Source organism: Hemibagrus wyckioides, linkage group LG08 (assembly GCF_019097595.1).
Source record: "Hemibagrus wyckioides isolate EC202008001 linkage group LG08, SWU_Hwy_1.0, whole genome shotgun sequence".
Lineage (NCBI taxonomy): Eukaryota > Metazoa > Chordata > Actinopteri > Siluriformes > Bagridae > Hemibagrus > Hemibagrus wyckioides.
The window spans coordinates 6,442,062-6,728,488 of record NC_080717.1 but is presented as its reverse complement, the minus strand read 5'-3'; the positions used below and the strand labels follow the sequence as shown (position 1 = coordinate 6,728,488).

Genomic DNA, 286,427 nt, shown 5'->3' with positions numbered 1-286,427 from the left:
ATTTTAGAATTAATTTTATAAAAATCAATTAGATTTTTTTTAAACTTTTTCTCCAACAATTTTAAAGTCAGAGCTTTAAACTACAGTGACAAATCCATTAATTTAATTTTTTTTAAATAAAATATTGACTTTAAATCAAACTTTAAAGTTATTTCAACTCAAAACATGTTTTGGGGTTTTCTTTATTATTTATTTTATTTTATTTGGAACGCATTTTGTCTTTGCTGAGTCACGAAGGGTGCCAATAATTTTGAACCTGACTGTAGTGTTTGTTTCTTTTTCCCCTCAGAGTTCTTTCAGGAGTTGGACTCAGTGATGGAGCCTCTGACGCAGCACAGCAGCATGACTGACCTGGTGCGCTACATCCGCCAAGGACTGCACTGGCTCCGCATCGAGGCCCATTTGTTATAGTGCTGGAGCTTTTCACTGTGCTCTCTTACTCTCTCTCTCTCTCTCTCTCTCACCCACTCTCCTGCTCTCCTTCTCTCTTTCTCTCACTCCTGCCACTCCTTCCATCACTTCCTCCTTCCACCAGCACTGCCGTCTCAGAGTTGCTCCTACGCAAAACGGAGCTGAGGAACGAGTGGAACCCGAGGTGCTGTATGATTTTCTGGAGATCTTGAGCACATGGTGAAAGAACTGTGAAAACTGTCATTGTGTACAGAACAAGGAAAAGAGAGAGAGAATACGCTTTTCTGCGTATAGCAGCTGGTACAGAGGACACAGGAGGTCATGTGACTCGACCGGGCAGATCGTTGAGACGGGACAGTATCTTTTTGAATCTGCTCTCTCGTTTTGTACAGTGTACATTATTTCCTATAAAGTGAAAGAAAAGGGCCAATCAGGTGCCCCGTGTGCAATCCTTCTCTATGTCAGTATTGTTTCTTTGTATTACATGTCGACGGCTTTATAAAATGATTGTGAAGGGGGTCAAAGGAGTAGGAAAAAAAAAATAATCAAAAGAGATCCATCGTTTTGAGGAAAACTCCACCCTGAATGACTTGAATATTCATATTTACAATATATTTATAATTAACCCATGATCCTTAGTGGTCTATGATGATGTCACATATTTATTCCGTATTATATTTTCTGGACATTTAAAGGAGACTCCCTGCAGTAAGGATTCATCTCCATCGACAGAGCGTGATGCGGCGGCGCTTTAGTCTTGTAGTCTGTCCAGCTCTTTTACCTCTCCATCTGTGCACTCTGCTCTAACAGGTCAGCTTCCAGTGTTCCAATCTCATAGAAATCGCCATAAATTAGCATGACCGTGTCATATAACGTTCCTTTTCTGCACTCCTTCTACATCGGATTTCTGTTTAAACATGAAAAATAACAAGAAGCTCTTTTGTATTTCTGAGATTGCTGCACTCTTTTTTTTTATTCCCTACAATTAAACCCCACTTTAGCACTGTCCTCACGTGACACGCTGGCTAAATCCTCGCCGCATCGACTCCCAATAGAATCGCTCTCGAAAACAATCACAAAAACATTTCTAAATGTGCTTCAGGGTGGATTTTTCCCTTTAAATTCCCCCTTTTGTTAAATTTCTACAGTGCCATAATAATTAACATAGAAACGCTCACACTGGCTTTATTGCGGATCTGGTTATTCTAAGGGCGCCACACGTCTAAAAATTGTCCGAGGGTGTCGAACGGGCGTTGCAGTTGACTTCTCCAGCACACACACACACACACACACACACAGGACAGCGTCGTCTCCTTGACTCAGCAGCTCTTTTATCTTTCCGATATGTACCATACTGACTGTGTTCTATATGCCGACTCTTTTACTCTTCGATGTTTGCATGTTCACAGAGGGTGTTATTAGATAGTTCTAAGAGAGTCCAAGCATCATTAACAATTCTTAAGAATCCTGTGCTGTATTTTTATTTTTATTTATTTTTAATTTTTTTTTTTTTTTGTGTGTGTGTGTCTCGTCTTGTCGATTTTCCTGGGCAGGCAGCTTGTTTTTTTTTTTTTGTTTGTTTGTTTTTTTCTTGTTTTTTATTTTTAATTTTTTAAAATTGATTTTAAATTTTTTTTCCCAAAATCAGTTTCGTGCCTAAATTTCTTCCTTCCCCTTCCTAAAAAAAAGCCCTCCTTCCTAAATAATTTGAAATTATTAGTAGCTAACCTGTAGCTCACGAACGTAAACGTCCTTTTCTTTTGTGTTTTTATTTCTTTTCTAGCAGTGGACTCTTTATCGCCGGTATTTTACTGTTTATTATCAGTAGTACGCTGTTGACATGCTGTCAGTGAGTGAGACGTTTCTCCATGCCATTCTGTTCCGAATTTTCCGCATAGGCGTGCATGAGCGTGTGAGTGAAGTGCGTTAACGCATGACCGGGGGTCAGATTCTCAGTGGTGGCGTCAGCTCCATTAAGCTTATAGGTTTCACTGAGGGTCTTGACATGTGTTTGTGTGTGTGAGAGCGAGAGAGAGAGAGAGAGAGAGAAAGAGAGAGAGAGAGAGAGAGTGTGTGTGGGCGTGAAAAGTGAATTTCACCAAGAATATACAAAAGTGCCTGCGTATGCAATGAGAATTTATTAGAGTCTATATTTAAGAACGAGAATGAATTGAAAAATCTTTCCATACCATATTGGTATATTCAGCTCTTTTTCTTTCTCCTTTTTCTTTTTCATACAACCACAATTATTTATTGGTGTGCTTTCTACTAGTGATGGTGATTGTTTTTTGTTTTGCGTTAACAAATTTCAAAATGTAATGACATCTCAACATTTCCGACCGCATCGATGCTCTGATGACGCTTGAAAATGTCTCTCTCTTGATTTTTCCTTCTGATGCAACACGAGTGTAAAAAGTTTCCATCAGACAAAAAAAAAAAAACAACAACACTAAAACAGGAAAAAAAAAAATAAAAAATCAAAGCTACGGTCGCAGCACTGCTTAAAGTCTGACTCTCCTTAAGTTGTTATTTTTTTTTTCCCCCCTCTAATCCGCCTCTGCAGGAAAATTACGAGTGTTAAATCAACAGCCGGAGTGTGTATGTGAGATCAGTGTAAATATCCAGCGTATTCTGGAGGCAGTTTAAGAGCGGAGGTGTTCGTTTATCCGTGGTGATTTTACCGTTTGTGTATCTTTCTACGGAGCTGTGGGTTTTATCACACAGCAATCCGCAAATCCCCGTATAGTGCAATATAAACAATCTTAAAAATAGCTACCTGTAAGCACTAGTTTTATTACAAGAGCACTACAAAACTCGCATGCTTCCTGCTCTTGTCCAATCTACAGAAATTTGCATTTACAATTATTTCTTTTCTTTTTTTTTTAATGAACAACACATTATACAGTACTTTTATCTACTTATCATGACGTTTTCATTTTTTTACTTGAATATTGTGGATCACTTGTTGGAACAGCCCTCTTATTTCTCCTCACCAGCCTCTGTTATTTTCTTATTTCTTACTTTTTATTTTAGTTTTAGTTTTTTTAAAGAAAACACGGTAGAAAAATGTATAGGAAAACTCTAGCCCTAATTCATAAATTCTTTTTTTTTTATTTTTTCTTGAAGTTTTTTCCCCTCTTATGCCACAGCAATTAGCCCGGTTTTATTATTATTATTATTATTATTATTATTATTATTATTATTATTATTATTATTATTATTATTATTTTTATTATTATTTTTATTACTATTATTGTCATTATTATAAAAAATATATATTTTTTTTATTTTTATTATTATAAAATATATTTTTATTATTATTATTATTAATATTATTATTAATAATAATAATAATAATATTTTTTTTATAATTTACTTTCTATTATCACTTTATAAAAACTTCATAGTTTAAAGTCTTTCTTAAATTTTTTATTTGTTATTATTATTTTTTTTAATCCTAGCGTTGACCGTCGCAATGGCAGGGTCTGCTGTTTGTAGCAGATCATTCGATCTGCATGATTTGGCACAGGTTTTTCAGGCCGGATGCCCTTCCTATCACAACCCTCCCATTTTTATCCGGGCTTGGGCTGAGAGTTAACTCTTAAGTGGCTGGGTTAGCTCCCTGCCTGGGAATCGAACCCGCGGCAATGAGAGCATGGGATCCTGCCACTGGACCACCAGGCCATCTCTCTTAAGGTTAATAAGTCTATGTAGCTTGTCATGTTACTGAGAAACTTGAGTTTGAATGTGAGAGACAGAATTCTCTCTCTGGTTGGGAGAGGAAGAACATCACCATGACTACTCCTGAGCTTGTTTATGAGGAAGAGGGAAGAGTGCACTTTTGTCTGAGTGAATTAGAGCCTACGAATAAGGTGAGCTGGCTGGTGGGCAAGAACTGTCGAATCCCAAATTGGGAAAACAATTGAAATGTGAAATTTCATGCAAATCTATTTATAATATTGCAATGAAGCGGGAAAAAAATGTGAAGTCTAACATTTGAATATACAGAATTCATAAACTTTTTCCAAACTCCATAGATAAAGTCTTAATGAATTATTAAAGCTTAATGAATTTTGATTTAAATCAAAATTTACGTTATAAATAGAAAGCAGTGCTGGTTGCATCAATAAACTGTATATTGATTGAAGTACAGATTAACATACAGTAATTTAGAGGCAATTTTCTAACCTCATCAGAAGCATTTTTGGACATTTTGATGTCAATCATGCTGCCTCGAGACTAAAGGAAGCAAGGAAAAACATGGAGCAGTTTATTCCCGGTCTTGTTCAGTCTTGTTTTTTTGTCTCCTTATGTATAGTACAGAGTGGTGCTCCATCATTTGTGTGTTTTTGGTGTTAAACATCGTGTCAGATTGAGGTGTTTGCGTTTGACCTTACTCAATCTGTTGCCTTGAAGCGTTTCGCAGATTTCCATAACCTCTTATCCGCTGCGGATTATTATTCAGAAGCCCTCCTGCTACTTCATTACGTTTCAATTCAGTTTATTTCAAGCACCATTTGGAGTGTGGGTTTGTTTTGTTTTTTTCCAATTTCTGTAAAGCCGTGTGTACAGCTTATCAACGCTAAAGGGATTTCGGAGAAAAGAAACACATTTGCTTTACTCTACTTCCTGTTTTAAAGGGATTGCTGGATGATTTTTCCCACAATATCGACATCTTTGTGCGTGTCTGAGCTTACAGTAGCATATTTGACCGGAAGCCTAGACGAGCTCATGATACAACAACAACAAAAAAAATTCCGATAACTTGTGTTCATTTGTTTATTGATAATTTTTCTAAAAAATGTATCAATAAAAATTCCATCATTTCTCTTGTAGTATCTCTATTATGTATTTCCTACATTTCCTACATGTGATTAGCAGGATAAAAAAAAAAAAAATGTTTAGTTCAATTGTAAATGTTTCTACAACTGTATAAAAAATAAACTTATAAATGTTTTTGTTTTTTTTTTTCCTGTGTGTAATCATTATATATGGATTCAGCTCAGCCTCACGTGTATACGAGTCTGCACTTTTTTCATTATGTTAATCGTTATTAACACTGCAGGGGGGGGGGGTAAAACACACACACACAAAACGAGTGCTTATGAAAACGTCAGTAGAAATTTGAACAGAAAATGTTGAACCATCCCTTTAATGTGAATTATTAACACCCATGGAATGAACCAAACGTTTAAGAAATTCTAATGTATTGAAACCCCTGAGTTTGTCATAGCTTTTGGGAAAATCAGAAACTGGAGCAGTTTTCCAAAGAGACGTGGTTTTTAATTTGGCCACAAAGATAGTACAGGATAATATTGGTTATCTTTTGGCTTTAGAGCTCCATTATTCAGGCAAAGTTTAAAGGTTATGTTATATATATATATATTTATATTATATATATATATATATATATATATATATATATATATATATATATATATATATATATATATATATATATATATATATATATATACATATATATATAAAACACTATGTGTGTAGGTTTTCTACTTATAACCATATCACATGTACCATAGCGAAAATCTTTCAGACGTTGAAATTTTAGGTATTAAACCTACACCTAATAAAAAAATAAATCCATGAAGTGCTTCACTGCTCCTATTTTGCCTGAAGGATATGATTTAATATAATGAAAGAGCAGGGTTTCTACTCCCGACTAAATAGCTTTTTGTCCTCATTGGGGTCTTGACTATTTAAGCTGTACAATTAAACTGTACACATAAAACTCCAATGACTGAAGATATCAATGTTCTGGCATGCTGTAGACTTTTAGTCTTTCCTCTTTTTTTTTCTTCTTCTTGATTTCTTTTCTTTTACTTTGTAAATAGCAGGGAAACCTGGACATTTCTACATGTATAGTTGTAAGAATTCATTTTCCAATGCGTTATGTATCAAAGAATCTTCCTGCCTGGTTAGCTTTGTATTTTTAAATGTGTTGCACAAGTTTTTTTTTTTTTCTTTTTCTTTCTTTTTCTTTCTTTTTTCTTTTTTTAATTCTTATTCCTTTTTTTGCCTATTGTATGTTTATTTTATAATAAAATTGACAAATGTAATAAACAAACAAAAAAATGAGATGTAGTTATGCTGTTTTTAAATGTTTAATGTCTGTATAAAACAAAAAGCTGAATAAAAAATGGTATAAGCCAAAAAACGGGAGCTCTTTAAAGGATCTTTGCTTCAGTTGTAAATGCTAAAGCAGGGAGATGCGACACCATATAAGATTTACAACATGAATGAAGAACATGAAAGAAACTCACAATCTGCTCTCTCTTTTAGAGTGATTTTTTTAAATGATATTACGAATATTGATTGAAAAAAATTTGTGAGCTGCTTGCTTGAAATGCTGCTGGACTGTGATAGCTTAATGGTTAAGGTGTTGAACTACTAAAGTACTAAATTTAGTGTCTACTAAATGAAATGTATTTTTTCCCCCTCTCATGCCTGCATGACAATCCCCCAAGCAAGAATTCGTATTGTGTAACCATGCCTGGGTGCCAAAACTTTTGCACGCCCCATAGAAATCATTCTCTTAATATCTAACTCAGCACAATGAATAAATAACATTGAATTTTAAATGAAAGAAATGAAAGTAAATAAAGAAATAACTCAGAAAGAATTATAAATATAAATACATTTATTTATTTATTATAAATGAATAAATAAATAAATAAATAAATAAATAAATAAATAAATAAATAAATAAATAAATAAATATAATACAAAAAAATTAATTTCAATTAAAGAAATGAAAGTAAATAAAGAAATAACTCAGAAAGAATTGTAAATATATATACATTTATTTATTATAAATAAATAAATAAATATAATACAAAAATCTTTAATTTAAATTAAAGAAATGAAAGTAAATAAAGAAATAACTCAGAAAGAATTATAAATATATATACATTTATTTATTATAAATAAATAAATAAATAAATAAATAAATAAATAAATAAATAAATAAATAAATAAATATCCATGATAAAGTTTGTCTGTTGCCAAAGTTAAAGCATTTGTTCAACTAGAAAATCAAATGAGCAAAATAATCGTTTCAGCTTGGGGTGGCAAAACTTTTGCATACAAGAAAAAAAAATGTTCTGTTTACGGTAATTGTGCTGATGTTAGCACAAAATCACAAGGGATTTATTATCTGCATCCCTATATACGTTCACACAGTACGTGTTTTCATATAAATTAGCATGTGAATGCATTCTTTAGGAAACTAATGACTCCTTATTTATTCATCACCCAGAAAATTTGCGTGCTCAAGCATACCTGATTAATTTATTATGTGCTTCTTCTTCTTCGTCACGTTACTCAAAGCTTCTCCGATTTTTCCCTTTCGGCCAGTTAAGGACTCTACGTACTAAATAACGTCCCAATTTATGCGTCCAAGGCCTTTTATTTACTGAATCCCAGCTTTTCATTTCTCCTGGCTGACAGGTTAGATTTATTGATTTAATTGCCTAAGGTAACCATGCAATAAAATCATTGCGAAGATAAATTTCCGTGGCACTGTGCAGCATGGAGGTAATTTTTCAGCCTCCGTTGCTACATGTCTGCGGGTCACAGGTGTAAATGTATAAGTCAAAGTCTCTCATTAACACGATGCCTTGAAATCATTTGAGTGCTGAAATATGTAATGGTTTTATGAGGACGATGTGAGTGATAGGGCCCCTGAGCTGGAGCTTTGCTAATTGACAGGTCCAGGAATAACTCTTCCTCTCTGACAGTCAAGGGAATCTAAGGAAAAAAAAGAAATTTAAAGATCTCAGGTCTTGGCCGGATACTGTAATCGTGACATATGCAGATTACTAATGGAAATGTCGCCATTCATAGTCTGAAGTCTGCAAGTAAGCAAAAAGTTTTCAATTTTATCCCAAAATCTAGGTTCTAATTTAAATCTTCTTGGCTTATCTGTGGGATAAGGTCAAGGTTTTCTTGAAACGCTTCATTTCATAGCCTAATTAGTGCCGTTACTAAAACAAAAATGCTGTCTATTTCTCTAATAGTGAACTTTGAAGATATAGTTATCGAATCTTTAGACTTGGATCTCAGACCTCAGTACCAGGTATAGTATTGACGTGCATGAGAATGTATAAATAAATACATTTTGGATCGTTTTGTTTACACTATATTTGATTTAATCCTGGCTATGATTACAAAGATTGTGAACTAAATAAAACAAGCGTTACATTTTGTTATGTTTTGTAACGTGTTAGAAGCTTGCAAGTACTCAGGGATCCCGGTGCTTGTAGTGTCATGAGTTTTGACCAAAAACATCCACAAAAATGGTAATTATAATAGTTCTAGACCAACACTGTTCAACCCCAAACTGATTCAATGTGGAGCTAAAATTATTGGCTCTCGTGAAGGAATAAAGGCAAAAGAACAGAGGAAGACATGAACATATAATTAAACAGCACAAAGATTACATGTTTGTATGTGTTTAATATTAACTTGATTGTATCTATGGTTGTTAGGGGACCAAAATTCTGACTGTACACCAATTTCATGTGTCCATGTTATTGTTATTTTTCTGTAGCTCTTATCCTACACAGGAACTTGGAGTCTATCCCAGGGGATTTAGGGCACAAGGCTGGGGACGATCCATCACAGGGAACAATCGCACAATTTACAGAGATGCCAGTTGGATTAAAATATATTTGTACAGACTTTCAGATGGAGAAAGAAACCTGAGTACCTAGAGGAAACCCCTGAAGCACAGGGAGAACTCACAGGAGGTAAGAATCGAACCACTAGCCCCAGTGGTGTGAGGCAGACTTGCTAACCCCTAATCCACTGTGCTCCCTGAATACCATGCGTCTCAAAAATAGTTTCAGATTGTTATAACCTCATTATAATCTCTCTTTTTGTTCCCAAAACAAATTGATCTGTTTTTTAACGCTTTAGTTTATCATATTTCTTTAGAATGGCTATATACAGTGCTGTTTCAGGTTTATAGTCTATTATACTGCACTATTATACAGTTAATTCAATTCAATTCATTGTCTCAAAGGAGCTTTACAGAACATAAGAACTATAGTACAAAAAGTTCAAGATTAATATTAGACTTATATGTAAATCTATTTGTAGATTTGTGGCAACTGTGGTGAGGAAAAAACTTCCTTAGATGGTAAGAGGAAGAAACCCTGAGAGGAACCAGACTCTAAAGGGAATCTCATCCTCATTTGGGTGACACCAGAGAGTGTGAATTACCATAAACACCAGAGAGTGTTATTATAAATAGCATCATTTCTACAGTCATATAAGGTCAGTTGGAGTTGTGTAACCAGGAGCTCCTAAGAAACTCAAAATTAGCTTAACATCTGAGTTGATTACCGAATCAACACCAACTCCTCCATGCTGAAGCCTTTAGATGCTCAGTGATGGAGATAGAGCATATGTAGAATGCAGTGGTGGGCCGTCAGGGCCAGCAAGACCTTCTCTGCTGGCCTAAACAGCAGTGATTTGAATCACTGACTTGCATTTTAATATATTTAATATATTGAAAGTGTATTAAATTATTCCCAATAGTCTATTCTCTACATTCCATAGCTTTTCTCTTGGTTGTGCTACTTCCAGTAGTGTATGTTTATGTTAAGAGTATTTATCCAATCATATTTCAGACAGTGGCTGACATCATGTGTTGCCAGGGTGAAAATCTGCCTCAAGGCCTTCAGAATCTATAGTGCAGCTTAAAATAAGTGGCAATGAAATTGTTACCTTAACCAATCAGATTTCGAGTTGGCATCACTGGGGCCATCTAGCAGGCATACGATTACATCAGCAATTTCCCGTCCTCTGATTGGATAATTGGAATAAATCAGAGGCCACTGGTAGAAAGTTATTTTGTGTATTGATTAGGAGGTTGTTGTCCTCAAAGTCCATCTTGTCTTCGAATGTTTAAAATCTTCATGAAGCAGAATAAAACTGTAGACACGTCTCTAGATGCCCCGGGATGCTCACAGGGACAGCTTCTTCTAAACTTGCTAAAATGGGGATAAACTAATCATTAAAGAAAAGAAAAGAAAAGAAAAGAAAAGAAAAGAAAAGAAAAGAAAAGAAAAGAAAAGAAAAGAAAAGAAAAGAAAAGAAAAGAAAAGAAAAGAAAAGAATTTACAAACCTGACAATAAAGAGGTATAGAAATCCTAATGTAATGGGGGAAAAGAAAAGAAAAGAAAAGAAAAGAAAAGAAAAGAAAAGAAAAGAAAAGAAAAGAAAAGAAAAGAAAAGAAAAACCTGACAAAATTAATAGGTTTATAAATCCTATCATTATGGGGGAAAAGAAAAGAAAAGGTGTGAAATCTTCATGAAGCGGAACACAAATGTTATATATGTTATATTTTTATGTTTATTCTCAGAGTTATTTTTTTACCCTTGTTTTACACTACTATGCACCAACACACCAAGGCAAATTCCTTGTACGTGTAAAGCCCACAGTGCTCAGCAATAAAGCTATTTCTAAAAAATTATTGTGATGGATATTGCAAAAAAAAATACAATTCAGTGCCTCAAACAAAAGAAGAGCAGCTGATATGCATAAATTAAACTCTCACTAAAAACTTTTTCCATCTCATTTGCTGAAGTGAAGTTTCTTGATGCTTGTTAGATGGATTTTTCCCAGCATATATTTAACTACCTTGGATAAATCAAGAGAAAACAGAGTAGAGCCAAAAACAGAGTAGAGACAAAATATACTTTTCACGTCTGATTCAGAGACATGAAGTAAGGAGCCATAGGCATGAACAGGAAGTTAAAACAGGCAAGGTTTGTTACCAGGAAAATCACTGGAGATACATCAATCCGCCATAACATTATGAGCACTGAAAGGTGACGTGAATAACACTGATCTCCTCATCATGGCACCTGTTAGTGGGTGGGATATATTAGACAGCAAGTGAACATTTTGTCCTCAAAGTTGACGTGTTAGAAGCAGGAAAAATGGGCAAGTGTAAGGATTTGAGCGAGTTTGATGAAGGGCCAAATTGTGATGGCTAGACCACTGGATCAGAGCATCTCCAAAACTGCAGCTCTTGTGGGGTGTTCCCGGTCTGAGGTGGTCAAAAAAGTGGTCCAAAAAAAGGAATAGTGGTGAACTGCAACAGGATCATTTGCAGCCAAGGCTCATTAATACATATGGAGAGCGAAGGCTGACCCGTGTGATCCGATCCAACAGACGAGCTACTGTTGCTCAGATTGCTGCTCATAGTGTAAAAATTTTGGTTCTGATAGAAAGGTGTCAGAAAACACAGTGCAGGACGGGTCAGGGCTGTTTTTGCAGCAAAAGGAGGACCAACACAATATTAGGCAGGTGGTCATAATGTTATGTCTAATCGGTGTATGTAAGAAAATCCAGACTCAGAGGCAAAACAAATATCAGAACAGCAAGACAAAAGGCAAGGCGAGGCAGGACGAGGTCAACAAAGAATGCATCCACTAGAATATGGCACTGATTTAACACAATTGGCTTGAAAACTATATCGCTTTACACGGAAAGGTAACGAAAAAAGTTCAAATGCATTTGATAGCAATTGAAAATGAAAGAGGAAACACAGCCAAAGAAATGAGAGGTGAATATTCAGCTCTGGATGTCCTCTGGCGGTCTGGAGGAGAAAGGTCCAGGCAACGTGGCACGGTTTTCATATCAAGTCATCATTACCTTCTGGACCAGCTGCTCATACATTGTTTCTGGAGAAACTGGTCTTGTGAGAAATTATAATTAAGTCAACATGTTCATGAGCTTCTCCAAACCCTGGAGAAAATCTGATTCTAAGCATCTTATTAAAACTGCCATGAAAAATTTATAACATAAGTGTTGAACTTTTCGAAAAGTCTATTCTACTTTACATTAAATTAGAAATAGAGGGAGCATTATCTGATCCATCATGAAATTCTTAATGAATTTACATTTCTTCATTAGGTAGCCATTTAAATTAGAGCCAAAGAGCTGAGCAGATGAGGGTTAAAGCTGTGTCCAGGGGTTTAACGCTCCTTGACTCAGTCCTGGGATTTGACCTCACAACATCCGGGTCACTAAATGCAGAACATTATTCACTTCCCTTATTTCTGTATTTCTATAGTTCAATAAGCTTTATACACTCCAGACCAGACACAGCTCAGATAAATTACATCTTTAGCCCATCTGCTGGAAAAAATGAGGAGCTGTGATTTCTCGTCCCTCCGCCGGTCGTGCAGACGCAGCACCGCTGACTTCACTGTGTTAAGCACTTAATTAAATGACTCTTGATTAAAGCCAGGGCCTGGTGAGAAAGCGCACATCACATTTCACCGCTTCATAATTGACTCCTTGTTAGATTTCCTCAGACTGTAATGTGCAGAAAGCACAATTTATTAGATTTTCGTTTCACACACATTTCTTCCTCAAGCAATTAAGCTGCCTCTTTAAAGTCCTGCCTCATGGCGCTCGGGGCAAAAAGAAGCAGCAGGAGAAAATAAAAGGGGGAAAAAAAAGACAGATAGGAGTTTGTAAACTTGACAAAATGGGGATAAACTGATCATTAAAGAAAAGAAAAGAAAAGAAAAGAAAAGAAAAAAAAAGAAAAGAAAAGAAAAGAAAAGAAAAGGAAAAAGAATTTACAAACCTGACATAATAAAGAGGTATAGAAATCCTGATGTAATGGGGGAAAAGAAAAGAAAAGAAAAGAAAAGAAAAGAAAAGAAAAGAAAAGAAAAGAAAAGAAAAGAAAAGAAAAGAAAAGAAAAGAAAAGAAAAGAAAAGTAAGCCTGACAAAATTAATAGGTTTATAAATCCTATCATTATGGGGGAAAAGAAAAGAAAATAAGAGAAAAGAAGAGAAAAGAAAAGAAAAGAAAATAAGAGAAAAGAAGAGAAAAGAAAAGAAAAGAAGAGAAGAGAAGAGAAGAGAAGAGAAGAGAAGAGAAGAGAAGAGAAGAGAAGAGAAGAGAAGAGAAGAGAAAAGAAAAGAAAAGAAAAGAAAAGAAAAGAAAAGAAAAGAAAAGAAAAGAAAAGAAAAAATGTATGTACCTGAAAAAACAACAGAAATGGGATTTGTAAGACTGACAAAGTAATAAAAATGGAGATAAAATATTTTTTTTTAAATTAAATAAAAAGAAAATAACAAAGAATTTTGTAACAATATCTAAATTTTAAAGAAAAAAACACGAAAAGAAAAGAATTTTAAAAATATCAATATACTAATATCACATGACTTTTGTCATTCTACTTCTTTTTAATCTCTCTTGACATTTTTTCTAACAGTCCAGTTCATGTCTGTATCACATTATAAACCGGAACAGACATCACTGTTCCCACGCGAGCGCTGGTCAAGGTCAGAACTGCAAACAGAGCAGCAGACACACAGCTTTAATGATAAATTGGTGTTGTTTATAAGGTGAACTCTGATAAGCTATAATTATAATTAAACTTCCACTTTAATCACTGCTTTGGCTTTGGGATAAATCTAGTGATCTTCTCTACAAATGAATAATGATGCAGGAGAAACAAATAATATAGAGGTTTGTTGTGTGGAGCAGTCAAAAAAAAATAACAAGTTTATTAAAAAAGAAAAATACATTTATGGCATTTGGCAGAAGCCTTTATCCAGAGTGACTTACATTTTATCTCATTTTATACAAGTGAGGGTTAAGGGCCTTGCTCAGGGGCCCAACAGGGGCAACTTGGTGGATGTGGAATTTGAATTAACAGCCCTCTGATCAATAGTCTAGCACTTTAACCACTAAAAGCTAACACAACTGAATTTTTGGTAGTGCTTTGTTTTTCAGTACAGTAAGAAACTAGTCATTAGTAGGTAAGTATGTGAATGTAGCTAGTAATAATAAGAACCAGGTATGTGGTAAATATCTAATAGATGTGGTATTAAATTAGCTTGGATTTAATATAGAATTGTATTAGCAGTGTCCACACCAAAAAGCTAGCAAAATTGTACTGAAGAAGATAATAACAGCTACCTAGCCTGAGCTACAAATAAACAAATTATCAAAGTGAAACAAACAAATAATTTAACAGGATTTTGTAATAAGAATATTTAAGAATTATAGAGATAAAAGAACAAGCTATATCGTGTACAACTGTAAAACCGCTACTCAGCTGATTGCTATTTTAACTCTGAGAACTCTGCAAGTCTGACTAGCGCTGAAATCTCTTTCTGAGGTCTCCCAATTTACATTTGCATTTCTAGCATTTGGCAGACGCCCTTATCCAGAGCGACTTACATTCATCTCTTTTTTTTTTTATACATCTGAGCAATTGAGGGTTAAGGGGCTTGCTCAGGGGCCCAACAGTGGCAGCTTGGTGGACCTGGGACTTGAATTCACAACCTTATGATCAGTAGTTCAACACCTTAAAAACTAAGCTACCACAACACCAATCATCCAAGGAGAAGCCATTCATCCCAGGCAGGACAAAAAAGCATTTATGTAGCGCGTACTGTCCAATAAACCTTAAGATACACTACATTTGTAGACACTATCAATATCTAACCATCACTCAAAAGTGGTTCTTCTTCAAACTGCCACATTTTCGTATGCATTCTCCTCTTCTTTTCTCTTCAGGGGTGGCCACAGCGAATCATCTCTCTATCCCTATCTTCTGCATCCTCAACACTTGCACCCACTAGCTTCATATCCTCATTTATTACATCCATATACCTCCTCTTTGGCCTTCCTCTTTGCCTCTTGCCTGGCAGCTCCATGTCCAACATTCTCCTACCAATATACTCACTCTCCCTCCTCTGAACATGTCCAAACCATCTTAATCTGGCCTCCCTAACTTTGTCTCGCAAATGTCCAACATGAGCCGTCCCTCTGATGTACTCGTTCCTAATCCTGTCCAACCGTGTCACTCCCAAAGAGAACCTCAACATCTTCAGCTCTGCTACCTCCAGCTCTGTCTCCTGTCTCTTTGTATGTGTTAGCATTATAATTTCATCATTGGAACTACACTGCTCCAGCACGACAATGCTCTGGTGCTCAAAGCAGAGCTCCATGAGGTCGTGGTTGCTCAAGGTTGGAGTGTGTCCTGCACAGAGCCCTGACTCTGATTCAACTCAGACCTCACTTAATTTCAGTACCTGATCTGACTAATGCTCTTATGGCTGAATTCCCATAGATACTCTCATACTGAAACCCTTGCTATAAGAGTAAAGCTTATTATACCAGCAAAGGGGGCTTCAATCTGGAAAGGGATGTTCAAAGAGCACAAGCAAAATCTTTTAGCCATATAGTGCATGTTCGTCATACTGGAAAAAAAACCCTACACTTGTTGACACCCAGTATAGCCGTATGTCCAAGTGGGACCCATAATGATGTAGAAAAATCTTGTCCTCTTGTGAATGTTAAACTTTTCTTACATTAAAAATGAACTGTAGCTGAATATATCATAGGATCTTAGTGATGCTGTGCATCAATGAAAATCAATTAGGGATGAAGCTACAAGCGCTTCCCATGTAGTTAAAGCAATACACTACATAGTAAAGTATACACTAACTATCAGGTATCTGTGTCTATAATAGTACTTGCTGCTTTACGGCAATAATTCCCCAGAAAAGACAAGAGTCTGTTAAACAGTTACTGTTTAATTTCCATGTACAAATTAGACTTTATTTCACAATTCATTTCAACTGCATTACAAAGGAGCGACTAGCAATTGTACCTGTTCGTAGTGTCTCATTTGTTCTTCAAATGACAAAGACGAAAAATGAGTCAGTTTTTAATTATGTTATGTTTCATTTTACTCTCCTATTCCCACTGGAATTACTTCTATATGAACCTTTTAACGTTGTTTATGTCTAACTATGGTCTGAATACTATACAGAGAGTAATAGTAAAATATTTAAGTAGGAAAGAATGGGGTGTGCTGTCACATTTTTCACTTTTCTGCTGTACATTTCTTGGGCATGACACATCATAATGGAATAAATGTCATATCATATGAAAGACTGAAGTCTCAGGTGAATATATTTTTATATTTATCACATCTGTCTTATTTCAGTTGAGTTAGAGGTATGTGTGAGTCAGTAAGCTGGATATATTGTATACCATCCATAGCATTAAAACTGCCTGTCTAATAGTATTTAGGTTTCAACAAGGTGTGCTATGGTATCTGGCACAAAGACATTAGCAACACATCCTTTAAATCCCGTAAGTTGTGAGGTGGATCCTCCATGGATCGGATTTGATGCTTTATCGGTTTGGAATTTGGAGGCCAAGTCATCTCATTGTAATGTTTAAACCATTGCTGAACAATTTCTGCAGTGGGTCAAGCAAGGTCCTGAAAGAGGACACTGCCATTAGGGAATACTTTTGCCATGAATCGTGTGTTTTGGCCTGCAACAATGTTAAGGTGGGTGTTACATGTCAAAATAACATCTTCATGAATGCCAGAACCCAAGGTTTCCCAGGAGAACATTACCCAGAATATCACACTGCCTTCACTGGCTTGCCTTCTTCCCATAGTGCATCCATGTCTTCTTGGTAAGTGATGCACCAGCACCAGATCATCTACATGATGAATAAGAGAACAGATGATTCAACAGACTTTTCCATTGCCCATTGTTGGAGCTATTACCAAGTATTGCTTTAGAATGTGCTTCAATAGGTAGTTTTCCAACAAGTCCAAGTATCTAATAAAGGGCTATTTGGTACGTACTTATGTAACTGAGCTTAATTAGAGCTTAATATAAAACTACCTCTCCCATCCTGACATAATGCAGAAAGGGAAGAGGAGGAGCTAAGACAGGAAAGTAACACAGAGATTATGTTACCCTATACTGCTATTACATATCAATTGTATATGTTTACAAAGAGCATTTACGGTCCTCTTATTTTTGCACAATGTACTGTATAATATACAGAATGTACACTGGTTGGTGCTATTTTGTGTATCTGTCCTGTAGTGTCTTGTGTTGTCTGTTTGCACTGGCTAGGACAACTTACTTTAAATCCTGAGCTCTGTGTTGTCTTATGTAGCATCATGGTCCTGGAGGAACATTATTTCATTTCACTGTGTACTGCGTCACCTGTATATGGTTAAAATGACAATAAAAGCTTCTTACTTGACAACTTGGCTTTTACTGTGGATTTCCCTATTAAATCCCAGGTTATTACCTATTAATTACTGGTTGTTTATTGTACTTTAAAATAAAGTGCAACCAATTTTGCAATATACCATAAAATCAAATGGGTTGACTTTCATCATAAAAATATTGGTTGCTCTGTTTAGGGGAAATCATGGGCTTCGGTATGAGAATATACACTGATCAGATATCAAGGGTTTTCTTTGTTCATTTCTCTGCACCTTCTCACTCTGCAACCTGTGCTGTGTTTCCTCAAGGTTAGAATAAGAATTTATTTTCACTCCTGCTCAGCTGGCAGACTAAGGGAAGCGAATGATGTATGAGCCATCGCATGTTATTTATTTGCCAAACTCTTCCAGATGTGGAGCCATCATTTATCTACTGACAAATCAAACCTTGTGACCAGCTTGTGCTGTGACCCTGACCAGGGCGAAGCAAGGCTGCCGGTGGGAATATACTCACAGGCACAGACATGCACACCACACACACACACACACACACACACACAGACTGCTTTCTCCCTGACCTGGCTGAACAGCGAAGCCAAGTGAAGATAAGCATACCTGGATTTTGACCTCAGTGAGGGGGTATTTCTGGCTATAGTTAGAAACACACACACACACACACACAATGCAACACAATGCAATGAAAGGTTAATAAATGGTTATGCAAAAAAAATGTTTTTATGTTTAGAACATGTTCCTGAATTTGTTAGTTATGACCTGGCACAGAAACCAAAAACGACTTTTTTATGATGTTACTCCAGACATATGAATGCCCTGCCTTTACAAATTTTTGCCTTAAGAATTTAAATTTTGCAAGAAATTTGCATCGGCATACAAAGCACTTTTGGCATATGAAGAAACCGAACCAAACTGAACACAACCCAAAGTTACGCGTGTGTCCGGGAGCCTTTCAGAACTTGTTTGCATCAGTGGAGAGCCAAACAAAGCTAACCGAACCCAGTTTACAGATTATTTTTCAGTCAGCAAAAACGAGTTTCGAAAGAGTCAACCCACGATACCAAAATTGCCTTCAGCATATGTTCAAAAGCTATGTGATTGGTGGAGTGGGTTGTCTATTCTATTTTCAGCCCAAGCTTGGTGGCATGACTTCCTGTGGGGAGCCTTGACATGAAATGCGTGGCTTGGGTCAGTTCTTTGTAAGCAGCCATACAGTTGTCCATTAAGCTGTCTAAAAAGGTGCTCATTGAGAAATAGTATATCAATAATTATTTAGAAACAGTTACTCGTATCAGGTGGCAGACATTCAGATTAAACTTATAGGTGCCTTATTGTTCAGATCATTAACATTTATATGTGCACAGTCCTCACCTACTGAGTAATTGCAAAGCTTCTGAGCCAGAGACTTACATTTAAGCCTTAAAAAAAATTCACTTGCAAAGAAGTGTAGAAAAAATAAAGAGAATTTCAATCTAATAGTAGTCTAATATACGTTCTGTTATAATCACATCATTAGTTTGCACTTTTGCCTGGGTTTAATGGAGAAACTGAAAGTTGTCATCTGCTACATGTACAGCTTAGTGTACAGTCTTCACACTGTAAAACATTTGCTGTAAAATCTACAGTAATTTATTATCAGCAGCCTTAAACCTACAGAAAATAGCAAAAACAAAAGACATTTACAACTGAGACATTAAACAGTTTTGCTCAGCCTGAACACTGAGTTCTGTAACTCAAAGTCTTAATCTCTGAGCCACCACAATTAGCTCAACAAGCTTGTATTGATTCAACCACCTCCTTCACCACCTCTTCCACCACCATCACCTCCTCCTCCATCACCACCACCACCTCCTCCACCATTACCTCCTCCTCCTCCTCCTCCTCCATCACCACCACCACCACCTCCTCCACCACCACTTCCTCGTCCACCTCCTCCACCACTACCACCTCTTCCACCTCCACTACCACCACCACCTCCTCCACCACTACCACCTCTTCCACCTTCTCCATGACCATCACCACCTCCTCCACCACTACCACCTTCTCCATGACCACCTCCACCTCCTCCACCACTACCACCTTCTCTCTGAGAACCACCTCCTCTACCACCTCCACCTCCAGCATCATTGAATTTCCGTGCTTAATAAACCAGTTTTATAAAGTTTTTACTAGAATATAAATTTAATCTCAAGCTATGAGTTCAAATAATCACTAAGACGAAAAAGAATCACTAATTAGCTGAAGTTGAAACCAGTTTTTGTAACCATTCTCACCCCTGGTAAAAACATTAGATATTCCACTCTGCATACACTGCTTTAATTGCATAATTGTTGAAAGTATAATCCAGTAAAAAACAATATATTTTCTGGCAAAAAAAAACAACAACTTTTTATAACACAACGTCTGAACCAAACATTAAAATGTAGCTACTATTGGTCGATTCACACAATAAATTAATTCATAATATCATGTCTATATATATATATATATATATATATATATATATATATATATATATATATATATATATATATATATATATATATATATATATCATATTGTCCCCAAAAGGCATTCCATCATAATTATTGTATTTACAATTCCCAAAATATTTCAATTCAATTTTAATACAGTGATGCTGGAATTAATTCTGCTCCTTACTCAAGGTAAAGAAAAAAGAGTCAGAGTCATAAAGAACAAAGTACCTGGGAAATGTTTTGACTGATTTCGTTTAAGACGTTTTTTATCTGTAGTTACATCTGAGGTTCCAATATGGGCAATTTCAGCAACTAAAAAAAAATTTGATTTTCCATTGCACAGTCATTTGTTTTACAAGCGTTTATTATTTATTGCCCTAACAACTGCCCCTGGGCTTTCATTATTATTTAATAAAACTGTTCTTTTTTCAGTACATGGAAATTTTGTACATGGTAATTAGATGCAGTGCATAGAGAGGGGGGTTGAAAAAAATGCTGGAGTATATTATATGAATATTATACTAGGGTTTACTTAAGCTTTTGTCTTTGCATAGGGCTAGGAAGGAAACACAGCACTATCAGCATTGGTAAAGTGTATATTCATCTTTTTGCTACTTCCTTTCTACTTTAAACTAGTCAGCACATCACCGCCGCTCATTAAGGTCCTCAGTGATGCACTCCCTTCCTAGTGGAAGAAACACTAGGAGTAACCCTGAGGACCAGAGATGTACGGTAATCTACTCTCAGTGACATGAGACAGAATGGAATATTGTCCGGAAACAGACTCTTTTCCCAGATTGGATTGAATGGAGACTTACATTAACATTTACATTTACAGCATTTGGCAGACGCTCTTATCCAGATCGACGTACAAAAGTGCTTAGAAGGCCTTACCAATGTATACATTAACACTGGTTCAATAGGTCACAGACTTAGGATACCATCAGCCTAAAAACTTTCAGCTTAAAGAATATTTTTTTTATAGCATACGACATACAAAATACATAAAACAAACAGGGAAAATAAGAGCTTTTCAGAAAGAAGGTAGGTCTTCACCCGTCGTTTGAAGACGGCCAGTGAATCGGCTGTTCGGACATCTAGGGGAATATCATTCCACCAATTTGGTGCCAGAACAGAGAAGAGTCTAAATGTATCTTACCCTGAGAGATGGTGGGACCAGTCGGGCAGTGCTAGAAGCTTAGAGGGAGCGTGGTTCATTGTGAGGAGTAATAATAATAGGAGACTATTGGTACACAGCACCAATCTTCAATTGGATTAGCCTGAGCCAGGTTCATGTTTATATTCTCAGTTCGGAATTACTCCGTTGAAGCTTGGACAAGGTTTTTGTCCATTTGGTTTTCTTCTAGAATTATCCTGAAAATGGTTCCATCCATCTCGTCCTCAGCCCTGATCAAGCCCTGCTGATGAAAAGATGCTACCACAACCATGCTTCACTGTAGAAGTGATGGGTTTTTAGCCACACACAAGGTTTTTTTGGGGGGCATCAAGGCCAAAAAGCTAAATTCTGCTCTTATCAGATTAGAGAGCCAGTGGATGCAATCACACTTTTTATGATTTTGATATGCAAATAATTGATTTGTAAATATTGTTAAGGAAACCCAGGTGGTGTCGAATCCATAAGCAGAGTTTTATGACGATACACAGATCCAAACAAACAATCCAAATCAGCAAGCAAAAACGTGGTCAAGAAAACAGGCAACAAAGAGGCAATCAACGTAGCGACAAATCCAAAATAGTAACATATAAGGCAAAATACAGGTGAAACACAGTAAGAGCAAATAATGAGTGGCTCGGTACGTAGTAAGCACTAGCAATTCTTCATATTGAGTCTAAACATGAGCATGGCTTAAGAAGTAACAAACCCAGAAGTGTCCTTCGACCTCGAGGCTGAGTCAGTATTCGAATGACGGTTCCCTCTGGAGCTTGGGAGGGGTATAACCGGGGAGGTTGTGACAACATTATAATCATTTTTCGATATGACAAACTCTGTGAAAATGAGTAGTAAACATCTCAGCTCAGAAATCTGAAAAGTGCGATGATCAGTAAGAAACAATGTGTTAGGATCCTACATGTTAGTGTTTAAATGAAATATAACAAAGCAAATGGTGTTGAAAGAAGATTGCCTTCTTTTCTTTGGTTGAATAAAAATCCTTCCATAGAATTTCTACTTCCTTCAGTCTACACAATAGTTACATTACAGCTAATGGGAGGTGAGTCACTCTGGATAAAAGTGTGTTTCAAACCAATGTATGGAATGGTTAGTTTTGAAATACTGAATTATATCTCAGGTACAATGCACTTTTATTTTTGAAAATAATTGACCTGCTTTTTCACATGAATTTAGAATTCAATTTTTGATGCAACTTGGACTTTAACCATTCAATTAAAATGATCTGGTTACCTAGAGGTATGAATTAGGACTGGGAATCTATGCAACCAAAGAACAACAGTTACACAAGAGTAAGATTTTTGTTTCTATTTGAACACAAGAACATAAGCAGAATGAAGAAATATCACATTCATTCATCATTAGTAGCTGCCAGATCAGCGAGGCAGGGGTTTAATGTAGGCTAGTAGTTTGATTTCATTTTGGGAAAGAGAAGCAACTAAATTTGTTAGAAAAGAGTAATAAGGGGGGGGGGTCATTTCTACATCTCTGGTTATGAACTCTGAGGTTGAGGAGGTTGAGGTTGAGAGCCAGAATTTACAGACTTGTTAACACTGATGGTATTGTTTATTAATAATAATTGCAAATAGAAATGACATTCTAATGATAATTTATTTGTTTAGGCCACACCCACTTCCAAATTCAAATTAAATCCTAATTCAGATCCTGAGCTTCACGTCTAATACAAATAATATAAAATTGGACGTGTGTATGTTTAACATGAACCCAATGTCACACAAAATCCATAGTGTTTTTAGAATCTAAAAATATTCTGAAGAAAATATTCTGTAATAATCATGAGAAGGTAATAATAGTAAAGCTTTAGTAAAATATATTCAGATTATTCTCCTCTCTCTCGGTAGCAGTAAGGCATTGTTAATGGTCACTATATAGTGTCACTAGCATTACCCTAACCTTTGTGTGGGGTTCAGGTCAAATGTTTGTTTGCATTTATTGTAAATCTTCTGCATTTGCATATACATTTTCAGTGCTGTATTTCATAGCCAGTGACTTTATTGGATAAATTAGTTCAAAATAAAAACTTTAATTGAAACACTGGTCCATTTCAGATTTTTTGTTTTTGTTTTTAGATTTATGCCACCAATGTTTTTATTATAATGTATTTTGTTACAAAAAATAATAACTTACTTATCAATTAAAACAAACTAATTAACCACAAACGTTACTGTTAAATAATGATAATTTATTGTTGACCTCCACAGTTGTGTTGTTACATATACATTCCTGTTAGAGATACTTCTTATAGCATACACCGTTCAGGCATAACATTATGAGCACTGACAGATGAAGTGAATAAGACTGATGATCTCCTCATCATGGCACCTGTTAGTGGGTGGGATATATTAGGCAGCAAGTGAACATTTAGTCCTCAAAGTTGATGTTAGAAGCAGGAAGTGTAGGGCCAAATTGTGATGGCTAGACGACTGGATCAGAGCATCTCCAAAACTGCAGCTCTTGCGGGGTGTTCCTGGTCTGCAGTGGTCAGTATCTATCAAAAGTGGTCCAAGGAAGGAACAGTGGTGACCGGCGACAGGGTCATGGACGGCCAAGGCTCATTGGTGCACATGGAGAGCGAAGGCTGGCCCGTGTGATCCGATCCAACAGACGAGTTACTGTTGCTCAAATTGCTGATGTCCTAATGCTAGTTCTCATAGAAAGGTGTCAGAATACACAGTGCATGACGGGTCAGGCAGCAAAATGGGGACCAACACAACATTAGGCAGGTGGTCATAATGTTATGCCTGATCGATGTGTATTAGGAGTGTAACACAATGCAACTATCTGTATCTGTATCCATTTTAGCGCTCCAGTTATCCGTATCTCCATCTGTATTCAGATTTAAACTCAAAGACTTTAATCTAGGAATTCAGGCTCTGACAATTCCTCAACCTCAGCTACATCACTCAAGTACAGAATTATTCTTAACTAAAAATGTGCCCAGGACAGTTTTTTTTTCTTTTCAATCCCCAGTCAATTTAATATCAGTGCAAGAGCTTGAGCTTAACTGATCTTTTGATCCAAAACAGGAGCAAGAGTTGTTCTTAAAGACAGAACGGTGTTTGAAAGGGAAAGAAAAGGAAATGTTGACAGCAGTAGTGCTGTGTGTGTTGTCTTGGAGTGTTTGAACAGTTTTGGGTGAATGATCAGTGGAGTTGTACCACTGCCCCCATCTGGTCTATCTGTAGCCTTGCACGTCTCCTGGGGCAAAACATCCTCACTGGAGAGCTTAGTATGTGGGCTCAATTTTCTATTACTTACGAATGCAGTGGATCAGTTCAATGCAACGTTGCTTTGGTTGTGTAATCCAGCAGAATGCCATCTGCCTTTTTCAAACAAAGTCTATTATTAAACTATTTCACTGAGCGTAAATAACAGTTAGTTGTTTCATAGCTGCGGTGCCATTAAATCATTAGTTCCAGCATTAGAGAGCTAATGAAAGGTCAAGAGTTGATTCGTGTGCATCTGGAGGGTGTCACTGTTGCTAAATCGCCGAGTAGCAAACACACGCTGGCAACAATAAACGACCTGGCCATCGCCAGCCATGAAGAAAAACATGGAATAAATTAAGATGCCTATCCAGGATGAGGAGGAGATTTTAAAGTAACCTGAAGAATACTTGTAACTTTCCATAAGCTCTCAGTCTCTTTTCGAGCCTTTCTACATTCACCTGAAACCTGAGGGACAGAAGGGTTGGAGTACCAAAGAAGTGCTTGTAATCCATAATGTACCACCTCATGCGTAAAACATGGCAGTATGGATGTGTGAAGTGGATCTTCTTCCTTGTGACTTCAGAAATTACTGCAGAAATCCTGCAAGGAATTCATAAGCAAGCTGCAGCGCTGTCATGTCCATATTTCACAGAATACGGGTCATAAACCGGTGATAATGTTAAACTAGTAGGATCTATCTTCTGATGCAAAACTATCTTTAAAGACGATAGACTGGAGAAACATCAGTACCACGTCTTTATATCCATTAACTAATTACTATAGAATTATCATTAGTTAGTTATTAATCATTAATAATCTCCTCTGAAAGCTGTGAATTTGATGTCATTTTACTTAACACCCCTTGCTTACAAAATACTTTCCTAGGGACCAAAATGTAGAAGACTCTTGACAGGACAAGCTGATTACTTACTCTGAATGCCACCATTTTAAAAGTAGGAATCTTGCTAGCAAATCAGACTACCGAGAATTATACACTGATCAGGCATAGCCTGACTAATATTGTGTTGGTCTCCCTTTTGCTGCAAAAACAGCCCTGACCCATCATGGACTGTGTATTCGGATACCTTTCTATCAGAACCAGCATTAACTTCTTCAGCAGTTTCAGCAACAGTAGCTCGTCTGTTGGATCGGATCATACGGCCTTCAGTCTCCACATGCATCAGTGAGCCCTGGGCGTCCATGACCCTGTCTCCGGTTCACTACTGTTCCTTTCTTGGTCCACTTTTGATAGATACTGACCACCTCAGACTGGGAACACCCCACAAGAGCTGTAGTTTTGGAGATGCTCTGATCCAGTCGTCTAGCCATCACAATTTGGCCCTTCATCAAACTCGCTCAAATTCTTATGCTTGCCCATTTTTCCTGCTTCTAACACATCAACTTTGAGGACAAAATGTTCACTTGCTGCCTAATATATCCCACCCACTAACAGGTGCCATGATGAGGTGTTATTCACTTCACCTCTCAGTGCTCATAATGTTATGCCTGATCTGTGTATGGTGCCTAAATGCATGATTTCACTGCACAGTGTTTGTGTAAACAGATAATTTGTCTAACTACTTGTTCAGTACATTATTACTACTGTGAGGCATACATATATACAATGGATTGTGATTTCTAAAGTTTTTCCCCCAATATAGCTGACAGTCTGAACTTTCACTTTGTTATTTCAACACAAATCGCAAATGTTGCTATTCCCAGTTGTTAAATTTATCTCCATGTTGGAGCCGGCAATTAAGCACTTCTACCCACCAGATTGCAACATATGGACTCATTAACCTTTCTTTATGAATAGACCCCTTTATTTTTATCCGATCTCAGCAAAGCACTGATTAAATTTGATTTTTCAAACCCTGTTTACTGTAGTGTAGGTTTGAATAAAACTGGATGAATATACATAAAATACGATGCAAAAACATCCCAATAAAGCTTTTTTTCATGTTACGTAAACATCATGCTTCATGTTATTTAACATCTTTTACATCTATACAGAGCAAATACACACAATAAAAGATTTTATCTAAATATTTATAGAATTAAATGTACTGTATTGTGGTCTGTATGAATGCAGCAACATAAGAGGATTACAGTGTGCTTATACTAAACACCCTACCAAAATACTTATAATTAAAATATTAAATTTAATTACAATAAAACATTCATTTGAATCACATTATCCTAAAAGAAAAAGGATAAAAATTCTATTGTTAAAAGTGTTAAACAAATGAAAGTGAATTAAATTGGAGACATAATATTACTACAATGGACCTGTTACAAAACTGAAAGAAAAATAAAGTTTTTAAAAAAAAAATCCTTTGCAATGTATTTTTTACCACCCCAACATTTATATAAAATGTTTTCTCGGGTCGCAGGAGGTTAATATATAATATTAATATAACATATATAATATAATATGATATTATATGATATTATATGATATTATATGATATTATATTATATTATATTATATTATATTATATTATATTATATTATATTATATTATATTATATTATATTATATAAAAACTATTTTCTCAAAGGTTTCTCAGTTTGTCTCTATTAAAATTTGACCAATACAAAGAATGGTTAAGAAATCTAGACCCTTAATTTTACCTTTCAGAGAGGCTTTTTTTTTCCGTGGCTACATGTAAAATGATGTTTTCAGCGATGAGAATAAAATTTACAGTGAGGTCATTTTGAGGGAATTCCGTCTACCACTTATTGGTTTACCACAGTGTTTTTAGGGGAATTGGGGCGATACGATTTGGAATGCTATTTCCAGACTAAAATGCTAAATTACTGTCGGCCTCTTACACTTTAATCACCGTGAGCTTTTAGAAAGGCTAAAAAATAATATTAATGCTAAAAACTTCCCGTTGACCAAAATTTTCAAGAACAGTACATTTCCATTCAAGTCAAAAAATTACTTCAAGACTTGCCCTTCTGCTCTGATCTACGCAGGGTATAAAACACACATAAACAGGTTCTGACACCCACGAGCCGAGTCCAGAACACAATAAAAACACAAATAAAGTAGCCACAGCTCTTGCAGCCAAACTCTGTGTTTGTCTTAAAGGGCCAAGATCAAATGAGACCCTGGAATGGCTGTGGCTCCCATCAGAAGAATAGAAGCATTTTCTCTTAATTTGCTGAACGAGCCAAGAGCTCAAGGTCTTGTTTTTGCCAGAGAGAAAATACAAATTGGAGGCCGCTGACTGAGAAACTCATTCCAAGTGAAAAGCTCCGTCTTTGATTCGGATTCTTATTTATTTATTTGAATTCATGAAGCCAAGAGAATTTGAAATGAGGTACTACCCCTCTACCCCCCTCCACCCCACCCATACCCCGGAGTCCTGCGGTTTTACAACATAAATCAATTACTAGCGAACATTCATGCCTGTGTTGTTACCTGCCAAGTTCAACGCCACAGGAGACTCGGAACTTTCTCACATGAAGAGATGTACTAACACAAACACGGCGAGTTTTTCCCCTAACCTGACGGCTTTCCAAAGATGAACTTTGCTTTTCCTGGATAAAAAGGTGTTCCACTGGAGATCAACAGGCACAGCTGCCAGAGATAACAGAGGACGAGGAACAGCCGCACCTCGACGGAGGTGGATTCACAGATGTGGGAAAGGTGAGGAGAAGATTCTTCCACATGAATGCAGTCTAAACTGGATTTAACCGACGATTTAAGCCAACGTTTATACGGATTCATTCATATTCAGCCGTAAACACTGAATACTTTTTCATGTAAGATCAACAAAATAGTCAACAAGGACGAAATAAAGAAACAAGCACGAAAAATCAAATTTATGAACTGAGTTATGTTTATTAATTGTATTAAGGGGCAGTGGTGGTGGCTCAAGTAGCTAAGGGTCTGGGTTTTTGATTGGGGTTCGACCCTGTTCAAGCTTCCATTGTTGGGCCCCTGAGCATGGCCCTTAACCTTCCCTGTTCTAGGGACACTGTATCATAGCTGGCCCTTCGCTATGACCCCAACTTGCTTAGGTGGGATATGCAAAGAAAAGAATTCCACTGTGCTGTAATGTATGTGTGGTGATATTAAAGGCTTCTTCTTCTTATTATTATTATTTATAAAGACATATAAAAGTGGGCAATGATGTAATCTATTTGTGGAAAGTCTTTCGGCAATTTTGGTAATCATAAACGGAAAGTTTTTAAGCGATTAAATATTGAAATACAATATGCTATCTGCTAACCGTGCCTAGCTGCCAGTAGTCCTTTGCATTGTCCTCTTTAGAAGTTTGCACACTGAAGATCTGTGTAGATCGGACAGACAGCAGTAAATCAGCATCAGCGTTTGTCAGCGGGCGATAAACGTCTTCACGGGGACCTGATTTGTCAGTAAGCGTCCCACCGTGAATAACTGCATCCCGCCTCGACCGCGTGTGTCTCCACTCCAAACGCTCGTGCGATGACAACAGCATTGTTGGGAGTATTAAGCTGTCACTCAGCCAGTCCCTCATGGAGACACATGAAAGCGAGACTGACGGAATTACAAGCCCTTCAGCTCCCACCGAGGCTGGCACAGACAAAATCGTCAGGTAGTTGGCAATGAGTACGCCCAAGAGTTATGATTAATTCATCGCCAACCTACATGTGTGTCATACAACACGACAGTCTAATAGGATGTTTCAATACACTGTCGAATAGAGAGCAATTCTACATCGTGCTGTGGATACTCTGGCGTTTGATTCTTAGAGAAGAATGGCATCTGTCTTTCTATTCATTTAGCAGAAGGAACTCCGGGCTTGGCGAGTTTGTAGAGAAAAATCGGTTATTCCCATTCGCTTTTATTTCCAAGTCAGACTTGTCAACAGGCCTGTGTGTTTTGCTAACAGTTCCTCAGCAGTGGTTTGGACTCTGATCCAGCTGCGCCTGCTGAGATCCATCAGCTGAACCCAGAGCGGCGAGAGCTAGACTTCAGCACCGCCTGTAGAAAATCATATCAACAGATTCCACAGACGGCTCTGTGCCTCGTCCTCGGATCAAATCTGAGCTTTTAACTGTTATTGCAGTGGATATTTCACAGCAGATTATGACTTAATCAAGGGGACCTTGCTTTTAAATGTATAATAAAGTGGTTGGATGTGACTGTGGAACAAGAGCCCTTCATCATTGTTATTATGAGTGTGTGAAGCCAAAGATTGCTGTTAATTGTGCTCTGAGTGACTCCTGCACGGACATCTGCCTATGAAAAAGTCATCATTTCTGGCCTATGTGGAAAATTGTTGAGCAAGTAACAATGTTAAAGATGAGTTTTGGGAAAGATCTACTGTTCAGTTGAGAGAGAGAGTGAGAGAGAGAGAGAGAGAGAGAGAGAGATGAGAAATGGTGTGGGGGGGCAATAACAGAGGAGGAGGAGGAGGAGAGAGAGAGAGAGAGAGAGAGAGAGAGAGAGAGAAGAGATGGTGGGAGGTTGTCGGGGGTGAATGGTGGGGGTGCAAAAACAACGGGGGAGAGAGACTTTGATCTTTTCCCAAAATCAAAAGCAGCTTATAACATTTGACTGTTATTTGTCTATTTTATTAAATAGATAGATAGATAGATAGATAGATAGATAGATAGATAGATAGATAGATAGATAGATAGATAGATAGATAGATAGATAGATAGCATCTACCAGAAGAGCAAATAGTACAAATTGTAGGAATTTAGAATTGTAAAAATGCAACATAAATATGTAAATATATGTACAACTAATGAATAAGGCTATGACAGGCAGTATGTGCATACAAGATATGTGCAGGTTGTATATACAGCACAATATGTGTAAAGAAAAATATAATTATATATCTGCACAATATACGCGCATAATGTACATTATGTACCTAACCTGAAAAAAGCTGGACATTAACTGTATTTCTGCATCTCAAAACATTTTGACCGCTGATGGAGATGTACACTTTAATCTGTGTGACAGTTTGATATCAATACTAGTCATAATATATGTTACAGTAAATGAACTTAAATTCTACACAGTGTTAATTTTATACTAGTGGCAAATGGTGTGCTTTTTATACTCTGTGTGTGTGAATTTATTACATTTGACAGACATGCTTATCCAGAGAGACTTACAATTGTACATATGAACAGTTGAGGGTTAAGGGCCTTGCTCAGGGGCCCAACAGTGGTAGACCTGGGACTCAAACTCACAACCATCTGAGCGGCAGCCCAACACCTTAACCACTGAGCTACTACTTCCCCCGGGACCTGAAACTGAATCCCAGGACCACCGAGCTGCAACTGTCGGGCCCTTGAGCAAGGCCCTTAACTCTCAATTGTTCAGTTGATAAAAATGTAAGTCACTCAGGATAAGGGCGTCTGCTAAATGCCATAAATGTAAATGTGTACAATTATTAAATAATCGGGAGCCCGGCTGCTGTAAAGCACAGTTTTATGACACCTTGCATACGGCATAATCAGTACTGATCGGAAATAATCTCAACGCTTGTTTATTTTCCTCCTGTCTTTATGCTCTGTTACCATTCTGATCATGCATGATAATCCACTCTCAGCTCATTCTTCCACACTGCTCAGCTATTTCACACGGTTAAGGGGAAAAAAGAAAAGAAAAAAGAAAAAAAGCAGGATTAATCGGCACAGTCTGGCCAGGTTTCTTCCCCAGAGAGACGACATCTGGCTACTGTTGTTTGGGGAGTTCTGATGACGAGGTGGCATAATGGAAACAAATGAAGGCCTACGAGGACGCCGACAAATCCATATTTTGCTCTGCCCGGCTCCCTGTGGAACACCGGCTCCCTTGATGTGTCTAATCAATCTTGGGCAAGCTGCAGGCATCATCAGTGCCAATTCGGCCGGTGACAAAATTGCCATGCCACTCTTGATTAGCTGCATGCAAACTGTGCTGACAACATAGGACATCCTGTGGACCTCTCTCTCTCTCTCTCTCTCTCTCTCTCACTCTCTTTCTATTTCTGCACTACATTATTATTCATTGTTATTTTACTTGAAGATATCATCAAATAATTCTTTCATGCGAATTGTTCAATCATTGTAAAATTCGATCAGGGTTCACATTATGAAACTATTAACACGTCGTCTTATTCTAGACATAAAGCCGTTAGACATAAACACAGGAAGACACTCGATGAAAGACAGATAGGGAGAATCATTTCTAATCACTCTCGTGTCTCTCTTTTTCGTGAACTCCCTTCTCTGCATGCGGTGCCGATTTCCTGCCATGTGCTTTTGTTTGTTTCACCATTTGAATTGTTGTTTCGGTCCAACTCCTATCTCCGCCCTTGTCCTGGCAGTGATTTGTTGCCCTATTGTGTTCCTCTGTTCTGTGTTAATTTCTTGATCCGTTGGTCTTTTTGTACCCTGCTGTGTCTGAGTATCATGATGGAGTCTTGTTGATTGCATTATGCGGTTCAAAGATTTATTGTCTGGTCCATGTTTATCATTTTTTCGTATTAGCGCATTTTATAATACGACTGTATTTCACATACGTCTTTTCAATCATAAATAAAATAATGCCAGAAAACAGAGCGAGGTCGTAGCTTTCTTGTTGGCCCTGAAAATGATAGACTCTTCAATAATAATAATAATAATGGGCTTTTTGTTATAGATAGATTGATTGTTAGATGAGATTTTTAAAAAGCCTTTCTGGATTTGCAAATCTCATTGAAGAAAATATTAGCTTGATAAATGGAAGCAAGCATCGCTACCACTTCAGGCACTGTGTCTGACTAAAATGCTACACAGCTGTATAAAGAGTGTCTGTTTGCGTGCTTTGAAAAGTCGCTTCAAATCCGTAGACTGAAGTTCGAAAGGAAAACACCTCAGGCTCAAGGTTAATTAGGACAATAAGCTAATCAGGTCATTTTCTCGGGTCACTGTATCTTTCAGTTTGTGGCTCATATGACCTTAAACAATGCAAAACAGAGCGATGCTCAAATGGCTTTGGGGGGGAAAGAACAGGAAAGCGTTCGGATGTGTTGCCATGACAACAGAGTGCACCTTCTGTCTCTGGTTTAGTGGAAGAGAAGCTGATGTAGATATTCAAAGTCTAGGAGAAAAAAGCTGACACCCCCACCTCTCTCTTTCTCTCTCTCTTTCTCTCTCTCTCTCTCTCTCTCTCTCTCTGCTTCTCAGGAACTAATATATCAATTGATCAGCTTCATATCCAGTGTACAATCCATTATCATTTGTTGAATATCATTTTACTAAATTCTCGATTCTGATTGGTCAGAATTCTCTTGTAGGGTGCATGAGACACATTAAATAAACAACGCGTAATTATAAATGTGATGTTTTGACGTTTTTTATTATGCATTTTTGGAAGGAGTCTCCAGTGTCAGCATTTTGTAACAGTCAAAGGAAAGAAGTGTTTGCTTGTCGGTTTGTTTCATTTTATTTCATTTCATTATTTTATGTAGCAAACATTAATACGAAAGTATGAAAAGTATGTTCATTGGATCAGTCTTATTTTTAAATGCGTTTTTTAAAGGGCTTTGCTAAAACCGCTACATGACCCTTTTTCTTTTTTTTTTAGCTAACACGTTAGCTATTAATCCATAACTAGCATTTTCATGAGCAAACTAACCCACTAAATGAACCAAACACTTCGAAAAGCTATTAGTGATGAAGGTTTTTTGTGGGACGTGGTTTAGTGGTTGCACTATTGCTCAGAAGGTTGTGAGTTCGAACCCCAGGACCATCAAACCACCACTGCTTACCAAAGCCCTTAACTCTCAATTGCTCAGTTTTCCAAAAAAATAGATTAATTGATAGTCGTTCTGGACAAATACCAAAAATCATGTAGATTAGAATAATAAAATGAGCTAATGTTGTGAGGTTTCCATAGGGAAAAGTGAATGAAGGAGGAGCATAGCAAGGGGGCGTGGTGGCATAGGATTGATGAAGATGTACAGGACATTTTCAGCTGCCGTTACAATCAGCACTCATGGTTTAAATCATTCTAAACATGTATATGATAATGATCAATGAATACATGAGACTAGGAATATTTTCAGACATATTTATTGTAATCTATGCCAGACAATGATTTATCAGAAACATTTTACAGGGGCGTCCTACCCATGCTTGGTAAGTTTCCTCTGTGTGCTCCGGTTTCCTCCCACAGTCCAAAGACATGCTTCTAGGCGATTTAGAGATTGGAGTCTCTAAAATGCCCGTAGTGTGTGATTGTGTGAGTGAATGAGTGTGTGTGTGTGTGTGCCCTGCGATGGGTTGGCACTCCGTCCAGGGTGTATCCTGCCTTGATGCCCGATGACGCCTGAGATAGGCACAGGCTCCCCGTGACCGGAGAATAGATCGGATAAGCGGTACAGACAATGAAATGAAAAAAAATTTACAGGGGCATAGCAAAGTAAATCTTTTAGCCATGCCCCTTTACTAAGGCTCCCTGACTGTAGTACTTTTTAAAATAACAACTCCAGGGTTGAAAATGTCTTTAGGATGCTATTAAAGTTGTCATGGTTATTATTTAATAATCGTCCTTGTAAGCTTAACGCCACTTTATTTCATTTGCTACTCTACTGTGCACAGTGTTTTCCACTTGATTCCCATTCACTGCATGGCATTCTGTTTATGATTTTGTGTATGTGAAGAATAAAATTAGAACTTCAAGGTCGTTTGAAGTTAAAGGGGGTTAATGTAAATACTCGATATCTGATTTAAAAACAATTCACTGTGATCTTTATTACAAATAGGCGACGCTCAAGTAAATACACAGTGTTTTGGAATTTCATCAAAACAGGTGGAAAGTTCAGGAATTGAAAAGCTCGAATAAATGAATATCATCTCACATTGGAACTATATTATTCTTCAGATTTACTCTGATCTTTGGACATTATGCTAGTCTAAAGAAGCATTCTGTTAATGGAAAACAATCAACTTTGTTCCAAGCTGCTTAACACTACCGCATCCATGATCAGCATGGCCAGAAGAGTTTTATTTCACGATGTTTGGTTTGAATAAAGGAGAAATGGTGGGTCAGTGTTCTGAATGATCTTAAGGTTCTGAATGATCTAAAAATATTTACAGACGGCTATCAAACTGTGTAAATCTTCAAACACTATATCGCTTCTTTGTAATTCCTGATCTTAGTTCTTGTATACTTTTGCTAATAATATAATTTCAGCGTACAAAATTACAGGCAACTATATGAAAAACTTAGTCTATGCCTCTTTTATTCTCTTATTTCTCATTCCTCATGCTTTTAATCCATACATGTGGTAGCTTAATGGTTTACATTTACATTTCTGGCATTTGGCAGACACTCTTATCCTAAGCGACGTACAAGAGTACTTTAAGGTCTCTATCAGTGAATTCATTAACACTGGTTCAATAGGTCACAGACTTAGGATACCATCAGTTTTTTTTAATCATCGTACAACAATACATAAAACAAACAGGGAAAATAAGCGCTAGTTTAAGTCCTTCAGGAAGCACTTCATCCGTCGTTTGAAGACGGTCAGTGACTCAGCTGTACGGACATCAGCTGTAAGGGAAGTTCATTACTTCACCTCGGTGCCAGAACAGAGAAGTGTCTTGATGTATATCTACCTCTTACCCTGGGAGATAGTGAGAGCTGTCGAGCAGTGCTAGCAGATCGGAGGGAGTGTGGTGCAGTGCGAGGAGTAATAAGAGCTTTGAGGTCAGAGGGAGCTGGTCCATTCTTGGCTTTGAAGGCAAGTGTCAGTGTTTTGAATTGGATGCAGCTACCAGAAGCCAGTGGATGGAACGCAGCAGTGGGGCGGTGTGTTAGGCGGGTTGAAAACAAGTCACTCAGCTCCATTTGGAATCATTTGCAGAGGATGAATTGCATTCAGAGGTAGACCTGCCAGTGGAGAGTTGCAGTAGTCCAGTCTCAAAATAACAAGAGACTGAACAAGCACCTGAGCAGCCGGTGTGGATAAAAACTGCCAAATCCTTCTGATGTTGTACAGAAGAAACCGACATGACCGTGTCACATTAGTAAAATGAGAGGAAAAGGACAGTTGATTGTCCATGGTTTCCCCAAGATTGTGCGTAGTGGTTAAGGTGTTGGACTACTGATTGGAAGATTGTGAGTTTGAGCCCCAGGACCACCAAGCTGCCACTGTTAGACCCTTTAGCAGGCCTTCAGTGTTTTGTATAAAATAAGAAATTGTATTGCATAAAATTGTAAGTCGTTCTTTATAAGGGTGTCTGCCAAATGCCAGAAATGTAAATGTAAATCAATACAGTGGAGAACGCTGAACTTTAAACACATCAGCAAAGGCAGTAACATTTGCAATGTTGCCACAGCATCATTATGTGTAAGGAGAACACTTGAGCCAAACCCCACTGAACTATATACTGCTTTTCTCACTCCCTTCCATCCTCCCTACCTCATCTTCTTCTCCTTCTTTTTTTATTTTATGCCTCCTGCTCTTTGGAGAGTAAGCCAAAAGTTGTTCTCCATGCACGCTAAATGTTTAATGTGCAGTCTGGCTGCATCAGTGTCTCATTAAAGGAGGGAAGATCAGATACAGCTCTGACTGGATTTTAATTACATATGGAGGATGGAGGAAGAGATGCAGCACTCAGGACCACTGACTGATTAGACCCCTGGGCAGACGGGCCCCAGGGCCTGTCATTAGAACGCTCATTTCCGCTTCCCTTACCAAGAACAAGATGTAGCTCCAGTGTGTGTCTGTGTGTCTGTGTGTGTGTGTGTGTGTGTGTGTGTGTGTGTCAGACACACTGCAATTGACCTGTTATGAAAAGTTTCAGCATTTTAACTACCAACAGAAATGACGCACTCCAGAGGAGCTGATTTTTTTTTCTCCTATAAAATTGGCACAGTCTCTTTATAACCTGTTCTTCATTAGCTACGTTTATGACGATGGTTGATTTAACATGCATAAATGATTTTAACATACACGGGGCTCTTGTAAAACATGTTTAAATGAGGTTTAATAATATGTGACATATTGTAGGGATAATACGGCATTCGATATACCCATATAAGCAAAAAAAAAAAAAAAATGAAGGACGGGGGTAAAATGAGGTCAAGGCCAATTACATTATGTCTATGCAAAGACAAAGAGGCATGTAGTAGAAATAAGACCATAAAGTGGAGGAAATGGGGTTAGGAAGCCACAACATACAGGACACACAGGCATTATTCATAAGAACTGATGAAACCATTGGGAGGAATAAATAATACACCAATGAAAGTTGAGAAGTGAGAGGAAATTCTGTAAACTGTCTCTTTTCTCTCTTTTTTTTTACTGTAAATAGAAGTGAGAGCAAATGAATCCCAGCTGATCCCAGTCCTGTTATTGTTTAGAGTTCAGTAGTGCTAAGTAGCTTTCCTCTCAGCTTCAGCTGGAAATAGTCCAAAGCTATTATCTATGACCAAACTTAGCTAAACACAGCATGTTAAAATAGAGTCTGATTAAATAAAATGTAAGATCAAGTCTATTCATATTCATGTAATGTGATACTGTACAGAAATCCTGCTACATTATAAATGACACAACCAAAAACATTAATACTTTAATGTGCAGATTTCGACTCATTTCATACACGATATCTTAATGAAACGTTATTTTGTTTCAAAGCATTTCTCTAGATTGTTTCCGTATGTTAGCACACAGTTTATTTTGTTTGTTATGACATGATTTTCTCCCGTTTCACACTTTCAAACAAAGCTCAGGTTTTGTTGGTTAAATTTCTTCTCTATTTTAACGGCTCTGACGGATTTATCGCATTGACTTTTACCACAGCACGACTTTCACTATATGACAAGAGCAAACTTAGCTAACAAGATTTTAAGACATCTTTGGGTAGACTGTTTATTTTACCTCGGCGTTTGATAAACAGGCTCCTCATACAATCTGACACAGTTTTACACACACACACACTTTGCAGGCAGGCAGCTAAGGCAAGGTTGGAAATGAGCCTAATTAAGAAGTATGTTTGGTAAAAAACAAATTATATATTTACGGTTTCTTAAATTAGAAAAGCAAAGTCAGAACAAAACAAAAAAATTTTTCTCAAAGCACACTTTCAAGAATCAGCCCCGGCAACATCCGAGCTATTTTTTTTTACACACATATTGCTAAAGAAAATAAAAAACTTGCTTCAAATATATCATTTATAATGCATTATTTCTTAAACCCAGACTCGAAAGTATTTGTACATCAAATCTGGTTTAGTGATCAGGGTTGTACTGTCCACCATAGAGCAAAAAGATACTTCACTGACACATTCTTCATGCAGAAGGCTCATTTGCTGGAATACGTTATGCCGTAATATTAAATGACAGCGATTGCCCATAGATCAACAAAGGCTTTTGGTGTTTGCAATAGCTAAGGTTCACACTAGCGAATTTCCTCCATTTTAAACCGCAGGGATCCAGTCTGATCGCTCGAGGAAACAGATTTTTCCAGTGAAGCCATCCAGCAATCACAAAACGGTCGATTCCAGCACAGAGAAGGTAGAAGCTGGGCCAAAATCCTGGTAACCCACAACCTCAAAATGTCAGAGCAATTACAGCTTTATAATCATATGGAAATTGAAAGGGTTGCAGCAAGGTTAGCTTATATATCACCGTAATGGATTACCACAAACATCCACACAATGTTCTTTTTCACTTATTCAATATATCCTATTTCCACTTCAATTTTCCACGTTCTCATGCTTCGAACCTCAGCAGAGACCTGCTCACCCACTGACAACGCAGCCACTGCGAAATATCTCAGGATAAATTTTCAGCTAATGCCAAACTCCTGCTCCAAATCCTCCACCATGAATCAAGATTATAATTACCGTGACTTGCTTTGATGTTCCCAAGAAGGTCAAACACGAAATGCCAAATGGCATGACATATTCCGAATCAGTAATATCAAAAAATAAAAAAAATCAGAAAACATGGCGTTCCGTTTCGCTCACGATGCCAGTTCATCATTACACATGGTGAATAAGATCAGAAACAGACCACAGGGTGAAATGACATTTCAATATTGACTTTGAAGGAACGGGATAGAAACGCAGCAACCATTACTTATGTTATTTTCATAGCCTTTAAATCAGGACCGCAAGAAACCAGCCAGATGAACACGTCCCAAGATGTTTTTTAATATTACAAATTACATACTCCTTATTAGCTCCCTTAATCATGCACCATAATTTTTACTTACAAAGTTTTGCTCCTTTGGAAAAGCCAAGGCTATGATTTATTCTGTGTTTTTAGATTTACACTGTCAACATACGTGCTTTTACACGAAACCTCGACACCTCGGTTATCAAGATCACACATGGTGCACTGAAAGAAACCCTAAGATCCGCAGAAAATTATTAGATGTAGTCTGTGTATAGGAGTCTTTACTCTAGTAATCCTAGTGGTCCTGGAATTGAGTGAAGTATTTAGCCACTCTTCGTGATCACATGACTTATTTTATTAAGAGACACTGACCAAGAGGACTACACATTTAGTTTCATTCAGTTATCATTCATTTTTCTAATGGTGATTAATATAAAAGTTAAATATAAGTGTAGCCAATATTTCTAATTAGGTTTAGTGATCTTTTTAGACTTTTTAAAGTAGTAATTAGTTTATGTTCTCAATGACCAATCACTGATCACCATGGTTACCACTGACCAATCCCTGATCACCACTGTTTCCATTGACCAATCACTGATCACCACTGTTTCCTTTGACCAGTCACTGATCATCACTGTTTTCAGTGACTTATCACAGATCACCATTGTTCCCAATGACCAATCACTGATCACCACTGTTTCCACTGAACAATCACTGATCACCACTGTTTTCAGTGACCAATCCTGGATCACCATTGTTCCCAACAACCAATCGCTGATCAAACCTATTCCCAACAACCAGTCAGTAATCACCATTATTTCCAATGACTAATAACTGAAAGCCATTGTTTCCAAAAAACCAACCACTGATCATCTCTATTCTTAATGAACAATCACTGATTAAAACTGTTCCCAGTGACCAACGAAAACTAATCACCATTGTTCCCCACCACCAAATATTAATCAGCATGGTTCCTAATGGCCAATCATTGATCACAATGGTTCCCAGTGACCAGTCAGCATTCACCAGTATTCTCAATGACTAACAACTGATCACTGTTGTTCTTAATGATTTCTCACTAATCCACATTCTTCCCCACAACCACATACCCATCCGTATGGTTCCTATTAACCAATCACTGATCACCACTGTTCCTAATGACCAACCACTAATTACCAGTGTTCCCAAAAACCACTCATTATAATCACCATTCTTCCCCACAACCAAATACTACTCAGCATTGTTCCCAATGACCATTTAGTGATCACGATTGTTCCCAATGACCATTCAGTGATCACGACTGCTCCCAATGACCATTCAGTGATCATGACTGCTCCCAATAATCACGACTATTCCCAATGACCATTCAGTGATCACCACTCTTCCCAATAACCATTCAGTGATCACGACTCTTCCCAATGACCATTTACTGATATCAATTGTTCTCAATGACCATTCAGTGATCATAATTGTTCCCAACAACCAACCATTAAGCATCACTGGTTTTAATGTTCAAGCTCTGATTAACATTGTTCTCAGGGACCAATCACAAATCACTATTGTTTGTCCCTTCTGCACATTCCTTTGTAACAATGTCCAAAAAACATTGCTATTTGCTTTAAACTTAATTTTTGGCAATATTTACAGTAATAAAAGGAAATGATTCTATCTGTAACTGTTTCCATCTAACAAATCACTTATCACCACGATTTGCACCCTGCTTTGCAAACTGGCAACACTGCTATTAACAGTAAAAGTATTATCAGTATGTCTAATGGAACTTTCAGCAACACCACTTAAAGAAATATTCCTATCCAACCATTTATATCAGATGCCTTTTTTCCAAAGCTAACAAGGAAAGCATTAAAGTGACAAAGTGATACAGTCACTAGTGAAGAATTTGAACCTCTGAGCTATCATCCGCCCAATAAAGGAAATGCACCACTGATATTTAAACTCAGGATGTCCTGTTTATTTGACAGGCACTACAACCGCTAAGCCAGAAACACATTCTTTTTAGCAAATGAGTGATGGCCCAATGCCGGCCCTCACTTACTGCTTTCATCTGGTCCACATACTGCTGTGGAACAACAGTGATTAAATCATCTGAATCTGGCTGCTTGAACACAACCACAACTCAACCCTGATGAGGCCGTATCTCAGGCATGACATGAATCAGAACTTTCAACTCCAAACAGAAATGCAACACAAACATTAAATACGGTTGGTTAAATTGAAGCCAGATTCCAAATGCAGGGCAAAGTGGGTAAAGCAATACATAAGTATTCACCCTCCTGTTGCTGCAAATCCTCTACATTTATTCTAGTGCAACCAGCTGCCATGAGAAGTCACAAAAATAGTTGAATGGAGACAGCAATTACAGTGATCTACATTATTATATAATATAAATGTTTTGGAAAAGCTTGGCAGAGAACATATCTAAACAAACAGCAACAAGTCCAAATGACTAATCCTGACAAAGTTCCCAGACTTTGAACATCCTACAGAACACCATTATTAAAAATAAAGAAAATGGTACAATCACAACGCCTGGAGGACGCCGTCCAGCAAACAGTCAGCGACCAGTAAAGGAGCAAACTGGTCAGAGAAATAACCAAAAGGCCAAGGGTATCTGAAGGACCTGAGAGATCCATGGCTCAGATGGGAAAAGCTGTTCACAAGACAACCGTAGCCAAAACATTAAAGAAAGCAAGAATGTTGAGCCAAATTCCACTTGGCATGTTGGAGACTGTGGGAAAATGGTCTCTGGTCTCCGTTTGATGAGACTAAACGTAAACCTTTGGGCCTTGATACAATGCATCATGACCCTGAGAACACCTTCCACACACGGTGGTGGTGCATCATGTGGACAGTTACCCTTGTCATCTTTCACTGTTATAACATATACTTTCACAGGGACGGTCAAAGTTAGGGATTTCTTTAAAGCTAAATATTTATGCAAATCACTTAAAGGTGCTTATAGTTTCTTTATACTGTTTATGCCCAAAATTGACCCCCACTTGCTACTGCCATAAATGACCCTCTGTACCATATTTGGTTACCTACTTATTCCTACATATTTGGCTGCTATCTGAGATGCTAATTCCATAAAATATGGTACATACTGCAAAGCAGATCTGTGTACACTGATATGAAGGAAATCCCTAATGCAAATGCATGTACAAACCTAGCTTCACTACTAAACATCACTCTTTTTATTCCCTTAAATCTAAGTTGTCATTTCTAAGAGGTAAAGATGGTCACTCCTCATAATGAGACATTGTTAGCACATTTCTGAGAGGAAAAAAGACACGCTAATACATGTGAGAAGCGGATACAGTCCCATCTCACCAGCAGCAATTACCAGTGCCAGCAAAATCACTGCGGATCAAACAGCACCCACAGAGAGGACGAGCTAATTAAGCAACAATTAAAGACCCTTAAATATTTAAGCCCCTTAACGAGACCTTGTCACCTCATGTCTCCATCCTCATTCTTCCACATGGGTCAATAAGGCAACTAGTGTTCTGTTAAAGGAATGTAGGTAGTCTGCCTGGTGCCTATTATGAATCTTTTGCATAACAAAAATGATAAATAAATAAATAAATAAATAATCTTAACTTACTTAAATAAATATAATATATTTAAATATAAATAACTTAAATTCTTCATTGGTAGTGTGATTAGATTATTGCACCCCACACTCTTAAAAATAAAGATTTGCATGGAACAGAACCTGAAGTCTATCACAGGAGACCTGGGGAAGGCAGGGACATCCAGGACAGAGTACCAACCCATTACAGGGCACAATAAAACACATTACAGACAATTAAGAGCTGCCACTCAGCCTAGAACACATGTCTTTGGACTGGGGGAGAAAATTGGAGTACCTGAAGGAAATCTCTACACATGCCAGGTAGAAGTGGGAATTGAACCTACAATCCTGGAGGTATGAGGCAAGCAAGCTGACCACTAGGCCAACATATATCGAAAGCTAGTGTTAATGTCGTCTGAGTTTATTTGTTTATTCAGTAAAGTTAGTGAGGACCATCCAATTGTTATTTATGTTCTATTAAATAAAAACAGTGTTGAAGGAAGGTCAGGGTTAGGGGTTAGGGTTTATGGTTGCTTTCTTTTTTCCCCCATGTGTGGATGTACTATTATTAGTACATTTCCCAAATCTTTTATTAAGATCTTATGTAGAAGACTTAAAAGCCTGTATGCATGGATGTGTATCCTAGATGTGGTTAATACTTAAATGTCATCCTAAACCAGTACTTCTGATATTTATTCCACACCACAAATTAGGCTTTTTCAACCATTTTTGTCATTCACAGCTGCAAAGCTGTGAAACAATTTTTTTTCCGTCTTCATTTAGACATTCGGTCAGTGCCGTATGACGGGATACACCACTGTTTTATCCCCAGTTAACACGCCTGAGTGCTTTGATGAATCTAACAACCCTCCAGGGAAAGACTCTCTCTAATTCCACAGGCTCTTTATTATGATTGTTATCACCAACACTGCTACATTCTCTCTCCACACTCCTGCCTTTTTTTTTTTCAATAAATGTTAGAAGATAGCGAGTGAGTGGTCTTTGTGGCAAACCCCAGCTCCCAGCGGTCATTATCATCCCTGTTTTACCATCTCTCCATCACCCAAGGATGTGGCCTGCCTCGATGGAGACCAAACAGATGGTCGTGCAGTATCTGAGATGACAGCTCGTCAGAGCAGATGGCCACCTAAAGGGCACCAACCCCACGATCAGCTCTGCAAAGAGAGGGAGAGATGAAGAGAGAAGACACTGCTGTCTACAGACAAAGTATGCAGCGTGATTAGGTAGAGTAAATCTAGAATCAAATCACTACAGGGGGATGAGGTGTAAATATTGGTGTACGAATGATGAAAATGTGCTATTGACATAAATGTAGATATAGTTGATGGACACAGTGATTTTCAATTTTTCTTTTGGAATTTTGCTTAATAACAAATGATTATATACGTATATACGTACATACATATATATATATATATATATAGTCATTTGTTATTAAGTGAATTTGTTATTAAGTGTAAAATATATAAAGAAAATATATTATATATATATATATATATATATAATAGGTATGTATTCAGTAGAACATTGGGGGCATGGTGGCGCAGAGGTGGGAGGGAACGAATCCCACCTCTGCCCTGTGTGTGTAGAGTTGCACATTCTCCCCATTCTTCAGGGGTTTCCTCCAGGTCCTCTGGTTTCCTCCCCCAGTCCAAAGACATGTGTTTAGGTTGACTGGCATTTCTAAATCGTCCATAATGATTGTGCCCTGTGATGTGTTGGCACCTCATCCATGGTTTCCACCACCTTGTGCCCCAAGTCCACTATGACAGACTCCAGCTTCTCCTTATCCCTGTGTAGGATAAGGGGTACAAAAAAATTGATGGATGGATTGTTAGATTGAACAACAGTAGATTTAATTTAATTTCCTTCTGTTATTTCTACATAATCTAGATCCATTAAACTTTCCATTGCAATCTTTTGCTACTTTTACTCTCTAATTGTTTTTTCTATTTTTATTTATTTGTATTTTTCCCTCACATATACAGTATTTATTTTTGTTTTACAGACGAATTCTTTTTTGTTTGTTCTTTGTTTTGTTTTTTGGCATGTGAATATTTTAATATTAAATTTTTATTATTATACAATTAATTTTATAAAATTACACATTTTATTATTTATTTTATTTTAATCATTTCTTTATTAATTTATAATCAACATTACATCCATTATATATACATATATATATATATATATATATATATATATATATATTTTTTTTTTTTTTTTTTCTGCACTCTATTCTTTTTTCTCTTTTACTAATATCAATGTATAATTAATATTTAATTAAATTATATTTTTATTAGTTTTTTCTGCTTTTTATAAAAAAAAAATAATAAATCCTTCATCTTCCTTTTCTTTTTTTTTCTTTCCTTTTTTTCCCTCCCCCTTTTTTAGATATTGGTTTAATAGCACATAAAATCGTAGCTTATTAAGAAATGTGCTTAATTATTGCACATTCGTCTGAAACCATACTTTACTCTAATATGGCATTAACAAAAGCAATAACAGGAAGTCATCAGCATTGTTACAGTATACAGTATGTGTGAGAGATTTCTGCTGCCGTCCTGCAGTATTGCTATAAAGACAGCTTGTCGTAAGTGTGTTAACCATCACCAGGGACACACAAATCATTTTATGAGTAGTGCGAGTTGTTTACGAAGTACACAGCTCTGAGCCAATTACCACAGATTCAACCTAATTTGAATTTTAAAATGCACCTCCTCATTTGCTTACATTCTTCACGCTCGCATGTGACAAGCTTGTTAGCTTTAGACGGTAATCATGAGACGATATCAATATTCCAGTGTCTTTGGACAAATTTGCGTAGAACATTAACTTATTCACACATGAAGATTCACGCATGGCGGCCAAGCATCTAGTTCATTTGCCTTTCATGTGCCTCCGCGGAAATAATTGCGACAGAAACAGCAGCATATGCCAGCTGTCACTTGAAAAGGAGGTCAAAACGGATAAATATGCATCTTTGAAGTTAGTTCTCATTAGTCCAACATGAGCTGGGAGTGACAGAGACGGAGGGGTAAAAAAAAAAAAAACTCAATTCAAAAGAATGTACAGATAGCCCTGTGATTAGAAATGTGTATCAATGATGTGAAGATTATTGGTAAAAAGCGTGTTACAGTAAAATAGGATAAAAAATCTAATGGATAGGAACATACTAAAATAATCACGCCAGCTGTCGGACATAATCATTCCAGCGTGGTTGTCCAACTGTCCTTTACACATTGCAGCACGACAAATGGCAATAATGAACATCCTTTTTCGCATGCATACCTTTTTGCAGGCCAAGCCGACCGCTCTCGACGGGTTTGCCAGGCCCGGGTTCCGCGGTTGGCGGAGTGACATTACTAAATGCCATGTCGGTGCAAAGGGAGCAGCGTGCAGCAATAATGATGGAGTGGTCGTGCCCACAGGTCGGGAACAGGCCTGCTGTGGGAGCTGCTCCCTCGCTGCACCAGATGGAGGGCATGAGATCCTGAGCTATTATGTGAGCCACAGTAGGCCTTTCTCTTCCTCTCTATTTTTTTCCTCTTGTCTCTCTTGCTCATCTGCTCACTCCCTGCTGGACCAGTGTGGTCATTAGCAGGCACTTCACTGCCAAAAGACGTCGAGTGCATGGAGGCAGCAGCTTTTGCAAGACCCAGAGAAAAAAAACAAAAAAGAAATCCAGCTGTAATGATGGTGGGAGGTTGTGTTAAGTTGGTATATTACAATGGTTCGAGGTTACGCTGTGTATGCTTTATTTCCTACTCGGGTACAAGCGTGTGGAACTGGAACGTAATTGTTATTTAAAGCATCATTGATTTTGTAACTTTGACATTTTACACTTGGAAGAAGGAGAAGAAGAATGGCACATTTGGATAAAATCCTACTTTATAACTAACTGTGTAGATTCTCACACTTCATTATTTTTCAGTAATATAGAAAGTGTCTATCACAGAGGCTTTTTAATACATTCAGTTAAATACAATACAGAAGCTTACAAAAAGGACAATAAGCCAACATCACACAAGCCCTTTGAATGAGTAGTGTGAAAACAAATGCACAAGAATATACTTCTTATAATTTCATTAGACATTATGAGCGCTTGTTTTGTTCATGACTAAAATATTTTCTTTTCAGACCTTCGTTTTAGCTTCATTTACATTTTAACTATACAATCGGTTTTATGGATGCTAAGCCAGTCATATCAGTGCATGGACTACGATTAATCTCAGTTGCTGAAACTTTCTTTAATCTGATTTATTGAAAAAGTTATACGAGTTGAAATGAGGTCACGTTTACCTTTGTACCTTTTCATACTGATTCAGTTATGCAAACATTCACAGCCACTTTTTGTGATCGTTTCAAGCTGGTAATCACGCCGATCTTTTACGAACGGCAAGCAATCCACACCTAAGATTCTGTCACATGACGCTTTGTGTATTTTTTGCTTTGGTTCGAGTATTTGTTTCTAAATTCTTCTCCAAAAGGCATTTTGAAAACTACCGTAAATTCTTCCTCATTCATTCACGTGATTCAATGTCTAGATGTCAATCTATACTCTGAGCTAGAAAAAAATCAGCCCCAGCCCTAATGCCATACACTAAAAGAAAGGATTTAAGATTAAAAAAAAAAAAACATGTATAGTTTAGAGAAAAATATTATTATTATTTTCAACAAAATGTGATTTCATTTCAGACCAAACTTCATTTGAAATAAGTTTCTAAGTGCTAGATATACTGATGTAGTCTGAACATTATCAGTTCACATATTGAATGGTGTTATCATAAACCAGTGACTTTATATAATCTTATAAGGATGTTGCCACTGATGGAAAATACAACTACAGTGTTAAATATAGGCAATTAAAACTTGCATGCAGAAGAGTGTCATGGTAATGTGTCTGTTACAAAACACCAGTGTCGTGGGTTTGATCCTTAGCTTGAGTGAAAGTCTGGGGTTTGATTTTATTCCGGGTTTTAAAAATACGCACACAAATCGAGTTGGATTCAAAAAAACAAATTGTGTTAATGTTGCTCAAGTCGATCACATGGAAGTGATGTACATATATAAATGAAGTGAATTCAACAACCTTTTTCTTCAGTTTAGCATACATATTTTCAGTCCTAGGTGTTGTTCCAGGTTCCACTTAAACCAGTTTTAAGCCAGTTAACAGTAATTAAGACAATATTAGTCTAATTTGATGTATTTTTTCCCTGAAAGAGGAGAAGGACTTAACCCTGCGAGCCCATTTATACCCTGTGAAAAATCATTTACATACAATCGTGTCATGTTCACAGTGCAGGTGTATTAATAGGAGTGTGTTCTCAAGGAAAGCACATTTGCTTGAGAGACTTCAGTGCTATCGTGATATGGTGGTGTGTGTGTGTTGTAAAAAAAACTGGAAAAGTTACATTATCTCACTATGTACTGTAGGTCCCTGGTGGTCCTGTAGCACTCTCATCACTATGACCAGGGTTCGATTACTGGGCAGTGAACCAACCCAGCCATTGATAACTGATGTTCATTTTCAGTGTCGGTCCCAAACCTGGATAAAATGGGAGGGTTGTGTCAGAAACCTGTGCCAGATAGGATGATTCGCTGTGGAGACCAGCAACATCATTTCATTATGTCAGTCACACGGCAATAAATGGACATAAACGTAGTGTCATGTGAGAGGATTTCCTCAGGTTCTTCTGCTACAACAACAATCAAATCTGAATGAAATAAACAGAAACTTGCTTAGTGTTAATGTTTTGTTTATTAAAAAAATTCTTTATCTAAATTTCATTTGGAGCTACAATGGGTTTTTTTTGTTTGTTTTTGTGCCTTATTTTTTAAAAACTAGAGATTTAGTCCTGTCTGTTTTGGTGGATTTGTTAATATACATAACATTAAAAATCTATATGCATATACATTTTTATGGATATTAAAAAATACATAAACATTTTATCTATACATTGAAATACTTAAGAAAGTGATACCATATATAATAAAGTGCTTTTGTTAAAAAATACCAAATCAAATTTTCAATATTTTTCAAAACATCAAATGGATGAAAACAACTTAAATATCTGCAACCCCCCTTTTTTATACCATATTTTTATTAGCTTGCTTGCATTCCATGCATAAAGTTAACAAAACCCATGCTGTTCGGTGTGCATGCAGCAAACCATGAACAACTGTAGGTTCCTGCTCAGTTACAGCGACATCCTGCTACTGAGAGGTTGGAGTTCTGTGATCCTGCAGCTTTGCATGAACTCTCACATCTGTTTAGAGTTGCTGGGATCTGACTGTGGCGCAGAGTGCAGTGTGTAGCAGGAAATGAGCCCTGGGGAGAAAGTCAGCAAGGAACGACATCCCCACTGACAGGCTTTAACCCTGTGGACCGTGAAACCTGGCTCGAATTTTGACTCGTATCTACAGATCCATCTGAGACACAGGAGCTCTTGGTAACCCTAACTGCACAATCTGTAATAACATACAAGATGGGGAGAGATCGTTTGCGTGAGGAAAGCAGCCATATTGCAAACAGATTCAGGATGATGGTAGCCTTGGGGCATGACTGTTTCACTGTGAAGCAAGAACGCTACAAGGTCTGATCCTGTTTTTGTCACTAGGAGCAGATCGACATGTTAGCTATTGTTTTGATACCTAATGTATAAGATTTATGTCTGACAATTGGTGTGTCGTTTGTATCCCACTGGGATGTGGGAGCTTAGTGGTTAAGGTGCTGGACTACTGAGTTTAAATCCCAGATCCACCAAGCTGCCACTGCTAAGCCCTTAAGCAAGACCCTTAACCCCTCAATTGCTCTGTTGTATAAAATGAGATAAATTGCAAGTCACTCTGGTTAAGGGCGTCTGCCAAACGGCAGAAAGGTAAGTATCCACAATATATGTCCCAACAATTGACCAAACACTTGACCCATATGTGCTTGCTGAAGATCCTATTCCCCCAATAATAGCCCCTCCACTCTTCTGGGAAGGCTTTCCACTAGATTTTGGATGCATGGCTGTGGTGGTTTTGTGCTCATTCAATTAAAAGAGCTTTAATGAAATCAGGTACTGATGACAGGTAAGAAGGTCTGGGGTTCAGTTGGTGTTCCAGTTCGCCCCAAAGGTGTTTAGTGGGGTTGAGTGAGAGTCAGGGCTCTGTGGAGGACACTAAAGTATTTGAACACCAAGCTTGGCAAGCTATGTCTTCATGGAACATTGTCATGCTGAAGGTCTGGCCTTCTTAGTTCAGATGAAGGAAAATCTCACACCTCAATGAAGAACGGCATATAGGTGTGATGGGTATCCACATAATTTTGGTGTATAGTGTAGGTATGTAAAGTAAATGGAACAAAACAGCATTTTTTGTCTGTCCTAGCTCACTGTACCTACACTTCACCTTAAAGCGCAATTATTAAAATACATTTTATTTTTTTTGGTATTAAAGTGAATCTTTAATGAAATTCATGAAACATCCTTTTCCATCAGCCACCCATTACAGACTTTAGAAAAAAGGTCATTTTATCATTTTATCATTTCATCATTAATTATTTTAGACATCATTCACAACCTTGTTATCGAGTCATATGTGCAACAGGAAGTTGCATCACTCAAATTTCCTGAACATCATCGAAAAAAGGGAATTGAATTCTTTCTTTTTGTGTCTTTAATGATATTGTAGGTTGATGAGATCTCTTTATAAGTCCTTCTCCATTTCCCAAATTATACAGTAGTATTTTTAATATTGTCAGGGTATAAGGATATACATTTTGTGTTTATTGTGTTCATTATTTTCAAATCTGTTACTCATTTAACATCAAAATGCTGCTAGTATCAGAAAGAAAGCTGGAAAGAAAATGATTACTTAATTCAATATTACATTTTTAAAGAGTTCCACAGAGGTTAAATGTTACCGCAATCACGGACACATCCATACCACTTTCGACTAAAGCGGTGGATTCCGAACAGATGAGAAGTCTGGTTTGAATTGTTCTGAAGCAGAGAAAGAAAAAACGGAAATCTCTTCAAACATTTTGTTTTCATTGCCTGTTTTTTTTGTTCTAATATGCAATGACAAAAAATGAGGACGATCTGTGGAAACGTTCTGGAGAGAGCTGCCTTCAGGTGAATCCTTTACAGAAATGCATGTGATTGATTACAGGAGCGGCGATGATTTGTGTTTAAAAAAATCTATAATCGCTGATTTAGAGTTCATTGCTTTTGATTTGCTAATAAAAAAAAAATACTACTAATAATACTAAAATAAATACTACAAGTAGTTTTTGAGTGTTCCTTTAAATCCGCTGAATGACTTCGCTGCATCTGCATCTGAACCGTAGCCATGCAGTTGACGACGCCTGGTCTAAACATTTCCGTCATTCCCTCTTAACTGTAAATTGATGAGACTCGTCCTGCAATTTTACTTCTCCTTTGATCCAGGAAAGTAAATTCCTGTTTTCTGGCTGCCTGCAAGCCAGTTTGTTTCACTGGATGTTTGCGAGCTGCGTCTAGGGTCTCTACTCTGAAAAGAATCTCCAGCTTAATCAAGGAAGCCCTTGTGATCAAAACCGCTTTGATTTCAAAAGTAATAGGTCACAGACTATTTCATAATACGGGCCAGCTGTCTTTTATAGGGCCCACATTAGGGCTAGAATAAACATGGACTCGTTGCTTTCTAGTTCAGGGGATTGAGTTGGGTTTGATATTGCTGCTTGGCAGAGGTTGCAGCGGAAAGCCTCAACAAAATAAAACCAGTTTTTCTCCTCAAAGTATATAAATGGTTGTAAATTCTCAAAACAAAATTAAATATCAAATAAAAATACTGCAGAAAGACACAAACCCGGCTTTGAGTCTGGCATGTAAGAAGCAAATAAACTAAAGCAAAAAGACAGATATTCAATAAAAAAGTAGTTCTCAAACTGGGCTTCGTGAAGTTTAGCCAGGGAGTACATGTGTTTTTTAGTCTTTTCACAGCTTCAGACATTCCAAAATCTGTTATTTAAGGTGACCAACAATTGAAAAAATGTGCTGTTTGACAGATACATGCAAATGTTCAGGGGGTTCAGGGTTCAATTCATTTACATTTACATTTCTGGCATTTGGCAGACGCTCTTATCCAGAGCGACATACATTCGAGTTTCATGTTCTCCAAGTGCTTCAGGGGTTTCCTCCCCAGTCCAAAGACATGCATGGAAGGTTAACTGGCATCTCTAAATTGTCCATAGTGTGTGAATGGGGGTGACTGTGTGTGCGATTGCGCCCTGCGATGGAATGGCGTCTAGTCCAGGGTGTCCTCTGACTTTTTCCCCTGGGAAAGACTTTAGGATCCTGTGACCCTGAGTAGGATAAGAGGTTCAGAAAATGGATGGATGGATGGATGGACGAACAAATAGATGTACAGATAAATGGATGAATGGACGAATGGTTGAATGGATAGACAAATGGATGAATGGATGGACGAATAGATGGATGGATGGAGGAATAGACAGACGGACGGATGAACAGATAGATGTACAGATGGATGCCAATGTTCCACTGAATTTCTCACATTACTAGATGCACAAACATGAGTCAGCATGCTCACTGAGTCATTATTGCATTATTTTCTGCATTATATCATAATTATTTTTTAAACAAATAGGGGTGGTTTAAAAATCCCACCAAACTGCTAACATCTAGTTATCTACCTAAAAATCAAACAGATTGCTGAAAACAAAGCCCAAACAAAAAAAAAAAAAAAACATTTCTATTGTTAGAAATATCTGGGACTGGGAGAAGGATGGAGGATTATGGAGATTATGGAGTGGGTAATGTACGTACATCAGAAATGCGATCGTATTTCCCACACAAAAGCTGAGGGGGGAAAAAAGAAAGAAAAATATGTCTTCCTTTTAAAAATGCTTGATTTCTGTGGTCTGGTGTCAGATGTTTTGTGTGGTTTTTTGAGATGTAGTTGTGGAAAAAGCATCTTTCAAAACAAAGTGAAGGACTCCAACCAAAGAGAGAGAGAGAGAGAGAGAGAGAGAGAGAAATATTAGTGAGGAAGTCTATGGAATTTAGTTTACAGTGAAAGGAGTCTACAAAACATGTTCCTCTTATAAATTTATACTAGAACAAGATAAATCTCATAGAAATTTGCCAACCGCTGCTTCGTTTTGGCTCTAACCCAAAAATATCATTTCTTTTTTTTCTTTTCAAAGACACATTTGCAACCAGTTCTCCACTTCGGAAGTCTCCAGCACGTCATTAGTTAGAGCCACGCCGTAGACCAGCCGTGGTTATGGAAATCAATGTTTATTATTTGGAGCGGTGATCCCTAACCGTGTCTGCATTGATTCCCTGTTAGGAATCACACTGCAACTAATACGGTTAATACAAATCATTTATCATCACTAAGTCAAATTCTCTCCCCTTCTCCGAGTGTTTGTCTTCTTCAGCATAATCCCATTTACATGGAGGACGTGACAAGTGGATAATATAAACGCGCATAAAGAAAAACGCACGGAGCGCTTTTTGTAATCATTTCCAACGCTGCTGTTTAAATATAATACGGAATTGCGTAATTATTCCTGAAAACACAATACAAAATTAAAGCCATACTTCTTGCCTAAAAGGCCTAAATTAAAGCCTTGTCTATCTAGCGTACGGGACACAAATGCTAATTTTCATGTGTGTAGTTTATATATCAGCTTCAATCAGCATGTGGATCCATATCCGACTGCGTGAACCTTGCTTTTAACGAAAGCAGCGAAAATGAAAGCAGCTGGCAATGAAGGCTGTTTGTTGGCACCGAATGCGTCGCCATTCCCTGAGGATTACCCTCAGCAGCACACTCCTGCTGCACATTTATAAAAACACATTCGAGGGGTGGAGGGAAAAAAAAACAAAAAAAACAGGACAGACACTTGCTTTTGTGTTGAGGTTGAAAAATATATGTTTATTAGCTTCCACATGAATATCTGATATTGAAAGTAATTAAAGGATTGTCGGTGTGAACAGTGTTGCAAATGACAACTGGAGGAGGAAGGAGAAGAACAAAAAAAAAGGTGTGAGGTGGTCTTTAAAACACTGAAGGCATGAGAAGCAGTAAACGGTGCTAATTTAACTCTCAACCATTTCCCTTACCTTGATTATTGTTCATCTCTGAGTGAGGTTTTTTTATAAATGAATGTTTTATCAAGTTAGTTGCTTTATCATCAGTGTTTTGCTGCACTGCTAAAATCTCTACCGTTCTCAGATAAGTGTTCAATCTTTATAGCTGTCTGTTAAAATGAAATGCATTTCTCCTTTTTGTGTTACGTTCCATCTCTGTTCAACACCACATGAATGAACTGGCCGAGTGTTGAAATCACAACAAAAGATGTGTCTCGGAGGTCATTTTCTCTTCCCTTTATCAGAATTGTAAATTTGTCAAGAGTGAATTTTTTTTAAAAAAGTGATTTTTTCAATGTCTTTCTCAAGTACAGCATATGCTCCTTGAGGCTTTCCGTCCACGGGTGGCGTACGCCCAGTTTCAGCACCGTCGCTTTGGCGGGATCCTGTTCGTCGTAGAGGTTGTTGTCCTCGTTCGGATCTTTGGAGAGGATGTAAAGCTCACCGGCGTGCACGTCACTCAGATTGGCATAGAAGCGAGAGGAGTCGAAACCCACCCACAGAGTGAAGCGAAAGTCAGTGGTGCGCGCGGAGTAACCCATTACGGTGATATCGGCGAGCGAAGGCAGGTCCGAGTCTTCCCGGATAGTGTCGCTAGGACGAGGGTACTGGCTGAAGGCATACGTTTCATGGTTGGCTGTGTGCTCATGCCGCCCAAGGAGATGTACGAGGTTCGAACCCTCGGTGCAAAGGTCGATCTTAAAAGAAGGGAACTGGCAGTGGTGAAGAGGGGCGAGGCCGGCCAGAGACGCCAGGGTAGGGAAAACGTCAACTAACTCCACGGCGCTGCGCACCAGATAGCCTGAGATGAATCAGAGTGTAAGGAGATAATGGAATGAGACAAAGCCAGATGACATAAAGCAATCAGAAATGACTTATTTTCCTATATCGTGTGACTCAGAGTTGTGATTCCTGCAACTGTGATACTTTAGCAGTACTTGATAAAGCATTGTGGGTGTAAATGGTGGTGCAACTAACAACGGCAAGAAGGTTAGTCTTAAAAACGGACAGAATCATTTCCCTCATCTTGATGTTGCAATCATTGTTCATCTCTGAGGTGCACCCATCACATCAGTTGTGAGTTTTTACATATAAACCTCTCTGTGGTATTTCTGTAGTAACGTGAAATTTATCTACGTGACAAATGAAATTGGCTGAAATTCTCAAATTTTATGCTCAAAAGGTGCAGTGACATAAGACAGTTGTTTCTGTAGATTTCCTGGACGGGTTCTCTATTGCATATGGTTCCTATAAAAAACACTTTCTACAGGGCCTCAAAAGAGCAGAAACATGGAAGTTACTGACACCATTTTGGCCGAATTCCAGCACCGGCAAAATCCTGACAAAAGACAGAAGTCAAGGAAGCTTCACTGTGAACGCAGAGGACAGGAGTGTCGATGTTTAACTGTTGATGTTGAATACAGTAAGGAAGAAATAAAACATGATGAGTGCACTGCTGGACAAAGCTGAATTACTGCATTGTCCAGAAGTCCATTACTTTTCATTAAAAGTAAAAACTAAAAAAAGATATACATCAGATGTTTATACTCAAAATGCCTCAACTGCCTTGACTGTATTTCTCTTGTGAAGGTTATACAACAATAAATAAATCTTTTTCTTCTTCTTTCGGCTTTTCCCTTCAGGGGTGGCCACAGCGAATCATCTCTCTCCACCTATCCCTATCTTCTGCATCCTCAACTCTTGCACCCACTAGCTTCATATCCTCATTTATTCCATCCATATACCTCCTCTTTGGCCTTCCTCTTTGCCTCCTGCCTGGCAGCTCCATGTCCAACATTCTCCTACTCACTCTCCCTCCTCTGAACATGTCCAAACCATCCTAATCTGGCTTCCGTAACTTTGTCCCCCAAACGTCCAACATGAGCCGCCCCTCTGATGTACTCTTTCCTAATCCTGTCCAACCGTGTCACTCCCAAAGAGAACCTCAACATCTTCAGCTCTGCTACCTCCAGCTCTGACTCTGTCACTGTCTCTAAACCATACTGTCTTGTACACCTTCCCATCACACAGAACTCCCGAAACACCTTTCTCCACCCATTCCAACCTGCCTGCACCCACTTCTTTACCTCTTTGACAATATATATAAATAAATAAATAAATAAATAAATACATACATACATACATACATACATACATACATACATACATACATACATACATACATACATACATACATACATACTCCTCTGTCTGAACGTCAAATAAATGTCATTTGTCTCATTTTTATTTAATCAACAACTTCACATTGATTTTTTGTTCATTTTTTTACACAACACACAATTTGTAATCCCCTTAGTATTAGGATTATGTAAAGTGTCTGCCATAGAGATCCCTATGAATGAGCTTATAAAAATAAAAATGAATTAGAATTCAAATGCTAATAAATCAGATTCAAGAATTCTACATGCTGTGGGATAAAATAAATAAATAAATAAATACATAAAACATAAAACTTGTGATCATTTTTTTTAATAAATAATAAAGAAATCTTTGGTGTTTTTGACTACTAACATTTATTTAAAAATTAAATTAAATTAAATTAAATTAAATTAAATTAAATTAAATTAATAAATAAGTAAGTAAATAAATAAAATAAAATTTTTAAAAAAGGAAAAATCTATTCGCACAGCCAGCATGGACAGCTTTTATGCTTTTCTAGTTTTATCTGTCAGCCACGTAAGCTGATTTCCTTGACTGCATAAAAAAAAATTTGAGCTGCGGTGCAAGTTATCAAAGAGAATAAGATATAAAATGATGATGTGTATTAAGAGCAGCACATATCCCCATGAGAACATCATTATTAAGTTTGCACACTACTCGACACTACATAGGGGTGTGTGTGTGTGCTTCACTTTAGGCAAAAAAAAGATTATTTGTACAGATCTTTACACAAATCTCTGCTGTAGGCAACCCTGAGCTAGACAAACCCGTACACTGGATTTAGGCAGTGCTCCCTTAGGAAGGTGGTCCAGACTTCTGCATGAAATTCAAGAGCACAGCTTGTAAAAATTTAAAAGAGTTATAATGATGGATCATTTCTATGCTATAGAACTATTACAGTTAGTCGTTGTATTTACATTCAAAAATAAAAGGAAGATTTATAGGTTTTAACATCGAAATAAATAAGTCATTTAACTCATTCCAAAAGGGTAAGTAGTAAATTCATAACAATGGAGCTCTCATTGAAAACAAAAAAGCAGGGTTAAGTTATTGTATTTTACAGTGCAGCGGCTCAACGGTACACACAGGAAACGTTTTTGCTCGATTGAAAAGCAAAAGGCAGTAAATGTTCCCTGCAAATTGAAATCAGATACGGAAGAATTGGCTTCATCTAATGGTTCTCAGAGGACTCTCTCTCACAGTCGGTGAACGAGACAGATGCCTCAAGTGTGCTTACCTTCGTCAAACCGCTCCTGTGTGTTTTCAAACACGTTTACATAGGAGAATGTTTTCTCCCCGGGCCAAGGCAGAGGTGAGGTCACACCTGGAGCGTACACTATTAACGGCACACGGGTGGCTACGTCGAAGTTGCTGTACTTGGCCCATTCCCCGTGTTCGCCGAGGGACCAGCCTGGAACACACGCTGCAGTGAGAATCTGATACACCGCCTCATTTTGCTGTCTGCTTCATTAAAGCAGCCAGGTGTCTATGATTAAGGATTCGCTGTCCCATTAGCATAATTTTTCAAATGAAACGGCGCTTCTTTTCTCAGGCCGTGAGTCAGCAGGTACGCTAAACGTTACGGCGGTGGGGGTTAGACATCTGGAAGGCTGAGATCAATGGCTGAGATGTGTTTTCATATACAGATCACTTGTGCGTCTGAAAGGAAACGTCTGAGTTTGGGCTTTAAACGGGAGAAATCCTGATGTTTCAAAACTGCCATCTAGTGGCGGAAACTAGCACTGTAAATAAATATTGGCATAAGGGGCAAAAGTTTATACACCTTTATTAAAAGAATGAAGCATAAATACTGAAAAAAAAAATTTCAAATATTTTTTGTCTATTGTCTAACAAAAAGGACAAACATTCAACATGTAAAGGATTATATAAAGGATTGGCTTCTAAATTAGAACAACTGTTCAAATGTAGGTACAGTGGGGGTACAAACTTTTGCACTCAACTCTCTATGTAGTTGTCCTTGTGTTATATCTAAACATCTCTATCTCTCACTCTGGGGAAAATAAAATAAATAAATCACAAACCGTGGTCTGAGGAGAAGACCACAATGGTCTCCTTGGCCAGGTCCAGATCATCGAGGGCTTGCAGGATCTTTCCGACCTGGGCGTCCACATACGATACGGCTGCGAAATAGTGCTGTCGAATACGCAGCTACAAAACCAAACAAGAATCACAGTTACAGTGAACATATAAGCACAATTTTTCACATTTAGTCATTCAGCCAATCGTGTGTCAGGACAAGACTAATAATAGATTGTTGTTGCTATTCACCAAAGTAAAACACATCGTTATTTAACAGTTATTTAAAGAGCACGTAACATGTTAAAGGACATGTTAAAACAGTGGTACCTCGGCATACGAATTTAATTCGTTCTGGAGGCGAGTTCTTAAGGTGAAAATTTTGTACCGCGATACGGATTTTCCGATAAGAAATTATGTAAATGCAGATAATCCGTTCCAGCCGCCCAAAGTTATGACCAATAGGAAGTGTATGTAAACTGTATGGCTGCTTACAAAGAACTGACCCAAGCTAAACATTCCATGTCAAGGGTCCTCACAGGAAGTCGTGCCACCAAACTTGGGCTAAAAATAGAACAGACCACCTACGCGGTTCGTTCGCATGCCAAAAATGATTATGCCAATGCAAAAGGCAAAAATTCATAAGGGAGGGCATTCAAATGACGAAGTTCCACTGTGAAATGATTCTGAAGAGGCTGCACCTGAAAGTCTTTAGGGATCGGCCCATACGGGAAGCTGACATTCAGAGCCTGGACGTCCTCCCTCTTCCGGATGTCAGTCCAGGGATTGTAGGCCACTTCTGGAAGCTTCTTAGGAACATCTGGGTCTGTAGCCAGGGTCATGTTCTCAATGGGATACAGCTTGAGATATTCCTGTGAAACAGAAACACGCTGGGTTTTATTTCCTCCTATATTTAACATGCAAACACATTAAAAAAAAAAAGAAGACATATTTCACGTACCGTCGGGATTCTGAAGGGAATGTGAGGTTTGTAGAAGCCCACTGCTAGGAAGAAAGGAGTCTCTGTATCTTTCATAGCTTTGAGCAGTCTCACGGCCTCGTCTGCGTTCTCCAGGTCAGGCAGAGTTCTCAGAGGCATCTCAGAAACGTTCACCGAGCACAGCAAGTTACTGTGAAGCGTGCCGTCTTTGTTCTTGCAAACCTAAAAGCGGAATCATACAGGAGTTGTGAAGTTGCGAAGGGAGAATTGGGACTTCACATCACATGCCTACTCCAAAATATCCTGGAGGTTTCGAGTTTTATCTGAGCAAATAAAAGAGAATGCATCAGAAAACATTTTCATACAATCGAGGTGAATTACAAGGCAAAAAAATCTTTTTTGTTTTGTTTTTTTTAAGTTTACTTCATTACATCATTTCCTGTGGAAGAAATCATAATCATCCCAGACTTGCTGAACTCAAACAGAGAAAAATGTCAAAAGTACTATCATTAATTCCTATTCCCTGTCTTGCGTAAACTCCCTCAGGTTCACACAGAAGCAATTCTGGTGTGTATATCTGCATGCAGATTTTTTGGGTTTGTCATTTTTTTGGGTCGTAATTCGGGTTTGAATTAAAAAATGTCACAGAATGTAATGAAGACAAGTTCAATCAAGACAGTAGACAATCAAGCCCCCTAATAAAAGTCTTTGGTTAAAATCTGGCTGGGAACTGTGGTGATCAATCACCATAAAGTGACAAATAATAAAAAATAATGTTTCTTGAGTCAGGCCAAATTGGACTTGAACATTTCCATAAATCCTCAGGTTAGGAAGAAAGCAATTCGAATAGGCGTGTCCAATTTAATCATGGGATTTCGCCATTTTGTGATGGTAGGAATTAACACAAAATCAAACAAACTCCTCGATATTAGGAGTAGCTTGCAATTAATAGAAATTACAGCAGATTTTGGCCTCATCATGACATGTATTCAATTTGCCAATTCCAAGTAGTTTTCTGTCAGAAAAACACATCACAAATTTTTGGATTTTTGGCTACAACAAGCACAATAAACTCTGGAGGAACTGGTAAAGAGCCACATTCCAGGCAGTCCAATGTCAACTGTCGCCACAACCAATCAATCAATCAATCAATGAAACACTATAAGGACATAAGTTTGCTTGACCATCACCTAGTTGTTTTAAGAATTTCCACTCTTCTGGGAAGGCTTTCCACTAGATCTTGGAGTGTGGCTATGAGGATTTGTGTTCAAAAGCATTAATGAGATCTGGTACTGATGGAGCTCTGGAGTGCATTCACTGTTCCAGTTCATCCTAAAGGTGTTCAGTGAGGTTGAGGTCAGGGCTCTGGGAAGGACACTCCAGTTCTTAGCAAACCATGTCTTCATGGAGTTTGCTTTGTGCACAGGGGCAGTGTCATGCTGGAACAGGTTTGTGCCTCTTAGTTCCAGTGATAGAAAATAATAATGCTATAGTATACAAAGATGCTGAACAACTGTGTGCTTTCAGTTCTGTGTATGGGGAAGAGCCATATATGGGTGTGATGGTCAGGTGACCAGAATCTTTTTCACCATACAGTGAACATTTCCACTTTCCAAATAAGGGTGATTATCGCTCTAACTTGTTCCCTAGCAGAAGAAACGTCAGGCAGTTTAACTGCGTTTAGATTCTAAATTTATTTGTGAGATGTTATTAGGCCGTCCTTAACTCATAAGCAGACACCCATAGGACGTAGCAAGCATGCAGGCTCTCACACACACCAACACACTAACCTTCCTCTTTTCATAGCTGAAAGAGGGTGGATGATACGGTGGTACAGACCAGCTGTATGGGTAATCATCCGTGTGATTGGAGGCGATGCCTTTATGTCAGACACAAGACAAAGACATTATTAGTGCAAATGCAGACAACATAGTTATAGGTTAAGGGAATGGAGAAGATTTCATATTTACAAACAAGGCAGAATGAGGGAATGAAGGGATGTTTGAATACCAATAAGCCTGGCACAAAACCAGTGAATCAGTGTATGGCAATTAATAAAAAAAAAAGAAAAGATCAGGCACCTGGATGAAAGACCTTTCCCACAGACAGCGTCTTGTAGCCATTGGATTTGAAATACTGAGGAAGTGTGGTGTAGTTGCCTGCGCTGACTCTCCAGTAGGAGTTGAAGTCGTACAGTCTGGTGGTGTCTGGCCTTCGACTTGTAAGGAATGATGTCCTGCTTGGGCCACATACTGCTTGCTTTGGAGAAAGAAAAAACAGAACAACCTTTATACAAAATTTTTAGACTGAATTGTGCTTGATTTTATTTTATTATCAGAAGGCTTCTTTTACATTTAACTAACATGTACGAAACAGACTTATTGTTATCCTCATGGAATACATCATAATCTTTAGGCAGGAGAAGTATAGAGTCTCTGGTGACCCAACATTTTATATATATATATATATATATATATATATATATATATATATATATATATACATATACATATACATATATATATTATATAGTAAGATACATTTGAAGAAGAATCTGGTAGCTGTGTATGGGAAAGAACCAATTATGGATGTGATGATCAGGTGACCAGAATCTTTTTCACCGTATAGGGTGGATCCTTGAACATTTCCACTTTCCAAATAAGGGTGATTATTGCTCTAATTTTTCCCTACTAGAAGAAATGTCATGCAATTTGATTGCAATTAGATTGTAAATTTATTTGTGAGCCGGATTAGAGATGTTATTAGGCCATGCAGACTTTCTCTAACACAGACTTGCTCAGATAAAATCGGTCTAAAATAAGTCCAAGGTCGTACAGGATACTCTCACCGTATCTAGATCATTAAGAAAGTTATTCAGCGGCTACAGAATCAATCCTGTCATGAGGATTTTTAATTACTTTAACAAAATATTATAAACATACAAGAGAGGTGAGTTATTTTAACAATTTGGTCACATGACCAAGTTCATATGTGTTACAGCATTGATATCTATACTACGATACAGGTAATAGTGGCGTACAAAGGATTAGGCGTGTATGTATGTATGTATGTAATGTATGTATGAATCCTATCTATAGATGTTCCCTGCTCTAACACACACCATAAGCTTGTAAATTGCCAAGCAGTCGACTCTGATGTGTTAAAAATGGGAAACCAGTACAATATACAGGACAGGGAGCTGGACAGGGTGCCGGACAGGACCAGAGCTGAGAACTTGCACATTAAACAGACAGATGATTATTTCTGTGTGTAAACTCAAGCTACCTGTGCAAAAGCGTTGTAGAATACGGTGCTTTTAGAGGCAAGTTGGTCAATGTTGGGTGATTTTACCACTGGATCAGAGTAGCAACCCAGAGTGGGTCTCAGATCATCAGCTATAATGTACAGCACATTTAATTTCCCTATGAAGAGAAGAAAAAGCACAGGTTCAAGTGATCATGCAAAATTACTTGAAGTATAATGAACATGGGCTAAATGATTACGTTAATTAATTAAGATGCTTCATTAAGTGATGTGCAACGTAATTACGTAATGAATCAGTGGCATGGGGAATCATTATAAACATAAGCAGTGTGTCAGTAAGCTGTTAGCTAGCAGGCTACCTTTTGCAAATATACACAGGTCCAGAAAGTAAACCATAAATAAAAGCAGCCATATGTGAGAGCTTAGAGAAAACATCCTTAGCCTGATTAACATGTCGACGCGACATCACATAAAAACTCCTGAATAGTCTGCATTTTAAAGCCAAGACTTCACACTTTCCCTCGTCGGATTTGCTTCCTGTTTAGCTCCTGAAGCCCCGCCTTCAGCGTGCCGTTCCCCATATAGCCGCTCCTATTGGTCAGCTGATCTGTCGATCTAGATCTCAAAATATTTCTCTGTGTTCGAATTTACAAAGTAATTTTATTTTATGTTTTATTTGATTTTATTAATATATAGCATATATTTATTAATTTTATTCTATTTCATTATTTAATTTAATTCAATCTTATTTTCTTTTCGATGTATTTTATTTTATTTATTTATTTATTTTTAATTTTTAATTTTTTTTGATACCAGAATGCCACTGTGAACACTGAAAAAACTCTAGAAATGCCAGCACAAGTTTGGCTCTGGCTGTTTTTCAACTTCAGTATCAAGTTCAAAAATATTTAATTGTTTTATTTATTTGTTTATTTTTAATTAATTTATTTATCTATCTATTTATTAGTTTGTACCTTCCTGTCATATTTTCTAACAGATCATTTTAGTTCTATTCCTACCGGTTCTATTTCACAAAATATAAACAAACTAGTGGACTAATTTAAACCACTACGACCCTGACCAAGCAGCTACTAAGGATGAATGAATAACACGTTAATGAGTAAGATGTTACTGTATGACATTTTTTGCTTTAGTAAAGTGCTGAGATTGAAAACAGTGTTGAGATTGAATCCTAAACAGATTCAGTCTCAACCCTACTTGTTTAATTGAATTGAGATGTGGTGACTCTGAAGGCCAAGGAATAACATATGATTCATTTTTATACAGGGGTGTGATTACCATTCTGGGGGCCCCAAGCAAAGTCAGGACCTGGGCCCCCACACGCCCTAACATTCCCTAAGATTTTCCTTTGATTTGCACAAAAGTAATATTAAGCATATAGAATTATGTGAGACAAATATACACCAGATATATTTTACTTTGAAGTCGAAGTTTGGATAAGCGCGCGCCATGGTTGATTCTTTCTATGTGTCTGGGCCGCACGTTAATAAATGAAGTCAAAAGCAATCATTAGTTGAGTTAGCCGCTTGTGGCCAGTAGGGGGCCCACTAAGCCCGCGGGGCCCCACGCAATTGCGTGCTTTGCGTGATGGGTAAACACGCTACTGTTTTTATACTCATTAAAACCATTCAGTAAGCCCTCATGCTCTGTGGATATGGGCGGGGTCATCTTAGAAGACCCCGCCCTTAGAAGAAGACCTTATAAGAAGGCTGATTACTACTTTTTATTGATTTGCAGTGATGCCTTTATTTAAAGTGAAACGTGGACACATTCTACTGGTACACTGACTGTTGTTACTACTATAAATACACAGTTTATTTAATGAACATGCTGTATATTGTTACTGCCAAATATATTTTATAATACTATTATTTTTATTACTGTGTTTGATCCTTAGGAAGAAATGCATCCACATGATCATTCTATCATTCTACAGTAAGTACTATATGAGTTACACAGTGCATCATGAGATAAACTGCTCAGTAGCCATTGCGTTTGAACCACTGTGCTCTAGCCACTACATCATTCGCATAGTCCTTCCCTGTGGTCTTCATGTCCATGCCCTCATGAGAGCAAACGTTTCCTGGGCCAGCGTTGTAGGCTGCGATTCCTCCTGAAACAGAACATCATTTAGTGAATACATAACTGTTTACTTTCAGCTGAGTAAGCAAGATTACCTGAAAAAGCATGCTGTAATGGGAAAATAATCAGTAATGTAGTAGTGTGATGCATCCGAACCTGAAGCATATATACATATTCTGATTGTTAGTTAGTTCCTCTTATGTCTCATGTTATAATAGTTAGAAGGTTAATAAAATAAAATGTGCAGCATTTCATATTACAGAGAAACAAGCCAGCACAAAGTTCTGTGTATGTTGTTACTATGGAAATGATATTTTTAAAAGATTAATAAACCTTGTAGACTGAACTATTATCTAAACCATGCTGCTCTATAAAGGAAAATTAATCAACACCTTCTGACCAATCCGAATCAACAGCACTGGTTGACTATTAACAAATCAAAATGTCAGTATAGTTGATGTAGCACAGTATTAAAATTGAAGTTAGAGTACATTCACAGATACCTGTTTTACACAAAACATACATCTGAGGGTATATACCTTTAAATTGATCCTCCCTGGACCAATTTGGGAATTTTTGTTGAATAGCATTTATAAAAGTGATTAAAATATCAGTAGCTTGGATGATGTGCTCCTCACTGTTCCAGGTCCCTACTGGACAGTGGTAACGTTTGTCAACCTGAAGAAAATTTTATAACAAATCATCTGTGTGTTAGAACAACATTTAGTCATTTAAGGTGGAACAGTAACGATGTTTGGTGCTACATGAGACATTTCAGCTCAGACTGCTAGAATTAAACAATTACAGAAAGCAATTTCTCATCATTCATGTGCTGTTTCAGCCAACCTGCATAAGCCCAAAGGCATTGCCTTGATCTCCCCAGCCATCAACAAGCCCCGATCCACACGATCCAGCCCTCGTCTCTCTGGATATGATGCCCGCAATCACAGCTGGGTCCATCCTTTTAGCGCTGGCAACTTTCATGATAATGGTCTTGTACTGGTTCATCCTCTCCAGATCAACCTCAGCCATTTTATGCGAGGCTTCCACACCTTTAGCAACAATATGTAAAAACATTCTAAGCATTCAAAAAATATCAAGACACAGGTACAACGAAAGTCAACCAACATACCACTTATGGTGTATCTGTCCTGGGAGGCTGTTTGTGGAGATGCTCCAGTCGTGGTGATCCGCATGAGATCTCCGAAAACGCATCCTAGACAAAACAAAATAGATAAACTAAGCTTAGGATAAGTGTGAGCTTTTTTACTGATAAAACTACATGTTGACAAATCACATGTGTCATGTGAAGTTAAGTTTCTATGACATGTTTGCATTCCTAATTCTATTACTTTGGTGAACAGGCATACAAGCATATACAGCAATACCCCAGAATTTTTTAATTTTTTAAGAACGGTATTTTAAGTTACTACTAAAAAGGGATTGTGTGACAAAACTTTAGAGCTACAATTGTGTTTTGGCAATGATAGCCTACAGTCACAAAATAAATGAAAGGGTGACTGTTAGAAGAGTAACATCATCATAGATTTGCAGTCAACCATAATAACTGTCAGGAAAATAAGAACACAAAAACATTATATTGTAATTATTGTACTAGGACTTTAACGCATGCGCAGTACAGACGCGCACTCATCCATTTGCGCTGCGTATGTGCAAAGACTGGGATAAGCGAACGGGCTGCTCGGGTTGTACTGCGCACGCGCGCACTTTCCTTTCTGTAAATCTTTAAAAAAGTAAACATTTGGTTTATGCTACTTCAGTATATGCTACTTCAAACAGTCGATACAGATTTGTGAAAGTTTCCGTAATTTTCATCCCTTCTTAACTAAACAAAAGTGTTTTTGTTTCGTTTTCCTAGAAAACAAAACTTAAAACAGCATTAAAACTTAAATTAAATCAAGAAACAAAACTTGTTTCTCACCATTTGTATCTCCCCAGTTGTTCATGAGTAATGGCGGAAACGGCTGATTAATACTAAACTGGCTTAGCAAAAATATTTATGATACAGAAATAGCGGTGAAGGACGACCTTTTTCTTTCACCTTCTCTCAGCACACACACACACACACACACACACACACACACACACACACACACACTAAACCAACCCACCCCCCAAATTCTTTGAAAAGTGCTTTTATCTCTTATCCCTGGCTTTGTCAAGGGAAATTGAGAATGTTTTGATATCCGTAATGTGAAATAAAGTCTATTAATGTATGTGATTTACTTAATATTAGACAAATACACTGATCAGGCATAACATTATGACCACTGAAAGGTGCCGCGAATAAGATTAATAATCTCCTCATCATGGCACCTGTTAGTGGGTGGGATATATTAGGCAGCAAGTCAACATTTTATCCTCGAAGTTGATGTGTTAGAAGCAGGAAAAATGGGCAAGTGTAAGGATCTGAGCGAGTTTGACGAAGGGCCAAATTGTGATGGCTAGGCGACTGGATCAGAGCATCTCCAAAACTGCAGCTCTTGTGGAGGTGTTCCCGGTCTGCAGTGGTCAGTATCTATTAATAGTGGTCCGAGGAAGGAACAGTGATGAACCGGCGACAGGGTCATGGGAGGCCAAGGCTCATTCATGTATGTGGGGAGCGAAAGCTGACCCGTGTGATCCGATCCAACAGACGAGCTACTGTTGCTCAGATTAGACCTGACCTCACGATAGAGCTATGAGGTAGCAATGCTACACATCCTTATAACATTGTAAGAATTTTTCACAAAATTGATGTTGAATTTATTATATTGATATATTGAGCTTGATCTGGAGTTGTATTTCACATGCCTAAATACCTTCATCATCCTCATTTCATTTAGAATATCTTACCTTCTGCAACATCTCAGTGTGATCATTGGATCTGAAACATGCAATAGAACTACATACATACTAAAATGACTTCAGTGCTAAAATGTGTACTTTATGGTACATACCTGTCAGAGAGAACGCATTGATGAGTATAAATTTATGAAGAAGTGAGGAAAAGTTTTGAATCTAATCTAACAAATCTAATCAAAGAGATGTCACCTTGATATAGAACAAAACTAGAGAAATCCTAGTGTGGATCTCTCTAGTCTCCTGCATTGTAATGTAAAAATCCTACATTGTTTCTCACCAACTGAGGCAGAAGATCCACCTTCACACGTTTCCATGATTTATCCTGAAGCTATAAATCTTTAAATACAACAAATAATGACCAGTACTGAAGAAACAATACTAAGAACCCTGGCACAAATAAAAACACTAATGGTTTTCTAGTATTATTATCACACATCTGAACATGTAGCTTACATACACTAATATGCAACCAATAATGCTAGGCTATGACTAGTTTTGCTACTTTCTTGTCACTCTCTCACACACACACATTCTCATGTATATTAGGAAACAGCTGGAAACAGCACTCGCAATTGATAAAGAATTTTGGAGCAATTGCACAGAAATAAACTTGCATATTGGATCAAATGCTTTCAGCTTTGGCTTAGATTGTTTCATGAGCACCTTTATAAATGTAGAAAGAGCAGAAATTCTATCTAGACTACAGAAGGTGTCTGTATTGGTATACGGTATTAATAATTGGTATAAATTGCCGTTGCTAGGAATGAAATGCATGCAGGTATGCTTTCTATCTCTATATCTCTCTCCCTCTCTCTATCTTTCTTAAGCGCAAAACCCTTCCAGTGCACTGGAACATTCGCTCCCAAAAAAACACCCACAATACACTGCAAAAACCTTGGACATCAACATGTTCCCTTACTGGAAATGTCTGAATGTTTTTTGAAGCCTCTCGGCTCAAAAAAAATTGCAGATGCTTAGTAGTGATGCTTAGATGTGATTTTTTCGGAATATCATAACAAACATTTGGATTCTTGCAATGCATTAAACAAATGAATGATTTAGGATTGTTTTTCTGTTTTCTGTTTGGAAGATACTAGCCAGGGCAGCAGGGTGGCTTAGTGATTAGCACTGTTGCCTCACAGCAAGAAGGTCCTGGGTTTGAATCCTGTCTTTGAACAGGCAGGGGGCCTTTCTGTGTGGAGTTTGCATGTTGTGCCTGTGTGGGTTTACTCTGGGTACTGGTAATTCTAAACTGCCCATAGGAGTGTGTGTGGTTGTCTGCCTATATGTGGACTGGTGACCTGTCCAGGGTGTACTCCTGCCTTTTGCCCAATGTGTGCTGGGATAGGCTCCAGCAGATCCCCATGACCCCAATTAGGAATAAATCGGGTATAGAAAATGGATGGATGGAAGATACTAGCCAGCTAGATACACTATGAGTATAGACATATCAACATCTCCCCTTTCCTTTGAGGTTCTGTTGATTCTGAGCTTATTTTTATTCTTTATTTTAAGATATTATTGACTCTATATCATATTATGTACAGCATTTCTGGCTAACAATTGTTCCCTTCGAATGTAATAAAAAATATTTGACTTGACTTGAAGTTGATGGCTGCTGAAGTATTAAGGACAAAAAAAAGGGGGTGGATCTGGTTTTTGCCTTATTACTGGAATTTTATTTTAAATCCTTTTCAGTAGATAGTCATATTTTAATTCCTACATCTATTAAAGTTATAAATATGACAAGATTGATTGATGTTGCTTTAATTAACTCTGAACAAAGTGTCCTCTATCCTTTTACCACTTCTGTTACTGTCTAATATTTATCCATGAGCATGTCATGTCTCCAGATTTTAATGTAGAATTCAAATTTTATTTAGTATGTTGTATTTCCTCATATATTCCCTCATATATCAAAAATTTAGAGTAGTAGTCAGTCCACCAACCTGCATGTTTTGGAAGAAACCCATATACATACATTTGAAGAACATGTAAAACTTGTTTTTTATTTGTAACCAGAGCTCAGGAATGTGAGGTGAAAATACTCCCCACTGATGCTAATGCTTTCAATATCTGCAACCAGCACCGTCATTGATGCCTGAGAACAATTACAGAGTCATAAAACAGCTACATAACAACACAAAACATCAACGATCAATACAAGGATTATTTTTATTTTATTTTATCAATACAAAATAAGGATTTATTGAACAGTTTGCAGTTCATTGTGGGAAATATGAATGTTGCTCAGTAGCCGTTGCGTTTGAACCACTGGGCTCTGGCCACGACATCATTAGAATAATCATTTCCTGTGGTCCCAATGTCCATTCTCTCATAGGTTCGGACATTTGTTCCAGCGTTGTAGGCTGAGATTCCCCCTGAAACAGGAAACAGAAGTCAAGTGACATGAATAAATCGCAGTAAAGAATATCAGGGAAAAAAGGAAGGTTTATTTTATTAAGTATGTTCATGATTGCTGATGTTTTTTTCCCCAAAAAATGTCCAGGCATCTTTTACAATCGTGCTAGTTGATGTAATATAATATTTGTATTATAATGAGAAACTGCAGTCTTTTTGCCACAAGTTTTGTTTAAAATTTAAAAAATCATTTAATTATAAATTATATCCACGTTTTAGGAACACATCCACCTGCTATTCCTGCAGTTATCTAATCATGAGTCTGAGGCGGTCATGGGTACAGACTCAACAAATCCGGACAGATGAGACTGGAAAAAAAGTTTGTTTCTGTTTCGGTGAGTATCTTCACATGATTGTTTCAGATTCTTGTGAACACTCAGTACCTGAATCTCAGCTGAACCATGTCAAATACTACATTTTGTTATTTGCAAGTTCTATAGATACAAGTAGCAATCCTAACAAAAGAAAGACAACTCAAAAGTAAAAGCTGCTGCAGGGTTTCAAGGCTTTGGACTGGAAAATATCTTATATTAAAGTTCACTCAGTATTGCAGAATCAATGTCTGTTACCTGTCAGTGATCCAATACATGTAGAATGGGAAAATTGGCTGTATCAAAGCAATATGCATTGATTTATGACGATGTTAAAAAGGCTTGGCATGCATGAGCATGTACTCAAGAAGAATCCAGGTGATTCTCCTTACCTCAGGCTCACATGATCACTGATGATGACGATGTGTTATAGGTGTGTCAGTGAAGAACAGTCCAGGAGATTTATAGGGTGTTTCATAAGATGTAATTACCACTAATGCCAACAATAAGCTCAGCAAATCTGTGGTTTGGGTTTAGAAATAAACCAACCAAAGCCAAGAAATAAAAATTACTTTATACTATTCTTTGTATTTTTTTTTTCATGATCAAAATATTGACTTCCAGTAAGTCAAATGTTGGAAAAAAAAATCAACATGATTTGGAATAAGGGGTAGGAAGAGGGTTAGTCGTAAAACATTGTTTTACAATGTAGAAAGAAATAAACATCAGGAAAGACCATGGAATTAGAAGATGTGTCCAAACTTTTGACTGGTAGTGTATATATATATATAGTTCAGATATTACATAATTGTTTCTTCTAATATTTTTGTGACAAATCCGTAAAGCTACTCACCAATAATGAGTTGAAGGAGTTTCATCTTTTCCAGTGAGAAAACAGTTCTGGTTTCTGGTGCAGGTCACTTTGGCCGACAAAAGACAAGTGGGTTTACCAAGTAGCCACTTCCTTTAAATAAAGGAGGAAGGATGGGCGCAAATCTGGAAATTCCTTTGGCATGGTACACAAAAAATGCAGCTTTGTCAGGAGCGGCCCCTAGAATTGAGTTAATATTTAGTGCCATAGCTCATTTCGTTTACTTTGTTATCCCAATACGTTTTAAAAGAAAAAACAATCCTGTCAGAAAATATTGGAAAAGCAATGCTAATTTTTATTTATTTATTTATTTATTTATTTATATTGCTATGCATATACTGTACAAAGGCTTTCATCAGCTTTCATTTCCTCATACTGACTTAGAGCAAACCTCCTACTTACTTACCTATTTATATTTTCTTAGATTATAGAGCAATTTAATTGGCCTTGCCAGTCCAGTTGTTTCAGAGGATTTTGCAAAAAAAAAAACATGCCCAGGAGTCATTTCATTCATTCTCGGGTCACAGGGAGCTCAGGCATCATTGGGCAACAAGGCAGGATAAACCTTGGGCAGAGCACCAACCCATCACAGGGCATACACACACTCATTACAGGTAATCAGGCAATTTAGAGACTCCAATCAGCCTAGAAGCATGTCTTTGGACTGTGGGAGAAAACCCACAAAGCATGGGGGAGAGAGAACATGCAAACTCCACACACACACAGTGAGCAGACTCAAACCCAAGACGCTGGCGGTGTGAGGCAAACATGCTAACCACTAAGCCACCGTGCCGCCTGCCCAGGAGTCACAACAGCAAAATTACCTATACTATCTGTGTGGGAAGGATGTAGTTTAAGTTGTTTTATGCTCTCAAATTTGACTTGTTGCCTAGCCAGTTATGTGTGCTACTAAAATTGATGCTAGTTTACACTGACATTAGCAAACAATGCAGGCTAATTTAGCGAGACAGCTAATGCTAGCAAATTAACAGAATGTACCTCAACATGATTTTTCAAATTGGATGGTGTTCATGATTTGTGATTTAATACAAGCCTTACCCATGAATATCTAACTATTTTACTGAGGTAGGGCCTGGGATGCTCATTTTCAGACTTACACAGATTTTTGTGTAGCATGAGAAGGTAGAGTTTATTTTACATTTAACTTGAATGCATGCAAACCTAAAGCTAAGCTGAGTACATTTAACTGATATGTAGAGTACACTATTATTCAACTTTAATCATTCTCAAGTATAAATATGTTAAAATAACACATAAGTATCACATCAGGTTTAATCATTCATGGATTTTCCAATCCCTGCTGTTTTGATGTATATAATGGTGGTAACTGATGGTAAACTATTAACAATTACATTGATTTATGTATTGTTAAATACAAACACGCTGCAAGTAATGCCACCTTCATCTCATCATAACTGGAAATTCTACTTAGTCATGAAAATAGACAAAGTAGAATTAAAAACATTGAGCTGGAGGCTGCTCTGACTGGTGAGTCAAACAAATTGATGTTGTTGTGGTTCACTGAAACATGTCTCCTCCTTCTTTATTTAGAGGAAGTGTTTAGGAGTATTTACCAGTTAAATCTGTCCTCACTTACAGCTCTTTTCTCTGGGCAGGGAAGTTACAACCAGCAACATGGGTGAGTTTATTTTCTGACCCATATTGTGTATTAGTGTTAATTGTGCTAGTTGTATTAGTGTACTAACAACATTGTACAAGTGCTTGATATTTTTTCATTATATTTTGGTTTCTCTTTCATTCTTTATAGTTATAGAAATCATTTAAAATGCAAGCGCACTGCTGGTTATTCCTCTAGGATCTCAGATTCTTTTTTTAATTTGTCCATCCTAGCCTGTATTTATGGAGACATTACCAAGATCAGCACAACTGGAGCATCTGAAAAAACAGCTAGGCAGGACAAGCTCACTGTCAAAGGTGTCGAATCATAATTTTTGTATGGATATTGAAAATAAACTTTTTTATTTTTAACCTTTTTTTAGAAGGTAATGATGATTGCTTGCTTCCATAGGGGTGGAAGCTTCATATAAACTGGCTGAGAATGATCTGAGGAAGATGGAGCAGTACAAGAACGTTATCATCAAAGTTGGCAGAGCTAAGCAGATGGACCCAGCTGTCATCGCAGGCATCATATCCAGAGAGTCCAGGGCTGGGTCAATTCTTGTGAATGGCTGGGGAGACCATGGCAATGGTTTTGGACTCATGCAGGTTGGGTTACAATAAAAGCCTGTGTAATTCAGTTGCGATGTGAGGTAAATGTGGAAGTTGCAGTTGTTGAAAGGTGTGGCTGTGAGTTAATCTGTGTTAGAAATACAAGTCAGCACAGTAGGGTGGGGCTTTTGGATTATGATGCTGTGCGAGCGATTAAGGATGAAATCACTTTAAAAGGTAAAAGTCCTTATTGAAAATATAACTCATTTAATGCAGGAATTGTTTAACTGGTCATGGTTTTTTCTTCATTGGCTGTGTACACGGTGGTGTTTATCCAGTTTCTGTGGGAAGTATTGGCTCAGTGGATAAGGAACTTAGACACTGATTGCAAGATTGTTGCTTAAATCACATAACCGAAATACTCAACCAAAACTCTTAACCCTCACCTGCTCAGTTTGTGAACTCACTTAGGTGCAAGATATAATGCTATTAATGTACAGTGTTTACTGTACCTTTGCATTAAAATGTCACAAGAAAATGCAAAAATAAATAGAAAAATAAATGTAAAATCAAAGGGAATTGATTTGATCTTGGTTACTGTCTTTAGGTTGATAAGAACCACCACACTCCAAAGGGAGCCTGGAACAGCGAGGAACACCTCACCCAAGGCACCGATATTCTAATACAATCTATTAAAGACATTCAAAAGAAATTCCCCAGCTGGCCCAAAGAGCACCAATTTAAAGGTAATTTAAATCTAACTGTTGCTTTAATTGTCAAACAGAAGGTTGTATATTCAATCACAGCTATCAGAAGACCATGGTATCATCTGTAAACTATGTCTCTATCCCTTTCCTAAACTGTCTCGATCGTCACACTTACTTTATCATCATCTCCTGTCATGTCTGTCTCCTGTTTCAGGAGGAATCGCAGCCTACAACTTAGGCCCAGGAAACGTCCGCACATATGAGCGCATGGACATCGGCAGCCCAGGAGATGATTATTCCAGTGATGTGGTGGCCCGGGCTCAGTTCTTTAAACGCAAAGGTTACTGAGCAAAATTTAATTACAATGCTGCACTGCATAAAACTCAGTTTCTAGCATGGATGTATTTCATTTATAGATTATAGACAGGGCTCGATTTTTGAACATGTTAATACCAATTTGTATCAGGAGTATGCTGTTAACAAAATGTGTGTTTGTCTCTGTTCAGTTGGTTTCTGCTGGAAATTAGAATAAGAACTTTTACAAATAGCAATAACAATCAGGTGATACTTTCACTGAGTTATCAATATTTTGGGGGAGTGGAATTAGTAATTATATTAAAAATATGTTAAACAACTCATATGATTTTACTTTAAAATTTTTAACAGTATTTTTGATTGAGCTTTGACTTCTCAGCTAGCTTCATGAAGTAGCTTTACCCTAGGGGCTTTTTTGAATGTTCATAAATAGGCTGAGCTCCACAATATTCCTCATCACTATAAGAAAGCTATGTGTTTGGGGAAAGCTACTGTTTTTACATTTTAATTCAGAATGAAATGCAATAAGTTTTTATTAAAATTAAGGCATGAACAAAAATATACAGTGTACCCTGAGTTTTGATTGGTAGCAAGCAGCTTATTCTCATTATCAAGTACCTTATTCTGAGAACTTGTAAGGTAATGTTTCTACCAAACATCAGAATTGGAGAAAGTGTGATATCATGATGGTTCATCCTGCACTAATGCAACTCTTTGGATATTTTCTGTAAGATAATACTGTGCATGAAATTCTCTGGAGATCATCAGTTTCTGAAATACTCAAACCAGCCCATCTGGCACCGACAACCATGCCACGGAGTCACTATGATCACATTTTTATCTATATGTTGATTCAAGGTGACCTAGTGGTCGGTATGTTCACCTTGTAACTCCAGTTTTGGGGGCTTGCATCCTGTCTCCATCCTGTGTTCATAGAGTTTGCATTTTCTTCCTATGCTTTTCACTTGGGGTTTGTTCTAGGTTCCTCCATCAGTCCAAAGACAGGCATTGTAGGCTGATTTGTACCTCTAAATTGTGTTTGTGAGTGTTGAGCCACACATTGGGTTGGCAACCATGTGTAGGATGAATGGATACATATCACAACTGTATTTGAATAATTTTTTACATTGCCCTTCATCACATTATTGACTCATTGGATAATTTCACGAACATGTAAGAATTCAGGTGTTCCTATTAAAGTGGTTTATAAGGAGGCAGAAGGCACTTGTGAGATGAATTTCAGGTGTTTTTCAGCTGGATGCAAGTATAGGTGTTTTCTTTAAGTGAAACACAATCAAAACAACTAACAGGAAACTAGATGTATTCTTATAGAGCAATAATCTAAACACAATCACGCTACCACACAATACTATAAATGACAAAATCTTGCCAAAGAAATACAAACAGAATTGATACACACGTGGACAAAATTGTAGGTACCCTTCCATTAAAGAAAGAAAAACCCACAATGGTCATTGAAATATCTTAAAACTGACAAAAGTAATAATAAATTTAAAAAAATTACTGAAAATTGATTCATTTAAATCAGACATCAGACAGCTTTTGAATTGTGGTTCAACAGAAGCAGCAGAAGGAAACAAACTAACGAAACTGGCCTGGACAAAGATGATGGTACCTTTATCTTAATATTTTGTTGCACGACCTTTTGTGGCATTCTGTAACAAAACTCCTGAGGCATAGGGTAATAGATCCATATGCAGATTTAATAGAGGCAAACCACATTCAGAAATCATAAATGGCAAACAGGTGGAAACAAATCAGAAATCAGCCAAACAATCAAACTAGCAAACAAATCTGAAAAGTGAAAACACAATGATCAAAACAAAGCAAGGTCATACACAACATCAAGAATACAAGGCTTGGTACAACTAGGTAGAACAATACTTTGCGTGGGCACTAGCGTGCATGCTGCTAATATATCCATGCTATCGTTTACTCTAAATGAGACTTCTGCACCTGTTGACAGGTATTTTGGCCCACTCCTCATGAGCAAATTGCTCCAGATGTCTCAGGTTTGAAGGGTGCCTTCTTCAGACTGCATGTTTCATCTCTTTCCATAGATGTTCAGTAGGATTTAGATCATAGCACATAAGTGATTCACAGCTAAGCTGAGTACATTTAACTGACATTTTGTAATGTTAACCAGACTGGACACAGACTTATTTCAAAACCCAAAACGGGCATGTTATATGTTCGTAAAATGGGTAGAGAGACAGAAGAAGTAGATACCGGTACTAAGAATATCAGCTGGTGTAGCGTAGAGTAGCGTAGCATAGCGAGTCATGGAGTCTTCGACGTGAGTTGTGTATGAGACCAGACAGTGACTGAGTGGAAAGAGTGCACTTAAATAGACGAGTGGAAGTGACAACACAACTAGGTGCAAGTGTGCTAGATTAGTATTCGGGTGTTTGGGCACGTTGGTTGGTGAGGGAGTCTGGTATACCCATGACAGAACCCCCCTCTCCACGGCCTGCTCCTGAGGGCCAAAGACCCCATGCCATGGTGGGGGGCCTCTGCCGCGTTGTGCCGGACACTCGGGGTGAGCTGTGTGGAACTCAGAGTAGTTTGGGGTCCAGAATGTCCTCTCGGGGAAGCCATGATCTTTCCTTCGGCCCATAGCCCTCCCAGTCCACAAGATACTCCAAACGACCACCACAGCGCTGGGAGAGCAGGATTTCTTTGACAGCGTATATGGTGCCATCATCTGGCACCATCAGGAAAGGGGGATCGTCAACCGCACCAGACTCTGTGGAAAGAGAAGAGACAGGTGAGACATATGGTTTGAGTAAGGATACGTGGAAAGTGCTGTGAATTCTGTATTGTGGTGGTAATTTGAGTTCATATGTGACTTGGTTGATCTGTCTTGTGATAAGGAAGGGACCAATGAATCTGGGACTCAGCTTTTTGCATGGGAGGCGTAGTCGAATGTCTCTGGTGGAGAGCCAAAGCTTTGCCCTGGTTGATATGTGGGAGTGGTGGCTCTCCCAGCATCGGCGTGAAACTTCTGCCATCTTACCGCCCATTGGAGGTGCTGATGCGCTGATTCCCAAACCCTCTTGCTCTCCTGGAACCAGTGAGTCACTGATGGCACCTCTGAGGGTTCTCCAGACCAGGGAAACAGAGGTGGTTGATAGCCGAGTATGCACTGGAACGGTGTGAGGTCTGTGGCTGGCTGACGGAAGGAGTTTTGTGCATACTCGGCCCATACGATGTACCGATGCCAGGAGTTCTGGTGGCTATGACAGAAGGTACAGAGGTAACACCTAATTTCCTGAATCTTCCTTTCAGATTGGCCGTTAGACTGAGGGTGGTAACCTGAGGTCAGACTGACTGTCACACCTAGAAGAGAGAAGAAAGCTTTCCAGACTCTGGAAACAAACTGGGGCCCTCTGTCCGAGACAATGTCCTCAGGTAAACCAAAGTTTCTGAAGACATGTTGGAAAAGTGTCTCAGCGGTTTCCATTGCGGTGGGTACACCCTTGAGGGGTACAAGACGGCAGGCTTTGGAGAATCTGTCTACCGCCACCAGGATACAAGTGTTCCCCTCAGAGAGTGGTAGGTCAGTTATAAAATCTACTCCTAGGTGTGACCAGGGGCGCTGAGGAGTGGGTAGTGGAAGCAATTTTCCTGATTTGAGATGGCATGATGTCTTGGCCATAGCACACTCCTGGCAGCTCCTCATGTACCTTCTGATATCTTGAGCCATTCCTGGCCACCAGAAGCGTCCTTGTAGTAGCAAGAGGGTTTGATTGGTTCCAGGGTGACCAGTGCCCAGGAAAGTGTGCATCGAATGAATAAGCCGGTGATGTTGGGATCTAGGGACATATATGTGGTCGGGTGGACAGCCCGGAGGAACTGGATCAGAGACACTGGTGGCTGCAATGTCTTCATCCAGGGGCCGCTGGATAGGGGAGATAAGTAATTTGGGAGGAATGATTGGTTCAGGCTGTTTGGGAGGTGCTTCTGGAGTGTGGAGATGGGAAAGGGCATCAGCTTTAGTGTTTTTGGTCCCTGGATGGTAAGAGATGGTGAAGTTGAATCGGGTAAAGAAGAGGGCCCATCTGGCCTGCTTGGGGTTAAGCCTCTTTGCTTCCCGTAAGTATTCTAGATTGCAGTGGTCAGAGAGTACCACGAACGGGTGGCGGGCACCTTTGAGCCAGTGTCTCCACTCCTCTAGAGCTAGTTTGATGGCCAGTAATTCTCTTTTTCCAATGTCATAATTTTGTTCGGCAGGGGTCATCTTCCTTGAGAAGAAGGCACATGGATTGGAGATGAGGAGGATTGCCTTGGTACTGTGATAACACTGCACCTACTCCCGAGGTGGATGCGTCTACCTCCACCATAAAGGGCTTGTTCAGGTCTGGATGGGTCAGGAGGGGTGCAGATGTGAAAATCCTTTGGAGTTCTGTCATGGCTTTTGTGGCCTCAGGTGTCCAGGACAACAATTTAGTTTTATATATAAATCGGTGATAAAAATTGGAGAAACCAAGGAATCTTTGGAGGTCTTTGATGGTAGAAGGGGTAGGCCAGGTAGAGATGGCTTCCACCTTCCTCTCGTCCATGCAGATACCCTTGGGGCTGATGATGTAGCCAAGGAACTGAATTGAGGTCTGATGAAATCCACACTTCTCTGCTTTCAGATAAAGCTGGTGTTCACAAAGTTTCTTCAGGACCATAGAAACATGTTGACGATGTTGGGTCTCGCTCAGGGAGTACACCAGGATATCACACTCTCACCTTATCTACATCATTAAGAAAGTTATTCAGCGGCTACAGAATGAATCCTGTCATGAGGATTTTTATAACTTTAACAAAATATTACAAACATACAAGAGAGGTGAGTTATTTTAACAATTTGGTCACATGACCAAGTCCATAGTTGTTGTTTAACAGCATACGGGTAATAGTGGACTACAAAGGATTGGGCGTGTATGTATGTATGTATGTATATAATGTATGTATGAATCCTATCTATAGATGTTCCCTGCTCTAACACACACCATAAGCTTGTAACTTCCCAAGCAGTCGACTCTGATATGTTAAAAATGGGAAACCAGTACAATATACAGGTCAGGGAGCTGGACAGGGTGCCGGACAGGACCAGAGCTGAGAACTTGCACATTAAACAGATAGATGATTATTTCTGTGTGTAAACTCAAGCTACCTGTGCAAAAGCATTGTCGAATGTGATGCTTTTAGAGGCAAGTTGGTCAATGTTGGGTGATTTTACCACTGGATCAGAGTAGCAACCCAGAGTGGGTCTCAGATCATCAGCTATAATGTACAGCACATTTAATTTCCCTATGAAGAGAAGAAAAAGCACAGGTTCATCAAGTGATCATGCAAAATTACTTGCAGTATAATGAACATGGGCTAAATGATTACCTTAATTAATTAAGATGCTTCATTAAGTGATGTGCAACGTAATTACGTAATGAATCAGTGGCATGGGGAATCATTATAAACATAAGCAGTGTGTCAGTAAGCTGTTAGCTAGCAGGCTACCTTTTGCAAATATACACAGGTCCAGAAAGTAAACCATAAATAAAAGCAGCCATATGTGAGAGCTTAGAGAAAACATCCTTAGCCTGATTAACATGTCGACGCGACATCACATAAAAACTCCTGAATAGTCTGCATTTTAAAGCCAAGACTTCACACTTTCCCTCGTCAGCTTTGCTTCCTGTTTGGCTCCTGAAGCCCCGCCTTCAGCATGCCGTTCCCCATATAGCCGCTCCTATTGGTCAGCTGATCTGTCGATCTAGTTCTCAAAATATTTCTGTGTTCGAATTTACAAAGTAATTTTATTTTGTTTTATTTTATTTTATTTTAATAATATATAGTATATATTTATAAATTTTATTCTATTTCATTATTTAATTTAATTCAATTATCTTATTTTATGTATGTATTTTATTTTATTTTATTTATTTATTTATTTATTTATTTTTAATTTTTAAATTTTTAATTTTTTTTATACCAGAATGCCACTGTGAACACTGAAAAAACTAGAAATGCCAGCACAAGTTTGGCTCTGGCTGTTTTTCAACTTCAGTATCAAGTTCAAAAATTTTTTTTTTATTTATTTATTTATTTATTTATTTATTTATTTATTTATTTATGTGTTTGTTTGTTTGTACCTTCCTGTCATATTTTCTAACAGATCATTTTTGTTTTATTTCTACCGGTTCTATTTCACAAAATATAAACAAACTAGTGGGGCTACTTTAAACCACTACAACCCTGACCAAGCAGCTGAATGAATAATACATTAATGAGTAATATGTTACTGTACGACTTTTTTTGCTTTAGCAAAGTGTTGAGATTGAAAACAGTGTTGAGATTGAATCCTAAACAGATTCAGTGTGTCTAATTCTAAGTCTCAACCCTACTTGTTTAATTGAATTGAGATGTGGTGACTATGAAGGCTGAGGAATAACATATGATTCATTTTTATACAGGGGTGTGATTACCATTCTGGGGGCCCCAAGCAAAGTCAGGACCTGGGCCCCCACACGCCCTAACATTCCCTAAGATTTTCCTTTGATTTGCACAAAAGTAATATTAAGCATATAGAATTATGTGAGACAAATATACACCAGATATATTTTACTTTGAAGTCGAAGTTTGGATAAGCGCGCGCCATGGTTGATTCTTTCTATGTGTCTGGGCCGCACGTTAATAAATGATGTCAAAAGCAATCATAGTTGAGTTAGCCGCTTGTGGCCAGTAGGGGGCCCCCTAAGCCCGCGGGGCCCCACGCAATTGCGTGCTTTGCGTGATGGGTAAACACGCTACTGTTTTTATACTCATTAAAACCATTCAGTAAGCCCTCATGCTCTGTGGATAGGAGCTGGGTCATCTTAGAAGACACCACACCCGCCAGGATTAAAAAGTATCTTTACAGAATTAGGCTGATTACTACTTTTTATTGATTTGCAGTGATGCCTTTATTTAAAGTGAAACGTGGACACATTCTACTGGTACACTGACTGTTGGTACTACTATAAAAACACAGTTTATTTAATGAACATGCTGTATATTGTTACTGCCGAATATATTTTATAATATTATTATTTTTATTACTGTGATTGATCCTTTGAATCATCCACATGATCATTCTATCATTCTAAGTATTATATGAGTTACACAGTGCATCATGAGATAAACTGCTCAGTAGCCATTGCGTTTGAACCACTGTGCTCTAGCCACTACATCATTCGCATAGTCCTTCCCTGTGGTCTTCATGTCCATGCCCTCATGAGAGCAAACGTTTCCTGGGCCAGCGTTGTAGGCTGCGATTCCTCCTGAAACAGAACATCATTTAGTGAATACATAACTGTTTACTTTCAGTTGAGTAAGCAAGATTAGCTGAAAAAGCATGCTGTAATGGGAAAATAATCAGTAATATAGTAGTGTGATGCGTCCAAACCTGAGCAAATGTACATATTCTGATTGTTAGTTAGTTCCTGTTATTTCTCATGTTATAATAGTTAGAAGGTTAATAAAATAAAATGTGCAGCATTTCATATTACAGAGAAACAAGCCAGCACAAAGTTCTGTGTATGTTGTTACTATGGAAATGATATTTTTAGAAGAAGCATATTAATAAACCTTGTAGACTGAACTATTATCTAAACCATGCTGCTCTATAATGGAAAATTAATCAACACCTTCTGACCAATCCGAATCAACAGCACTGGTTGACTATTAACAAATCAAAATGTCAGTATAGTTGATGTAGCACAGTATTACAATTGAAGTTAGAGTACATTCACAGATTCACAAAATTCACAAAATACATACATTCACAGTTTTACACAAAACATACATCTGAGGGTTTATACCTTTAAACTGATCCTCCCTGGACCAATTTGGGAATTTTTGTTGAATAGCATTTATAAAAGTGATTAAAATATCAGTAGCTTGGATGATGTGCTCCTCACTGTTCCAGGTCCCTACTGGACAGTGGTAACGTTGGTCAACCTGAAGAATATTTTATAACAAATCATCTGTGTGTTAGAACAACATTTAGTCATTTAAGGTGGAACAGTAACGATGTTTGGTGCTACATGAGACATTTCAGCTCAGACTGCTAGAATTAAACAATTACAGAAAGCAATTTCTCATCATTCATGTGCTGTTTCAGCCAACCTGCATAAGCCCAAAGGCATTGCCTTGATCTCCCCAGCCATCAACAAGCCCCGATCCACACGATCCAGCCCTCGTCTCTCTGGATATGATGCCCGCAATCACAGCTGGGTCCATCCTTTTAGCGTTGGCAACTTTCATGATAATGGTCTTGTACTGGTTCATCCTCTCCAGATCAACCTCAGCCATTTTATGCGAGGCTTCCACACCTTTAGCAACAATATGTAAAAACATTCTAAGCATTCAAAAAATATCAAGACACAGGTACAATGAAAGTCAACCAACATACCACTTATGGTGTATCTGTCCCGGGAGGCTGTTTGTGGAGATGCTCCATTCGTGATGATCCGCATGAGATCGCCAAAAATGCAACCTAGACCAAAAAAAATAGATAGCTTAGGACAAGTTTGACAAGAACAGTTCTACATGTTGACAAATCACATGTATTGTCCTTTGATGAACACAGTCAGCGGAGACGTACCAGCATACAGCAATACCCCAGAATTCCGGGTCTGATAAGTTTCCTTATTTTTAAAGAGCCGTATTTAAAGTTAATACTGTAGTTTCACCTTTCAAAACATGAAAAGGGGTTGTGTGACAAAAATGTAGAGCTACAACTGTGTCATGTTGGCAACTATAGCTTACAATCACAAAATAAATAAAAGGGTGACAATGGGTGTATGTTAGAAAAGTAACATTATCGTTGCAATGTTCGTAATATATGTAGATTTGCAGTCAAGCAGTCAGGAAAATAAGAACACAAAAACATTATATTGGTAATTATTGTACTAGGACTTTGACGCATGCGCAGTACAGACGCGCACTCATCTATTTGCGCTGCGTATGTGCAAAGACTGGGATAAGCAACCGGGCTGCTCTGGCTGTACTGCGCATGCGCGCACTTTCGTACCTTTAAAAATGTAAACATTTAGCTTATGCTACTTCAGTAAAAGTAACTGTCGATACAGATTTGTGAAAGATTTCCGTAATTTCATCCCTTCTTAACTAAACAAAACTGGGGTTTTTTTTTCGTATTCGGAGAAAACAAAACTTAAAACAACATTAAAAGTCAAATTAAATCAAGAAACAAAAATTGGCTTAGCAAAAATATTTATGATACAGAAATAGCGGTGCAGGACAGGACTCTTTTCTTTCACCTTCTCTCAGCACACACACACACACACACACACTTTAAACCAACAAACCCCCAAATTCTTTTCAAAGAATTATCCCTGGCTTTCTGTCAAGGGAAATTGAGAATGTTTTGATATCCGTAATGTGAAATAAAGTCTATTAATGTATGTGATTTACTTAATATTAGACAAATACACCGATCAGGCATAACATTATGACCACCGACAGGTGAAGTGAATAACACTGATGATCTCCTCATCATGGCTCCTGTTAGTGGGTGGGATATATTAGGCAGCAAGTCAACATTTTGTCCTCAAAGTTGATGTGTTAGAAGCAGGAAAAATGGGCAAGCGTAAGGATTTGAGCAAGTTTGACAAGGGCCAAATTTTGATGGCTAGACGACTGGATCAGGGCATCTCCAAAACTGCAGCTCTTGTGGGGTGTTCCCAGTCTGCAGTGGTCAGTATCTATTAATAGTGGTCCGAGGAAGGAACAGTGATGAACTGGCGACAGGGTCATGGGCGGCCGAGGCTCATTGATGCACGTGGGGAGCGAAGGCTGGCCTGTGTGATCTGTTCCAATAGACGAGCTACTGTTGCACAAATTGCTGAAGAAGTTAATGTGTTAATTAGTTAATTAGGCAGGTGGTCATAATGTTATGCCTAGTCAGTGCATATGGTCTCTGGAATGGGATATTAGTCTATTGTGAATGTTAAACTCCATACAGACAGTAACCTGACCTCACGATAGAGCTATGAGGTAGCAATGCTATACATCCTTATAACATTGTAAGAAATTTTCACAAACTTGATGCTGTATTTAATATATTGATATATTGAGCTTGATCTGGAGTTGTATTTCACATGCCTAAATACCTTCATCATCCTCATTTCATTTAGAATATCTTACCTTCTGCAACATCTCAGTGTGATCATTGGATCTGAAACATGCAATAGAACTACATACATACTAAAATGACTTCAGTGCTAAAATGTGTACTTTATGGTGCATACCTGTCAGAGAGAACGCATGAGTATAAATTTATGAAGAAGTGAGGAAAAGTTTTGAATCTAATCTAACAAATCTAATGAAACAGATGACTCCTTGATATAGAACAAAACTAGAGAAATCCTGGTGTGGATCTCTCTAGTCTCCTGCATTGTAATGTAAAAATCCTGCATTGTTTCTCACCAATTGTAGAAGAAGATCCACCTTCACACGTTTCCATGACTTATCCTGAAGCTATAAATCTTTAAATACAACAAATAAAGACTAGTACTTAAGTAAAAATACTAAGAAACCTGGCACAAAAAAAACACTAATGGTTTTCTAGTATTATTATCACACATCTGAACATGTAGCTTACATACACTAATATGCAACCAATAATGCTAGGCTATGACTAGTTTTGCTACTTTCTTGCCACTCCCTCACACACACACATTCCCATGTATATCAGGAAACAGCTGGAAACAGCACTCGTAAACGATAAAGAATTTTGGAGCAATTGCACAGAAATAAACTTGCATATTGGATCAAATGCTTTCAGCTTTGGCTTAGATTGTTTCATGAGCACCTTTATAAATGTAGAAAGAGCAGAAATTTTATCTAGACTACAGAAGGTGTCTGTATTGGTATATGGTATTAATAATTGGTACAAACAAATAGCTGGGCTCGCCCATTGCTAGGAATGAAATGTATGCATGTGCGACAATAGTGGTGACGAGTGCTACAAATTAGGCAGGGCGTGGATCATAACAGCTCATACAAAATGGAAGTCAACATACAGCTTGATGTGTCTCAGTCAGTTCAGTAGTCAGGGTACTAAACAGGGAGTCAGCGATTTTAAGGGCTCTTTCTATCTCTATATCTCTCTCCCTCTCTATCTTTCTCAAACGCAAAACTCTTCCAGTGTACTGGAACGTTCACTCCCAAAATAAACACCCACAATACACTGCAAAAACCTTGGACATCAACATGTTTCCTTACTGGAAATGACGTAATGTTTTTTGAAGCCTCATAAAACTAAATCATAAAACAAATGAATGATTTAGGATTGTTTTTCTATTTTCTGTTTGAAAGATACTAGCCAGGGCAGCATGGTGGCTTAGTGGTTAGCACTGTTGCCTCACAGTAAGAAGGTCCTGGGTTTGAATCCTGCATTCGAACAGGCAAACAAATGTGGAGTTTGCATGTACTCCCTGTGCCTGTGTGGGTTTACTCCGGGTACTCCGGTTTCCTCCCACAGTCCAAAAACATGTACATTAGGTTGATTGGTAATTCTAAATTGCCCACAGGAGTGAGTGTGGTTGTCTGCCTATATGTGGCCCTGTTATGGACTGGTGACCTGTCCAGGGTGTACCCCTGCCTTTCACCCAATGTGTGCTGGGATAGGTTCCAGCAGATCCCTGTGACCCTAATTAGGAATAAAGTGGGTATGAAAAGGAAGGATGGATGGAAGATACTAGCCAGCTAGATACACTATGAGTATAGACATATCAACATCTCCCCTTTCCCATGAGGTTCTGTTGATTCTGAGCTTAATTTTATTCTTTATTTTAAGATATTATTGAATCTGTTGTTATATCCTGTTATGTACAGCATTTCAGGCCTTCAAATGTAATAAAAAATATTTGACTTGACTTGAAGTTGATGACTGTTTAAGTATTAAGGAAAAAAAGGGGGGTGGATCTGGTTTTTGCCTTATTACTGGAATTTTATTTTAAATCCTTTTCAGTAGATAGTCATATTTTAATTCCTACATCTATTAAAGTTATAAATATGACAAGATTGATTGATGTTGCTTTAATTAACTCTGAACAAAGTGTCCTCTATCCTTTTACCACTTCTGTTACTGTCTAATATTTATCCATGAGCAGGTCATGTCTCCAGATTTTAATGTAGAATTCAAATTTTATTTAGTATGTTGTATTTCCTCATATATTCCCTCATATATCAAAAATTTAGAGTAGTAGTCAGTCCACCAACCTGCATGTTTTGGAAGAAACCCATATACATACATTTGAAGAACATGTAAAACTTGTTTTTTATTTGTAACCAGAGCTCAGGAATGTGAGGTGAAAATACTCCCCACTGATGCTAATGCTTTCAATATCTGCAACCAGCACCGTGATTGATGCCTGAGAACAATTACAGAGTCGTAAAACAGCTACATAACAACACAAAACATCAACGATCAATACAAGGATTATTTTTATTTTATTTTATCAATACAAAATAAGCATTTATTGAACAGTTTGCAGTTCATCGTGGAAAATATGAATGTTGCTCAGTAGCCGTTGCGTTTGAACCACTGGGCTCTGGCCACGACATCATTAGAATAATCATTTCCTGTGGTCCCAATGTCCATTCTCTCATAGGTTCGGACGTTTCTTACTCCAGCGTTATAGGCTGAGATTCCCCCTGAAACAGGAAACAGAAGTCAAGTGACATGAATAAATCGCAGTAAAGAATATCAGGGAAAAAAGGAAGGTTTATCTTATTAAGTATGTTCATGATTGCTGATTGGGATATTAAAGCTACAGTACATGATTTTTTGGTGCTGTTTTTTTTTCCAAAAAATGTCCAGGTGGGCATCTTTTACAATCGTGCTAGTTGATGTAATATAATATTAATATATAATAATAGGAACTGCAGGCTTTTTTTCCATATGATTTGCTTAAAATAAAAAAAGCTATAAATTATATCCACGTTTTAGGAACACATCCACCTGCTATTCCTGCAGTTATCTAATCATGAGTCTGAGGCGGTCATGGGTACAGGCTCACCAAATCTGGACAGCTGAGACTGGAAAAAAAGTTTGTTTCTGTTTCGGTGAGTATCTTCACATGATTGTTTCAGGTTCTTGTGAACATTCAGTTCCTGAATCTCAGCTGATTTTGTTATTTGCAAGTTCTATAGATACAAGTAGCAATCCTAACAAAAGAAAGACAACTCAAAAGTAAAAGCTGCTGCAGGGTTTCAAGGCTTTGGACTGGAAAATATCTTATATTAAAGTTCACTCAGTATTGCAGAATCAATGTCTGTTACCTGTCAGTGATCCAATACATGTAGAATGGGAAAATTGGCTGTATCAAAGCAATATGCATTGATTTATGACGATGTTAAAAAGGCTTGGCGTGCATGAGCATGTACTCAAGAAGAATCCAGGTGATTCTCCTTACCTCAGGCTCACATGATCACTGATGATGACGATGTGTTATAGGTGTGTCAGTGAAGAACAGTCCAGGAGATTTATAGGGTGTTTCATAAGATGTAATTACCACTAATGCCAACAATAAGCTCAGCAAATCTGTGGTTTGGGTTTAGAAATAAACCAACCAAAGCCAAGAAATAAAAAATACTTTATACCATTTTTTGTATTTTTTTTCATGATCAAAATATTGACTTCCAGTAAGTCGATTGTTGGGGAAAAAAAATCAACATGATTTGGAATAAGGGGTAGGTAGGGCTTCTTGAAAGAGAGGAAGAGCTTAGCATGCCCTGTTTACCTTTAAATTGCTGCTCCTTGGACCAGTTAGGGAATTTTTTCTGAATCTGTTTTATAGAGTCAATCAGAATCCCAGTGCCTTGTCTGAGGTGCTCCTCACTGTTCCAGGCTCCTCTCAGTTTGTGGTAACGTTTGTCAACCTAGAGAAATTGAAGTTACATCTAATTTTATAATCTTAGAGAAAGAAATCAAAACTCATATGAGAAAGAAGATCATTTAGTCACCGAAAGTGAAGCAAAAGCAATGCTGCAACAGTTGGAATAGCCCAAGTTTCACAACGGCAGAAAGAACCACATAAACCCTACTATAGAGGATGTTGACTCTTTAACTAATTACAGAAGCACTGCATTAAACAAACCTGCATGAGTCCAAAGCCATTGCCATGGTCTCCCCAGCCATTAACAAGTGCTGCTCCAGCCCTCGACTCTCTTGATATGATAGCTGCGATCACAGCTGGGTCCATCAACATAGCTTTGCCAACTTTCATGATGATGGTCTTGTACATCTGCATCCTCTTCAGATCGTGCTCAGCCAGTTTATATGAAGCTTGGACCCCTTTAACAAGGAATACCTTAAATGCTGGATTCAAGATTCAAGCCACAGACACAAGAGATACAGTAAATGTAAGCAGACATACCCTTTACAGTCAGTTTGTCTTGGCGAGCTGTTTGCTCAGAAGCTCCAGTCGTGTCGATCTTCATGACATCTCCAAAAATGGAAAAAAAAAGGGCTGATGCGTAAAAGACCACCAGAGCTCCTACAGAGATAGAAACTTGTTTATGTAATATGAAGTCAATCTATTTTACAATCTCTCTCTCTCTCTCTCTCTCTCTCTCTCTCTCTCTACATATATATATATATATATATGTAGAGAGAGAGAGAGAGAGAGAGAGAGAGAGAGAGATGGTGAACTCCATGCCCAAGAGGGTTAAGGCAGTGCTGGAAAATAATGGTGGCCACACAAAATATTGACACTTTGGGCCCAATTTGGACATTTCCACTTAGGGGTGTACTCACTTTTGTTGCCAACAGTTTAGACATTAATGGCTGTGTGTTGAGTTATTTTCAGGGTACAGCAAATTTACACTGTTATACAGGCTGTACACTCACTCACACTCACTACAGAGTGTCATTTCTTCAGTGTTGTCACATGAAAAGGTATAATAAAATATTTACAAAAATGTGAGGAGTGTACTCACAGATACTGTATATATATATACATATATATATATATATATATATGTATATATATATATATATATATATATATATATATACATATATATATAAATATATATATGTATATATATATACACTACCAGTCAAAAGTTTGGACACACCTTCTAATTCAGTGTTTTTTGTTTAGTGACTTATTTTCTACATTCTAGAACAATACTGGAGATTTCAAAACTATGAAATAACACACATGGACTTAAGTGATCCATATGTAATGACAACAAAAAACAGTCAGCTGACACGAAGGTCAGGTGTTCTGGAATAGTTCTTGCAAGAACAGTATTGTCAAGTGCATTTGCAAAACCCATCAAGCACCATGATGAAACTGGCTCACATGAAGACCATCCCAGTAAAGCAAGACCAAAACTGACCTCTGCTGCAGAGGGGAACTTCATTTAGAGTTACCAGCCTCAGAAATCACCAATTAACAGCACCTCAGATTAGAGGCGTTATGAAGGCTTTACAGAGCATCAGTAGCAGACATATCTCAATATCAACTGTTCAAACGAGATTATTGTGTATTTCAGCCGCCTTCAGCATTTTACAGTGTAGAAAGAAATAAACATCAACTTTTGACTGGTACTGTATATATATATATATATATATATATATATAAATATATTTCAGATATTACATAATTGTTTCTTCTAATATTTTTGTGACAAATACGTAAAGCTACTCACCAATAATGAGTTGAAGGAGTTTCATCTTTTTCCAGTGAGAAAACAGTTCTGGTTTCTGGTGCAGGTCACTTTGGCCGACAAAAGACAAGTGGGTTTACCAAGTAGCCACTTCCTTTAAATAAAGGAGGAAGTAAGCACTGGACTTATCGCAAATCTGGAAATTCCCTTTGCATGGTACACAAAAAATGCAGCTTTGTCAGGAGCTGCCACTAGAATTGAGTTAATATTTAGTGCCTTAGCTCATTTAGTTTACCTTTTAAAAGAAAAAAACAGTCCTGTCAGAAAATATTCAAAAAGCAATGCTAATTTTTATTTATTTATTTATTTATTTGTATTGCTATACATATACAAAGGCATTTGGGTTTCACAACAAAAGAACAATACAGGAGGACATACTATCAGCTTTCATTTCCTCATACTGACTTAGAGCAAACCTCCTACTTACTTACCTACTTATATTTTCTTAGATTATAGAGCAATTTAATTGGCCTTGCCAGTCCAGTTCTTTCAGAGGATTTTGCAAAAATTCATGCCCAGGAGTCATTTCATTCATTCTCAGGTCACAGGGAGCCTATCTCAAGCATCACAGCAGGATAAACCTTGGGCAGAGCACCAACCCATCACAGGGCATACACACACTCATTACAGGTAATCAGGCAATTTAGAGACTCCAATCAGCCTAGAAGCATGTCTTTGGACTGTGGGAGAAAACCCACCAAACATGGGGGAGAGAGAACATGCAAACTCCACACACACAGTGAGCAGGAGCGAGACTCAAACCCAGAACACTGGAAGTGTGAGGCGAACATGTTAACCACTAAGCCACCGTGCCGCCTGCCCCGGAGTCAAGAAAGCAAAATTGCCTATACTCTCTGTGTGGGAAGGATGTAGTTTAAGTTGTTTTATGCTCTCAAATTTGACTTGTTGCCTAGCCAGTTATGTGTGCTACTAAAATTGATGCTAGTTTAAACTGACATTAGCAAACAATGCAGGCTAATTTAGCTAGACAGCTAATGCTAGCAAATTACCAAAATGTGCCTCAACACGAGTTTTCAAATTGGATGGTGTTCATGATTTGTGATTTAATACAAGCCTTACCCATGAATATCTAACTATTTTACTGAGGTAGAGCCTGGGATGCTCATTTTCAGACTTACAGATTTTTGTGTAGCATGAGAAGGTAGAGTTTATTTTACATTTAACTTGAATGCATGCAAACCTAAAGCTAAGCTGAGTACATTTAACTGATATGTAGAGTACACTATTATTCAACTTTAATCATTCTCAAGTATAAATATGTTAAAATAACACGTAAGTATCATGGATTCATGGATAATTCATGGATTTCCCGATCCCTGCTGTTTTGATGTATATAATGGTGGTAACTGATGGTAAACTATTAACAATTACATTGATTTATGTATTGTTAAATGCAAACATGCTGCAAGTAATGCCACCTTCATCTCATCATAACTGGAAATTCTACTTAGTCATGAAAATAGACAAAGTAGAATTAAAAACATTGAGCTGGAGGCTGCTCTGACTGGTGAGTCAAACAAATTGATGTTGTTGTGGTTCACTGAAACATGTCTCCTCCTTCTTTATTTAGAGGAAGTGTTTAGGAGTATTTACCAGTTAAATCTGTCTTAACTTACAGCTCTTTTCTCTGGGCAGGGAAGTTACAACCAGCAACATGGGTGAGTTTATTTTCTGACCCATATTGCGTATTAGTGTTAATTGTACTAGTTGCACTAGTTTACTAATAACATTGTATTAAGTATTAAGTGCTTGATATTTTTCATTATATTTTGGTTTCTCTTTCATTCTTTATAGTTATAGAAATCGTTTAAAATGCAAGCGCACTGCTGGTTCGTCCTCTAGGATCTCAGTTTTTTTTTTATTTGTCCATCCTAGCCTGCATTTATGGAGACATTACCAAGATCAGCACAACCGGAGCATCTGAAAAAACAGCTAGGCAGGACAAGCTCACTATCAAAGGTGTCGAATCATAATTTTTGTATGGATATTGAAAATAAACTTTTTTATTTTTAACCTTTTTATAGAAGGTAATGATGATTGCTTGCTTCCATAGGGGTGGAAGCTTCACATAAACTGGCTGAGAATGATCTGAGGAAGATGGAGCAGTACAAGAACGTTATCATCAAAGTTGGCAGAGCTAAGCAGATGGACCCAGCTGTCATCGCAGGTATCATATCCAGAGAGTCCAGGGCTGGGTCAATTCTTGTGAATGGCTGGGGAGACCATGGCAATGGTTTTGGACTCATGCAGGTTGGGTTACAATAAAAGCCTGTGTAATTCAGTTGCGATGTGAGGTAAATGTGGAAGTTGCAGTTGTTGAAAGGTGTGGCTGTGAGTTAATCTGTGTTAGAAATACAAGTCAGCACAGTAGGGTGGGGCTTTTGGATTATGATGCTGTGCGAGTGATTAAGGATGAAATCACTTTAAAAGGTAAAAGTCCTTATTGAAAATATAATTCATTTAATGCAGGAATTGTTTAACTGGTCATGGTTTTTTCTTCATTGGCTGTGTACACGGTGGTGTTTATCCAGTTTCTGTGGGAAGCAGTGGCTCAGTGGATAAGGAACTTAACTTAATATTGTTGCTTAAATCACATAACCGAAATACTTAACAAAAACTCTTAACCCTCACCTGCTCAGTTTGTGAACTCACTCAGGTGTAAGATATAATGTTATTAATGTACAGTGTTTACTGTACCTTTGCATTAAAATATCACAAGAAAATGCAAAAGTAAATAGAAAAAGATGTAAAATCATAGGGAATTGATTTGATTTTGGTTACTGTCTTTAGGTTGATAAGCGCCACCACACTCCAAAGGGAGCCTGGAACAGCGAGGAACACCTCACCCAAGGCACCGATATTCTAATAGCATGTATTCAAGCAGTTAAAGTGCATTTCCACACCTGGCCCAAGGAGCACCAACTTAAAGGTCATTTAAATCTAACTGTTGCTTTAATTGTCAAACAGAAGGTTGTATATTCACAGTGCTATAAGAAGACCATGGTATAATCTGTAAACTATGTCTCTATCCCTTTCTTAAACTGTCTTGATCGTCACACTTACTTTATCATCATCTCCTGTCATGTCTGTCTCCTGTTTCAGGAGGAATCGCAGCCTACAACTTAGGCCCACGAAACGTCCGCACATATGAGCGCATGGACATCGGCAGCCCAGGAGATGATTATTCCAGTGATGTGGTGGCCCGGGCTCAGTTCTTTAAACGCAAAGGTTACTGAGCAATATTTGATTACAATGCAGCACTGCATAAAACTCAGTTTCCAGCATGGATTTATTTCATTTCTGGATCATAGTTTCTAGAAGTATATACTTAAATATCATGAAGTGACAGGGCTCATTTTCAACTTTTATCTCACTTCTACCTGCTTGAATTGTTGATTTTTGAACATGTTAATACCAATTTGTATCAGGAGTATGCTGTTAACAAAACATGTGTTTGTCTCTGTTCAGTTGGTTTCTGCTGGAAATTAGAATAAGAACAAATAGCAATAACAATCAGGTGATGCTTTCACTGCATTATCAATATATTGGGGAGTGGAATTAGTAGTTATATTAAAAATATGTTAAACAACTCAAACGATTTACTTAAAATTTTAATAGTATTCTTGATTGAGCTTTGACTTCTCAGCTAGCTTCATGAAGTAGCTTTACCCTAGGGGCTTTTTTGAATGTTCATAAATAGGCTGAGCTCCACAATATTCCTCATCACTATAAGAAAGCTATGTGTTTGGGGAAAGCTACTGTTTTTACATTTTAATTCAGAATGAAATGCAATAAGTCTTTATTAAAATTAAGGCATGAACAAAAATATACAGTGTACCCTGAGTTTTGATTGGTAGCAAGCAGCTTATTCTCATTATCAAGTACCTTATTCTTAGAACTGGTAAGGTAATGTTTCTACCAAACATCAGAACTGGAGAAAGTGTGATATCATGATGGTTCATCCTGCACTAATGCAACTCTTTGGATATTTTGTGTAAGATAATACTGTGCATGAAATTCTCTAGAGATCATCAGTTTCTGAAATACTCAAACCAGCCCATCTGGCACCGACAACCATGCCACGGAGTCACTATGATAACATTTTTATCTATATATTGATTCAAGGTGACCTAGTGGTCGGTATGTTCACCTTGTAACTCCAGTTTTGGGGGCTTGAGTCTTGTCTCCATCCTGTGTTCATAGAGTTTGCACTTTCTTCCTATGCTTTTCACTTGGGGTTTGTTCTAGGTTCCTCCATCAGTCCAAAGACAGGCATTGTAGGCTGATTTGTACCTCTAAATTGTGTTTGTGAGTGTTGAGCCACACATTGGGTTGGCAACCATGTGTAGGATGAATGGATACATATCACAACTGTATTTGAATAATTTTTTACATTGCCCTTCATCACATTATTGACTCATTGGATAATTTCACGAACATGTAAGAATTCAGGTGTTCCTATTAAAGTGGTTTATAAGGAGGCAGAAGGCACTTGTGAGATGAATTTCAGGTGTTTTTCAGCTGGATGCAAGCATAGGTGTTTTCTTTAAGTGAAACACAATCAAAACAACTAACAGGAAACTAGATGTATTCTTATAGAGCAATAATCTAAACACAATCACGCTACCACACAATACTATAAATGACAAAATCTTGCCAAAGAAATACAAACAGAATTGATACACACGTGGACAAAATTGTAGGTACCCTTCCATTAAAGAAAGAAAAACCCACAATGGTCATTGAAATAACTTAAAACTGACAAAAGTAATAATAAATTAAAAAAAATTACTGAAAATTGATTCATTTAAATCAGACATCAGACAGCTTTTGAATTGTGGTTCAACAGAAGCAGCAGAAGGAAACAAACTAACGAAACTGGCCTGGACAAAGATGATGGTACCTTTATCTTAATATTTTGTTGCACGATCTTTTGTGGCATTCTGTAACAAAACTCCTGAGGCATAGGGTAATAGATCCATATGCAGATTTAATAGAGGCAAACCACATTCAGAAATCATAAATGGCAAACAGGTGGAAACAAATCAGAAATCAGCCAAACAATCAAACTAGCAAACAAATCTGAAAAGTGAAAACACAATGATCAAAATAAAGCAAGGTCATACACAACATCAAGAATACAAGGCTTGGTACAACTAGGTAGAACAATACTTTGCGTAGGCACTAGCGTGCATGCTGCTAATATATCCATGCTATCGTTTACTCTAAATGAGACTTCTGCACCTGTTGACAGGTATTTTGGCCCACTCCTCATGAGCAAATTGCTCCAGATGTCTCAGGTTTGAAGGGTGCCTTCTCCAGACTGCATGTTTCATCTCTTTCCATAGATGTTCAATAGGATTTAGATCATAGCACATAGAAGGCCACTTCAGTATAGTCCAATGTTTTGTTCTTAACCATTCTTAACCGTGCTTTTTGCTTTGTGTTTTGGTTCATTATCCTGTTGGAGGACCCATGACCTGCGACTGAAGGCTTGGTCACACTACAAGACTTTAACCGTCGGCAGATCGCTTTGCTGTTCAGACTACATGACTTCACTGTATGTCTTTTTGTCCTTGTGGTGTTCACACTACGCGACGCTTCAACAAGAGAGGGTCGCACACCACACGATCTGACATCAACTCTTGTCACTCAACGCCGTCCCCAAACCATGTTTTGTCAGGAAAACACACACGACAGGTGGATCCGGAAATGACAAGAGACTTTCAGTAGAGGTTTGTTTTGAAAATGGACGTCGGCAGGAGTCTCGCTCTAAATAAATGTTAATTTATTAAAATAAATGTTGTGTCCACACTATTTTTGAAGCCATGTTGCTGCTGCTGCTTTTCTTCTGGTGACCTCAACCTGTTGACTTGCTCTCTCATTGGCTGGAGGTCGTGGCTACAGTTGACACCTGGGCAGCACATTTCGTTTCAGAATGCCTTGACCTGTCTTGAGATTTCATTGTACCCAGCACAGATTCAAGACATGCTGTGCCAGATGCAGCAAAGCAGCCCCAGAACATAACTGAACTTCTTCCATCTTTCACAGTAGAAAATTCTACAAGAAGCTTTGTGGCTTGTTAATATGCATTTTGGCAAATTCCAGTATCACTGTTTTATGATTTGCTTTCAAAAATGGAGTCCTCCTTGGTTGTCTTCCATTAAATCCACTTTGGCTCAAACAGCGATGGATGGTGATTGACAGCTAAGCTGAGTACATTTAACTAACATTTTGTAACGTTAACCAGACTGGACACAGACTTATATCAAAACCCAAAATGGGTAGGTTTATTAATTTTCGTAAAATGGGTAGAGAGGTGGAAGAAGTAGATACCGGTACTAAGAATATCAGCTGGTGTAGCATAGAGTAGCGTAGCGAAGAGAGTCATGGAGTCTTCGGCGTGAATCATGTATGAGATCAGACAGTGACTGAGTGGAAAGAGTGCACTTAAATAGTGGAGTGGAAGTAATAATGCAACTAGGTGCAGGTGTGCTAGTATAGTATTCGGATGATTGGGTGCATTGGTTGGTGAGGGAGTCTGGTATACCCATGACCGAACCCCCCTCTCCACGGCCAGCTCCTGAGGGCTGAAGACCCCGATGCCGTGGTGGGCGGCCTCTGCCGCGTGGTGCTGGACACTCGGGGTGAGCTGTGTGGAACTCTGAGAGTAGGTTGGGGTTCAGAATGTCCTCTCAGGGAACCCATGATCTTTCCTCCAGGCTGTAGCCCTCCTAGTCCACAAATACTGTCCACAGATACTCCAAAAGACCACCACGGCGCCGGGAGAGCAGGATTTCTTTGACAGCATATATGGTGCCATCATCTAGCACCATTGGGAGAGGGGGATTGTCAACCACACCAGACTCTCTGGAAAGAGTAGAGACAGGTGAAATATGGTTTGAGTAAGGATACGTGGAAAGTGGGGTGAATTCTGTATTGTGGTGGTAATTTGAGTACATATGTGACTCGGTTGATCTGTCTTGTGATAAGGAAGGGACCAATGAATCTGGGACTTTTTGCATGGGAGGCATAGTCGAATGCCTCTGGTGGAGAGCCAAACCTTTTGCCCTGGTCAATATGTGGGAGTGGTGGCTCTCCCAGCATCGGCGTGAAACTTCTGCCATCTTACCGCCCATTGGAGGTGCTGATGCGCTGATTCCCAAACGCTCTCTTGCTCTCCTGGAACCAGTGAGTCACTGATGGCACCTCTGAGGGTTCTCCAGACCAGGGAAACAGAGGTGGTTGATAGCTGAGTATGCACTGGAACGGTGTGAGGTCTGTGGCTGTCTGACGGAGAGAGTTTTGTGCATACTTGGCCCATGAGATGTACCGATACCAGGAGTTCTGGTGGCTATGACAGAAGGTACGGAGGTAACGGCCAATTTCCTGAATCTTCCTTTCAGATTGGCCGTTAGACTGAGGGTGGTAACCTGAGGTCGGTAACCTGAGGTCAGACTGACTGTCACACCTAGAAGAGAGAAGAAAGCTTTCCAGACTCTGGAAACAAACTGGGGCCCTCTGTTCAAGACTGTTCAAGGTAAACCAAAGTTTCTGAAGACATGTTGGAAAAGTGTCTCAGCGGTTTCCATTGCAGTAGGTAGGCCCTTGAGGGGTACAAGACGGCAGGCTTTGGAGAATCTGTCTACCGCCACCAGGATAAGTGTTCCCCTCAGAGGGTGGTAGGTCAGTTATGAAATCTACTCCTAGGTGTGACCAGGGGCGCTGAGGAGTGGGTAGTGGAAGCAATTTTGATGTCGTGATGTCTTGGCCATAGCACACTCCTGGCAGCCCCCCATGTACCTTCTGATATCTTGAGCCATTCCTGGCCACCAGAAGTGTTCTTGTAGTAGCAAGAGGGTTTGATTGGTTCCAGGGTGACCAGTGCCCAGGGAAGTGTACGTCAAATGAGTAAGCCGGTGACACTGGGATCTATGGACATACACTATATTGCCAAAAGTATTCGCTCACCCCTCCAAATAATCAGAATCAGGTGTTCCAATCACTTCCATGGCCACAGGTGTATAAAATCAAGCACCTAGGCATGCAGACTGTTTTTACAAACATTTGTGAAAGAATGGGTCGCTCTCAGGAGCTCAGTGAATTCCAGCGTGGAACTGTGATAGGATGAAACCTGTGCAACAAATCCAGTCGTGAAATTTCCTCGCTCCTAAATATTCCACAGTCAACTGTCAGCTGTACTATAAGAACGTGGAAGTGTTTGGGAATGACAGCAACTCAGCCACGAAGTGGTAGGCCACATAAACTGACGGAGCGGGGTCAGTGGATGCTGAGGCGCATAGTGCGAAGAGGTCGCCAACTTTCTGCAGAGTCAATCGCTACAGACCTCCAAACTTCATGTGGCCTTCAGATTAGCTCAAGAACAGTGCGCAGAGAGCTTCATGGAATGGGTTTCCATGGCCGAGCAGCTGCATCCAAGCCATACATCACCAAGTGCAATGCAAAGCGTCGGATGCAGTGGTGTAAAGCACGCCACCACTGGACTCTAGAGCAGTGGAGACGCGTTCTCTGGAGTGACCAATCGCGTTTTTCAATCTGGCAATCTGATGGACGAGTCTGGGTTTGGCGGCTGCCAGGAGAACGGTACTTGTCTGACTGCATTGTGCCAAGTGTAAAGTTTGGTGGAGGGGGGATTATGGTGTGGGGTTGTTTTTCAGGAGCTGGGCTTGGCCCCTTAGTTCCAGTGAAAGGAACTCTGAATGCTTCAGCATACCAAGACATTTTGGACAATTCCATGCTCCCAACTTTGTGGGAACAGTTTGGAGCTGGCCCCTTCCTGTTCCAACATGACTGTGCACCAGTGACCAAAGCAAGGTCCATAAAGACATGGATGACAGAGTCTGGTGTGGATGAATTTGACTGGCCTGCACAGAGTCCTGACCTCAACCTGATAGAACACCTTTGGGATGAATTAGAGCGGAGACTGAGAGCCAGGCCTTCTCGTCCAACATCAGTGTGTGACCTCACAAATGCACTTCTGGAAGAATGGTCAAAAATTCCCATAAACACACTCCTAAACCTTGTGGACAGCCTTCCCAGAAGAGTTGAAGCTGTTATAGCTGCAAAGGGTGGACCGACGTCATATTGAACCCTATGGATTAGGAATGGGATGTCACTTAAGTTCATATGTGAGTCAAGGCAGGTGAGCGAATACTTTTGGCAATATAGTGTATATGCGATCAGGTGGACAGCCCGGAGGAGCTGGTGGCTGCAATGTCTTCATCCAGAGACCACTGGATAGGGGATATAAGTAATTCAGGAGGAATGATCGGTTCAGCCTGTTTGGGAGGTGCTTCTGGAGTGTGGAGATGGGAAAGGGCATCAGCTGTAGTATTTTTGGTCCCTGGATGGTGAGAGATGGTGAAGTTGAATTGGGTAAAGAAGAGGGCCCATCTGGCCTGCTTGGGGTTAAGCCTCTTTGCTTCCTGTAAGTATTCTAGATTGCAGTGGTCAGAGAGTACCAAGAACGGGTGACGGGCCCCTTCTAGCCAGTGTCTCCACTCCTCTAGAGCTAGTTTGATGGCCAGTAATTCTGTTTCCAATATCACAATTTTGTTCGGCAGGGGTCATCTTCCTTGAGAAGAAGGCACATGGATGGAGACGAGGAGGATTGCCTTGGTACTGTACCTACTCCCGAGGTGGATGCGTCTACCTCCACCATAAAGGGCTTGTTCAGGTCTGGATGGGTCAGGAGGGGTGCAGATGTGAAAATCATTTGGAGTTCTGTCATAGCTTTTGTGGCCTGAGGTGTCCAGGACAACGACTTAGGTTTATTCCTGAGCAGGTTGGTTAGTGGAGCCACAACAGAACTGTAGTTTTTTTTTTTTATGAAATCAGCTATAAAAATTAGAGAAACCAAGGAATCTTTGGAGGTCTTTGAGGGTAGAAGGGGTAGGCCAGGTAGAGATGGCTTCCACCTTCCTCTCATCCATGCGGATACCCTTGGGGCTGATGACATAGCTGAGGAACTGAATTGAGGTCTGATGGAATGCACACTTCTCTGCTTTCAGATAAACTTGGTGTTCACAAAGTTTCTTCAGGACATTAGAAACGGGTTGACTATGTTTGGTCTCGCTCTGGGAGTACACCAGGATATCATCGATGTAGACCAGGACAAAGCGATTGAGGTACTCCCGGAACACCTCATTCATGTACCCCAGAACACTGAAGGGGCGTTGACCAGGCTGTAGGGTATGACCCGGTACTCGTAATGGCCGGTTGGGGTTACAAAGGCAGTTTCCCATTCATCTCCCTCTTGTATACGAATGAGGTGTACACGCTTCTAAGGTCCAGTTTCGTGAAGATCCTGGCTCCACGGAGCTGTTCTAAATGGCTGGGATGAGAGGAAGAGGGTAACGATATTTGACTGATTTTATTGAGGGCTCAGTAGTCTTTGCAAGGCTGTAGTCCTCCGTCTTTCTTGGCCACAAAAAAGAAACTGGAAGCTGCCGGGGATGTAGACGGGCAGATGTAGCCTTGTTGGAGTGCCTCCTCTATATATTCCTCCATGACATTCTGTTCAGGGAGAGAGAGAGGATAGATCTTACCTCTGGGCACCGGTTCACTGAGTAACAGATCGATGGCACAGTCCCATGGGCGGTGAGGAGGTAATTTAGAGGTTCATTTAGGGCAGAAAACGTCACTGGATGGGGCATATTCCGGTGGTATGTTTGAAGACTGCTTCTGGATGGGACTTTCTATGGAGTAAGTCTGTAGAGGGAGTACTGGAATGGTAGGATTGAGTAGCGGTAAGGAGGGGAAGCATCGATGGAAGCAGTTGTCCTTGCCCCATTTCAGGAGTCCTAACACTATCCCTGCAGTAGATCTCTCCAGAACCAGTAAAAAGGTGTTCTCAGTGTGGAGCATGCCAACCTGGAGTTGAATTGGATCCACACAGTGACTGACTCTTCCACTGCCAATGGGATTTCCTGTGATAGACTGGATATGATATTCGGTGGTATTTACTTTCTTCTTGAGCCCAAGTTGGTCGCAGAGGCTCGAAGAGATGAAATTGCTGGCTGACCCAAAGACGAGGTTGAAACAAGATGGCGCTGGTGAGGTCGGCTGCCTTCACGACTGCTCCTAACACTTTTTCTTTGTTTATGTTTTTTAAGTTAACTTTCAATTCAGAAAAACCGGCCATTTCTTCAACATGGAGCGCATTCGTTACAATAGAGATACTCTTATTTCTATTGGTGTACAATGTACTCACAATTCGATGTTTTTAACCCCGGATCCAAGCTGGCTGAGTGAGATCCTGAGGGAGAACAAAGGATGCGACCCGAAGCGGCGGCCCCGGGGGAAATGAGCTGGTATCAGGAACAGGCTGAGAGCCCGTGCACACCAAATACCTCTGCCTAGCAGTCTGCTCACCAATGTCCAGTCTCTGGAGAACAAGCTCGATGACCTCAGAGCCAGGGTAAAGTTCCAGAGAGACATTCAGGACTGCAATCTCCTCTGCTTCACCGAGACATGGCTGAACCAAACGGTGCCGGACCACGCCATCCAGCTGGCCGAGTTCTTCTCAGTTCACCGCATGGACAGAACACTGGAATCGGGGAAGTCAAGGGGAGGTGGCGTGTGTTTAATGGTGAACAGTAGCTGGTGCAACAGCGCAAGCATTGTTCCTCTCACGCGCTTCTGCACACCCAACCTGGAACTTTTGACCATCAAATGTCCTTATTATCTTCCTCAGGAGTTTACATCAGTCATAGTCAGCGCCGTTTATATTCCACCTCAGGCAGACACGGACACTGCTTTATGCGAGCTGCATGAAGCACTCACAGCACCAGACTCAGCACCAGGACACCGCGTTTATTGTGGCGGTGGACTGTAACAGAGCCAACCTCAAACGAGCAGCACCGAACTTTTATCAGCACATCAGCTGCCCCACCAGGGGTGAAAGGACACTGGACCACTGCTACACAACAGTCAGAGATGGCTACAAGGCACAATCTCACCCCCTGTTTGGGAAGTCTGACCACACCGCCATCTTCCTTATGCCAAAATATTAACAAAGGCTCAAGCAGGAAGTTCTGGCTCGGAGGGAGGTCTCACGCTGGACGGACCAATCGGTGGCCACTCTTCAGGACGCTCTGGATGATGCAGACTGGGACATGTTTCGGCGCAGCTCTGATGCCATCAACATGTTTATGGAAGCGGTTATGGGATTCATCAGGAAACTAGCGGATGACACAGTTCACAAGACTATCGTCAGAACATTTCCTAATCAGAAGCTGTGGGTGGATAAATTCGTCTACAATGCTCTGAGATCTCGCTCCACTGCGTACAACACGGGGCTCACCAGCAGAAACATGGAGGAGTATAAAGCTGCATCCTACAGCGTCCGCAGAGTGGTGAAGGCGGTGAAGCAGCGCTATGGACAGAAACTAGAGTCACAATTTCAACAGAGTGGCTCTAGGAGTCTGTGGCAGGGACCCTAGGGACTACAAAACACCATCTTCCAGATCGGTGAATGCAGATGCTTCTCTGGCAGATGAGCTAAACACCTTTTATGCTCGCTTCGAGGCTGCAGCTCACAGCGCTAACAGTGTTAGCAGTGCTAACAGCGCTATAGGCAGCACACACGTGGAGCATGCCGGAGAGGAAAACACATTCATCATCTCTGAGCATGACATGGGAAAGGCATTCAGGAAAGTGAATACCAGGAAGGCAGCAGGACCAGATGGCATCACAGGTTGGGTCCTGAAGGCCTGTGCCGACCAGCTTGTGCCAGTGTTCACTGAGATATTCAACCTCTCCCTGGATCAGTCTATAATCCCAACGTACTTCAAACAGTCCACCATTGTTCCAGTCCCCAAGAAACCCCAGCCCACCTGCCTGAACGACTACCGCCCAGTAGCCCTGACCTCGGTGGTGATGAAGCGCTTCAAAAGACTAATCAGAGACTTCATCACTTTTTCCCTACCTGACAACCTGGACCCACTACAGTTTGCGTACCGTCCCAACAGATCTACAGAGGACGCCATCGCACACCTCAATCATGCAGCCCTGAGCCATCTGGACAGCAGAAGGGGGAATTATGTCAAAATGCTGTTTGTTGACTACAGTTCAGCATTTAACACATAATTCCCTCCATACTCACCACTAAGTTGGAGATCCTGGGCCTCAGCCCATCCCTGTGTCACTGGATCTCCAATTTCCTGACGGACAGACCACAGTCGTATACCTACGACTGTGTGGCCACTTCCAGCTCCACCAACATCAAGTTTGCGGACGATACTGTGGTGGTGTCCCTGATCTCCAACAACGACGAGACGGCCTACCTAGAGGAGGTTAGAAACCTGTATTTATGGTGCCAGGTCAACAATCTCCTCCTGAATGTCAGCAAGATTAAGGAGCTGATAGTGGACTTCAGCACCAAGCAGGAGGGGAATTACCAGCCCCTGACTATCGACGGGTCCCCAGTGAAGAGAGTGGACAGTTTCCGGTACCTGTGTTTACGTCACGCAGGACCTGACATGGTCTTGTCATGTCAACACCCTGGTGAAGAAGGCCCGGCAGCATCTTTATCATCTTAGACGCCTGAAGGACTTTAAACTGCCCTCAAAGGTGCTAAAGACATTCTACACCTGCACCACTGAGAGCATCCTGACGGGAAGTATCACAGCCTGGTTTGGAAACAGCACCAAACAGGACAGGCAAGCTCTACAGAGGGTAGTGCGATCAGCCGAGCGTACCATCCGCACCGAGCTTCCCGACCTGGACACTATATACAGCAAGTGGTGCTGGACCAAGGCCAGGAAGATAATGAAGCCATCCCACAATGGACTCTTCTCTCTGTTGCGGTGAGGGAAACGTTTCCGTTCCTTGAAGGCAAACACAGAGCGAATGAGGAGGAGCTTCTTCCCGCAGGCCATTCAGGCCCTCAACCAGAACACCTAGTACCTGGACTTTCTAGACTTACCCCACACATGAACATTACATTCTACCTCAGCTGATTGTTGCGCACACAAATTGCACTACTTGTATACTCTGCACTACTCTGCACACATAATAACCACACTCACTGGACATCTTTGTGTGCATACTGCACTGACACTTTACATACCTTATTATTTGGCATTACATTATTTGACTTTTTTATCTACATACATGTATATACTATATATTATAGATGTTTATACACATTATTTATATATTTTTATAAATACTTATAAATATTATATCACTTTATCATTATATATTATAGATATATTATCATACTATTATATTATATATATATATTTATTTATTTATTTATTTATTTATACTTACACGTTTGTATATGTATAGCCGATACACAATCGGCTTTACATAACTATTGGTGTTTTTCATAATTTATCATGTCTAATTTCTACTATGTTAGTTTTTATTCTTCCTATTTTTCCATATATATTTTTATTACCTATATCCCTATACTTTCTTGTCCACACACTTTACTTTATATTGTTCTTCAAATGTAGGACAGTCGTAATAAGCATTTCACAACATGTCGTACTGTGTATGATTTTGTGACAAATAAAATTTGAATTTGAGGAGGGCATGAATGGTCCAGTTGCATGGGTTCTTCAGCTGGTTCTGGAGAGCGGGGAGGTTCTGGTTGGCAGAGGACAAAGGTGTTGCTTAGATCCATGCTGTCTCTCATGCATTCAGAGACCCTGATGGCACGCTGAATGAAACGCTCGAGCCCAATGGTGTCATCTATGGTGGCGAGATGCAGTCGCAGCATGGGTTCTAAACGCTGTCTGAAGGTTGTTAGCAGGGCACACTCATTCCACCCACTGGCGGCAGCTAGTGTACGGAATTTTAATGAGTAGTTTTGTATGGAGTTTTTGTCTTGTTTAAGGTGGTAAAGCTGCTCACCAGCAGATAAATCCCCCAGAGGTTTACCAAACACTTCTCTAAAGTGTGCAAAGAATGTTTCTAGCGTTTGGGTGACAGGTCCATTCTGATTCCAGAGAGATTCCGCCCATCGGAGAGCTTGACCTGAAAGGAGAGAAAGAACAAATGCGATTTTAGCTCTCTCTGTAGGGAAACGGTGCGGCTGCATCTTCAGGGCGAGCGAGCATTGTAATATGAACCCGTTGCAGTCCTCCGCCGAACCAGAGTAGGGCGCTGGATTGACTACGGGACTGGCGGAGCATTGGAGCGCTGAAGAAACGGAGGCGGAAGCGGCGTGTGGCGGAAAAGCGGTGGGTTCTGGCAGGCGGCTGTGGAATCCTCCGTAAGGAATCCACCAGTTCCTGAAAAGGGATTCATTCTGTTGGTCCAGCCTGGACACAGACTTAGTTAAAAACCCAAAACGGGTAGGTTTATTAATCTTCGTAAAACGGGTAGAGAAAGGGAAGAAGTAGATACCGGTACTAAGAATATCAGTAGAGAGTCGTGGAGTCTTCGACGTGAGTCGTGTACGAGACCAGACCGTGGAAAGAGTGAACTTAAATAAAGGAGTGGAAGTGATAAAGCAACTAGGTGATAGATTAGTATTCGGGTGATTGGGCGCGTTGGTTGGTGAGGGGGTCTGGTATACCCGTGACACAGAGTGCACTATTATTCAAAATCAATAATACTCAAGTATAAATATGTTAAAATAACACATAAGTATCACATCAGGTTTAATCATTCATGGATTTTCCAATCCCTGCTGTTTTGATGTATATAATGGTGGTAACTGATGGTAAGTTATTAACAATTACATTGATTTATGTATTGTTAAATACAAACACGCTGCAAGTAATGCCACCTTCATCTCATCATAACTGGAAATTCTACTTAGTCATGAAAATAGACAAAGTAGAATTAAAAACATTGAGCTGGAGGCTGCTCTGACTGGTGAGTCAAACAAATTGATGTTGTTGTGGTTCACTGAAACATGTCTCCTCCTTCTTTATTTAGAGGAAGTGTTTAGGAGTATTTACCAGTTAAATCTGTCCTCACTTACAGCTCTTTTCTCTGGGCAGGGAAGTTACAACCAGCAACATGGGTGAGTTTATTTTCTGACCCATATTGTGTATTAGTGTTAATTGTGCTAGTTGTATTAGTGTACTAACAACATTGTACAAGTGCTTGATATTTTTTCATTATATTTTGGTTTCTCTTTCATTCTTTATAGTTATAGAAATCATTTAAAATGCAAGCGCACTGCTGGTTATTCCTCTAGGATCTCAGATTCTTTTTTTAATTTGTCCATCCTAGCCTGTATTTATGGAGACATTACCAAGATCAGCACAACCGGAGCATCTGAAAAAACAGCTAGGCAGGACAAGCTCACTGTCAAAGGTGTCGAATCATAATTTTTGTATGGATATTGAAAATAAACTTTTTTATTTTTAACCTTATTTTTTTGAAGGTAATGATGATTGCTTGCTTCCATAGGGGTGGAAGCTTCACATAAACTGGCTGAGAATGATCTGAGGAAGATGGAGCAGTACAAGAACGTTATCATCAAAGTTGGCAGAGCTAAGCAGATGGACCCAGCTGTCATCGCAGGCATCATATCCAGAGAGTCCAGGGCTGGGTCAATTCTTGTGAATGGCTGGGGAGACCATGGCAATGGTTTTGGACTCATGCAGGTTGGGTTACAATAAAAGCCTGTGTAATTCAGTTGCGATGTGAGGTAAATGTGGAAGTTGCAGTTGTTGAAAGGTGTGGCTGTGAGTTAATCTGTGTTAGAAATACAAGTCAGCACAGTAGGGTGGGGCTTTTGGATTATGATGCTGTGCGAGCGATTAAGGATGAAATCACTTTAAAAGGTAAAAGTCCTTATTGAAAATATAATTCATTTAATGCAGGAATTGTTTAACTGGTCATGGTTTTTTCTTCATTGGCTGTGTACACGGTGGTGTTTATCCAGTTTCTGTGGGAAGCAGTGGCTCAGTGGATAAGGAACTTAGACACTGATTGCAAGATTGTTGCTTAAATCACATAACCGAAATACTCAACCAAAATTCTTAACCCTCACCTGCTCAGTTTACTTATCTTGACTTAGGTGCAAGATATAATGCTATTAATGTACAGTGTTTACTGTACCTTTGCATTAAAATGTCACAAGAAAATGCAAAAATAAATAGAAAAATAAATGTAAAATCAAAGGGAATTGATTTGATCTTGGTTACTGTCTTTAGGTTGATAAGAACCACCACACTCCAAAGGGAGCCTGGAACAGCGAGGAACACCTCACCCAAGGCACCGATATTCTAATACAATCTATTAAAGACATTCAAAAGAAATTCCCCAGCTGGCCCAAAGAGCACCAATTTAAAGGTAATTTAAATCTGACTGTTGCTTTAATTGTCAAACAGAAGGTTGTATATTCAATCACAGCTATCAGAAGACCATGGTATCATCTGTAAACTATGTCTCTATCCCTTTCCTAAACTGTCTCGATCGTCACACTTACTTTATCATCATCTCCTGTCATGTCTGTCTCCTGTTTCAGGAGGAATCGCAGCCTACAACTTAGGCCCAGGAAACGTCCGCACATATGAGCGCATGGACATCGGCAGCCCAGGAGATGATTATTCCAGTGATGTGGTGGCCCGGGCTCAGTTCTTTAAACGCAAAGGTTACTGAGCAATATTTGATTACAATGCTGCACTGCATAAAACTCAGTTTCCAGCATGGATGTATTTCATTTATAGATTATAGACAGGGCTTGATTTTTGAACATGTTAATACCAATTTGTATCAGGAGTATGCTGTTAACAAAACGTGTGTTTGTCTCTGTTCAGTTGGTTTCTGCTGGAAATTAGAATAAGAACTTTTACAAATAGCAATAACAATCAGGTGATGCTTTCACCAGAGGCTTTTTTTTAATGTTCATTAATAGGCTGAACTCCACAATATTCCTCATCACTATAAGAAAGCTATGTGTTTGGGGAAAGCTACTGTTTTTACATTTTAATTCAGAATGAAATGCGATAAGTCTTTATTAAAATCAAGGTGTGAACAAAAATATACAGTGTACCCTGAGTTTTGATTGGTAGCAAGCAGCTTATTCTCATTATCAAGTACCTTATTCTGAGAACTTGTAAGGTAATGTTTCTACCAAACATCAGAATTGGAGAAAGTGTGATATCATGATGGTTCATCCTGCACTAATGCAACTCTTTGGATATTTTGTGTAAAATAATATGGTGCATGAAATTCTCTGGAGATCATCAGTTTCTGAAATACTCAAACCAGCCCATCTGGCACCGACAACCATGCAATGGGTAAAGTCACTATGATCACTGACATTTTTGTCTACATGTAGGTTAGATTTATAATATAAGGTGGCCTAGTGGTCAGTATGTTCACCTTGTAACTCCAGGGTTGGGGGCTTGAGTCTTGTCTCCATCCTGTGTTCATAGAGTTTGCATGTTCTTCCTGTGCTTTTCACTTGGGGTTTGTTCTGGGTTCCTCCACCAGTCCAAAGACAGGCATTGTAGGCTGATTTGTACCTCTAAATTGTGTTTGTGAGTGTTGAGCCATGCATTGGGTTGGCAACCATGTGTAGGATGGATGGATACATATCACAACTGTAACTTTTGTATTTGAATTATTTTTTACATTGCCCTTCATCACATTATTGGCTCATTCCACAAACATGCAAGAATTCAGGTGTTCCTATTAAAGTGGTTTATAAGGAGGCAGAAGGCACTTGTGAGATGAATTTCAGGTGTTTTTCAGCTGGATGCAAGTATAGGTGTTTTCTTTAAGTGAAACACAATCAAAACAACTAACAGGAAACTAGATGTATTCTTATAGAGCAATAATCTAAACACAATCACGCTACCACACAATACTATAAATGACAAAATCTTGCCAAAGAAATACAAACAGAATTGATACACAGGTGGACAAAATTGTTGGTACCCTTCCATTAAAGAAAGAAAAACCCACAATGGTCATTGAAATATCTTAAAACTGACAAAAGTAATAATAAATAAAAAATTTACTGAAACAACGTAAACAGGTGGAAAGAAATCAGAAACCGGCAAAACAATCACACTAGCAAACAAATCTGAAAAGCGAAAACACAATGAAATAAAGCAAGGTCATACACAGGAAGATAATCGATAGCAGGAATACAAGGCTTGGTACGTCTAAGTAGAACAATACTTCACGTTGAAACTAGCATGCATGCTGCTCATTTGTCCATGCAAAAACCCAGAAGTCTCTGATCCCGAAAGTGCAAGAACTCGAGTGAGGGCTCCCTCTGCCAATTTGACAAGTGCATTACGAGGTGAGATGTTACAGAGTCCGCTGTCTGCGTATGGTCCACTGGAGGCGTACATGGGCATTTTCCCAGACTTCTTGGAGGCGATGTATCCAATCGTCCACAGCAGGAACGTCAGACGGTTGACCGGACCATGGGAATAGAGGTGGTTGATAGCCCAAAATACATTGAAATGGGGCTAGTCTGGTGAAAGAGTGTGTGAAAGAATTCTGGCCGTATTCAGCCCATGGGAGAAATTCACTCCGTCGATGTTGTTCATGACTACAGTATGACCTGAGATATCTGCCAGTCTCTCAGGCGTTCTGTTTGTCCGTTGGGCTGAGGATGATAACTGGAGCTTAAACTGACATTGATGCCAAGGTTGTTACAAAAAGCCCTCCAAACACAGGAGGTAAATTGGGCCACACTGTCTGAAACAATGTCCTCGGGGACATTATTATTAATAACTAATATTAATAGGCAAACAAATCCAAATCCTCAATCAGAAATTGTAAATGGCAAACAGGTGGAAAGAAATCAGAAACCGGCAAAACAATCAAACTAGCAAACAAATCCGAAAAGCAAAACCGAAACTTGTTAAACACGATGAAACAAAGCAAGGTCATGCACAGGCAGATAGACAACAGCAAGAATACATGGCTTGGTGCATGTAGGTAGAACAATACTTCGTGTAGATACTAGTGTGCACGCTGCTAATATATCCATGCTATCGTTTACTCTAGATGAGACTTCTGCACCTGTCGACAGGTATTTTGGCCCACTCCTCATGAGCAAATTGCTCCAGGTGTTTTAGGTTTGAAGGGTGCCTTCTCCAGACTACATGTTTCATCTCTTTCCATAGATGTTCAATAGGATTTAGATCATAGCACATAGAAGGCCACTTCAGTATAGTCCAATATTTTGTTCTTAGCCATTCTTGGGAGTTTAGCTGTGTCTTTTTGGTCATTATCCTATTGGAGGATCCATGACCAGTGACTGTGACCAAGATTCCTGTCACTGGGCAGCACATTTGGCTTCAGAATGCCTTGACCTGTCTTGAGATTTCATTGTACCCAGCACAGATTCAAGACATGCTGTGCCAGATGCAGCAAAGCAGCCCCAGAACATAACTGAACTTCTTCCATCTTTCACAGTAGAAAATTCTACCAGAAGCTTATATGCATTTTGGCAAATTCCAGTCTCGCTGTTCTATGATTTGCTCTCAAAAATGGAGTCCTCCTTGGTTGTCTTCCATTAAGTCCACTTTGGCTCAAACAGTGACGGATGGTGTGATTTATTATAAAGGGTATGAATAATTCTGAACATGGTGATTTTTGAATATTTGTCAATAAAACCCCATGAAATGCCATATTTCTCGAAATATCACATGTTATTTCTTCAGTTGTTTGTCACATATTAAATATATAAAGTATTATAAAACTCTTTCATCACAAACTCGCGAATATGTAGCTATTTTACTGGGTAAGGCCAGGGACACTCATCTTCCGACTTATACTTACATTGTGTAGAATAAGAAAGTGGAGTTTATTTTACATTTAACTTGAATGAGTGCAGAACTGAAGTGATTGACAGCTATGCTGAGTACATTTAACTGACATTTAGAGTGCACTATTATTCAAAATCAATAATACTTAAGTATAAATATGTTAAAATAACACCTATGTATAGCTTCAGGTTTAATTATTCATGGATTTTCCAATCCCTGCTGTTTTGATGTATATAATGGTGGTAACTGATGGTAAGTTATTAACAATTACATTGATTTATGTATTGTTAAATGCAAACACGCTGCAAGTGATGACACCTTTATCTTATCATAACTGGAAATTCTACTTAGTCATGAAAATAGACAAAGTAGAATTAAAAACATTGAGCTGGAGGCTGCTCTGACTGGTGAGTCAAACAAATTGATGTTGTTGTGGTTCATTGAAACATGTCTCCTCCTTCTTTATTTAGAGGAAGTGTTTAGGAGTATTTACCAGTTAAATCTGTCCTCACTTACAGCTCTTTTCTCTGGGCAGGGAAGTTACAACCAGCAACATGGGTGAGTTTATTTTCTGACCCATATTGTGTATTAGTGTTAATTGTGCTAGTTGTATTAGTGTACTAACAACATTGTACAAGTGCTTGATATTTTTTCATTATATTTTGGTTTCTCTTTCATTCTTTATAGTTATAGAAATCATTTAAAATGCAAGCGCACTGCTGGTTATTCCTCTAGGATCTCAGATTCTTTTTTTAATTTGTCCATCCTAGCCTGTATTTATGGAGACATTACCAAGATCAGCACAACCGGAGCATCTGAAAAAACATCTAGGCAGGACAAGCTCACTGTCAAAGGTGTTGAATCATAATTTTTGCATGGATATTGAAAATAAACTTTTTTATTTTTATCCTTATTTTTAGAAGGTAATGATGATTGATTGCTTCCATAGGGGTGGAAGCTTCATATAAACTGGCTGAGAATGATCTGAGGAAGATGGAGCAGTACAAGAACGTTATCATCAAAGTTGGCAGAGCTAAGCAGATGGACCCAGCTGTCATCGCAGGCATCATATCCAGAGAGTCCAGGGCTGGGTCAATTCTTGTGAATGGCTGGGGAGACCATGGCAATGGTTTTGGACTCATGCAGGTTGGGTTACAATAAAAGCCTGTGTAATAAGATAAGGGCGTTTGTCAAATGTAAATGAAATGTAGAAATACAAGTCAGTACAGTAGGGTGGGGCCTTTGGATTAAAGCCACTTTAAAAGTTAAAAGTCCTTATTGCAAAAAAAATAACTCATTTAATGCAGTAATGGTTTAACTGCTAATGGTTCTTTATTCATTAGCTGTGTACCTGGTGGTATTTAACCAGTTTCTGTGGGAGGTAGTGGCTCAGTGGTTAAGGACCTTATATACTGATTGCAAGATTGTTCTTAAAATCACATAACCGAAATACTCAACCAAAACTCTTAACCCTCACCTGCTCAGTTTACTTATCTTGACTTAGGTGCAAGATATAATGTTATTAATGTACAGTGTTTACTGTACCTTTGCATTAAAATGTCACAAGAAAATGCAAAAATAAATAGAAAAATTTATGTTTTTGAGAAATCAAAAGGAATTGATATTATCTTGGTTGCTCATATTGTCTTTAGGTTGATAAGAACCACCACACTCCAAAGGGAGCCTGGAACAGCGAGGAACACCTCACCCAAGGCACCGATATTCTAATACAATCCATTAAAGCAATTCAAAAGAAATTCCCCTGCTGGCCCAAAGAGCACCAATTTAAAGGTAATTTAAATCTGACTGTTGCTTTAATTGTCAAACAGAAGGTTGTATATTCAATCACAGAGCTATCAGAAGACCATGGTATAACCTGTAAACTATGTCTCTATCCCTTTCTTAAACTACAGTGCATCCGGAAAGTATTCACAGCGCTTCACTTTCTCCACATTTTGTTATATTACAGCCTTATTCCAAAATGGATTAAATTCATTATTTTCCTCAAAATTCTACAAACAATACCCCATAATGACAAAGTGAAAGAAGTTTGTTTGAAATCTCTGCAAATTTATTAAAAGTAAAAAAATCATATGTACATAAGTATTCACAGCCTTTGCTCACTACTTTGTTGAAGCACCTTTGGCACCAATTACAGCCTCAAGTCTTTTTGAGTGTGATGCTGCAAGCTTGGCACACCTATTTTGGAGCAGTTTCTACCATTCTTCTTTGCAGGAACTCTCAAGCTCCATTAGTTTGGATGGGGAGCGTTGGTGCACAGCCATTTTCAGATCTCTCCATTGATGTTCAGTCGGGTTCAGGTCTGGGCTCTGGATGAGCCACTCAAGAACATTCACAGGGTTATCCCGTAGCCACTCCTTTGTTATCTTTCTTGTGTGCTTAGGGTCATTGTCCTGTTGGAAGATGAACCGTCGCCCCAGTCTGAGGTCCAGAACGCTCTGTACATTGCAGCATTCATCTTTCCCTCGATCCTGACTAGTCTCACACTTCCTGCCACTGAAAAACATCCCCCAGCATGATGCTGCCACCACCATGCTTCACTGTAGGGATGCTATTGGCCAGGTGATGAGCAGTGCCTGGTTTCCTCCAGACATGATGCTTGCCATTCAGGCCAAAGAGTTCAATCTTTGTTGCATCAGACCAGAGAATTTTGTTTCTCATGGTCTGAGAGTCCTTCAGGTGCCTTTAGGCCAACAACTTCTGGAAGGTTCTCCTCTCTCCACAGAGAAATGCTGAAGCTCTTTCAGAGTGACCATTAGGTTCTTGGTTACCTCCCTGACTAAGGCCCTTCTCCACCAATCACTCAGTTTGGCCAGATGGCCCGCTCCAGAAGGGTCCTGGTGGTTGCAAACTTCTTCCATTTACTGATGATGGAGGCCACTGTGCTCATTGGGACCTTCAATGCTGCAGAAATCTTTTGTACCCTTCTCCAGATCTGTGCATTGATACAATCCTGTCTTGATGGTCTACAGACAATTCCTTGGACTTCATTCCATGGGCTTAGTTTGTGCTCTGACATGCACTGTTAACTGTGGGACCTTATATAGACAGGTGTGTGCCTTTCCAAATCATGTCCAGTCAACTGAATCAACCACAGGTGGACTCCAATCTAGTTGTAGAAATATCTCAGGGATGATCAGTGGAAACAGGATGCACCTGAGATCAATTTGTGAGTGCCATGGCAAAGGCTGTGAATACTTATGTACATGTGATTTTTTTAATTTTTTATTTTAAGAAATTTGTAAAGATTTCAAACAAACTTCTTTCACGCTAATTTCATCCATTTTGGAATAAGGCTGTAACATTATGGTGCCAAAATGTGGAAAAAGTAAAGTACTGTGTATACTTTCCAGATGCACTGTATGTCTCGATCGTCACACTTACTTTATCATGGTCTTCTGTCATGTCTCTCTCCTGTTTCAGGAGGAATCGCAGCCTACAACCTTGGCCCAGGAAACGTCCGCACATATGAGCGCATGGACATCGGCAGCCCAGGAGATGATTATTCAAGTGATGTGGTGGCCAGGGCTCAGTTCTTTAAACGCAATGGTTACTGAGCAATATTTTATCTTGCAATGCAGCACTGCATAACACTGTCTTTCCAGCATGGATTTATTTCATTTATAGATCATAGTTTCTAGACGGATATACTTGAACGTCTTAAAGTGACAGGGCTCATTTGCAACTTTTGTCTCACTTCTACTTGCATGAATTGTTGATTTTTGAACATGTTAATAACGATTTGTATCAGGAGTATGCTTTTAACAAAACATGTGTTTTTCTCTCTTCAGTTGGTTTCTGCTGGAAATTAGAATAAGACCTTTCACAAATAGCAATAACAATCAGGTGATGCTTTGACTGAGTTATCGATATTTTGGGGGGAGTGGAATCACAGTTATATTAAAAATATGTTAAACAACTCAAACGATTCTACTTAAAAAAATTTAATAGTATTCTTGATTGATCTTTGACTTCCCTCCGTCTCCTGAGTTTTGATTGGTAGCAAGCAGCTTATCCTCATTATCAAGGATAATCTTCTGGTCTTCCTCTAGTGTTGAAGGTGCGTGGCCCTAAAATCGAACATCTAAGGAAAGATGTCTGAGAATGATCTAAAAAGGGTGAGGAAGTGCAAAGACATTATTATTAACTGAAATTCAACCAACATTTAATAATAATACACAATAATTCACTCAATATCTGAAATGAAACTTTTTGTAGGTGTGGAGATGTTTTGCATCCTATTAGCAATACAAGTCAAGACAATGTTAGGGTGTGTAAAGCATGTTTTTTTTTTGCTGCGTTCGAAGTATCACAACCATTTATCTTATTAAATATAAATGTTTAATCTTACATTTAATCCTACTTTCTTTCACACTGAGATTCAAGCCAACTCAATTAAACAAACTCTGAACAAACACTGAACATTTCCTGACTGGAAATTCCCAAGAAGCCCCAGTTTAAAGGTAAGACTACACTATGTAACAAATTTTTAGTTTTTCTTGTTCCTGGAAAATAAGTGTTATTTCCCCATTCTTGGTAACCCAAATAAAGAGAAAAAAACCCATCTTAGCCATGAAAGTTTGGGTTTGAACCCTGGGCAATGGGATTCTCAAATTCTCAAATTCTTTTTCTGGAATATTCTAGAACGTTGTGACATGTTTGTTTTTTTTTGAGCAATTAAGATTTTTCAAGACCTTTTTAGATTATTTGGAATGTTCTGGATAGAATATTCCAGAATTTTCTATTAATTTCTGTAACTGGGCTGATTTTGAGGTTTTCGTTCTCTTAAAAGCCCAGACCCAAACTTCAAGGGGCTTAATGGCTATTTTTTTTAAAATCATTTTCCATCAAGAGTAATTGGACCCAGGACCCACTACCCAGGAACAAAAATCGTGTTACATAGTGTGATTTCACTTGCATTTGTAAAAAAAAAAGTCCTGAATAAAAAAAGAAAAAGTTTTTTAAGGACATTGTTTATTCATATTTCTAATTTTGCTGTTAAAAAAGGAAAATCAGTAATGAGGAAACTGATTTATTTTGTGTTATTTTGTTATTTTATGTGGGCCATTTGTTCAATCTATACCCATTCTGGAAAAAAAAAGAAAAACAAACAATATATGCTGAATTTTTGGTGTACAATTTGCCAGTTTTTAGGCATATATATAATAGAATTTGATATGTTTTGACTCTAAAAAAAGGATAAGTGGATGACTTGTGGAGACAAGTCAAGCAGAAACAAGATTATTTGGTGATACTTTCCACCCTGGCTACTTGTCTGGACAAACGCAGGGATTTTCAAGGATGAGTCTATAGCATGCAGATTAAACTTAAAATCCTGCCAAAATCTTACCACACCTATACACCCATAACTGATTACAGGCATATTCCAAGAAGGAAATTGTTGAAGAGCAGGACACCGGTAAAATAATAGTCTTCTCCCAAACAACAAAAGGGTGTGCCATGAGAATCTAAACTGTCATCAATGTGTCATTTTATTAGGAGGAAGAGCTTATGTATATATAAATCGATAAGCCTGGACTTATATGATCATTCACAGCTCTCTTCTTTCTGCAAAGCTATTAGAAGCACCATCATGGGTGAGTTTATTCTTCCATCGAAATTCATCATTCCAAATTTTCAGTAATAATTCTTCATTTATTTTTTCTCTTAAAAGTCTCAACGGCACAAATATCTTTATTGTATAGCAAAATGTTCTGAAAAGGTAGTTATATTGGTTATCGTCGATATATGTTTATCTTTTGCCTATCTTTATCTTAGCTTGCATTTTTGGAGATATTACAAAGATCAGCACAACCGGAGCTTCAGAAGAAACAGCTAGACAAGATAAACTCACTCTGAAAGGTAAACTTATATACATTACATTTGAAAGAATTATTAAGTGCCCAAATGTAATTTTTTACATTTTACATTAATATTAATCAGTTGACATATAAATATCCTTTCATAGGTGTGGAAGCCTCATATAAAATGGCTGAGACTGATCTAACGAGGATTGACCAATACAAGGCCATCATCCAGAAAGTCGGGAGAGCTAAGAATATGGACCCGGCTGTGATCGCAGGCATCATATCCAGAGAGACAAGGGGTGGATTACATCTTACGAAGGAGGGCTATCAGAAAGATGGCAAAGGTTTCGGACTAATGCAGGTTGGTTTAAAGCAATGCTTTAGTAATACATTTGATTTCACCTTTTTTATGCACCATGGACTCATCAAAATTTGAATGCGGAAAGGTCTTTGTATTCAGACTACATCTGCACAAGCTATTTTGTTATTTTTATTTCTATTTATTAAATTTATTTTATTTATTTAATTATTGTTATAGTGCTCAGCATTCAGAATATACAAATCAAATGCATGTAGCGTGTCTCACAGGTTGCCAGATATTTCTTTAAACAGTATATTACTTTAAACAGAAACAGAAAACAAAAGAAGGATAAGGTGTTAAGGAAGTAAGAAGAAGTCTTCCCTTTAGGGTCATTATTCTTTACTGAATTTCAAATCCATATACTGTGCTAGACAGACAGAAACTTGATAGACAGACAAAAACTTTATGGACCTGACACTGCATACATTTTCTCCAGGTTGATACAGGCTCCCATCAAAAAAGTGGAGCATGGAATAGTGAGGAGCATATCGCCCAAGGCACAGAGATTCTAATTGGCTTCATTAAAAAAATTCAGAAAAATTTCCCCGCCTGGCCCAAGGAGCACCAATTTAAAGGTACGGCGTTTCCTCACCCTCACCAAGCCACACACAGACTTCATGTGCTCTGTTGTTTTTGTTACAGAATGCCTGGTGTTCATGGGATAAACACTTCAGACACTCTACCTTGACCCTGACCGGGATAAAGTGCTTAATAATGATTGATGAATAAATGTTTTTGTTGTTCATTCATGCATTCAGGCATTGCCATGTTGCATTATAATGATACTTGAGTCGTGCCATTATTTTTAATGCTCTCCGCTATCAACTAAACAGTTGCAGTCAGGTCTATGACCAAGATCTCAGACCACCAGCTGACTTACATATATATTGTTAACATTTTCCCTTCTTACAGTATCACAGTTAGTTTATCACTGCCTTCTGTCATGTCTGTCTCCTGTTTCAGGAGGAATTGCAGCCTACAACTTTGGCCCAGGAAATGTCCGCACATATGAGCGCATGGACGTTGGCACCGCAGGAAATGATTATTCCAGTGATGTGGTGGCCCGGTCTCAGTTCTTTAAACGCAAAGGTTACTGAGCAATATTTGTTTTCCAATCCGGTACATACCTAGCATGTTTTTGACTGCATAAGTGTATGAGCTGTATTTTTTAAAATTAAGCTTCTACTTAAAAAGTGACAGAATTACTTTTGTACTTCTGTTTTGAACAAATAACAATAAATAAAAGGTTGTGATTTAAGTTGTCAAGTCATTTCAAAAAAAAAAAAAAATGATTCTGCCAAAATATAACTTTATATATACTTTATATATCTTTATATAAGTTCAAATCCATTTTTATAACACATTAAAATGAATTATAAAATTTTAGCCAACAACACCAGCCAATAGGTTGGACACATCAGCTCGTAGAACAGTTTTTGTCCAACCTAGATTGTTACATATATGGGACACCATTTCGTTGCAAGGCATAGTACACACACACATATATACAGTACATACACACACACACACATACATACATGCTTACACACACACATATATACATACATACACACATACACACACACACACACATATATATATACATACATACACACATACACACCAAGATACAATATTCCTCAGCCAGTCCATGTTTTTTGGGATAAAACCTAAGGACCCAGAGGAAATCCACACAGACACAAGGAGAACCCAGGGCCCTGAAGCGCAACCCACCCAAATAAATTTAAAATAATTTCCACTGATGCTTTCAGTACTGATTCATCTAATGGACATAATGAGCATAATCCAACTATTCAGATTGGATTCTCATGACCCAGAAAACGTGCCCACATCAAGCCAGTGAGGAGTCTATGTTGACGTTCCACATTGTGCCATTGGGTATTTCAGGATGTGATTGACCCCACAGCATTGCCCCCATATGGGCACAGAAATTTTGGAAAACTAAGTTTTGACCCAATGCAGGCTAGGCCACAGCAGTACTACACAGGATTTCTGTGAAAATCCCTGAGAGACGGCTGACCCACACACAGCCGATGTTGATTTGTATGTTTTGGCCTAGATTGCTTGTAAAAGAGCAGTGTGGGCGTTTTTGCTTGGTATTTACACAGATCAGGCATTATGAGCACTGAGAGGTGAAGTGAATAGCACTGATGATCTCCTCATCATGGAAATTGTTAGTGGGTGGGAAATATTAGGCAGCAAGTGAACATTTTGTCCTCAAAGTGTTAGAAGCAGGAAAAATGGGCAAATGTAAGGAGTTTGACAAAGGTCCAAATTGGGATGGCTAGATTACTGGATCAGAGCATCTCCAAAACTGCAGCTCTTGTGGGGTGTTCCCGGTCTGCAGTGGTCAGTATCTATCAAAAGTGGTCCAAGGAAGGAACAGTGGTGAACCGGCGACATTGATACACGTGGGGAGCGAAAGCTGGCCAGTGTGATCCGATCCAACAGACGAGCTACTGTTGCTCAGATTGCTGAAGTAGTTAATGTTGGTTCTGATAGAAAGGTGTCAGAATACACAGTGCATGATGGGTCAGGGCTGTTTTGGCAGCAAAAGGGGGACCAAAACATAATAGGCAGGTGGTCATAATGTTATGCCTGATTAGTGTAAATGTATACAGTAATACTTTGGCTATTTTTGGAACCTTAATAATGGTGGTTTGTGATCCTCCACTGTAACTCCTGGACTAGTACTGATAATAGACTAGCTCGTACAAAAAAATGTATAATTTAGAAATGTGTTGTATTTGGTTTCAGCCTGCAGATGGGGCTGTTAGTCCTCGATGTCATTCCTAGAGGACAGTTAAGTGAGGCAATGCTGTCTAATTAGAGCAAATCAGACGTGTTTCAGGTTTTGATGGATAACAGCTCGACTCTGGTGCTTTGTTGATCTTGTAAGTAACGTGTTTATATGGATTTTTTTGACCTCTTTAACCTTTCTTGTTCCACTGGGGGGCTTTGTACAAGTCTAACGTTGCCAGAACGAAACAGATGGGGGTTTGGAAATGTTTGTAAGCTTCTTTCTTTCTTTCATTTCCCCGTGAAAGTCTGTTACAGTTCATTTCATGGGGAGCTGTTTTTAACTGGTGTCTCGCGCGATATCGGACAGGCAGCACGCGACTCGGAAAAATCCGTTAAACAGATGTGAAAATGTCGATAGTGTCAAGAGTCTGTTTTTTGACCAATTTAGCGTAAACACACTTTGAATAAACACAAAGTATTGTAGTATATGTATACGTCTATCAAATACACGCAACACTGTAAATCTGACTTATATACTTGCTCAGAATTTGGACTTTGAGAGGTTTCTTTCAGTATCTGAGCAAACCCTACAATGTAAACAAACCTCTGGAACTGGAACAGTTTAATTATATATATATATATATATATATATATATATATATATATATATATATATATATATATTAGTTCTCTTAAACATGTCCTCAACGTGTCTTTGGGAGAAAATAAGGCGTTTCCTCACGTCTACCTTCCAATCGATTAATCGACTAATCGAGTACACTTTTTCAGATTATAGTCTTTTGTTCTTATTGTGAATGAGTGCTCTTTACTTCATCTAAAGAGTTAGTTTTTATTTATTAACTGCTTACTATTTCAAGAAATAAATGACATTAAAGAACAAACAGCTAACAGTGTTGATTATCTCACAGCAATTGAAAAGGTCAGTTCTTGAAGTTGATGTGTTGGACGCAGGAAGAATGGGCAAGCGTTAGGACATCAGTGACTTTGACAAGGGCCAAATTGATGACTGTGGACAGGGTCTTGGGTGCCCAGGGCTCAATGATGAGCATGGGGAGGGAAGACTAGCTAACCCATCTGGTCCTATACTACTGTAGCACAAATTGCGGAGAAGGTTAATGTTGGCTATGATTTAAAGCTGTACATAGTGCATCACAGCTTGCTGTATAGTTGCAGACCGGTCAGAGCGTCCATGCTGATCCCTGTTCATCACCTACACTGAGCACAGCATTGGAATTGGATCACAGAGCAATGGATAACGGTGGCCTGGTGTGAGGATTTACGTTTTCTTTCACATCATGTGAAAGCCAGTCTGGTGCATATGTGTGTTGTTTACCTGGGAAAGACATGGCATCAGGATGCACTGTGAGAAGGAGGCAAGCTGGTGATGCTCTGGGTAATGTTCTCTTGGAAAATTTGGGGTCCTGACATTCAAGTAGATGTTACATTGACACTTACCACCTACCTAAACATTGTTGCAGACCAAGTGCATCCCTTCATGGCAACGGCATTCCCTAATGGCAGTGTCCTCTTTTAGCAGGATAATTAATCCCTGCCACACTGCAAACAATGCTCAGGAGAGTTCAAGGCTTGGCCTGAGAATTCCCCTGATCTCAATCTGATCAAGCTGTCTGGTTTGTGGACAAACATATCTGATCCATGGAGGATTCACCTCACAATTTACATGCTTTAAAGGATCTGCTACTGGGCACCAGAGACCACAGCACACAGTCAGAACATTTGTGGAGTCCATAAGTCAGAGCTGTTTTAATGGCACAAGGGAGACCTGTACATTATTAGGCAGGTGGTTTTAATATTATGGCTGATCAGTGAATTGTAACACAGGGCATCATTTTTGGCCAAATTTCATATATTTAGCACAATTATAACAGATATAAAGAGATGCGTATCATGTAGTACAGTGGTTCTCTTTCTCTCAACATGGCAGACAGGAACATCTTCCAGAGTAAAATCATTTAAAAAGGACCACCTTATGATCATAGTACAGATTTATTATATTTATTAGAATATTAAAGCAAATATGTACCTTTATATCAATTTATTACAGTTTTTTTCTGAACGCTGTATATTATTTTAATCCTGTAACTTTATTAAAATTAAAATTTTATGAAAAGTTCAGAAGGGTTATTTTTCATTTTTGTAGTTAGCAACCTAAATGATTTGGACTAGTTAATTTTATATTAATCATCACCACTGTCCTGTAAATTAAAAAGATATAAATTACAGAACCTTGGTGGTACATGGACCCCAATTTGTGAGCAATGGTCCCTTAAAATGTGGTAGCTTTCAACATACTCTCATACTGGTTTGAAACCCTCTGGACTGGAAAGGGTGGGTTTGTGTTTGTGAGTGAAACCCTTGTCAATAGAAAGTTGCATACTGTGAGCTACAATTTAATAAACGACTAACGAGCTGTCCTGTTTATTTGGTCCCGCAAAATATGCATGCCCCTACTTTAAAAGCAGTCCACTAGTTTAAGGCTTATTAAATACACATAATCTTGTGTTCAATCTAGAAAGTTTGTTGTTGCGTAAACCCCTTTTTATTTGACCACTTGTCCTTTAATAACCCTTTGTGAGCCTTGCAGAACAGAGTGCTATGTTGTAAACCCGAAAGCACAATTATCGTAGTATTGTCGTCCCGTTAAAGTCGGGGAGAGTACTTCTGGAAAGTGCCACACACACAGTGTTAAAGGTTCTGCAGAATAGGGGGAGGTAAAGTTAAATGCTCACATGCAGAGCGAAAGGGGGCTGGGATGATTGATCAAGCTGTGCAAACCCAGCAGGGTTTCTTTTTTATGCAGAAGGAGGACTTAACCCAGATATACACACTGCATTTGGCCGGTTCTGGGGTCGTATAACAGGGTCGTATGAGAAGACTAACGGAACATACTGCATTGATATAAGCTTCGCATCACGATTTGTGAAATGTGATTTGAGTTTTTTCATCTACACGGTGAATATCCTTCGTCTTTCCTGTGCTTTTCCTTTTTCTTCTTCTTCTCCTTCTCCTTCTTCTTTTTGTCGGTTATTTACAGTTCAACATCCACAGCCTTAATTAGAGCACAGGCTCGAGCACGGCCTTGGAAGATGTGTTCCAGATGTGAGCTGGAATGCTGAGAGGTTTGTGAAGAAAAAGAAACGCCACTCCGCAGGGGTGTACTGGAGAAACTCGAGTCAGTGAAACCCGTCGAAAAGGATTGGGGGGGATTTGACAGAACTAAATAGAGAGGGGCCTCACGCTGAGTCCAGTGGGACACCCCAAGATTTCATATGGAAATACCATTGTATGCTGTTTGTAAAGAAATTCAAGGTAACAGTAATATATCTTGCTGTAAAATATCACATCTGAACAGCTGAATATTCTTTTGAGACACCAAAACTATTTATCATGTACCCACGTATGAGGCTCAGCCTGCTTATTATTTCAAGTGAATGATGTAACTTAACAATACAGACAAGGTCCGCTCAGACTCCCGGAGGGTGTCTTAGTTTATTGCGTTTCTTGGACACGGTCCCGGAGAAATGGACGTCTGAATAAAAGCACATATGGATTTTTTTTCCTTTTTTTTTTGGGAGGTGGGGGAAACCTTCCAGGAAATACCAACCTCAAATGCAAAGCTGACCGACATTCCACCAAGCTGAAAAAGCTAGTTGTATGATATGTACTTAAGATGCATTGAAATTCAGGTGCTCAATCCATGCTGGCCAGATGTCTCAGGCAAGAAAGAGGAGAAGCGTCAGCCATCCCGGATCACTTTTCTGTTCTACATTCTCTCTTAATGTAATTGCTTAGCCGTAAGAAGGAGACAAGGAGAATTTTGTCGTAAAAGACATGCCCGAGGAAACCGAAAAAGATCCGTGCTGTTGTTTGTAAGGAGTAGAGACTTGTATTTTGTGGTTTTGTGCCATACATATTATTTTCCCTAGTAAACGAGGACATTTGGACAACTGCCTAGAAGATCTGGTCACTTTAGTCCCAGTTGGTGCCAGAAATCCCTCTCAGGCTGGAAAATGGAGCAGGACTTCAAAACAAAGATGTGAAGCTCGACTCGTCAGGTATGACTCGCCAGTTCGCGTCAGTAGAAAACTTTTCAAGGAACAAAAGGAAAAGAGAGAGACTTTGATGGTGGAATTGTTTTCACGCATGAGAAATGAAACGGATAGGTGGTGTGATGTAACAGGGATCCATGCGCTGACCGGGTTCTCACGGGATTGGCAGGATAGAATGATTTTATAGCCAGGACACTGATGTCTCTCCCCCACCTAATTAACACAGAGCTGCCCCGCCGAATCGACTTTAAAGTGCTCGGTTAAAACAATAGCAGCAGGCTGTGGGGATTAGGTGACGGCGCAAGGGGGTGGAGAGAAAGAGGAAGAGAGAGAGAGAGAGCAGGAGAGAGAGAGAGAGAGAGCATGCTCACTGTCTGGGAGGCAGCTTACTGGAGCACACTTCTACCTTGCCCTACAAGGATATTTTGTTCTTTGTGAAGAGAGACTTCTCTGAGTGATCTCTCATCTCTATTGTCCTAGATTATGCATGTAAATGGGATTAATAATCCAGCAAGGCAGATTTGAGGACTGAGGGCAGTTTTATTTTCGACATCCAAAAGGACTTTTTTTTTCTTGTCTTTTACAAAGGATGCAATAAGGATAACTCCTTGAGTCTTGTGGTTTGGCATACTTCGACACCATGGCAACATTTTACAGCTGCCTGCGAGGAAAGAAGTAAGTTGTTCACATTAAAGGGGCTAAGCAAAGAGTTTATTTTTTTTATATACTTTGGTAAAGCTTGTCTGGTTTAGTGGTTATGTGGGAAGGAAGTTTAGATCATCTTTGCTTGCATCTTTTCTCAGACTTAGTTGTATATAGCCTTTTTTTTTAGTTACTAACAAGTGGGACACTGAGTAACGATTCTTTCAGCAGGGGGAATAAAGAAGCCGATTCGAAGATGAGCCCCCCAAACATGGATTTGTGTATGAAGAGAGCACCGCTGTGCGCTGTAACAGAGCCGTGGATTAATTAGTTCAATAAGGGACTCTTTCAGACTTTATCTAATGGTCTTGTGGTGCGACCAAAACAACAAAAACAACACTGTTCCTCAGGCATGCTCAGTAGCCAAACCTCTCTGAGAGAAAGTCTTGTTTATCAGACTCAAAGCATGTCACTGCTTATCATTTGTTTCTGCAAGTCGGTTGTTTTTGAAAGGCGACAAAAAGTTTGACCTTCTGTTGCTAATTCCTTTGAGTGTTTCTCGACAGAGGTGCGAAGACTTGGGTCTCTGCTTCTCACCTTCCTGCCTTTTATGGTCCTGCCTTTGAAAGTTCACTTCGACTGTCCGCACATCATGCCCAGTTTGGCACAGAGCTGTAGAAAACATCTTCGGGAACGGTGTGAAGGTTCTCAGCTTCAACATCTGCACTTTATCAGTGCTGAGTTTGTTGATGTTTATTCAGCGCGAGTGTGAACTCTGTGGCATGATGAGCAGCTCCAAACCCTCCCTCCATCCTCCAAACAGACCTGGTGTTTCTACAAACCAATGTAACCTTTTAAAAGACCCTTTTCCAGAGACGAACAGCATCTAGTTTATTAAAACCACACAAAACTTTAAAAGTGGTTTTTGTTTTCTGTGGTCACATGACTGCTTCATGCTTTTTAATCCAACACTTGGTTTTGCAAGACTTTTAAACACATATTATTCCTAGGCTTCAATTTTCAAAACCAGCTCGTGCCCTGGCTGAGCTGTTCATCCCACAAGATATTCTTCTTTTTTATTTCAAAAAAATCCTTCTCTCTCTTGATGTGGTATTCCAGTTGAGGTTGTATTTTGTCTAAATCCAACATCACTGGCCAACAACTTACTGACAACCACACACACACACACCCACACCACAACTTGTACAGAGTGGCAGGTTTCTTTGCAGGCTGACTGTACAATAACACCATCTGATTTGGTTGCACGTGATTTGCCCATGATGCAAGATATGCAGTTTGGAAATGGCAAAACACTACGTAAAGCCACCCAAATTATAGAGTAACAGCAGTAACTCTAGGCCTGGCGGTGGCTCGTGAGCAAAAATGACATGGTTTGGCTTGGATAACCGAAAGGTCACATGAGTTCCTGATATTTAACTGGAGGGTTGAAAAATTATAATTAGGGATAAATTATACTTTACAGATCATTTCTAAACAATGGAGTATGTTCTCTAGTGGACATCTTCATAATGAATTAATAATGATATTTAGGTGTGGGCAGATCATACTTTTTTTAGCTAGCAAGTATGGTGAGCTAGTTAGCTAAATGAGGGTGTTAGCCTAGACACAACTAAGTATTTAACTTACAGCATAGGCAAAGCCGAGTCATTATCATTACAAGAGCATAAAAAAAACTTTGTCTCAGGCACACAGGCTAGTGATTTTTGTCCACTTCTGATAATAAAAAAAATATTTATAATTTATAATATTTCACTGTTTATCTTTTTAACATTCATACTAAAATCTTCCTGTTCGCTAACACCATTAACAAATGTATGATCTTCTCCTCTTCCCTTCCTCAATATTCTTTCCATTTTTTTTCTTAATGTTTTCTTTCTTTCTTTCCTTCTTTCTTTCTTTCCCTTCATTCCTCTGACTCTGAGATAAGAGATGAAACGGCGGACGTCATCACCCATCTCTAACACTGGAGGCTCTCCAAGGTCAGTGCACTAGCTGCTGCAGGGAAACAAGCCGTTACGTGATTCTGAGGGACAACATCTTTCGTTTAGTCGTGGGAACGCACACGTAGATACTGGGAAAGTGTCTTAACCTCAAAAAAAAAAAAGCGTGACTTGTAAAAGGAACATCTGCTGGTGCACGATGGAGTCGAGCTCTTGCGGACGTTCGCTTAATGTTTTGATAACGAGCGCTATCTACTGTCATGAGGAAACAAAGCCATCTGTTTGAAAACTAGTGATCTTTAACCTAGCCATAAGTATCCCAATCCGGCACGAACATTCCTGATCACGCTAAGGATTCTTGGTTGATTTGATTCGGACCATTTTAGGAGCGAACGATTTTGATTTATTGATTTGTACCTAAGAACTGCTGTAAGATCTGGACTACAGCCTGTTTGATGTTGTTGTTTATTCTTCGGATTTAGGATTGGGTCAGTTTTTATATCCTGTCATATCATTATTTTGGCCACAAGCAGATGTGACATGAAGGACACCCAACAGTGCTTAAGGACAAGATTAGGAAGGGTGCATCGATATGTAGTTCATTGCCTTTTTTTGTTTTGTTTTTTTTGCTCATGTGACACAGATGCCCATCTGTGAAGCAGACCTATTAGAAATTTCATCTGGGACGGAGAAAAACATTTAATGGATGCCATCTTGAGAGTATAATTTGCCCTTTTGTTCTGGGATCAGTTTTGTTTATCCCAAACATTTCATTCTGAAATGCTCAAAAATCACAGACCTACTTCAGATCTGTGACCCGCACAAAAGGGCAACCATTAGTCGCTTCTTATCTGATGACTAAAAGTAAATAGAGTCTAGAGAGGCCAGAGTGGAATTTTCTCACTCACTCCGAATGCCTTGTTATGCGAACTGCAGTTGTACGACGTGGATAAATCGGAAATTTTTGCTTCGTCTTTGCAGGATTATGAAGCAGAATTAGATAAGTAGGCTTGGTGTATTGGCAGCATATCAGAAGGTGTTGTGCAAAATTTAACAAATGGCCTATCGTCTTAAACTTAACTTAAACAGTGAAGCTGAAAGTAGTAACCAGATGATCATAACCATCACCTAAAAAAAACAAAGGCTTTTTAGTGTTTTCAAAAGGTTCTTGCAAATGCTCTGGTTCAACTTGTCTGGTAATAAACATGTCAGATCTGATAACGGTGTTTGCTTAAGGGGTGAAACTTGCTTCTGTTGCTGACTCAGCCTGGTATATTTACTAGATAAACACTTCAGATGTGCCAGAGCTATAGCAGAGCTATCGCCAGCCAGCAGGCATGCTTTTGTTGGTTTAAAGCCATGACTTTTTCTTTTCCATTCCGTCTCTGGCTAGCAGCATGATGACCTGGTACCGAGTATCGATACTGGAGCCGATACAGGTCAGAAAACTTTGATCGAAGGCACCACCTTCAGTACCTGGTATCTGACGATATTCAAGGCTTTTGATTGTGATTACAGCGAATTTGGGAAATGGGAAAAGTTTGTCTCAGTGTCTCACTCTGGACCATCTAATTTGTGGTAATCTGAACAATAAACCAAGAGCCCTAAATGGGCAGTGTCCATGTCATTCTGTACAGGATGTGGGTGGATGGAAGCAACCATTGGATTTCCTGTTAGGAGATGATTGAGAAGGAGAGAGGAGTGAAAATGACACTTGCTGAGGTCATTTCCATAACTGACGATGGATGTATGAATAGACGTGGCCTGACATGGCATAGCATGTAGACTAGGTTAAATTTATGGTTTACGACTAAACTTTCGCCTCGGGAAATGTTGGAATTGGAAGGAAACTTGGAAAATACTGCGAGATAGTAAGAAGTATTCATTATTATTCTCGGGATAGGACGGAAGTGATGCCATTTCTCCCATCGGTCAGGAAATCATCTGTGCGAATGCATCCCTGCTATAAGAAGCCATGCTTAGACATGTCAAGCAGTGCTGCAAATTGTCTTCACATCCTTTTCCTGTCACCGGCTATGCTGACAGTTTCCTCGTGCAGGACTGCACTGGAGGATCTCCACCGTGAGCTTAATTAGGATCAGCCCCTGAACCTCCTTCCAGTCTTCCTCATTAGGTTCAGGATATACATGATGGGCTCAGCTGATCAGGAATAGGCAACAGAAGGCTGCTGAACATGTGTCATTGTTTGGCGAGGTTGGGTTTCGCAGTCTTTAATCTGTAAGAGGCAGCATCTGCTTATCAGGGCCATGAGCTCGTGCCAAGGTCTGGGTGGTGTTAAGCCTCTGCCATCAGTTTAGTCAGACTGTTGTAATGGGCAGTTAGAACATGACATAAGGACTGGCTTAAAGTGTGTCTGTCTTTGTGAGAAAGCCTATTTTCTTGTGTCCTTCTATTTAGCTGGGTAGATTGTCTGGATTTGTGTTTCCCGTTTTTGCCTTAACACTGTGGCAACACGGACAAAAACAAAGTACACAGAAGACTTTGTTTTTTTTTTCCTGTGTGGCCAAATATGTAGATTTAAACTTCTGGTTTCGTCCAACCCAAATTTCTTTGCTCTTGTAATACTTAATAAACAGTGTTTATAAAGCAAGTTCAATAAATGATGTATTTTTCTCTTTGCTTTTCAGAAGTGATTGTGGCATCATGGCTTCAGGATCTGAAGATGCCCCCGCAGCCCCTGAGTCATCAGATGCATCAGAGGAGTGTCCAGGTAATTTCTTTTCCCAAATCTGCTTAAATTGATAACTGGAAAAATCACTTATTAGTGTGCTCTGAAAACACTTAGCACATGAATCATTCATTAAATGGAGGATTACATCGAGCTGGCTTTGGAGAATACGCACAAGGTACTTGTTCTCACTGGCAGGAAGTCAAGTTGCTTAGAGACAAAGGCAGAGTGTTTTTATTTTTTTCATCTCCCACAAGAATAAGCTTTCTGCTGGCCCACACTTGGCCCTTTCCTCCAGGGTAGTGTGGGAACAAGGAAGTCCCGGACTACTAGCGTCAGATCCATCAGAGTTTGTGTGCAGGCATGGGTTAGGAATTTCCTAAAAGAATGGGCAACTCTGAGGAGGCAAGTAATCACAGGTCTAAAGCAGTGGAATCAATTTCTGGTCACGATTAAGAGTGTGTGACTGGGTGGGTTGGCAGCAGTCCAGGCAAGTAATCCATTTTATTTGTAGCCTGAATAATTTAGAGTTGACAAATCATTAATCAGGAACTTCCAAAAAAGTCTCACAGAAATTGTCTGTGTCCTTATCTATATATCCACATGTCACCCTGATGCGATCTATTATATTTTTTAAAAAAGATGGAATATTTATACTTTCTTTACTCGTGTTTCTTATTTACTTGCTAGACTTTCATACATTCTTAGCAACAATGGCCTGTTGTTAGGAGATCACAGGTTCGAATCCCAGCAATGTCACATCCTGTGGCTGGGAGCCAAGTGTACACAATTGGCCGTGATGTCTGGGTGGGAGGGATGTTCTACTCTTACTCACTCTCGCCTAGCTAATCAGCATGTCTGGGAGCTCGTGTATGCAGAAGAGGGCAGATAGCATGTCCTACCATGTGACACAGCCATTTGTATTGATGCCTTCACCTTCCCCAGTTGGTAGTATGACCAAGGGGAGATGGATGGTGGGTGGGAATTGAGGAAAAAAACGTATTAATAAGGTTTGGATATTGTAATGTTTCAGGCACATCTGCTGAAAAACAAAACTGACTGAAGGTTACAATTTAACACTACAAGCTATCAGACATTCCTGAGTTCATACACAACTCATCATCCCTCATAGTCATCCATGTTCACACAGCCTGTCCTTATAAGGTCATATATAGTGTTCATTGTAGAATAAGTAGATGATTGATCATTGAGGGTGGGAGAGGGATAGATAGAGCACTCATTCTTTGTCCGTTGTTTACTGCTGTTAGATAGGCCACAGCTGGATGCTGCAGACTTGGCCAACATGACTGCATCATGTGATGGGAGAGAGACTGTGAGAGTAAACAAGAGTCAAAATAAAAAAGGGAACTCTATCTGAAAAATGCACGTCCTAACCAATATTTTGAAATGCCAATAAAGGAATACTCCAGTGTTTTTTAACCTTAACTCTTATTTACTGCATATTCCTCACTACAGTTGCTACATGCTGTGTGTGATTACGACAGACAATGATTTCGACGTGTTTAGAAAGGAACAGAAATTCCTGTTGACTCAAGTCTTGCAACGGAAGCCTAAGGGGAGTCGCTGAGCTTGTTTTTTAATAACTGTTTATGTAAAGCATGCTTCTACAGTCAAATGTGTTTGTAGAATTTGTCATGTTCTGAAACAGCAAGAACAGTTCTGTGCTTTCAGACTAGTTATGTCCATGTAACTGAAGACTTCATGCGTGTTTTAATGCTTTCGCTCACTGGCAGAGTGAAAATTGTGGTCTGATGATCTTCAGTAGACAGAAAATGCATAAAAAATGATTGTCTGTATTATTCACACATGAAGCATTCCTCTGAGATATGGGAAATAACTCGGTGAAGTAACTCACAGATCTGAGGATATGGGAAAGTCTTGACATTTCATTCATTCGTCTTCAGTGGACAGTTTACTCGGATCAGGGTTGCCGGGGATACAGAGCTTATCCCAGGAACATGGGGCATTAGGCGAGAATACTCCATGAGTGGGATGCCGGCCTATCAAAGTGCACCACACACACACACACACAGTTACATACTCATTCACACCTTGGGGGAATTAAACATAGTTTAACCAGTCCAACTACCAGCATGTTATTAAAAGGTGGGCGGAAATTAAGAACCTGGAGGAAACCCACATCAGTACATATGACAAGAATCGTAATATAAAATCAAGTGTGACCATTGGTTTGTTATTAAATCCTAGTCTAATTCTTTTATAGTGTTTTGCAGGTTGTTTTATGGCATAGGGATGAAAAAGGTTAATGCAGAGAAATCCCAGTATGTTTGATTAGCCAAATCCAGTTCCTTATAGTCTTAATATTAATTATCATAACTATAAAATACTTTTGATTCATAGATAAAGAGCTGTACCAACTGAATCAACTGCCCCTGGTTTCTTAACCTCAACTCAACCTCTGTCTGTCTGTCTAATTAAATGTTAGTTGTTGATTAGTCCAGTCTTGGTGAAGTACCTAGCATTTAATTTCAGCTCAACGTATTTATACATCATGTACAGGAGACCCACCCACTATTAAAGGTCCCCATGTGTCCTATGTCTGTCTACATTGTACACTTTCAAAAGGTTTTGACATTTAAGGACCGTAACCTTTGTGATGAATAGCACATTGTTTTGGTATGAGGGTAAAAATCACTGGTTAAGTAACCCCTTCACTTCAGAATGTAAACATGAGAAAGTGTAGGAAGTAATGCTCAAGGCACGCGATTGGTAAACGTTCTTAGCAATAACCCGTTTCAGCTGTGAACTCCTGTGTCTTCATATCACAGAGGGCAAAGCAGTCCATTTTATCACATGAAATGTACCCTCAGTTATGAAAACATCCACTGGGTTTTTATAATGAGGTGAAAAGACAAGGTTATGCAACCAGGAAAGTTTGTGCTGATGTTAACCTATCCACTATTATCAGCACTATTATTAGCACTCTTTGTGTTAGTCTAATTATTTTTACAGCTGCTAAGAGGAAGAGTTCTGCTTAAACCTCTGCTTTACTGGCAATTAGCTTTATACACAGCTTGGAGGGAATAATAGGAGTTTCACTGCTTAAATGCAATTTATTAAAAGAAAAAAACAATTCTGAATAGAGTCTACAGTATTATGTAAAAAAAAAAAAAAAACTTACTTAGCTTTGTAGCTACAGTATATGTACCTCTTACAGGCATCATGAGAGGAAAAACAGCTGGTTTCCTTCATTTTTGTCTTTCTCAGTGTTCTCTCAGACCGTAACAAATGGATTCCAATAAAATTCCAGAATATTGACATTGAGAGAGTGACATGATTAACATGTTTCCCAGTTCAAGAATCCGCACATTTCAGCATTTCATGAAAAAATCTAGAGCATTGATGGAACGTACATTCCTCTAAACTTATCATCCAAATGTTGTAAATAATGCATTCTTTTTTCCCCAGCAGGAAAAAAGAAATCCAGGTTCCAGACGTTTAAGAACTTTTTTGCGAAGAAGAAGAAGAAGGAGGCCGCAGGTCCAGTGGCAGAGAGCGAAGTCCAGTTGAAGTCCAGTCAGTCCATTGAAGATGTTAACGTTCCTGAGCCGGCTTCCATCCACACCGACAAAGACAGTGACTCCAGGTGGGATTCATAGAAAGAAGTTAATAAATTGAATAAAAAAGATTTTTTTTGCACTTTGGTGACAATAGAAATGTATACAATTTGTCTCTGTTTTAATAATTCCCAGTTCTGCCCCCTGTAGCTGGACCTTCCCTCATGAAAGCCATCAGTCCTGAGTGTATGGCTAACACATGCTTGCTGGTTTATTTAATAAAATGTTTTAATGTCTGTGGGGACATATTGGAAAGTCAGCCTCACCGCATGCAAATTGTCTAGGTTCCCTATATCTATGCTTTTACTCAAAATATTTAGCTTAAATTTAGCTAGCTTGCGAGTGATTAGTATGATGTCATCTAGTATGCTATTATACCTGGTTAAAAGTTCTAATTACACAGTATTTAACCTAATATGTGTTGAATTAACCTGGCTACTGGCTTTAATTATACATTATAGTTTTCACTAGTGTTCGCTATCTTGCTGGAGACCTCTGCTACTAGGTTACCTTATTTAAGCTAGCTAAAGTGAGCTAGCTTGGAAGCAGCCTGGGCTCAAAAATACATTGTTTAATATAATCTGTCACATTTTTTTAGTTTGGTTTTAATCCCCTGGACTGCAGTATCTAATTTGTATATCGTAAAGTGAAATAACTACTTGTGGTGAGGTACCATTATCTAACAGCGAGCTATGTACTTTAGACAGCTTGCTAGCTTAGCTAATGTTACAAAATTAGAACGTGGCTATTTAATTTGCTTAATTCTATTTTATACCCAGTCACAAATAGATTAGCATGATTAAAATCACAAAATCAATCATGTCTAACTTTAGGATGCTATATTTGGCAGGATTTTAAGGCACCATGCAGTGTGTTGTGTTTTAATTTGCACATTTGGCTAAACACAGCTGGAGTTGAGGCCTCCTGTAGTGTGTTGTCTTTATATATAAGTAATGTGGTATTGAATCTCTCTCTCTCTCTCTCATGCTATTGCTTCCCTCAGCAACACAAAAAGTTCTTTAAACTATTTATCCTGCTGCACACACCAAAACATCAATTACATATCAAGTAGATATCAGGGCACAGATTAGCAAGAGCTTCATACTGATCCTCCTCACTGGAATTGGATTTAGCTGCGCTGCTGTTATAGAAACGCCTCCAGTTTTATTTCTGTACCGAGTTCAGACATGTTGCAGGAAATTAGCCAAGATTTCCCTTGGCATGATCAGCAGTGTAATAAACACACTGTTCTCCTTGCATGTAAGAGGCGAAGTGGAGAAATCCAAAGAAGCCAGCGGGAGGAATTGGGGAGAATGTACATCACGTCTCACACACTACATATGAGTTAGGCCAAAGAGAAATGGATTATAAACACAATAACCCACGTTTATGAAAGCATGTTTAAACGTTTAGTTATACAAGATACGAGAAATCTGCAGCGCAACAACTGCTTTAGTATCTGATTATGCAACTTAAAGGAACATTCCAGAAATTTTCAACCAAATCTCTAGCCAAGAAAAATGACAAAAAAAACACTTTTCTATGCAGTAAGAAAAGAAACCCAATTTGCTTTAAATTTCCGCATTGAAGACTAAGGGTAGTTTTTGAACTGCTGAATTCCCAATTATGGTCAGTCAGAAGGTTTTTTTGACGGCTCTGACCATAGTGCCACCTATAGCACACCGTCATTCATTAAACGGATAAAAAAAAATCATTATATAGTCACCAGGTCACCGTGGTGTAAGAGGAAGAAAATCCTTCAGGAGATGTTGTTATTGCAAAATAATTCACCTTCTGGTTGATGACAGTAATGCCAGGCCCATTGTGGATTATTTTCCTATAACAGCATGTCCCACATTACGCAATCCAGACAATTTCATGAATCATTCACATTTTGTGGATTAGACTCAAAGTTTCAGTGGAAGGAGTTTAGGGATTGTGTTACCAAAGTAGATGTTACCAAGATTCTTATGCTGGAAAGTTGGCTTCCATTGTGAAGGGAATTTTTGTTTGAATATGTTGAAATTCTGTCCATGTCTTTCAGAAGAAATAGATGCTTTAATTGGTCCTGATATCCAAATCTCCCTTATTTCAGTTCCAATATCAACGTGGGAAGCAAGGCCTTGTCACAGGACAGTGTTTTCAGCTCTGATCCACCCTCACCTGAGACAAATGAAGCCCTTCAGTCCTCACAGGACAGCATTCATGGCAAAGTCAAATCCCTACAGGTATTACAAAAACTTTCTATTTAGTACTTTTGGCGTTGTATGTTGGTCTTTCTACTTACTCATTAGATTAAGAGATTCCTGGAGATATTAGGAAATGATGGCACAGAGGTTTTCCTTTTCACATATCCACTTCATTACCTGTATCAGTAACATGGACAGTTCATTTTTATTTGTTATTTATTTATATATATATATATATATATATATATATATATATATATATATATTAGTTTTTCATGAATGTCATGAGGGAGGGATTTTCTACTCGTGTACGCTAATACCTCGGTCTCCGTCATGTCTGCTGACTTTGGGAGAAATGGAACTTTTCTATTCTTATTGTGGTTTGGTTCTGCCTGAAATTTATGCCACACTGACCCACACGATCATCATTGAGCCATAAAAGTTAAAAGGATGCAGTGATGGTGTTCAGCTAAGAAGATTTATTCCTAATTCTTTATACAGGGGACTGATCAAAATCAACTAAGATTATATCTGTAATGAGATTCATAGTGTATGATGTACATTTGTGTGGGATTTGTTTGAATTATTTGTGTTGCAGTTTATAGCAAAGTCTAGTGTGAATACACGTTACCAAAAATTTCTATGTTATTTTTAGGGATCTGATTTTTTTTTTTTCCATTAATGTTTGCTGTGCAGATGCAGCTGAAACAGGCGATCCGACTTGGCTCTCCTTCAGCTACGATCTCCATGAAGAAGAGTGAGGACGGAGGGGTGGTTTCAGAGGACGACGGTCTGCCCTGCAGTCCCCCGGAGTACTCCACAATTCACACCGTCCTTTCAACTTCCTCTCAGAGGGTATGACTCTGCGCTTCCTGCTTCCTGCCTGTTTTCCGAAATACCAGCAAGAGCTGGAAATGATTTTGAAAACATAGGATCTTTAAAAAAAAAAAAAAAGATATACAAGGTGTCCAAAAAAAGTCAGGAACCAACGGGAACGTGTTGAATAACATCCAGAAATACACGATACAGGGGCTGAGAAAATGCACAGAGCATCAGAGTGAGAAATTAGTGCATAATTTCCAGTAGTGCGTAATGTTATTTGGACACTCTGTGTATATATAGTGCTTGGCTTTTTCTTTTAAAAATGCAGAAGGAAGCAAGTTACAAGTTTCTTCAAGCTCCATCAACATCATAGCAACAGAAATTTGTAAAAGTATGTATGTGTAAACATTATTTGGAGTATTTCCGGTCCAGTCTCTCACAGCAGTTCTGTGATTTACAACAATAATCAGACATCAGTCAGCAGTCATGAGTCAGTTAGAATGATAGCATCAGACTGGGGATGACTGTGGAGACTGGAAGCTCCCTGCTGAGTTGTCTAAACGGATTAATCCCGCTGCTTGTCCTCAGTCGGATTTAATTAACGCTGTCTGTATCTGTCTCGTCTCTCCATTCCGAGCCTCCGTGCGCAGGACCATCACTAAAACACCAAACCAGACTGGCACCGCACCACTTACTGCTGCATGTATACTACAGTAGTCTTAACCCTGTCTATTTTCAACATCTTCAGTACTTTTTTCTATCTTCAGTAGCTTTTTTTTTCATCTGTTCACGTACACAAATCTAATCAGATAAAGAAACAGCTTGGTGGCATGATGAAGGACAGCATGACGTGCATAATAAAAACTCTAAAAATGAATCATTTTATCCCTGAGAATAGACTCGTCACTATAGCAGGCGGTAACATTGAGACCTGGTTTTGTTTCTGAACAACGAACAAGAAATGCATAAAATAATGGACCAGAAATCTATTTCTATATAAAAAAAAAATGAGTTTAAAAACTACCACTACCAGTACTTATAGAGATGCTGTAAAAAGGCATATGTAAACACGTTGATTTGAATGATTCAGATTCAAAATCAGATTTTGTACATGTAAACACACGAAAAGTATATTCTGGACAACCCAAAAAAACAATCTGCTCCAAAAACGTTGGTTGAATGAGTGAAAATCAGCCCGTTAATTGGACAAACTTCATCATACACTGATAAATTCTGTATTTAGATTAAAAACTACTATGGAAGGAACAACAGTATTTATAGTTTAACTCTTGTCTTCCTCTTTCCAGTCGTCAGGTGTGGTCCAGAGGAGTGGTTCTCTCAGCCTGGAGGGATCAGACAGCGATGATGACCAGGTAACACACTCCTTAGATTCTCTATTCAAAAGCACTAGCAAATGTATGTGTTCCGGGTAGGAATATCTTGGATTATCATTGTATGAGTACAACGAGATTCAGCGGAGATCCGATATCTTGAGTATTTTTCAGGGATGAAGCAACAGTTTCAACTGAATATTTTCCAAAATGCTTCAAAATTTTCAATCCTGAAGCCTACAACAAATGACCAAATGTTGTGTATATGGACATGTGTAGGTGTGTAGAAGCTAAAAAATAAAGGACAAGGTGAACGATAAATGAAAGAAATGGGATTCATTTGCATTGACTTTCTGTATTGTTATGTACAGATTAATAAAGCATACAGAGCATCATGAAGTACCAGTTTTCACCTCAGTAATACTGAATTTTGAATCTTTTGACTGGGAATTTTTATTCTGGTGCAAGACTAGTATTAATTTAATACGATATACACAAGACCTAGCTGTAAAACCGTATAAGGATGTAATGTATTATCACATATATACAAGGATGGAGTAGAAGAACATTCTCAGACTCTCAATGAGCCTGCTAAAGTCCATTTAGTCAGCTCGACTGCCTTGTGTACACAAAGCACACTCACACACACCGTACTGACTCTGAGAAGAAGAATCCCAGGGTTTAAAGCCTGTTGTTATGCGGTTAATGGCTGCAGCTCAATGCAGGAAATAACAAGGCAGTGAAAATGTGCTGGAGATGTACAGGAGGAGAAAGTCAGGCATCGTAAATGGATCAGATAAAGAGGAGCGGTTTAAAACAGCTGGAGAAGGTTTATGTATCTGGGGCTTTGTGTTCCTTTGATATTTTGGAAGGAAATTAAATATTATTTTAATAGCTGTTTTCCAAATTGAGATTTTTTGACAGATTTTCAATATGTAGCTCAATCAAAGTATGTAGAATAATAAAATATTGTACAGGCTGCATTTTTGTCTTATTAACTTAACGAGAGAGAAAACACAAGAAGCTGGTGAGGGAATGATGTTGTATAGCTGTGATATGATGGTGTTTTATACTATGTTTATGTCTAACTAACTTGTCTCGGAGACCTTCCACCAAAATAAAGGGTTACTGCTGTAGTGTGAGAGGAATAAAAAGCTTCACGGCATGTCGTCAAATGATAATCCAAGGGAAATAATCCACTTCAGGGTGGTAACCCATCCGACTTATTGTATATATGACACAAAGCCTAACCTCAGCTATATCTGACTCAGCTAAGAAAATGCCTCAAACTCTTTTAATCACTTTCACATTTCTCCAAATCTATTTTAGTGACCTGGTGTGACCTCAGTATCCACTACCACAGTTAAGCAGGCTATGAATTCTTGATCTGACTGTAATGACGGGTCTTTCTGTGCCTCGGGTCATTTCTGTAGGATTCATCATCCATTGCTTCACTCCAGAGGTTCTCATCAAAGTTGTGGTGCGGTCTGAACTCGCATTCCGGTGGCGTGGCTTGGCAGTCTTTCCGTCTGCTAGAAAAGGGTTATTACAGTATACCAAGGCTGCCAGGCTGAACCCGGGCCACAGCACAAACACACATTTCTCTTATAGCCCGTAGCCACATGACACCCGTGATCTCCGAACACACAAAGAAGAAAAGAGAGCACACTGATTTTATTTTCTTCCCCTTAGGATTTCCAAAGTTAGAACTGCTTCTTAAAACGAATCTGAATAACTATGTTAAACAGTGCTTTTAAAGATCGGCACAGTTGTTTGACCTCGATCTAAACACTTCATGGGAAATTTTCTGTTCACTTCTTAGATTAAGGGTTTGTTTGGAATTGTTTAATGGTCAGATGTTCAGTGTTTGTATATTTTCTTGTTGAATCTGAATACATTAAGTGGGATATAATGGGATACAGTGCATTTACTTTTATTTATTTGGCAGATGCTTTTATCCAAAGCGACTTAAAAATTGAACCAAGTAAATGAAGGCCTTGCTTAAGGACCTGACAATGGACGTTTGGTGGACTCACAACCTTACAAAGTGTAGTCCAGAGCCCTAATCACCGAGCCACCACCTTCACAGTGGTCACAACTAGCATTAATGGCTTATAGATTTCCCAAGTGGAATTTTATTATGTATGCCTGTCATATCTGTGCAGATTGTAAATATGTAAATTTGTTCCATGTCCATCAGTAGAATGGGACCAGTATAGGACCACAGGACTGTTTTTTTTTTTTTTTTACCATTGCAAAAGCATCTTTACAAGGGAGACATGCCCATGCCAATTCATTCCAAGTCATAACAAGATGAAGACTTGAGACTTGAAGTGTGAAACATGGGTCAGTGTATCGCACAGTTTTTAGTATCATACTAAACTCACCATTGGAGCAGTGGTGATTCAAGTGGTTAAGGCTCTGGGTGTTTGTTCGGAGAATCAGGGTTCAAATCCCCAGCACCACAAAGCTTCACTGCTGGGCAATTAAGCAAGGCCCTCAACCTTTCCTGCACCAGGGGCACTGTTTCATAGCTGACCCTGCACTCTGACCCCAACTTCCTCAAGTGGTATACACAAAGAAACGAATTCCACTGTGCTGTAATGCATATGTAGTGATTAATAAACGCTTCTTCTTCTTCTTATCATGGTCTTATGTAGATAAAGTACCACCTCTATAGAGCACCTCCTGCTTCTTATTTCTCTTTTCCTTTTCTCGTTACAAATATATAGCACAATAAGCGCTCGTGTTTCATCATTTGTCTACTTCCAAGAACATCTGCAACACCTCAGCACCGGGAGATCGGTATGATTTTTATAGCTCAACCTGTTCTACTGGAGCTCTGGAGACTTACAGTGGCTGAGATATACCACAGAGTATAAAAGCTTGTAAACTTGCAAGCATTTTCTCTGAATTTAATATGCCATTACTGATTGTGATGAACTGTGTGCACATTTCTAAAAAAGGACTGCTGTTATTGAGTGATCTCTAGGGAATACATAACCCTTGTTCAGGATCTTCAGGAAAAAATGAGAGCAGTCACATGACGTTATCTGTTCAAGCGTTATCTGTGTATTTTGTAATGAAAAAGCACTTGCTTGTATATAGTCTTGATAAGGACCCCATCACTGCTCAAGCAATATAGTGAAAAGCTGTTGTGAAAATCCAAAACATATTAGGTTTCTAGCCATCGGTGATGTCAGAGACCAAAAATGTTGCCCCCACTGTTGGAAAGACCTTTTCATTTTTCTTTTGTTTTCAAAAAAGGAAATTACTTTAGACACCAGTCAGAGTTGACTAAGCTGAGAAGAAAGAGATGTAGTTGGGTTTGGGGATTCAGAGTATCTGTAGTACGTTTAGATCCTTGGAAAAAGAAAGATAGATATTGTTAAGAGAACAAGGCCATAAAGCATATTGCTAATACGTTTCTCCACTGCTTAAGTGCAGGAAGGAAATTCATGAATATATTCTTAACAGGACAAATGAAAGGCCAGTTATTGAAGGAGAAAGGATATGCTTAGTAAAAAGCCCAGTGTGTCTAATATTTAAACATGATCTAAATGTTTCTGGGAACAACTTCCTCCTCTTTCTCCCACTCTGCTCTATTCACTCTATTCACATTTTTTATTATTCTATTCAACATTCCAACCATACAAAACTAGTAAGACAAACAAATGTGTCTTGGCGTCTGATAATAGCCTGTTATCTTTCATAAATGAAGTAATTCATTAAAACTGTGTTCTGCTGGTTATCCATGAAAGTAGCAGATTGATAACCCTTCTGTTATCTCTTTATGTAGATGTCTGGGGCTTCATCGAGACCAGGAACCCCACAAACATCCATTCCTGTGGACTTCAGTGAGCCAGCCAGCTCCCTCTCCTGCCTGGACTGTTCTGCTGCCCACCATCGCATTGCTGTCAAATCCAGAGCCTGTGCTAAAAGGAAGCCTGCCAGTGTGAGAAATCCCTAACATTCACTCACTTTTCTGGGTCATACTGAGAGCTTGTTTATATGGATTTAGGCCCTCCTCAGTTTGTAGAGTTGCTGGAAAGCATTTTTGAACTGTTTCCAAACCTACCACAGAGACACCATTAGAAATCAGCCAAGTAGTTTGGATAATAACTTAGGTGTACAAAAGTCGATATTTAGACATTATGTGGCAGGCTTTACTGGTACACTTTAAACAAGCAAGCACTTTGATTTCATTTAGAGGGAGATGCTACAACCCAAGAGAAGAGACCTGAGAGAAAGAGTACTGCTTAGAGACACAGAGGACAAACTGAGAGCTGCAAGAACAAGCACAGGAGAGGAGGATAATAAAGGTACTTGAATCACATTAATTTCTTTACTTAAAAACTCACTTTAAATCTGATTCACTATAATAATTTATATCTGGAAATATTTGTACACAGATGAAGAGGAGATCAATGAAGTCCAGCACGACTCTCCAGAAAGCATATCGGTATTAGCCGAGAATGAGGAGGAACTGCCAGCATCTTCTCAAAGATCATCTACAACAACTTCCGCCTCTGCGGAGGCTTCTGACGATGACGAATGCGTCCCTGACGAGGATCACATCGCCAGCTCTGGGGTCCTTGATTCCTCCTGGGAGAACCCAGTAACACTGGAGCTTCAGACTGATGACTTCCTGCTGGATGGAGGATGTGAGGTTGTCACTAAAGAGCAGGGTTCACTGCTGGAGGAAGTGCTGAGTTCCCTGAAGGGCCCCCTTGTGTCAGGTCTGGTGCTGGAGTCTGAGGCTACAGCTGAACAGATGGAGGTTTGGAATTTAATATTTGAGGGGAATAACCTCTTTGTGTAGTTTAAAAATAGACCTTGGTAATCCCCAAGCAAAACATCTAACAGTGTACTCTAATCTAACCACATTTAAATCTCGTCCTGTTGTACCTCAGGTTGAAGACACAGCTGGTGAAGATGTCCTCGATAACCTGGATGTGTACACCGCTTCAGAACACCCTGAATCCACAGATCAGTCCTCAGTCCTGGATGACCAATTACCTGTTGAAAACAATTTTTCTGAATCAGTCACACTTCTACAAGAGGCAGAGAATTTTGTACAGGAAGAAGAGGTGCCAGAGGAGCAAGAGTTTGCAGAGGAAGTCCAATTTCCAGAAGAAGATTTGCAATTGCATGAGGGCAGTATTGAAAAAGAGGAGTATAAGGATGAGGGAGACCAGGACGACAGGAAGGAGGACGTAGCTGAGGATGAGGAGATAATGGAGTATGCTGGGGAGGAAGTAGTTGTGGAACAAGAGGATGAGAGCACAGAAATGGAGGAAAATATGGACGAGGTTGAGAAACAAGAGAGTGAGGAAGATGCCGCAAAGGAAGCTGATCAAGAGGAAGAGATGCTGATTGAAGACAACAAAAGGGAGATATATGTTGAAGAACTAAATGAAGAACAAAAAGATGATGATGAGGAGGAGGAAAAAGTGGAGGAGGAGGAGACCAAAGATCAGTCATGTCCATTGGAGGATGAAGAGCAAGAGATCAAATTAGACACAAGCATTAACATTGAAAGCTTCCATGAGACGGAACAATCGATCGAAGGTAGTACCTTGGCATCAACAGAGGTGGTGAACCAGCCTGAGGATCTTGTAGTGCAGGAGTGTACTGAGCAACCTTCCTTTGTGGTCATGACCTCTCTTGAGCTCAGTTTTCCCAAGAAAACCTCACCCCAGCCTAAGGAAACCGAGCACGTTCCTGAAATTCTGCAGCATGAGATTCTGGAAGAATGTGAAGATCAGTCCACAGAAAGTCTGCAGATCGATGATGAGCAATCTGAGGAGGTCCATCAAGAGGAGATGCTGTCTGTGAGTCACCAGTTAAGCACCTCTGAAAGTGAGGCTGCTAAAGAATCAATTCAGGAGCTCTCGCACTCTATGGCAGATGATGAACCTGTATTCAAGTCCCCGAGCAGAGATCAGTCTTCTGTTTCCATGACAGCTGAGCAATCTGCCAGCCAAGAGGAGACTCAGAGTCTGCCATCATCCCCTCTCCAGAGAGAGATATGCCAAGCTGACGAGGACACAACCCCAGAGAACCCCTTTGGAGTCCGGCTGAGAAAGACACCGGTTCTGCACCGCTATGCTTCGGAAGGAGAAACTCCGACTCCGAACACAGAGCCTGTGGAGACACCGAAGTCACCTTTCTTAGAGCAACTTTCCAGGAAACCAGTTTTGCCCAAGAAGCCTGATCAGGTGACTGATGGTGTTGTGAAGCCCAAAAGAACCTCAGGTACCAAGTGTCAATTATAAATTATCTGCACTCAGTAAACATAGAATATATTATGATTAATTGTGTTGCCTTGTGAGTGCACAGCATTTATTATGTATTGTGTTATTATATTTATAGATCTGGCTGGTAAAGCGTCGGTAGAAAGCTCAGAGTCTCCAAGCTGGATCTCTTTGGCCAGACAGAAACAGAAGGTCTTCAAAGAGAGCTCCCTGGACGAATCACTGGGCGAGAGCAAGGTCTCTATGTGATCTTTATCCTTAATCATGTTTTATCAAATCTGTATTTGTACAACTGCTTTTAGAGTTCAGGATCATCTCTTCAAAAGTATAAAATATTGTGAGTTAAAGGTCTGGTTTAGCTTTCTAGTTAGTAGTAGGAATTGTGTAGAGTGTGTTTGATCACACAGTGTTAATGTGTTAATGGAAATGCCTCTGCCTTACTACACCAGCAGCCCAGGATAAATCCTGTGAAACCGGATGAGCAGTTTTTATTCAGAGCTTTAAAAATACACAATGTTGGAAGTACGAAAACAGCTTGTGTTGCTGTACAGCAATTTATTCAGTTTATGTACGGTCTTGAATGTAGAAAGTCAATGATTTGTCCTCTTCCAGCAGAAGAAGAGTCTCATCAGAAGAAGCCTCACATATACATTACAGCAGAGTGAAATTCTTTCTTTGCATATCCCAACTATGGAAGTTTGGGTCAGAGCGCAAGGTACAGTGCTGTGATATAGCAGTGAGGGTTAAGGGCCTTGCTCAAGGGCCCATCTAGAGTGGCTGGGAACTTGAACCCCAACCTTCTGATCAGAGCCTTAACTGCTTAAGCCACCACTTCCCTTGTTGAGGAGTCTAGCTGAATTTCAGTCTCTTATCTAGCAAGCATTGAGTGAAATCAGAGACTTTCTGTGATAGCAAAACTAGGACTGCCTAGTGTCCTTGTTCAAAATATACACTAGCAGAGCCAACACCTCTCACTGCTGGGAAGAGTCTAAGGAAGTGTTAATAGACGGTACTCTGGTGCTGACGAGGTATGTTTTGGTTTTAACCTGTCTGGATCAGAGAGCCTTTAATCCTCCAGATGTACAAAAGGTATGCAGGCGTGTATGTGGACAGTACCGCTTACATCATATCAAGTCTATCCCTAGCCTTCCAACCTACAAGAATCCGTTTTCTTTATGCCTCACTGCTTCACTTCAGAGGCACTCAGTGAATTCATAAATTCTATCAGGAGGTCTTACTTACTGTAAAAACATACTGGCTGTACAACCCAGCTCCTGTGAAACCAGGCCTTACAAACTAACTGCATTTTCTGTTTCTTATTCTTCTTAAGACAACAGTCACTATCCCAGGGAGCCATTTTTTCCATGTTGTGACCATGCATGGAAATATGCAGCGCTCTTAAATCTTTTAATATTTAAAAAAAAAAAACAGACAAATGACAACATTTATGTATTTATTTTTTTCCTGTTTAGATGACATAATTGTTCACAGACATTGTTTTCCGTCTAGGCTAGCTCAAGATTTGTTTTTTAATAAGCCTTTTATTTTCTAGGAGGATTTGTTGGACGATCTGTCAGGTCCGGTTACTAAGGATCAGCTGAAACCCGTTGCTTCTCCAGTTAAAGGTATTCACGTTGTTGCTTCAGCTACTGTCTAAACCTTAACTCTGTAGACTTGTATGAGTTTGTGGTTATTCTGTTTGGATCTAAAAGTGCACCACCGAACAACAGCTGCTAAAGCCTTTAATTTAGTTCTGGGACAGCTTGGAGGATGACCTGGGAGGATGTATAACATGATAAGCTGGTGTGAAGTTGATCCGTTGCTGTCCTCTAGTGGACAGAAGCTGTAGCTTTGGTCTGTTGTTAGGACTCTGGTGCAATATATATATATATAAATATAAAAAACAACATATTTTTTTCTGTGATCAGTGTCATGTTCTTTAGAGATATCCAAACCAGTGCTGGTGGAAAAGGAGAAAAGGAACATCAGCCACCCAGTTCCAGCTCCTCTAACCCAGGATGAGCCTCCATGGCTGGCTCTGGCCAAGAAGAAAGCCAAAGCCTGGAGTGAAATGCCACAGATTGTACAGTAAAGACCAAGAAAACACCAGGCTCAAAACTTCCTTCCAGGACATTTTGCACACACAGAAATGAACTTATCCAGAATCTGAGATCTCTCTAACTTTCTCATCTTTCTTTCCTTTTTTTTGCACACAAAAACACACATCTACCCAGACTTCTAAGCAATATAATTGGAATTTGTGTTCCCATCCTAATATCCTTGGGCCCTAAAGGTTAAAAGAAAAGACCAGTTTTAGTTGTTAATACACTTAAAGTGGTATAAAATGGAACCTTCTTCTTTCTGAGGCTTTGTGTGATCTCGTTTTCATGTTCTTTTTAATCGATAATACATCATGTATAAATACCTTCACTTTTGCTCCCTCAAAATGATCTGTTTCCTTAAGTAATTAAGACATCTTTGTATTTATTTATCTCATGTAATGTTTTATGCAGTGTTGTTCTATTTTTGTATTACCTTTACAGTTGTGTGTCTTGTACATAAAACAATTTAAAGAAAACAAAAATCCACTTTGGTTGATTTTATTTAGTTTATCTTTACACGAGCTTGGGTTAGGTTAGAATATTAATAGTGTGTGTTGTATTACTGTCATATTATAAATGTTATATTCACACAAAGGAATAGAAAACAACATATGAGATACCGAAAAAAAAAATATATTAAACACACTTGAATATAGTTACTGCTATAGACACTGTAATATTTTTATTCTAATATCATACCTGGGATTTCAGTGTCTGAGGTTCTGCAGTTCTGGGCTTTGGCTTTGATACAATTCAGGAAGTCTTTTCTTCTTATTTTCAATAAATAAGCCAATCTTTGTTAATCTGAAGTGCCTATATACCATAATTAGTCTGTAAATAGTTTTAGAAATCTAATAGACAGTGCGAGTTGAACAAAAGTCATAAATTTTTGTAGAATTTACAGTATTATAATGTTGCCTGTAATGTCTTATATATATCACAGCACTGTTGAATTCTTGAATCTGATTGGTCAGAAAGTCTGGTTTGGTCCATAGTTTGGCAGCAAGACAATTCACAGGTTTCTTTAAATCCACTTGCTATAATACATCTACATTACATTTACAGCATTTGGCAGACACCCCTATCCAGGGCGACTTATATTTTATCTCATTTATTTATAAAACTGCGCAATTGAGGGGTTAAGGGCCTTGCTCAAGGGCCTAGCAGTGGCAGCTTGGTGGACCTGGGATTTGAACTCACAACCTTCTGATCAGTAGTCCTTGAACACCTTAAACACTAAGCTATCACATTCTTGTTTTGCTCATTTCAAGAGCGAGAGAAAAAACCTGGTACAGAGAACAGCAGTTTTTACGTCCGCTACAACAAACATGATTACAGGAAACGTAACTGGCCTCCATTTCATATCACACCACACTGTGTTTATTGTGTTTTTTTTCCATTCACAATAATCACACGATGACACAATAACAAATACTTTATGATGACATCACAGTTTCTTTCAGATCTACAATCAAAGGTAGAAATCATGTTGTCTTTCTACTGAGCTGAAAAACTTATAAAAACACACTATATCCACAATCCATTTTAGACACATATGCAAACCTGTGAAGATTCTGTGAAGTGTTTGAAAAAGTAACCCCAGAAATCTGTTTATTCTTGTATATTATTTTACAATGTCTATTTAATTCACATCTCCTCTAAACACATCCCTTTATTTAATCACTCAGTTTTTTTTCTTCTCCATCGCTGCCACTCTGGCCTCCAGGCTCGTCATTCGACTTTCCAGGCCCGTCAGGTCTGGCCCACACTTCATTGCAGTGGCTACACTCCACGCAGCCGTGCACATCACCAGCAGGAACAAACGCGCAACCGTGGTTTCAGAGGAAGCTTTCGGATCGCTGATGATCCGACTGAAGATCACCACGACCACGATGATCTTCAGCATCCAGAATCCTCGCCTTAACAAGGTTACAGCTAAACGCAATACGGCACACAGCAGCCAGTAACTAATCACCACCAGTAGTATCCACTTTGCCGCAACGGCCATGCCCTCAGGGGTGAAGTGAGGGATTGATACAGGATCTAGAGAATCAAAAAAAAAGTTAGAAAAGAAAATGAAAACTGCTTTAAATAGTTTTGAACTTCGGGGTTTCAGGGATTTATCAATTTCAGGGAAAGATTTATTGTTAAAATAAATAAATAATCTTATTAAGATTAATTTCCTCACATCACACCCACTCCACTCTTACTGTTCTCTTAACTGTTTAGTCTTAAACACAAATTTGATATAGAAATATGCACGTTTTCCCATTTTGTTCTTATTTTCTTCCTTTTTATTCCCCTGTATTATCTAACATTCTAAATTTAAATTAAATTTATATTTACGCCATTTGGCAGATCCAGAGCGACGTACACGAGGGCTTTAAAGTCTACATTCATTCTGGTTCACAGACTAAGAATACTGTCACCAAACCAAGTGCTAGTTTAAGTAGGTAAGTTTTTGGATGTTACTGGAAGACTGTCAGAATAGTCTTAATGCAGGTCTTTCTTGTTCCCTGAGAGATGGCTGGACCAGTAAAGAGACTATCAAAATCAAATTAAAATCTTTTACTTACTACTGTATCGATTATCTGATTTTGTTTGTTTCTTTTTTTCTTGTAAATTTACAGTGTTCTTAGGTACCATGTAAATTGCCTATTATTATTATTACTATTAATACTATTACTATTAGTAATAGTGATAGGCCTCCTGGTGGTCCAGTGGCAGGATTCTGTGCTCTCAATGTCACAGCCCAGGATCGATTGATTGATCTATCTATCTATCTATCTATCTATCTATCTATCTATCTATCTATCTATCTATCTATCTATCTATCTATCTATCTATCTATCTATCTATCTATCTATCTATCTATCTATCTATCTATCTATCTATCTAATAGCAAGTGGTAAAAAGTCCTTAGCTGCACTTAGATACCATTCCTATCTCTATTCTCTCTCTCTCTCTCTCTCTCTCTCTCTCTCACACACACACACACACACTGAGATTACACATCAGTAGTTTCTCAAACATTCTTTCGCACACAAGCCTGAACTCTGAACCTTCCTGTGTGTGTCTGTGTGTGTGTGTGTGTGGACTAAAATCGATTCACATTCAGCCTGGAAGTGAACAGTGTGAATCATTTCTTTCTACACAACAAACCTCTGAATCTTCAACCAAACGTTTTTATCTTGTTAACCAAGTGAAGCCACTCACCACCTACTCCAGTGGCACGCAGAATCTCAGCCACGTAAACAGCGATGACGTTGAGGCCACCGGCAGCACCTTCTGCTACAAACTGCAGTGCCATGTCCAAGAACTACCAAAAACAGGGTGGAAAAAAAAGAGGGAGAGAGTGTGTTTAAGAGGCTTCAGGTCAGATCTGACAGCATGGCGGAACAGTGTGACAAGTGTGAATCAGAACGAAACCTTCTTTATTTATCCACACACAGATAACAGAAGCAGAGCTGAAGTACTTCGGCGATCATTAACCAGACACTGCTTTCCACATAATGAGCATTCAGAAGAGACGAGAAAAGCATCGGGGTTTGAATGTGTTACGTAGATGATCGGAATCTAGATCCAGTCAGGATGTTTGATTGCTTAGTTTTGGACTGAAACAGCAAGGCTAATAAGTAATACAACACATTATCAAGTCATTTCAAGCAAAATGAAGACTTTTATGCAGACTTGCTGATAAGGGTTTGTCAAAGAATGCAGAAAACTATACTGTGTAGCCATATTGGACTTGCAGAATCACTTCTTCTCATCCTGAACCCAAAACATCATCATTTCATTGCCACCTCACAGCTTGTGGTTTGACCCAGAGTCTGGGGTTGACCTGTATCCCCATTATAGATTTCCTCCAGGTTCTCTGGTTTCCTCCATCCTCCCAAAAACATAGTGGTAGGTGGAAAGACTGCTCTAGATTGCTTCTATGTGGAATGAGTGGGGAAATATGGCAATAGCAGGGGTAGTAGTAGCTCAGTGGTTAATCTAGCCATGGGTGTCACAGTGCAGTGACTTCAGTGTCGGTCCCAAGCCCGGATAAACAGAGAGGGTTGCGTCAGGAAGGGCATCCGGTGTAAAACATTTGCCAAACTTAATCATGCGAATCATCAGTACTTAAATGAGGATATGAAGCTAGTGGGTGCAAGTGTTGAGGATGCAGAAGATAGGGATAGGTGGAGAGAGACGATTCGCTGTGGCCACCCCTGAAGGGAAAAGCCGAAAGAAGAAGAAGAAGTAGTAGCTCATTGGTTAAGATGTTGCTTAGAAGGTTGAGGCCTTACAGCTCCAGAGAAATAATATAAGTCTTGTCAAACATACATGCTTTTACTTGTTTGTCAATTTCATTAGGTACACCCTAACCAGGCACCTTCTACCTCGTCTTTCAATAGTGGACCAATCACAGCACTGCAGTGACGCTGACATAGTAGACAATATGAGGGTAAGAGAGTTATAAAGACCACAGTGTAACTACAGGATTACATTTTTAGCATTTTGGCAGATCCAGTGCAACTTACAATTCACCTCATTTCATACAACTGAGCAACTGTGCTCAGGGGCCCAGCAGTGGCATCTTTAATAGACCTGGGATTCAAACTCACAATCTTCCAACACCTTAACCACTAAGCCCCCATTAAATATACAGATAATAGTATATAAATTGCTCAGATTTGATAGTGATAGAGAACAATCTCTGGACATGAGCTACACTCTGTAACTGTACATTTGCAGAAAGGGAGTGTCTCATAAGAAGGCTAGAAGGGTTTCAAACCTTCAGCAATGCTGCTGGACCTGTAGATACAATGTAGGTAAACTCGATAAACCAGCGGCACACAGTCACTGCGTTCAAAGTGTATTAAGGCTTGTAAGAAAGATCACTGTGTGCAGACAAGACAGAATAATGAACACACACACACACGCTAGCGTTCCTGCTACAAGGTCAGCTACATACTAAACTAGGTTTAAGACCTGTTATAAGAACACACACACACTAAATAAGACACAGTGCACCAAAGCCACCAGACGTTTTCCTCATACTCATTAATTCCATAATTCCATGATTGCTTTTTATATGGATTGCCACACCAAAGTTAGACCAGGACTCTTGATACAATACATTTAGTACCAGTGCAAGCAGTTTTATAATACAGCAGCTACCATGCCAGTGTCATTGCTTTGCACCACCCAAATATCATGGTACCAGTGTTGGAAAAATTTGCAGCCTGGCATTAGCAAAATGATTAGATTTATGTTTGGGGGGACAAAGTTAGGGAGGCCAGATTAAGATGGTTTGGACATGTTTAGAGGAGGGAGAGTGAGTAGGAGAATGTTGGACATGGAGCTGCCAGGCAGGAGGCAAAGAGGAAGGCCAAAGAGGAGGTATATGGATGGAATCAATGAAGATATGAAGCTAGTGGGTGCAAGTGTTGAGGATGCAGAAGATAGGAATAGGTGGAGAGAGATGATTCACTGTGGCGACCCCTGTAGGGAAAAGCCCAAAGAAGAAGAAATATAAGAGGCGTGGATTGGTTTACTGCTCATGCTGTGAGCGGCCATGTTGATTTGACATCACTTGGTAAACTCAAGGTAGGAGACCATCCCATGTCCCTGAATAGGAAATCCGAGTCGAGAGGCCATTTTTCTTTGCTTTGCTTCCTAGTCGGAGATTAGGATCAGGAGAAGGTTGTGGCCTCACAGCTCCAGAAAAAAAAAAATCTTGACAAATAAATCCAGACATACATGCTTGTACTTGTTTGACATTATTAGGTACACCCTAACCATAACCAGGCTTCCTCTTGGTAAACTCAAGGTAGGAGACCGTCCTATGTTCCTGAATAAGAAAGTTGAGAGGGTGGTTTCTTTGGGTTTCTCCTAGTCGGAGCTGGGGTTACACCCTGAAATCGAAGGCAGCATTTGCTTTCAATCTCCCAGTTTGATGTCTTGTGAGTTGGCAAATAAATAAATAAATAATAAAATAAAATAAAATAAAATAAAATAAAATAAAATAAAATAAAATAAACAAACAAATAAATAAATGGAAAAAGTTTATTGTACTTAAAAATATATGTGAAAAAATGTGTATAAAAAACATGTATAATAACTTCCCTGTCTCAAAAATTAATTTTACTTACCAACAAACATTTTGTGGTTGTGTGTTCTCCGATGATCGAGTCCACATGGAGGCGCAGACTCTCCCCCACATCGGTCAGTATGTAGCTGAGTCTGAATGTGTCCTGCACTGGCTGATTTCCCCCTTCACACCCCACAGTCAGCACCGTGAGCACTATCAGCCCCACACCGAGCAACTTCAGCCTGACTGCGCTCTCAGTACATCCAGCACACGAAATCATCTTTAAACAAAGTCTCTTGTGCAAATAAAACCAAGCAATAAAATCGACTGAAACTCTACTTCCGAAACAGCCAGACCTGGTAACTTCATCTAACCACAAACTCTACTGTCAGGCTTCATGCGTCATAAATCAGCCCTTCCAAAATAAATCCAGATGACAAGGGAGAGACGATCTATTTCAGTGAGGAGGATTTCGATGTCAGAGCGTGTTCAGGTTTCAGTGAAGAAAATAAAAATCCCAGCAGGAAATCATATCGTGATCCGATTCATCCATGCAGATCCATGCACTGCATTAACAGCATTATTATTTTATAGGCTAGAAGTCAGAAAATAACTTCAGAGTAATCCTTACAATGGCTTTATTAGGCAGGCTGAAATGAAAGATCCTTTGGTTTAATTCTTGGAAGAGAAATACAGTTTATAGCAAATAAAACGCAATAGAAAAATAGAAATATTTCTCAGTTGTCCTTCCAAGAGAAGTCTGATTTCTAGTTTCTCGCGCCTTTTGGCAAGTGTGAACACAGTGCAGGTTAAACCGGTTTAACTTCCAGTAGGAGTGAGTGAGGCGGACCAGAGAGCAGGAAGAAAAACACACTCTTATTTAATGCATGATGCTGCTTGTGACAATAATTTACATCAACCTGTCCCAGATGGAGAATTTGTAATCGTGAGATCCTCATTTAAGGGCAGCCACAAGCTCCATCGAACAGTAGAGCATTAGGTTCTCAACCTTACTTACACTAGATGAGAGAAAAAAACTGTTTAATTAAAACAACTGAACAAGCAATACACCGATCAGGCATAACATTATGACAACCTGTGTTGGTCCCCGTTTTGCTGCCAAAACAGCCTTGACCCGTCCTGCACTGTGTATTCTGACACCTTTCTATCAGAACCAGCATTAACTTCTTCAGCAGTTTGAGCAACAGTAGCTCGTCTGTTGGAACGGATCACACGGGCCAGCCTTTGCTAGCCACATGCATCAATGAGCCTTGGCCTCCTATGACCCTGTCGCCGGTTCTCCACTGTTCCTTCCTTGGACCACTTTTGATAGATACTGACCACTGCAGACCGGGAACACCCCACAAGAGCTGCAGTTTTGGAGATGCTCTGATCCAGTCGTCTAGCCATCACAATTTGGTCCTTTGTCAAACTCGCTCAAATCCTTACGCTTACCCATTTTTCCTGCTTCTAACACATCAACTTTGAGGACAAAATGTTCACTTGCTGTCTAACATATCCCACCCACTAACAGGTGCCATGATGAGGAGATCATCAGTCTTATTCACTTCACCTGTCACTGCTCATAATGTTATGGCAGAAAAATGTGGACAACTGACCATATGTGCTTGGGGAACATAACCTCTGCTCTTCTGGGAAGACTTTTCAACTAGATTTTTAAAAAATAGGTAGAAATAGAAATAAGCGATGGATGCATCTGTGACAGCAGGACCACAGTCCTCAAATGAAGGACAAAAAAATACAGGAGCTCTAGGAGACACAGCAACCACTTCAGTAAATGTGCATACACACACACACACATCTTAGACCATGTCCAAGACGTCATCTAAGGAGGTCTAAGGTGTAAGAGGAGTGTATAATGCTTTCCCATGTTCATGTGGGTTTCTTTTAGATTCCTCCTCCCATTTTCCAAAAGCATGAGGATAGACAGATTGGTGTGTTTGTGTGTGGGGTATGGTGCAATAGACTGGCATACTGAGCCTACTGTACCTGAGATAGACTCCAGATTCAACGGGGGGGGGTATTAAACCCTTGAAAAGGAGATCGCTCAAAGAAATAACTCAATAAATCATATGCACAGTTGGACAGCAATTTAATGAATTGCAAATGATCAACCAACATAACTAGGCAGTTTTCAAAATAAAAAAAAAGTACAAAAACACAACACCAATCATCAGTTGAGAAGACTGCAGATCAACGACTAGAAGCCTGTCAGGCAGTTCTTTTTCAGAGGAAGTCTCTAGCTTATCACTAATGTCCTTGTTCCGGTGGAGCAAACCTGGCTGACGTGGAATGGAGAGCAAGAGCAAGTCGCCAGACTACAAGCAGCAGGTCAGGTCCGAGGTGATCAGTCGTGATAGGTGCAAGATATCATGCCGCGTTTATCCTTCTATTAACTTAAACAGCGAGCTTCATAGTCAGCTGGTAACCAAGCAAATGTAAAGGAATGTGGAGTTTCAGCTGATGGTGGCTGGCGTTAACGGACAACAGAGCACTTCACAGCAAATCCATTTATATCTAACGATCAGCTCATTCAGTGGGATAAGATGATGGTAGCCAGCCTATCCGATGTAGATTCGGTGGAAATCGTTTGCCCCGAAGGCGGCGTTGCACTTCGGGCACTTCCTCTGGCGTGTATCGTAACGCGTCTTCACACACTCGAAGCAGAAGACGTGGAAGCACTTTGTCAGCACAGCATCCTTTACACGAGAGTTGCAGCATGGACATGTCAAACGGGCCTGCAAGAACAAGAGACGTTCGTTATCGTCAGCTCTAGCTGTGCTAAAGCTCAACTACACCCACAAACCAAAAATTCCTTACCTTGTATTCGTTAATTTCCTCATTAAGAATCTCATCACCGTTGCGCATGCTCTCAGCAGGTTTCTTGGCTTTCTCAATCTTCCTGCGCAGTTTGGATATGTCCTCCTAATGAAGCAAAAGATCCATGTTAACACACGCATCCATTTCCTTCCTAAATACTAAATAAATTTTTTGCCTGATTTCGGTATATTTCAGTTGGTCAATAATTATGGCATCACTGTCCAGTTCTAAATGGCTGTTAGATCACTGTATGTGTACCTGTGCACGGCGGGCATTGAAGGACTCTTTCTCTCTGGAGATGCTGTTCTCGATCACCTCCTCACGGACCTCTTTAAGCCTCTGCTGCACTTCTTCCAGCTGAGAACGTAACTCCTCTGATAGCTGTGCAGACTCTTGCGACTGGGTACACAAGCATTTTGTTAAACTCCAAACTGTGTACAGAATTTAGCTGACATTTTTGTGTAATGGAGAAATATCATAAGCCCTGAAAAGTCTGCATTAACACTTGTGCACAGTCTCACACACACACACACTGTGATGAGTGTACCTTGCGTTTGTTCATGTCCAGAGCTTGTGTACGCAGAGCCAGTTCTCTCTCTGCAGCACTAATAGTGCCCTGCAGGAGGCGCTCTTTTTCCTCTAGCTTCCTCACAACCTGAAGCTGAGCATCCACCTGAGAGACAGAGAGAAAACTTTACCATATATATATCATATAATCAACAGCGGAACCCAGTACGGTTTCCAGATTCGCTCACTTGTGTTTTCAGTGTGAGCAATTGGTCAGCCAGCTCTTCTTTTTCTTCTTTCAGGAGCTTGTGGATCTGGTTGGATTTAATGCGCTCGCTCATTAGCTTGAAGTTGGCATCGTCCTTCTCGCGGAGCTGCTGCATCAAGCGAATGTTCTGTTCCTGCATGTCCTCAAAGGCCTGTCCAGTGACGTCCATCTCACTCAGCAATGCGTCCTCCTCCTGAGCAAAACACAATACACCAGCTATTATTAGCAGTGCTACTGGAATACTGTTAGACAGCTGACGAATTAATGAAAAACTGGATTGCTCTAGAGGCAGGACATTTATTTTCCTAGCACAATTTTGATCATCTGTCTAACGAAAATGTTTTACAAATGTCTTTATATCATCTAATTATTAATTACACACAGTGCTTGGACTTACGAAACTAGTTACTATGTGGATCACAACTTTGTCAAAGTTTAGCATCTTTTTTTATTACTCATATAATAACAATAACAATCACGCCTGCACACATACACAGAAACTACACTTAAAAATGATTAACCACACACACACCTGCTTGGCAAGGGAGAGTTTCTTGTTGAGGATGTCGATCTGTTCCTCCACTAAGCGGATCTTTCTCAGAGCTTCCTCGTCAGCCATCTTCTTTCCTTCCCTCCTCTCCCGCTCCTCCAGATCCCGCAGACGTTGACGTAGTTCCTCTGCCTGAAACACACACACACCCAGTGACAAACTTCACGTTTCATTTTCCTGTAATTAGAAATATATATGGATTCGTGTGTGATAGAGATTTTCTGTATATACTTCAGCTTTCAACTTTTTCTCTGCAGCCATCAGTTGCACCTTGTCCCTCTGTTCTTTTGGGGCAGAGCGATACATGTCCAACAAGAGCTTCATCTCTCTCTGAGACTCCTGGGCCTTCCTATATAATTAACAAGTATATAACACTAAACATCATTTATAATCACAACTGCGTTTTAGTAATCAATAAGCTCATCAGCGCAACTTACTTAAGCTCCACCCTGACAATTTTCAGTTGCTCCACTTCCTTTCTCTTTGGCCCTCCAATCACAGCGCAGCGTTCAGTTGGCGTGTCGTCCGACTGACTGCTGCTAGTGCCCGGTTTCTCCTTTTCCTCCTTTACTGCCACACGAGTTAACCTCTCTCTCTCTTTCTGATCTTTCTCTTTTTCTTTCTTCTCCTCCTTCTCTTTTTCCTTGTCTTTCTCCTTGTCTTCTTCTTTTACTGTGCTTTCAGGTTCAGTTCCTGGCTCAGTCTTAATTGACACTCCTGAAAAAAAAAAATTGACACCCATAGTGACAAGCCCATCAAGTCACTTCTAATGTCAAAGGAGCAGCTATGAATTTTAATGGCAAATGGCAATTACAAAAAAAAGAGCTGAATATATTTTAGCCCCCTTTCTCTCAGCTACATCCCTCTGTTGAAATTATACACAGATCAGGCATAACATTATGAGTACTGAGAGGTGACGTGAATAACACTGATGATCTCCTCATCATGGCACCTGTTAGTGGGTGGGGTATATTAGGCAGCAAGTGTCCTCAAAGTTGATGTGTTAGAAGCAGGAAAAATGGACAAGCGTAAGGATTTGAGCGAGTTTGAGAAAGGGCCAAATTGTGCTGGTTAGACGACTGGATCAGAGCATCTCCAAAACTGCAGCTCTTGTTGGGGTGTTCCTGGTCTGCAGTGGTCAGTATCTATCAAAAGTATCCTTTAAGTCCTATAAGTATCCTTCAGGGATCTAGTGGAGTCCATGCCTCGACTTGTCAGGGCTGCTTTGGCAGCAAAAAGGGACAATATTAGGCAGGTGGTCATAATTTTATGCCTGATCAGTGAACATGCCTTGTGATCTGCTCTGATCCAGCTGGGGTCAGAGCTAATATCCAGGAGGGAACATGTAAAGACAAGCCAGTACGAAACATGCTCAAAACGTCCACTGCATGGAATTATTGCAAAAATATATATAAATAAATATATCGGAAGAGTTACAAATACAATGTATTAGAAAAGCAAATGCCAAAAATGTCTTTTAGTGAAGCATTACCAGTGGTAGTGGGCGTTGCTGAATCGTTATCTGACCCCGCTTTCACTGCGACATCGGATGTGGCAGACGTTAACACGGAGGCAGGTTCTTCTTTTATTTCCATCTCTGTGCTTGATTGTGATTGGACAGCAGGGTTACCCTTCGTGGCACGCAGCTATGACCAAAAAAAAAAGACCTGAATGTTTTCATTTATTTATAATACAAACATATGATTGGTTCAGGGTTTCTTACAGTATAGAGCACTGGGTATGTTGGATATCAAGTAAATCATTATAAATAAGAAAAAGTCTATTTTCTTTGTTTCTTGATTTGCTTTCTCTCCTCCACACTCTCGTTTAATCTCACGTTAAATGAATACTAATTCTTATGCGATATACGTGTGAGGAAACACTATATTGACTGCAGGTCTCCCTGACCTGGTTGAGCTCTTGCTGGGCCTCTCGGAGTCGGAGTTTGAATTTGACCACCTCTCCCTTCATCTGCTGGTTGTGCGTCTGCAACGTGCTGATAAGGTGACGCATCTCCCGATTTATTGGACCTTGTGGAGAAGGGAAAATACAAAACCTTAGAAAAACACATTGGGAGTGCTGAAGGACGGCATGCCAGTTAAACGTCACACCAAGCTGTGGAGCATACAAGTGAGTGTTACCTGCTTGCTCGTTGGCGGCGAGCGTTTGCTCAAACTCAATCCTCAGCATCTCGTACTCCTTGCGCACTTGAGCCAGGGTGTCTTCCAGCTGAATAACTTCAGTACGAACTTTGCGCTGCAGAGACACTTCATCATTCTGAGAAACACACACAAAATGAAGACAAAATGTTAGCAGTAAGCCTCCATTAAAGCCATGATAAGTAGTAATAAGCCCATAAATCTTCCACTGCAAATACCTCCATGTGGTCGAGCTGGCGAAGACGGGCAGCTCTGGTTGTGTTCAGACGAGCTCTGGTCTCATCTAGCTGGGCCTTCAGTACTAGAGATTCGTTATAAAGCACAGAGAACTGGGACTGCAGACACCGATACTCTGCCGTCTCTCTCACCATCCCCTCAGCCCTGCACATGAGCTCCATCTGAGAGAAACGTACATACACACCACCATCAAAAAAGTTCCTCTATGCCAGCAACATTATGTCATGAATAACACACACTGTAGTTTGTCCCTAAAAAGGTTTCTGTGGCAGAAATACAGCTTATGGATGTGAATGAATGTCTACCTTCATGTTGTTGTTCTCCTGGACAACTGTCTGCAGGTCCTGCTGTAGTTTCTGCAGCTCACTAAGCCGGTTCTCTGCTAACTCTCTGTTCTCCTCCAGCTCACTGTTCATCTCCTCAAACTTGAAAAGAAGGTAGCAAGAAGGAGTCAAATCGAAGCCATATTAATGACTAATAATTGACACTACTTACATACCATCTTAAAGGTTATTACAAGTTTCTAAAGAAAGCTTTGGACACCAATAGATAAACTATGAAAATCAAATAAAAAAAGCACTTACCTTTCTCTTGTTGATCGTGATGGTCCCACACACACTACTAGCCTCACCGCATACTTTATAGCCTTTACTATTTAGCTGAAGTAAAGAAAATCAAAGACATACGTCAGCAACATGGTAGATACTCCACACTTAAACCTCATATAAACAGACATATTCACCACACACACACACTCACCCTCTCAAGCACTTCCCCTAGATGTGTGTTGAGACGGTTTTCCCTGCGGCGGATCTTCTCCGTGTCCCACTGCAGTTCCTCTATCGACACCTGAAGTTCACTTATTCGGTTATCAGCGCGACTAGCAGCACGCGCCAGGGAACGAGACTGAAAGGTATCCGCACATGCAGATAAGCAAAATCATCAATTTGTAAAATTCAGTGATTTTCATACAGGCTCAGATAAATACTAACATGAGCAATCCTAAACATTTGATCTTATCAGAAATGCCATAATCAATGAATATACATGAATATGCAAACTGTAAACAAATTCCTGCCATGTTAAATAGCACAATTTGAAACTGAAGCCAAACGTGTGACCTTTATTCGGACACCACAAACTGAACTCCCCAAATTAAGCTTCTTTGCAATGTAAGTGTATTAACATAAATGGACAAAACTGTGCCAATTTCTTTTCTTTTCTTTTTTTTTTTAGGAACATTAAAAAATCTGGTATTGTCATCAGTATAGACACAGAACAGAAGCCCAATATGTGACTGAAAAATAACAAAACATACAGAAATTTTCTATCTCACAAAAATGCTCTCTCACCTCACTGGTCATGTGACTATGTTTTTGTTTGAGGTCATCTGTCAGCTGACGAAGACGTTCATTCTCGTTGGTCAGTAAGGTGTTGAGGCGAGCAGTGATTTCTAAAAGGCTACTATCTGTGAATATCAAGAACACACAAGTAACATGTAATTTTCCCAAGAAAACACACTATTTAACAAACTGTAAACAGACACTAAGCTTTTTTAAAGACATTACAAACCACTGTACAGTACACTAATATGAACAATCCTACAGTGCACCTCTCACCTGAGTCAGAATCCCAGTCCTTCTTAAGTTGATCTACAGTGGTCTTTAAGCTCTCGCAAATCTCTATCACACAACTGGCCTGTTTACAACTGGACTCCACCCTCTCCTTTAGCTCCGCCTCCATTTCCTCAGTGCTACTACTGGCCAACATGGCAAGAAACGAGCTCGCTCCCTCTCCTTGTGAACCTGAAAGATAAAAGTTGTGCATTTACAACATGGTCCGTGTCATGAGACAGCAGTGTCATCACTATCCGTGCAGATTTTGAACCGTCATTTACCTCTGTCCTTTGCTCTCTCCTGATTAGAATCTCCATCTGGCTCCGGTGTCCCTGGCTTTAGGCTCCGCCCCTCACCAGGCTGGCTGTCCACTGGCTGGCTTCCTGACTGGTCGTAGCGGCGAGCAATTGACCTCATGTTCTCGTCAAACTACAAGCAGAAGTGTGAGGAAGATGAATGGGGTCCAAATTAACAAATATATGCAAATTGTGAGTGTTATGTGAGTAATGAGTTTAAAACAAAAACTGTTACGGGTTAAAAGATAATGTCCAACAAGAAAGTTGAACATAAAGCACATTAAAAAACAAAACATTTACTAATAATGAAACATTTAAGCGGGCTTTAGCTCATTTAAAATTTAACAAGGTTTTTCATATCGTTACTTGCTCATAAATATGCACCAATGTGCAACAATTTTACAAATATATCAGACTGTATTATGTTTCTATTTAAATTGTATTTTCATTAAGGAGCTTTATCGCAAAGCCTGAACAAGTTTTCCTGATCTATGTCAGTTACATAGTCTTATGCCTGAGCACCTCAAGATCTATACAAAATGTAAGAGATGCCATATATGCTGAAGGAGTTTAGATATTTTTGTCCTGGATATTCCTCAGGCATCAAGCCTTTCACAGTAAAAGATGTGATCAGAATAAATAAAACACAGGTTCATCCCAAATTTTAAAATCTCAATGGATTTCCTTTAATGTTTTAGCAGACACAATATGTTCATTTGGCAAGCCATGAATCTTGCATATGGAATAAGGTGACACCATGGTCGCTGGGGACATGGTATAAATATAGATAAATTATATTTGCAGTCTACTTACCTGGTTCCAGTATCTGTTAAGGATAAGTAAGCTTGCATCATCGGTAGCCTGGCGAGTCTCGAGCCTTTCCACTCGTTCCCTCAGTTCATCTTCTATAACCTTAAAACAGAAAGACAGAATATACATGCCTAACTGATCTAGGATTCCTAGTGATCACAATTATGTGTATATGGTATAAATACACGTACCTGTCTTTGGTCCAAGGCCTCCCCCAACTTTCTGTTTTTCATCTGCAGTGCTTTAATATCCTGTTCCTCCTGTAAACACACACACACACCCAGTGACATAATAGTTAAATAATCAATGACAGACCCACAAAAATAGAAAAGCAGACGCAGTAATTAAAAGCATTTGACAGACAAATAAAGATGAGCTAGGAAACAAAAATCGCTGACAAATGGTAACAGAGGAAAGGCAGATGTTTTCATGGATGACCAGCTGCTCTAGGATAAGGACAAGTGAAAAAGCACTGAGACAGACACATCAATATTGAAACCACACACAACTGGAGCAAACAGCCTAGAGAAATTTCTCTTTTGTTTCCTCATGCAGAAGTAAATAACAGTATCATCTATACCTTACTATCAGTACTGCAGTTTAAATATCATGCTGCCTGTTATTATACAGAAGTACATCTAATGTTTCATGAATTAACAGATGGTGTTACTTTCATTACTTGCATTCTAAAGCAGATTTGTAGCACCAGCATAAAATTAAAGAATAAAAATCACACTATGCACAACTGACAACATTAAGCGTAAAAAATTGTGTACATTTGATTTGTCACCATATTATTCCATTAAATACATACACTGATCAGGCACAGCATTATGTCCACCTGCCTAATATTGTGTTGGCCCCCCTTCTGCTGCAAAAACAGCCCTGACCCATCATGCACTGTGTATTCTGACACCTTTCTATCAGAACCAGCATTAACTTCTTCAGTAATTTGAGCAACAGTAGCTCGTCTGTTGGATCGGATCACACGGGTCAGCCTTCGCTACTCATGTGCATCAATTAGCCTTGGCCGTCCATGACCCTGTCGCCGGTTCACCACTGTTCCTTCCTTGGTCCACTTTTAATAGATACTGACCACTGCAGACCAGGAACACCCCACAAGAGCTGCAGTTTTGGAGATGCTCTGATCCAGTCGTCTAGCCATCACAAGTTGGCCCTTTGTCAAACTCGCTCAAATCCTTACGCTTGTCCATTTTTCCTGCTTCTAACACATCAACTTTGAGAAATTGTTCACTTGCTGCCTAATATATCCCACCCACTAACAGGTGCCATGATGAGGAGATAATCAGTGTTAGTTACTTCACCTCTCACTGCTCAGAATGTTATGCTTGATCGGTGTACACGTGTCAAACATTTCTTCAACCGTCTCCATCTCTCAAACAATATCAGACTGACAAGCCTTCATCACTCATCTGAGCTGCTTCATCCATGGAGAAATATCTCCATACCATTTACTACTATTCACTATATTGACTCCATGAATTAAAATCTTTACAGACGTCACACACACAGAGACCACATAGCTCACCGAGTTGGACACGCCCCCCAGTTTGATGACCGTTTCCACGGCATTGCTTGCCCCTGTGCTGAGACCCTCGCCTCCGTCTCCTCCCTCTTTGTCTCTCCTTTTCTCTGGGGGAGCACCAGTGGAGCTGCTGGGATCACACGGCCGCTTCTGAGCAGACATCCTGTAACTCCGGCTGTCCCTCTGCAACACAATAGAACAAATTTTAAGAACACTGGTTAGATCCAAAACTGAAGCATAGAGCATTTGGGATAGAGCTTTTGTTTTGTAGTCAAACCAGTAATATCCCAGCAAACATGGTATGTTTCCCTATATAAACTCCTATATAATAGATGACAGGATCCCCTAAGGTTCTCAAGCCAGCTATTACATCTTGCCTCCAGAGACTTGGAACGAGAATAAACTAGATTGACTTTTGCACCCAAAAGAAATGGAAGGCAAATGAATAAATAGTTGAAGAAACTCCACAGATTCCCAGATAGCTGAACATTCCCAAGCCAGCTGTAACATGGAACGTCATCAGCGAATCCTGGGTCGGGGACTGACAATAGAGAAGTGTTATGTAGAGAAGTGGTATGTTTCCCTAACGTTAACATTTCAGGAACCATTTCATAACATTCTGGGAATCTTCTATTATGGTTAATGAAGCAAGTGCTGTTTCGGAAACTTTAATACACCTTCTATAATGTTATTAACAAATGATACTCAAGGTTGCTTTTAGGTGCTGTTTTTGCAATTCATGCCAGGACATCATGGCAAGACAAATACATTGGGCTATTATCTTTGTAACTATAAAATAACGTTATTTAAAGGTTACATGAACGTTAGGGAACGTTTTCTGAAATATAACACGACAAATCATGGACATATTTATGTACAGTAACTTACCCGGAGAAGTAATAGGTTATAATATTAAACTGTTTATAGAAAACCAAACACAAACGTTCATAAAACGTTCTGGACACCAATAAATGGGAATGTAAATATAAATAAAATTTATATAGAGAGCTCTGTCTGTCTGTCTCTCTCACACACACACGCACAATTTTTCACCTCTTAATCGTAGAAGTAAAATAAATAACCACATTTATTCCTCATATATTAACGTTATTCTAATCCTGTCTGATTTACTTATTTTTCTAAATAAATTCGAAGCTAGCGTCAGCTAATCAGGGACTAGCTTCAAATGCTAACTTCACGAGACTAAGAGGCTACGTTACTATAGAGCTCCAGTGGGCTATACTCTGTAGTATTATTATTATTACACAGAATATTTCTGGAAAATTATTCTTTTTATATGTCTTCATATAGTTCATTTATTATTCACGGAATTAATTCATTTCAAAATCATCTAGCAAGAGAGTTACCGCTGGCTAAGAGCCGGACTTCTTATCAGATATTAACCCACACGAAGGAAATAATTTAACACAAAATTCAAAGTTCAAATCCGCATATTAATACAATGCATAAAAAATACATTTTATACATACAAACCTCGCTTTAGTGTGTTTAAGTGTTCAGTTTCTAAATGTTGATGTTGCGGAACATTTGGGAGGATGGAGGGGGGGGGGGTGGCGAAGCAACCGGAAACGGAAATGGAGTCACTATATGAAAATGCTTACTAGTGTGCTAAATAGTGCTTATTACACACGGCTCCGTACTATTTTGGCATACTGCTTAGTGCGCTAGTATGTGAGTAGCCGGAGCCGGGATTTTCTATTGCTTGTTATTGGAGCGCCTTCTGGCGATGGGAGGTCTGTTTTCTTCCAAAAGCTTAATATCCGACCGCGTAGAGTTGATATAAAAAAGACTAGATTGCATTAACTATGCTTTAAAGCATAAAGGTCAATCCAAAACTCCTATATAATAGATGACATGATCCATAGAAGATCCCAAAGCCAGCTCTTGCATTGAATGCCTTCTGAGACTTAGACTTGAGGATAAACTGGATTGACTTTTGCAGCCAAAATAAAACGGAAGGCAAATTAATAAATAAATGAAGAAACAGATAGCTGGACATTCCCAAGCCAGACTAATGAATAAATAAATGAAGAAACTCTATCCCCACAGATTCCCAGATAGCTGGGCAGTCCCAAGCCAGCCGTGACATGGAATGTCGTCAGTGAGTCCTGGGTCTGTGACTGAGGATAGAGAAGTGTGGAATGATCTTCTCACCAAAAGATATATAAATGAATAAAGAAATGAATAAACTTCTGGGGTTCCTGGAAACTATGGCTCAGGGTTGAGAAGTTTGGACAGACCAAGGACCTACTGGGGACATTCCATGATATAGGAGAAGTGTGGACTCACCAAAATACATTTATTCATTTATCAATTCATTTTCTATCCACTTCTTTTGGTGAGAAGGTTAGTGTCACAGCTGTGAGTGTCACAGCTGATCCAAATACCCCTTGCTGCAGAACCAAAAGTCCAGGCGGTGGCGACATATCAGTGCTAGAAAAGAATGCTAGTTGTATGGGTCAAGGTAAGGGATAAGACAGGTTTATAAGAGGAGTTGGACCAGGTCCAGCTCCCTGCACTGGACCTTTGGTTCTGCAGTTAGGACTATCTCACCACCATGTTCTGTTTGTCCTCTAGGCATGAATAAAATGCCTATGAACTCTGTTCCTGCGTGATTTGCGACTCTTGTCCCAAGGTCCGGAGTCCATATTGTGAAACATTTTTGCTTTTTTACTATTTGGGTAATAGCGCAAACATCAGCACTCAGCTCTTTTACATCACTGCTGAGTGTTTGCTATTCTTTTCACTCTCAGCACCATTCATTAGCTGCATTGATCCTCTCTCATGTGCTCATATGATCACACCATCTATTGGGCAATGGTCCACCACCCTTACTGAATTTTTTTTTTATATATGTAAATAGCCACATTTCAGTGCTCTTTTTTTATCACGTATTATTGCATAGTTTTTTATCAAGCAGTAAAATCAAAAATTACATTTAGAACATACAATTCAGAAAAACAAATATTATTTTACTTCACTCTTCTTAAACAATACAGTGTACAAGTACAAGTCATTTGAGATTCTGCAAAACCCTTTTACATTACTTACATTTCACAAGTGTGTCAAAGCTCTGAAGGGTCAAATGCAATACTTACGCGCTTTTGAAATGCCCGTGGTACACACTGTGCATGTCAAAAAGGATCTGCCATAATAATAAGTCTTTCCTGATATAAAGTCCTTATTTGACCTTGTCAAAAAGAATAGTTTTAATACTGCATGAAGACAATTATTAAAACATGAATTCATCAAATCTGTGCAGCCCAGTGGTAAAGACTGAACACATGCAAGAAATTTCTATTGACTTTACTGGCATGACTATATAGTACAATGTATAAAAATATTGTTAATAACAATGACAATACTACTACAACTGCTACTGATACTACTACTACTACTACTACTACTACTAATAATAATAATGGGCAACACAGTGATGCAGTGGGTAGTTTTGCTACCTCACCTCTACAAGGCCGTCACTTCAAACCAAGTTCTCCTTGTGGTTGTGTGGCTTCCTCCTACCTTCCAAAAACATATGAAGTAGATGCAGTGGCTAGTCTAAATTACTGCTAGGCGTGTGTGAATGAGTGTGTGCTTGATCACCTGCAATGGACTGAAGTTTGCTACTACTACTACTACTACTACTACTACTACTACTACTACTACTAATAATAATAATAATAACATGTTAAATTCCAACAGTAATAATAAAATGTGCTTTGGGAGGCTGTGGGTTTTAGTAGGAGTGAGGATGTTTTTTCCACTGTCTTTCAGGTAATTTTGTCTGTACTTGATCAGGACATCTCTGCTCTTTATCACTGACAGTAAGTAGACATTTGGTCTTTGTTTAGGTTCTGATAACATTTATTTCCTCATAAAGTACAGCAACAAGACATTTAGTACGTTAAATAACAAGCAATAAATAAAAAATCCTGCATTTCTCCTTCTAAAAGTTGCATGGCCAGCCTTCGTCTCTTTGTTCCAAGCTGATCATTTTAAGATTGAATGAAATTTAATTTCTCTTTTATTTTTATTTTTCGCCTAGAAACCACGAGGATGCAAACTTTTGCACTTGACTATACAGCGAATGCTTCAACTTTACAGCATGCATTTTTAGTTTTTCGCCTAGGAGCCACGATGCACTCCAATGCATAACATCATGGCTGTAGGCTGGCCCTAAAAACAGAAAATAACCTGAACAGCAAGTCTGTTGTTATGTGCATGTTCTTAGGACAGAGTAACTATACTTCCTGCTTAGACACATGCTTGCATTCATATAAATCTATAATAAAATGTGATCAATATGATATTGTTCATTCAGCTTTTGGGGATTGTTGTGCCATGTGCCATGTGCCATGCTTGGGAAGAAGAAGAGAAAAAACTACAGGGTTTAAAGGTTGCAAGCATGAGGTAAGGACATGAAGTTACACGTACACGGACACACACATGTCAACCAATAGCTCCACTGCAGAAAGTAAACTCCCATACACACAGAACCAGCCTCCATCTTGGGCTGAAATAAATAGCGCTACGTTCACTTGCTCTTTGCAGACTTCCTTACAACCCAAGCAAGGGATCAAGTGCCTGTTTCATCGCTCATCACCGGCGGTACAAATAAATACAACAACCAAGTAAGAATGATAATCAGGTTTTTTTTTAATAAGGCTGTTGCATTAATACGTGCATGAAAAAGTTCATGAGAAAACAAAAGCAGTGCCGTTTGGAGCCGTATGGATATGATGGGTGCGTTTAAGTTGTTATTGTAGGGGGAAAAAAGCACTTAAAGTAATTTAATGAACTGACAAATAGACTTTTTTTGTGAAATTCTATTGCTGAAAACTTTCTTTCTTGTTTGTGTAAGAATAGTATGCGTTTATTAATATTAACTTAATTTTGTGAACGCTGCATAACGTATACATTCAATAACACGTTGAAGCATCTAAGTAGGATTCTCATGTATGCCAAACTTGACTAGACTAATAGCCTAATTTCCGCATTGCATACTAGAATGGCGTAGTGTTTGCTAAGAACAAATCACCAAAGCCCTGAGTACACATAGCCTCTCTTTCGCAATCCTGCCTAAGCTGTTTTCTCCTAGTCATGAACATTGAGACCATTCATTCAGTGGGAGGAGCACCTCAGGGCTGAAGATCAGTCAGGCCACATATTTACTAAATGTGCAAAAGGGCACAGAGGATTTTTTTAAATCATAAAATAAGGCCATTTAGATTTACTTAATCTTGATCATTTTTCCCCGCCAGGATGACCCACCAGTACCCATCCCTTTCTCCAGAGCAGAAGAAGGAGCTGGCCACTATCGCCCAGCGTATCGTGGCTCCTGGAAAGGGTATCCTGGCTGCAGATGAGTCCACAGGTGAAGTCGTGTGTTATCTTAGTTAATCATCCTTAGTTAATCGTTGCTGATGAGAGCAAAAGGTTCCCTGCTGTTGCAAGGACAAAATATGCTTACAAATATGCTTGGATTTGCACAAATAAGCCTGTTAGAAAAGAGAGGACTGGCTTCAGATAAACGTTTCTGTTACGTTTCCACTGCACATGATTAGAAATACTAAACTTTTTCTCGTCACCTGGTGGGAGCATGAAAGGCACATATTTGCACCATAAAAAATGTACTCTAAACCTCATACACCTTCCTAGGTACCACACTAGCAATTAGAAAAAGTACAGTGCCGTATTGGTGTCAATTAACGTCTCATTGTAGGATTGCAAGCCAGGAATAACACACAACGGTGCATGCTGTTATAGGAAAATAATCAGTGACAGGGTGTTGTGCCCCAAGGTTTATTCATTTTCAATAACAGCACATACTTATTTGTCAAGCAATGTGGACAATTGTCAACACAAATAAGAGTTATTTATTAAAGAATGATACACAATTCATTATTATTATTATTATTATTATTATTATTATTGTCCATTTATAGTTACTTTATGTTATGACTTGCACTGTAACTGGTATAAAGTTGTAACCTTGCTAGCCTTTCTCTTTTCTATATTCGAGCTGAGAATACAATACAAAAAAAATGCAGCTTGTCACATTATTGAGGAACCAAGAAAACCATCTGCTAGAAATATTTTCACCTCTGACTGATACAAAGTGCTGACAATGGAAAATCCTTCCGAAATAAACAGAAAGCACAGCGACAATTCGAGCTTGAAAGGATCTCTTCACAATAACGTATTAAGCTGAGGACATGAATATAAACCCATCAGAACTGTGCATTCAACAAGAACGTGGTCTGAGATATTTGAACTGATTTTAAATAACAAGTATATTCGTTCCTGATTCAGGCACTATGGGAAAGCGTCTGCAGAAGATCAACGTAGAGAACACAGAGGAGAACCGCCGCTTCTTCCGAGACATCCTGTTTTCCGTTGATCCCTCCATTTCTCAGAGCGTGGGAGGAATCATTTTCTTCCACGAGACACTGTATCAGAAATCTGACAAGGGCATCCCTTTCCCCAAGCTCATTAAGGAGAAGGGAATTGTGGTCGGCATTAAGGTAATAATGCTGCTATTGAACCTAGTGTGTGTGTTATACAAAACCATTCATGCGCTGTTTAGTGTGCTGCTGACTCTTGGGTGTCCAAAGTGCAATTGATCTGCTTGTTGCTTGAACATGAGGACAAAGTACATGTTGGGTAATTAAGAACAGAGAAGACAGGCAAGCTCTTTTTCCACCACTAAACTCGAAAGCAAGTGCCGTCAATGAACACCAGATGCAAACCCCCTGAATTTTATGTGATCAGTCCAAACATTTGAGTCGGAACCCATTTATGTATAAATTTACATATATTTTAAGCAAAAACCATTGCAGCACATTCTGTGTGGTTGCCAATCACATGCATGTGAATTGGCGTAATTATTATCAATTATTTCCCTGAAGGCATCTCATCAAGAAAGAAGACACAGATTTTTTTTTTTTTTTTCCTCTCACTGGTCTGATTAATGAACACGCACCATGGCTTATTATTTTTTTAATTGATGACAAAAACAATATTTAGCGATGATTAGACAAAGTTAATCATGTTATTGCTTCCAGTTCAAAACGCATCCCATCTGTTCGAAGTCTGTAGCGTCAAAAGTGACAGCACAAAGCGCTTGAATTAAAACTCAACCATTTTAAAAGCTATGAAGTATTTAAAGGAAACTGAGCAACAACAACAACAACGGTCATGATATTCCTTATCCTGACCTTTAGAAAGCCAGGACGTTGATGCAATTGAACCTTTACAAATGACAGAGACATGGTGGCAGGTTCGGTTACACAGTGCGGAAGTCACCTGAAAATCATCTTCACATATAGATTCCACAGAATGATCACTTCATGTATTAATTGGTTTTCTTGTGTTATTAAGGATGCTATGTTCTGTCTTGTGTTGCCAGGTTGACAAAGGCACAGCAGGGCTGAACGGAACAGATGGCGAGACAACCACACAGGGTAAATCTAGCATGAAGGCTGTTATTAGAATAACGTTCAGAGCTTCATGATTGGATCCAGTCACTTGGGTCTATGAGCGTCTGTCGGCTCTTGATTAGTCTCATACCTCTGTGTCTGTTAAGGGCTGGATGGCCTGGGCGAACGCTGTGCTCAGTACAAGAAGGATGGGTGTGACTTTGCTAAGTGGCGCTGTGTGCTGAAGATCTCTGACGGCTGCCCTTCTGCCCTTGCTATTGCTGAAAACGCCAATGTACTAGCCAGATATGCCAGCATATGCCAACAGGTATATCCCACAGGGCACAAACTGGCATTGCTCAGAATACATAAATCTAAGCAAGTAATGTGTAATGTTTTGTTTTGTGTTTGTTTATATATAGAATGGCTTGGTGCCTATCGTTGAGCCTGAGATTCTCCCAGATGGTGATCATGACCTCCAGCGCTGCCAGTATGTCACAGAGAAGGTAAGCTTCCACTAAGACCATTAAAAGAAAGCAAGAAAGACTCAGTGGCTCAAGGAAGTGGAGCTAGATCTGATCCGATCTCCTGTAAGACTAAGCTTAATACCTCTAGTAACTCTAACGCACAATGCTGAACAACATTAAACAAAAATGTAAATAATGAAATACACCACGCTGCCCAGCTCTGCCTAGGTAGGAGGAGCTGGATCAGGTCCAACTCCACCCACTGGACTTTTTTGTTCTGGTACTGGTCAGTCTTCCTGCTCCATATTCTTTTCTCTATTATCAGGTCCTCGCTGCTGTCTACAAGGCGCTCTCTGACCACCATGTGTATCTGGAGGGCACTCTGCTCAAGCCTAACATGGTCACTGCAGGACATTCCTGCCCCAGGAAGTACACCCCGCAGGAGGTTGCCATGGCAACAGTCAGCGCCCTCAGACGCACCGTACCCGCTGCCGTTCCAGGTGATTCAGAGGATCGATTATTTAGGAAAACAAGACGTGTTTTCTTTTTTTAAATCTGTACTCACCGAGATTATTTTCTAGGCATCTGCTTCCTGTCAGGAGGTCAGAGTGAGGAGGAAGCTTCGCTCAATCTCAATGCCATCAACCAGACTCCACTGCACACGCCCTGGAAGCTGAGTTTCTCCTACGGACGCGCTCTCCAGGCTTCGGCGCTTGCAGCCTGGAAGGGTAAACCAGAAAACAGGAAGGCTGCACAGGAGGCTTTCTGCACTCGTGCTAAGGTGAGTGATCAAATAGGGGGGTCCTTGAAAGGAAATTGTCAGTGGTTTTTGTTTATAAAGCAGATTTTTCAGATCTCCACCTACAAACCCAGACTAATTTCTTAGAAAGATTTGTAATATAGAAGATAAAAAACATAAGGAAAAGACAATCTTTCTATGAAGCAGCAGATGCAGATCTGGCAAGTGAACATCATGTTTCTTGTGTATCTCACCCCCCCTACAGATTAACGGTCTGGCATCTAAAGGCGAGTACAAACCAACAGGCCAGGCTGACCAGGCTGCCACACAGTCCCTCTACACTGCCAGCTACGTCTACTAGATCAAACATGCTGCAATTAATGCCAACTTTTCCTGGACCACACAAAACTGTGAATACAAAGTGACCAAAAAATAAAAAGCTTCAAGATAACATTCGAATGTTAACTTGATTTATAAACATATATAATTCTGCATGTGCAGTAATCTAATCTATGACCTCATGACCAAATCACGAAAATGCTTTTTATAGTGTATGAAGATCTTTTCATGTCAAATAAATTAAAAAAAACCTGCACTGTAGGTTGTTCTGTAGTTTTTTTTTCCTGTGTGTGTGTGAGTCTGAGAAGAAAGACTCTGCTATAAGCATTTACACTGATCAGGCATAACATTATGACCACTGAGAGGTGCCGTGAATAAGACTGATGATCTCCTCATCATGGCACCTGTTAGTGGGTGGGATATATTAGGCAACAAGTGAACATTTTGTCCTCAAAGTTGATGTGTTAGAAGCAGGAAAAGTGTAAGGATTTGAGCGAGTTTGACCAGGGACAAATTGTGATGGCTAGGTGACTGGATCAGAGCATCTCCAAAACTGCAGCTCTTGTGTGGTGTTCCTGGTCTTCAGTGGTCAGTATCTATCAAAAGTGGACCAAGAAAGGGACAGTGATGAACCGGCAACAGGGTCATGGGCGGCCAAGGCTCATTGATGCACGTGAGGAGCCAAGGCTGGCCCGTGTGATCCGATCCAACAGACGAGCTACTGTTGCTCAAATTGCTGAAGTTAATGCTGCTTCTGATAGAAAGGTGTCACAATACACAGTGCATTACAGGTCAGGGATGTTTTGGCAGCAAAAGGGGAACCAACACAATATTAGGCAGGTGGTCATAATGTTATGCATGGTAAATTTGTAAGACTAAGGCCAAAAGTTTAGTACAGTATCTCATTTCAGTACAACTCCTCACATTTCACTAAAGCATTTTGAAACAATTGATTAAAGAAGGATTTACCTCAGCTTTAATTCACTGTAGGTTTTCATCCACCAAATTTAAACATTCTAGAAGATTCCAAAAAGTAATGTTTTGGCTTTTGGAAGCTTGTGTTTGGCCAATTGTCCTAATTAGGAGTTTACTGGAAGTGATTGTATTTAGAGCCAGGACCTTTTTGCTCTTGATACCATGAGTTCATGGTAGAGTTCAACTAAATCCTACATCCCTGTGGCCTTAAAGACTGTCACAAAAGAAAGAAGTGCTGTATTTAAACCCAAAATAAAGCCAGACTGAGGCTTTGCAGATGACCATTAGCCTTTTGGAGGTGTTTTATCTGGTCAGATGAAAGAAAATTTAACAGATTTGTCATAATGATCAGCGCTAAAGCAGCAGATCCTTTAAGTCCTGTAAGTTGCGCACCTCTCAACTTACAGGAAATAAAGGATACTTGCAGGACTTGATACCTTGATAGATACTGACCACTGCAAACCGGGAACACCCCACAATAGCTGCAGTTTTGGAGATCCAGTCGTCTAGCCATCACAATTCGTCAAACTCGCTCAAATCCTTACGCTTGTCCATTTTTCCTGCTTCCAACACATCAACTTTGAGGACGAAATGTTCACCTGCTGCCTAATATATCCCACCCACTAACAGGAGCCTGTCAGTGCTCCTAATTTTATGCCTGATCGGTGTATAATGTGTAATGCATGCATGTTTATTTCATGCAGTGTTTTTAAGTCATTAACAGTCACAGCATTTTATTCAAATAATTTTTTATTGGACTAAACATGAACAACCCAACTACTCTATGAGTACACACATGCAAGAGCAGTATCTAAGTAGCCTTTCCACACTTACAATAAAATAGCACATTTGAAAGCAGCTTGCCAAGTATAAAGAAAAAAAAAAGAAAAAAGAGAGACAGTGTGCTTAAAAAAAAAAAAAAAAAAAAAAAGGTGCTCATAGGCGACCTAACCTCTATCTGACTGGGAAAATCTGACTGGTATGGAGTCTAAAATAGAAAATGTGTGCTTGAACAATGACAAAAAACTATTTAGTGCTTCGCCGGAAAAATGCTTATGATTATCTGAAGCATATATATATTTTTTTAAAATCACATAAAGTGGTTAAGACCTTATCAATCCCAAACCTATGTAGCCCTTACCTTTAAGACGTAACACAAAATAGGAAGACAAGTCTATTTTTTTTCTTTTCCTGGAAATGGGAAGTAACAAATCAGGGTCTTGTGAGGTATGGAGACACAGTGAGACAGGCTTTATGGTGTAGCATGTACGTTGTCAATCTAACCTGAGATTTTGATACTACAGGCTGCTTCGGTGAAGGAATGCTGAGGTGTGCAGCGAGACCCGCTCAATGGGGGAACAAAAACTACCTAGCAAGTGTACTGGACGTTGAGTTTCATTATACCTGCTTTATCCTGGGTAGGGTAGCTGTGATGCAAATTACTCGAATCTCTAGATTCAGGGTAAAATGAACATACTGCTGCACTTGTGCAATACAGGATCGGTCTTTCAGAGCAGACGGGGGCGTGGGATTTAAAAAAAACAACACCACATAGTGCACACCTCTTAAACAATGCATTCCCAAAACACCACTAAATCTGGCATGAGTTCGGATATTTTGGACGATAACACGCTTCCTCACACAAACCTTAGACGTAGTCACAATAAAATCCTGCTACACTTGACCCATCAAGCTAGATGTCGGTCATTTACACGAGTAGTCTGTATCGTAATGATGGACCTGTTGAAAAACACGGCATGTGATGGAAAGTTTAAGTCTAATAACAACCCTTCACAAATAGCTATCAACAAACTGCAATGTCTTTCTACACCTAGTTACATCAACTGAGAATCATGTGCGAAGTATTGCCACTGACGCTACTACACTTTCTATAAGGTAACTGCGACGGCAGTGAGTGTGTGTGTGTGTGTGTGTGAGAGAGAGAGAGAGAGAGAGAAAATGTGCCAGGGTTCTCTAACCATATGTGGTAACAGATTTTACAGGTGCTCAGGCAAGTTATTAGAAAGTGGACCCTATTATGCTCTAAACACTTTGGTCTAAAAAATAACATGGGCACCTTTGATTAAAAAGAACGGTCATTTTTTAAGCACACTAATAATGCAGAAGCTCTCAGATATATGATGTGGAGCCATGTCTTTTTGTCGTCACACAACTGTCAAGAAGCCAGTAAAAGGAAAATGCTGTAATATCAACCTTTTTTTTTGGAAATGATGTCTTGTTCTTCTTTATTTTCACCATTGGGATGTATAGTAAAAACCTCCAGTGGACTAGAAACCTTTTTTTCTCTGGAAAGGTTTGGCAGAGGGCAACTGAACTCAGTCTCATGGAACACTGGCTGAGAGACGGAGGCCTTCAGACTACAGGTTTCATCGTTTAAGAATTCATCGAGCCCAGGGTGGTGGTGGTGGTGGTATTATTTCGGAAAGAAAAAAAAAGAAAAGCTTGAACTATGCTCTGGAGGCCTCATCACATGATGTACACCTTCTCAGCTTGGGAGAAGTTGAAGACTTCTTTGGTTCTGGGGCACACCACCTTGTCGTCTTGGCGAATAGACAGGAGAGACTGTAGAGGGAATAAAAAGACATACTACTTAAACTGCAACATAGGTTTCGTAAAGCTTAAATAGAAGTGCATTTGTAATGCTTATATAGACTATGCTTCACGGAGAAGAAGAAGAAGAAGCAGAAGAAGAAGCAGAAGAAGAAGCAGAAGAAGAAGCAGAAGCAGAAGAAGAAGCAGAAGCAGAAGAAGAAGAAGGAGGAGGAGAAGAAGAAGCAGAAGAAGAAGAAGAAGAAGGAGGAGGAGAAGAAGAAGCAGAAGAAGAAGAAGAAGAAGAAGGAGGAGGAGGAGAAGAAGAAGAAGCAGAAGAAGAAGCAGAAGAAGAAGAAGCAGAAGGAGGAGAAGAAGAAGCAGCAGAAGCAGCAGCAGAAGAAGAAGAAGCTACTGAGTTGAAAATCAGTATACAGTATTTTATCTCTGTACACTACTACAATGGATTTGAAATGAAGCAATCAAGAATGAATTTCAACTTTAAGAAAAATATTGCATTAAGAGGTTTTTTCCCCTCCCAAAGTCCCTCCATCTTCACGGGCTCAAAAGTAATTGGACAACTGACTGATAAACCAATTTCATGGCCAGGTGTGGTTCGTTTCCCTGTTAAAGGTCTGGAGTTAAATCCAAGTGAATTTGCATTTGATAGCTGTTCATGGGAACTCTCAATATGCGGTCCTAAAAGGTGCCAATACAAGTGAACAAGACCATCAAAAGAAAAAAACCCAGACCTATCGGTGAGACAGCATAAACTTTAGAAGATAAATAAATAAATAAAAAAGAAGGAATGCACTGGTGAGCACAGCAACACCAAAAGGCCTGGAAGACCACGGAAGGCAACATCATGGACGATTGCAGAATTGTTTTCTTAATAAAGATAAATCCCTTCACAACATCTAACCAAGTCGAAAAGAGCTTGAGGAGGCAGGTGTACCATTGTCAATTTCTACAATCAAGAGATGCCTTCATGAACATAAATACAGAGCCAACCACTGGTAACCAGAGTGGACGTTGCTTGAAAATTGGAGATCTTTAATTCCCAGTTCTGGAACAGGATTCTTTGGACAAATGAAATCAAGATTAAGATGTACCAGAATGTTGAGAAGAAAAAAAAAGTATGGAGAAGGAAAGGAAAAGCTCATGATCCAAGTATCACATCATCTTGTCAAACATGATGCATGCAGTGTTATGGCAGGGGTGTGTATAGCTGCCAGTGGAACTGGGTCACTGGTGTTTATTGATGATGTGTCTGCTTTTCACAAAAAATTGAAGGCAAAAAGCTCCACAAAAAGACCTGCGAAGGAAGGAAACTCCATGATGTGTTCAAGCAGTCATTGATTGCAAAGGATTTGTCTTTAAGTATTAAAAATAATCCATGTATTTATAGATTTGTCAGATTGTCCAGTTACTTTTGAGCCTATACAAATGAAGGGACTAGGAAATGGTTAATGATATATATATATATTTTTGTTAAACCCCTTGAACTATAATGTGTTGAAAGTCTATATTTCACTCACATCTTGCTTAATTTTAAATCCATTCTGGAGGTATACAGTGGGAAAACTGTGTGACACTGTCCAAATACTTCTGAACCTGGCTGTATATACACACAGAGGTGACAAAAGGAAAAACAAATGTAACGGTCAGTATGAGTTGCCAGAAAAGCTTCAATTGTCCCATGGCAAGGACTGTATAAGTCTCTGGGACCGACGTGTACCATTCAGTTTCGCCCTGTGGGTTGGGGGCGGAGTCATTCTGGAAGAGAGCACTCCTATCCATATAGAGATGTTGCTTTAGAGGATAAAGACAATCAGTTTCATTTGTATGATATTTCCCCCAAAGGCCAGGGGATAAGTGGACCCGAATCATGGCAGCTAAATAAACGTCCGCCACAGCATAACATAACCAAAGGTTTTTCCTTTAATTTGTCTTCCTTCTATAGTACTATACTAAGGTCATATATATGCTCAATTTATATTTTCCGCATTACTTTGTACCAGTAGAAATGTTAGATTTTTTTTCCTGTTATAAAGAAAGCACGATTTTTCAATAAAAACATAACCCAAGTGGAATGAGACCTACAAAAGCAAGTGAGACGGCCAAGCTCTGCAGTAGAAGTGGGCCAAATGTTGTAATATAAACTATATTTAGCTTTTTACTCTTTAGTGTTCTTTGCAGCAATTTTGCAATTGACAGAGAGATTAAGATGGACACATGGATGCAAAGAAACAACAAAAACAGAGAGAGAGAGAGAGAGAGCGAGCGCTATAGAGACTAAAAGGGACAGAAACAAAACAGGGAAAAAAGAGAGAGGGGGTTAGAGAGGGAGGGAGGGAGGGAGGGAGGGAGGGAGAGAGGGATGGAGGAATACAGAGACACTACATAAAATGGTTTAATGGAGCCTGACCCTTTTTTTTTTTTTCTCCTGTACACGATTGTCCTGTATCAGTTCTCTACTCACATTATAGCCATAAACATAGCCATTAGGCAGCATCATGGGTGGGTTGTTCTCGTTCATGACCTCGCCGGAGATTTTACACACCAGGCGAGAGTTTGCGCAGTGGGCCATGGGAAGAGGCTGAGCCAGCTTGTTCAGGGACTTGCTGCATACTGGACAGTCTGGGTTTTTAGAGGAACCATCCTCTTTGTAACACTGTCTGTGAGCCAAGAGTCAAGGGAAGCAACTTACACCGGTCTTCTGGGCAAGAGGAAGAAGTTCGGTAATATTACTAATCCCTATTTTATTGGGAAAAAGTAAAACAAGTAAAAGAAAAAGTATCGAAACATAACACAGAAAATGTATTGTAGCTAGAAATTACATTTGTTTCAAAGGATATGTAAACACTGGCACGCAACTGGATACTAAGAATGTGTTAACAGTAACTCTAGAAGCTATTAGGAAAATGTGGTGTGTGGGAGGTGATCAAGCCCATTGCTGTGAGGATACGGGGTTTTGATGGCAGACAGCCCTGCCTGCAGAGTGATGGTGAACACAGAGTTGTTCCCCAGCTGGTGTAATCGGTAATTGTCATATCTGAATTGCTGGATTAGCATTTTCCAGCGGCCTGGATCCAGAAGGTCCTATGAGAAACAACAAGCCGCCCTGTAAATCATTTTCACTGTTTCCAGCTTCAACATCTGAAAGTGTTCATGTCATTTTTATGAAATCGTTCTCTTATGTTTCTCCGGTCTTGACTGTGCTTCCTTGAAATATAAATTATACAGGATTTCTTAGTGTACAGTGGATGTTGGAGTTTAATCTCAATTAACTTCCACCTTTCACCCCAATATAGTACATCAAATAATAAATAGAGGAACTATTTGAGCCCATAAAAATTCCTGCACTAGGATCTTGGCCAAGTCTTCTTTGCAAGAGGGATTCTTTCAGTGGGATTCGCATTTAGGAGGACTCGCTTGACTACATTATAGGCTCTAAATGTTGCCAAGTGAATACACCAACCAGGCATAACATTATGACCTTCTGCCTAATATTGTGTTGGTCCCCGTTTTGCTGTCAAAACAGCCCTGACCCATCATGCACTGTGTATTCTGACACCTTTCTATCAGAACCAGCATTAACTTCTTCAGCAATTTGAGCAACAGTAGCTCGTCTGTTGGATCGGATCACAAGGGCCAGCCTTCTCTCCTGTATCAATGAGCCTTGGTTCACTTGCTGCCTAATACATCCCACCCACTAACAGGTGCCATGATGAGGAGATCATCAGCGTTATTCACTTCACCTGTCAGTGCTCATAATGTTATGCCTGATCGGTGTATGTGAGGTCAGCTGAGTGTGTGCAAAAATATACATCCTCAGTAGCACATTCACTGAATATCAGTTTATAGCAAAACACTGTTGAATGATCTAATTGGATTGGTCAGAAGCTGTTTTCTATAACAGCTCCAGCTGTAAAGCAAGGCGCTTGTTCTAATCGTTTCTGGTAGTAACAGCTAATTCACAGGGACTTCTATGACTGACACATAAGCCTAATAATTAAAAAACTGAGCTGTTTAACAAAGAAAACCATAATCATAATTAGGAAGCAACTGTAAGAAGATGCTTAACATTTATGGAAACTACTTGTTTGGGAAATTACTAAGGTATACAAGGAATAAAACCCTTCAGGACTGATTTGCTTCACGTTAAACCCTGGATATACTGATTTTTTTTTTAAAAAAAGGGCTCACCTTGTATGGGGAAATGTGAGTGTCAGAAGGAAATGCCAGCATGCCCATCACCTGCCGAACCTCATCCAGCTGCCCGCCTTCTGCTTGGCTGAAATGTTTCCTCGCATGTCTAAGACACACACACGGGTCAGTTTTAAAAACTATATCCATATTTAAACAGCTCTTAATCAGGTTAGATGACTGAAGCAGGTCACTGTACCGTACTGCGTCCATGCGTTTGTTCTGTCGAATGAGCTCAATAAATTCCTGGATCCTTAAACTGAACTCCAGACAGCTCTGAAAGAAAGGAGACAAACATTACACATGCCCTGATTCAAATGTAATATAAAATGCTAGAAACACTTTATGGAATTACTTTAACAGAGCAAATTCCGTATACTAGTCATAAAAGAAACAGAAGATCATTGAGGATTTTACATCTCCTTCAAACAGATTCGAGAGCTGAAGCTTTCTGATTTAGAATTCTAAATGAACAGTGTTACCTTCATCTTCCTCAGACGAGACTTGTTGTCATGGCACCAGGCCAAGCAAGTGGCTGTTTCCTGCCTTTCAAGTGATTCCTCTACTTCTTTTGCAGTGAGGAACATCTCAATGTTGACCAAATCCTGGCAAAAATGTAAATGTACAGAGATCAATTCATCAAAAAAAGACAAACAAGAAAAATGCTTTTTAGGCACCTTATGTGTTGTAGGTCACTAATTTAAATAATTACATTTGTAGGGTTGATCTACATGCAACAAAGCAGAGTGGGAAACAGACGCACCTCGATGCCGCTTTGTTTGGCTAGCTTAACGGCGGTGTTGTAGTAGCCGCAGCGTAGCAGGTGCTCCACCATCATGCGGTCCATGCGCTTCCTCTTCCACACGCTCACGTTAGCCGGTTGGTCGCTGCTGTGCTCCTTCAGGTGTTCAATACGCCGCTTACAGAGTTTAGCGCTCTCATCCTCGGCCTGGATCGATTCTGCTGCCTTCAAGAGACGTTCCAATGAGCATTAAAATCCCGTACATATCATACCCTACCTCTAAATCATACCCTAGCATACATCCACATATCGTTACTATGCGAGCGTACCTTCCGTTTGAGCGCGCTTAACTTCTCCACCACGCCGTCCAGCAAGGAGACTACGGAGTCCACTACAGGGAAGGAGCTGCTCAGGGTCTTCTCCAGCTCGGCCACCACCATGGTCACGTGACTCGTCTCACGGTCGATGTTCTTCTGTGCTGCACGGAAGCGCTTGTTTAAGGTCTCATAAGGAACCTGCAGAGGACAAACCATGTTCAGGCCATGAATCAATGTCAGTTAACAGGATGAAGATAACAAGTACTGAATAAATAAAGGAACAACTCATGTTCGAACAGTCACATGGATTTCCACAGCAAACAATGAACAACTGGTTCACTTCAAGATCCATCACTTCAGCTGTGTATAATGTCTGTCTTATATAATATACATCAATGTTAGCAGGAAGTCTGATCATTTTTTTAAAAAAATATCCAGCTGATAACTATAACAAGTTTACTTTAATATCCTTTTCCACAATATAGAAAAGATTATATACTGAATGTTATCAACAAGGCCTTGATGTAACAATATCCTTTGACTGTGATACAAACATCATCCATTTTCTGCACCGTTTATCCTACACAGGGTCACTGAGAGCCTGGAGCCTAAGCTACTGGACACAGGGAACAAGGCAGGGGACAACCTTGGACACTGGCTGGCACACACACAAACACACACTCTCTGGACAATTTAGAAATGCCAAACAGCCTACAATACATGTCTTTGTACTGGGATTAATACAAAATAATGTAAACACTGTCCAGTTTAATAAAGAAATCTTCTAATCTATACTATATAGTGGAACGTACACTATGTTGCCAAAGTTTTGGGACACCCCTCCAATCATTGAATTGTATTAAATGTTGTTTTTCAGGGGTTGGGCTCGGCCCCTTAGTTCCAGTGAAAGGAACTCTTCATGCTTCAGCATACCAAGACATGGACAATTTCATGCTCCCAACTTTGTGGGAACAGTTTGGTTATGACCCCTTCCTGTTCATGACCACACACCAGTGCAGAAAGCAAGGTCCATAAAGACATGGATGAGAGAGCTTGGTGTGGAGGAACTTGACCCAATAGAACACCTTAGTGATGAATTAGAGCAGAGACTGCGAGCTAGGCCTTCTCGTCCAACATCAGTGCCTGACCTCACAAATGCGCTTTTAGTGGAATGGTCAAAAATTCCAATAAACACACTCCTAAACCTTGTGGAAAGCCTTCCCAGAAGAGTTGAAGCTGTTATAGCTGCAAAAGACAAGCCAAATCCATATTACATTCATGTGCATGTGAAGGCTGATGTCCCAAAACTTTTGGCAACATAGTGTATGTGGACACCTGAACATTGCACCTGTGTGTGGCCACAAATCTGGAAGCACATAGTCGTATAGGATGCATTTCTATGCTATTGCATTACAAATGTGTTCCAGTACAAAGCAAACATTATTTCTCAAAGGTGGAGTGGAAGAACTTAAATGTTCTGCACACAGCCGTGAATTAAACCCCACTGAACACCTTTGGGATGAACTGGAACACCATCCAAACATCAGTACCTGATCTCACTAATGCGCTTGTAACTGAATAAACACAAATCCCCAAAGCTACACTCCAAACTCTAGTGGAAAGCCTTCCCAGATGAGTGAAGGTTATAATAACAGCAAAGGAGATGTTGATCAAGCAAACAGAGGTGTGATGGTCTGGCGTCCACAAACTTATGGCCATATGGTGCGTTCCCTTACTTCACATTGTCCTGTACTATTATGCTCCTTACTGTTGTGTACAGTACTTACCTTGTATTTATTAAAATAACAAAAGGTAAGGATACTCAAAGTCTTCTAGAATAGTTTGGTATAGTCATGTGTTAATCTGGTTTAAGTGATTTGCTTATTTGTGCAATTACCTAATCAGACCATTATGTCGCAAGGCATTAAATAATGTCAGGTCAAATATCGAATCATGTTAAAAATCGGATCATGATGACTTTGACAGCGACATAGTTATTGGGGCCAGACAGGACAGTCTGAGCATCTCAGAAACTGCTGATCTCTTGGGATCTCCAGTTTCGGTGAGCCTGTACCCACTGTATCCTCAGATTCCTGCTCTCGGCTGACAAGACTGTAACCCAATGTGGTCTTTTATGCGAGCGCGTCCACCTCGAAGTTCAACATGCTGTGCATTCTGAGATGCTTTTCTGCACACCGTGGTTGCAAAGAGTGATTATTTGAGTTATTGCCACTCAAATCCTTCTGTCTATTCTCCTATTGAGCTCTCTCATCAACAAGGCGTTTTCAGTGAGCGACCGGACGATTTCTTTTGTTATGCGGGTCATTCTTTGTAAACTCTAGAGACATGAAAACCTTTTCAGAAATACTGCACTAAATAATCTTGTATGTTTGGATGATTGATAATTCCAAAGATGAATGCGAGTCATTCATGGTGGATGTTGTCAGCATCATTTTAACAGGCAGAATGAATAAAGCCAAAGATTTGAGATGGCATGCCTCCAACAGTGGACACAAATGATCTGACAGGAAGCAGCACAAATGAGCAGCTCGTGGCATTTAAATTCTGCATGCGTGCACGATGACGGAAATGAAGCGCAAGTCAGACAGATTCCCTCTGGTTTTAAGCTCAATGAATCCCCGATATTAAGCGTCTGATCTCGACATGCAGCTTTCCCGAGCAGCGTTACTGCATGCTTGATGTAGGAGGAGGAGGGGGGGGAATAGCAGTGGCGCAGAGAACAAAGGTGGCAAAGCAGCCATCACATGCTCTGCCATGATCAAAACCAAGGCATGTCGGGAACATGAATGTGACTTTCTCCCTCCGCGTGTACATATATACATATATATATATAACCGCGATTTAATCATCTGCGTGCACAGACATCCCTGATCAATGCAAGGCATGTGCATGAATGATCAGCAGCTAGATGTGCCTGCATGTGTGTGCACAGTGCTCCTGTGCAGATAAATACAGTCAATAGATTCCTCGCTTAACGAGGAAGGTAATGCTGGTAGATCACGGAAGCTAGGTACAGGACGTGTGTCGATGACATACTAACGCCAAATATCCGGAATGTCATGATGCATCTACGGCAGTAGCAATCTGGCCTAAGCCATTTTAGGCACCGGTTATTTATTCCAGGAGCTAGCCATGTATTTCAGTAGGCAGCTAAAACAGCCGTTGCCTGCAGGGGAGGCTATAACATGATCCGATGAGCATCAGAGCGTTTCTAACGACATCCAGTATTTAGAGCTGATTTTATTAAACAAAGCACGCTAACGGAGTTGGATTGCATTTACAACAGACACGCGACAAACACCTTTCTTCTTTTAAAAATCCAGTATACTAATTAAAACCTTACTAATATCCCATTACCCCTCTTCGGTCTGCCTGTCTCTGTGTCTCTCTCTCTCTCTCTCTACTGAGTTGTTTTGCTAACTTGTTTAGCTTTAGCTCCCTGAACAAACCCGCACAGTTCTACATTGATTCCAAATCTTATGACATCCGATTTAAACGACAGTGTTCGCCACACAGCTAGTCTAAATCAGCTTAACCTGGCCCGGCGATTCTCACGGGTGTCATCGGTAAGAAATTAAGCAGTTACCAACCTTCAAAGTTGGATATTCTTGAACCTTAAGAGCCATAGAGAGTTGAGCAGCTGTTTCTTGCACCGCCATCTTGGTTTAGGGGGAAATGCTGCGCATGCGCAGAGCAAAATCAGGGCGCTAGTGACAGCTACGCTTGTTCATCAGTAGCCCTTACAGAGGATTTCACAGTAAAAGGTTTCTTTACTGCCTCCCGCTGACAGAACGAGACATTACAGCTGTGAAATCTTTAAATGGCTTTTTAAATCGTTTTACCTTGATAATTGGCAACCTTGATACCTTGGTAAAATTAATAATACAAACAAACAAACTTGTCTTTCTACCTTCAATTCAATGCCTTACACCTGCCTCCAAACATGTTTAATTTTCTGACTTTATCACCAAAACGTATGATTCCTTAGAATAACTCATGTCATTTTATTTATTTATGGGCTTTGAATCTCGGCTTGTGATCTGGACACTCGAAACAGATGTTAATGCAGGTGTTGGTCTGATGCATGTCTACACAGTGACACACATTCCAGACTGGGGATTTTCCAGACAGGCTTTCTCTGCCACTTGTGTTGAGACTATAGCTTAAACCTTTATATTTCATCATATTTTACATATCTTCTAGGTTGTGTGTATAAGCAATAAAGTAAAATGACATGACTGTTACACTTTTAAGTAGCACCAATCCATTTTTTGTACCGCTTATCCTACACAGAGTTGTAAGGAACTCTGCAGTCCTTTCCCCAGGGCACTTTGGACAGTTTCCCAGCTCATCATTGGGCACAATTTAGAGATTTGACAATTAGTCTACAAAGCATGTCTTTGGACTGGAGGATGAAACTGGAGTACCCGGAGGAAACCTGAAACATGTGGCGAACACGGAAAGATGCGAGGCAAGCATTACTAACCACTAAGCCACTGAGTCTGCCTCAGCAGTCCTAGATAAAATATAAAAACACAGACATAGTCAGTGGTTACACACCAGCTGTTTTGAAACTCACAATCTATTAAGTTGTCTTTATTTGTCACATATACATTACAGCACAGTGAAATTCGTTCTTTGCATATCCCATGCTTGGGGGTCATGGCCAAGAGACTTATATTAAAGAACTGGAAGTCACCTTCATCTCCCTCTTTTCGAATCTGGATTATGGACATGATTTCCGTCATACAAATGGAAAGACTTCGATTTCTTAGGTCCAACTCCATTGAAAAGTTTTCTGCTGTCTGGGGACCATTTCTGGGATATATAGACAAACAAGCAGCCAAACCAATGTCTACTGTTTCTTATGTGAGTTGAGTTGTACATTACCTTCAGGTATTTCTAACAGTTGACTGTTTTGCAGCTCTTTACTATGGTACCTTTAGTTACTGAACCTGTATTTATTATTGTAAACATTATAATTTATGTCTAAGGTATTAAACAGGGTTTTTAAAAAAAAAAAAAAAAAAAATTAATTAATTTACTTATTTTTTCTTCTTTCGTTAGTGCGTGTGAAGTCTGACACAATGCTGTTTGTTCTGTGTTTATTCTGAAAAATCCTGAAAATAAAATAAAATAAAAAATAAAAAAAAAGGAAGGGGTGCTATATCATGGCTGACCGTGTGCTCTGACCCCAACCTCCAAGGATGGGATAGGCGAAGAAAGAATTTCACTGTGCTGTAATGCATATGTGACAAATAAAGGCTATTTCTAACTCCTACCCAGCAAGGGGACTGTTTCTACTGTTTCTACACTTCCTGAGATGAAATGTTTCCAAACTAATGAAAAAGCTTTCCACCGAAACAGCCTTATTACCCAAAGTCATTTAATACTGTCATCTTTCATCCTCAGCCAGCAAAAACAACTCATGTTAGTTATGGCCACCATTCCACCTCCTTCTCTCTTCTCTTCTCTTCTCTTCATCCCTGGTGAAACAACCCTCCCCCAACGCATCCCCCCCCACCGGTTCTCCACCCCGTGCTCAGATTTCGTTTTCCTGTCCGAGCAAGTGAGAGTGACCCCCCCCCCCTCACTCACGAGACAATCCTAAATCACACCCATTTTCACTATGTAGTGCACTACACACTCCGTGGACGTCATTATTTCACACGGCTCATTAGTATACACTAGTAGGAAGTAGGTAGGCGTTTGGAACAGGGGTTTACAGCGAAGCGTGAGCCGATTGGCGCGTTCCCAAAGGAAGCTTATCACTGATTGGTTGGTACGCTTTCCTTGGGTTGTGATTGGTCAGTTTTTTTCTGCAATGGATACCCGAATCCCAGGCACGCTGAGGGACTGATTGAGGCTCCGAAAGCGGGCGATATGCAAGGTTTGTGATTGTTTTTGCCCCCCTTTTTTCCCCTCATACTTCCTGTGTGCTGTAGCCAGCTGGCTCGTCATGTGCATTGACACAGGCTTTTCTTGTTTTCCCCACAGGCAGGGAGAGGCAGTTAGAAGGGACTGGTTTCATGTCGGCTGGCTTTCTAGCTAAACACACAGTGCATTTGAGGGAAGTCTTAGGTGTAAAGAAAAAACCCTAAAAAACATTTGATTTGGTGTGAATCATATTTATGGGAGATCTACATTAGATCAATTAAAGCACATCATTTATGATCATTATAGATCCTAGTGCTTTCATTTCTAACTAATTAGGTTGATTAGTCATTTTAATTAACCCACAGATATCACAATCTCTTAAGAATCACAATCTCTGTGATTCTTAAAGTGCCCTTGAAATCAAAGTGGGCGTTTTAGAGATTTCGGAAACTGTGTTTTCATTTTTAAGAAAATGAAAACCCGATTCGATGACTCGTTCTGTACTAACTTTGTATTTGTCCAATCAGTTGCTTTCCAGAATCTGCCCCTAAGATCGGATCGGATTGGACAGGATAGGACATGACGGGAGGGGAGGGGAGGGGAGGGGGGGGGTCTAGTCTTATCTGGCAACGCTGGCGTGGGTTCTGATTTTCATTCATTTCATTCCATCCTTTCATTTCCTGCTTGGTTGGAATAAAAACCTGCACCCACACCAGCCCTTTGTGGATAAGATCAGACACCCCTGACATAAATGAAGGCCTTAAAAGAGTCATTCATCCTAAAATGACATAAACACAGCGTTCCACTTTAAGACTCCTCTGTAGTTTTGCCCCAAAGACAAAAGACCAAGAATCTCTTTCCTCACTCACCATTTTACAGCAATGTTCAGTTCAAGTGTTAATGAATAAATAACAACATGCAAGTCATTTAGGATGGATTTTTATTTTAAGAAGCAATCAAATCTATGTCACCCCCCAAAAAAACAAGCATGATCGAGGCATACAGCATTTCTAGCATCGTACACCGTATCAGGCATAACATTATGAGCACTGACAGGTGAAGTGAATAACACTTATGATCTCCTCATCATGGCACCTGTTAGTGGGTGGGATATATTAGGCAGCAAGTCAACATTTTGTCCTCAAAGTTGATGTGTTAGAAGCAGGAAAAATGGACAATCGTAAGGATTTGAGCGAGTTTGACAACAAGGGTCAAATTGTGATGGCTAGACGACTGGATCAGAGCGTCTCCAAAACTGCAGCTCTTGTGGGGTGTTCCCGGTCTGCAGTGGTCAGTATCTATCAAAAGTGGTAAAAGCAAGGAGCAAGCTGACAAGGTCATGGGCAGCAAAGGCTCATTGATGTACATGGGGAGCGATCCAACAGATGAGCAACTGTTCCTCAATTTGCTGAAGAAGTTAATGCTGGTTCTGATAGAAAGGTGTCACAATACACAGTGCAGGACGGGTCAGGGCTGTGTAGGGGACCTACACAATATAAGGTCATAAAGTTATGCTTGATCGGTGTATATCCGCCATGTTTGGTATGGGCCTAAGTCATGTCCATTCACAAGATATTTTTAAACTAAGATATATACTACATTGTTTCGTTCTCGTTAAAACTGCAAATTGTGAAACAGCATCTAAAACGTGATCTCGAACAGGCCCAAGCATTACAAAAATATTTTGTGGTCTCTGTAGAATAACATATCCTCACAGTAGCACAACTCATACTAAAATCCTCACAGACAGCGTGTGGGAGTTTACAGCTATAAAAACAGAGTGCAACCCGAGTCTGTGTCTCGTACCAAACAAAGTAATGTAGCTAACAAGTCATGAAATTTTCAGTTAATTAAAAGGATTTTGGTGTTAGGAATATTCATCTTGTTGCTCCCATGCAGAATTTAAGAGACAGATAGTTGTATAGTCTATAGTTTTTTTTTTTTTGGATGAATTAAACTGATTATACTGAAGCCAACGATGCAAATCTGCGACACGCCTCGGTCAGAAATTCATCCACAGCTCATGGAAAGACTACAGCAATCTCAAATAGGACATCACCATGGTGCATATACCATAAATGAGGCCAAACAACAGCAAACATAATTGACGTAGTGTCGTGGGTGAATATTCCCACTACGTTGGTTTTTTTTTTTTTTTTTTTGCAAACTTGCTGGTCTGTTTTCCTCTGTTCAATCTTTTTGGTTTCACATTTAGTCATCATTCACATCTGGGGTAAGATCTTTAGCTATGGAACATTGTCCAAAGGTCATGCTGAAAAGGAGTTCTCTCAACACCTCAAATCAGAGGCTGGTCTTCAGAAATAAGGAGAAGGATCATTTCAGGAAATGGCAACCTTGGCTGTCGGGATAGGTTTACCGCCGTGGGGATCGTTTCAATAAAATGGGCTTTACTGTAATGGTGGACCACAGCGTCATTTTTAGCACAACTGCCTCATAACCACAGGCTCTGTATTTGTTACAAGTGGAGTTGAATAGGAGGCGTGTGGTCACACAGAATTTATTACAAGAGGGAGGGTTGAGTTGAACAATTCTCCACGCTGCTGTGTGTGTGTGTGTGTGTCAGCGCAGCAGCAGCCGTGCATGCCACAGACAGTTTAATCTTTCTTTCTCAGGGGCTTCTTCTCTCCCCACTCGTCTTTTTTTTCCCCTCTCGTTCCATTCCACAATAGCATATTGTCATTTTAAGCCGTCCAGCTGTCACTGTTCCTCCGCCGTCTTCCTTTCTTCCTATCAATAGATTGATTAGACCGGTCTGGGTGTGAAGTGTTGCCAGATCATTATTACTTTGCCATTTTCACAGTGGAAAAAGAGCATGATGGAAAGTACCGTTAATGGTCAAAGGCGTACGATTTTTATGCGTGATACTTGACTTGTAATGAAATGCTGGTTGGAGCTCCTTTTAAATATAGGTATAAATTTCAAGTAGGGACATTAATGAAACAAGTCCTGCATTTCTCATTTCAATCTCTTACTTATAGGATTCCTCATTTTTGTTTGTGCAACCACAAAATAGCCTGAACATCTTTATCCTTTTAGGAATAATCATGATTATGTGATTTGAAAGCATCCTCCAAACCCTCCTACCTTCCTAAACAGCTAGCTGACGATGACTGAACCACGAAAGTAGCTGACATTTCTCGTAATTCGACACACTATGATATCTGATTATCAAACACAATCTCCGTCAATACTTGAAAAACCATGACAAATCCCTGGATGTAGCTGCGTTCAGGTTAACATCTTTGTGCCGAATTTTAAAATAAAATAATAATGGTCGATTATTTTTAAGGAAATTTTTTCCTCCTCATTTTCAGAAACGGTCAACAATGCAACATTAGAGTTTTTATTTTTTAGCAAATCCATACAATATGTTGCCATGGATACTGCGTATCATAGAAATGTCGTTAAGGATCGTGATATATTTTTAGCTGTGCCTTAAAGTTTTAAAGTACCTGGTCATTCACTTTAAATTCTGATAAATAATCTGACGTGATTAGTCAGGATCGTTTGCGTATCGGATTGGTGATTGGTCGTGACCTCACAAAGTAAATTAATGCAAACCAGGGTGTTTTTATGACCTTGCGGGAAAATTGGGACCATGTTGATAAACGTTAGAATTAAATCAGCCATCCTGATCAGAAATTAAAGGATTGACCTGGAAATTGACATTTTCAGCTTTGTCTAAGGAAAAAAAAAAAAGACTTGCTTAATTCAACCAGGAGACTCGGAATTACCTCGGAAACCTGCGAATTTTCCAAGTGACACCGTGACAAATACATGGTGTACACTGCCCTTTTGTTGAGTTAAACCGACATGCTGTGAGGCTCTGAGTAGGGTGGGACCCAGTGAAGTAAAAAAAAAGAAAAATGTAATTAAAATAAAGAAATCTTCTGCTTCAGTACAAATCTGCCTGGACTTCTACACAACAGCACACGTGCCTCAATTGCCAGGAAACTTAGCAGCTAGCCGCTTTCTGTAGTATAAATAGCATCCCATCATCACACCATTGACAGTTAGAGATGTTGCAGAATTAGCGTGAGGAGGAGGGGGGGGGAAGGGAGTCGTCTTGCTGAACTCGCATCAGATATCTTAGGAGAACGATATTGCGTTTAAAGATTTCAACACTAGTCACACATGGGATTAACTGATGTTTTGTGTGGAAAACAGATGAAAGGGCACAAGAGGATAAGGATTGGAACACAGCCCAATTTTTGTATATGCTGACAAAAATACTGCCAAGGAAGTGCTGTCAGTTTCAGGGACTGACTTTCTGATGTGTTGATTATAATTAGTTGGAATATTGCTATTTAACTTAAGTATCACTTGACAGGGTTTATTATTAGAGTACAGACAATTTTAGTAAATGATTGTAACCAGATTTTCAAGAAAATCGTGGCCAGATCGTATTACTGACTGTGCGTTAAAGCAAATGAGAACGGGATTGCGCAGTGAATAGTATCAGATAAACAGAAACGTTGTTCAAAGTGAGTTCGAGGTAATTAGGACACTTTGTTCAGCCAATTAGGATGCCTTATTTAGGGTTCACAGTTACCATTACCATATCTGTAGCACATCTGTAGCAGTCCTAAGTCCACTGATGTCCCCTGACAGTCAAAGATTTCTATTATGTTGTGTGATTAAGTGCGATTCAAATGAGGCTACCCAAGTGTCAAATTTTTCAACATACACTATATTGCCAAAGGTTTTGGGACACCCTTCTATATCATTGAATTCAGGTGTTGTTTTTCAGTTTTCAGGGGTTGGGCTTGGCCCCTTAGTTCCAGTAAAAGGAACTCTTAATGCTTCAGCATACTGGACAATTTCATGCTCCCTACTTTGTGGGAACAGTTTATGGATGACCCCTTCCTGTTCCAACATGACTGCACACCAGTGCACAAAGCAAGGTCCATAAAGACAAGGATGAGCGAGTTTGGTGTGGAGTCCTGACCTCAACCCGATAAAACACCTTTGGGATGAATTAGAGCGGAGACTGCGAGCCGGACCTTCTTGTCCAACATCAGTGCCTGACCTCATAAATGCGCTTCAAGAGGAATGGTCTAAAAATTCCCAAAAACACACTCCTAAATCTCGTGGAAAGCCTTCCCAGAAGATTTGAAACTGTTATTTGCAAACAGCAAGCCAACTCTATTAAATTCATGTGCATGTAAAGGCAGATGTCCCAAAATGTTTGGCAATATAAGTGTATATTTATTTTATTTTGTTTTGAATTAAACATGAGTGGCCCAAATTTTAGAGTTTTGAAAATAGTTTCCTTGTGTTAAATTACACTGAATTCCCTGTCACTAATTAACATACAAAACCCAGGAGTTAAACATAGACATGCCACTAGCATGGCTTCTTCTTCTTTATTGTCTTCTTCTGACCATTATTACTGGAGTTATTGTATTCTTCATACTATTATTATTGAGGTTTTCCTTGTCTTCATTCACCCAGGTCTCATTTACAGCTCTATACTCAGAAAAGCTTGTTTTTTCACTAGGGCAGTATTTATATTTCATATATTTTTAAATATATATCTTTCACCTGGAATACACACTCAGTGTGAAGCTCTTGACCTGAATCTGCATGATTTTATGCACGGTGCAGCTGCTGCCACGTGACTGAATGATTGGATCACTGCTGAAAATGTGCAGGTGTTCCTATTAAAGTGGACGGTGAGTGGGTTATATAGATATATAGTGCACCTTTAAAGTGATTTGAGGGATTTAATCATGTTTTAGGGAACCAGATTAGAAGCTACTTTCTAGGTAAAAAAAATGTATATTTAAGATAATGTATATTATTATAATATATATTAAATGATATTATAATGTATAATGTATATTTAAGCAAAAGGTACAAATAGTATAGTTTTCTCAGGAAGCAGAAATCCAAGGGACTGAATTTTCTGGAATTTTCTGGAAAAAAATGCTAAGAATAAAATTAGAAATTATGTTTTTATGTCTGTTACGTCTGCAGGGCAAAAAATAGCATGTCTAATAATTACATTACATGAAATTCTCTCTCTCTCTCTCTCTGTCTTGCCCTGTAGTTGTTCCCCAAAATTTCCATATTTCTTTCCCTTCTTTTTCTTTTTTCTTCTTCTCAGGAAACAAAAGATCAATTTTGCGCGAGCAAAAAGGCTCCACCCCATTCCTCTTCCCTCTTTCTTGCAGCCATCTCTCTCTCGCTCTCGCGCTCTCTGACACACACACACACACACACACAAAATGCACTGACACTTGCGCTGCCATTCTGTATGTGTGTTGAAATAGAAAGTGAGGGAGCAAGGGGAGAGAGAGAGAGAGAGAGGGAGTGAGTGAGTGAGTGTGTGTGTGGGGCGAGCGTGCGCATATGCTCGTGCGTGCACGCGCGCGTGTGCAGCTACACTACAGCGGAGACGGAGGGGGAAAGGGAATAAGAAAATTTGAGGTAGCCGCCATATGCTGAGGATTTGGTGAATGTTTCGTTGAAGAGGTTATTCGTTTTGGACCTTACACGATGGGGAGCTCACACTTGCTGAACAAAGGCCTGCCTTTAGGTAGGTAAATCCTTTCGGTTTGCTTGCGCGAGCCCGCACGTGAAGAAGCAGTTGTAAGCGCGTGATATATGCGCGCGGCGATTATTTGGGCGTTGAGCGGTAAAGCTGTGTGTGTGAGTGTGTGTGTATGTGTGTCTCCCCCTCCCCCCTTACTTCCCACCTCCTTTTCGCTTATGCTTTTCCTTTCCTTTCGTCTTCTGTTCTCTCTCTCTCTCTCTCTCTCTCTCTCTCTCTCTCTCTCTCTCTCTCAGTCTCCGTTCTTTCCTATTATCTTTCACGCTAGCCATTCATCCCGATCACAATGCCGCATGCTTTTTTTTTTTTTGCAAAGCCGTTTTGGTTTGTGGGTTTGTGTGCAACGTGTGTGTGTGTGTGTATCTGTGAGTGTGTGAGTGCGCGCGCGCACACACTGTGAGGTTTTCTCTCGTTCCACGCTGTCTGTCTGTCCTCCTGCGTGGAAAATCAGAGGGGTTTTGGCAAGGACACGGTGCCTCTCACATTTGGGAGTCCTCCCAACATGTTGTACAGTGGAAATGTGGCTTCCAATCCCGGCCTTGACTCGCTTCCTAATTTTTTCGCTCCCCTCTAAGGGAGGAAATTTTGGTTTCAAGACCAGTCAGAACAGGAAGAGCATAAGGCATGTTTTTATTATGCATCAATTTCAGGCGCACGAGCCAATATTCTCATCCTGATGTCATTTTTTTCCCCTTTACACTATTAGACAGCCTCAATGAAACAGCACATCTTTTCACCTTCATGACAGTGTTGGATCTTTTTTTTTTTTATATCCACACTATGTAAGAAATGAAGCCAAACCCTATCCAGGGTCGTGTCAGAAGGTCCTCACATGTTTAACCAAGGGCTGGGTCGTGGGGTTTTGCCCAAGAGCAAGCGGCGTCTGTTTGAATTATTGCCCATGGATGGCTGAGGTAGACCATCTCTCGTCGCTATGAAGTGGCTAATTCAAACAGATCCAACACACATCCCTAGGGGCCAAGCATTAGCTACACTGCAGCAGTCACATAGATCCATGCTACAGCCATATTTCTTTCCATGATTTGTTTTGCACATGTTGTATGATTCACCTGTTTTAAACGAACCTTTATGTAGAAACCGTAAAGGTTCAGCAGAACACTGTAGCAGCAACATTACTCATCGTTCTGGTTAGTCCTTATTTGGTGTGATTGCATGCATGACACAGATTAGGTACGCTTATATCATGCTGGCAGTTTGTTTTCTTTATCTGAAAATTGAACGGTTGGGGTGGGTGGGGGAAGCTGTTAGTCTGGAAAACTAGACACTGCTAGACTTCACACAGTATGAGCATCTAGAGGTTTATGAGAGGACCCTAAACCTGGGTAGAACAATAAAGGAAACAGTTAACTGTATGACTAAGGGAAGGTGAGGGATTGTCCATAGGTGGCATAAGTAATGGTGAATAAATGTGTGTGTGTGTGTGTGTGTGGAGGGAGGCGGCCCGCATCTGTGTGTGTGTGTAAGAGATGTTGGGAAAAACAGTCACGTCATGTCTGCACACGCCAGATTAGATACAGTGCACATGGATCAGGCATGTCTAATTCACAGAGGTACATATTGCAGTCAGTCGTGAAATACCTGTGACATCATACGACACGTCTTCCACTGTTATATCTGGAGGGTTGTGCTTTTTAAAAATGTCGCACGTTACCGAACGACATGGGCCGAGACTGGCTCAGGTGATGGAGAGTCAGGATTAGGTAGTATATTTTATACCTTTTTTTTTTTTTTTTTTTTAAATTGAAATGAAATATGTATTCAGGAGGAACGCTCCTTCATCCCTTGATCTTGAGCACACACACATCATCAGGGTGATTTCCATTGAATTATAATTAATTACAACGAATTATTATTGTACATGTTTACAATAATTACATGTACATGATTACATGTACATTATCCAAAATAAAAGATTCTTTCTGCCTCTTTTCTCTTTTAAAACCCCACAGCAGAAACATTCTTGTCTGGAGGAAGGCCGCAACTATAAATGTGTCCAAAATAAACACCCGAAAAATTGAACCAGTTTGGGACACGCTGTATTTAGTTTTTTAGAGGCTTAGATGTTGCTCAAAAATGAATTATTGGACAGTTTATTGACTCATTGTTGTCACCTGTCTGACAACACACATATTATCCTAGAAAGGCAGGAAACTAGAACAATATAACAAACAGAGCAGACAGACTGAAGAGTACCTGAGGCGCAGTTTGTTCGTTTTTTTTCCCCTTTTTATCGTTTTTAATCATACATCATCTGTTTGTTTATCTAGACGTTATCAGCTTCTGTTATCAGATTAGGGAACAAACAAGAATGGCAGCATTTACTGACGTTAAACCTCGGCACACAGTGCACACATGAACTTTTACCCTGCAGTCTGTGTATATATACTATAAATATTGAACCTCCAGCCTCAGTCTTTTATAAGCATGATTTCTAGGGCACCTTATCGGGATTTTGTGCTGTTTGACATTGCTTGGAATTCATTAATACATTATATATAAAATACAGTATATTTTTAAGATGCCAAAAGAAAACAAGCTCATCTGGAAGTGTTCTGTTCCTCTTACACCACAGCGTTTTCCCAATTATTTTTCTTTTAATTATTAACAAAAAAGCATATATGTTCCTGTATTGGAATATTCGCAGGAAGTTAGCTGTCATGTAAACGAAAAATATAAAAGATCAAGATGCAGAAGACTCCATATTTCTTTGTTATTAGACAGTTTTATTATATTGTTATTATTATTGTTAGTAGTAGTAGTAGTATGAATGGTGTTAGTAGCCTTAAATTGTAAGACCTCTAATATACAAGTCATGGTTAATGAACTGTTATTGTATAAATGATACCATTTTGGAAAGAGTGAATTAAAATAAACCTGCGATCTGAATGACAGCAGCAACTACGGGCAAAAAGGGCTGCTATAGAAACTTTTCACAAATTCAACAGCACTGTGGTGTGTATTAGTATATAGTAATGTATCTGAACAAATTTCTTTTTCCATTAGTTTATTATAGTTGTACCAAATATATGCCTGTTATTATTTGCACCAGGCAAACGATGAAAATCTTAACACTGATCAGTAGACGGACGCAGGTGGCAAATCTGATACGCCTGTGAAAGTGACCTGCTTCCTCATTATCCCGCACTTTCTTGTGAATTAGGTGATAACCACACGCTTTGATATGGTTCGCGTAAGAATCTGAATATCGTGTGTCTGTGTCACAGTCCACTTCAGGACGCATCTGCGTTGCAATATGTTCAGGAAGCGCAAGTGTGACAAGTGAGAAAATGACCCAGCATGCTCGGTTATGAGCGCTGTAATTAGTAGCAGTGTTTCGCCAACGTCAGCCACGCACGTTGTTTTTCCCGAGTTTGTCCCAAAGATATGTGAATATCTCACTGGAGGTCAAGAACAGAGTTTATTCTACAGGGTGTTTTATATTCTGGCAATTTTCCCTGCGAGACTAACCTTGAGTGTTAATGTTTGGGTCTATCCTTGAAGCTGAGGTGTTTTTTTTTTTTTTTTGCTCTCCTTTTTGCAAAGGAACAGTTCTGCTATAAATGGGTTTTAAGGTCCACAGTAGAACAGTCGGTTAAATGGTTCATTGTTTTTGCATTTTATTACTTTCTACTTGTATAATGGCCTGGTGACTGTAATGATTGTGCTTCTTTATTTTGCTTAGCCTTACAGGGTTGGTCAGATTATGAGGAAACGTGAAAAGAGTGGTGAAGTAGCCTTTTGTTTTTCGGCACTAAATATCTGCAACACATCACCAATAAACCAAATCACTGGCAGATTTCTTTTGTATTTATTTAATCATTGTACTTTTTCCACTTTATTTTATTTTGTTATTATTTGTGTCTTCACAGTAGATATACATTGCATTTGCATTCTATTTTTGCATTTGCATCAATTTGCATTGTTTGCATTTATTTGGCCATTTTGTTATTTAATTTTTAACTGCCCTTTTTTCAATGTCAGTTATTATTATTATTATTATTATTATTATTATTATTATTATTATTATTATTATTATTATTATTATTATTATTATGCTGCAATTAAACCAAGTTTCTTCCATAAAGAGAAAAAGACATAACCCTGATTGATTACTTTTAAACATCTTTGACCAATCATGTCTCCTCTACCGTTGTGTAACAAGAATATTTTTTTAGTTATAGAGTATTTTTCATTTTAAATTCAGCAATAGAAATGTCTATAAATCTTTGACAATTGCGATGTGTAATCTGAATGTATTACACAAAAAATGTCCCTTAGTAGTAGTAGTTTTCATCAGAGCTATGTTCTCCAGATTTTAGACCTAAATCCTCATTAAGTGCTCGAGTTTGTACAGAAATAGACGATGGCGCCAAATCCGTTCGTGTTCACATAGACATTGATCAGAATTGTGAAAGTTCTTTCTCTTATTGACTTTCCTTTTATGGTGTATCTTTATCCCGAGTCATTGAACCATCTTGCTCTTTTTTTTATTTTTTAAGGCTGTAATGCCGGAGCGTGGGGTGGCCTCAATTTCCAAGCCGCGGCTTGTATTGCCATGATTCATTTCACCACAAAGTGGAATTGATCCTTGCTTCACGGGGGTGGCGAGTCATTCGTTCTATACAAGTCCCTTTGCTGTAATCGAGACATTTCGAAGCATATCGCATTCCGAAAGAAATGACAGACCCGGGGACATCTTTGTTGCATTATTACGATATTTATTAGACGTCTGAGATGCAGATTCAGAATATCTGAACGGGCGTTGTTCCAAATCCTGCTGTGAATTAACAGAAGATTCTAACTCTTGGTAAAGTCGCAGTATTAGAAAGTGCATGCGCAGGAGCAACATCTCTGCCCACAGTCCCAGTAGCTCTTGGATGTCATTGATTAGTGTCAAACCACAATGAGGAAACAGTCGTAACTCAGTTTTCACCTCTCTCTCTGTACAGGCATCAGGCCTCCTATAATGAACGGGCCCATGCACCCTCGTCCTCTGGTGGCGCTGCTGGACGGCCGGGACTGCACGGTGGAGATGCCCATCCTGAAAGACGTGGCCACCGTGGCCTTTTGCGACGCTCAGTCCACCCAGGAGATCCACGAGAAGGTAGAGGAATCTTTTATTGTCTTTACATTTAAACTAGTCAGACCCGTTCAGAAGAAAAACTCGTTTTATCAGTCATACATGCATGACATTGGAGCATTTTCCTTGCCACACTGGAGAACTATGGTAATTAGCTCTTATAGCTCTTATATAATAACCACTCTTTAACTGTGGTGAAGTGCAAAGCATCTCAGTATGCACCACACACCAAACATTGAGGGTTAGACGATTATGCGATGATTATACGGTCTAGTCTTCGTCATCAGCGTATTAGTTATTAATGGACAGCTGTATCTCTAGCCTCCTTCCTAAAATGTTTCAGTAGACTACTTCTTCCACGAAACTTAGCATATCAGTTAGATGTTACACTTTGTACACTGTGTATATGTGGCCGATTTGTTGCTCTGGAAACGAAAGTGAGTGCATTAATATAAACCTCGGATTTGTTTTAAAGCTGCAGTATCGTCAGTGCTGTCCAATCAGAATAGAGATCTGAACAGTGATGGGATTTAGATTTTTTATTATAATTGCTGTAAGTCAATTAGAAACTTTTAAACACGTTAAAAAACAGTTCTGCATTTTCGCACTAGCACTTTATGAATGATAAATTGTTAACAGTGGACTCGGAAAACACGTGTGAATAAATGGACAGTGAATAAATATGAATTGATTATGAAGTTTGTTTTTTTTTAAACATGCTGACTCCAGTAGATATGCCAGTTAATTTACATATTAAACAATACGCATTATGTGCAAATATGTGTTTTGTTCTGCTCTGAATTTTCGCATGCTGACCCGCGGGCTTGCTGTTGCGACTGTATCTAAAATTATAGACTAATTTCTAGGTCACTGTGGCAGCTGGTTACTACGTAGTTTTTTCTGTTTATTGCTATAATCATCCTGTCAGCTCTTCACTATCTGTGCCTCAAAATCGAGTATACTGGAGTTTAACAGAGAACCGCTCCATGGATCAAACGTAACGTTTTAATATTTAAGAAGCACGAATGCCGCTTCCCGATTTTCTGCTGACTTGCGGATCGTCTTTTTTTGGCACGTGTCGTGTATTTTTGGACTGGCGCCAGGCCCCAGCGTGCCCTCCCAGAGCTCGCAGAGACAGATGGCTCTCTGGTTTTCCTCCCTGTCCTCTTCTACAAGCCAATTTAAACTTCCCGTGCTGAACGGATGGGGTTATTACACAGTCCCCTCTGCAGAGAATAAGAAGCACTTATTCTGCTCTTTCGCTGCCTGTGATTGAAATCAGTGGTATTTGTCAAACCGACAATGAACGAGCGAACTACAGAGACTGTTTCGTTTAAAGATGTCAGGGTCTGAGACCTCGACAACGTTTTTAACGTGCAGTTGTCAAATTCTACAGCGCAGTTATCTTTCTTCAAGCATGACCGGCACGATGATCGCAAGTCGATTATTTATTCAAGTATTTTTTTTAATAGGCAGCAGTTTTCAAGGCCTGTTGAACATCTTCCTGGAAAAGTGTGTTTCCTGGACTGAGCTGACACACAGGCTTACGTTCTTTATTATAATGCAGTGTTATAATTAGAGAATTGGATTGGTCAGGAGGTGTTGAGTAATATTCGGTACCAGCAGGACCGAAAAGCAGTTGCACTAAATCTCGACTCTTATTACTTTTGTAAATTCAGGATAGAGGGTTATTTATTTAATTGATTGATTGATTGATTTATTTATTTATTTATTTAAATAGATATTCTGATAAGAAAAGTAATCATGGTGGTTTAGTGGTTAGTATGTTTGTCTCGTGCTTCCAGGGTTGTGGATTGTCAGGGGTTTTCTGAGCACTTCAGTTACATCCCCCAAACCAAAGACATATGTTGTAGGCAGATTGGCATCTCTAAATTGTCTCTGTCTGCCCTGTGGTGGGTTTGCACACCGTTTAGGATGTCCTCCCACCTTGTGTGCCAAGTCCCCTGGGATAGACTCTAGGTCGTAGGTATGGGATTATGGGGCAGTGGTGGCTCAAGTGGTTAATGCTCTGGGTTGTTGCTCTGATGGTCAGGGTTGAAGCCCCAGCATGCCAAGCTGCCACTGTTGGGCAATTGAGCCAAGCCCTTAACCCTCTCTGCTCCAGGGGTGCTGCATCATATCTGCCCCTGTGCTCAGACCTCAGCTGGGATATGCAAAGAAAAGAATTCCACTGTGCTGTAATGTATGTGTGGTGATAGATAATAGATGAATGGATCCTGGTAGGAAAACAACTATTTATAGCTGTGATAAGTGATAACACAAGCGTATGTATTAATAAATCAGTTCAGAATGTGCAGTTATTACAAAATAAACCTGGTAACAGATGCTTTGCATCAGGTCCCATCACATCTAAACTGTTGTTAATTATTTGCCAAGAAAGTGTTTTATTTGTTTCTTGTGTACCAAGAACTCATCTCTGTTAGACATGTCACATTATTCCATCATATTCAACACACAACACTGTAATAGCCGGTTCAGAATATCATCAGTAGAGATGATGCGTCTGTCTTAGAACCTTTTTTCTCTGATTTTTTTTCAGTCAGGCGTATCTATTTACAGATTTATAGACTTTCATTTACTTAATTACAAATTTATAGAGTTTCTTGGCTCTTCATTTTGTAATGGAAACCATGTGTGTCAGTTTTTGACTGGTTTTATTTTGTTCCTCTGAGTCTGTCGTTTGTGTTTCATTTCCCTTTTGAAAAAAAGATTTTATAATTTTGCAATATTGTAGAAATTTTGCAAATCCTGATTCTCAACTAGATGTAGAAATATAATTATTGGATTCTTAAATAAAAATTTCCAAACTCTAGCAATTTGTATTTCTAGTGAAATCCAGTAATAGGATTAAAGGAAGCCGTACTGATAATTAAGCACAGAGTGCTGAGGCAGTCTGTGCAAAATGAGAAGCACCTCGGCGGCCGTTTGAGTATGAAAGTTAATAAGGTGTAGCTGAAATGTTTTTAGTCATGTGGCCGACGGAGCAGAAATGCTTCCATGGTAACGTGAAATCCTAACGAAGGGTCAGCACATATTTCCATGAACAGCAGCATTTCGTGGAAATAAGGTCCTAACAGACGTGCAGCTGAACTGACCTCGAACGCCGTTTTAACTTGGAAACGCAAAACACGATTCCTTTAGCTTCTGCGTGAGCGTCAGATAATTCATGTCCAAGTAAAAGCATTTATGAATTAATCCCTGTTTTATGAGTGTAGGTGTTTGAGAAGCTGGGCAATATAATGCAGCGTGTAACTGTGGGAGGCATGAATAGCAAACCTTAACGTCAGCAAATGCTTCACAGCACATTCACAATGGTTATGTTTTTCGCCCAGTCTTCATGTTAATGCAGTACATTTCTGTGGCCAAGACCACAAAAACCGGATGACTAAGAGCGACACTGCCTGGAATGTCTAATAAGTTGCTCCCCACATGAAACTCTTCAAGAAACGGCAAATAACATGGCATGCGGTTTTAGACAGGAAGAGGAGTTAATGCAGAGTGGTTCAGAGCCTCCACACACCTGGAATAAACATTATATTTATTTCTCTATAGTCATGGATGTGTTTAATCCTTAAGGTTTTGCTTATTTTAATTGGACATGTTTGAATGTTTTCTTGAATTCTGTAAACGGCACTGTGCTCGTTCTTCTTCAGATTCAGAAATACTTTATTCATCCCTTTTCAGGTAGTTCTTTCGTCCTGTGATCCTTTGTTTGTATTACTTAATTACATAAAAAGAATATTTACAATAATACTATTTGCAGTCTATATGTTTATCAAGCTTTAATGTCACCCATTTCCTCCTGGAAAAAAACTTTTTTTTATTTTTTTGAATAATTATTTGGGTGGCTTAGTGGTTAGCATGTTCGCCTCACACCTCCAGCATCTCACTGTGTGTGTGGAGTTTGCATGTTCTCCCCGTGCTTGGTGGGTTTCCTCTGGGTTCTCCGGTTTCCTCCCACAGTTCAAAGACATGCTTCTAGGCACATTGGAGTCTCTAAATTGCCCGTAGTGTGTGATTGCGTGAGTGAATGAGTGTGTGTGTGTGTGTGTGTGTGCACCCTGCATTGGGTTGGCACTCCGTCCAGGGTGTATCCTGCCTTGATGCCCGATGATGCCTGAGGCACAGGCTCCCTGTGACCCGATGATAGATCCAGACAATGGAATAATAATTTATTTAACATGTTTTTTTTGCATTGAAAAATGTCAGTAAACACTTACACATTTAGCTTCAGCAGGAAGTCCCCAACCATTCTCTGGTCCTGCACCTTAGCTTTGGATTAACTGGAGTTGTATGGAATGCATTTGCATACTGGAACATGATTGGTTCTTCTATTTTATGATGCAATACGGTTCAGTCCTTTTTGAATAATTTTGGGGTGAGATTTTAAGCAGGCACTGTAATTCATCCAAAACACAAATTTTTAACAATTTTGGTGAATTCACAAAAATTTAAATTTCTTATCTATTAAAGATATGGTTATGCTCTTGCATACAGTTCAGTTCAGGCATAATAAGACAGAAATAGTTATATATGTATACAGTATATTTGTCCTCACGTGTCCTCGCTTTTTTTCCTGTGTGTTCCTCCAGGTACTGAACGAGGCCGTCGGGGCTCTCATGTACCACACCATCACACTCATGCGTGAGGATCTGGAGAAATTCAAAGCACTTCGAATCATTGTCCGCATCGGCAGCGGTTTCGACAATATCGACATCAAATCAGCAGGAGAATTGGGTAATCTCATTTCCTTCCTTACTGTGTTAATGCTGTAGTCTATGCCGTCTGTGTGTGTCTGTGGGCACATGGGTGCATACACACACAAACCTCTCTCTATATAGTAATGGGTGTGTGTATTTTTTCTTTTTCTTTTTTAGGTATAGCTGTGTGTAACATGCCCTCAGCCTCAGTGGAAGAGACAGCCGATTCGACGCTGTGTCACATTCTCAATCTCTACAGACGCACCACCTGGCTCCACCAGGCTCTCCGTGAGGGCACGCGGGTCCAGAGCGTGGAGCAAATCCGCGAGGTCGCATCTGGAGCTGCTCGCATCCGAGGGGAGACTCTGGGGATCATTGGTCTTGGTCAGTTTACACAATCACTGTTATTGTTATTATTATTATTAAAAATGAAATTATTATTATTATTATTATTATTAGAAATGAAATTATTATTATTACAAATGAAATTATTATTATTATTATTATTATTATTATTATTTTAAATATAAATGCTTCTTAACAGTTAATGTTATAGACTGATATTTAATGTGGGTACATTTTATTTAATTTTAGTAACTTTTTTCCCCTACAATTATATAGTTCTTTACCTGCAATTTATTCTTATTTTTATTTTTTATGTTATATTTTATAATTTTCTGACTATAACAGGAAGTGAAAACCATATAAAGAATGACTTTTTCACACTTATTATTTATTTATATATTTTTAACTAAAATATTTTCTCTGTATTTTATACTGTTTTAGTTTCTACAATTTAAAATGAATCATTTTATGAATACGGTGCTAGAAATTCTGACCAGGATAGAGCACCTAATGATGATTAATGAACATCATGCACTATAGTATTAATGCAATGGAATATTTACAACCTCTTTTTATATTCAATTAAGCACCAGATATGGACTCGGAAATCACAAATTATCTTTAATATAAAGCGGGTATGAGGCGCTCGGAATCGAATCGTTAAATTAATGAGTCATTTAAAGCCACTTTAAAAGAGGAAATGAAACCAGTCTGATTTGAGTAGAAGGAAAGGTTATTGATTTGTCTAGTGTGTGTGTGTGTGTGTGTGTGTGTGTGTGTGTTTCAGGGCGTGTTGGTCAGGCTGTAGCTCTGAGAGCTAAAGCGTTTGGCTTTAATGTGATCTTCTACGACCCGTACCTGTCTGACGGCATGGAGCGAGCGCTGGGACTGCAGAGAGTAAACACACTACAAGACCTACTGTTCCACTCCGACTGCGTCACACTTCACTGCAGCCTGAACGAACACAACCACCACCTCATCAATGACTTCACTATCAAACAGGTAGCACACACACACACACGCACAGACCGCACCTCATCTCGTTCACCTTCAAAAAGCAAACCTTCACATATTTTTCGTTGCAGCTCCGCATATAAAGATCAAAGCATGCTGTGATGAGTTCTCACGCAAACATGCGCCAAATAGCAGGTTGCTTTTTCCACCCAATTAAAATGTCAGCTGATGTATGAATTGGGAATGATTGATGCCTGTGTAGGTGGTTTGAACTCTCCAATATGAACTGACACACCTAGACGTCCCGCCCCCCTTTTTTCATCCTGCCTTTTTCCATGTTTTTGCCCTCGTTTCAACTCGGTTCAGTTACCCTCAATAGAATCCCAAGAAATAGGTGCACCCGCTTTCTCATACATATTATTTTACACATTATATTTGCACAAGGGCTTTGTTAATTGTCTGTTAATCATTATTTCAATAGCAATATAGAATTCTCCTGCTATATGCAAATCAGTAATCGACCCAGGTTTTGCTTAAGCTTTTTTTTTTCAGGCTTTGTCCTTATTATGATCTATACACAAAAAATAGAGTGAACTGTGTTTTTTGTTCTCGGTGTTAGATGCGTCAGGGTGCGTTCCTGGTGAACACTGCGCGAGGGGGACTGGTGGATGAGAAAGCTCTGGCTCAGGCACTGAAAGAGGGAAGAATACGTGGCGCAGCTCTCGACGTCCACGAGACGGAGCCATTTAGGTAAGCCTTGAGTGTGTATGGTTGAGAGGAGAGCTATTTCTGGTAACTGTGTGTGTGTGTGGGAGACAGAGTGCCTCAGGTGATTTGACAGAACTCAATGAGGCATTATTCGTGTTTTCCAGTCTTCCTGCACGCTAGTTGTCTGACTCCTTTAACACCTCTAACATCTCAGTTTCAGCCAAGGCCCTCTGAAAGATGCCCCTAATCTGATCTGCACTCCTCACGCTGCCTGGTACAGCGAGCAGGCCTCCATCGAGATGAGAGAGGAAGCAGCTCGGGAGATCCGTAGGGCCATTACCGGTACGGTACACTAATGTTTTTTTTTACACAAATTACACATGCCTTAGTGAGGGAACTGTGTTTTATATTCAAATAACACATGATAAAAATCCATGCAAGCATTTTAAGGCTTATCGTTATCTATTGACAGTCAGTCTGGTACAAATGAAAGTTTGTTAACAAGAAACCACAACTTCCTCTATTTTTTAAGATGGTGGAAAACCTGTTACACCTTTTTACTCTGATTGCTGGCACTGGAGACTCCTTCCATAAATGCTAAATACAGGAAACATATACTGAATCTAAGATTATACATCTATACATACACTGATCAGGCATAACATTATGACCACTGAGAGGTGCCGTGAATAACACTGATGATCTCCTCATCATGGCACCTGTTAGTGGGTGGGATATATTAGGCAGCAAGTGAACATTTTGTCCTCAAAGTTGATGTGTTAGAAGCAGGAAAAATGGGCAAGCATAAGGAGTTTGACGAAGGGCCAAACTGTGATGGCTAGACGACTGGATCAGAGCATCTCCAAAACTGCAGCTCTTGTGGGGTGTTCCTGGTCTGTAGTGGTCAGTATCTATCAAAAGTGGTCCAAGGAAGGAACAAGGCGACAGGGTCATGGACAGCCAAGGCTCACTGATGGACATGGAGAGCGAAGGCTGGCCCATGTGATCCGATCCAACAGGCGAGCTACTGTTTCTCAAATTGCTGAAGAAGTTAATGCTGGTTCTGATAGAAAGGTGTCAGAATACACAGTGCATGACGGGTCAGGTCCATACTTATCGGTAACTTGATACACAATAAGACCAAAACATTAACACGGGCACCAGCGTAATCTCAAGCACAGAATTCGATATCAGTCAATAGCCAACTAACGAATTAGAAGTAGCTCAAATCACCATAGCAGTGCATGACTTCACAAGTCAAGGTACAATAAGTATCAGGAGGCAACTGAGTGTTGAAGTACAAGGTACGCTTAAATGGCACACATCCACACACCAAGTCGAGGCCTTATATGCAGTCGGCACTTCAACGGATTGGCAGAGCGTCATAACGTCACAATTATAATTGACAGCCGAGTTAGCCAATAACCCTGACCTAGAGGCAGAGTAAAGAATAGCACAAAAGGAAAGGAGAGCGAAAAATAAACACAATATACACATATCATACGTGGAACGTAACTGCACCAAAACAGGGACCAACACAATATTAGTCAGGTGGTCATAATGTTATGTCTGGTCGTGGTACATGTTACATTTATTACAAACAGTATAATTTTATCTCAAATGTATTTATTATTAGGTTTGGATTATGAGGTGTGGCCCTATGAATTAGCTCTTACTATAGAAACAGTGATGCATTAGAACAATAATAGTGTACAATTATATGAATTACCGATTAATCAACATTTTTAACCAATCAGATTTATTATTGTTGCTGGATTTTGATTTATAGCACTGTTTTTAGAGAACTGTCTGTACAACTGTGAATTTTTAACATCGCCCTGTGTAGATGTTATGTGTCATAACGATACTTCACCCCCGTTTGCAGTCATTACTGTGATTGTTCTTTTTCTCTCTCAGATTTGTAACTAGAAGTTGCTGGATTATTGTGGTGTAACACAGCTGTGTGTGTGTGTGTGTTTTTGCCCCCAGGTCGTATTCCAGACAGCCTGAAGAACTGTGTGAATAAGGAATTTCTCACACAGACCACCCACTGGGCAGGCATGGACCCTGCTATCCACCCGGAGCTGAACGGAGCCTACAGGTGCAGTAACAGATGCTAGCAGTGGGATATCAATATACGTACTTTTTAACACTGCATACAGTGGAACCTCGGCATAAGAATGCCCTCCCTTACGAATTTTGCCATTTTTGGCATATGAACGAAACGAACCGAAAGCTTACCGGTACGTCCGGGAGCCGATCAAGACTTGTTTTTGCGTCAGTGGAAAGCCAAGCAAAGCTAACTGGAGTGAGGTTACGATTTTTTTTCTTCAGTCAGCGAAAGCTGTTTGGAAAGAGTCAACCCGCGATACCAGCGTTGCCTTCAGCATGCGTTCAAAAGCTAGGTGATTTTTCGCGTGTTTTTTTTAGTGACAGATTGGTGGCATGGGTGATCTGTTCTATTTTTAGCCCATGCTTGGTGGCACGACTTCCCGTGAGGACCCTCGACATGGAATGCTTGGCTTGGGTCAGTTCTTTGTAAGCAGCCATACAGTTTACATACACTGGTAATACTGGTCATATTTTTGAGCGGCTGGAACGGATTATCTGCATAACAATTTACATTATATATGCATTGCATTATTTCTTATGGGAAAATTTGTTTCACAATACCAATTAAACCAAGAACCAATTAAAACCGTATGCCGAGGTTCCACTGTATTTTTTATTTTTTTTACTTATTGGACTGTTTAGTCAGCGTAGCAGTTCACACACTGGTTAAACCTACAGGGAGGTTCAAGGGTATTGAGGGGGAACTGCAGTGTCACAGTTTGGGAGGTGCAGGAAAAGGGTGTGTGTTTATTTGTGTGAGATGTTGTAGTACGTTGTTAACATTAATGATTCTTAGCCACTAGCTTGAATCCAATCTCGTAGAATAATTAACCTGAGTCAAATATAAGGATGGATCATTTACCATGTCCGACAAGATCTCCTCTCATCTCTTTGGCTTCTGTTTTGCTCCATTTTTATTTTAATTCTCACTGTTGTGCCTTTGTTTTGACCCCAAACATGACTGTTCTATGAATTTTTGGGTTAGCAAAGAAGAGATTTGCAAGATATTTAAGTTAGACAACCTTGAACCTCGTCAGCCTCTGCTCCATTTCCTGGGTGTTATTCTGTTTTGTTTTGTTTTGTTTTTTTCTGTCGTGTCCCTTGAGAGTTTTACATTGCAGGAGGGAGACCAGAATATTATCTCACAGGCTACAGTTATCGTAACGCCACACCCTTAACTGACTGTGTAAATATATCAGCAGTAAAAGCACTGAGCACATCACAACCACAGACAAGCTAATCACAACTTCTGACATTATGTAAAACAACAAGATATGCACAAATTAGGAAAGCAAGATTTTTGGTTTTAGTTTAAAACAGTAACACACTGAGGCACTGAATACAATATTCCATTTAAACAACCAAACTCGGAAATAAAGCAAAAATTTCGCATTCTCTCGTGGTGTTTTTTTTCCGCCCTGGACGTTTCTACCAAGTACTTAAAGGCAACACAGGGCTTTAATGCGTTTAAATAAACAAACGTGCAGAACAAACGTGTTGACCACAAAATGTCTGAAGCCTTTTTTTTTCCCTTCATGATACCGTGCACATGTTCTGGTGGCTGACTTAATGGTTTAAATTAACATTAGGAAGCTACTAGTGTTTATTAAAAATAAATAAATATGTAGAAAACAAACAAAAAAAACCTGTAACCAAGTAAATGGGGTAATACAACATATACAGCTCTGGGGAAAAAAAATAAGAGACCACTGCCCAATCTCCAGATTTGAACCCTATTGAAAACCCCTGGAATGTCATCAAGAGGAAGATGGATGGTCACAAACCATCAAGCAAAGGGTTAGCTGAGCTGTTTGCTTTTTTGCAAAAACAGTGGTATAAAGTTCCCCAACAGCAATGTGAAAAACTGGTGGAGAGCATGGAGCCAAAACTCATGCAAATCGGGGTTATTCCACCAAATACTGATGTTATTTAGCCAAAGCATTAACACAATTTGTTTACAAATGATTTGCATTTTGTTTTATTTGAGTTATTAAAGCTCTGCAAATACTGCATGATCTTGGATTATTTTGATGTGTTGCCATTTCCTTTAAATATACACTCTAAATAACAATAGTTATATTTTGAATTTAGGAGAAATATTGTCAGCAGTTCACAAAAAAATGAAACAAAACTGTTCATCTCACCAATACATGAACCTGTAAGAAAAAAAAACATAAGAAACTGATTATTTTGCAGTGCTCTCTTATTTTTTTTTTCCAGATCTGTATATTTGTATATTTGATATAAACATTCTAGGTTTTTGTGATATTAAAAAAAAATGAAACCAAGATAAATCATGTCAGAATTCTTTCCACCATCAATGTGAAATAGCAGTGTATAAAATTGACCTGAAAAACGATCAAAAACCTATTTTAGGGAAATATTAAAGTCATAACAGAGAACCTGGTTGCATAAGTTTACACACCCTTTTATAAATAAGGATGTAGCTGTGAACAGAATGAACGCCATTCACGTTAAATCTCATGTTCCAAAGTAATTATTATTCAGCTTTCATCAGGGGAATTATTCTGGTTAAAATAAGGACATCAGCAGCTGCTTTAGGATTTTCTTCATCTTTTAGGTTTCATCCTACAAAGCATTTGAGGGGTTTTTTTATGGTATCCATTAGAATTTCCAAAACATTACCATGGAACATCGTAAAGCCCTTCAGCTACAAATAAAGAAAATAGAGCATCATATTAACATCATCAAGAACAGGATGTCCCTCCAAAATGTAAAAAAACTGAGAAAAAGTTTTGAGACCTGCAGGAACATTAAAGAAGCTGCAGGAATATCTGACAAGTTCTGATTGCTCTCTGCATGTGATAAGAATCTCTCTTCGCACGTCTGGGCTGTGGGGTAGGATGAAAAGATGGAAGCCATTTCTCACAAAAAAAAAAATCAAGGTTTGATGCTAAAAAAATGCACATCATGAAACCCACAGTGAAGCATGGTGGTGGTAGCATCATGAATTGATGCTGCTGTTCTTCAGGCTTGTTTGTCAGAGTAGAGGAAATCATGACTACCTGCAAATACCAGTGGATTTCACTGGCTGGTGCTTGGCAATTTGAGTGCAGAACCTTCTAGGAGGTGGCAGCTAGTCATCTGAAGATGAAAATTAATTTCACCTTTTTAGTACACTGACCCAAAAGTACATCCAAATAAAAAACATTCTTGATGGATCTACGATGCTTTTGCAAGAAAGGGTGGAAACGATATTGCCAAGATGTGCCACACTGATTGACTATTACTCAAAAAGACTGTGAAGTGTAATAAAATCTAATAAAAGTATTAGGTGAGGGGTGTGCACACTTATGCAACTTGGGTATTGTAGCACCCCCCCAATTAACAGAGGTGTGTAGACTTTTAAAAATTTTTTTTTTTTTTTTTTTTTTTTTTTTTAAATATTCATTGTATGTTGTCTGTAGCCTTCTAGTGGCTAGTTAAGTAGTTTAACAAGAGCTAAGCATCCTTTTCTTTGATAAGTGTATGTTTCTTTCTTTAAAATGTTAAGTATAATGCATATTTATTTGCATATTTTTATATCTTGAGCCCAAAATGTACTGTTTAACTGATTATTATTGTTATTATTATTATTATTATTATTATTATTATTATTATACCATGCAGTGTAAAACAGTGCAAGAAACATTTATTTTTTTTAAAAGTTATGGGGTGCAGATGCACTTAGTACATCCCTTTAAAAATCGCGTGCATTTGCTCACACAACCCCCAGGCTTTGCCTTAAAGACGTTTTGTGAGCGTGTGAGTATGTACAATACAGAGCCGTGTTTCAGCTACCAAACCACAGTAAAAAAAAATGAAGAAGGAAGTGTAATGTTTTGCTGCAGAAGACAGTATTGAATAGAAGAAGCAGTGTATTGTTTGCAGCAGAGAAGAATTTTTTTTTTTCATGTCGATATTTTTGCATACACATCTCTGCGTTTTTTTTTTGTCTGAAATTTCCCTATTCTTGATATAGTTTGAACATGGATCGTATGAGACTCATTTTTCCTTTTGACCTAGGTTTTTTGTGTGTGGAGAGTTTGTTCCATGTAGAAAGTACATGGTACAGTAGATCCTGGAAATTCCAGCATGTCTAATGAATAAAATTCAAAGATCCATATTTACACCTTAGACGTTGTTGTTGTTCTTTCAGCTGCTTTGGGGTCGCCACAGCGGATCATTTGGTCCCCATGTTTAGATTTTGGCACAGGTTTTACCCCGGATGCTACCCTCTCATTTAATCCAGGCATGGGACCGACACTGACAGTTTTAACTCTTCAATGGCTAGGAATCGAACCTGGGCCGCGGCAATGAGAGCACGGGATTCTGCTGCTGGACTACCAGGAGCTTCACACCTTAGACATTAGAGATTAATTATTATTGTCTGGTCCATTTTCAGATTTAAATCATATACTGATTCTTGTATCTTTCTGCTCCACAGGTATCCTCCAGGTGTGGTGAGCCTGCCGTCCGGTGGACTCCCGCCGCCGGTGGAGGGCATCGTGCCGAGCGCCGTGCCGATCAGCCACAGCCTTCCCCCTGTAGCACACCCGCCCCACGCGCCGTCTCCAGGCCAGACGGGCAAAGCCGAGCCCGACCGAGAGCAGCACCCTAACGAGCAGTTGTAGCCACACACCCCTGAGATTCCATCTAGAGTTTTCCATACCACTAGAGAACTCACCTGGTCCTTCTTTACCCCAAAGAAGAGGAGCACCACAGGCTCGAAACCAGCTAAGAAAAAAAAAACACACACAACAACCCATGACTGTCTGAAGTAGCCTACTGTTTGAACTGAAGGTGGTGGATCGTGCTCTCTCTCTCTCTCTCTCTCTCTCTCTCACACACTTATTTTTTTCTTTTTTTTCCTTTTTTTCTTTTTATTATTTTTCAATTTTTTATTTTTTTTTTTGATGTGGAAAAAAAATATCTTGTGGATTTGGAACAAAAAAAAAAAAAAAAAATCCCAACTCCCTAAAACAAATCCTGCTGGTTTAGATCGTAGTCCGTCTAAGTGCAGTGGGCGATTTTTTTATTTAAACATTTTTGTTTTTTTTTTGTGTGCGATGGGTTTCATTGTTAAAACAGCCGTAGTTCTGAATGTAACCTGTTTGTGTACAGTTTTTAGGATAAGATCAGTGGTTTATAGAAAAGAATAAAAAAAAAAAGAAAAACAGCGTAAAGGGAGGTAACCATCAACTAATAGATTTTTTTTTTTATTATTATTATTGTTGTTTTTATTTTTTTTTTGTGTTTTGGTATGAAAAAAAAAAAAAGCCCCGAAAGAGGCCTGTTTTGCACACCCTCTCAGGAAAATTATTTTTCCCCTGTCCCTCCCTTCCTTTGGAATTAAACCACATAGTGCATCTTTTTTATTTTTTATTTTTATTTTTTTTTGTATCCATGTGTCTTTTTGTAGTCTAATTTAGCACAATACTTTCAAAAAGTATATTGAGTGTGTGTGTGTGTTTTTTTTTTTTTTTTATTATTATTATTATTATTTTCGGTTCCTGTTTGTTAACTTAGCATGTACTACCTTATGTGTTAAAGGTAAAAAAAAAACAAAAATTGTCCTGTTTTGACGGAAAAGAAAAAAAAAAACAGTTTGTCTTGTGAAAAGCTGGCGTCATGCTTGCCTGTTTCTGTGTGACTTGACCGTACCGTGTTTTAACGAGGCAGCTCCGGGCTGCCGGGGTAGTTGCAGCGCTCCATTGCCTACATAGTTTCCTTCCTGATTAAAGTGGTAGGCTAGCAATATACATACTATATATACTATGAGATATCATTATTTTTTTGTTAAACAGAATTCAAAAAAAGGAAAAAAAAAAAAAAGAAATGTTTGTGACTGTATGCATTTGTATGAATTATTTTAAATGAAATAAAAGTCCAAATTTAATGACATGGCTTTCAGAGGTGGTAACACTGAATTTCCCAAGCATGAGATGATCTTTAGAGGCTCTGATTCGCACAAAATGAAGCCCATTTTACACCAGAAGCGATGCAGCAGGACGGCAATCGAGCACGGATTTCGTGGGCCGAGTTCACACGGAGAGGAGCGTTTATTTCTGAGTGTCTTGCTCGGCTTTATACGTTTAATATGCACATACCTGTATCAGATTATTCTAAACATGCATTACTACTGCAGTGTGTAATGAAGTATGATTACGAAGTCTGGTGTAAAATGAGCTTTACCGTTTCTTTATTCTCGTTATTAGCAAGTTCCACAGCTGATACGGGAGAGTGGGGTTCGGTTGAACCATCGTCTAAAGCTCAGGCCCCGCTCTCCCCTACCGTCTTACAGCGAACACGTCGTCCGCGTGTGGCGTCAAATCAGCAGCACAACAATTTAGCATGCTAAAAAACAAAAAGAAATTCTTGAAATTCCAGTTTTCATGATGCTCCTTAGAAACACTGCTTCTCATTCAGACATTCACATGATTGTACTGCTTCAGTTTCGATATCTGTTACGAGGAAGAGGACATCTATGTCTACTGTCTCCGGTCAAGAAACATGAAACCTGAGAAGAGCCACCAGACGGCGGATACAGTTCATTAGTTCAAGAAATAAAGGGTCCGATTTGTTTGCATTCATCATTGCCGTTAGAACTTGGTCGGTTAACGAAGCCCGTTAATTAAGGATAATAGTGTAAACATGCAGTAGTGATTTAGACACTGACAGGCAAATATACTTCCTGGTTCGTCTCAGTCTCCTTGTGTTACATTTCATGCAGGAGTGCTGAAATACTGTCCCAGTCATAATGGTGGTTATAATATCCAGCATTAAATTATTATTATTATTATTATTGTTAGGCTTTTGTGTTTATACTGAAAACGTGCTCTGAATATTACAAATTCTCAAACGGTGTGACCTTCCTTATTAAAATTAAAAAAAAAAGAGCTGTGACCCTTTAGGGTCAGTTCACTGACGAGTTGTATCCTGTAACTGCAGAGGTCTGTCTTGTTCTAAATGATGGCCGACGTGGTGTCCGGGGCCGTGTCTGTCCTGAAAGATGAACAGGTTGTTGCTGGCTGCGATGGCGATGATGTTATCCGTAGGATGCCAAGCCGTGTGCAGGATCTTCTTCCTGAAGTCCAGGCTGTCCACACTGATATCATTCTCCCTCCTCTTCTTCCCCACACACACCCGGCGAGGCCGGAGCACGGCGCGCCGCTTACACACCTCCCGACTCGCCTCCAACGTCACATCACGCCGACTCGCTCGGTCAAACATCCGGAAGAAATTATTATACGCCCCTGTCATGATGACACTAAGAGACGCAAAGAAGGAGCAATGTTTATAGGGGAAATGATTGGAAGTGTAACTCAAAGCTGAAAGGTCAGAGGTTATGGTCTCACCTGTCAGTTCCATTCCAGGCACATTCGAACTTATCAAAGATGCAGTCGCTCTCGTAAAGGGCACAGAGTTTAGAGCGCAGATAATCCTGGACCTGCAAATACACGTGATTCGTTTATACACAATACACATGAAGATGAAGTTAACACATCTGGAAAGTTCGCTTATTTTTCTGTCCTGTTATCTTGAGTGAACCTGATCTCATGAGAATTCACAGCAGATACTGAAAGTCGTACTAAGTGAGTTGTGCAAACTGAAACCAATTTGTTGACATACACACATGACTTCTGTTTTCTTTCTTGCGCTCCTGAGAAATCGAAATGAATAGTTAAGCTTGTAGAAGCAAAATAATAACTATAGATGCCAATTTTTCACTAAAGATCATCCTACTTACATTTATCACATTTGGCACTTATCCACTAAACCCTTATCCAGGGTGACTTCCTTTTTTTAGTCATATTTTTTTATTCAACTGAGGATTAGGGGCCTTGCTCAAGGGCCCAGCAGTGATAGCTTGGTGGATGTGGGATTCGATCTCGCAACCTTCTGCTCATTAGGCCAATGCCTTATCCACTAAGCTACCACATCCCCCCTACAGTCATCATATAGTGCTGTTAAACAACACTTTTATGTTTTCTTTTTTATCTATTAATCTATCTATTAACCTTTTATCTAGGAGGTCAAATACTAATATAACCTTTTCACCCAAATATGTCTGTCTTCAAAGTTTAAGATTATGTCAAAGCCATTTCTGTTCTCTGAAGTGCTTGTTCATAACAGTCTAAAATTTGAAGGTGTTATTCTTCAACTACTAAAATTCTGTCTATCCCAACAGACAGAAAAACGCAGGTCTCACACTAAAAGCCAGCAGAGTCCTAACTTTATATCAGACTGGCGCTAAAATCATTTATACTGACTGAAAATGTCCCATAAGTGGACTTCTGTTCCAGCGACGATAAGGAACACCAATAAAACTGACTTTTGTTATCTCTTGGAATTATGTTAAATGAACAGGACAGAACGAGACAATAATGTCGGGCCTCTTTAGGCATCAGCAGGGTGTGAGAGATGAGAGATGAGACCTGATATATCTCCACTGGTTTGTTCTCCATGTTGAGGTCCCAGACTTTAGCAGTGAGGTAGTCTCGGGTGAGCAGGTAGCGTCCACTGTGACTGAACTTTACATCCGACACAGAGGAAGTGATCTCCGAGAAGAAGGATCGATGGGCTGGGTCCACTGACTCCTCAAATACTGAGACACACACCGGCAGAAACAGATATATTACTTACAGATATACTGTATCACAAAAAAAAGATTAAGAGAATGGAAACTTTTCATGAGACAGGAGTTAAGAACTGTCCACTTTATTAGAAACACCTATACATTCATGCATTTATCTAATCAGCAGATCATGTGCCAGTAACGTAATGCAAAACATCATGCAGACACAGGTCAAGAGCTTCGGCTTTAATGTTCACATCAATCATCAGAATGAAATAAATGTGTGATCTCTGTGACTTCACGGCTTGATTGTTCAAGCCGGATGGGCTGGTTTGAATATTTCAGAAATTTCAGACATTTATCTTATTAATTACCTCGAACAGCTCTGCTCAGTTGTACACACTTTCGTTTTCCTCGCTAGAGATTTGATGTTCCCTTACAATCACTAAACCGATATCTGTGTGTTTCTCAAACAATACAATCTGCATGTGAAGCAGGATGAGCGAGAGAGACTCACGTTTAGCTGGTCGGTCACACAACGCGCGAGATCTCATATCACACAGGCGTGTAGCACCTGCACTGCTACTGAAGGCCAGCAAGTGGCAGTGATGAGGATGAAACTCAGCCACGGTGATCACCTCGCTCAGGTCCTCCATGTTTTCCGGCTTCAGGTCCACAATATCTGAGGAAGTTGTTCAAGGAAACAAATACACACTGGACACACACAAAAGCATTACTGATATTCTAGATTCCTGGAACTTCAGCTGAAGTAATCTATAAATACATCATTCCCATAAAGCCTACTGGTGGTCCAATGGCAGAATCCTGCGCTCTCATTGCCGTGGCCTGGGTTCGATTCTCGGACAGGGAGCTAACCCAGCCACTGAAGAGTTAACTCTCAGTGCAGATCTTGAACCCGGATAAAATGGGAGGGTTGCGTCAGGAAGAGCATCCAGTGTACAACCTGTGCCAATTTAAAATATGTGGACCAAATGATCCGCTGTGGCGACCCTGAACAGGGAGTACCCGAAAGAAGAAGAACAACATCTTTCCCATATAGAGTTCTATAGATCCAGAATGTATCCCAGGAACGTTGACCTCCTGAATGGGATCTCATTCCATTTCAGGGCACCAATGCACACACTTAGGGAAATTCTAGAGTAGCCAATCCACCCATCAACATTTTTAGTGGTTTGGAGGAGACTATAGAATCCAGAACAAACAGAGATATATGCACAGAACCTTAACCCAGTAAGTAACTCAAGCTCTTATATGAATAAAGGATCAAACTCTAAGTAGACCCCAATAAAAGGCATGTAAGTAAGAGTCTTTCATCTTGGGGAAAAGAGTTTTTCATCATCCTTCTGTAAGCAATTTATCCAAACGTATCCAAATCTCCCACAACTACAGATAAACACACACTCAGAAAGCCGTACAGATGTTCAGACAGGATACTGAAGCTGCGATCTGTTATATTGAGATTCCACAGGTTGATCCTCAGGTCATCAGCTGACAGGTAAGTCTCACAGTCGCTGTTAATGCTGATGGAGTTGATGTGATAGGCATGAGCATTAGCGAACACACGCCGTGGAGACGCTTCCACCAGCAAATCCATCGGCCGTAACACGGGGACCTACACAAAAACACACTACACGTCAAATAAACTGTGGCATTGTTCAAACTGATCATTAATCGTTATTGTTAGTGTTGTTTGTGTATGTGTTTTATGGATCTGTCTCATTTCTGTCAAGTTTAAAGATTTTCCCTATAGTGATGGATAAGAAAGGGATTTTTACATGTGAGCAATATCATATTTATATCCCAGGCAAACAGGACATATTCAAATGAAACTACTGATTATTCAGTTTTTTTCTATTTTTATTTTTATTTGCGCTTTTAACAAAGGACATTGTCTTAAAGCAGCTTTACAGAATATAAGAAAAATAGAACAAAAAATTTCAAGGTTTAATATTAGACAATATATTTATAATATATATATCTATATATCTATATATATATATACACTATATTGCCAAAAGTATTCGCTCACCTGCCTTGACTCGCATATGAAATTAAGTGACATCCCATTCCTAATCCATAGGGTTCAATATGACGTCGGTCCACCCTTTGTAGCTATAACAGCTTCAACTCTTCTGGGAAGGCTGTCCACAAGGTTTAGGAGTGTGTTTATGGGAATTTTTTACCATTCTTCCAGAAGCGCATTTGTGAGGTCACACACTGATGTTGGACAAGAAGGCCTGGCTCTCAGTCTCCACTCTAATTCATCCCAAAGGTGTTCTATCGGGTTGAGGTCAGGACTCTGTGCAGACCAGTCAAGTTCCTCCACACCAGACTCTGTCATCCATGTCTTTATGGACCTTGCTTTGTGCACTGGTGCACAGTCATGTTGGAAGAGGAAGGGGCCAGCTCCAAACTGTTCCCACAAAGTTGGGAGCATGGAATTGTCCAAAATGTCTTGGTATGCTGAAGCATTCAAAGTTCCTTTCACTGGAACTAAGGGGCCAAGCCCAGCTCCTGAAAAACAACCCCACACCATAATCCCCCCTCCACCAAACTTTACACTTGGCACAATGCAGTCAGACAAGTACCGTTCTCCTGGCAACCGCCAAACCCAGACTCGTCCATCAGATTGCCAGATGGAGAAGCGCGATTCGTCACTCCAGAGAACGCGTCTCCACTGCTCTAGAGTCCAGTGGCGGCGTGCTTTACACCACTGCATCCGACGCTTTGCATTGCACTTGGTGACGTATGGCTTGGATGCAGCTGCTCGGCCATGGAAACCCATTCCATGAAGCTCTCTGCGCACTGTTCTTGAGCTGATCTGAAGGCCACATGAAGTTTGGAGGTCTGTAGTGATTGACTCTGCAGAAAGTTGGCGACCTCTTCGCACTATGCGCCTCAGCATCCCCTGACCCCGCTCTGTCAGTTTACGTGGCCTACCACTCTGTGGCTGAGTTGCTGTCGTTCCCAAACACTTCCATGTTCTTATAATACAGCTGACAGTTGACTGTGGAATATTTAGGAGCGAGGAAATTTCACGACTGGATTTGTTGCACAGGTGGCATCCTATCACAGTTCCACGCTGGAATTCACTGAGCTCCTGAGAGCGACCCATTCTTTCACAAATGTTTGTAAAAACAGTCTGCATGCCTAGGTGCTTGATTTTATACACCTGTGGCCATGGAAGTGATTGGAACACCTGATTCTGATTATTTGAATGGGTGAGCGAATACTTTTGGCAATATAGTGTATATATATATATATATATATATAAATAATTAAAATATATATATATATATATATATATATATATATATATATATATATATATATATATATCTATATATAATATATATTTCATTGTTTCACGGAAAAATCCACCTAATTAAATATTAAATATCTGTGATTTGTGCTGTTCCTTTGTTATTCCTGTGAGACGTTAGTAATTGTGCGCCATGTTGATGCTACAGAGGAACATTATTATTAAATGCTAGCTCATTTACAGTTGTATTAAATAGTTTCTAACTGTGTTATTCAAAGATCTCAAACATTAGTGACAAGTCAGGTTTCAATGTTAGTGCCCCAAAACAAAAAAAGGGCTTGTTTTCACACTGATCACTTTGAACTGGTGTCCAAAATCATATGAATCCGAAATACAAATTAGCATTACACTGAACTCAAACTTTCCAAAATGCAGTGCAGCTATATGGCATAATTATAACAAAGCTTGGTGAAGCTGTTAAGTGATGTATGCGTGTGAGGTATTAGCATAAAATTTGAAGTTAATTTCTACTGTTGCTACTATCATCAGGGAGTCAAATGCATTGAGAGTAAGCTCTTCATTAAAACTGTAAAACTGAGAGGAAACTGTTCATTAAACTGAAACTAGACCAGAAAGTCAATAACAGAAAATCAAACAGACATCTGAAAATCATATATTGATCCTAAAGATTGGTATACACCTCACTGAGGGCAGATATTGAGGGCAGTGAAAATAATAAATCAATAATAAAATAGTTTTGGTCATCCTTTTTCGAAGGGTGCCAATAATTTTGGAACCCATTTACAGAATTACTATTATTTACAGTGAGGTCCAAAAGTCTGAAACTAAAGTTAAATCGCTTTTATTTTGCATTCTTTTAAAATTTAATACAATTCAGTAGAAATTTCACAAAAACCTGAGTAAGTACTGACAACATCGACATGAATGTCAATAGTGAGAGTTTCTTAGTTTGTTAGAGTTCCTTGGTATTTAGTATTTAATGACAGCGTGCAATCGAGCTGCACAAGTTTGTGTGAAACCTTACGATCCATTTTATATCTAATCCATCACAGTGTCATATGAGAAGTAGTCTCAGTACCAGAGATTAGAGATGAGGGAAATCTAATCTATTTCTACAAAGCGGTTAACATGGTCAATGTCACACATTTGATTACATTTAAATAGAGAGATAATTATTCAAGGTATTGACCATATACTTTCTTTGTTTTAAATATTTCCAAAATGATAAATGTCTTCTGTTTATTTCCAATTTTAAATGAAAGAAAAATGGCCTCAGACTTTTGGACCCAGCTCTGTGTAACTGTGTATAGAACATCACCTGAAGGGATGTGATTCTGGAAATGTCCTTCATCCGGCCCTCCTCGTCTTTCAGGTTGTAACCTTCAGGCCTCTTGTCTCTCTCGCTTACCTTCCACAGCTTAATGGTCTTATCTGAGAAAAACACACTCGTTCAAGATCCATTCAAGATACGTTCAGCTGTAAGAAACCGATCTGGTGCAGTTATGATTGCTCTGATTTATCAAATTCAAAGAATTAATCACCATTGGTGGTCAGGAGGAAGTGGGTGGAATTGATTTGAGGTAACCAACGGATCTTATTGATTTTCTCCTCTATCTCTAAGCTCTTCAGGCAGTCAAACTCAGGCTCATGGCTCTGAAATGTGCTGTACACATTATATTCCCCCTGAGAGAGAGAGAGAGAGAGAGAGAGATTTATATATCCAGAAAATCATATTAAATATAAATTGTCAAAAGTTTCCATGTTTTGCCGATAACTCATTTGCCCAGAGTGCTGTCGAGTAAAATCTAACCTGAGGTTCTCTTTGAAAGATGACCACTCTCCCACCCTTGTCCCCTGTGGCCAGGAACTCTCCTGATTGGCTAAACTCCACCGTAGAGATGACATCAGCTGAATCAGGGTTTCAATGAAACAAACAAACAAACAAAAAAAGAACAATTCCATCGTTAATGAGTGTGACATTTAGTCTGATCACAAAACATTTCCCAAAAAAGAGATTATTATGTTTAAAAATATAAAAGAATTAGACATACTGTTTAGAATATATTTTAGAGAAAATTATATACAGTAAAAACATATTTGGACACTAATTAGTGGCTTCATTAAAGATGACATTGTTTTAGTATTTAGTTTGACATCATTTCTTTCTTTCTTTCTTTCTTTCTTTCTTTCTTTCTTTCTTTCTTTCTTGCACATCACCCTTCCTTCCTTCCTTCCTTCCTTCCTTTCTTTCTTTCTTTCTTTCTTTCTTTCTTTCTTTCTTTCTTTCTTTCTTTCTTTCTTTCTTTCTCCTTTCTTTCTTTCTTTCTTTCTTTCTTTCTTTCTTTCTTTCTTTCTTGCACATCATCCTTCCTTCCTTCCTTCCTTCTTTCTTTCTTTCTTTCTTTCTTTCTTTCATGACGAACCTTTAACAACATCTGGGCATGGACTTAACAAGTTTTTGGTGCAAGTTTCCTGTAAAAAACAAAAAACTTTCAGTTGATCCACATCTACAGTCTGCTCATTTCTTCTCACAGATGCTGTACAGTGTTTAGGTCAGGGCTCTGGAAAGTCATTTTCATTGGAATTCGTCTTGTGGCTTTCTCCACACAAACACTGTATCATCAGATCTATCCAGGTTACATTTGTATTCATCCTAAAATCAGACAGTTCTCCAGAAGCTGCTGTTGCTTTCTCATTCTTGGGGCTGATTAATGGTTTCCACTGCATTAGGCTCCCTCTGTGCCCATGATTGTTTATCCTGTCTCAAATAGTTTTTGCACTAAGTTGTATCTGGTACTTCTCAGTGATGTCTGAAGCAGTCCTTACTGCTCTTTATCACTCGCTTCACCATACTCACAGTTATGCCTGTAGTTTTCTGATGTTCTGTCGAATAAAATGCCCTTCTTGTGATTTTTTTTTTTATTGTTTTTTTAATGTTTTTTTATTTTATAATTTATACTGGATGTTTGTAAATTAAGTTAAATTGTCACATAGACATTTCTGCACAGTGAAATTCTTTCTTTGCATCCTTGGAGGTTAGGGTCAGAGCACAGGGTCAGCCATGATGCAGCTCTCCTGGAGCAAGTTGGTTTGGGGGCCTTGTTCAAGGGCCCAAGAGCAGCAGCTTGGTAGTGCTGGGGCTTGAACCCCAATATTCTGGGCAACGACCCAGAGCCTTAACCACTTGAGCTACCACTGCCCCATTATGAAAGGGAAGAGCGTGAATGCAGTCCTCCCTATCAGATATTATGCAGTCGCTATTCTGGCATTTGATGAATTCACAGGTCTGCATAGCCCGAGTGCAATGGCTGGGCCTCACTTTGGGCAAACCACCTCCTTGATCATGGTATTGCCCCTGCCAGGTAAGTAATCAGTTACATTCAGTTTTCTACAGGTCCCTCTAACAGAGTAACCACATGGTGTACTGCATCACATTAACTATACTCTTAAAAATAAAGCTGCCAGGAATGACCAAAAAAGAACCATTTTTGTTCCGCAAAGAACCTAAATGATTCTTCAAAAATTCCTTTTTCTTAGCAAGAACATTTTTCTAGTCTAAAGAAAAATACAAAGAACGTTTTGTGCAATGGAAATATTCCATGGATGTTAGAGGTTATTCACAGAACCTTTTATTTTTAACCTTTATTTTTAAGAGTGTATGGATTAAATGTGACAAATTTAAAGTGTCCAAATTGGTCTAATTTCACACAGCAGATCTACAGTATTATTTTATATCTGTTTAAACATAATCTATTTTTTGGAAAGGTTTTGTTTGTGGTTTTTAAAAGGATTATTTAAAAGGCTCAGGATGATTCTCTTCCCCGCCAGCAGAGGTCCCTCTCTGCTCTGTTGTGAACCCTTCTCACTAGTTTGTTCTCACCACCTCCTTCTGCATTATCAATAAAGATTTAATCCTCATACTTGTCGTAAAGTCCTGCCTTCACTTTTGGGTGTATTTGTTCTGAGCATTGTTGTGTATTTTATATCCTGACCCATTTTATCTTTATTTTCTGGAATATTCTTTTGGATATTCCCACCTTCATTATCTTAGCATATATCACTATTGTGTATATTAATGATTGACAGTTAATATTAGCACCATCATGAGTCTTTTATCTGTAGGCTTATCAGCTTTTCCATCCATCTAAATGTGTCTGCCTTTAATAAAGTACTTATTTCGAGTTGCATCAGGATCTGAATATGAGCTAAAGTTCCACAAAGATTTAGCTTTCTTATTGAATTGCTGTTCTGCATCATTTTGTTTGGTCATTTTTTGCTACTAAAAGTGGTAGAGATTAAAAAAGATAAAAACGCCTGGGCAGACACAGTGTTTCTGAAGCCATGCATAATTCTATTTGGTAAAAGATACAATTCATGCACTCACAGTTTCTGTTTTAATGACCATTATCCCTGTTCTTGCATTTAATTTATGCGAAAAAAAATAATCCTACATACTAATCAATTTACTTCTTCTTTTTTATTTTATTTATTTATTTATTTAAAACTTACTTACTTAAACTGACTTATTTGTGGTTTCCTGGGTCTCATGGGCAAATGTATTCATCTTGTAATATTTTTATTTTTACTTGTTTCATTGTCCAAAATGTTTTAAAAATGTAAAAATATATATATATTTTGGACAAATTTTTTTAAAAATTACTCTAAGAACAGCAGCAGCAGCAGCAACAACAAGAACAACAACAACAATAATAATAATAATAATAATATATTATGTTATAAAATTAAAATATAATAATAAATATTAACAATATAATATAATATAATATAATATAATATAATATAATATAATATAATATAATATAATATAATATAATATAATATAATATAATATAATATAATATAATATAAAAACCCAGAGCAACCTTTTGTAAAAGCAACCCAGAGCAAATTTGTTCAAATCTGTGGCTGAACCCTCAGTAATCTAATGTAAGCCATCACTTTGAGTTTGTGGTATGATTACTCATATGAGTAGCTCCTAAACTGTGGCTGAATGGCATGTGGTGAATGTTTTTTGGCAACTTTAAATGAGACATCCTTAGACATGATGAGTAGGTATGTGGCGTGTTTCTGGGTTTAGGGCAATGTAACAGTTAGAAGTGAAGCTTATATACTTTACCCTCTGTGTACTCCGGCTCCAAGGCCGAGAGCTCAGAACGGAGAACAGGGCTCAGCATTATTGGATGGTGTTACAGCAGCTACATCTGAACCAATCCTGTGAAAGGGGAGGGAACTTTCTGAAAATCCTACAGAGATTCAGTGTACTGAAAGCATAAAGCCTTGATTAGGTATTTAACATCTGATAGAATTAGTTTACACACACACACACACACACACACTGAGATCATTTAATCTAATCCTGATCCTGCAGATGACGTAAACAACAGATTTTGAGACAAAACGTGACACAGAACAGCCACACACACACACACACACACACACACACACTGTCTGGTACACCGATCAAGGATTATCATACAAAATGTGTTTGGAACGTTCTGAAAGGATTACATAATGTCACTGAAAACAACAAAAACTGTCATGGGAAGAGACTTAGCTCTGTATGAGATTTGATCAGTTATATGACACACTGTTTAACATGTCATAACAATTAAACCTGTAAAATGCAATAGAGCCGGGCGATATGATGAGCTGTTAATGATATCACAATAAATTACAGCATGCTGATGGTTACACTCATCTTCACTGTAGCAGGCTGCTGACTGGATGATGAAAGTGTTTCCTGATCACTTTAAATCTTGATCTTGGAAGCTTTCTATATACTGAATACGTTAGAGCGTCTAAACCTGATGCCCTGTGAACATTTTGGACAAGATTTCTACAAGAAAAACATACAGTATGCCTCCTTTTCCTACCCATATTTCTATCTCTTTATATCAGAGATTCATGTCTCTAATGATGATATGATTATAATTCTGTATAGTATTGTATATTCATATTAGGCTAGGTCTACCTCCTTGTTAAATAGTTTCTTTAGTAAATGTTAAATAAATGTAATTAAAATCACAGTGGCTGATTGGATGATGTTATTTAATTTAAGCTGGAGCTGTTTTTGAGTTTTAAATATCTTTATACACGTTGTTCATTCATTCATTCATTCATTCATTCATTCATTCATTCATTCATTGTCTCCCGCTTATCCGGAGCCCGGTCGTGGGGGCAGCAGGGATGCCCACACTTCCCTCTCCCTAGACACTTCCTTCAACTTCCTCCAGGGGAATTCCAAGGCATTCCCAGGTCAGCCGAGGGACATAGTCCCTCAAGCGTGTCTTGGGTCTTCCCCGGGGTCTCTTCCCGTTGGGGCATGCCTGGACGTCCAGGCCATGTCTCAAGAGCCAGATTCTTTGACCAGGGCTTGGGTCGTCGAGGCCCTCGCCCATGACGGCTACCCAAACCACATAGCACTGACCCCTTATGCTCCTTGCTGTGGGTGGTGGGCCTACAGGAAGGCGGGCCTACATCACTCCTTCAGGCTGTACCCGGCCGAGTCCCATAGGCAAAGACTCGGCCACCAGGCACTCGCCTGCGTGCCCCAGCCCAGGCTCCAGGGTGGTGCCCCGGTAACGCCAATCCGGGCGAAGTAACGGTCCTTGATCTTCTACCACTCATGAGGGGATTTGAACCTCTCTTAGTCTGACCCATCACCTAAGACCCGTTTGCCTTGGGAGACCCTACCCGGAGCACTAGGCCCCCGACAACATGGCTCCTAGGCTCATTCAGGTACTCAAACCCCTCCATCACAATAAGGTGGCAGTTCAGGGAAGGGCAATACATATTGTGTATTATAAAATTATCTCCAAGCATTGTTACACTGTCATAGCACACAGCCATAACCTTAACTCTGCTGTCAGGTGATGTCCACTTCATCAGAACGAATGTTACAAACATGGTGATGCCTTTTAATACAGAGTAAATCATATTAAAGCATTTTGCATGTAATTTGTTGAGGATGAAGAAAAGGACTAAATTAAACATTAAAGCTAGAGACTAATCTATAAGTGATCAACAGGCTTGGATTATACAATCTTGAAGATTGAAAAAGTGGGTAAATGTAAGTAGAAGCCTTAGTGGTGCATTAGTTTTGTCTATTAAACATCCTACAGCAATGTTTCCCTGTTAGTGTTACAAATAAAACCTCTTTAGGAAGCTAAGAAACCTTAACTCAAAGAACCCTTAAATAACTATTTTCCTTAAGAGTGTATAACATCAACACTGTCTGATATTAATATAGTGTTAATATAGTGATAATTATGTCAAAATACACTTTTTTGAGAGGCTTATTAGATCTGTCACTACTGTATCATGTCATTACTCACAGCAACATGTAGTTGATGTCAAAGCCGCTAAGATTTTCCTCCTTTTTCTCTTTAAATAGTTTATTTAGTAGCTAAAACAGTGTTTAAAAAAGCTTGGGATTTCCCCCCACACCAGCCTCTCTTTTCCCTCTTTCTGGAAGTAAATAGAAAGAAAATACTACAGCATGCCAATGTTACCTAGACCTTCCATTGATGGACATTTTAAACGTACACATTTACCGCTAATATAACTATTACAAAGCACTGACACTGGCGTCCGGAAATGGTAAATAAACACCTTCTGAGAGAAAACTTACCACATTAATGGTTACATGTTTTTAGATCTGTTTGTGTGGGAAGTATCTGCTATACAAGGCCCTGTGAATTAGTTCTGACTATAGAAATGATAACGTGTTTTTACATTAATTTATACAATGGGAAATGAATTACCACATTTGAGCATTCAGAATCAAACAGGTCCAGCTGAACTTTCCTATTTTACACAATTATGACTAAAAACCAGACATTTTATTAGAAAAGCTACAGTTTCTGTCTTGAGATACTCACACATCAATATATTTTTTTCTTTCTTTTTTGATATTTATGATAAATATTTTGTGAAAATATCTCCATGATGCCGTGATATGATATTTTGACCATATTGCCCAGCCCTATCTCAAGACACATAGCTATTTTTTTACTAAGCCCTACTCTGCTCTCAAACACACACACACACACACACACAAACACACACAAACACCTTCCTTACCCTCAGTCACATTGTTGTATCTTCAATCCCCAAATGTATGGATGTAGATTTCTTCATTCGGTCCCACGGCTGAGCTCTGAGTGTGTGTGTACGTGTGTGAGCAGTGGTGCATCCATTCTTCCTACATCAGCACATCCACTTGCTGCAAAGCCTTATGGGGCAGGAGGAATCCCAAGCAAAAAAAAAAAAAAGGAAAAAAGAGTGTGTCATGCACACACCCACACAGAAGCTCTCCTGTTTCAGCTCACCTATAGCTGACACACACATCCACACACACACACTCGCTGGTGAACAGAGGAATGCCAGATGATGCCAACGCTTCAGCCAGGCTAATCAGCTGCTGTTCAAGTGCTGGTGTGAAGCAGCTCTCGGTGTAGGCGTATTGACGTGTATGTGTATGAGAGAGAGAGAGAGAGAGAGAGAGAGAGAAAGAGAGAGAGGGAGTAGAAATCAGTGTGTACGTTCTGCTGCATAGACTCCTCCCCCACACTGAGAAACAAAGGTCCTGACTGACTCAAGCTCAACCAGTCATGTGTCAGCTTGTGAAATCCAGCCAATCAGAGATCACCGCTCTGGTTTCATGGTCCTACAGCCTAGGCTGGTTGCCTAGCAACCGCATCATTTTTTACCAGAGATAAACAGGATTGTGGGGGAGCGATGCGAGATAAGTGTGGGTACAGACAGATAGGGGAAACCTGGAGGACACTGAAATACTTGTGCAACATAAAAATTTCGGTCTTTTTCATATTACAAGTACAGTGCAGGGAAAATGTTCACATCTAAAAAGATTAACTCACTGTAGTGGGAAAATGTTCATAAATTTTAAGTAAAAGTTTCTTGTTAGCATTTGCTGCCACTGATAGCTTCCTAAATGCCATTGCTTTTTAAATGACATAGGTTTGTAAAACAGTTGAGCTTTATATCCGGCCTTGTGTGTGTTAACGTGTTTCTTTTGTCTGATTCAATAGACAAACTAAAACCTCATGTAGAGATAGAAAAATGATAAAATGTTACATCGATTAAACTCTCAACAAATATTTTTCCAAAATATATAGATGTATGTGACAATAGAACGCATATGTAAAACACAAAAAACTAGAATTGTGAATGATTTAACTGCGAATTACCTGCATCAGGTAGCAAAAATAAAAATAAAATAAAAATAAATAAATAAATAAAATATGATCATATCAATAAAAATAGGTTCTAAAATTATGAAAAAAATGTTTAGGCTAGTTACTAAACCTGAAGTAATATTTGACCAGTCTGTGGGTAACTAGCATTACAACTCAATAATAATAATAATAATAATAATAATAATAATAATAAAATTATTTTAAATAGATACTAATTAAATTCCAAAAATTAATTGAATCAAAGGGCTCCTTTTCTACAACAGATTTCAATAAAGAAAAATACAAACAAAAATCACATCATTTTAATTTCTTTTAATAACTTTAGACTAAAATATTATTCTTACATTCCAGATAAACACATACATTCACACACATTACTGCAAGAACTTTAAAGTCACACTTGCAGTATAGAAACAAAGTGCAAAGGCTAACATTGGGAGATGTCTCCCTCTGCTGATATCATACTTACACTACCACCTTCATTATTTAACAGTGCAAGAGAATATAGATCACGGATTATTCGGATATCACATTTACATTTCAGCAGATTTCTTTAATCCTTAATGCATCAGTTTCCTGAAGTCCGATATTTTCTGTTGTGCAAAACAATCATAATAATACACAGCTATTTCTAGAAAAGATATATGTCTGTATGAATGTCTTCTGTTGTTTAGACTAGAAAAAATCTTGACAGATATCAGAATAGATCATAAAATGTATGGTTTTATGCCGAAACCCACAAATCTTTAAGAACAAACAGTTTTCGAACACTAATTTTAGAAAAATATAGAGGGTTAAAATTAATTTCAGACACCTGACAGCTGTTATATCATCTGATTGTATGAGTATTATAAAAAATACCTAAAGCACACAGAAGCCCTTTCTTAACTTTTAGCAAAGATTAAGCACTTATTTTTATTTATGATTACATTTATCAAAAAAAAAAACCCAAGTTCACTAGGATTAGGAACTAAAAAACAGTACCATACAGTAGTTTCATATCATTGGCTTTAATTAAAGAATCTAAAAGAAAGAACGGAAGGAAGGAAGGAATGAAGGAAGAAAGGAAGGAAGGATGGGTGAAATGGAGGGAGGGCAAAAGGGAGGGGGTGCAGGAGGGAGGGGGGAAGGAAGGAGGGAAGGGAAGGGAAGGGAGGAAGGACTGACAGACGGACGGAAGGAAGGAAGGAAGGAAGGAAGGAAGGAAGGCAGACAAAACAAAGCCACACATTGAGGTCTGCCTGTGTGTGGCTGTGAGCTGTAAACAAATGCCTCAGCTGATGGAAGATTTATTATTTAACATTAAATATACTAAGCAATATTTTTATCCGAAAAAAATATTGTCAAAATCAAAGTCTTTACCCTGATCATTCTTATCATGCTCTAAGCTCTCTGTACACTTGACCATTTTACTGGGTTTTGTGGGCATCACCAAATGCAAATGAGCTAAATCAGGAATGTGTTTTGAACTTTAGGGGCGCTCCTCAAGTAATAAGAAAATCAGTGTTTCTGGAAAAAAAAACTTTTTTGACTCATTTTGACTCCAAATATTTATGCAAACAACGACGGACAACCTAGAGGCACAATGAGAGATTCGGATTACAAAAATACGCCAGTAGTGATTACATAAGCCCATGTACCTCTAATCCTATTTGAATAGGGCTTAAGATTTTGCCAGATTGAAAAATATCCCCTTTTAGTGTACAACCTACTGAGACAGGATACAAGATAAGTCCTTTTGGATTATGGACATTTCACAGCTCTTTTTTTTTTTTTTGGAGTCAGAGATGTCAAATGCACAATATGCATTTATCTGGTTGCAGCAATTGACCAAAAAACTGTGAGGAATTGGATAAAAGGATAGAAGGTCTCAGCTTTCAGGTCTGTAGAACCTGTGCTCTAAATAAATTTTACTACAATAACGATTCCACAATAAATTAATATCAGAATTTTCTGAGATATATCTGGCATTATCAATGCTTTTATAACATTAACCAAATATATTTAGATTTTACCAAATAGACAACTAAATGATGAGTTCAGTAAAAATAACAGTCAACTCCTTCTAAATGCGACACTATTGGTTTGGCTCCTTAACAAGCTTGAAAATCTCTTTTCACTATGAGGATGATATTCACATCTCCGACCACAACAGTGCTCTGCTCTACGGCTTGTCGCTCTCCGTGCCTGGTTGACGTTTGTCCCGAGGCACTCTGCCCAAGTTATAGAACTCCGTGTTGGGTCTCATGTCTGTGAGATGGGCCATGCGGTTGGACAGGGCAAAGAAGGCGGCGATGGCAGCGATGTCCCAAATATCCTCTCGATCAAATCCGTGAGCCTCCAGTGAGCTGAAGTGCTCGTCTGTCACCGTCTCACTGCGACACACGGTCAGGGCAAAGTCCAGCATGGCTCGCTCCCGTGCAGTAAGCTCTGCTACTTTATAATTCACTGCCACCTGAAAGACGAGAGACAATCAGTTGTATATGAACGTCATGTTTCCATCTTCTCAAAAAAATTATGGGAAAAATCAAAGTCAATACTTTTGTTGTTGCTATACAGTGAAGACGTTTGGGTTTGAGATGAAAAGATGATCGAGATGACAGGTTTCTGTGTTTCATCACAAAGACTCACAGTGGAAGAATATTAAACGTGTCTTGATGATAAAAGTGCACAAGGAAGGAAATATTTCTTAGCTCTTTAAAGAATGTGAGGTTCAAAGAGCGAGCGAATGAGTGAAGTGAGAACACACACACACCTGATCAGCTAACGTCGGCTTCTTAGAGTAGATGCGGTGTAGTGCGCTGTGTGATATGACGCAGTACAAGCAGTTGTTATGAGCGCTGGTTGCTACCACAATCAACTCCCGCTCTGCCTTTGACAAACCACCTGCAAAAAATGCGAGACACTATTTTTAACTTTATTTACGCTTTACTGAATGCAGATGACTCAATGATCCATAACCATAATCACATATGCTATATGGTCAAAAGTTTTGGGACACCCCTTCAAATCATTGAATTCAGGTGTTGTTTTTCAGGGGTTGGGCTCGGCCCCTTAGTTCCAGTGAAAGGAACTATTAATGCTTCAGCTTCATACCAAGACATTTTGGACAATTTCATGCTTTGTGGGAACATTTTGGGGATGACCCCTTCCTGTTCCAACATGACTGCACCCCAATGCACAAAGCAAGGTCCATAAAGACATGGATGAGTGAGTTTAGTGTGGAGGAAATTGACTGGCCTGCACATAGTCCGGACCTCAACCTTTGGGATGAATTAGAACGGAGCCAGGCCAAAACTGGGAAGTCTGCCTTTACATGCACATGAATTTAATCTGAAGTTGGCCCACCCTTCGCAGCCATAACAGCTTCAACTCTTCTGGGAAGGCTTTCCATAAGGTTTAGGAATTTTTGACAATTACTTTAGAAGAGCATTTGTGAGGTCAGGCACTGATGTTGGACGAGAAGGTCTGACTCGCAGTCTCCGCTCTAATTCATTCCAAAGGTGTTCTATCAGGTTGAGGTCAGGACTCTGTGCAGTTCCTCCACACCAAACTCACTCATCCATGTCTTTATGGACCTTGCTTTGTGCACTGGTGTACAGTCATGTTGGAACAGGAAGGGGTCATCCCCAAACTGTTCCCACAAAGTTGGGAGCATGAAATTGTCAAAAATGTCTTGGTATGCTGAAGCATTAAAAGTTCATTTCACTGGACCGAGCCCAACCCCTGAATTCAATGACTTGGAGGGGTGTTCCAAACCTTTTGGCAATATAGTCTATCTATTGTGTTTGATACGTCTGTGTTCCTTAAACTCAAATCTTATTTGTCACATACACAATTGTAAGAAATGCTTTTCGACTGTCATCAAAATAGAACCAATAAGAATAAAATTAAGAATAAGAATAAAAATAGATAAAAATGTATTATACTAAGAATAGAATTTCACTAAAATGACAGTAAAAATAGAATTAACTATACAGGTAGGAAAGGACAGAAAGTATATGGTAAAATATAAAAATGTGAAATATGAATGCAGATCGGTGATAAAGCAGGACGACAATTTGAGAATAAAGCGCTAATGTACAGAGGTGTGCAAAATGTTATGGTGTAATATGTATAGTGCAGAACATGTGTAGTGCATACCGGTCTCTTTGTTCATGAGCAAATTATAATAAGCGAAGAAAGCGCGGAACTCTGCGGGTCGATGAGCGAGGACCTTGAAGACATTTGGCAGGAAGCCTCCCTGAGAAAGGATATCGAATTATATAGTCAATCTTCAATCAAACACACACACACACACAGAGAAGGTGGGTGGAGTGAAGATTGGAAGCCTTGCCTTCATCTCAACCTCCTCCATCAGCTCCACAATGTCATAAGGCAGGTTTTTCTTGTAAGGCACAGGATAGCGGCTGATTTTCTCCTCTTCGCTGCTGCTGCTGTAGAGCCGGACACTGACTGGCGTCTTGTGACACACCCTGCTCTCTTTCAGCGTAAGACTGGACTGCAAGGGTTTATACACATTTGAGCAAAATGGCAGCAACAAGTCCTGTTAGTCTCTACAATGACATAATGACATAAATTTGCAGCTTTCAGATTTCTGCCCACTAATGCTTTATAATCAATTCTACTTTAACATGGAACATCTTTCTGCAACATCGGTGCATATTATGCAGCGCAATGCATAAAATCACGCAGACACAGATCAGGAGCTGCAGGTAATGTTCAGAATAGAGGAACATGTGATGATGGTGACTGAATGGTGCAAACAAAAACAACACACACCCACTGAGCAGCAGTTGTGTAAGTAAAAACCTCACCCACTTCTTTAAAACTTCACCCACTCCTTTAAGTCCTCACCCACTCCACACATCATCTGCACTGGCTAGGATCTAGAATTCAGTTCAACAAAAACGTAACTACTCACCATACCACCTTTCTGCTTCTCCACCATGGGTAGGAGATTGTTTGCCATCATCACACCAAAACTACCCCCAGAACCTCTGAAATATTACATCTTAAATAACAAAACATATAAAGGGTGCTTTGTGATGGACTGAGTGTATTCCTGTCTTATACATAGTCCACCTGGGACAGACTCCAAATCCACCACAGCCCTGGCCAGGATAAAGCACTTACTGAAGATAAATAAACATTATTATTAATCTGTCATTATCAATAACCCACCAAAAGCTTGATAATGTTCATTTTGTTAATGCTAGTCAAAGGTCAAATGATGAACCCAGGCAGATTGGGTTAGTTAGTAAGTAAGCAGGAAAAAGAACTGACTTACTCATTTCTTGTCCTTTAATCATTTCCAAAACATTTCTGACCTTTAAGTGACACCAAATCTAGATCTGATCCACATCTGATTTGTCACACAGATTGCGGGTGGTCTAAGAAACATTCTGACCAAATTTGGGCCAAGAGCTACCAACTCTCTAGCGCCACCATTGGGACAAATCTGGGTCTAATTTAAAAGTACGTTTATGAACCTTTTTTCCAAAATTTAAAAGGCTGGGTCGAGACGAGTTCAAAACACACTATGTAGTCAGTTTCCACTGAATTAATTTTCCACCATCTTGGATTTTTTTTGCCAAACTCCAATCGTCATCAAATTTAGCACGCATCATCTTCAGAGTAGACCTCATAAAAGTTCTCAGGAGTATTCTAATACTCCAAACAGTTGTTCAAAACTTTCCAAATCGGACAGCGAAGATGCCAAACAGGAAGTGCGGTTGTAACAACTTTGCGCACTGACACAAACCTTGGTACGCATCTTCGGGACCATGACTTGAGGCTATGCGACAAATTTCCTGACAGCACCAGTGACTGGACAAAACTACAATAACATGCCTAAAATGCTTCCATCTGAGTGCAATTTTTGCTCCTCCTCCTACAAACATCTGAAAAGAGTTCTCCAAAAGAGTTCTCCAGCTATAAGCTTGGTGCTTACACTTGCACCGAGTGGGGAAAAAGACCCAAACAGAAATACCTTAAATGTTTTTAAATTGCATTAAAAAAAAAAACCCCTTTCGGGTCAGACCAGTAGCAATGATGACCACGGGTCAAAGTAGCAACAGATAACACCAAAGGTCACAGCAGCAGTGGCAGCTGTTGCAGCAACACCACCCTGTCAGAGAATTCCACCATTGTTAGTATTCAAAACTGTGTTGAAACTACGAATTACTTGTGATTCTTTTTTGTTAAAGTTGCATCAGGGCTCTTCTCTGTTCTGGCACTTAAGTGATGGAATAAACTTCCACTAGATATCTGAACAGCTGAGTCAAATGATGTCAAAAAAACCTACCTCTGCCTGGAATATAAAAACTTGAATTCTTGGTATTCTTAGGCCATGACCTAGTGAACTAGTAAGTGATGTGTTCATTAATATAAAGCACTTCTGTATTCGCTCTAGATAAGGGTGTCTGGAAATATAAATGCTTTCCTGTAATTGCTTTGGCAACAACTTTAACACATATGTGTATGTGTGACTCACTGAATCTGGCTGCTTGGCCCCTTAAAATGCTGCTTGCAGGTTTTATTATTATTATTATTATTATTATTATGTTCATGTAGCTAAGGGGTCCCCAAAACTTTTTTTGGTCCTTTGAGGGCTACATAATTTTTTCTTTCTTTAATGGGATGTGCGGGTCGGTCTGAATCAGAAAATTACGTGAGCCAGAGTATTATTGTGGAGATTTTACTATGATTTTAAATGTATTTATTATGCCTCCTAATGCTAGAATAGTTTATTATTTTGTTATGCACTGTACAGACAAATTTAAAATACTGTTCAAGAGATATGTAGCCTAATAAAAAAACATTATTAGTATTATAATAACATTTTTTCATATTCAGTGCTATTGAAATCACCTCTTCGCTGGCGGTTGTATGTTATATTGAATGTCCCATTCTGTTAGTAGGTGAATTTAACAAATAATTAGGCTATGTTCATGGCACTTTTTAGTGGGTGGGATATATTAGGCAGCAAGTCAACGTTTTGTCCTCAAAGTTGATGTGTTAGAAGCAGGAAAAATGGGCGAGCGTAAGGATTTGAGCGAGTTTGACGAAGGGCCAAATTGTAATGGCTAGATGACTGGATCAGAGTGTCTCCAAAACTGCAGCTCTTGTGGGGTGTTCCCGGTCTGCAGTGGACAATATCTATCAAAAGTAGTCCAAGGAAGGAACAGTGGTGAACCAGTGACAGGGTCAATGGCGGCCAAGGCTCATTGATGCACGTGGGGAGCGAAGGCTGGCCCGTGTGATCCGATTCAACAGACGAGCTACTGTTGCTCAAATTGCTGAAGAAGATAATGCTGGTTCTGATAGAAAGGTGCCACAGAGCATAGCAGTTTGATGCATATGGGACTGCATAGCCGCAGACCAGTCAGGGTGCCCAGGTGGTCATAATGTTACGCCTGGTCAGTATATAATTAAAATTAATTGTTCAAAATGACACTGTTCAGAGAGCCGGTCCAAATGTGGGGGCGGTCTGAATTGGGCCCACGGGCCACAGTTTGGGGACCCCTATGGTAGCTTGTTCTATAAGAAAACTAGCATGTCTTTCCTCTGTTAGACACAAATATGAGAGCAGCCTTATGACCCCCAAAACATTATAAGTATAACGGCTCAGCGTGGTTTTCCCTAACGTTTGGGAAACCTTTTCCCAACCATCTTGGTTAGTGTAATGCTAGTTAAAGGTTATGGGGAAGTTAGGGGAACGTTTTGTGCAATGTAACGCGTTAGATTTCCGTAAAGAAAACTTTCCTGTAATACAAAATAGGAACTAAGAGGATCAGGTGCCAGAACGTTTCCAATAACAAACGTTCCTACAACGTTCTGGCAAGCTGAGTAACCTGAGAGCGGAATCATCCTAAAAATATAACTTCCTCTAATCTCATGTATATTTACTGTGCCTGTAATCAAATCTAAATCTATTTAAACACAAAGTATGATAAGTAGCACTGTTAAAAATCCAACCAAGAAGAAAACTGCACCAAACAGCTGTGCTGCATTAGCAGGTAATAAAGCACGTTACACGTTAGCCAGAACTATCATATCAGTCTAATCTCATGCTTAAAGTGATTAATATAATCCTTACCCACAAGCCCACAGCAGAAGGACGAACAGCCCTCATTATACCGCGACACAACATTTCCTAACTTATTTTTAAATATAAAACACAAGAGCTGAGAAGTTAGCGTGCAAGAAACTCCACATACAAAATCAATATCAAAATAGCACACTCCCTGATGTTACTCTACAGTGTAACCAATCAGAGAGCAGAACTGTGTCACGCCCCCTTTCCTTTAACCAATCAATTTTATGAACCGTGAATATGATTAACTCCTGGTTCTACATTTCCCTACAAACAAAGAGGGGGAGAAAAAGCAAAATAAAAGTCTGACTTTAACTAGACCTCGTGTCACTGTTAGGTTGTGAACTTTAACTAGCAGGAGACTACTTAGGATTGCACGACGGTAAATTGTCTTCATTTCGAGCTCGTTTGTCTCTTTCAAAATAATCTTGTGTACTTTCAGTGGAAACTTATGTCACTAAACGTAAATTTTCAACACTGCTGTTGTGTACTAACTCTTTGATAGTAGGTCAAATAGGTCAAAAAAGTCATATTTTTAAAAATATATATTACTTTTCTGATCAGGGCAATTAAAACACACACATAGAAATACATATTACATAACGTTATATAAAATAATATAATATTATGTATAATATAATATTCACATTTTAAAATATTATGCAACAACACATTTTTGTACACCTTTAAAGGCGTCCAAATTTGGCCGTATTGTGACTTTATGTATGTCCTAGTTCAGGGGTGTCCAATCTTATCCGCAAAGGGCCGGTGTGGGTGCAGGTTTTCATTCCAACTGAGCAGAAGCTTATACCTGAGTCTACTGAAAGCCAAGATCTACTGAGTAGCCAGCTGGAATCAGGCGTAGCTTCTGCTTGGTTGGAGTGAAAACCTGCACCCACACCAGCCCTTTCTGGATAAGATTGGACACCCCTGTCCTAGTCAATTATAAAAAAAAAAATCTAAATTTCACACCTATTTCAAGATTTAAGAGTCTTTAATTGTCACTATACTGAGTACAGCGAAATTAAAGCAGAGTCCTTGCTTGCAGTCATTTCTGGAAATCGATTGAATAAACATTGCCTATTTTAAAGTAGATTTCCAAACGAATCATTGAGGAATCAAATGAAGTATTTGTGATTACGGTGACAAAATGGTACAAACAACAACAACAGTCAGACTTTAATTTTGACAACGTGGAGACGGAAGTGAGCGTGCTACGTTCACATCACGGAAGTGAATTCCGATTTTGTGTTGCTAAATTGTGTGTATTTAGTATATATATATATATATGTTCTTTTAAACCACACCGATTAAACGCTGTGTTTTGTCTTGTAATGGGTGGTTTTGGAGTGATGGCTAATGAGGAATCTCTGGATTATTCCGTGCATGAAGCTTGGAACGAAGCGACCAATGTTTACCTGCTGGTTATTTTGGTCAGTTTTGCGCTGCTGATGTACGCGAGAAAGTAAGACCATTTCTACAGAGACTATTAACATTATATATATATAGCGCGCTAAATCCTAAAGAATGCCTTGCATAAATATTCACTTCCTTGAACTTCTTATTGAACGTTTTGTTACAAAGCTGGAACTCTGAAATGGACTGAATTAGGATTATACACCGACCAGGCATAACATTATGACCACCGAGAGTTGAATAAGACTGATGATCTCCTCATCATGGCACCTGTTAGTGGGTGGGAAATATTAGGTAGCAAGTGAACATTTTGTCCTCAAAGTCGATGTGTTAGAAGCAGGAAAAATGAGCAAGTGTAACAATTTGAGCGAAGGGCCAAATTGTGATGGCTAGACAACTGGATCAGAGCATCTCCAAAACTGCAGCTCTTGTGGGGTGTTCCCGATCTGCAGTGGTTAGTATCTATCAAAAGTGGTCCAAGGAAGGAATAGTGGTGAACCAGCAACAATGGGTGGACAAGACTCATTGATGCATGTGGGGAGCGAAGGCTGACCGGTGTGATCCGATCCAACAGACGAGCTACTGTTGCGCAAATTGCTGAAGACGTTAATGCTGGTTCTGATAGAAAGGTGTCAGAATACACATTCCCTCAATGGGCCAGGGCTGTTTTGGCAGCAAAAGCGGGACCAACACAATATTAGTTAGGTGATCATAATGTTATGCCTGGCCAGGGTATGTTTAGTAAATAAAAAAATATTCCATTCACTTCTTCTAACAGGAATAAGAGGAAGATCATGCGCATCTTTACAATGCCTCCTACGGTGGGATCTAATCCAGAGCCAAATTTCTATGACAGTTTGCAGAAAGTGCGGCTCAGGCAGCAGCTGGAGATGTATTCTCTCTGTGAGTCATTTACTACCCTGATACCCTGCTCTTTTACACGACTAATTCACACCCGTGAACCCGTTAATCAACCCGTTTTTTTTATTGACAAAAATCCCTTTTTTCTTGTTTATCTTTGTAGCCCGAAAGTTTGACCAGCAGCACCAGCAGGGCCAGACACAGGAGAGCGTGCAGCTGTCTATGGAGTGAACAAGACCGCTGACAGCTCGGTGTGAAGGTCACACCTGAGTATGAAGTAGCTGTGTTTGATGCAGTGATGTTTAGGTGTGCAATATTTCACATGCAACATTTCCATTTCTTTTGCCATCCAGAAGATTGAACATGAAGAACACACACACACACACACACACACACACACTACTCACTGCCACCAGTAAACTGCTCACTACGAGAAAGCATGACTATTTTACTTGAATGTTCTCTTCTTAGTTGTGTAATTGTTTAAAAATGCAGAATGTACGATAAAAAAAATTAGAGAAGTACCTTGTATAATTGATACAACTGAATTATGAGCCTTTGGTGCCACCTAGTGGCTCTTCTGTGTATTGCAGTTTCATGAACTAGTGAGATTTTATTATTTTTCCCCCCGTTTGTACAGCTGGATAAATTAAAATGATTCGAAATGCGGACATAATTCTACAATTGATTTTTAAAAAATGTACAAATATAAATATTATATAGGTTACGTGTTGTCTTCCGTTTAACAGGTTTCCTAAATGGTCTGTCTGCTATTGTATGGTTTTGGATGTAGCTTAGCTGGTTTTCAGAAAACGTACTTAAATTATTTGCACTCCTCCATACCAATAGGGTTTACAGGAGTTATTATTATTATTATTATTATTATTATTATTATTATTATTATTATTACTTTGCATTTTGAACGGAATTATGAAAAACCGCGTCTGGCTTCTGTCCCCCTCTGGTGGCTGTTTCAGGTAACAGCAGGTTTTGTACAGCGCTTGTATTATGCACAGTATTACATTTAATTCTGTTATTAGTAGTAGTAGCAGTAGTACTATTAGTGTTTTTGTTATTATTTTTGGCACTGTAATGAATCATTTTTCAGTTTTTTTGGGGAGGACATCTTTGATTTGTAGCACGTTTAAAAATGAGAACTGTTGCTTTTTATTTTCTTCAGTTTTCCTCTAAAAATATCATGGATAATTCAGATGGTTGAATTTAATTTAGTTAAGACAGACACTCCCCTCAAAAAAGAAGGGAATAAAGTAATTAAAAACAAGAGAACAGCGTGTGAATGTCATCATTTGGTTAAGGTATTGGGCCTTAATGATCGGAAGGTTGTGAGTTCGAATCCCAGATCCACCAGGCTGCTGCTGTTGGGCCCCTGAGCAAGGCCCTTAACCCTTAATTGCCCAGTTGTATACAAAAGGAGAGTAAGTCACTCTGGATAACAGCATCTGCCCAATACCAAGTAAATATTTCCTGGATTAAATGATGCACTCAAACGTGAATATTATCTTTTAACACCAGTAACTGTGTCAGTTTGGTTATGGAAACTGGAATAAATGGGGATTTTATAGGCTTATAAGTGAGTCACAGCCCAACATCATTTGCAACAACCATCTACAGACTAATGCAATTAATTCATTAAGAATGGGACCTGAATCATAATGTTAAAGTTTTAATAAACATACAACCCAATATTATTTTCGGTAATATTATGTCACAGTATCTGTTTACAGCTTGATGTATTCAGTATTGATGAGTGAATACTCATCAGTGCTGCTGAATTTTAAATTCTCATTGGTCAGGAGGTGTTGATTAATTTTCTATACCAGTGGTTCTAATTTGACAAAAAATTAATTATAGGTATAAATAAGTAAAAAGTATGAGGCGTTGTTCATGTTCTCTGTTATTAAATGTTCATATTAACATATATCTGTATCCAAACTACTGTTTTTTTTATTTTTATTTAACTATTTTTTATTTATAAAGCTACTGTTTTTTTTTATTAATGTTATAAGATTTTAATAATTCTTTACTAACATTAAATTATCCCTATATTATTCTTATAGATTATCCCTCTTCATAATATAAGACCAAGACAAGGCTCTAAAGAGTCCAGCTACTGGCTCTAAACTTACTCTAAATGTATTACATAAGTAAGACATCATCTCAGTCTTAAACAGCACGTTTGCATATCTGCGTACGTCTCTACTCGAGTGATTAGGGACCCGAGATCTTTTACCGCTCTAAATTGCTGCACATATGGAACAATCGGAGATCTGTGTAGAAAAAAAAGATACAACACATAATTCAAATACAAATCCCCATGTGAGAGAATGTTTCATATCGTGAGTCGTCTGCCTTTATTTTATTTTTTATTTTTTTTATATTTTGGCCCTGTGTCTCACTCATCTTTCTTTTCCCTCAATCTTCCCTTTATGCTTTTGATGTTTTATCCGACGACGATTCACTTGAGTAAGAGAAATGGAATCTGTCAGACTGCTATCTTATTTCCCACAATCCCTTGAGCTCAGGTTGCCACAGAGGTTTTATATTCTATGCTTATTTTTTATATATATATATTTATTTATTTATTTAAATCCAGAGCCCGGGGTGTTGGAGATGTAATCTTATTGTTCAGCATCTCTTGTTTCTTTATCATTTATCAAATAAAAGCCTGCTCTGTTGTTATTATTACATAAGAGAATATCTGAGTGTCCACACACACACACACACACACACACACACACACGTGTCAGACACCAACAAATGGCACTTGTTCCTTTTTTCCCCCCCTCCATCCTGTTTTTTTTCATCTAGCAAACAGATCCTGCTCTTGTACACATTATTTGAGGGAACAGTAAGTGTCAATATGGCACAGACATCAACAAACCATCTTCACCGTCCATTTCTCTAGGCTCTTGAACTAAAACAAACAGGACGGAGACCAGGGCCAGCTGATTTCAACACGTCTGTCAGTGGTGGTTTTGTGTTTACGGTGGCGGTGCCACCCTGCCTGCTCCGCCCGCCCGCCCGCCCCACCGGCCTGCTCTGTGCTCCGTTCAGTACTTGTGGGAGCTGCAGATCCAGACAGACGTAAACATGTCCTGACCACACGGCCTGGATCTCCTCCAGCAGACTGTGAAAACACCAGCGCATCAACACACTCCGGCTTAACATGACAGCGAGCTCTGAGACACTGCTGCTTTATTGGAAGAGTGCAGCTACACTGCGTTACCATGTGCTTTTAAGACTATAATTAATGACCGGATTAGGATTCAGATCTCTGAGTCTATGGGCTGTAAAAGTCTAACGTTATATCCTGACAGTGACATTCTTGTTACTGACAGCACCAGAATGAAAGGAATAAAAAACACTCACGCTGGTAAAGAAAAAGGGATCAACAGAATGAGGTTTGAGTGATGTTCGCTTCAGCTGACTGTTAAAAGATAAAGAAAGATACACCATATTGCCAAAGGTTTTGGGACGTCCCTCCATATCACTGAATTCAGGTGTTGTTTTTCAGGGCCCCCTGGCTCACAGTCTCTGCTCTAATTCATCCCAAAATTGTTCTATCGGGTTGAAGTCAGGACTCTGTGCAAGTTCCTCCACACCAAACTCGCTCATCCATGTCTTTATGGACCTTGCCTTGTACACTAGTGCTCAGTCATGTTGGAACAGGAGGGGACCGTTCCCAGATTGACCAATGTCTGACCAATGAAATTGTCCAAAATGTCTTGTTATTCTGAAACATTAAGAGTTCCTTTCACTCAAACTAAGGGGCCGAGCCCAACCCCTGAAAAACAACACCTGAAAGAAGTGATTTGGAGGGGTGTCCCAAAACTTTTGGTAATATAGTGTAGTTAATACTAATTGTCTACGTTTCTTACCTGAGTAAACGCTTGTATTGTGCTTTGTGAACTGATTAAATACAAACAGGTCCTGGTGATGGACTCTCATCTGAGGGTTTCTGAATCTCTTTTGCATGTTTATGTTCAGTTACACTTTTGCCAATTTTTTTAAAAAAAGAATAAAAAATAAATAAATAAATAAAATGGCATGGATGACAATAAGAAAAGGTTTAAATGTCTGTGCAGTTATTATTTATTTATTTATGTATGTTTCTTTTTATTTATCTTTCTATTAATTAATTAATTTTTATTTTTATTATTTATTTTTATTTTATTTATTTATTTTGCAGTGGAAAAAAAAAAAATTGTGGTTCACTAAAACTATATTGACCCCACAGCATATTTCTATTATACCTTTTTGCTCATGTTCATGGAGGGTGCCATTACTTTTAAAACTGACAACAACTCCGCATCAACTGTTGTGGTTTATTTGTTTATATGTACTTTATGCTTTAGCGTTCACGTTTCCATGCTTAAAATGTGTTCCTAAACATCATTCCATCATTTCGCTTTACGTTGATGTGTATGGATTTGGACGCGCGATTTATCAGCTCGCATATTTATTGTGACTTCTCCTCGTGGCGTTGCAGCTTCTTCCCGCGTTTGTAAACGTAGCGTAGTTTCATAAGACGGCGTGTCAAACTTGCACTTTAAAGCTGTTACAAATGCAGGCGACGGCCTTAAACAAATGAGACGAGACACGCAAGGAGACGCCGGCGTGCTGCTGGTTTGTATTAATTCACAGGGACAAATGTGGGTCGCAATCAAACAGCCATCTCCTTGTGAAAAATGTGCATCTTTCATTTCATCTCCTTCTCTTTTCTCTCAGTTCTCTCCAGCACTTTCTTCTTTCAAAGGCCTACACACCACAGCGAGTGTGTGCTTCCACATTGCCTGTCTCTGAATCTCGCTGCAGATCAGATGTGACAATTGCCTTCATCCTCCCCTCCGCTCCGGCGTTCCGAATCCCTTCTCATCTCCATCCCTCCGTCCTCTCTCTCTCTCTCTCTCTCTCTCTCTCTCTCTCTCTCTCTCTCTCTCTCTCTCTCTTTTTCCTTTTTGTCGCAGGTGGAACGTGGCATCGGTTGGGAGCAAAAAAGAACAGGTGCTAATTAGAGAAGGGGAGCGAGACAGCACAGTGAATAATAAGACATTTAGAAGATGAAACTCTAATCTGGGAGCAGTGGAAGCAGACGCTCTGCTGCTCGTGTCTTCTTGCTTTGCTCAGGCGGTACAGACGGATCAAACGGCAGCCGGTGGAGGTGTGTGAAGCTTGCGTTGCTGCTGTGCCTCGTTTCTCCTTCTTCATCCCCGAAAGCCTTAAACCAATAAAGAACAGCAGGCGCATTTGTTGTCACTAAGCACAATAAACTTCTCTTTCTTAACTTTTGCAGGGAGAGTGTTTTTTTTTTCTTTTCTACACAGATCACAGTAATTCTTAGTAATTCTCTCAGTCATATGAAATGTTCTGTCTATATCAGAGTCATATTGAAGAAAGGAGACATATGCTGTCTTTTTGTTTTGGTTTGTTTTGAGTAGCGAAGGCGGTCCTACTTAAAAACATATTAAATATATGTTTAAAGATTGACAATAAAGCATTGATTGAGACAGTAGCTAAACCGACAGTATTTTCTCATTAATGTTCTATAACAGCAGCTATGAAAGACGTTCTGGATATAATTCTTATCACATTCTCATCATATCTCAGCTACTAGTATAGTTAGATATTTAACCAAAGAAAAAAAATGTGTGATTGTTTATAGTTGCTATAATGTAAGTGATAACAGAAAGTAATTTGCGTATTTTAATGTAATTAATATGTAAATATAATCAACTGCAGGATGGTCACCAGTTGATTATTTATTATATTTCTGTGTTGTTCTTACATATAGTATGCAATACATTAAAACCACACCCTTTCTGTGTACAGAACCTTAACATTATGCATGGCGTTCTCCGTTGCTAGCTAGATAACACAGCTAATATTAACTATTATCATGTATATAACTATAGACATAAAATATGATTATTAAGTTTAACTTTGTAAGCTAAATATTTCCTGTATTACTTTTCACAGGTTGAAGGAGAAATACTTTTGCATTACGTTAGCAGGAATGCCTCAGTCATTTATCTATATCAGGTTTTGTTTTGACTTTTGCCAGGGAAGTTCTCAAGATGAAATTTCCTTCAAAGTTGTGATTACAAGTGGACGCTGTGTAAACAGTTTATACTTTCATAATGGATAGGTTCAGGGGGTTGCTTGTCGGCTAGATACAAATGATCCTAAGGGGTCACTTATTAGATCTGACCTTTAATCCATTAGGTACAAGAGTGAGATGAAATTAGGAAGATTCCGAAAGAATTCAATTCAATTTAATTCAGTTTTATTTGTATAGCGCTTTTAACAATGAACATGGTCTCAAAGCAGCTTTACAGAACATAAGAAACTAAAAACATAGTGTAAAAAGTCCTAGACGTTAGACAAAATCATCTCTAGTGAGCAAGCCGGTGGCGACTGTGGCAAGGAAAAACTCCCTTAGATGGTATGAGGAAGAAACGTTGAGAGGAACCAGACTCAAAATGGATCCCATCCTCATTTGGGTGACACCGGAGAGTGTGATTATAAATTGTTCTAAACACCGGAGAGTGTGATATGAACAATGTCCTTTCTGCAGTGTACAGTGTGATGTAGAATGTTAGTGTGTGTATTAATTAGGAGGTTGCTGTCGTCCTCGAAATCCACAAAGGGCTGGCAGCGTTGTATTGATACACCCAAATGAATTGTATTGAATGAACCCAAATCCTCATGAAGCAGAATCCAGCTGAAGTTGGTCCATCTCTGGATGCGTCAGGATCCTCGCAGGGTTGTCCTCTGACTACTGGAGCTGGCACAATCTCCGGATACCTCGGGATAAGTATATATAGCTAAATTCTTAACTTTAGTTGTGCTAACTTGAGGTATGACAGGCAAATAAAGTGTACAAAAAAACCCCAAAATACTATTAATTAGTTATTTAATTAAAACCCAGATGAAGAAGAAGACAGTCAAATGAAACAGTACCTAAGTATCCTTACAAATTTACTTAAGTAAGCTTGAAAAGTATTCAGTTCAGTTCAATTTTATTTGTATAGCACTTTTAACAATGGACTTTGTCTCACAGAAGCTTTACAGAACTTAAGAAACAAAAAACTTAGTCAAAAAGTCTTGAGAGGAACCCGACTCAAAAAGGAACCCATCCTCATTTGGGTGACACCAGAGAGAGTATGATAATAAATTATTCTAAACCCCGAAGAGTGTGATTATGAATAATGTCCTTTCTGCAGTCCTGTACAGTCAGTTGTGTGATGCGGATACAGCATATGTAGAATGTTAGAGTGTGTATTAATTAGGAGGTTGCTGTCGTCCTCGAAGTCCACATAGGGTCGGCAGCGTTGCTTTGAATACCAAATCCTCACAAAGCAGAATCCAGCTGGAGCTGGTCCATCTCTGGATGCCTCAGGATCCTCGCAGGGTTGGCCTCTTCTCACTAAAGGTCTACTGGAGCTGGCACAATCTCTAGATGCCTCAGGATGGGTAGAAAAAGGGAAACAAGTGGAAAGGAATTAGCGTAGCTGCTGTTCATAATATTAGCATGCACTAGATGATAATGTGCAGATGTACCGGAGTACAAGGTTATGGGATGTATTATGTGTATGCCAGGCTAAAGAGATATGTCTTTAATCTATGTTTAAACTGGGAGACTGGGTCTGAGCCCTTAACAGTGTCAGGAAGGCTAATCCAAAGTTTAGGAGCTAAATACAAAAACGCTCTACCCCCTTATGTAGACTTTGATATTCTGGGAACTACCAGAAGTCTGGAATTTTGTGATATTAAGGAGCGTGATCGATTGTAAAAGTGTTAAAAGATTTGCTAGTTACGTGGGAGCTAAAACATTTAGAGCCTTGTATGTAAATAGTGCTAGTTTGTAATCAATTCTAAACTTAACAGGTAGCCAGTGCAGGGATGATAATATTGGGTTTATATGTTCATATTTTCTTGACCTAGTAAGAACTTTCTGGACTAACTGTAGCTTGTTTATTGAATATGCAGGACAACCACCTAGTAATGCATTACAATAGTCCTTTCTTTAATCTGCTATTATCAGTATAATTAATTAAAAAGTTAGTTTAATGAAGTAAATGTTGTGTGTTACTACATACCTCTCAATATAAGTCCATGAGAGGCTCTTTTGCAGACTCGCAGACTCCCTTAAGGTCACCTTGTCTTCACACCTGAGCTCTACAGTTCCTCTCCAAGCCCAGAGTCATCCGTCATGGCTGCTGTGTTTAGCTCTGCCCTTGCTAGAGGCCCTCAGGGGCTCCTACATCAGGTCTGCTCCGGTCACTGCCAGAGAACAGGCCGAGGAAAGACCCGAGTGCCAGTCGCCCGCCGCCGCCGGGGCCAGACCTGAACAACAAACACAGACCAACCTTCATCTCTGGCCCAGGTTTAGGCCTCACACGACCCCCTTTCCCCACTCAGTGGAGCCAGGCCAGCTACATTCATCCTCTGTGTAATAAAAAAAAGAGAGGAGAAATGAAAGGCAGTAATGGAGGTTGGCCAACAGGACACCTCTGTCAATATTTACCCTCGTCATAAAAACAGACAGAAGAAGAGCAAACCCAGGACAATTTGTTTGGGTGGAGTGCCAGTTGCTTCTGCCAAGCTGGAGATAGAAAATCCAACAGATCACCTTAGATTTTGATCCATAAAGATATGATCATGCTCTAACTGCAGAGGAGGGAAATAATTTTTTTAATATTTAATTTTTTCCCCTATTTTTTCACCTCTGTTCTGTACATCTAATTACATTTTATTTTATTTTGAATTTAATTTTTAATTTCATTTCATTTAATTTTTTAATTCCATTTTTATTTTGACTTTGATTTTGATTTTTAGAACACGGACCGTGGTGAAACATTTTGTGATACTTTCAATAAAGAATGAAGAATTTATGCTGTAAGAGTCTATAAGGCAGCTTAAGTGTTTTTTTTATATTTTCATACTTAAAGCAATTTTTCTCATGACTGTGTAATCTAATATATTATATGTGGGATTCTTAAGTTGTTGTTCTTTGGGCTGTTTCCTGTTCAGGGTCGCCACAGTGGATCGTTCTGTCCGTATGTTTCGATTTGGCATGGGTTTCACGCCTGATGCCCTTCCTGACGCAACCCTCCCATTTTATCTCGGCTTGGGGCTGGCACTGAGAGTTAACTCTTCAGTGGCAGTGTTAGTTCCCTGCCTGCGAATAGAACCCGGGCCACAGCAATGAGAATGTAGGATCCTGCTGCTGGACCACAAGGAGGCTTATAGATGTGGGATTATTATGTAAAATGTCTAATATCAAAGAGATCATGAAAATTCTATACAGGGTTGATGTGTATCTTGTAGTATTTTTCTGCATTTTTCTGCCACCTACTTGCCTTACTGTATAATTACATGAAGGTAATAGGTGTACAGGTATCCCTAATAAAATGGCCAGTATGTTCATATCATTACTTTTGGTCAGTGTTTTCTTTCTCGTTTATACATTTGTTTTGTTTACAGCTGGAAAATTCTAGAATGTTGGGACATGTATTGCAATTGCCCTGTCTAAAAAGTTTCAGCTTTCTCCCGTATCACTGTGCCAGCCTTTCATTATCTCCTGTCTCTAGACTGTTCACCTGACAGTGTCAGTCAGGTAAACTGGCCAGCTGGTGTTAGTTTGGCTCCTCGGTGCAATTCTCACGGCTTCATCAGGTGCCTGTCTGCTATTGACACAGACAGGCTGCCTCCTGCCTGTTTGTTACCGGTGGCGCATTCTCTTACCTTCCCAGCCTCGAGTGTTTCTGAAAACACTTAGCCTGGCAGCAGCTGTAGTCGTAAGAGCAGCTCGTTTCCTTCAATACCGTTTAAAGAATAATCTATTAAACCTTAAAGTGGTAGGCACACTTATAAAGCTGTCTGGTGTTCCCCGGGGGCCTTATCAGGTGAAACAGATGTGACTAACAGCTGGCACTAGAGCTGTGCTGCAGCTGCCAGGGTTTCGGCAAAAAGCTGAAGACCGAAGAGCTTCCTCCATGGCTATCGGTTCCATCATCATACATCAACCGTGTGTCCGTGCGAAACTGATATAAGGGCAGGTTAATTTCTTCGGCTCTTCTGATCTGACGCTGATAAACCAAAGGCATATGAGCGCAAGAGTTTTACGAATGATATAAAATGTGTCAGATTGCACCTGGAACCTTGCAGAAGTAAATGAGATCTAACAATTTCCACATGTGATCATAACCAGCTGCTGGCACTCACGTGTGACTGGTTCACGTGGACGTTTGCTTACTAAAGAACCACATCTAAAGCACCAGACTCCCGTTCTGGCCTTTCTAACCACATTTCGCCGGATATCCTTTATCAATTTTACACCCACTTCATTTGTGTCACACATTGTGCTGGTTTCTGAAGCACCTGAAATCGCTTCACTTCCTCTTCTCTTCAATATTGAGAGGGGAAAAAAATCAGCTTTTTTTTTTTTGTGCTTCAGGATTGAGCATGAGGACACAGTCCCTGAAGGATTGCTGCTGCACTTTTCGAGGCTGACCTGCTGATTGATTTAGAGCCACTCTGTCAGCCAGGCTTCATTGATGAGCCCTGCCAGCGCTAGTTAGCTCCAGTGTCCAGCCAGCTCTCCCTAACGAACAATTATAGCCTAAGAGCACTCATACTGTATCTCACACACACACTGTTCATTCTCCTTCACTGTAAGACATCTGTAAGAAAAAAATATTTAGAAAACTGATTTTAAGTCAAATTATCATGAGAAAATTTGTTGCTTGTTCAGACTGCCATCATGTTGCCATCACACATCCATAGTTAGAGTAATGGTGGAGATATATGCCAAGTAGCTTGTTGACATTTTGTAGTTTGCCTTATTAATTGGGATTGTAGGCACACCATCCACTTTATAGGGAACATCTGTATACTTGTGCATTCAAACAATTATCCAGTAATCATTCAACGTTCACATTAAACATCATAAATGGAAAATATGTGATCTCAGTGATTCCAGCCATGGCTTGGTGGTTAGTGTCAGACAAGCTGGTTTGAGTGTTTCAGAAATTGCTGATCTCCAGGAATTTCCACACACACACACACACACACACACACACACACACACAGACACACAGTCTAAAGAGTTTACACAAAATGCTTCTCCAGTGAACGGCAGTTCTGCAAGCGGAAGTGGTCAAAGTGGTCAGAGGAGAATGGTCAGACGGGGTCAGGGTGGTAACTTAAATAACAACTCTTTACAACTGTGGAATGCAGAAAAGCATGTCATAATGCACTACACATGGGCTGCAATAACAGATTACCAGATCTGCACTTCTGTCAGTCAAGAACACAAGTCTACAGAAAAAGAACAGGAGGGTACAGTGAGCAAAGGATCAACGATAGTGGACAGATAGGAAACAGAACGGATGCAATATATACACCAATCAGGCATAACATTATGAGCAGTGAGAGGTGAAGTGAATAACACTGATGATCTCCTCATCATGGCACCTGTTAGTGGGTGGGATATATTAGGCAGCAAGTGAACATTTTGTCCTCAAAGTTGATGTGTTAGAAGCAGGAAAAATGGGCAAGCGTAAGGATTTGAGCGAGTTTGACGAAGAGCCAAATTGTGATGGCTAGACCACTGGATCAGAGCATCTCCAAAACTGCAGCTCTTGTGGGGTGTTCCCAGTCTGCAGTGGTCAGTATCTATCAAAAATGGTCCAAAGAAGGAACAGTGGTGAACCGGAGACAGGGTCATGGGCGGCCAAGGCTCACTGATGCACGTGATGAGCGAAGGCTGGCCCGTGTGATCTGATTCAACAGACGAGCTACTGTTGCTCAAATTGCTGAAGAAGTTAATGCTGGTTCTGATAGAAAGGTGTCAGAATACACAGTGCATGATGGGTCAGGGCTGTTTTGCAGCAAAAGGGAGAGCAACACGATATTAGGCAAGTGGTCAAAATGTTATGCCTGTGAATGTGAATGTCATGTATCTACACAGAATAGCAGGTAGAAAAACAATATATTTTGCAAATCTATTTACAAATCAAAAATCATAAAAGTTGTAATTTCCCACTTCCTTGCTGTACAACCCCTAAATGAGCTATTTTGGAAACAATCACAAGTCCAGCGTATTGTATAGCCTTAAAAAAGAAGGCAAGCTGCATCTCATGAAAATGTAATCCATGACAAAATCTTCATCCTGTTCCTGATGATGTTCTTGTTGACATCTGGAAGCGATGCGCGCTGATATCCACAAACAACATACACATGTGACTTGAATCAGACTGGGGAAGAAAAAGGCCATGTTTAATGTTCAACCTTTTCTGTTTTACAGAATCATTACTTGTTAGACTGCATGCTTGGCTTTGAGTTAATTTCCTTGAGCTCACACACCTGCTGATACTCACAGGCTTCAGCATTGCCGGCTTTCCCCCCTGACCTTTGTTCAGAATAAACGTATCCTACGTTTACATGACTGATCATTAAATTCCTTCCATTTTTTTCTTTCCATGTTCTCTGCACTGTAAACGCTGTCATTTAATTCAGAAGGATGTTGAGGCTGCATCGCTGTCGATAATTCATCTGGTTCAACAATTTACAACAATTCCTGGCTGTTAGTATGTATGGGCTGTGAATATGTCTAGCATAAATGCATAGCAGGAATTGTTGCACCAATCTGGCTGTAGTTTAGTCTGGTAATAAAAAAGCAAATTATATTGAACTGCACCCAATACACACATGCGGGCACGCGCTCTATTTTCATCTCAGTTTGTGGACACGGTTGGAATCCACCAACACGAAAGCTGAGAGTTTTGTGGGAGAACAGCGATGGAATTTCGTGAAAAATTCCCCCGGTTGTGTAAAACAGGGCAGTGCTGATGGAGCTCTAGAAATAAAGAGCGTGAGTAGTGAGTGTGGTTCACCATAATTACAAAGCTCTTAAACTCTGGCTTAGATGCTCTGTCTGACTGCTGCCTGGCTCACACACACTTGCACACGCCTCTGTCTGGTGGAACTAAACTATGTTTTTCACTCAATTCTTGCATGTCTAGGACTATAAAAAGCATGTTACAAGATGTAGAAGAGTTTTCGCTTGAGGAAAAAGGAATAGACAGTGGAGGTGACTCTGTGTTTTCAAAAGACAACCATATGAACGGTTCAAAACTGCACCTATACCTGAACCATACACACAATAACATCAAGAGTGTTAACAATCATGCAATATGTTTTGCTTTGAATTTGTAAGAATCGAATTTTTGTGAGGGCCACATTACCAAAACGTCACCCACTTTAGAGATAATATACCACAATACCACAATATGTACTACACCAGTTATTAATTTCTAACCTTTTCTACTTATTCATCCACAAACATCCCTGACTGTTGAATTTTAATGAGATTTAAATGAGTTTTAATGATCTTTCTCGGTGCGTGTGCTTGTCTTCCTTTTCTCTCTCTCTTCTCCTCACTAATTACTGAAAAAGCATACATTAAAAGCGGCGTGTACGGCTAACATCAGCTACTCTTACTGTGACCAGCTATCGTCAAAGCAACTAGCCAGCTGGTACAGCTAGCAAGAGTACAAACATCAATTGCCCTCAGAAACACTCACAATTATATCATTTACTTTCATAAACTCACACATTTGCTTTATATCTGTAGATAATGTATACCATATGTCGCATATTAGGCTGTAATTTGTGTGCTTTGGATTAAGTCTTAGTGAAGTGTAAGATTATGGTGAAACCTAAAGAGTCCTGCTCAGCTGATTGGTTCATGCAAACAAAACAAACAAAAAGTACTGAGGTCCAGACCTTTTGTCCCTATCGCTAGTTACTGCCATGAATGTTTGGCACCAAACATATTATGTTCAGTCACTTGGACTCATTAAAATCCTTTCCTGTTTTAAATAGGTCTGTGTGTGTGTGTATGTGTGTGTGTGTGTGTGTGTGTCTGCGTGTGTGGGCAGGTTTTTATATCTTCTTGGGGGCCAAAATTTCCCCACAAGGATAGAAGTATCTGAATGTTTTGTCCTTGTAGGGACATTTGGCTAAATGAGGAAAACTGAAGCATTTTTTTTTCTTTTAGACAACAAAACCCTAAAGCTGCTGAATGGTTTCCTTTTAATTTCAGATGTTAGCTTTAGATGTAGACATTGCACTAATTAGCTGTGTGAGTAATTATGCATACGGAAGGTTTTCAGAAGGACAGTAAGCATGTGAAAGCATGTGCAAGCACGTGTGAGTGTGTGTGTACGTGTGCATTTGCAAGTGTATGTGTGCATGTGCAAGTATGTGTGTGCATGTGTGCATGTGCCAGCGTGTGTGTGTGTGTATGTGTAAGGAAAAGTACAAGCGGGAGAACAAGCCTGCCTGATTGACATATCATATAATCAGAATTCTAACAGCAGGTCTCAGCTGGGAGAGAGCAGGTTTGCAGGTGTCTCGCTGTTAAAAATGACCCTGATTACGCCTGTCATTGGAAAATTATTATGAGAACTTTCAGAACAATTCTGCACTTCAGGAGGACTTGAAAGCCCTACTGCATACCGAACACAGAAATTACCGTCTGGCTTTTTCTTTCTTTCTTTCTTTCTGAACTGACTGTGAATATTTTTTTACTCAAAGCACAAAGAATGGATTACAATAACAGCCTAGTGATTGCAATTTCATTTACACAGCAAATAGAACATGTGTAGCAAAAACAACCATATAATATAACAGGACACTTACATCTACAACTGATTTTGAGGCCAGTGATTTTTTTTCCCTTTTCATTGTGTTTTAATGGATTTTGTGAATTTTTCTTTGACCCACATGGGAATTCAGCAAGATTTATGTCTCACTGGTTAAACATCTTATTAATATATTATTAAACCGCTAAAGCGTAAATGGTTTGTTTATATTCCAGCAGCGCAAACGGGACTTATCTTTTTTTCATAGTTTTCATTCCTGTAAGACAAAAAGATTGTAGTTATAAAAAGAACCCACTCAAGGGCTCTTTATAAGCACTTCTAGTTGTTTTACAAGCCCCGGCGCTTTAGTTCGGCTTCAGTCTGTGGTGAGATCTGGGTTTGGTGCTGAGACTGGATCCAGACGTCGCAGTCTTCTCCTCTCCACCCTCTATTAGCGACACGCTCAGAGGTCTCTGCTCTGACGGATAATAGCTCTCCACCCCAGCCTGTTGTGACACTTCTCAGTAGTGTGTGAAGATAAATGTTGAACTGTGTATATAATCTGGTGTTGTTTTCATATGTGTTGTAATTTCTTAACTAAAATGTTGTTATGGTTATTAGTAACTTGGGCTGTTGTTTATCCCAGTGTTCAAAAGTCCAGAATTCTTCAGCTGCTTGTCAGCTCAAGTCCAGTCACCACCAAATGACCACCATAATGAAATTTAATAGGCTTTTACAGCATAGTGTTAATTGCAGTGTTTGAGGCACTATATAGTGCACTAATTTGGGTGCAGCCATTTTGTCAATTCTCAGTTCATTATATTCACCCAGTGGGTTATTCAGTACCACTGATTAGCAACTCAGGGCTATTGTTATAAAACCATTTTAGCTAAATCACGACAAAAGTTTTCCAACACAATAAGCACTGTTTTGTTTTTGTTTTGGTTTCTGTCCTCACCTCTTTCTTACCATTGGCTGTTTCTCCTAATGTGTACGCCTGTTCTGGGTTTATAAATTTGGATCTTCATGCCTTCGTATTGTTTACGAATGGAATTCTTATCGCTGATTGGACGAGACATCTGTCACTCAAGATATACAGGACGTGGGAAATTGTGTATCTAACTTTATTTTCTTGTGTGAAGTTTTGTATTCACTTAAACCATTTTTTTTTTCAATAGTGCAACTTTAAACCTTTTAAAGAAAATAACAAACATATATATTTATATTGATAAGAAAATGGAATTCATTCACGTTCACATGCCGTGATTTTGGATATACTGATAGCGTATCATAGCATAAAGATTAGTTTACGATGTCTAAAAACACACCTAAAGAACACAGGTATGTTTCAAAGACCGAACTATTCCAGATTAAAGGATGTAAGGAGTATTATGAAGGCAAAGCTGCATTCACACACACACCAGTCCACTTTCTACTGCTGCAGCCTGCTGTATATCTTGAGTGACAGATGTCTCATCCAATCAGTGGTAAGAATTACATTCGCAAACTTTTCAATTTGTTATTATTTTATTTTGCACATCTCGGCCACCGATCCAAAATAGACCACAGTGAGCATATATTACATCCTGTTTTGAACACCAGCTAGCTACACTAGCATTTGAGAGATTAGTTTTTTAATATTTTCCTATGTTCGCTGGTTTCTTGGTTAATTTGCCATCAGTAACAAAGATCAGTCTTTTTCTTTTGTGAATCTTTCTTATTTTAGAAACATTTTTTTGCATTTCCTACTTCACTTAAAGTAGGTGAAGAATCTGAAGATATTCTTTAACTTTACATGTTTACTGAGATGAATAATTACTCTTTCTGGTACATTCACCAAATCTAGACTTAAATCTAAGGTCAGGGATCAAGTACTACATCATTATTAATAACACCATTAGTTAGGGTTAGAGTGGCACTTTTAGTGGCACTATTTTTCCCAGCACATATTATTATTCCGGAAAACACCATTACACCCTAAACTGAACCGTATCACTATGCATGTCCGTGTAGACATTTTGCTTTCACATAGTACTCAAATGTCTAAATCAAAAACAGACTGAACCTCCGTGATCCCAATTATTCTGAGTCAATGGCCATCTCTCTAACCTTTTAAACCCATCTACCTGACTGAAGTGCTGCTATGCTGTCTGAGTTGCGGTGTTGACTCTTTATCACTCTGTTCCATCAACCCTGAGGCTTTCCAGAGAACTGTTTACTGTTTACATGCAAGAGTGCAAATCTTCCTGAGGTGAAAGAGAGAGACAGATGTTATAATGAACAAGGGCAGGTGATGTTAGTGGTTTGACAGAACAAGATTATTTTACTGGCAGAAGATCTACACCGACCAAGCATAACTTTAACTGTCTAATATTGTCTTGGTCCACAAGACCTACAGTTTTGGAGATGCTCTGATCCAGTCATCTAGACATAACAATTTGGCCCTTTGTCAAACTCGCTCAAATCCTTATGCTTGCCCATTTTTCCTGCTTCTAACACATCAACTTTGACGACAAAATGTTGACTTGCTGCCTAATATATCCCACCCACTAACAGGTGCCATGATGAGGTGCTCATAATCTATCTATCTACAGGTATATATAGCTGTAGCTCTTCAATGGTGCTAGAAAACCTTTAAGAAATATTGCCTGTTTTTATTATTAAGTCACCGGTAATGATAATGATTCACGCAGTTGATGACTGCTTAATAAAATCACAGATACACAATCGAAGAAGTAGATAAATGGCAATACAGAAACCACTGCTCCTCCATGTATGCAGGAGGATGTGCATCCAAAATTTTATTTATCTATTTATTTTAGAGAGAACATTGAAATATTTTCTTAATATTTGTTCCACACTGATTAGTTTTTATTTTTAAATAATATACTGGTCACTACAGTAGTGACTTTTTTCCCTTCAACTCATTTAATTCAGAGAAATAAATAGTCTAATCTAGTCGATTTTATACCAGAGTAATTCACCAATGCAAACAATTATTAGCTACTTTTAATGAATTATTAGCTACTTATCATGATGACTTACTTATAAAAGTCAATCAGATCAATCAGGCTATGATCTTGTGTTCCTGGGAAAGTAAACTGAATCATCGCTGTTTATTTTCTACATGATCTCACAGACTGTCTGTCAGTTGCGAGACTGATTCATAATGCAGTTTCCAATATGTCATTTATTTTCCATTTAAAGTTACATTTAATATTTAGAAATGTCTGGTCTGTGAGAAGTTAGTTCCTGTTCACTTACATTTTAGCAGCTATAACTCTCTCTCTCTCTCTCTCTCTCTCTCTCTCTTTCTCTCTCACTCTATCTGTCTCTCTCTCTCTTTCTCTCTGTCTGTCTGTCTGTCTGTCTGTCTGTCTGTCTGTCTGTCTCTCTCTCTCTCTCTCTCTCTCACTCTCTCTCTGTCTGTCTGTCTGTCTGTCTCTCTCTCTCTTTCTCTCTCTCTGACTGTCTGTCTCTCTCTCTCTCTCTCTCTCTCTTTTGAGGTTAATCATAAATGAAATGCAGCGTGTCATGTTGCAAAGAAACCGGAAAAGAGCAAAGTCCGCTGTCCTGAAGACTTTTCCACGTGGTGTATCCGCCAAACCAGTCCCTGTGAATTAGTTTCTGAAAATATAAACGATTATGTATTAGAACAAGCCTATTAATATAAACCAGCCGGCACTAAAGTCAGAGCCGCTGTATGAATGAATTGAGATTTCAACATCGCTATGGTTTTATATACCGATATATTGACCTCACATTGCTTTACATTGCTTTGTCATATATGAATACCTAAGGATTAAATAGCTGCTGTACAGTGGCGCCTGTCTGCATTTGAACATTTACACAAGCTACACTGACACTCAGAGTCTCTTGTCCACTCTGGGTAATGTTTGTCTATTCAGCGTGATCTGTGATCAGCTCCTCCTACCCAGACTGAACGTTTAAGTGTTCTAAATCAGTGCAACCACAACACAGTCCATTAGAGCTGAAGATGGAAGAGTGTAGCCCTGCGTCTACTGTAGGTGTCAGCAGAGTCGTTTGTAACTGCTCGCTGGTGCGCGATGAGGTGATGCCTTCATCCTGTACTGTGACTGTCATCAAGGGTCAGTCATTAGGGCAAGTTGTACTTTATGTTTCTGCGTGTGTGTGTGTGTGTCTGTGTGTGTGTATATGTCTGGTGCGTTTGTTTGGTGTCGGGTATCAGGTCAGAGCGGATGTGTTGTGCAGCTGAATGAATAGAGGGTCGTGTGCTATTCAGCTCAGCTATGGTTTGTGTTATGGCTCATCTCCCTGGAAGCCTTAGTTGCTGTGGAGACTTTCTCTTTCTGGCCAAACACTGGCACATTAACACACTGCTTTTTTTTTGTTTTGTGGGGTACACAAAAACACACACAGGCGTGAAGAATAGGAAATATATAACTATAACTGTCCCATAATCACTAATGCGAGTGCACACACATCTTGTATAAATGTCCCATGTGGACATAATGATGTTGGTTTCATTGCATCTTTGGGACCATTGATGGCCCTTTAAAGCTTTCCTCTAAAAGCTAATTAAAGGTACAATACATATACCCTGCCAAACAAGAGACATATTGTACAGGTACAATAGATGTATCCTTGATGGTCTTACCCCCGCAGCAAGGAAAAGTATAGTACCTTTATTTCTAAGAGCCATTGCAGCAGAGCTGGATGAATTGATGTCCCTCGTGGTCCACCTCTAAGCATGCCCGTTGGTGATGTTGACAAAGTGAGTTCATTCCACTCCGGACATTTAGTGTCGGGTTACCAGGTGACCGTTTCTGGACCGGACAGTCTGGTTTTGTCTTTTCTGTCAGCCACATAGTTAAAAGTCTGGTCAAATTTCAATATACATATCACTATATAAATGCATTCCAAGTGTTGAAGAAGGCTAGAAGAACATTTATTTTTACAGCACTTGCATACAGGAACCTTTAACATGATTGACAGATTAAGTGGTGCTGCCTCCGTGTCCTGACTGCTTGGTTGTTGCTGGTCCGAAATTTTTTTTATGTTATAAATGGCTTGCTAATAAGCAGCAAGCTTCATACAGCAATATCGTGTCATTCAGTCACCTGGTTAGAGTTTCAAGTAGTTAGAACGCTGCTAGCGAGATCTATACACACCTAGACAGCTTGTTAAATCATTAAGACCATTTTAAGGCACTGACTCAATAAGCAGAGAATGACTGATGCTTGTAAAACAACTGAATGAAACCGTCTGCCAAACAAATCACACACATTTCCGCCAGCGCGCCTGTGTCTGAAGGACATAAAAATGTCTTTCTTCTAATCTTCCGCAGCTGATGTCTAGAAGGATAAATCCATGTTACAGGAAGTGTAAGACACATTAAATGTATTTTCCATGTGAGAACAAGAATCATTAAACAGGCTTTAGCTGTCTATTCACCCCTATGTGCTGAGACACAAGTAGCAAATTAGCAAAATGTGAAACAGCCATTGCGGCCATTTCTGTGTGTATTCTGTGGTGGTAGTGGTGGTGATGGTGATGGTGGTGTTGTCACATGGCCTGAGAGTGTGCAGTGAGAACAATGCAGTGGTGTGTGCGGCCTTTGCTGGCTGCTCATTAATTGCGGCTCTGCTTTCTTTGATGTGTGTGTGTGTGTGTGTGAGTGTGTGTGTGTGTGTGAAGAGGGACGCATGAAAGACCGGCAATTACTGCGCTTGGTGAAGCGGCTGCGACACAGGCAGCTGTGTGAGAACTCCTGCGCTCGGCACTCTCTCGAATTAACGCAGTAATAATGTGCGATGTGTGAGTGAGACAACATCTCATCAAGGAAAGAAAGAAAGGGGCTCACCAGAACATTTTGCGCTCTTGTGAAGATTTCATAATTAGTTTTGCGGAGCGGTTGGGAAGAGAAGAGCGGCTTATTTCAGTGTATAAGAACCTGGAATCACTTATAGAAAAGCAACATGATCTCCACATGCCAGTTATTACACATGTGGGTTTTAGGCACGGTTTCGCATTTGGGCTTGTCCTTGTTTTTAGTTTTTCACATGGGATTGTATCCAGGGCTGGAAAATACTTGAGAAATTATACTTTACTACTGTGCTTGTGTAGTATTTTGGAAGACTGGGTTTGATAATCTTTTTTGTTTTAGCATCACCTCATTAAAATCAACAATGCTATTGAACAAAGCCAAATTCTAGTTTTGCCCGAGTTTGCAGAACATTTAAAAATCATGTGTAAACTGTGAAATAAGATCTGATGCATTACCAATATTTATACTTCAGTACTTCAGAGTTTTTTTTTGAGTTTTTATCCTGCTCTAAGAGCATTTGGCAGGGCAGCAGTGGCTATAGCTCTGATCAGAAGGTTGAAGGTTCAAGCCCTAACACCACCAACCTGCCACATTTGGGCCTTTGAGCAATGCATTTAAGCCTCTCAGCTCCAGCAGCGCTGTATCACGGCTGACCCTGTGCTCTGACCCCAGCTTCCTAACAAACTGGGATATGTGTAGAAAGAATTTCTCTGTGCTGTATCGTACAATATATGTGACTTTCTATTTTCACCTGATTCATTTACATATTTCGGAGCACCATAAGGTAAACTCTTCACCTGGTTTCCCCATGTTATCCCATAACATTCACGTGAAAACTGATACGTGTTAAAAGCACATGATCACGTGAAAAAATTTTATGAAAGGCTAAATACGCCTAATTTCTTTTCCATATGCAGATTAGCTTCTCTGAATTGCCTCTAAACTGAACTGGACTGTCCTCTCATTACAGGATGTATTCCAGCCTCTCAACCCAATGTTCCCAGGATTTTTTCAATGCATTAAAACCTGAATAAAAACAGCATACTAAAGAAACACATATCAATAGTACAGTATGTAAGTCTTCAGTGATGTTATGAGTGATGTCATGTCATGATGTTTTCTAGCACCTGTAATCTTTCATTTTTACCATAACCTACCCCATTAACTGTATGTAGCATGGAACGCCATGAATGTAGTCATCTTGGGCAGTCAGACTCTTCTTTTTTTTTTATGCAGTTTGCTATCATTCCTGCAGTATGACTTTACATGACTGTCACATTCACACTAGCAGCATTTCATAAACATGTTTATTCTGACAGATCTTTGTGAATGATTATGCATCACAGAGATTGGTACATCTGTGATCCCTATGTGATTTATCAAGGAAAGACAGAAACATGCATGTGTGCCAGATGCCCAAAAAAGTGGTGGCTTTTATACACAGCTTGGTGTAGCTGAGGGTCATGAGATGGTTAGTAAAAAAAAAAAACTCTTTTATGTGAACATTAGGGGTGTAACACCATGCCACAATGATACTATCTGTGTCTGTTTTATTGATCTAAATATCCGTGTTTGTACCTGTATTTGGACTGTTACCTAGAGTGGGTGTGGCTTTTTTTTCTTTTTCTGATTATTAAATACTGACATTTACCTGACATTCCCGGACATGCAGAACATGGACAATATGAAACAGGAGGAAATTCCTTTTTTTTTGGCTTCTGGTAAAAAGAGTTAGACTAAGGTTGAATGAAAGAATGCTGTAAATAATTGACACACATCCATATCATGAATATGGTCTTTCATTTCCTCTCATATCAGCATTCTCTCTCATGCCTACATGAAAATGACAAGTTTGTGCAGGATTCCAGATTTGATAACACAGGAATAATCCAGCACTCATACCTGAAAAAAATACTTACTTAAATGTAAACGAATTTTGAGTTAATTAAGGCATGTACTAATCATGAACTAATGAAGAACTATATCTATGATGTCTTATAGTCTTATAAATTCATAAATACACATCAGGCATAACATTATGAGCACTGACAGGTGAAGTGAAGTGAACACTGATGATCTCCTCATCATGGCACCTGTTAGTGGGTGGGATATATTAGGCAGCAAGTCATCATTTTGTCCTCAAAGTTGATGTGTTAGAAGCAGGAAAAATGGACAAGCGTAAGGATTTGAGCGAGTTTGACGAAGGGCCAGATTGTGATGGCTAGACGACTGGATTGGAGCATCTCCAAAACTGCAGCTCTTGTGGGGTGTCCGGTCTGCAGTGGTCAGTATCTATCAAAAGTGGTCCAAGGAAGGAACAGTGAAGAACTTGGTGATAGGGTCATGGGCAGCCAAGGCTCATTGATGCATATGGGGGGAGAAGGCTGGCCCGTGTGGTTTGATCCAACAGACGAGCTACTGTTGCTCAAATTGCTGAAGAAGATAATGATAGAAAGGTGTCAGAATACACAGTGCAGGACGGGTCAGGGCTGTTTTGGTGGCAAAAATGGGACCAACACAATATGGCAGGTGGTCATAATGTTATGTCTGAGCGGTGTATGTTTGCTAGTTAATGTATTAATTAACACACAGGGCTAAACTAAATCAAACATGCTCTAATAGACAGCATATGAATCAAACTTGCAGAATTTCAAACTGCTTATAATTTGTGTAACGTCACAGAGTCGTAACCGTGGCTGATAGTCACAGTCGTCACAGTCACCAACCACCGGCAGAGCCGCCAGTCTTTTGGTTATGCTCTGTATGTTTGGCTGGTTTCATTTCCCCATTACAAGGTATACACTCTGGTCTTTGTGATCCATGACGTTACAAAGCCTATTTTAAGCCTGTTTTTATTCCCTTTTCTGATATTCTTTGAACCGTTCCTAATTTTTTGCCTGTTTCTCATTTTCCGCACTGTTCCTCAGAATTTGACTGTTTGCTAATAAATGCTCTGTACTTGATTCCTAACCTTCATGCCTGCATCAGGTAAATTTGCTATATGTTGCGGCATATGTAAACATCATTGGATGACATCGATCCTCCTTATTGAATATATAAACACAAATATTTTCAATTTATCCATCCATTTCTAGTTCTGGGTGGCCTGGGGTCTGGGGCTTGGGGCTTTGCTCCTTTACCCACACGAATGAAAATTATGATGAAAATTATGCTTGTTTAATTCATATTCTTTCTTATAGAGAATGAGTTTAATGAGAATTATGAGTTAATTCATACAATAACTAACACACGTACTTTAGGTGTTCCTTATATATATGAATTCATAAGACTCACATCGTGGTCAAGGATAGCTCTTTATTAGTTTGTGATTAATACATGCCTTAACCATTAACTCATCATTAGCTAGGATTAAGTCAATAATAATTAAAGTATGAGTGCAGGATAATTTGTGTACTGATATTGTTTCCTAATCGATAATCTGCGTATCTGGTGATGTGGTAGCTTAGTGGTTATGGAGTTTAACTATTGATCGAAAGTTTGAACCAAGATCCACCAAGCTGCCACTTCTGGGCTCCTGAACAAGACCCTGAACCCTCAGTTGTATCAAATGAGATGAAGTTGCTCTGGATAAGAGCATCTGCCTGATGCCAGAAATGTAAATATATGTTCTTATCTGTACTTTGTATAATGTGTTTAAAACGCATGCTCATTTACTTCCCTAAATTTCTAATTACATACCGAGCAATATAGAGACATCACTAAAAATAGATCTGTTCTGCTCGGTTCATTTACTAATTGTGCTACTATTTTTCTAACACACTCACTATTAATCTTTTGATAGTTCGCCAAGAGTCACTACTACATACCAAAAGGTTGATCGAAGCTAAAACCCGGTTTCCTTGAGCCTGTGCTGACTCTGTTGAGAAAGAGGCTAGACGTGAATTAAGCAAGAAAAAAAGTGTTGACAGTAAGCATTGAGAGTTATGTCAGGCATGCAGCTTTGCTAAGCCACGCCGTTTTTAGGTCTTAGGTTTAAGTAAGGTGCACAGCCTCACAGGATTTATAAGAGTTGATTTGACTGAACTTTAGTGACCCTGGATTTCATAATGGATTATCTCTCAGTTGGCCCAGTTGAAGTGGAGTGTTTCCTTACCCCATCATCCGACATCAAATTCAGGTCACGCTTGGGAGGGAGGGTGAGCGAGGGAAGAGGGGAAGAATCGCAGGCGTCATTGAACGCTGCTCGGTGTGCCATAGTGACAATCAGGATAGTACCAAAATTGAAAGTAACAAATCAGTTTGCCACACTAGAGGGCTGCAGTCCTTCATATTAAGCAGAGCGAATCAGTGTCATCATACTTTCTGCACGCTGTCACACACTAATCACTCACGCCATCGAGGTGATGTCACTGGTCCAGATGGGGGGTTTCCATCCGTAATATTAGGATTTGAGAGTGTGTTGGGATAGATGATGTAAGTGTAAGCTGCTCTCTAGGCCTGTGAATAAGTGTGTGTGTGTGTGTGTGTGTGGTATGGAAAGTCCTGTTGGGTTATATGGTTAAGGCTTGTGTATAAACAGATGTTTCTGTGTTTATGTCAGTGAGTCAATCCACAAAAAAAGCTACGTTCCCAAGAGTGTAGATCTGATTTGGCACAGGTGCTTCCCACAAATCGCTTATTTTTGTATATTTACACAACTATATATACCGTGATAACAAAATCGGACACTATATCACTAACATTATGCTTCGCCGCTATAGAAAGTGACACATGCAAATATTTATTGTAGAAATTCTTGTTAACACTTCATTTAATCCCAGCCATGTTAAAAAATACTTCTTCTCACACTTCATTTAATCCCAGCCATGAATATCACGCAGTTGGACACAAGTATTATAAAGTATATACCACATCTTATCAATCTTGTAAGGTAACTATACTGAAGCACTAAGATTCTTTTACCTTTTAGCTTTTTAGCTTCTTCTTCATGCCAAGGCTTTGTTCAAAATCCTCAAAAAACACAGCTGTGAAGCATATATTTTAATGGAGCTAAATCTTGTCATGCTAGAAAGGATCAATAATCTAGCAAACTTCTGAATAAAACACAGGACTGAATTCCAAGACCAATAGCTGAAGCGTGTTTAGTGCAGAATAAACAAGTCAGGCTACATACGATGTGTATATTTATCAATGTCTATAATCAAGGAAAGGCTTTTGTGGTGGAAATTTTAGGGGCTTTTATATGACACCACAAACTAACAGCTTGACAGCTTGAGAGCTGAGAGCTGAGAGTATCACTCCCACTGGAAGTCTCTCTAAGGGGGAAAAAAAAGCTGTATTAATGGCCGGAAACATAAAGGTATGGGAGATTAAATATGTAAAATAATCTTGACAAACTGCAAATGTAGATGAACATTTATTTATAGACAGGTTACTGTAGTATACAGTTTCGAAGAACGTTGCTATCAGCACACAGGAAGTAGTATTTCATATGTATATAATAAATAAAACAATGCTGTTGTAATAAAAGTGGTAATAAACCTTTCTGATAGACAAGTCTATTAAAGATTATTATCTCTCTCTCTCTCTCTCTCTCTCTCTCTCTCTCTCACTCACACACACATTCCAGTGAGTAAAAGTTTGAATTATTAAATGTTTCAAAAACACTCAAAAGAAGCATTTTGCACATCTTCTGAAAGTCCATATGTGATTTCCGGTGTGTAAAAGAAAGACAAAAACATCTGGAAACACTGTGACTGAATCACAAATGACGTTTTCAGCAGAAGAAGGTCAGACTGATTGTTTAAATCTATCCTGTGTCAGGTGTTTATACTGTATGTCTAGGGACACATACAGCGTATAAAAAGCAGACACCGGACACGCACACACATGCACACACACGCTGATCAACATAGACTGCATTTTTCTTCATCTACCAGCATACCTGTGCCAGGTAATCAAAGCTCCATAGAACAACTTGATTACAATCATTACAATGACGGCACTGTCTGTGATCTTGTCTGTTCTGTGTGTGTGTGCGAGAGAGAGAGAGAGAGAGAGAGAGAGAGAATTGGAGTTGAGACGGAAACCAGGAAGAAGGCCATGAGGATTGGGTTAAAGACTCTGAGCTTAGATCATTTTAGAGACACAGGAGTGGAAAAATGAGGGGGTGTGTCTCTGTATATACACAGATGCACCACTGTAAAAACAGTGTGATGAATCCAGAGATTGATTTTGTGATTTGCTAGCTTACACCTCACACACACACACACACACACACACACACACAGAACAAATCTCATATAATACTACAATAAGAATACATGCGGACATGACTGCCATTCCCTCGCACAGCAGCAATCTGTAATCAGAAACCTCTTGCCTTCTTCACACACACACACACACACACACACACCATGGGAGAAAAAAAAAGCAAGAGAACGAGAAAGGATTTTACCCAGTGAGTTTGCCAGGGCAGGCAGCCAACAAAAAGAGAAGAGAGCGGGAGAAAGGGTGAGAGGGAGGGAGAGAGGCCAGGAAACTCCATACATAGCCGGCAGGAAGGAGAGTGTCGGGGCAGGAACTGCCTTGTATGGTCCGAGGTTTTCTGGCAGCGTGCGAGAAAAGACATTTCCTCTCTGAGCCCAGATCACATGACCCACAGCGGGGCTGCTGAGACACTGCGGGACGTGTGTGTGTGTGTGTGTGTGTTTGAATTCAAAGCCACTCCCTGCTCCCCTGCACTCCAGCCTGTTCTGCAGCTCCATGCCTTTATATCAGGCAGAGGTTACTTCTAAAGCTGTTGCCCTGCAATATGCTTATAACCACTTCCTGTACTCAAAGCAGGACATTTGGTAGTAGACCAAGGGATTTGGAATGAACTCCAGCTGTCGGTGCAGCGGTTGTTCTGCATGTGAAAGAACTTCTCAAACAGGACGTGTGTGTATATAACCTCTCAGCATTTCTGTACAAGCTCCTGCTGCCTTATCAGTTCCTGGGTGACGTTTTGAATTGCACAGGACTCTGGTCTGTGTGTGTGTGTGTGTGTGTGTGAGAGAGAGAGAGAGTGAGAGAGAAGATCCTACTCTTTTACAAACATGCTTTTTTTGAAGGCTGTCTGACTGTGTATTCCAAATCCTCTTGGCTCCGTATGAAATTTTCACACACTTTAAAGGAATACTTCAGCAGATTGTTCTACATGTTTCCCTGTGTTGAGAGAGGAAATGAAATACTGTTGAAACAAAACTGATTTGCAACGAACATTTAGGATCTTCATCTCGTCGAAGATTATTTTAAACGATGAAGGATTTAGGATGAGACAGATGTAAGGGAAAATTGTAGTAAAGCTGCACAAAAGTTTTATCAGGAATACAGGGAATTGAGGAAAAAGTCAGTCAAATACTGATTTATTTATTTAGTTATTTATTATATAAAACAATATGAACAACTACTTATTAGTTTGTTTAATTTATTAATGCGCTTTTTATTATTATTTATTTTTCATTTTTATTATTTTTATTATTTATTTATTTTTGGCATACGTTCACTATCAAACTCACAATTATTCAAGACATAACTACAGATTTGTCCAATATCTGACTTTACATCTTGTCTCATAAACACATTTAGCTGAATTTCACAAAATATACATTTTACGGGAATTTAACAACTTCCCTTAGGCCTTTAATATACAGTAAATCTATTTTAATTAAAATGGTAGCTCTGCTTTTCTCAGTAATGTTGAAATTCTTGACCGCGGTAATCACATGTAAGCTACAGATGCAGTGGATCGAGATGAGATGAGATGAGATGAGGAAAGCTGGAGTATTACTTAATTTCATATTCAGCCATCCTCACTGGAGTCTACTTAAAGCCACTCAGGTTGTTTTCCAGTTTTTTTTTTTCAGTTTTAAATGCAAATTCTTGGCAAAGATTCAGCAAATAATGTGCACTATGTTGGTATTAATAGCAGTGATATATTTTTGGCAGTGCAGTTTTCATCAAACCCCAGGAAACTGGGACAAGCAGTGTTTAGCACAAATACGTTAAGACAGCTCCAAAAGAAAGATAATACGCTTCATTTGTGGTTCAGCAGGGCATGGGTAGCAAACATGAAGAGGGCAGATGTGCTTTAAAGTTGCCTTTTATTGTCATGTTTGAGTTTTAATGAAATTCAACTGACATGGAAGCCGAGACAGAGAAGAAGAGAGAGACAGAGACTGAAAGAGAGAGACAGAGACTGAAAGAGAAAGAGAGAGATGGAGGGGGGGGGCAGAGAGAGAGAGAAAAAGGGAGAGTGAGAGAGAGAGAGAGAGAGAGAGAGAGAGAGAGAGAATGTGTGTCTGTATTTGTGTAAATCTTAGCTATGACATTTCTAAGTCCATGCACCTGTCTGTGTATAGCAATGGGTAAAAGATGTGTTGTGTGTGTGTGTGTGTGTGCCTGCACAAGTTTGCACACTGCCACAGGATGGACTGCAGACAAGGAACAGACATACCGACAGACATTCTCTCAGTCGTTCAACACACACACACACACACACACACCACAAACACATTCTGCAAAAATACAATGTGTCATGCATTACAGATGCATGTGCACACACACACACACACACACACACACACCATTAGGTGCAGTAGCCAGTAGTAAATATCCTGTTGAGGTTACCTCATTCAATAGGACTTTTGGGGTGGCGGGAAGAGCAGGCCATTATTTTGTGTGTGTGTGTGTGTGTGTGTGTGTGTGTGTGTGTGTGTGTGTGTGTGTGTGTGTGTGTGTGTGTGTGTGGACAGTCACAGGATTTCCAGAGTGGAAATGAACAGGCAGGTCAGATCCAGGACAGGCCAGGGAAGCTCAGCACAGAACAGAGAGACACAAGGACGTGTAAAGTAGGAAATTATTTGACTCTGTGTGTGTGTGTGTGTGTGTGTGTGTGTAATGTGTGCAATGTTTGACATACAAATTAAAGAGTAAAACAGTGGCTGTGTTATACTATGGAAAGCTTTCAGAGTGAAGTGCTTACTAAGGCAGCTTATGTAAAAAGTTTTCCTATAATTTGTCACCTCTCTTCTAATGTTGTCACTCCGCAGAACTAATATTTAATCCTCAGAAGTGATGAAATATGTTCAGAAAAAAACCAGACTCTTATTTTTAGGCCATTATTTTTCATGTAAACAGAAATGCAGACAGAAATGATATGACTTACAACCCAAAATAACTCAGTAACAGTAAATGCTAATACAGTATTATAATATATAATTCACGCTAATAATCTGTCAGATAGTGAGTAATATATGTATATATATATATATATATATATATATATATATATATATATATATATAGTTCTAAGCTTAATAGGCTGGCTGCTTAAATAGAATGGATTTCATCTAAAGCTGAAAAAATTCACAAATGAATAAATAATGTCTGGAATATCAATGTAATGTTAATTAAACTCAGAAAACGTGGTGGTTTGGCTGAAAGTATAGGGGAAAAAATATAATATTTTGGGCTTCAGGAAATACTTATTGGTCTAATGTGACTACTGTTTAAACATATTCATGTTAATGTGGGGTGACCCGCTGGCACAGGGAAACTGCACTCTCACAGCTCAAGGGTTATCGGTTTGAGCCAAAGCTCAGGTTCCGGGTTGTGGCAGTGTAATGGTTATGGTGTTGGACTTCTGGTTGTGTGTTCAAATCCCAGGTCCAAGAAGCTGCTGCTGGTGGAATGGTGGAATGGATTTCATCTAAAGCTGAACAAAAAATGCAAACAAGAATAAGTAATATCTGGAATCTCAGTGTAATTTAATTATACTCAGGAAAAGTGTTGGTTTGGCTGAAAGTATAGGGGCAAAAAATCTATCTTGGGCTTCAGGAAATAAAGAAGTACTTATAGGTCTAATTTACACATATTCATGTTAATGTGGGGTGACATGGTGGCACAGGGAGTCTGCGCTCTCTCAGCACCAGGCTTATCAGCTTGTGGTAGCGTAGTGGTTACATTGTTGGCCCAGGGATAGGTAGGTTGTGTGTTTGAATCCCAGGTCTGCCATGCTGCTGCTGGTGGAATAGATCGTAATTTAACAAAACCCTTAATTCCTCAGATGTATAAAATGTAAGTTGCTCAGGAATAAGGGGATATGCTGTGATTGTTTTGTCTGTATGGAGTATCACAGGTCCATATAGATAGGCTGAGATAATTTACTTCTAAGATTGAATGAGTTTGTGTTTCTGAATACTAACATCCCATCCAGGTTGTATTCTTGCCTCACTCCCACTGTTCCGAGAATAGGCTCTGGATCAAAACTAACCAGGAAAAAAAAGCGCTTCCTGAAAGTGAGAAAGTGAGAAAATTGCTGATAGCCAGATATTGGAAAACTGTTCAAATGGCTAGTTACTGTGTAATTTTCTGTTAGCGTATGCAATTTCTATTATTTTTGGATTGCTGTATGTAACTTCCATTAAAAAAAAGAAAGAAAGAAAGAAACGTGTCACACAAAAGTCCGTATAATGTGAGAAATGCGTGTCTGCTGCGTGTGAGCACAGACAAAGGAGAAAGACAAAGAATGGATTCATGAATGCCTTATTAAAATTACTTTAATAATTTCTCTTGCCATCTGCTCACAGTCAGGAAGAGGGTTTTTTTTTTTCCCTCCAATGTTCTGATCGTGTTGAGATCTGCGACTCCAACAGCATGTACCTGAACATTGTGAGCGTGTGTCATGGAAAAGTATTTTTTCACTGTGTAATTTCACTGCTGCTGCATTACCTTCTAGGAAAGCACCAGGAAATGGGCCATAACACTTTACTCCTGAAGGATGCTAATTTATTCATTTAGACTAATATAACTCTGGCTTCTTTCCATTGAAGGTGTCTGGTTTTGCACCATGGAACAATATAATTGGCTAGCCTGTCCGTCTGCACTTAAAGGATAAAAAAAAAAAATGTAGCAGCAGTTATCCAAATTCTAGACGCATGATTTATTCACCTGGAGTTACATATAGCCTACATTAAGAAGGAAAGAAGAGGGGGCAGTCACGAGGGCAATAGGGTCATTTTCACGTGCATGTTCTTATCAGTGCTTTTGCCCTGTTGAACCAGACGGAAACGCAACATGCAGAGCAAAGAGTCATTACTCTCAATGGAGTGATATTACACTTAATGGAGTTCCATTGCTTTCAGTGGTGATCTGTTACAGTCGCTGGACTTCTCTTACACACTCAGCGAAGTTTTATTATACTTAATAGCCTACTTTTTTTTAGTGCTCCTAAAGTATGGTGCAGTCACATGTGTAAAATAAATAAATAAATAAATAACTGGTAAGTGCAAAAATGAGCATTGGTTAATAATATGTTTTCATGAATTTATGCAATTTGACAACGGATCTGACAAAGTTGTATATGAGCTTCTCAATATTGTTAAACACTATACATGACAGTACACAACAATACGACCTGCAAATAAACACAACAAAAAATTGTCTATCTATCTATCTATCTATCTATCTATCTATCTATCTATCTATCTATCTATCTATCTATCTATCTATCTATCTATCTATCTATCTATCTATCTATCTGCCTGTTCATTCATTCATTCATTCATTCATTCATTCATTCATTCATTAGTAGCAGTAGGTTCCTTCTATTTACACCTAAAGCTATTAGTGTTTACTTGTTCATTCATTCATTCATTCATTCATTCATTCATTCATTCATTCATTCATTCATTCATTCATTCATTCATTCAGTCAGTCAGTAAGTCATTAGTAGTAGCAGTTTCCTTATACTTACCCCAAAGCTATTATTTTTTGTTTGTTCATTCATTCATCCATCCATTCATCCATTAGTAGCAGTAGTTCCCTTTTACTTACTTCTAAAGCTATTATTGTTCATTAATTCATTAATTAATTCATTCATTCAAATTCATTCATTCATTTAGTCAGTCATTAGAAGCAGCCGTTTCCTTCTACTTACCCCATAGCTATTATTGTTTATTTGTTTGTTCATTCGTCCATCCATCTGTCTGTCCATCCGTCCGTCCGTACGTCCATCCATCCATCTATCTATCCATCTATCCATCCAAACAAGCTTCCGTCCGCCCGCCCTCCTGAACCCATCCATCCATCCATCCATCCATCCTTCCATTCATCCATTTATTCATTAGTAGTGGCAGCACCTAAAGCTATTATTGATTATTTGTTCATTCATTCATTTATTCATCCATCCATCCATCCATCCATCCATCCATCAATTCATTCATTCATCCATCCATCCATCCATCCATCTATTTATTCATTAATAGCGGTAGCACCTAAAGCTATTATTGATTATTTGTTTGTTCATTCGTTCATCCATCCATCCATCCATCCATCCATTCATCCAACCATCCATCCATTCATTCGTTCATTCGTTCATTCATTAGTAGCAGTAGGTTTCTTGTAAATCTATTATTGTTCATTCGCCCATTCGGCCGGTCGGTCATTAATAGCAGCCTTTTCCTTCTGCTTACCCAAAAGCTTATTCATTCATTCATTAGTATCAGTTGCTGTAAAGTTATTATTAATAACTAGTGTTTTTATCACAGCAATCTATAATCAATTACATTTTTATCAATTAAAAAAAAACACATCATACTTTTTTATCCAGTTATAGTTACATGATGATAAGAATCAGCCACAAAAAGAATAGTTTTTACTGCACTTACTTATAAACAGTTAGTCCCTCACAGCAGCTAGTTACTGGGTTACTTCACCACATTGATGTTATATAAATTTTTTTTTTTGTTAAACTCGAACATGTTTTTGAACAGGTCTGTTATTAGGGCTTAAATTATGCCGAGCATGCACTATGAAAATCCCAGTGAAGGAGCTGTTATTATAGAAATTATTCTACATTAGACGACTACATTCATATAAACTTGTAATATTTCTTGCAGCTTGCACCAGAAATGTAATTATCAACACCTCATGACCTATCAGATTCGAGAGTTATATAAATATAAATATAAATGTTCCATTTCATAACTTTTTTTTTTTCTCACCCAGAACAAACCCAGTGCAGTCACAGTGAGGAAAAGCCACAGAGGACTGGTGTGGATACCATTTAACCTGAGACAATATTCCAAGCAGTTTGCTGGGGAAAAGGGGCCCGGCAACGTTAGAGTGATAAAAGATAGAGGAATACAGGGGGCATACAGTGGGGTTTATAGAGCATTTACTGTGGTGATCTAATCACGGCTCGGTATGGGTGGCTTTTAGGAGGAAATGGATGCTTTTCTCTCGCTCTTTCTCCCTTCATTTCACTCAATTCAGTCTTTATTGACGTGACAAATACTCATGCATTTGTGTTGCCAAAACTTGGTTTACAGACTTATCGTATTAATCAATTCTTAGGATTTCAATTCATTTCAATATTGTACAATTTATTATGAGAAATCTGTATATATATATGTATCATCACTATGTCATTCCCAAGGTTAATAATATGAACGCTTTATTTATATATTCCCCATCGAGCAGTTGTAATAATTATAATAATAATTATATAATATATAATAATTATAATTCATTTCATTTTATTCATGATTTGTTGAACACAGACACATCACACACAATCAACACAAATGCTTCACCCCATGGAGCCACACAAAGCAAGCACAGGTAGACTACAGCTTGTTAGACAGCCACGTGACTGCTCGGACATGGGAGAACGACAGCAGTAAATCAAAACAGTAAATCCAAGACCAGAAAAGTTCTTCGCTGTTAACAACAACAACAACAACAACAACAACAGAAAGCAATCAGACACTGCTCTTGGCCCACACCTCACATCATTCATGAAAGACTAGAAAGTCCAGCACTCGAGCGCTCAAGCACGACACGGCTTTACCTGGTGTAAAAAAAAAACCCTCAAGAGTCTGTGTAGTTAACTCTTTAATGTTACATCTTTTTATATATTATTTATCTCAAAGCATATTTTACAGGAAGTACACTTCCTCCAGGGTTTCTTTTTCGTCCAATGGTAAAAGTTTTAGCTTTTACACTTAAAATTACGTTAAAATTTTTAGTTTATAGTTCAACTTTTAAGAAAAATAGTGAATGATGTCAAATGGTCTTTTTTCCCCCAACCAATCAGGTCGAAAGAAAGAAGAAGAACTATCGAGGGCATGAAGCTTTTATTATCACCACACATACTTTACAGGACAGTAGAATTCTTTTCTTTGCATATCTCAGCTGAGGAAGTTGGGGGTCAAAGCGCAGGGGCAGCTATGATACAGCACCCCTAGAGCAGGGAGGGTTAAGGGCCTTGCTCAATTGCCCAACAGTGGAGCTTGGTGGTGCTGGGGTTTGAATCCCGATCCTCTGATCAACAACCCAGAGCCTTAACCACTTGAACCATCACTGCCCCAAAAGAAAGAAAACATGGCAGACCACGTGGCAATGTGACAAAGCATTGCAAAATAAAGTGTATTGTTGGTGAGCATAAATAAGGACAACTTGGAATTCGAAATATTCCATTGAAGCATTCAGCACTCTGTTGCATTACAGCCACTTATAACATTCTTTTTGTGGGTGTTGACTGGTTCCTGTGGTGATAGACTGGACCCACTGTAACTGCTGGATACACAATTCTCTGTCTATAAACCACCGCAAAATCAAACAAGCTCCCAGTTAACAATAAGGTGTTAAACCTTTAGTCTTTATTTCACTGATTCTATTCTATACATAGCAATCTAGGCTAGTTAGCTACCTGATACTGTCTAGGAATGTTGTGTGGCCTGAATTTACACATGATAACTGATCACCACTGATGATAAGTCATAGTATCAAACTGTAGTATGATAAGTCAGAGTATCAGTCTGAAAAGTGTAAGTAAACTGGAGATTCTGAAGTCCAGCAATATGCTGCTCTGTGGGTCGGAGCATCTGAAGCTTCCTCTGAAGAAGCTGTAATGATGTTCGTCATTTAAAAAAAAGTGAGGTTCCGTACAAACATGCCGAGAAACACAATCCGAACTGCGCTTGCTGTTCTCAACAATCTAAACGGACAAGATATCTGCCTTGCACATTATTCTCCCCGGCATCTTTCCAGTCTGGAGTCATGTGTATTCATCGACCAACCTGCCCTTCTTCAGCATAATGTTTGTGTTCGAGGAGCAGTACTCTCCTTCACAGCGATCTTGTCACAAAGCAGCTTATGAATTCCCAGGGCTGTGTCGCTTTGAGAAAGCCTGTGGCAACGGTGGCGAAGGAAACAGCTACTTTCACTCACGCAGAAAATAAAATCAACTCCCAGGCAGTGCACACATACACACAATGTGCTTCGAATCTAATCACAACAACAGGGTTCACTTCTACTTCCCTACCTATTGTTTGTTTTTTTAATTTCCTATTGATTTATTTATCATGCGTTTATTTTATACCGTGTTTAAAGAGAATTTCAACTGGAGTGTATTAAGATGCTTAGCAGCGCTCTAATAAAAATGCACTTATGTGCGTTTATATGAAATTGAACAGACTGATGTTTTTATTTATGAGTAGCCTTTGAACAGGGCACTCACCGCCTCAGGATTTCAAGGTCATTTGTGATTCACATAATTAAGACCGCAATTAGACGATCAAAGTCTAGGAAAGGTTGTGCGGCGTCTTGGAAAAGGCGAGAGAAACTTCTTCATTATTTTATCTCGGCTTGCTGTTCTTGGTGTTTACTGATATAAGTAAAGCAGCCAGTGCCGTTCACAGAGCCTGTCACATCTCCGCGTCTGTGTCGTGAGGCAACTATTGCATCACAAAAGTGAGACTCAGTTTCTCCGAGCAGTAAGTTGCCGCTATAATGACAAAGTGTGCTTTTCATGTAGTGGCAAGTGCTATTAGTCATGAGCTTTGGCTCCAGAAACCTGCTGTTTGGTTACGTGACTTTGGCTTCTATTTAAACCACGCATTGCATCATTTATCACGGCTTGAGTTCACGCAGTATGCTCTGTTACCTAACAACTGTCAGGATGGCTCCGTGACGTGGCCCTACGGCTCGTTTTATTGTCACAGCTACCCGTGTTAGATTTAACGGTGTCACCCGAGAAGCATTTATATAATCCACTGCTTTGCTGCTGTTTGTGCACCCATACAGTAATAATCACATCTTTAAACACTGAAGCTGAACTCGCTGCCTTAGTTAAAGAAAACAACAACCGGGTTTCCATTCTCTAGCGATTACTCATAACTGCAGATGTAATTGCATAAGTATTTGCCCCCTAATGATGGAATACCCCTAGAGTGTTATTTTTGTAAGCTGTTAGTTACAACATCAGAAGTTTATCTTGCTAGAAAATTATTACTCATCATTACTCACATTTCGACAGTAGTTCCTTATTGCGCTTGATTATTATTTTATTGTTATTGCACTCTGTAAAGGAATATCATTGACTGGCTCATCTTTTCCGGTTCAGTTTACCCCAACTAGACTTTTTACTTTAAAAACAAGTATTTATTTCATACTACTGATGTGATCTGAGTAAGGAATAAGTAAAAATACACACACAGAAAAATTTTTTTAAACACCCTCAAAACATCCAAATGGGTTCTCCAGGTTCTCTGGCTTAAAAAACAAAAAGAACCAGTGAGAACATCACAGAGGCTTCATTTCCCTCTTCAGGCTAAATTCCAATTAGGACCTCTTCAGAAAGCTATGTCTACAAAATACTCCAAATATATTTGGATCAAAATGTGTCTTTTTCAAAAATAGCAGGTACGTTGCTGTTTATAAAAATAAATAGATTTTTAGTGGATTAGAACTGGCTCGTGGGTCGTGTGTTTGAAGCCTTTGCTCTAGAACCTGTAATTCAGCTGCTACTCAGTAAAACTGTGAAGTTAAGCGAACAGGAAAAGGAAGCAGTTACTAGAGAGAGAAATGGAGATCTGATTATTTCATTATGCTCCGGGGCATTATCTAGGCTATTGCATTGTCGAACTCAATAGCTAGAAGTGTTTTTTTTTTCGGTGTAGCTAGATTTTCTGGCATGGTTAATAGTAGTGGGCTTATTTTTCATGTGTGTGTGTTTGTGTGGGTGTGTGTGTAAGTATAGGGCAGGTGTGAGGATGCTGCTGGCCTCTCTTCGCTGTAATTGGCAGGAGCAGTGTGTTACACAGATAAGGCGGATTGGCATAACCGGTGAGAAGGCACGGCTGGAAATAGCAGAAGACGTGTGTGAAAGCGCCGGAACATTCCCAGAGCTCCAAACTCATCGAGCGCCAGCGAGCCAGACAGAAGACAGACCAGCCGATGAGGCAACAGAGCAGGTAGAGTGTGAAAACATACATAGTTTGCAACAGATTACTCAAGTTCCATACATAGCTGTGTGAATTTTGGCAGCGTGGGAACACCGAACCTCTCATCTGACAGACTGTAATTGCTTAAACGTTGTCCGAAGACAATCTCCTGCATTCTTGAGCGATTATCTGCACAAAAGAGGAGAGTGACATGACATAAAAATGCAGCCTCTCCTTCTCGGCTAGCAGACGTACACCGTGTCTGAGCTGATGCGCCTCCTGAGGAGCAGACTGAGTGTCAGAAATAGCGGGTTGACATTCGGAGACATTTTTTTCCCCCCACACGGCAGGGCAAACATGATGCATTGTTTTATTTCTAATAACGAGTGAGCAAATCTGACGTCTGTAGTTGCACTTGCTTTATATTTATACACGCCGGTTGCTATAGTAACGGCACAGCGTGGGGCAGGTGTCATTTGGCTAATTGGCTACTTACTACTTTCAGCCGCGTATGCTGAGTGGCCTGTAGCCTGTATTTTTATTTACACATTTCTGACCACAAGCTTCAGAATCTTCTGCAATCTGATTGCCTTTCTTTCATAGAGGCACGTGTCCTTACGCCGGTGTCTGACGGGGAAACAAACTTTTACAACAGAAACTGTTACAACATGAGCTTATTGAAAAAAGTAAAAAAAAAAAAAAAAGCAAAAAATAACCTTTTTGTTTGTGAGGAAAAAGTCAATGTTTGGCTCCAGAATATTACATCCAAATGAATACTGGAAATCTTGTTCCTGTGTTACAGCAGCTTAGTCAGTTACAACACAAACAAATTAACAACATCCATCCATTGTCTATACCCACTTTATTCCTAAACATGGTCACAGGGATCTGCTGGAGCCTACACATTGGGCGAATGGCAGGGGTACACCCTGGACAGGTCGCCAGTCCATCACAGGGCCACATATAAACAGACCACACACACTCACATGGGCAATTTAGAATGACCAATCCACCTGCCTGTTCGAACCCAGGACTGTTTTGCTGTGAGGCAACAGTGCTAACCACTAAGCCAACATGCTGCCCCATTAACAACATGTAAATGTAAAATTATATATGTATAATTATATGTTTTTTTAGGGTTTGGGCCCCTTGGCCCCTTAGTTCCATTGAAAGGAACTCTTTATGCTTCAGCATACCAAGACATTTTGGACAATTTCATGCTCCCGACTTTGTGGGAACAGTTTGGGGATGACCCCTTCCTGTTCCAACATGACTGTACACAAGTGCACAAAGCAAGGTCCATAAAGACATGGATGAGCGAGTTTGGTGTGGAGGAATTTAACTGGCCTGCACAGAGTCCTGACCTCAACCTGATAGAACACCTTTGGGATGAATTAGAGTGGAGTCCTGACCTCAACCAGGCGGAGACTGCGAGCCCTACCTTCTCATCCAACATCAGTGCCTGACCTGACAAATGTGCTTCTAGAGGAATGGTCAAAAATTCCCATAAACACACTCCTAAACCTTGTGGAAAGCATTTCCAGAAGAGTTGAAGCTGTTATAGCTGAGCCAAAGAGCGGGGCAGCTCCATATTAAATTCATGCGCATGTAAAGGAAGACGTCCCAAAACTTTTGGCAATATAGTGTATGTATGTACATAGAAGAAGAAGACCTTCAGTATAGAGTAAAATAAGTTAAATTACAGGTAGTCATGCAGATATGACACACAGATGTGGATTACATCTGCATTTACATCACAGTACACATGTGCACATGTTAATGATTGTTATTGTCATTGTTTTTGTGTCCATTTGAGCTTAAAACAAGTCCATATCTGTGGTAAGTGACATGGCAACACTATGTATTCATATTAACTAAAGCAGTTCAGTGACATAGATGTTTGGATACAGAAACACTGGTATCAAATCACATCATACACATAATATGTCAAATCAGACGAATAATGTAACAACTCGGCATGCGTTATAATAATTTATAGTAACTATGTGTCTGGATATCTTAAACTAGAATCACATTCTTCAGATAAAAATTCTCAGAAATACCCTAACCCCTCCCCCTGACTCCTTCCCCTGATCCCTCCCACAAATCCCCTAAAACCTCTCCATCTCTTCTGTCTCTCCCTGAAACATGAACTCAAACCGAACAGAGCATCACAGTGTCAGGATTCTTATACTTACTTAATATCATTAGACATTAAATTAAATATCATTTGTATTCCCTAGGTCTTCGTATACTAAGCAATAAAGCTCAAAAGAGTGGTCCAGAAACACTTTGAGATTGTGAGTCGCTGCGTTTCCTGTTCATGCTCATCTGGAGAAAGGCGTGAGAACGATGACACAGATGTTTAGCAGTGAGATATAAACACTGACAGGGAGAAATTACATGTGATATCAGCTGCTGCAGATCTGGACTGCTTATATGAATGCAGCTGCCTGTGTGTTGTTATTGTGTGTGTGTGTGTGGAGCGGGGGGAGTTACACTGGCAGAAACCAAATTCATTATTGATGAGGCAGGGAGCAGGTGTGTGTGCCTGTGTGTGTGTGTGTGTGAGTGTGTCACTGCTAAGCCATTTACACCAGTTACACCAGTAGTGGCGGCTTTCAGCAGCTTCAGCGAGGCTACACACACACACACACACACAGAAATGCTCATGTAGCGCCTAGCTTGTGTTATCCACCTGAACAGCTGCATGGTTAGAACAGCAGGAAAAGGCAAGGAATAGAAGAGAAACACTTTAGGGTGAGAATTTATGAGGAAAGTCAATGAGGCAAAGAGCGAAATCAACATGTGGCTGTGCGATAACGGACATGCAGCAGAGGAAGGGGGGTGTGTGTGTGGGTTTGTACAGCGTTACTTGATAAAATTTAGTTCAGTACTTAATATATGGCATAAAGTATAAGAAGAAGAAGAAGAAGAAGAAGAATATAGATGTGTGTTTGTGTACAACCTTGACTGTGGACCCAGATTTAGATTTAGATCATTTAATCCACAATAAAATCTATAACACTCTTCATCACTGTTTTGATCGGCAATCATTAATGTAAGCGTTATTGCTAACGTTAACCAGGTAGCTTGTTGCTAAGCTACCAACTGTTGTTGCTGTACTTAAATGTCAGTCCTAACTGCTGCATGTTCACGCTCGTGGAATTGTACCAGAGTGTTCTTAAAGAAACTTTCATGAGCTTTATATGCTCTGAGAAGGGGAGATCGGTGGATTAGTGGGTAGCATGCTTGCCTCACACTTGAGGGTTAGGGGTTTGATTCTGGCACATACCCTGCATATTCTCCCTGTGCTCTTGGTACGCTAGTCCAAAGACGTGTATTGTTGGCTCTGAGTTGTCCATGATTGTGCTGGGTGATGGGTTGGCATCCTGTACAGGGTGTCCCTTGTTTTGTGGCTCGAGTCACGTGTGATAGGTTTCACGTTCCCTGAAACCCTGTGTAGGATAAACGGTACAGAAGATAGATGAACACGCTCTGGAGGAGCAAATAAAAGACATGAAGATGTCATTCCCCCACCCCCCCAAATTCACATATCGAAATGACCTTTCCCCTTTTGTTACAACTTGTAAATTACCACTTACAAGCTACCACAAGTGCAGCAGTAGTATGGAGGATGCTGCAGTTCCTCTATATCCAACTGCATTTTTCTCATTAACTTGCAAAGAGAGAGATCAAATGACTGTTTATAGCTGTTAGACCTTAAGTAGTAACAAGAACTAACTTGATTTAAGCATGTATAATGACACTGAATGTAACTTTAAAATGGATAAAAATATACGATGTAGTTCTTTAAGCAATAATAAATGCAATCATTGGCAAAGGAAAAAACAAACACTCTGGGATTTACTGTTATTGAAAAGATACTACAGTTTTATTAAGTGTTTCATTTCTTAGTTAGAAGAATCCATAAGGAAGACATCATGGTAATAGTAAACTAAATGAAATGATCATGAGGGAAATATTTACACCTAGAGTTGTCAGTTTATTAGGTACACTGTATGTTATGGTGGCTTTATGTGCAGATATTTTAACAATCATAAGCAATCTTTCCTCAATATAATCACAGAGACACTTGTACTCTTCAGTCCATACACCTCTCTCTCTCTCTCTCTCTCTCTCTCTCTGTCGCTGGTACATTAAAGCTAGGCCCTAATCACTGCAGGGACTTAGGCAATGATCTGCTTATCAAACAGCATATTTCAAAAAGGGATCTTAAAAGGCCCGAGGGCGAAGCTGCAATAAGGAGGCATTTGTAGCAGGATGAAAGGGCGAGCGAAGGAGCCGCAGATGGACCTTGCATCAGAATAGGCAGGGGTCTTATTAGCATATCCAGTTTAAGTGCGCACAGAGATGGAGAGACAAGGGGGAAGCGACCGAGTGCACACTTCTTCTTTTTTTGTCCCAGCGCACTAGGCCCCAAAAAGAATAGGAGAACAAACACATATTTTAACAAAGGCTAAAGCCTTGAAGTGGGACTACATTTGGGGAATCGATGATCTAGCGTCATAGCAAGTGTGAGAAAAGGAAGGGTGTATCATCTCTCTCTATCCCTTTCTCCTGCTTTCTCTCTTTCCCTGCTAACAGAACAGGCCCAGTGTGTGTCTTCTAGCCAACTTTGATAAGAGCACGAGGCACTCAGACGCTTTGAGAAGCAGCAAAGGGAAAATGTTATGAACACATCCAGCGTGGTTGAAAGCACTATCCGCTGCTCTCAAGTTGGACGCGAGGAGCACGTTGTCACAAAAGTTGCCTTTAAACTCGCAGCCGGATGGCAGCTTTGAAACCCTCCTCCCCTGTGGCTCTATTTAGTCCTGGCACAGATGCACAGCGCAGTGCTGTGAAGCCTTTCCAAAAGGAGTTTGAGGCTCAGAACGTTCTGAAGTGACCACACATCTGGGATTGTAGTGGAGTGTGAAACAGTGACCTGTTGTATACAAGTTCGGGGGAGAGGGAAATGAAAAGAAATAGAAAATGAGGAAATGTTTGATGAGTGGCTAAGTGTGAAACATCTTCAAGCCATTACTTACCTTGTTTTTCATTTGTATTTAAATCATTATTATTTTTTATATTTTGTTCCCCAACACTTATCATCCATATAATTACATATTTTTCCAAATTGCTTTATTATAGTAACTAAAAAGGTCAAAGTGCTACTAAATGTTATGTTTTCATATAAAACAAAATGTAAAAAAAAAAAAATCTGGAACTTGAGGAGTTAGCTAGATAAAAGATATACAAGCTGGTTTATTTATTTATTTATTTATTTATTTATTTTAAAAAACCCTTAATGTGTGCTTTCTTGTACTGATTTCTTCATCACAGCGCTTAGCTTATCAGTATTTTTAGACACTGATCTCTTTATACTGATTGAGTCTACAAAGCACTTACTCTTTACATGTAAATATACACTTATTAATGTATTATTCTTTCTGGCCCGTGTGATCCGATCCAACAGACGACCTACTGTTTATCAAATTGCTAAGTTAATGCTGGTTCTAACAGAAAGGTGTCAGAATACACAGTGCATGATGGGTCAGGGCTGTTTTGGCAGGAAAAGGGTGACCAACACAATATTAGGCAGGTGGTCATAATGTTATGCCTGATCTGTATATGCGAGGTTTTTAAAACAGTAGCAACACAGTGAGAAAAGCTGGTCTTAATTTCATTTCTCTCTTCTGACTGTTCTTCCTGTACTTCCTGTACTTCCTGCTTTGTCCGTAATATTTCATATTCCTGTAACGCACATATTACACACTTTGTATTAAGTATATTGACCTCAGTGTGTATCTGTAAGTGTGTATAAGCAGCACTCTTCATCATTCCAGCTCACAGCAGAACACAGCAGATATCTGGTGTCATTTGAGCCGTTTATAGAAAATCATTTTGGGATTTTGAGACCAATTACTTTAATTATGTTGCTTTTTTTTGTTATTTTTCTTAACCTCCTCTCTTGTTATTCCACTTTTAGCTATGTTTGCATTTGCGCTTATTTTGTGGTAGGATTGCTGGTACCAGTATTGCTTCATACTTTGGGAAAATCCCACCCATACTCACCAAGCTCCCAGCTCTGCCGTCACACCCTACAGCTTTGCCTAAATTGAAATCTGACTTTAGTCTTTCCATTTGGATTGTGAACATCTTAATGAAGATCTTCTGTGTGCTTTGAGGACATATGGGAGGAAATGGACTCTAAAAAGCTCACTACACTGAGATTATTCGTTTATAGATCTCTATAGATATAAATCTTAGCGTACATGTTCCTACATACACCGACCAGGCATAACATTATGAGCACTGACAGATGAAGTGAATAACACTGATGATCTCCTCACCATGGCACCTGTTAGTGGGCGGCATATATTAGGTAGCAAGTGAACATTTTGTCCTCAAAGTTGATGTGTTAGAAGAAGGAAAAATGGGTGAGCATAAGGATTTGAGCGAGTTTGATGAAGGGCCAAATTGTGATGGCTAGACGACTGGATCAGAGCATCTCCAAAACTGCAGCTCTTGTGGGGTGATCCCGGTCTGCAGTGGTCAGTATCTATCAAAAGTATCCTTTATGTCTTTTAAGTTGAGAGGTGGGGCCCACCACAGCACACCTTCAGAGATCTACTGGAGTCCATTCCTCGATGGGTCAGAGCTGTTTTGGCACCAAAAGGGGACCAACACAATATTAGGCAGGTGGTCATAATGTTATGATCAGTGTATTTAGTAGTTATATTCGAACAATCTTGCCTGTATACATACGTATGAACTGTGTGTTCACTGAATCTGGATGCTGATACCGTTGGCGCTTGTATGAAAAAGAAAAGTAGGGTCAGAGAGCAAGCTTTCAATTTCCTCTGTTCTTTTTGCCAGCATAGCAATGAACTCCAGCAGCTTGTCATTACCCTTTTGTCAAGGAGTCATGTAGCAGCGTAGAGTTGAGAAATATTAGGGTTAATCTTAAAAGCCGTCTGGATAATGAAACCTGGGCTCACGAGCACATTTCAAGGGCTTCATATAATTGTTGACTGATTTACCCATACTGCTCTGGGTGTATAATTAATTAAACCCAAAGCTGCACACAGTCAATGAAGACACAATCACACATAATGTCTTATAATAACTTGCTGATACTCCTGATGCCAAGAAGACGTTTGATCAGCTGATAAGGAGCGGAAGAAGAAGGGTGTGATCTCTACTACCATGTAAATGTTAGATCATAACACCAGACTATAATATAATATAATATAATATAATATAATATAATATAATATAATATAATATAATATAATATAATATAATATAATATAATATAATATAATATAATATAATATAATAGTACAATATATAGAACCCCAAGGAATCTCTTTTTCCAATAGTGTATATGAATTTTTATGCCAATAGCATGAAGCTATTTATTTATTTATTTATTTATTTATTTATAATTTTTTTGTTTTTGTTTTGCAAAAGATATTATATGTCTGGAGCCACAATGCACAAAGAAAAAAAAAAGAATTCTTATTTATTCTTATTCCTTTTAATTTAATTTTGTGTTATTGCAGCTCTAATTATATTCTTGCATCCAGATAGTCCTGATGGTAAGATGAACCGAACTGAGTGTATTTAATTATTTATAATAAAGAATTATTTTATAAATCATTGCTGTTGTCAGTAAAAGGCTGTGCCCTTAATGAAATTTTTCCAAACAAATAAAATCTGTCAGCAGAAAGTAAAAACCAGTAGATGTATGTTGCGTGTTGGTTGTTGTAATAATAGATTAAAGGACTGATTACTTGAACTAATGTGTATATTAGTGTATATATGTCTATATGTATTTGCATACAGTATGTGTATTATTTCATATAAATAAAATACTTTTTTTATTACAATAGCTGAAAACCTGTGAAGTCTGATAAAAGCTGTTTCTTTTAATGCAGTTTAATTTTTTTTTTTTTTTTTGGAGAGATATCTGTGAAACCATGTGTGGAAATATTCAGACCTGTTGCTAAGCAATGAAACATGAGACAACGATTGAACATTGTATATATATCTATATACATATATATATATTCAATATATATGTATATATATATTTATATTTTATTCATGTATCTGTTTAGGAAGGATATCTTGTACACCAAATATCCCATTGGCAGTTAAGCGCATTCAATGTGTTTAGAAGCCAAAACAGTCACTTTTCTAAACAAACACAAATACAAAATAAAAATTACAACAAAATAATGGACTGCATGTAAATAACATACAAAAAATCCCATGCCTACTCAGTAGGTAACTACAGCATTCCAACTCCTGTAGATATGTACATTTCAGTTACAAAAATATAGATTTCTTTTTTTTTTGCTTACATCCCAAAAACATGAAGCAGTGCCCTCATATTGTTTCCCTTCGTTCCTTGAAATGACTTTATGAATAAAGGAAGAAAAAAAAAGAAGAAGAAGAAAATAAAAATCCCTTAAACCTTAAGGCCAGATGCAAAGCATCCACTCGCACGTATCTGTCAGAATATCTGCAAGGCTTCTCAAAAGGCACCGAAAATTTTTGAAGATTTGATGCTTTTTTTTTCCTGTAATAATTCCCTCCATTTAGCAGACCTTTTGATGTCACATTTGAGAGAGAGAGAAAGAGAAATAGTACCAGTGGATGATATTTACAAAACAAGAGAAAGTAACATTACTCTTACACATGCGTCAGAATACGTAAGTGCTCTTTATCCAAACAGAGTCAAAAAACTTATCACAGCATTTTCACTACGTACTACAGAATGTATAAAATATGGCCCTGCTCAATTTAGGATAATACAATGAAAATATTCAAATCAATTTTCACAACAATGGTACTAAAAAGTAAAAACAAACAAACAAAACAAAACAAAAAAAACCTCAAACATGGCACGTGTACAATATACATATACTGTAGCTTATGTATATTACTTAATGTCTGTTTGTAAATGCCTTTTGAGGACATTTAAGCTTGAAACCTGCAGGCATTAGTTTACAACAATATAGTCCTTTTCCTCATTTATGTTTCTACACTCAGGAGGAAAACCAAGAAACTTGCCAAAGCCTGTTGCTTTACTTTCTCGTCCTTAGAAGTCTTGAAAGCCTTGTGTTTGAGGCAAGAGAATAAAAGGAAAAATGTCCTTTTTCTTTTCAAATGTCTTTGAGTCCTTGACTGTTTGAATGTTTAACTCAACGTCATGGAGATTGTGGCCAGAAAAGTGCTTTTGCAGAAGGGGAAATTAAAAGATTAACAAGTCTGTTAACACTTTCTCACCCTCTCAGATGGGAGCGAATGTGATGGAGGACCTGGAGGACAGGATGGAGGAAGCTCTCAGCAGATTTCAGCTGTCCGTGGAGAAAGGGATGTCTGCATGTCGGTCATCGGGGTCGTAACCGGAGAGCTGTAGATGTTGCTGACCACAGAGTTGGGGTAGGAGGTGGCCACCGGGGCCTGGAAGGTGGTGGAAGGAGATGGGTAAGTGGTGGCGATGGAGGGAGAGGGATAGGATGTATGCACGGGAGAGGAATAGCAGGAGGCTACCGGAGAAGGAAAGGATGAGACTGGAGATGGGTAGGAGGCGATAGGAGATGAGTAGCTTGAGACGGGTGAGGGGACTGAAATGGAGACAGAGGTGATGGAGTTCTGGATGGTGGTGGAGACTGAGGTGACTTTGTCAGCCTTCTTGTCCTTCTGCCGCAGGTGGATCTTAGTGTGACGCTTGCGCTCGTCGCTGCGGGCAAACTTGCGGCCGCAGATGTCGCAGGCGAAGGGCTTCTCACCAGTGTGCGTGCGGATGTGAGTGGTGAGGTGGTCACTGCGGCTGAAGTTGCGCATGCAGATACGGCACTGGAAGGGTTTCTGGCCAGTATGAATGCGGATGTGGCGTGTGAGCTCGTCAGAACGAGAGAAGCGCCGCTCGCATGTCTCCACAGGGCAGGCGTAGGGCCGCTCGTGGGGTGGTGTCTTGCTTGGCCGGTTTGGGTACTTGCGCACGCGGCTGGGTTTAATGAGCTGCGCCTGGTAGACGCTCTTCAGCTCCTGCGAGCCTGTCTGTGTGGCAAAGGCCTTGATGGTAGAGAGCGGTGTAAGTGAAGGCTGCTGCGTCTGAAAGGGCTTCTGTTCAACCGGACCCAGGCTGATCTCGCTCTGCTGCTGGGGAAACAGGTAATCAGGGATCATGGGAACAGGGAAGCTTGGACCGCACGCCTTGCTGCTGGGGTAAGCCGGTGGCGGGTATGGCAGGTTGCTGCCCACCGCTGATGGGAAGTTGGCAGTAGGCTCAGGGAAGATGTCAGGGCTGGCACTGGAGTAGGTTGGTGCAGCTGAATAAATGGGGTTGGGCTCACTATGATGCACCGAGCAGCTCAGGCTGGGGCTGGATGTCGACGAGGACGATGTTGAAGAAGAGGAGGAGGAAGAGGAGGACGAGCTTGAAGTTGAAACAGGTGAGGAGGAGGGAGTGACATGGACTGTTGAAGAAGATGTGATGGAAGTGGCGGGTGGGTTGACACCAACCAATCCGCTGACCAAGCTGAACAGAGGCTCCGCCCACAGGCTGTTGCTACAGTTGGCGGGTTCAAGGGTGAAGCGGCCCGTGTAGGAGATGGGGGGCAGCCGCTGAGTGGCATAACTCTGCTCAGCCAGGGTCTTCTCGCAGCCCAGGGCAATTTCAGGGAGAGTATCTACAGAGACAACAACAACAAAAAGCAGAAAGTTGAGAACCATGTTCCGGATGAGTGTTTTCCTCTCAGCTGCTCTGAGACACATTAATGCACATTAAAGAGCCCTGAGGTGTTTGAGATGGGAGACCCCGCTGGAAGCGGAGTCTGTGTTTCCCCACTCTCTCAGACAAAGCAGCAGGTGCTGATGGAGAAGCAGAAGGATCCCCCCCCACCCCTCCTAAACACATACACACACATTCGCTGCTGAGCTATCCCCAGCATACACACATTTACTGAGCTCCCTCAGAGACAAGCACTTCTTAGCCAGCACAAGCTAAGACATCTGCATTTATTCTCTCTCTCTCTCTCTCTCTCTCTCTCTCTCTCTCCCACTCTCACAGCTCTTCAATTCCATTACATGGCTAAAAGCAGCTGATAATTTAATCAATCTGCAGTTCAGCTGGTGCATAAAAAAGCCATTTAAATTAACCTGTACGTTTTAGATAGATGATTGCAATCTGATCAATCTGATGTCTTAATGATTCATTTTAAGGATAAGTTAATGCTTTTATAGACAGATATATATATATATATATATATATATATATATATATATATATATATATATATGATGAGTTGCAAACAATGCTATATAAAACTTAATAATTAATAATAAGCATGATTTAGTTTTCCACAGTGATATTGCAGCGATGCCAAATAGAAATCTTTAAACCTCGTTTGCATTTTTGAATACATATGAAGCAATCCTTCACCCCTCTGGAAGAAATATACGTTTCTACAAAAAGCAGAATGCATAATGTTTGCGCCCTTACCTCCA

General features: G+C 39.3%; 21 protein-coding genes, 1 long non-coding RNA gene and 1 other non-coding gene across 44 annotated transcripts in view; 10 read left to right on the top strand and 13 right to left on the bottom strand.

The window, feature by feature from the left end:
* The window catches only part of aff2 (AF4/FMR2 family, member 2), a 254,016-nt gene extending 250,694 nt beyond the window's left edge, over positions 1–3,322 (top strand). Inside the window, exon 21 of the mRNA XM_058398044.1 lies at positions 290–3,322. Within this exon, the coding sequence (XP_058254027.1) occupies positions 290–411 (122 nt within the window). The 3' untranslated portion in view covers positions 412–3,322. The remainder of the gene's footprint in view (positions 1–289) is intronic.
* A 49,691-nt stretch (positions 3,323–53,013) lies between these two features.
* Positions 53,014–62,246, bottom strand: LOC131357723 (iduronate 2-sulfatase-like). Of its 2 annotated transcripts, XM_058396984.1 has the most exons (9): positions 62,027–62,243; positions 61,689–61,825; positions 60,485–60,662; positions 60,194–60,282; positions 58,425–58,625; positions 58,165–58,335; positions 57,469–57,595; positions 56,664–56,837; positions 53,014–54,047 (listed from the first exon to the last, which is right to left on the bottom strand). In XM_058396984.1, the coding sequence occupies exons 1-9, from the start codon at positions 62,118–62,120 to the stop codon at positions 53,521–53,523; spliced, it is 1,698 nt and encodes a 565-aa protein (XP_058252967.1). In that variant the 5' UTR covers positions 62,121–62,243; the 3' UTR covers positions 53,014–53,520. The 2 variants fall into 2 exon arrangements, with proteins under 2 accessions (XP_058252967.1, XP_058252968.1); XM_058396985.1 differs by lacking the exon at positions 56,664–56,837 and having other exon boundaries at positions 62,027–62,246.
* Positions 62,247–63,408: 1,162 nt separating this feature from the next.
* On the bottom strand, positions 63,409–65,871 carry LOC131357726 (lysozyme g-like). The gene is made up of 5 exons (XM_058396987.1): positions 65,713–65,871; positions 64,903–64,986; positions 64,617–64,822; positions 64,310–64,448; positions 63,409–63,801 (listed from the first exon to the last, which is right to left on the bottom strand). The coding sequence occupies exons 1-5, from the start codon at positions 65,735–65,737 to the stop codon at positions 63,668–63,670; spliced, it is 588 nt and encodes a 195-aa protein (XP_058252970.1). The 5' UTR covers positions 65,738–65,871; the 3' UTR covers positions 63,409–63,667.
* Positions 65,872–68,791: 2,920 nt separating this feature from the next.
* Positions 68,792–70,326, bottom strand: LOC131357729 (uncharacterized). The gene is made up of 2 exons (XR_009205311.1): positions 70,221–70,326; positions 68,792–69,016 (listed from the first exon to the last, which is right to left on the bottom strand). It is a non-coding gene; the product is annotated as an uncharacterized LOC131357729 (long non-coding RNA).
* A 1,385-nt stretch (positions 70,327–71,711) lies between these two features.
* On the top strand, positions 71,712–73,995 carry LOC131357727 (lysozyme g-like). Its single transcript, XM_058396988.1, has 5 exons — positions 71,712–71,898; positions 72,111–72,194; positions 72,289–72,485; positions 73,036–73,174; positions 73,350–73,995. The coding sequence occupies exons 1-5, from the start codon at positions 71,895–71,897 to the stop codon at positions 73,481–73,483; spliced, it is 558 nt and encodes a 185-aa protein (XP_058252971.1). The 5' UTR covers positions 71,712–71,894; the 3' UTR covers positions 73,484–73,995.
* A 1,003-nt stretch (positions 73,996–74,998) lies between these two features.
* Positions 74,999–79,196, bottom strand: LOC131357728 (iduronate 2-sulfatase-like). Its single transcript, XM_058396989.1, has 3 exons — positions 78,977–79,196; positions 78,636–78,772; positions 74,999–76,217 (listed from the first exon to the last, which is right to left on the bottom strand). The coding sequence occupies exons 1-3, from the start codon at positions 79,068–79,070 to the stop codon at positions 76,185–76,187; spliced, it is 264 nt and encodes an 87-aa protein (XP_058252972.1). The 5' UTR covers positions 79,071–79,196; the 3' UTR covers positions 74,999–76,184.
* Positions 79,197–80,333: 1,137 nt separating this feature from the next.
* On the bottom strand, positions 80,334–84,150 carry LOC131357724 (lysozyme g-like). Its single transcript, XM_058396986.1, has 5 exons — positions 83,948–84,150; positions 81,912–81,995; positions 81,626–81,831; positions 81,319–81,457; positions 80,334–80,778 (listed from the first exon to the last, which is right to left on the bottom strand). Exons 1-5 carry the CDS (start codon positions 83,982–83,984, stop codon positions 80,645–80,647), a joined length of 600 nt encoding a protein of 199 aa, XP_058252969.1. The 5' UTR covers positions 83,985–84,150; the 3' UTR covers positions 80,334–80,644.
* Positions 84,151–85,783: 1,633 nt separating this feature from the next.
* Positions 85,784–89,305, bottom strand: LOC131357373 (lysozyme g-like). The gene is made up of 5 exons (XM_058396322.1): positions 89,186–89,305; positions 87,904–88,023; positions 87,625–87,821; positions 87,268–87,406; positions 85,784–86,179 (listed from the first exon to the last, which is right to left on the bottom strand). Exons 1-5 carry the CDS (start codon positions 89,208–89,210, stop codon positions 86,046–86,048), a joined length of 615 nt encoding a protein of 204 aa, XP_058252305.1. The 5' UTR covers positions 89,211–89,305; the 3' UTR covers positions 85,784–86,045.
* A 1,294-nt stretch (positions 89,306–90,599) lies between these two features.
* On the top strand, positions 90,600–97,965 carry LOC131357302 (lysozyme g-like). Of its 2 annotated transcripts, XM_058396193.1 has the most exons (6): positions 90,600–90,731; positions 90,843–90,882; positions 91,100–91,183; positions 91,278–91,474; positions 92,015–92,153; positions 92,327–97,965. In XM_058396193.1, the coding sequence occupies exons 2-6, from the start codon at positions 90,879–90,881 to the stop codon at positions 92,458–92,460; spliced, it is 558 nt and encodes a 185-aa protein (XP_058252176.1). In that variant the 5' UTR covers positions 90,600–90,731; positions 90,843–90,878; the 3' UTR covers positions 92,461–97,965. The 2 variants fall into 2 exon arrangements, with proteins under 2 accessions (XP_058252176.1, XP_058252177.1); XM_058396194.1 differs by lacking the exon at positions 92,015–92,153 and having other exon boundaries at positions 91,278–91,391.
* A 6,517-nt stretch (positions 97,966–104,482) lies between these two features.
* LOC131358136 (lysozyme g-like) lies at positions 104,483–107,201 on the top strand. 5 transcript variants are annotated; one of them, XM_058397680.1, is made up of 7 exons: positions 104,582–104,924; positions 105,024–105,079; positions 105,191–105,230; positions 105,443–105,526; positions 105,623–105,819; positions 106,372–106,510; positions 106,686–107,201. In XM_058397680.1, exons 3-7 carry the CDS (start codon positions 105,227–105,229, stop codon positions 106,817–106,819), a joined length of 558 nt encoding a protein of 185 aa, XP_058253663.1. In that variant the 5' UTR covers positions 104,582–104,924; positions 105,024–105,079; positions 105,191–105,226; the 3' UTR covers positions 106,820–107,201. The 5 variants fall into 5 exon arrangements, with proteins under 5 accessions (XP_058253666.1, XP_058253663.1, XP_058253662.1 ...); XM_058397683.1 differs by lacking the exons at positions 104,582–104,924; positions 105,024–105,079 and adding an exon at positions 104,483–104,553; XM_058397679.1 differs by lacking the exon at positions 105,024–105,079.
* Positions 107,202–110,187: 2,986 nt separating this feature from the next.
* LOC131358138 (lysozyme g-like) lies at positions 110,188–113,806 on the top strand. 2 transcript variants are annotated; one of them, XM_058397686.1, is made up of 8 exons: positions 110,188–110,205; positions 110,305–110,360; positions 110,472–110,511; positions 110,724–110,807; positions 110,903–111,099; positions 111,606–111,744; positions 113,398–113,523; positions 113,766–113,806. In XM_058397686.1, exons 3-8 carry the CDS (start codon positions 110,508–110,510, stop codon positions 113,789–113,791), a joined length of 576 nt encoding a protein of 191 aa, XP_058253669.1. In that variant the 5' UTR covers positions 110,188–110,205; positions 110,305–110,360; positions 110,472–110,507; the 3' UTR covers positions 113,792–113,806. The 2 variants fall into 2 exon arrangements, with proteins under 2 accessions (XP_058253669.1, XP_058253667.1); XM_058397684.1 differs by lacking the exon at positions 110,188–110,205 and having other exon boundaries at positions 110,287–110,360.
* A 141-nt stretch (positions 113,807–113,947) lies between these two features.
* On the top strand, positions 113,948–117,357 carry LOC131358135 (lysozyme g-like). 4 transcript variants are annotated; one of them, XM_058397678.1, is made up of 6 exons: positions 113,948–114,437; positions 115,551–115,571; positions 115,753–115,836; positions 115,943–116,142; positions 116,579–116,717; positions 117,106–117,357. In XM_058397678.1, the coding sequence occupies exons 2-6, from the start codon at positions 115,568–115,570 to the stop codon at positions 117,237–117,239; spliced, it is 561 nt and encodes a 186-aa protein (XP_058253661.1). In that variant the 5' UTR covers positions 113,948–114,437; positions 115,551–115,567; the 3' UTR covers positions 117,240–117,357. The 4 variants fall into 4 exon arrangements, with proteins under 4 accessions (XP_058253661.1, XP_058253659.1, XP_058253660.1 ...); XM_058397676.1 differs by having other exon boundaries at positions 115,532–115,571; XM_058397677.1 differs by having other exon boundaries at positions 115,474–115,571.
* A 1,599-nt stretch (positions 117,358–118,956) lies between these two features.
* zgc:66433 (uncharacterized protein LOC321250 homolog) lies at positions 118,957–144,902 on the top strand. 9 transcript variants are annotated; one of them, XM_058396828.1, is made up of 14 exons: positions 123,357–123,671; positions 125,582–125,638; positions 128,248–128,330; positions 131,742–131,916; positions 133,983–134,115; positions 134,773–134,931; positions 136,206–136,271; positions 140,029–140,184; positions 140,440–140,551; positions 140,642–141,009; positions 141,143–142,487; positions 142,605–142,723; positions 144,039–144,111; positions 144,415–144,902. In XM_058396828.1, exons 2-14 carry the CDS (start codon positions 125,589–125,591, stop codon positions 144,576–144,578), a joined length of 3,003 nt encoding a protein of 1,000 aa, XP_058252811.1. In that variant the 5' UTR covers positions 123,357–123,671; positions 125,582–125,588; the 3' UTR covers positions 144,579–144,902. The 9 variants fall into 9 exon arrangements, with proteins under 9 accessions (XP_058252817.1, XP_058252815.1, XP_058252818.1 ...); XM_058396826.1 differs by having other exon boundaries at positions 131,739–131,916; XM_058396834.1 differs by lacking the exons at positions 123,357–123,671; positions 125,582–125,638 and adding an exon at positions 118,957–119,057.
* Positions 144,903–145,713: 811 nt separating this feature from the next.
* On the bottom strand, positions 145,714–151,480 carry si:dkey-74k8.3 (transmembrane protein 109). The gene is made up of 3 exons (XM_058396836.1): positions 150,729–151,480; positions 147,805–147,907; positions 145,714–146,631 (listed from the first exon to the last, which is right to left on the bottom strand). Exons 1-3 carry the CDS (start codon positions 150,945–150,947, stop codon positions 146,273–146,275), a joined length of 681 nt encoding a protein of 226 aa, XP_058252819.1. The 5' UTR covers positions 150,948–151,480; the 3' UTR covers positions 145,714–146,272.
* A 1,283-nt stretch (positions 151,481–152,763) lies between these two features.
* Positions 152,764–163,093, bottom strand: rnf20 (ring finger protein 20, E3 ubiquitin protein ligase). The gene is made up of 22 exons (XM_058397769.1): positions 162,992–163,093; positions 161,501–161,680; positions 160,143–160,211; positions 159,955–160,053; positions 159,127–159,274; positions 158,849–159,034; positions 158,582–158,697; positions 157,989–158,135; positions 157,814–157,888; positions 157,535–157,654; positions 157,211–157,390; positions 156,975–157,110; positions 156,742–156,863; positions 156,326–156,479; positions 155,271–155,550; positions 155,065–155,182; positions 154,816–154,965; positions 154,264–154,476; positions 154,056–154,181; positions 153,767–153,907; positions 153,509–153,613; positions 152,764–153,426 (listed from the first exon to the last, which is right to left on the bottom strand). Exons 2-22 carry the CDS (start codon positions 161,657–161,659, stop codon positions 153,250–153,252), a joined length of 3,021 nt encoding a protein of 1,006 aa, XP_058253752.1. The 5' UTR covers positions 161,660–161,680; positions 162,992–163,093; the 3' UTR covers positions 152,764–153,249.
* A 2,897-nt stretch (positions 163,094–165,990) lies between these two features.
* On the top strand, positions 165,991–170,737 carry aldob (aldolase b, fructose-bisphosphate). The gene is made up of 9 exons (XM_058397060.1): positions 165,991–166,149; positions 166,780–166,892; positions 167,831–168,042; positions 168,927–168,981; positions 169,104–169,264; positions 169,359–169,442; positions 169,729–169,903; positions 169,985–170,184; positions 170,408–170,737. Exons 2-9 carry the CDS (start codon positions 166,781–166,783, stop codon positions 170,501–170,503), a joined length of 1,095 nt encoding a protein of 364 aa, XP_058253043.1. The 5' UTR covers positions 165,991–166,149; position 166,780; the 3' UTR covers positions 170,504–170,737.
* Positions 170,738–172,362: 1,625 nt separating this feature from the next.
* On the bottom strand, positions 172,363–183,019 carry maea (macrophage erythroblast attacher, E3 ubiquitin ligase). Its single transcript, XM_058397062.1, has 9 exons — positions 182,886–183,019; positions 179,287–179,472; positions 178,979–179,182; positions 178,698–178,820; positions 178,415–178,491; positions 178,216–178,324; positions 176,975–177,108; positions 176,489–176,684; positions 172,363–174,039 (listed from the first exon to the last, which is right to left on the bottom strand). The coding sequence occupies exons 1-9, from the start codon at positions 182,952–182,954 to the stop codon at positions 173,944–173,946; spliced, it is 1,194 nt and encodes a 397-aa protein (XP_058253045.1). The 5' UTR covers positions 182,955–183,019; the 3' UTR covers positions 172,363–173,943.
* Positions 183,020–185,108: 2,089 nt separating this feature from the next.
* Positions 185,109–211,592, top strand: LOC131357833 (C-terminal binding protein 1). Of its 4 annotated transcripts, XM_058397169.1 has the most exons (10): positions 191,390–191,734; positions 196,720–196,874; positions 201,464–201,608; positions 201,749–201,955; positions 202,704–202,918; positions 203,490–203,620; positions 203,793–203,920; positions 205,568–205,679; positions 209,850–209,942; positions 210,138–210,258. In XM_058397169.1, the coding sequence occupies exons 1-9, from the start codon at positions 191,695–191,697 to the stop codon at positions 209,935–209,937; spliced, it is 1,221 nt and encodes a 406-aa protein (XP_058253152.1). In that variant the 5' UTR covers positions 191,390–191,694; the 3' UTR covers positions 209,938–209,942; positions 210,138–210,258. The 4 variants fall into 4 exon arrangements, with proteins under 4 accessions (XP_058253150.1, XP_058253152.1, XP_058253151.1 ...); XM_058397167.1 differs by lacking the exons at positions 191,390–191,734; positions 209,850–209,942 and adding an exon at positions 185,109–185,185 and having other exon boundaries at positions 210,138–211,592; XM_058397168.1 differs by having other exon boundaries at positions 191,391–191,734; positions 209,850–210,280.
* ppp2r2cb (protein phosphatase 2, regulatory subunit B, gamma b) lies at positions 211,060–226,065 on the bottom strand. The gene is made up of 10 exons (XM_058397165.1): positions 225,676–226,065; positions 222,710–222,805; positions 219,383–219,480; positions 219,114–219,255; positions 218,891–219,003; positions 215,724–215,901; positions 214,786–214,950; positions 214,129–214,298; positions 213,049–213,140; positions 211,060–212,960 (listed from the first exon to the last, which is right to left on the bottom strand). Exons 2-10 carry the CDS (start codon positions 222,765–222,767, stop codon positions 212,612–212,614), a joined length of 1,365 nt encoding a protein of 454 aa, XP_058253148.1. The 5' UTR covers positions 222,768–222,805; positions 225,676–226,065; the 3' UTR covers positions 211,060–212,611.
* Positions 220,782–220,942, bottom strand: LOC131358572 (U1 spliceosomal RNA). The gene has a single exon (XR_009205522.1). It is a non-coding gene; the product is annotated as a U1 spliceosomal RNA (small nuclear RNA).
* Positions 226,066–227,131: 1,066 nt separating the features above from the next.
* Positions 227,132–235,059, bottom strand: si:ch211-175m2.5 (uncharacterized protein LOC568697 homolog). The gene is made up of 5 exons (XM_058397830.1): positions 234,913–235,059; positions 231,148–231,312; positions 230,955–231,054; positions 229,567–229,697; positions 227,132–229,266 (listed from the first exon to the last, which is right to left on the bottom strand). The coding sequence occupies exons 1-5, from the start codon at positions 234,964–234,966 to the stop codon at positions 228,976–228,978; spliced, it is 741 nt and encodes a 246-aa protein (XP_058253813.1). The 5' UTR covers positions 234,967–235,059; the 3' UTR covers positions 227,132–228,975.
* A 731-nt stretch (positions 235,060–235,790) lies between these two features.
* On the top strand, positions 235,791–239,108 carry smim19 (small integral membrane protein 19). Its single transcript, XM_058397967.1, has 3 exons — positions 235,791–236,374; positions 237,104–237,228; positions 237,350–239,108. Exons 1-3 carry the CDS (start codon positions 236,244–236,246, stop codon positions 237,415–237,417), a joined length of 324 nt encoding a protein of 107 aa, XP_058253950.1. The 5' UTR covers positions 235,791–236,243; the 3' UTR covers positions 237,418–239,108.
* A 43,830-nt stretch (positions 239,109–282,938) lies between these two features.
* Positions 282,939–286,427, bottom strand: part of egr1 (early growth response 1) — a 4,131-nt gene continuing 642 nt past the window's right edge. Inside the window, exons 1-2 of the mRNA XM_058397164.1 lie at positions 286,423–286,427; positions 282,939–285,610 (exon numbers count right to left, since the gene is read on the bottom strand). The exon at positions 286,423–286,427 is cut by the window's right edge and continues 642 nt beyond it. Coding sequence (XP_058253147.1) covers positions 284,259–285,610; positions 286,423–286,427 — 1,357 coding nt within the window. The 3' untranslated portion in view covers positions 282,939–284,258. The remainder of the gene's footprint in view (positions 285,611–286,422) is intronic.

Bases quoted from the DNA above. Each gene is read 5' to 3' on its own strand.
- LOC131357723 (XM_058396984.1), bottom strand. From the start codon at position 62,120: ATGTTAATCAGGCTAAGGATGTTTTCTCTAAGCTCTCACATATGGCTG. The intron at 61,826-62,026 runs GTAGCCTGCTAG...TTCTCTTCATAG, and splicing joins CCTGTGTATATTTGCAAAAG to GGAAATTAAATGTGCTGTAC. The intron at 60,283-60,484 runs GTGCCTGATCTT...TCTGACATAAAG, and splicing joins GGGAAAGGTCTTTCATCCAG to GCATCGCCTCCAATCACACG.
- LOC131357726 (XM_058396987.1), bottom strand. From the start codon at position 65,737: ATGAACAACTGGGGAGATACAAATG. The intron at 64,987-65,712 runs GTGAGAAACAAG...TGTTTTGTCTAG, and splicing joins CAACTGGGGAGATACAAATG to GATGCGTTTTCGGAGATCTC. The intron at 64,449-64,616 runs GTTGGCTGAAAC...AATTTTCTTCAG, and splicing joins ATGCCTTTGGGCTTATGCAG to GTTGACAAACGTTACCACTG.
- LOC131357727 (XM_058396988.1), top strand. The intron at 72,486-73,035 runs GTTGGGTTACAA...TACTGTCTTTAG, and splicing joins ATGGTTTTGGACTCATGCAG to GTTGATAAGAACCACCACAC. The intron at 73,175-73,349 runs GTAATTTAAATC...CTCCTGTTTCAG, and splicing joins CAAAGAGCACCAATTTAAAG to GAGGAATCGCAGCCTACAAC.
- LOC131357728 (XM_058396989.1), bottom strand. From the start codon at position 79,070: ATGTTAATCAGGCTAAGGATGTTTTCTCTAAGCTCTCACATATGGCTG. The intron at 78,773-78,976 runs GTAGCCTGCTAG...TTCTCTTCATAG, and splicing joins CCTGTGTATATTTGCAAAAG to GGAAATTAAATGTGCTGTAC. The intron at 76,218-78,635 runs GTAGCTTGAGTT...CTCTTTCCACAG, and splicing joins TCGACAATGCTTTTGCACAG to AGTCTGGTGCGGTTGACGAT.
- LOC131357724 (XM_058396986.1), bottom strand. From the start codon at position 83,984: ATGGAAACGTGTGAAGGTGGATCTTCTTCTACAATTG. The intron at 81,996-83,947 runs GTGAGAAACAAT...TTTTTGGTCTAG, and splicing joins TGGATCTTCTTCTACAATTG to GTTGCATTTTTGGCGATCTC. The intron at 81,832-81,911 runs GTATGTTGGTTG...TTGTTGCTAAAG, and splicing joins GGACAGATACACCATAAGTG to GTGTGGAAGCCTCGCATAAA.
- LOC131357373 (XM_058396322.1), bottom strand. From the start codon at position 89,210: ATGAAACTCCTTCAACTCATTATTG. The intron at 87,822-87,903 runs GTATGTCTGCTT...TCCTTGTTAAAG, and splicing joins AGACAAACTGACTGTAAAGG to GGGTCCAAGCTTCATATAAA. The intron at 86,180-87,267 runs GTAAACAGGGCA...TTCCTGTTTCAG, and splicing joins CAAGGAGCAGCAATTTAAAG to GGGGAATCTCAGCCTATAAC.
- LOC131357302 (XM_058396193.1), top strand. The intron at 91,184-91,277 runs GTGTCGAATCAT...TTGCTTCCATAG, and splicing joins GGACAAGCTCACTATCAAAG to GGGTGGAAGCTTCACATAAA. The intron at 91,475-92,014 runs GTTGGGTTACAA...TACTGTCTTTAG, and splicing joins ATGGTTTTGGACTCATGCAG to GTTGATAAGCGCCACCACAC.
- LOC131358136 (XM_058397679.1), top strand. The intron at 105,820-106,371 runs GTTGGGTTACAA...TACTGTCTTTAG, and splicing joins ATGGTTTTGGACTCATGCAG to GTTGATAAGAACCACCACAC. The intron at 106,511-106,685 runs GTAATTTAAATC...CTCCTGTTTCAG, and splicing joins CAAAGAGCACCAATTTAAAG to GAGGAATCGCAGCCTACAAC.
- LOC131358138 (XM_058397686.1), top strand. The intron at 111,100-111,605 runs GTTGGGTTACAA...TATTGTCTTTAG, and splicing joins ATGGTTTTGGACTCATGCAG to GTTGATAAGAACCACCACAC. The intron at 113,524-113,765 runs GTTACTGAGCAA...TTCTCTCTTCAG, and splicing joins TCAGTTCTTTAAACGCAATG to TTGGTTTCTGCTGGAAATTA.
- LOC131358135 (XM_058397675.1), top strand. From the start codon at position 115,457: ATGTGTCATTTTATTAGGAGGAAGAGCTTATGTATATATAAATCGATA. The intron at 115,837-115,942 runs GTAAACTTATAT...ATCCTTTCATAG, and splicing joins AGATAAACTCACTCTGAAAG to GTGTGGAAGCCTCATATAAA. The intron at 116,718-117,105 runs GTACGGCGTTTC...CTCCTGTTTCAG, and splicing joins CAAGGAGCACCAATTTAAAG to GAGGAATTGCAGCCTACAAC.
- zgc:66433 (XM_058396826.1), top strand. From the start codon at position 125,589: ATGAAACGGCGGACGTCATCACCCATCTCTAACACTGGAGGCTCTCCA. The intron at 140,185-140,439 runs GTGAGAAATCCC...GATTTCATTTAG, and splicing joins CTAAAAGGAAGCCTGCCAGT to AGGGAGATGCTACAACCCAA. The intron at 140,552-140,641 runs GTACTTGAATCA...ATTTGTACACAG, and splicing joins AGGAGAGGAGGATAATAAAG to ATGAAGAGGAGATCAATGAA.
- si:dkey-74k8.3 (XM_058396836.1), bottom strand. From the start codon at position 150,947: ATGATTTCGTGTGCTGGATGTACTGAGAGCGCAGTCAGGCTGAAGTTG. The intron at 147,908-150,728 runs GTAAGTAAAATT...TGTTTTTGGTAG, and splicing joins CAACCACAAAATGTTTGTTG to TTCTTGGACATGGCACTGCA. The intron at 146,632-147,804 runs GTGAGTGGCTTC...TTGATTCTCTAG, and splicing joins GCGTGCCACTGGAGTAGGTG to ATCCTGTATCAATCCCTCAC.
- rnf20 (XM_058397769.1), bottom strand. From the start codon at position 161,659: ATGTCTGCTCAGAAGCGGCCGTGTGATCCCAGCAGCTCCACTGGTGCT. The intron at 160,212-161,500 runs GTGAGCTATGTG...GTGTGTTTACAG, and splicing joins TGGGGGGCGTGTCCAACTCG to GAGGAACAGGATATTAAAGC. The intron at 154,966-155,064 runs GTATATACAGAA...TGTGTGTTTCAG, and splicing joins AGAAAAAGTTGAAAGCTGAA to GCAGAGGAACTACGTCAACG.
- aldob (XM_058397060.1), top strand. From the start codon at position 166,781: ATGACCCACCAGTACCCATCCCTTTCTCCAGAGCAGAAGAAGGAGCTG. The intron at 169,904-169,984 runs GTGATTCAGAGG...ATTATTTTCTAG, and splicing joins CGTACCCGCTGCCGTTCCAG to GCATCTGCTTCCTGTCAGGA. The intron at 170,185-170,407 runs GTGAGTGATCAA...CCCCCCCTACAG, and splicing joins CTTTCTGCACTCGTGCTAAG to ATTAACGGTCTGGCATCTAA.
- maea (XM_058397062.1), bottom strand. From the start codon at position 182,954: ATGGCGGTGCAAGAAACAGCTGCTCAACTCTCTATGGCTCTTAAGGTT. The intron at 179,473-182,885 runs GTTGGTAACTGC...TGTCCTCTGCAG, and splicing joins AAGAATATCCAACTTTGAAG to GTTCCTTATGAGACCTTAAA. The intron at 179,183-179,286 runs GTACGCTCGCAT...CGTCTCTTGAAG, and splicing joins TAAGCGCGCTCAAACGGAAG to GCAGCAGAATCGATCCAGGC.
- LOC131357833 (XM_058397166.1), top strand. From the start codon at position 191,695: ATGGGGAGCTCACACTTGCTGAACAAAGGCCTGCCTTTAG. The intron at 191,735-196,719 runs GTAGGTAAATCC...CTCTCTGTACAG, and splicing joins GAACAAAGGCCTGCCTTTAG to GCATCAGGCCTCCTATAATG. The intron at 203,921-205,567 runs GTACGGTACACT...TTTTGCCCCCAG, and splicing joins GATCCGTAGGGCCATTACCG to GTCGTATTCCAGACAGCCTG.
- ppp2r2cb (XM_058397165.1), bottom strand. From the start codon at position 222,767: ATGCTGAGCCCTGTTCTCCGTTCTGAGCTCTCGGCCTTGGAGCCGGAG. The intron at 214,299-214,785 runs GTGAGTCTCTCT...TGTGTGTCTCAG, and splicing joins GTGTGACCGACCAGCTAAAC to TATTTGAGGAGTCAGTGGAC. The intron at 212,961-213,048 runs GTGAGACCATAA...TGCGTCTCTTAG, and splicing joins GCCTGGAATGGAACTGACAG to TGTCATCATGACAGGGGCGT.
- si:ch211-175m2.5 (XM_058397830.1), bottom strand. From the start codon at position 234,966: ATGTTGTGTCGCGGTATAATGAGGGCTGTTCGTCCTTCTGCTGTGGGC. The intron at 231,313-234,912 runs GTAAGGATTATA...AAACCCTTGCAG, and splicing joins CTTCTGCTGTGGGCTTGTGG to TCCAGTCTTACGCTGAAAGA. The intron at 231,055-231,147 runs GCAAGGCTTCCA...ATCCTTTCTCAG, and splicing joins TGGAGGAGGTTGAGATGAAG to GGAGGCTTCCTGCCAAATGT.
- smim19 (XM_058397967.1), top strand. From the start codon at position 236,244: ATGGGTGGTTTTGGAGTGATGGCTAATGAGGAATCTCTGGATTATTCC. The intron at 236,375-237,103 runs GTAAGACCATTT...TTCTTCTAACAG, and splicing joins CTGCTGATGTACGCGAGAAA to GAATAAGAGGAAGATCATGC. The intron at 237,229-237,349 runs GTGAGTCATTTA...TTATCTTTGTAG, and splicing joins GCTGGAGATGTATTCTCTCT to CCCGAAAGTTTGACCAGCAG.